Source organism: Cryptomeria japonica, chromosome 11 (assembly GCF_030272615.1).
Source record: "Cryptomeria japonica chromosome 11, Sugi_1.0, whole genome shotgun sequence".
NCBI classification, from domain to species: Eukaryota; Viridiplantae; Streptophyta; class Pinopsida; order Cupressales; family Cupressaceae; genus Cryptomeria; species Cryptomeria japonica.
In genome coordinates this window covers 672,633,585-672,921,942 of record NC_081415.1, presented here as the reverse complement: position 1 = coordinate 672,921,942, position 288,358 = coordinate 672,633,585, and the positions used below count along the sequence as shown (strand labels likewise).

General features: G+C 37.1%; 2 protein-coding genes across 4 annotated transcripts; one reads left to right on the top strand and one right to left on the bottom strand.

Annotated features, from left to right (window-relative positions):
* Positions 1–32,379: 32,379 nt before the first annotated feature.
* Positions 32,380–108,087, top strand: LOC131070695 (uncharacterized). The gene is made up of 5 exons (XM_058006293.2): positions 32,380–32,880; positions 44,839–44,968; positions 73,885–74,085; positions 106,814–106,981; positions 107,202–108,087. Exons 1-5 carry the CDS (start codon positions 32,744–32,746, stop codon positions 107,703–107,705), a joined length of 1,140 nt encoding a protein of 379 aa, XP_057862276.2. The 5' UTR covers positions 32,380–32,743; the 3' UTR covers positions 107,706–108,087.
* Positions 108,088–158,406: 50,319 nt separating this feature from the next.
* LOC131070673 (glycosylinositol phosphorylceramide mannosyl transferase 1) lies at positions 158,407–278,481 on the bottom strand. 3 transcript variants are annotated; one of them, XM_059213961.1, is made up of 6 exons: positions 277,974–278,481; positions 250,926–251,328; positions 214,215–214,378; positions 214,003–214,073; positions 170,708–170,886; positions 158,407–158,704 (listed from the first exon to the last, which is right to left on the bottom strand). In XM_059213961.1, the coding sequence occupies exons 1-6, from the start codon at positions 278,210–278,212 to the stop codon at positions 158,663–158,665; spliced, it is 1,098 nt and encodes a 365-aa protein (XP_059069944.1). In that variant the 5' UTR covers positions 278,213–278,481; the 3' UTR covers positions 158,407–158,662. The 3 variants fall into 3 exon arrangements, with proteins under 3 accessions (XP_059069944.1, XP_059069945.1, XP_057862247.2); XM_059213962.1 differs by lacking the exon at positions 277,974–278,481 and adding an exon at positions 253,348–253,493 and having other exon boundaries at positions 250,926–251,322; XM_058006264.2 differs by lacking the exon at positions 170,708–170,886 and having other exon boundaries at positions 277,974–278,480.
* Positions 278,482–288,358: the final 9,877 nt, after the last annotated feature.

Genomic DNA, 288,358 nt, shown 5'->3' with positions numbered 1-288,358 from the left:
TAGATATATTCTACATTTTTATTGTATATTGATTTGGACATGGCATATGCCACATTTTTGTAATACTTGTATTGACTTGGCAGACATGCCTTTATATATATATATATATATATATATATATATATATATATATATATATATATATATATATATATATATATATATATATATATATATATCGATATTCGGTCCAATAAATGTGTACTGAGTTCATTATTTTGTATGCATTATATTTTGTGGTTATCCTTTTATAAATTTAAATGAATATTTACATATGTAATCAACGATATGAATATAAACAACAAAAATATATGATATAAAACTTTGCAATCATGGATTATGATCTGACAAAATTTCTAAAATGTTGAATTAACCCTATAAAACTCCATGTATTCAGTTAATTATTGTGTATTCGATGTATTTGGTGGCTGTCCTTTTATAAATTTAAATGAATATTTGCATATGTAATCAACAATATGAATATAAACAACAAAAATCGATAATATGAATATAAACAACAATATGTGTTTGGTGCGAGAGCACCCTCACGCTCGCAATGGTCAAATTTTATTCATCGTGTGCACAAACCAACGTTGTGAGTGTGTCCGGGTGGGCAGGTTTACCCTAGGCATGCCCCTGTCATGCATCCCAAAGCATCGAAATGTCGAGAGTCATACCGTACCGGTGCGATCTCTCAAGTGCCTTGAGTCCAAAAAATGTGAAAACTTGGCGGACTGTTTCTTCAAATCCAGGACACCTATGGCCGATCCGTTTGAACCCGTGGGGTCACGTGAGGCTCCTCTATAATGGCCCAACTTGGTTTTTGATGAGTCGAAGCTATTTTCCATTGGTAGCATTTTTTCGCCTGCTGCGAAAACCATCAGTTGCATGCAATGCAAAGTTGCCAGATTGGCTAGAATTGATTTGGTTCATCGTGTGCACAAACCAACATTGCGAGCACATCCAAGTTGGCATTTTTACACTAGGCATGCCCCTATCATGCATTCCAAAGCATCGAAATGTCGAGAGTCATACCATACCAGTGCGATCTCTCAAGTGCTCCGAGTCCAAAAAATTGTCAAAACTTGAAGGATTGTTTCTTCAAATCCAGGACATATATGGTCGATCTGTTTGAACCCGTGGGGTTGTGTGAGGCTCCTCTATAACGACCTGTCTTGGTTTTTGATGAATTGAAGCCATTTTCAATTGGTAGCATTTTTTCGCCTGCCACAAAAACCGTCAGTTGCATGCAATGCAAAGTTGCCAGATTGGCTAGAATTGATTTGGTTCATCATGTGCATAAACCAACATTGTGAGCATGTCTGGTTGGGAAGGTTTATGCTAGGCATGCCCCTGTCATGCATCCCAAAGTGTCAGAATATCGAGAGTCATACCGTACCGGTGCAATCTCTCAAGTGCCCTGAGTCCAAAACATTGTCAAAACTTGACGGATTGTTTTTTCAAATCCAAGACACATATGGTCGATCCGTTTGAACCTGTGGGGTCATGTGAGGCTCCTCTACAATGGCCTATCTTGGTTTTTGACGAGTCAGAGCTATTTTCTATTGGTAGCATTTTTTGCCTGCTGCAAAAACCGTCAGTTACAATGCAAAGTTGTCAGATTGGCTAGAATTGATTCGGTTCATCGTGTGCACAAACTGACATCATGAGCGCATACGGGTGGGAAGGTTTACGCTAGGCTTGCCCCTATTATGCATCCCAAAGCATCAGAATGTTGAGAGTCATACCGTACCAGTGCGATCTCTCAAGTGCCCTGAGTCCAAAAAATTGCCAAAACTTGATGGATTGTTTCTTCAAACCCAGGACACATATGGTCGATCCATTTGAACCTATGGGATTATGTGAGGATCCTCTACAATTTTTTGTCTCTTTTTTTGATGATTCGAAGCCATTTTTGATTGGTAGCATTTTTTTGCCTGCTACAAAAACCGTCAGTTGCATGCAATGCAAATTTGTCAGATTGGCTAGAATTGATTTAGTTCGTCGTGTGCACAAACCAACATCAAAAACATGTCTGGGTGGGTAGGTTTATGCTAGGAATTCTCCTTTCATTCATCCCAAAGCATCAGAATGTCGAGAGTCATACCGTATCGGTGCGATCTCTCAAGTGCCCTGAATCCAAAAAATTGTCAAAACTTGACGAACTGTTTCTTCAAATCTAGGAAACATATGGTCAATCTGTTTGAACTTGTGGGGTTGCGTGAGGCTCCTCTATAATGATCTATCTTAGTTTTTGATGAGTCGGATCTATTTTCCATTGGTTGCATTTTTTTGCCTGCTGCAAAAACCGTTAGTTGCATGCAATGCAAAGTTGCTAGATTGGCTAGAATTGATTCGGTTCATCGTGTGCACAAACTGACGTAGCGAACACGTCTGGGTGGGTAGGTTTACGCTAGGCATTCCCCTATCATGCATCCCAAAGCATCATAATGTTGAGAGTCATACCGTACTGGTGCGATCTCTCAAGTGTCCTGAGTCCAAAAAATTGTCAAAACTTGACGGACTATTTCTTCAAATCCAGGACACATGTGGTTGATCCATTTGAACCTGTGGGGTCGCATGAGGCTCCTCTACAATGGCCTGTCTTAGTTTTTGACGACTCAGAGCCATTTTCGATTGGTAGCATTTTTTCGCCTGCTGCAAAAACCGTCAGTTGCATGCAATGCAAAGTTGTCAAATTGGCTATAATTGATTCGGTTCGTCATGTGCACAAACCGATGTCGCGAGTGCATCCGCGTGGGTATTTTTATGATAGGCATGCCCCTATCATGCATCCCAAAGCACCGGAACATCGAGTGTCATACCCTACTGACGCAATGTAGAAGTTGCTCAACAACTTTTTTGACAATTGTTTTGACAACAATGACAATTTTTGCTCAAATTGTATCTAGTCTCAATCTATGACCCCTATGACCCGATAATGACTCAAATAATTCTCCATGATTATACAAGAATCAAGAATGCTCACGATTGACCAAGGACACATCGCATATACTCAAAACATAGTCACAAAACATTGTCACGTATTATTCAAAAATTTGCCTCTAAATATGGTCAAATCAGCTCTTGGCTATTTGATTATACAAAAAAATGTCTTACAAATCATCTCATGGGCTTTTATACAAAATTTGGCATTACAATATATGCGATTCAACTCATCGCCATTTTAATATACAAATCATCTCATGGGCTTTTATACAAAATTTGGCATTACAATATGTGCGATTTAGCTCATCGCTATTTTAATACACAAATTTTGGCATTTACATACGTAAAAATCAGCTCATTGTTGTTCAAATTTACAAAATTATGCCCCTAAACATGTAAAAATCGGCTCATGGGCATTTATATATACAAAAAATGAATATAGAACAATTCATCGATGATTTATACAAAATTCTCAAAATCATTCTACTCTAAATTGTAGAATCAATCAAGTGAGCCTTCAGGATCAGCTCTAACCTGTATTGTGTCAAGTATTGCCTCATGGTCAGATTCACGAACTTTCCATAAAATCTTGTTATGAGGTCTACCATGATACTTCATCAAATGAATATTTGTTGCAACAACAAGGTTAGAGAAATGAATAATATGTCTGTGTGTTTCAAAGTCCTCAAACAACCAAACATCAGAATTCTTGATAGGGTATCTCTGAAGCTATGTCTCTCTAAAATTCAAATTTTTAATCATTTGAACAATTAATTGACATCTTGTGGTTTGATTTAAGTTATTAAAATAAATTTTTCATATTCTTTTAACCATTCTCCTACAAGTTCATTCATTCATTTTATTGGGCATTGACTTCAATATATTCTCATCAATGTCAATTAGATACTTTGGTTTCCTACGAATGATTCTAGGAGGTGTTAACATCGGTGCATTATGTACATTCAATTCATCAAGTAGAGAAGGTGTAATATGTTCATCATTTAATTGATTATTCAATGCGCTATCTTCTTCAATTGCATTAGGTTCAAATGATAAATCAAATGTCTCTTCTTCAATTGCATTAGGTGCATTATATTCATTTGGTAAATCAAATTGAGATGTTGAGGATGATGTTTAGGGTTTAGGGTTTAGGGTTTAGGGTTTAGGGCCTTTGTCTTTCCTTTTGAGCCTCTTATTGTTCCATCGTTCCTCACTTGTTCTTTCCCATGGTTGATATCGGTTGTCCTAAATAGAATCATATTACATATATATGTAAACAAAAGTTCATAAATAAACAAATAACCATAAATATGCATCTTATTACTATTTTTTGGAATCAAATTATTAAACAATTACAATACTGCTGACAAAAACTAATAAGAACAACAATTCAATCATTTGAAATCATGCAAAAACAAAAAATTCACTTACTTCTATGTATAAAATAGTGATAGAAGTGCAGACATGGTTCCAGTGGGGCCTTCAACGACCTCAAAAACTTCTTTTGAAGTCGTTGAGGCTCTTGGGCAACTAAAACTATGTCTATAAACCGCTTACGCGCTACATTAATAATTGCGTACGTGTTGTTAGTCCATAAAATATTGACAAGCCCAATGATATTCTTTTTTCCCATGTTGGACTAATAAGTAGCGCATACGCGCTCCTAAGCCTAAAAAATATTATCGCATGTGTAACGTCCTAAAATTGCGACACTTGCAATTTCGACTGCATTTGGGTTTTCACGATGGCGATGCAACACTGAACCTGAATGGAGACCCCGAAACCTGTTTATGACATCAAAAACTGCATTTTTTAGCACCCTGGCTTGATCCTCCTTGCACCCTGTTGTCCCTGGAGGTGGGACCATGGTACCCAGCGCCCTGGTCCCTGGCCCTATTTTGGGCCCAATCTCTTATGGGGCTTCGGGTCTTTAAGTTTACAAATTGGAAAATAAGGTTGCTATGTCGGCCCAAGGTCGAAAAAATCAGTCTATCAGCCCTAATTGACAAATATATAAACTACATTTCCCCTCTCAAAAAGGGTAGAGATGAAAGGAGGAAGGATATATGTGTACAAGACGTGGAAACGATATTCAAACATTCAAGCATTCAAGCATTCCTTCAAGCAATTGATCATTCTAAGTCTCCATTCAAGACTAAGTGTTGCATTGAAGACAAGGATTCAACCATTGAAGAGGAGATCACTTACAACTTACAACATACAACAACATTTACACCTTCGCATGTAAGAATACAAACATTCTTACAACAAGGTATCAGTACTTGTTTACATTACAATCATTTACATTTACAGCATTCTCATTTCTTGGTTAATTCCAAAACCGGGGTTTGACCTAAGGGAAAACCCCTAATCCCTAACCCCCCAATCGTCCTCTCTTTTCTGTGTGTAGGTTGCAAGTACGCGGCTATAATTGAAGATTTGGAATCCTTGTGCAGAGATGAACAGATCCCCCTTCGTTTCGTGGATTTTTCGGAGGACCGTGTGCACGTCGGGCGCCATCGTCCCGTCAAATTTTGCTCAAATTTGCAGGACAGCATCGTCTCGACATTTTACTGCTAATTCCAGGTCCGCAGCTTCATCTTATATTCCTATCTCTGTTTATAAGTGAATCTTTCTCACTTTACATGCATTCCTAGCTCAATCCTTCTATCTACATTCTTTACAAAAGAGGATAGCCTTGCTGTCTTAACCCTTGAAACTCATTAAGAATCCAATCTTGCATTGTGTGGGATTGGGTCTTGTGGGTTTCAACCCCTCTTTTGAATGTAAAGTCTCCCCTAAGTGAAAACCGTCAACCCTAGTGACCTCCTTTCTCTCTCCTTGGAGTGGTGGGGGGAACACTTAGGGTTCGATCGCGATTTTCCGCTTTACATTTTGGTGAACCCGACATGAACATCCTTTCTGATTATTCATGGTTAGATCTGAAAATTGGATGCCTTGATTACATTTCCATGTTTGATCTTTTGCAAATTTTAGAGGATAATTGCATAAAAACCCTAAATTTTCTTTTTAGTAATTGAGCTTGTGAAATGTTTAATTGTTAATGCTTGTTTCAGATCTACCCTTCTATTGCAAATTATCAATTCATATTTGTGCTTTAATTCTGAAAGTTAAGTGGTTATGTGTCAAAACCCTAATTTTTAAAACCCTCTTTGTTCAACCTTTGACTGATAATTTCACTGATCAAAACATCTCCAAATCAGCTGTAACTTTGGATTCCGCAATAAAATCATAATATCTTTCATCCCTGAAAATTTGGAAAAAAGTTGCAAGGACCATGTGCACCCCGAGCGCCATTGTCCCTGACATTTTTTTCGAAATTTCGGGAGCTAGTTCTCACTGTATTTTTCTGCTAAAATCTAGAATCTTGGCTGATTTCATCAATTCTAACACTTTCAAAATTAAAGTCAAAGTTGGTCTAGTGATTGATTGGATTAAGGCTCCTAATCATTCAAAAATTGTTGAAATTAAAATTTTGTGTCGAAATTGTGTTCTTACTGTCCTAAATCTGAAAAGTGTGTTGGCATTCATTCGAAATTTCAGTGCTTTATTCAAATTTTTGCAGTTTGTGACTTTTGAAATTAAGTGTTTAATTGCAACAACTTTGATTTCCGCTTTCAAAATTGAATTTTGCGTGAAATTGAGTCAACTTTTAAAATTCAAAACTTGCATTGCTTTTGGTATTCCCTCTAAAATCATAAAATTCAAAATTTCAGTTTCCCTCTCTTTTTCAAAATTCAAATTTTGCATTTTTCAACAATCTTGGTAGGGTTCAATTTTGAGATTGCAACTTTAATTTGGCCTATCTACAGATCATAAAATCACTCAATTTTTTCAGATTAGCTTTAAAATCATCATAACTTTCATCTCTTAAAATTTCAAAAAAAGTTGCGAGGACCGTGTGCACTCCGTTCGCCATGGTCCTTGACATTTTTTCTGAAATTTCGGGAGATTGTCGTGATTGCATTTAACAGCTTAAATCCAGGAGATTGGCTGATTTTATTGAAATTTGCTACGTCTAAATTCAAAATCTTCTCTCCCTCTCTAGTGCATGAGTTTTACAACAATAAGCCCTACTTACACTATTCCTGTTAGACGAAGTCGTAGAATTAAGTCTTTCCAAGGTTTAATTACTAAGGAGATGGAACCTAATTTGAATAGCCTTTTTAACAAGGACATGGGTAATTCCTCTAATCTTCCTAATGATGAAGAAGCTCTCCATGAGGTTTCTGTAGAACAAATTTTGAAATTGGATAACTAATTTGATGATTTTCAGCAATGGATGTCTCAAGAGTATCCCGATAGTCAAGCTTTTTCATTAATTGAGGGTCTAAAATGTATGGTTCAAAGTGATAAGAATGGAATTGATATTTTGCGTGGTATTGCACACATTGTGGATTTGAATGTGATGCCTATGAAGAGTTGTGCTGAAACTTTAGGTTATACACAACCTCCCACTCAAGTTAATCATTCTATTCCTTTGACAACTTCTATTGCTAGCATACCTACCTTTACATCAAACATAATGACTACTTCTATACAAGACATTCCGCCTATGATCACCAGTCATGGGGGCAATCCTTCCTCTTCAATTAACCCTCTTCCTTCATTCAATCCGACTTCTTCATTCATTCCTTCAATGAGTGTCCCTATTACATCTCCACAAATGAACATAACGCAAGGGGGCAATTCATTCAACCATTCCATTCCTCCTTGTAGTGCTCCTCTTTTCCAATCATCTCCTATGACTAAATATCATAGTGTCCCGCCACCTTACTCTCAATCAATACCTTCTTTCAATAACATAATACCTCCATCACAATCTAACACGTCTAATATGAACTCTTCGACTGAAGTGACCATTAATAATCTTGCACAAACTGTCTCTTCTTTACAGCAACAAATTGCCTCTATGAATCAATCTAAGTTTAGTGTGCCCACATTTGATGTTGCGAGCCCACTTTCTCTTAACATTGTTCGAGCTATCCCTCCTAAACATGTTGAAATCCCACATTTGGAGCTTTATAATGGTAAAGGTGATCCTCTAACACATGTTAAGACTTTCCAAACAATATGTACCGATTTTGCTTATGACCAAAGGTTGCTTGCAAAACTGTTTACTAGGACATTAAGAGATAAAGCCCTACAATGGTATTGCTCGTTGCCTTCTTATTCTATTACTTCTTTCGAACAACTTGCAAATGCTTTTATTCAACAATTTCAAAACAATATAAGTCCTAAAGTTACTTTGATTGATTTAATCCATTGTAAACAAGGTGTTAAAGAAAAAGTGACTGATTTCATTGGTAGATATAAGCATTTGTGTGCTCAAATTTCTTTTCCAGTGCCTGACAATGATATTCAAAGAATCTTTATTTCTAATTTACAAAAATATATTAGAGAAAAACTTCTATTTTCTGAGTTTACTTCTTTCCAATAGTTATGTGCAACTCTTCACAATTATCAACTGACTGTGAGTCAAATGGAACAAGCAAATCCTATGGCTCCGAGTGATAAGGGTGATAGTAGTCAACAACCATTTGGGAAGTTTAAACTGAACAGAGAGTCCATTAAATTCAATGAAAACATCATCAACAACAATGTGAATGCAGCATCAGGTGTGCCTCCTATTTCTAAGTTTTTCAAGAAAGAAAGAAAGTTTACTCCTTTGAATGAATCATTGCATAATATTATGAATAAGTTATTGGAACAAAATGTGCTTACTCTCCCTCCTGTAAAGCAAATAGATCCTGCAAAGATTAATTCACCCTATTTTGATAACAAATCTTTTTGTCAATTTCATCATCAACCTGGACATGATACTGAAAAATGTTTTGCTTTAAAGGGTAAAATTCAAGATTTGATTGATAATAATACTATCTCTGTTTCTGGTATGAATGATAAAGGCAATACATCTGTAGCTCCTCCTAACCAAAATCTTAAGATTTTTACTGATCCATTACCTTCTCATACCTCTAATGTGATTGAGACTAATGATTCCTCTTTTTCATCTGATGGTCTTATGTCTATGACTCCGAATGTGATTAACTTTGTAGAGCAGCAAGAAAACCCTAAAGAACCTTCCATCACATTTCATTCCAGTCAAACTATCAAGGCACCTGATGGTCCTTTATATATAGTTGCAAAAGTCAAGAATACACCTTGCCGTGGAGTGTTTATTGACCCTTCTTGCATGGTTAATGTTATTACTGAAGAATTTCTTTTTACTTTACAATTGAATCAAGTGATCTATGACAAAACAGATGTGATTGTGAAATTATTTGATGCATTTTCTTCTCCTGCAATTGGTTCTATTACATTACCTATTGAGGTCCATAACAAATCCCTTGATGTGAACTTTGCTATTATTCCTTCATCTGAACAATTTCGTGTGAAGCTAGGCTATCCTTGGCTATCTTCCATGAAAGCTATTGCTTCTCCTATTCACAAGTGTTTGAAATTTCCCCATAATGGTGAAGTTGTTACTGTCAATCATAGTCTCTTTAAACCAGCTGAAAGAACTTCTAGCATTCCTATTGATTATTTTTGGCCTAAACAATTCCAACCTCTTCCACCGCGAAGTGATCATCTTTTCAAATCTTATCAAAAATGGAAAACAGATATGATCCTATCTCTAAGTGAACCTAGAACACCCAAACTTGATATTCCTATCGTTCTTGAGAAGGAAGTTCTTCCTTTGAAAGATAAAACTAATGTCTTTCCTCAAGAAGATTCCCAACCCATTCCTATGGATGTGACTATGTCTATGTCTAATAAACTTTCTAAAAGTAGGCCTCTACCTCCTCGTCATGATGGACTTGGTCTCCTTCCTAAACCAAATATTCCTCCTTTATATGGAGCAGTTCCTCCTCCTTCCTCTTATGGAGAGAAGAAACCTTCCTCTTCTCCTATTATCCAGCCTAAGAGACCACAACCTAAACACCCAAGTGATAAGGATGAGAACATTCCTCCTCCTCAATCTTCTCAACTTCCTACTAAGACTAGATGAAATCGTTCTATGCGTGAACATCGATGAAAGCGTCGTCTTAGAGCTCAAGCAGCTGCTTCTCAAACTTTGCAATCCCCAAAAACACCTTCAACAAGCATTATTCCATTTTCTCCAAAATCTCCTAAACATAAGATGCATGATGGTTTTGATCCTGTGTGAGTTAAAGATCCTATTTTTGTAAATCTTGATGATGATATAGATGAAAATGTTACTTCTTTTCATTCTGATAGTGAATATGAATATGTTGATGTTGATAACCATTTATCTAACGAATTTTCTAAAGCACTTATCCTAGCTCCTAGACAAGAACAACGTGGCTTGGAACATGAACATAGCCCTTGTTTGGATCTTGTGATAGCTCCATCTGCTGTGTTGGATGTTCCTCCTCTAGCGTGTTTCCTGCCTTCTCGAAATATTGATTAGCAAGATCAGGGGGGTAGATGGCGTGCTAGACTAGTTTCATTAGCATAACAGACTCTCTTCTCCTTTCTTGATCTCTTTTGTTACTTCTTCTATGTGTTATTCTCATTCTTCTATTTGTTGTCCTTAGTGTTGTCTACTTGAGGACGATGCAAAGCATTGAGATCTCTTTTGGTCTCTCTCATGTTGACTCAAAAGACACATGTGTTCCCTTCTTCTAGGTGACCTTCCTTGATTGGGGAATGAAGAGCAATTATGCATACATACATATGATATACATGAATTATCATACAGCATACTAAACCCGAGGAAAGCGAAGTCACCTCGGGCTTTGTGTTTTGTGTCTATTATCCTTGGGTTTATCTCACACTTGGGGGCTAAATCTTTGTGATAATGTGCTCCTTTCCCTTCTCATTTCTTATGTGTATCACTACCTTAAAGAAATCACCCCTGATGAGGCGTGTGCAATCGCTTTAACGTAGGGGGCATATACTCCATTCATATCTCTTTAGGATACTTGAAATTGTTTTGACAAATTTAGCTTTGCCTTGAAAATTTTCGATATCTTTCTTGCATGACTCATAGTGAGGGAACCTTACTACTGATAGTCATGGTTCTCCCTCATGATCTTCCCTTTTACTTTGTCAATCGAATTTGTAAGATCCTTAGTCCACTGGGGGCTTGGTGTATCTTGCCTCCTTGACGTGGTGAAAGTCTTTCAATGTTGTTTCCTTGTACTTTACCGGAAGTATGGGCATACGCTTATACTCCCGCTAAAGTGGGGGCTAAATGTAACGTCCTAAAATTGCGACACTTGCAATTTCGACTGCATTTGGGTCTTCACGATGGCGATGCAACACTAAACCTGAATGGAGACCCCGAAACCTATTTATGACATCAAAAACTGCATTTTTCAGCACCCTGGCCTGATCTTCCTTGGACCCTGCTATCCCTGGAGGTGGGACCACGGCGCCCAGCACCCTGGTCCCTGGCCCTATTTTAGGCCCGATCTCTTATGGGGCTTCGGGTCTTTAAGTTTGCAAATTGGAAAATAAGGTTGCTATGTCGGCCCAAGGTCGAAAAAATCAGTCTATCAGCCCTAATTGACAAGTATATAAACTACATTTCCCCTCTCAAAAAGGGTAGAGATGAAAGGAGGAAGGATATATGTGTACAAGATGCGGAAACGATATTCAAACATTCAAGCATTCAAGCATTCCTTCAAGCAATTGATCATTCTAAGTCTCCATTCAAGGCTAAGTGTTGCAATGAAGACAAGGATTCAACCATTGAAGAGGAGATCACTTACAACTTACAACATACAACAACATTTACACCTTCGCATGTAAGAATACAAACATTCTTACAACAAGGTATCAGTACTTGTTTACATTACAATCATTTACATTTACAACATTCTCATTTCTTGGTTAATTCCAAAACCGGGGTTTGACCTAAGGGCAAACCCCTAATCCCTAACCCCCCAATCATCCTCTCTTTTCTGTGTGTAGGTTGCAAGTACACGGCTGTAATTGAAGATCTGGAATCCTTGTGCAGAGACGAACAGATCCCCCTTCGTTTCGTGGATTTTTTGGAGGACCGTGTGCATGTCGGGCGCCATCGTGCCGTCAACTTTCGCTCAAATTTGTAGGACAACATCGTCTCGACATTTTACTGCTAATTCCAGGTCCGCAGCTTCATCCTATATTCCTATCTCTATTTATAAGTGAATCTTTCTCACTTTACATGCATTCCTAGCTCAATCCTTCTATCTACATTCTTTACAAAAGAGGGTAGCCTTTCTATCTTAACCCTTGAAACTCATTTAGAATCCAATCTTGCATTGTGTGGGATTGGATCTTGTGGGTTTCAACCGCTCTTTTAAATGTAAAGTCTCCCCTAAGTGAAAACCGTCAACCCTAGTGACCTCCTTTCTCTCTCCTTGGAGTGGTGGGGGGAACACTTAGGGTTCGATCATGATTTTTCGCTTTACAACATGGTAACGAATAATGGGCTCAGTAAAAGTAATAAGTATCGTGTACGCACTCCTTTGCCTTAAAAAAGTTATGGCAGGGCAGTGAACTAATAGTTTCAGTACCTCGTACGTGCTATTAGTAGTAGAAAATATGTGAATGAAAAGGGGGAGAGAGAGAGAGAGAGAGAGAGAGAGAGAGAGAGAGAGAGAGAGAGAGAGAGAGAGAGAGAGAAGGAGGGAGAAAGAGAGGGAGAAAGAGAGAGAGGGGGGAGGGAAGGGAGAGAGGTAGAGGGAGGGAGAGAGGGAGATAAGAGGGTGGGAGAGAAGAAGGGGTATGGAGAGAGAGAGAGAGAGAGAGAGAGAGAGAGAGAGAGAGAGGTGGATGGATGGAGAGAGGGAGAGAAGAGGGGGGAGGGAAGGAGATAGAGGGAGAGGAAGATTAGGGGGAGGGAGAGAGAGGAGAGGGGAGAGGGAGGGAGAGGAGAGGGAGAGAGAGAGAGAGGGAGAGGTAGGGAGAGAGAGAGAGAGAGAGAGGGAAGGAGAGAGAGAGAGAGAGAGGGAGAGAGGGAGAGAGAGGGAAGGTAGAGAGAGGGAGAGAGGTAGAAGGAGTGAGAGAGGGAGAGAAGAGGGGGGAGGGTGGGAGAGAAGAAGGGGTATGGAGGAAGGGAGAGGGAGAGTAGGGGGAGGGAGATGAGAGAGGAGAGGGAGAGGGACGGGGGGAGGGAGAGGGAGAGGGAGAGATGGAAGGGGATAGAGGGAGAGAGAGGGAGAGAGAGAGGGGGGGAAGGTGGATAGAGGGAGGGAGAGAGGGAGAGAAGAGGGGGGTGGGAAGGAGGGAGAGGGAGAGAGAAAGGATATAGGACACCATATGACTGATCTCGATTGTGACTATAGGAATTACAAAAGAAGATAAAGAGGGAGGGAGAGAAGAAGAGAAAGAGGGATGGGGTATGGATGAAGGGAGAAGGGGAGAGAGTGAGAGAGAGGGATGGGGTATGGAGAGAGAGAGAGAGAGAGAGAGAGAGAGAGAGAGAGAGAGAGAGAGAGAGAGAAGAAGGGTGGGGAACGAAGGGAGAGGAAGAGATATTGGATCCAAGACACAATATGACCCTTAGAACACAATATGACCCCTAACAACATCTAAGGGGTCATAGGGTGTCCTAAGGGGTCATTTGACACTATATTATCCCCTAGCACACCATAGGACCTATAACGACACCAAATGGTGTCCTAAGGGGTCATAGAACACCATAGGACCCTTAAGAACACCATATGGTGTTGTTATGGGTCATTGGTGTCCCAAGGGGTCTTAAGGGGTCACAGGACACCATATGACCTCTTAGGAAACAATACGACCTCTAATGACACCTAAGGGGTCATATGGTGGGCTAATAAAATGATATATTAAATTTAAAGTTATAAATGGAACATCATACAATGAGATTCCTAGTGAACAAACAATGAGGCTTCGCTAAAAAGTAAGTGTAAGAGCTTGACCTAACCCTAAGACTACTGCCTAAGTTCTAAAACATATGATGCTATTAAATTTGCAAGGTTATAAGACTGATCTCTATTGTGATTATAGGAATTACACACTTGATTTCTTTCATGGGTATGTATCGTTCCAAGTTGTTTGACAAGTGATGATCATCATATACTACCATTTCCATGTATACAACAAACTTTAATTTCTTTAGGTGACAGGCATTGTGTAACAACATGGGAACTCTTGCATACCCACCACTATCATTCTACAGGACATCGTCTATGTTACTCTCCCTCTTTCTCTTCCTACCTGTTGTTTCCTTCTGAAAAACATATTGCAGGTACTCTGACTCATCATGTTGCTTTGTTGACACTATTTTCCACATCTGCTATGCTCATTAAAAACACATTCGAGAAGAATATTGCTGCAGGTTTCCTTGTTTGTCATGGTAATACACCTGTGGTTCAATTTCAAACCCTATTCCTCCTATTCAATATACACACACAAATCCATCAATCAATTTTCTTAGGAGAGCATACATGATAAAAATCAAAGAGGAAGTTGCAGACAATAAACAAATTCACTTACTTCTATAAAAGTGCAGACACAGTTGCAGTGGGGTATGGAGGGAGGGAGAGAAGAAGAGAAAGAGGGATGGGGTATGGAGGAAGAGAGAAGGGGAGAGAGCGAGATTGAGAGGGATGGGGTATGGAGGAAGAGAGAGAGAGAGAGAGAGAGAGAGGCACCTTGTATGCATTTGAGAGGGGGAGACAATACACTTACATGTGTATATATATGTTTAATATATTATATATATATATATATATATGTATATATATATACATATATACATATATTATATATTATATGTATATACACATATTATATATACAATATCATATTATACACATATTATATATAGAATATCATATTATACAATAGCGCGTAAGCATTGTTTATAGTAAAATGAGCGCGTACGCGTTATTTATAGGAAAACGAGTGCATACGTGCTATTTATAGTAAAACGAGCATGTACGCGTTGTTTCTAGGAAAACGAGCGCGTACGCGCTGCTTACACCATAAGTACCCCATACGCGCTTTTTAAACTTGTAGTACCTTGTACGCACTTTTGAATATTTGGGCTTGGAAATAGGCCTGGATGACAAAGCTATGGTTTGGAAGTTTGATTTCCCTCCATTTCTCTCATTTTTGACGTGTTTTATTTTATCAACTTGGTTTATCGACTTTGTCATCATCAGGTTTACACTTCATCAAGTGGGTATTTCTAAAATTGCCACCATATTTTCACCCATCTTCTGAGCTTTCTAACCATATAATTTTTTTTCAATTTGAACAACAATAACATATTATTATTGAATTTCTTTTACCAGTGTCTCCATAGTTCTCACAGACATAGATGCACCATTTTTTGAATAACTTTTGATATACTTATCCAAATTTAAAAAACTTTATATATTATTGTAGTGCACTTGATTCTTTATAATGTTTTTTAAAAAAAATTGTATTTTCGATTTGTTTAGTGCAACTTATGCTTCGTGCACGAACAAGTACCTAATTTTCAAGATGTGCTCGATTGGAAAAATAATTTTAAAAAAAATACTAAACAAAAAATTACAAAAAAATACACAACTTCTAGTGCTCACTCTTAACTATCTTTATGCCAAAGGATTTTTCAAAATACTAAATCTAACTATGACTTTTTGATGCGCACGTCATATACTATGTTATGTTTTTCAGAAAAAATCAAGGTCAGTTTTTCGTGCGTGAAGGATTTGACCCCCTTAATCTTATCCAATTTTGAAAAAGTTTAGTAGTTTGGAAACTAGATTCAAAGTACTACAATATTTGTTCTTTTATTATCTTCATATCTTGAGTGTATGACTTTCAAATTTTGCCTCCAAGTTCAGGTTCACCTGATTTCAGAAGAAAAAAAAAGGTGTCCACTTACCCTCCCCTCTTAGTCTTGGCATTTGTTTAACAATTTATATCAAATCCAAGTTCCTTTGAGGAAGCATAACCACTTAAGGAAACATCTAGGATCACATAAGGCACCTAAGTTTGATGGAACAAACTTCACCTTTTGGAAGGATACTTGACCTCTTTAGGGTTTGGAGTTTGGAACGTCAGAGATATTTATACTTTTCCACATACTCCTCCAACAAATGCACTTGATATAAAGTTGTATGAGAACAATGGAAAAGTAGAAAATGCAATCATGAGAGAGTTTGTAGATTTTTAACTTGTGAAGGTGATGCATTGCGGTACAACTAAAGAGATATGTGAAAAACTTAACAATATTTATGAAGAAGATGATAAGGTAAAATAAATAAAGTTGTATAATCTTAGGTGAAAGTTTGAGAATTTGAAGATGTTTGAGGATGAAGGTGTTTCCATCTATATGCTTTGAGTTGATGAGGTTGTAATTGGAATTAGGGGCCTTGGTATTGAATTGAAGGAAGATGAAGTTGTAAAAAAGGTACTTAGATCTCTTCCTAAGTCTTACGGTCATAAGGTGTCTATTATTGAGGAAAGTAAGAATCTAGATAAATATCTAAAGGATCAACTATATGGTGCTCTGACTTCTTTTGAGACAAGAGAGTTTGGTGAAGATGTTCCTAGAAGAGAAGCTGCATTCAAAGTTAGCAAGAAGGAAGAAGATGGAGTTTTTTATCAGCTTGATGGCCTTGGTGAAGTTGAAGAAAACTTTGTGATAAGATTGAAGGAGGGAACTAGCAAGTAAAAGGGTAAGTTACCTTTCAAATATTCTAATTGTGGAAGAATTGGTCATTTTGCTTCTAAATGTATTTTCAAAGAAGATAACTATAAGAGAAGAGAGGATATAAATAAAAGAGAGGTGTTTAAAAGAAGTCTTTATTCCAAAGAGAGCAAATATTCATTTGAGGATGAAGATTGTAATGATTCAAACGATGAAACACTATTTATGGTTGTGAAAGTTGATGACAAATGGAGAAATGTTGAGAAATACAAGAAGTCTAGCACCCCGCAAACTAATAAAAATGAAAAGTCAATGATAGTATGGATTTCCTTCCATGCTAAAGAGGAACCAAATTATTGGGTGATTTATAGTGGTTGTTCCAATCACATGATTGGCAATAGAATTAAGTTCATCAATCTTAAGATGTGGAATGGTGGATCAATCAAGTTCGGTGATGAAGAGTCTGCCCAAATCGATGAAAAATGAACAATACCAATTGATGGAAAGAACAAGACAAAGGATGTTCTATGTAAAAGGATTGAAACATAATACTCAGTGTTATTCATATGTGCAACAAAGGATATAAACTCACATATCATGACAAAGGTTGTTAAATTAGAAAATAAATCTCAGAAACACTAGTTTCAGAAGTGACAAGAACTAATGGAAATGTTTATCATCTAAAAGAGGCTAAAGAAAGAAGAAATTTGATGTATCAAACCAATGAATGTTGTCTATGACACAAAAGGATGAGTCACATCAACTTTGACAATGTGGTGAAGATCAACTCTACTCGTGTAGTGAGAGATATGCCAAAGATCAACAATCCTACAAACACCTTATGCAAGGGATGTCAAATATGAAAGTAGATAAAGATAATATTAAATAATAAGGAGTATTCCACTACAAAATCTCTGGAGCTAATACATACTAACATATGCAAACCAACCAGAACAAAAGGACTTAATGGTGAAAGGTACTTTATGCTATTTGTTGATTATTATTTTAGAATGACAGGGGTTACATTTTTTAGAGAAAAATCGGAACCCCTAGATAAGTTTAAAGATTTTAAATCTATGGTTGAGAGTGAGATAGATGGTAAGATCATTTTTTTGAGATTTGATAGAGGTGGTGAATTTAAATCAAATGAGTTTCAATTTTTTTGTGAAGAATGTGGTATTAGGAGACATTTTTTTGCTCCTATACCCCTCAACAAAATGGGGTAGTAGAAATAAAGAACAAAACAATCCAAAAGATGGCAATGACAACATTGAAAGATACTAACCTACCTAATGTGTATTGGAAAGAAGTGGTACATACACCTATCTATATTCTTAATAGGGTGCAATCTAGGGTCAACAATTTCTAAGACCTCTTATGAGCTAGGCGTGAAAGATCTACAACACTCAGTTATTTCATAATTTTTGGCAATGAATGTTACATCATAAGAGATGAAGAAGATATTGAAAAGTTTGATTCAATAAGCAATGAAGAGATCTTCCTCATTTATTCAACAATAAGAAAAGCCTATAGATGTTATAACAAGAGACTCTAAAAGATGTTTGAATGCACAAATTCCAAGGTAGATGAAGATTAGGATCATAATATACATAATAACTTGAGTGCAATACAAAAGAAGCCCCTTGCATTAAAGAAGAGGAAGAAGAGAAAGAGAACAAATTAGATACGGCCCCTAAAAATCTATATAAATATGGTCAGAAGAACCATTCATAAGATCGGATTATTGGTAAAAAAATGAAGGTATGTAGACCAAGAGAAGAATCACAAAAAAAAGGAGTGAATCTTTGTCTCCTTTCAAAGGTTAAGCCCAATAACTTTGCTAAGGCTAGCAAGGATGAAGGATGGATGAAAGCAATGAAAGAAGAGCTTAATCATATCGAGAATAATCAAACATGGGAATTAGTCCCTAGACTTGCAAATAAGAATGTCATAGGAACAAAGTGGGTGTTTTGAAACAAGCTGAATGAGGAAGGAGAAGTAACAAGAAATAAGGAAGGGCTAGTCTGCAAAGGATATTCACAAGTGGAAGGTACAGATTTTGGGGAGACTTTTGGTCTGGTGGTAAGCTTGACAGATATTAGGTTGTTATTTCCTTTGCTTCTCACAAAAAAATTAAGGTATATCAAATGGATGCCATGTCATCTTTCTTGAATGACGATCTAGAGGAAGAAGTCTATGTAGAGCAGCCTGATGGTTTTCAGTTATCAGAGGATATAGACATGGTGTGTAGACTCAAAAAGGCTTTGTGTGGTCTCAAGCAAGTCCCTAGGGCTTGGTATGAAAGGCTAGACAAGTACTTAATACAATAAGGATTCAAGAATGATACCACAACTAGAGATATTTACATTAAAATGGAAAAAGACAAGTTTTTGATAGTTGTTGTATATGTTGATGATATTATCTTTAATGGTGATAATGGTGTGTGTAAGAAATTTGTAGAAGGGATGCATAAATATTTTGAGATGTATATGGTTAGTGAGTTGTCTTTCTTTCTTGGACTTCAAGTTGCTTTGCTAAATGATGATATTTTTATTTCTCATGTTAAGTATGTTAAGAAGATGTTGAAATAGTTTGGTATGAAGGATTCTAAACTAGTGAGTAACCCCATGACTATTGGTTGTCATTTGAGCAAGGATAATGAGTCTCTAGGAATTGATCAGACTCTTTATACATCTATGATTGGAGGACTGCGACTACCTCTGGACCTGATATTGTGTAGACAGTATGTTTGTTGCAAGATATCAAGCTAATCCTAAACAATGTCATGAGAAGGCTTTTGAAAGGATATTCAAATATTTGAAGGGCACTCCAAATTATGGTTTGTGGTATAAAATGGATAATGATTTCTCTTTGAAGTTTTACACTAATTTTAATTTGGTCAGATGTATAGATGACAAAAGAAGTATAAGTGGAAGTGCATTTTTCTTGGGGGACAAAGTGGTCTCGTGGTTTAGTAAGAAGCAGGATTTAGTATCTCTATTAACAACAAAAATGGAGTATATTGCTGCAACATCTTGCTACACCCAAGTGTTGTGAATGAAGCAAACTTTGAAGGATGTTAAGGTGGTGTATGGTGATCCTATTCCTATGATGTGTGATAATAAAAGTGCAATAAACATTTTAAATAATTTGGTGATGCATTTGATATTGTAAAAAGTTGAAGAAAGCTTTCAATGTGAACTTAAACTCAAAGTTATTGCAAATCTAAAACTAAAGATTAACCACTAACACAATGGTTGTAGAATCAAAACAAGAACAAGAAAACCATTACACATGAAACACCAGATTTACATGGAGAAACCCTTTCAGGAAAAAAATCCATCACAAAAAGAGAGGAAAGCATATTACTAATGTTATGAAGATTACAACAACAACACACTTCTTTGTAGACCTCTATAAAACCCGACAACGCTCCATTACCCTACACACTAAACAAGACTAAATAAAGAACACTATTTCAAAGCATTAATTTATAAGAGTTTGTGAGGATGAATACCATTATAGTATCACCAAACAACAGGTAGCAAAAATGCCTAGAAAAAATCACACACACCTCCCAAAATAGCCTATTACAGATGCTCTTACAACTATCATAAGGCATCTCTCATCCATGTGCACCTGTGTAAGGATTTTATCATAAAATTTATCATAGATGTTGTCATAGAAATAATTACTATCATAACCATCATATATTATCTTACTAACAAGTATCCAAGCACCTCAAAATAGAATATTCCAAGAGAGGCCACCTAGCTATTTTGTCCTTTTCCTAGAAGACAAACGGTAAAAGTAACTTTGCCTTTACGTGGTCTCTTTCACCGCCATTGGTTAAATAATTTAACCTATTATGGGTAAATGACAAAAAATATTTAAGAAAATAATAAATTAAAGGATTTACAAGGTTGATGAAACCTAAATCCTAACATTCAAGAACTAAACATATCTCTATTTAGTATATTATTTCCTAAGAGAGAAGGTTGCAAAGTAGCAAGTTAGACTGGAGTTTGTTCCTACATAGGATTAGATTGTAGACATTTTCACAAAGGCTCTTTCAAAGGATAAATTTGGATATCTCGAGAAAAAGTCAGGGGTTATTCCCCCTCCTTCAAATTAGATGCATAAGTTGGTGCATTTGTCTAGGGGGAGAGAATCAAGGTATATATTTTGTCTTCTAGATTGATGTGGTTTACTCTTTAGGGTGAGTAGGATGTTGTTTGGTTGCTTCTCTTAGGGGGAGCAGGTAGTTTTTAGACATTGCTAATAGTAAGAACATGTGTAAGAGAGAGATTACCAATGAAAAGAGAATGTACAATTGGTTGTCTTATCAAAGGGGGAGTGAAAAACATAGAGGAGAGATAAGTGCAATTAAATGAAGAGAAAGAGGGAGAGAAAAGTGTAGAAAGAAGAAAATGTAGATGACTCACAGATGACTATGCTATCTAATTGAGAGAAAGTGTAGTGAAGATCTCCAACCTTTGTCCTTGATGTCAAAGGGAGAACAAAAATATTGTGCTTTGTAAGTATTGCCATCAATGACAAAGGGGGAGATTGCCAACATTTGTTGTCATTGATGATTAAGTGTTGTCATTGATGTCAACCCTCGGTGTTGAGGATATTAGAGAATGTTGTTAGTACAGTTATGGTGTTGTCCATTGGTATCAACCCTTTGCTTTTGGGTTGTCATTGATGATATGTTATGTTGTGTTTGATGGAGATTGTTGTAGTTTGTGGTCGCCAATGTATAATACAGTTGGTTATGGCTGAAGATGTTCTATGTGTTGGATGTCCACCTTCTTGGTGTTGATGTCTACATTCAACATGTGATGATGTTGTTTAGGTGCTATGATGATGCTCATGATTGATAACAGAGATGTTATCATGATGATATTATACTTAGATGAGGATTAGAAGCATTGAGTTAACGATTAGAAGCAGTGAGATGAGGATTAGAAGTATTAAGATGAGGATTAGAAGCATGACGGTGAAGTGATACATTTCATATGGCCTTATGCTTACTAAAAGTTATTGTAGTATCTCTTTTGTTTCTCTCAAGTTTGCAAATGTTGTTTTAAGTTTCTCTGGTTTCTGGAAGTTGATGAAGTGTGAAGATGTAGGAAATATGATTGAAGATAGCCTAGAAGAATGCTCCACATTCCTCTGCTTTTGATACTATGGCCTTGCGGTTCTGGATATAATGTGTATTCTCTATGGATGTTACACCTCTATCTTTTTAGGTTCTAGATACAATGTGTATGCTTTATGGATGTTACACCTCCATCTTTTTAGGTCCCTATTGTTGTAGTTGATGTGTTTGGTAGTGGCAATATGTTGGCAATTTGATGACTAGTTAGGACTGGTTCGGAGAATGCTCTGCATTCTTGTTTCTAGTGTTACAACTTGGAGGACATGCTTATAATGTCTATGTAGTGTCTTAGTTTAGATTTTGGGTGATGAAATGTTCTAGAAGTATGTTTGTGATGTTTTGTTTCATGACTGTGTAACATGGCCTTTTGGGTATGAAGAATTTTGTATTTGTTTTGGATTTGCCAGCATGTTTTATTTTTCATCGTGAAAGAAATATTTGGAACTTTGTTGGATGTTCTAGGAATGTCTCTATGTGGTATGCATGATGTTGGTTGATCTCTTTGGTGCCGCATTATGTCTGTAGTTCATTTTCAGGGTATTTATAGTTATCTAGTAGACATGACTTGTTCTCTTGCTTGCGCTTTGCTTCCAGGGGTTTGCACTAGTATTAGAGAGTGTGTTGGGTTGTGTTTGTGTCCTTCTATGTCTTATGGGGATTTACATTGAATTAATTCATTTGGAGGACGTGTTTTGGGCTAACTGGTTTTGTGCTACATGTCTTATCTACACATTACCTTGTTGCTAACTTGAGAGAATGTGCACCAACATGTGTGATGTTTGGGATTGCATTGTAAGATGTAACAAGATGTTTTAGGTCCTCTCTATCTTCGAGATAGGACCACTTTCACCATAATTTGTATTTGTGGCCAACTTAGTGGGATATTTCCTTGTCCCTTGTTTTGGCTGATCTTATTGTTGTTTTGAGTTCTTGCAAATGGTACTTGAATAGAAGATCAATTCATTTTCAAGCAGTGTGGAGTTGTGCGGATTAAGGAAGATGTGAATATGAGGTAGAGGAAGTATGTGGTGAAAGTATTGGAGCTTGATTGTCAAATAATTTATTGAGGTAGTGAGTCAAGAGTAGCTACATCTTAGGGAGATTGTTGGATATTGTAATATTAAAAGGTTATTCATTATAACTTATATTTTCATGTATGTTGCTTAGAGATAGTAAGTCACCTTAGCAAGTCCTTTGTATCTTGCCCTAAGGAAGTGAATCTTAGCCTACAAGTCTTTCTAGGAGTAGTGAGCTTCCTTAGGCAGTGAGCCCTAAAATAAATATTATAACATTTGTTCATATAGTGTGAGTTAACTCTCACCGTGGTTTTTCTGTTCTTGGGTTTTCCACGTAAATCTGGTGTTCTCTTGTGCATGAGTGTTAAATGCTTTATCTTTCTTTCTATTGATCATATTAAGAGTTTGAAGTTGAAATTGAGTTGTGCTATAAAGATTCAAGTTTTCTATTCAAGATTAATTCACCCCCTCCTCTTAGTCTTGGTGTGTGTTTAACATAATTAAGATTAGGATTATATTTCAATTATGATTACAATTCAATTAAAATTATATGTAAGATTCATATAGCACCAATTTAGATAAATTAGGCTATAAAATTTGCAAATAGTAAAATTGATCTTTATATCTCATAACATTTTTATGATGTAAATGATAAATTGAAAATAACTCGCACACTAAAAAATAATTTAAACAAATAAAATAAATCCATCTTTCCACAATTTCTATTTTATTTTTAAAAAGTGGGCTATTCTATTCTAAATCTAAGTTAGGATAATTATAATTTTGTTCCGAGATGACGAAAACTTCCGCATTAAAACTTTTAAAATGCAATTCGTCCGAAGATTCGAACATACATACTTCAAGTAACTAGATTATCAGATTATGTGCACAAAACTCCAAGTAAACAGTTCATCTAAGAGTAATGTTGGCATCTAGGAAAATCGTCCAGCCCGTAGGGAAAAAGTGATTGACAAATGTTGCAACAGTTCGCCTTAAGAAACACGACATGCATTATGAAATAGCTTGCTATAAAAACAAGGTGCTTTCTTGGCGTTCTGGAGTGTAAGTACCAATTTGATTCAATCCCTTGTTCTTAACTTTTACTTTAGATTAATATTTATAAACAAGGTGCTTTCTTGGCGTTCGGGAGTGTAAGTACTAATTTGACTCAATCACTTGTGTTATTTATAAACAACCTCAATTTGATAAAAAAATGCCAAAATTTTTATAGCGTGGTCCTATGCAAGGGGTTTCTGTGCTAATAAATTTGAAGAGATACTTTATTTCTAGTGGTTTCGTGATTTTCTTTTATTCTTATTGTTGTTTATTTTGTCCCTTATGACATAAAATTTGGAGGAGAAAGTTTGGAGACAAAATGTGGATGAAGAATTCAGGAAAAAAATCTAGACTAATCATGTGATCTTTAACTATCTAGCTATAAAATAGTCAGTACTAGATATATAATTTATACCAGTTTCATACCATCTCCTTCCCTCCAGGCTAGGATTTCCCCATCCTACAGGGCAACTGCTTCTGCTTTCTAGAAGAAAATTCCAAAATTTACTGTAGGATGTTTAAAAAATATGCAATAGACTATTAGTGCTTTAGAAATAGAAGCAATAACCTTCCCTCCACATGGCGCCATGATTTTAGGGCATTTTAAATTCCATCGGAAGTTGCTACATATCAAAAGCTTATCATCAAGTTCAAAGTATTACTTAAGAGAAAGCTGCATAGATAATAGGAGCAATTGAAATGGTTAGTTTCCTTTGAATTTTTGTACCCTTATAGAAATAATCTTCTAAACAAATAGAAGCACTTTGATTGATGTGCAGATTAATTTGGAGCCTATTGTTTTCATCAACTCACTAACAGTTGGGTCAATTTCCTCATTCCTTTATGTTAAAGTAATTATTAAGTAATGGTCAATTACTTACCAGTTGCAAGCTTTAATAAAAATTTCTCAATTTTAAGATAAACTTGATGTTTTGTTTCACTTTTAGTATATTATTTTTATTTACTCCACATTTATAATGTGGGTTGTCTCCCATATTCATAATTCTTTATAAGAAGGCTTCCCCTTCTTATTTTATCAATGAATATCTTGGTTATCTTTATGTGCTTGATTTTTGTGATATGGTATTAGGGCTGAGCTAGAGCCATGGATTCTTTGAGAGTGAAGACCTAGGGATTGTAGTTGGTAGAGACAGATCGAGGGGTTGCTAGTATAGCATAGTAAAGAGCCAAAAGAAGAAATCCATATGGAATCAAGGGCAAAAAGTGAGAATCATGGATTTTTTTAGTAGAGTTGCATTGTATTTTTATTGAAAATCATGTGCAAAAGTTTATAAAAAATGGGATATTTTGTTTGAAAAATTGCAGTTTTAATTTTGACAAATCATGTGACATTTTTTGTGAAAATTGCAGCAAAGTTTGTTATGAAAATAATTAATTCTTCGTTGAAAAATGTGGGATTTTTTTTCACAATTATGCACCTAAGGATTATTAAAAAAATGTGGAATTTGTTTCACAATCTTTTGAAGTCATGAAAATTAGAGTTTTTTGGGTTATTCTTTTCACAAAGGCATGGATGCAGGAAAAGACCAGATTTTTTTTTTTTGTGGGAGCTAGGGCATATGTTGGTTGGCTTCTAATTTTGTTTTCATGATTGCAAATTGCAATACTTAGGGTCAGTGTTTTTAGTTCTGTCTAGGGCACGCTTTTGTGTAGTTTACAACCATTTTTTTTCATCCAATCTACATTAATGTCAAGGAGGCCAAGGGTCATTTGAATCTCTATATTTCTTTGTATTCAAAAGGGCACATGATTTTCAATGTAAAAAATCGTCAAGGTAGTCGGGGCACATAGGTAGCTTCATTATTTTAGATTCATAGTAGGGAGGTTGTTTTTCAAACAGTCTCATTATCTTACAACATGTTGGAAGCTTGATAGAGATTATTTGGCATGTTAGTTATTCTTGAGCATAGATGTCTCACAAATATTATCCTTGATATAGATGCCCATCCAATAGCTATGACAGACCAAGTTAAATTTGATGAATGTGATAGAGAAGTAGTCGTGTTGATCAAGTCATTTGTGACATATGACATGGTTTTTGAAGTCTAGACAAGGATGTTTTAAGTTGCTATTTGGAATCATTTGCAAGATTTGCATGAGACTTCAAACAAGGGCAAAGTTTTCTTACTAAAGAAGTTACTTTTTATCACCATAAATGAAAATGTTTTGTTGCATGAGCATTTACTCAATATCGAGGACATTAGAGAGTATTTGATAGCCATTGGTTAGAAAATGTACGAAGATATGGTGGTAATCATGTTGAAAATATTACTATTTGCTTAGGAACATTTGATTGAGACCTTAAACATCACCTCTATGAATGTCGACATGAATTTTAATGAGATGTGTAACAAGCTTTTACAATAGGACATTAGTTTTAAAATAGCAGTTAAACAAGCGGTGTAGAATAGTCCTTCATAGCCAAAGACAACGATAAAGGGAAATGGTTACAAAAGAAAGGGAAAAGTAGAAATGAGGATGCAATAAAGAATTTGAAGAACATCACATGTTATTACTGTGATAAGATAAGTCATATGAAGAAGGACTGCAGAGAGAGGTTGGCTGATCAAAAATCCAACTAGAGAGGGCTTTAGTAGAAGGTTCATAGAGCATACAAAGGAGTGAACATTCTATATTTTCATGGCCAAAAGACTAGTAGATCTCTCCAAGGTGTCTACTTAATACATGGATTTAGGAGCATCATGTCACTTCACTGACAAGTAGGATTAGTTCATGCGATACACATTTTGCAATTCTTCTAAAACTTAGTAATCTTTGGTGGTATGGAGTATATATTAGATGGAGGTAAGATGTTGAATTTTGTCATTATGCATTTTGTGTCAAGAACAAAGCTTAATATACACTCAATGAGTGAGGTTATGAGACATTGGCCCTATCTAGATGTCATCTTTAGCCATCACAAATGCTACATAGTTGACAAAGAGACCTAGAAGACTATTGCTCTTTGTGTAGAAGATCATGGACTGTGTACATTAGTTGACATTGAATAGGTTAGGGAGTATCTATTGGCAACCAAGAGTGCATAAATTATTAATACATCTTGGCATTAATGTATGGGCACCTTAATTTATCCTATCTCTCTTAGTTGGCCCAAGAGAAGTTGGTAGACTATCTTCTTGACATCCAACAACAAATACAGAGTGTTTGTGGAGTCTACTAGGTAGGGAAGCAACATAGATCTTCATTTGATGCCATACGATCATAGAGCCAAGAGAGTCCTTCAATTGGTTCATGTAGATGTTTGTGGAAAAATATGACATTCATAATTGGTGCTACATGTTTTCCTTTTTGTTGGTGATTATTGTAGGAAAATGTGGGTGCATTTTCTGAAATTAAAATTTAATTTGTTTAATGAAATTTAATATTTTTAGTCATTAGTAAATTTGATAATGGATGAGAGTTCTGTTCAAGTGATTTCAATAACTTTTGTGCTAAACATGGTATAAAAGGACTATTCATTGTAGTGGTTGAGAGGTGAAATTACATGATCATGAAGATTATTTGATGTATGATGGAGAATAGGAATTCTCCCAATTTTTTTTGGGTTGAATTAGTATTTACAACAATATACTTGCTAAATAGATCCCCTACATAGGTGGTGAAGAAGACCCCAATGGAAGCATTGTTTGGGAAGCCCAAAATTAGTCATCTTAAGGTCTTTGGTTCCATCGCCTATGTCTTGATTCTAGATGTGAGAATAGCCAAGTTAGATCCCAAGGGCAAGGAATTGGTCATAGTGCATAATGACATTCGTAAGGCTTATAGGTTAGTTGATGTTAACAACAATATGTTGAACTTCATTAGAGATGTTGACGAAGAAGTTGGGCCTTTCCAAAATTTTGTAAGGATCAAAGTTACTAGAGAACAACCTATTGTGGCTAAGGATTCAAGTGTTCAACTTCTGGTAGTTTCATCTGAAGGGGTGAGGATTTTTAGCATATGGAGTTTGGCAAGGCTGTAGTAGTCCTAGCTTTTAATGATGGTAACTTCAATTAACATTCAAATGACATGTACAAGTAGCCCGAGTCATGGTTATAACATTGATTTGAATGAATTGGATCCCAATAAGAGATCACAATGGTGGCACAACACCATTGGAGATGTTCTAGTAAGTTAAATAAATGAGGGATGATCATCAAGAGAGAAGAGCAAGACGAACATAGTCAACTTTTCTCTAATGACCAATATTTAAGGTATCTATGTGCCATAAGTGTTTATCAAATGCTTTATCTTTCTTGCTATTGATCATATTAAGAGTTTAAAGTTGAAATTGAGTTGTGCTATAAAGTTTCAAGTTTTCTATTCAAGATTAATTCACCCCCTCCTCTCAGTCTTGGTGTGTGTTTAGCATAATTAAGATTAGGATTATAGTTCAATTATGATTACAATTCAATTAAAATTTAATGTAAGATTTATATAACACAAATTTAGATAAATTAGGCTATACAATTTGCAAATAGTAAAATTGATCTTTATATCTCATAACATTTTTATAATTTAAATGATAATTTGAAAATAACTCTTACACTAAAAAATAATAAAAAATAATTTAAATAAATAAAATAAATCCCCGTTTCCACAATTTCTATTATATTCTTAACAAGAGACGCATAGCATCATGTTCCTGCCGAGAGTTAGAAATGTGAAAGGTAGAAGAGAAAAGGCAAGGTAGAGGTGGCTTTTGGCAAGTAATGCTTTACAAATTTTTGATATAGTTCATTGGAACAGTAGATATGGAAAATAGAATAGAAAAGTTGATTTTGTTTGAGCACAAATTTATGTTTATTTGGATAATTCTATGTAAAATATACAATAATAAGAAAATCATAAACATGTATACCATTAAAAAGACTTTACCTTATCTCGCAATGGGTATTACCTATATGTTAAATGTGATTCTTTAAATAACTGCAGGCACAACCTTATTGTTATTGTTGTAGTGAGGATTTATTAATTAGAAGGAGAAAAGAAGATTGTTGAATAAATTTTTTACGGAATTGTAAAGAATTATTGAGGATTACAATAGTATTAACTTTATGATATTTTAAAAAAATGAGACGTGGTTTAAATTTTTGGTGGATGTATAAGTTGTGTATACACTTGATCCTTTGTCTTTTTAATACTATGTGCTATTTTTTTTTGGTTTTATTACAGAGACGAAAGAGCCTATGCAATTTAATAACGAAAACTTGTAAAATATTTAGAACAAGTTGCATATAAGAAAATTTGCCAATAACGCATATATACATTGAATATATATCTTTTGTTGGGACGTAGATCTTTCATTCATCTTAAATGGATGTAGAGACATAGCAGAAATATGGGCTTTCATGTTATGAAAAAAAAGAAGGTTTTGAAGAAGAATAAATGGCTGAGAAAGTTTTGATTCATGATTAGGCCAAATATGTATCATCAAAAACAACTATTCAAAACCATAGCACAAGATATACAAGTTATAGGCACGAGTAATTAATGAATTCAGTATTGTGTTCAAACCTGCAAAAACGGGTGGAGGAAGTTGTTAAAGATAACGAGAAGTGCAATAGAGCATAAGAAGGGGGAAGAGTGTGCTCATGAGAAGTAGAGAGTTACCTAAGTGCGGATCAATGTTTGGTGGGAGAAGCATGGACAATGATGGTAGTTTCTATTACGCTATATTATTGATATTATTTAATTAAAATAATTGATATAATTATATAATACAAAATAATTATTACTTAAGATTACAATCATAATATAATTATTTTAAATTTTTTTAAATTTTTAATAATTGTTGACTTATTTTTTATAATTATTTGAGTTTGAAAACAATTATTAATAATATAATTATAATTATAACTTAGTCTACATAATTTAAATTTTAGTAATAGAATATAACAATAAACTTAATTATAAATCTAATTTGTAATTAATATTTTTGAATTGTATTGTTTTAACTATATTTAAATACTATTAATTATAACTCACCATTTATTTTATTATAAATATATAATTAAACTTAATCTTAAATCAAATTTGTAAACATAACATTATTTTTAAGTTAAAACTAAATTTATCATTTAAAATAATAATAATAACAAACTTAATTCATATTTATTTATTTATTTATTTATTTATTTATTTATTTTTTAATATGACAGTTGTTATCTGAAATGATATGGGTAAAGTCAAGCTTCCATAAAATGCAGAAGTCGCCTGAAATTTGCCTTTCATTAAGCAACAAACAACCTTTGGGAGTGGAAACTAGGATTTGTTGGTAAAATAGGTTTTATTTTTTTTTCACTTCCATGAATCTTTTTAGATGTGGAAGTGGGTGAAATGTTTGTAAGTTTATTTTTTAAATTTTTTTATAGTTCTTACGGTTCAAGTAAATAGTGTGAGAGTAGATGATCTTTAATATTTAAGTAAATAATTTATTTGTAAGTAAATAATATTTAATAATAAAAAATATTATTCAATTTATTTTATAAAATGATATAAATATTTTTTCAATTGAGATCTTATCAATATATGATTATATATAAATTTATATTTATTACTAAATATTAATATTATTTATTTAATTTATTATTAAATTCATTAATTCAATATTATTGTTTAAATGATTCTAAAAATTAAATTCTCCATTCTATTTATTTTATTTTAAAAACAATTATCTACTTAAAGAGATCAATTATTTTCTTGAAAATATTAATTAATATTATATATATTAATATTCTAAAAACTAAAATGTAAATCCTATTCATTTTATTTTAAAAAATTACATAAGACGTTTTAATTTTGATTATATCATTTAATAATAAATACAATATAATGAAAAAAAAAATTAAACTATAATTTTTATATATTCAAATATACTAATAATTAAAAAGGCATTATTTGTCATTACTTAATTTAGTTGTTTACTTGTTTCACATCTTTGTTGATGTAATTCTATGTCAAATGGTTGTGTACTTTAATTTGATTTTAGCATATGATCTGTTCATTAAAAAGAGATTATTTGTAATTACTTAATTTAGAAATATAATATGTAAATTGGATGAAGTGAAGTATATTTTGTTATAAGTAAATTTTTAATATGAATTTTTTATTTAATATTATAAATATATGATAAATTATATATATTAAAAAAATAAAATATAATTCCTAATAGATCATAGTTCAAGATTAATTGTCATGATTTTTTAGTTTTTTATGTATATTAATTAAATAAAATAAATTTTATATGATAATTTTATATTTTAAATTTTTGTTTTATGGGAATCCTTTGAAGCAACTTCAATTGATGGACTAGAATATAAAAAATTACAGGATTCAAATAGATTTGCATTGCTTGGTAGAGGGGGCGAAAGTAGTTTCAAAGCAACCATAAAAATTAATTGGTGCTTATAACAACAAAAGTTGTATTGGCCAGTGAGGATACAAAAAAATAATTTTTATAATATGTAAACTTAAAAATTGCATAATAACTTTAGAAAATAAAAATATTTTTAAAGACAAAAATAAAACTTCTTTGTAATTGGTTCAAATTAATTTTTTTAATAACTAGTTAACTGTAAAAAAGAAAAACTCATTACAATAGTATTTGCCTAACTACAAGTACTAATAATATACAACAATTAAACATAAAATAAAAATATTAAAGTAAGCCTAAATTCTAATTCCTAGGCTTTTCCCTACTGAAGTAAATGTGAAGCACAAACAATAGTATTTGCCTAACGACAAGTACTAATAATATAAAACAATTAAACATAAAATAAAAATATTAAAGTAAGCCTAAATTCTAATTCCTAAGCTTTACTGAAGTAAATGTGAAGCACAAAATGATTTAAACATAATTTATGAGAACCTATAATTAATAGAAAGTTTGTGGTTGAGTCATCTCGATAAAAGAAAGAATAATGGGAGAGATCTATTTTATTGAATAATTGAATTAAATGTCATGTCCCATCTTTGATCGTTATATATATAACTTAAATAAAGTAATTATTATAAATTATTTGAAATTATCAAATATTTATTTATTAAATATATATCATTAATATTTTATTAATATTTATTATTAATTTTTTATTGTTTAATATACCTTAAGAGAAATATAAATAAAATAAATTAATAATTTATTAATATTTATTATTAATTTTTTATTGTTTAATATACTTAAGAGAAATATAAATAAAATAAATCAAAAGGTGAATCACCTACCAAAGGCAGCGATAACAACCTAATTATTAATAATTAATAATCATTACTAATGGGCAGCATAAAGCAGCGCTTAGACGTTGGTTAGAAAGCCACGTCTCTTAGAAAAGAGATAATTTTCAGAAAACCTAATTAATAATTAATAATCATTATTAATGGGCAGCATAAAGCAGCGCTTAGAGTTTGGTTAGAAAGCCACGTCTCTTAGAAAAGAGATATTTTCAGAAAGTTGTCTAATCGTAAAGTTTCCAGAAAATCATTAATGAAGTTTTCAGAAAATGCATTTAATGATTTTGATTTATTGCATTCTTAAAGTTTTTGGACGTATACATTTTCGTATTGTTAATTGCATTTAATCAAATATTTTAACTGGACATTTGCTCCAGCATACAACCTCTCAAAATTCTTACCGCTCATTAGACGAGGAGAAAAACTAAATTGCATCGGATGCGTTAGTTTCTGCCGTAGGCAGGAACTAAAAAGTGGCTATTCTATTCTAAATCTAAGTTAGGATAAGTACAATTTTGTTCCGAGATGACGACGACTTCCGCGTCAAAACTTTTAAAATGCAATTCGTCCGAAGATTCGAACATACATGCTTCAAGTAACTAGATTATCAGATTATGTTCACAAAACCCTAAGTAAACAGTTCATCTGAGAGTAATAATGGCATCTAGGCAAATCGTCCAGCCCGTAGGGCAAAAGCGACTGACAAATGTTGCAGCAGTTCGCCTCAAGAAACACGGAATGCGTTATGAAATAGCTTGCTATAAAAACAAGGTGCTTTCTTGGCGTTCTGGAGTGTAAGTACTAATTTGATTCAATCTCTTGTTTTTAACTTTTACTTTAAATTAATATTTATAAACAAGGTGCTTTCTTGGCGTTCTGAAGTGTAAGTACTAATTTGACTCAATCACTTGTATTATTTATAAACAGCCACAATTTCATTAAAAATGCCAAAATTTTTATAGCGTGTTCCTATGCAAGGGGTTTCTGTGCTAATAAATTTGAAGAGCTGCTTTATTTCTGGTGGTTTCGTGATTTTCTTTTATTCTTATTGTTGTTTATTTTGTCCTCTATGACATAAAATCTGGAGGGTAAAGTTTGGAGACAAAATGTGGATGAAGAATTCAGGAAAAAAATCTGGACTGATCATGTAATCTTTAACTATCTAGCTATAAAATATTCAGTACTGGATACATAATTTATAATTTATACCGATTTCATACCATCTCCTTCCCTCTAGGCTAGGATTTCCCCATCCTACAGGGCAACTGCTTCTGCTTTTTAGAAGAAAATTCCAAAATTTACTGTAGGATGTTTAAAAAATATGCAACGGACTATTAGTGCTTTGCAATAACCTTCCCTCCACATGGCGCCATGGTTTTAGGGCATTTTAAATGCCGTCGGAAGTTGCTGCACATCAAAAGCTTATCATCAAGATCAAAGTATTACTTAAGAGAATGCTGCATAGATAATAGGAGCAATTGAAATGGTTAGTTTCCTTTGAATTTTTGTACCCTTATAGAAACAATCTTCTAAACAAATAGAAGCACTTTGATTGATGTCCAGATTAATTTGGAACCTGTTGTTTTCATCAACTCACTAACAGTTGGGTCAATTTCCCCATTCCTTTACGTTAAAGTAATTATTAAGTAATGGTCAATTATTTACCAGTTGCTAGCTTTAATAAAATTTTCTCACACTTTAAGATATACTTGATGTTTTGTTTCACTTTTAGTATATTATTTTTATTTACTCCACATTTATAATGTGAGTTGTCTCCCATATTCATAATTCTTTATAAGAAGGCTTCCCCTTCTTATTTTATCAATGAATATCTTGGTTCTCTTTATGTGCTTGATTTTTGTGATATGGTATTAGGGCTTAGCTAGAGCCATGGATTCTGTGAGAGTGAAGACCTAGGGATTGTAGTTGGTAGAGACAGATCGAGGGATTGGTAGTATAGCATAGTAAAGAGCCAAAAGAAGAAATCCAAATATTGGATATACAAATCTTATAAATATAGGATATACAAATCTTATAAATATGCAATGCCTATTGAACAATTAGAACTTAAAGTAGAAGCGAATTATTATGTAATCTCTCCTCTATCTCCCCTAATCTTTAATAAAGGGTTCTCACAAAGATAGGGTATTGACTAGAGGAGACCTTTGCTCCTATAGTAAAGATAACCATCTAATTAGTTGTAGTCATAGCAACTTAGTTTGGTTGGATACTGAAGAGTGTTTCCCTTAATGGAGATTTGGAGAAGTATACATGTATCAACCATAGGGTTTTTAGGTTATAGGGAAGAAGCATCTTGTATGTTGAAGAGAGCTCTATATGGCTTGAAGTAGGCACCGAAGGTATGGTGCATCAAAATTGGTAGGTCCTTGAATGAGTAGGTGTTCTAATGAAGTCCTGTTGGTGTTGGAAATAAGCCACACCCGGACCGACGATGGACTAGTCCAAGAGGGGCCAATAGCTCAGTGGTAGAGCACTCAAATAGCGTATGGAAGGTCCTAAGTTCAAGTCCTAGCTGGTCCATGTCTCAACATGGTATCAAAGCTAGGTCTAGGCTAGGAGCCCCAAGCACACGAGAGGTGTGGCTTAAGGGGGGGTGTTGGTGTTGGAAATAAGCCACACTCGGACCGACGATGGATTGGTCCAAGAGGGGCCAGTAGCTCAGTGGTCGAGCACTCCAACAACGTATGGAAGGCCCTAGGTTCGAGTCCTAGCTGGTCCATGTCTCAACAAGTCCTTTGGATTTCAATTTGTATGTCAAAATCATAGTAATGATCTCATTCTATGGGTCATATATGTAGATGAAATAATTATGACAAATATGAGGATGTGCTCTTGAATGAATCAAATCTATTATGAGTAAAGCTTTTGACATGAGTAATCTAGGCCTCCTACATTATTGTCTAGGTGTAGAAGTATACCAAACAAGGTGTACCATTTTTTGTGTCACAAACCTATTAAGAGTTTTCTTGATAGATTTAGAATGATAGATTGCAAAATCTCACCCACGCCTATGGAGGAAGAGTTGAAGTTTTCAACCAACGTTGACTTGCAAATTGTTATTGAGTTAACCTATAGGCAACTAGTGGGGCGCTTAATATATCTTATATCCACTAGACTTGATTTGTGTTATGTTGTGAGTTTCATTTCCCAATTCATGACAACACCAAAGATAGAACATTGGATTGTAGTGAAGAAGGCATTGAGATATGTTTAAGAGATGCTTGAATTTGACACTCTATATAGTAGAAGTTGATCCTAGGGCATGTGGGTTTGCAAATTTAGATTGGGTAGGTTTTGTGGATGATAGACAAACCAATTTTGGATATGTTTTTTTATCCTTGACACCCACATGGGTGTAGTCATATGTACCAACAAAAAACATGGTTTTTCTCTTTCCTCGACTAAGTAGAATATTGAGCAATAGTAAAAGGGGCATGTGAGGTAGTTTGGCTTAGGTGGATGCTTTTAGACATGAAGATGCCACAATTAGAGCCTACAACCCTATTTTGTGAAAATTAAGGAATGCTTAAACTTGCCAAGAATCTAGTCTCCCATAAGCATACCAAACATGTGGAAATACATTGTCACTTCATTAGGTTACTTGTAGAAGTTGGATCTATTCTACTGTAGTTTTGTCCAACTAAGAACAAAATTGTAGATTTTTACCAAGTCTTTGACAAATTTTTAAAATTTTGAATAAGCTTTGGGTAGTTAGTAAATTGACAATTAAAGAGGGTGTTAAAGTAATCATTATTTAGTTATGGTCAAGTAGTTATTAGTTGTAGGCTTTAATAAAGTTGTTCTGACTTTAAGATATACTTTGTTTTATTTCACTTTAGTATGTTCTTTTTACTTATCCAACATTCATAACATGGACTGTCTCTCATATTTGTAATCCTTAATGAGAAGGCTTTCCCTTCTTATTTTTCAATGAATATCTTGGTTATCTTTATGTGCTTGTTTCCATAGTACCTTATATAGTGTGACGTAGTTGTAAATGTTTAGCATCTTTTACTTTTACATAAACACATTAGTTGTTTTAACTAATGTCAACTTCTTCTGTAAGCGGTTGAGTGTGTGTTTTTTTTTTACATACCAAAGATTCTAGAATAGAGCTAGTGTTTTATTCATAACTTTAGTTTGGTGATGAGGTGCTAAATCAATAAATTGTTACTCTTTCCACTTATTATGTTGTGTGTGGGAATGATATCCAAATTTTATAGTTTTCTATGATTCAAAATTTACTTGTCCTAAGTTTTAGGTTAGTAATTTTTTATGGTGGTTGATTTAACTCTTACATGTAATTTAGAGTTTATTGTTTCCTGTCTTTAATTTTCTTGTTTAGGGAATTTTTTTCATGTCAATAGTGTTTTCGTATAATGTTTGAAAGGTCTCCTTACATATTATTTTGCACTTAACATTGTTCTTGACTTACAAGTAGTTGAATTGGGTATGGGTACACGAGTACAATGAATTTTTTGGGGGCTGGGTATGTCCATACCTAAAACATATAAAAAATAATTTTTTTTTACCTATTTGCAGCCTAAAATAGGAATTAAGTTCAAAATAATGCATACCATGCATATGCTAAACAAAACTATGTAATGTCCCCTATTGGGACTTTACTCAATTTGCCCTAGAATTCCCAAATGGGGTTTGGATTATGCTTGGGAGTGTAACTTGTCAACTTAATATCTTGATTTAGAGCCAATGACTACAACAATAATAACCCAGCTCTTGAGAGTGACCATGGTTTAAAGGTAAAAACCTAGATTTGTGAATCTTGGTTGTGGCCATTTAGTGAAGACTCATTAGTCGGTGTTACTAGTGTGCAATAGTGCAGTCAACTGGGTTAGTTGATCTATGAGAAGACTAACTAGAGACTTGTTAAAGTGTTTTTTAGGCACAATCAAATACATAATAAAATACCCAAAAGTATCTTATCCTCTCTTGAGCAAAATCTTCCCAAATGCTAAACTATGTGATCAATTGGAAGACTCCAAGGTTCCTAATATCGGGTCACGACTTGTGGATAAGCTCAATGGTTGATGTACTTGTTGGTAATCCAAGGGGACTCACATTGAATACTTGAATGCTCGAATTGCTGGAACTTAAATTCTAACTACTTGCTTGGAAAATATAAAAAGAGCAAAAGAGATAGGTTTAGGAAGAATGCGCTACTCCTTAGAATGCAAGAGACAATGAACGATTAGGTGAAATTCAACTAAGCTCCGCTTCGCCATCAAAGAACAACTCCACAAAGCTAGTGCGATCTTCTAACGAGAGGAAAATGATGTTCAAATCACTACCAACGGTATAGACACCGTCAAGAAGATGCATATCAACGAGGCAAGTAGCAATTGAAGTTAAGCTCATTAAGAGTTCCAGTTGACCACACAAGGCAAACTTACGATAGCAAATTGCTAGTGGTATGGATATATGAATTTCATCATTAATCATTCACAATTCCTTTCATTCATCTAAGTATTCATCATCCAACATGAAGATCCAACAGGAAACCATGCACTTGTAAAGAAACAACACATTCCACCATAACTTCAATGAAAAGGAAGTTTATTTACAACTTAGGCAACATTTTCTGCCTTATCCTCCTACTCTACTCTAGCTGCTATCTGCTATTAAATTATTCTTAAACCGCTAACTATTTCTGAACTATTCACTATTCACTATTAATCTCTACAAATGAGAAAATTGAGCCTTATATAGTGCTTCCTTTACAAATGAACGGCCAGGATTGATTTTAGATCAATGGCCAAGAGTACAAGATGAAAACCCTAATTAGGGTTTGTTACAACAAACTCTTCTTAGACAATGAAATAATTACAGTATTTGGACACATGTCTTCTCTTGAATATTTGACCAATAGATAGTGGGGGTAGGTACATTGGAGTTTGTGTCCCCATGGATGAGCTTGTTTCATTGAATCCAAACATGCTGATATAGAACCCTCCGATTGGTGGAATGATGACTAGGATGACACCTCAGTTCACTTGTAGACTTAATAGATTATCATGAAGGAATGTTGAGCAATATCTCTTGATACTCAACATCTCAAGCTCACTCAATGTGGTGATGATGGGAAGCATCATCATGATCGAGTCAATCCTCCCTCTTTGCTTGTTTATTTTGCCTTGAGATAGTCGTATGACCTCTCCATTACACTTCAATGTTTTGACCTCTTCATGTCATCATGATGCAGTGAGATTTCTTGAATACCTCAAAATCCTTCTTGTGTAGTCACCTTCCTTGATACCCTTGTGCTTGCCGATGAAATCCTTCCTCTTGAAGACATCTATTTCCATGTTCCACTTTGAAGTTGTGATGATTGTTGATACACTTTATAGCATAGATTTTCATGTTGTAGGATTCTGATCTTCCTTGTATCTTGGACCTTGACCTTGATGTGGAAATTTCCTCATTGGAGTACTGTGCTGATCTTCCTACAATCTGGCCCCTTTGATCTCCTCCTTTACCACCTGCAAAACAAACAAGTAGGCATCAAACACACATAGTATACACTAAATTTTATCCAGCTTTTATTCCTTATAGCTCTGATTTTGTCTGATTAAGTTCGCTGCTCTGCTCTTTTTGGAGAAGGAAATCACTTTGAATTTATGATCAAATGACTGATTTTTGACTTAATCTTTATAGGCCTTTAAGGGAAGGGGTGTGTCTTTTGGTTATAGGCCAACTTCATTTATACAAATAAAATTAATATCATCTCCTTGGGTGGCCGACTTGATGGTCATTTAACACATTTCCCCTTTTAATTCAAATTTTGGCGCCAAAAGATACTCCTTCAATCGCTGCTGGGCGTGGATAGGAAGTTCGCTCCCTTCCATTGGCAAAGGAAGTGAATTCGCTCCAATTGAGGAGCAATGGAAGCAAATTTGCTCTAATTAAGGAACAAAGGAAGTGAATTCACTCCAATTGAGGAGCAAAGGAAACGACTTTGCTCCAATTGAGGAGCAAAGGAAATGACTTAAAATTCAAACTTTCAGCATCATTCCATCACTTCATCAATTTGTCCCTTTTCATCAATTCATGTCTTGAGGTTTTGCTCTCCATGTGTCTAAGTTCATCAATTTATCTTCAAAGAACACCTTGGAAGCCATGTCGCTCTCATGAGGGAGCAATGGAAGTCACATCACCCCATTGAGGGAGCAATGGAAGTGACTTCGCTCCAATACTTAAGCATATGATGGCCTTGCAAGAGAAATTTCTTCCCTTTATATGCTTAAATAATTGGAAGGCCAAGTCCTCTACAGTTGCTATCAAGCTTTTGAAATTCCTTTTGACTTCAATACTAGAGTGGCCTTTCTCAAGAGCACTTTTAAGTCCTCTGATCATGGCTTTTCTTTTAGCTATGTTATTTGTAGCCTTGTAGCAAGAAAAATAACTATACATGAGAGTCACATTGTAGTCTCAGAGAATGTCGCGGCCAGCTGTCATTTATAGGTTAATTTGTGATGCCCTGTTAAAGTTGATATTAACTGCACTGTATTTGAGGTATGTCCAATTTGCTTGGCTTTAGTTCTGTCTATTACACTTTCCTTCTATGAAGTGGGGTAGCTCATGTTATTTGTCGATCAAAATAGTGCTTTCCAAATTGTTTCATGGGCTTCTTATAACTAGTTTATAATATTCATGGTCAATTGCTGAGAGCTTCTTTTACCGTTTTCATGCCTATTTTCTCCTTTGACATCATGTTATACTTGTTCTTGCATAGTTCTGTTGGCCATTTGAATAATTTCATTTTTTTAAACAGTACTTGGAGAGGTTCCAGGCTTCTGTTCCATACTAGGCAATGCCCTAGGGCATCCATCCTGCCTTACTTTTAGCTGGCTTATGGGACAGATTTGCTGGGGTTGAAATTCAAGACTTAAACTCAATGTGTACCCTGCACTGAGCATTCAATCCGGTCCAATTGACTTGGTAAGTTTCAAAACTAATATTTTGGTTTTCCCATAGTAGCATTAATTGCGATTGGGATTGTCTTGGAAAACCAGAAGTATAATTGTAATTCAATTACTCAGGATTTGATTACGAAAAACTTGAGAGATCAAAAATTTGTAAAACTAGGGAAACATGCTGTTTTTTTATTTCAAGCTAAATAGCATAAGTGGCTGGTTTGGGTTTTTTCCCCACTTTTGGTACAGCTAGGTAGCTGTACTATAGGAAAGGAAAGGAAAGGGTCTTTTATAGTCCACGATGCCAGCCATCTATGAATGGGTCTACAGATGGGTTAGAGCCCTATAGTATTACAAATTTAAAATATGTAAATATAATATATGTTTTTATATTATATTATATTTTATAATATTATATTTATATTTATTATAAAAAAATTATGAAGTACAAACATATATAACAAATTAATATATAGATTGTATAATTACTAATATTCTGTTATATAGATTTTATCATTCTACAATTACTAATATATAGAAATACAATTACTGCAATTTGAGACATGAGAAATAATAAACTGGACCTGCTCATGTGTATAGAATAAATGCTAAAATTATATGATGAATCGTTACAAATACTAAAATAGTTTATGAAAACTGATGAATACATGCTACAGAATATGCGCCTATGTTAAGGAATTTTTTATGGCATGACATTAATCATTTAAGGGCTTGTTTGATGAATATTTCATGGAAACATTTACAATAAGGAATAAATGCTAAAATTTAACAATCTAATTGTCCACAAATGCAAGACAATCAAGCAGCCTCGGCTCAGGTTTGCCACGTGTAGAGTATAAACTGGTATATTCACAACTTGCAGCTCTATGGGAATGCTTTAGAAGAAAGTCATGCGGGAATGCTTCAGTGTCCAGGAACATAGGGTTGGATCTCCTCATGTGCATGCCAGACTTTGGGTAGGCCCAGAGACATCTCGACCCTGTATGCCGACCTGGACTGGACGAAATAGCTGAATCTGGTAATGTAGCAAATAAAGTAAAAAAATTGCTGCTTTTTCCATCCAGTGCTGTTCAAAACATTTTTGCTTTTTAAAACCATAGCCAGGGGTCGAGGAGCTGCAGCTCCCAGTGAGATCGAGGGACAGTGTCCTTATGGGTTCTGGGAGCAGTGCTCCTATGGTGTTCCACCCACCGTCAAGTCTAAATCAAGGCTATCAAGTCGACATAGATCTTCATGTTACATACCATTTTTCATAATTTTCTCTCTAGTGAACAAGGTCCTAATCCTTAACAAAAATGCAGATGTTGAGGCCATAAAGCAGTAACTAGGTCCTAACTGAATCAGAATGAGAATGGATATTCCCTGAAGATTGAGTGTTCTTGACTGTGCCATAATTGATCTAAACTTTAGTTGAGCAAAATCCAAATATGCTTTGGAAAAATCCAAATCTTACAATGCAATAATGAGGTTCTGACTGAATTAAAAAATACAAGTATTTTATAGCCAAATTGAAAAGACCAGGATTTATTCATGATTAAAATGGTCTTTGGAGTCAAATTGGCAGTCAGAGGATAAAACCAGTGGGATCTGATTCAGATTGGATTACTGGCAGGTGTGATCTGTGATTTCTGCTACTATGTTTCTTCTTTCAGAGTTTTGGTTATTATATGATTGTCTGCTATGTAGAAAGTTTTAAGCTTGGTTTGATGTTATTTATTAACTTTGTAGATTTGCAAATATGGGCAATAAAATTATATTTTGTTGGCACTAGCTCGTGAATCTTTGAAGTAAATTCTTGAGGCTTTTAGTTGTCTTTGATGAGCATCTTTTAAGTAGACAGACTCATGCATCTTCTTTAGAATGAAATTGAGAAAACAAGTTTCTTGGATGGTTCTGAAGAGCTCCTTCGTCTCTTTTTTTAAAGAGTAGGATTTGTATTTTGGATCAGAGCATTCACTTTAGCATAATTGATATGAATTAAGTCAGTTATCATTCTTGTAAGAAGAAAAATTAGCTATAAATGGGAGCCATTTTGATGTCTAGTAGAATGCATTTGCCACCTATCACCAATGGGTTACCTTGAGACTCTCAGAGTTTCACATTTGACATCATATAATGCATATACTTGGTTAGTTGTGTTGCCGTTCTTAGCTTTTATTTTAATTTTTTTATAACAGTACTTGGAGACCTTAGAGGATCTAGTTCTGTCCTAGGCCATCCTGCATTACTTAAACAGGTCCAATGGGATGAGCTTTTGTCAGAGATTAAATTTAAGACATTAACTTATTGAGCATCAGTCTATCCAGGTGGACTTAGTAGGAAGATCTGAAGGCATATTCTTTTCGCAACTTTTAATCTGGCTGAGGTCTACATATTCATTTGGTCTAATTTTTGGGTTAATTGGAAAAGTAAATGAGGCTGAAATTGGATATCACAGAGTACCAATTTGTCAATGCTTGCTTCACTTGTTTTCTTTTTCTCTCTTAGCCATTGGTACCAGACTCAGACTCAGGAGGCTGATTTTGGACTTGGCACACAGACTTAGCAGGCTGATTTTGGACTTGGACTCAAACTGAGCACAGGCTTTACGATTTGAAAAAAAATTGATATGTAGAGATTTTTAAGGAATTGCATGTTTTTTACATGCACTCTTCTCTAAGTCAACATTAAAAGCACAAAAAACTAATGAATTACAAGCTAATTTGATCACACACACAATTTTACATTGAATAAATGAGTACAAAAGTGGATTTGAGCTGAAGGAAACTAGATTTTTAAATATATAAATATTGTTAGTTGCTATTGATATACAAAACTCATTGATTACAATATCCATGGTAGAGAGGAGCCTATATCAATTGGCCTAGCATTACTAGCTCTAAAGTGGGTTCTGCATTCATGTCTTTTATGTGTCCTCAATTTTGCTGCAGCCAAAGTAGCATTCTATGGAATCAGGATTGACTCAACAAACCAAAAGTATACTTATAATTCAGTTACATGGGAAGTAATTAGAAAACTTTGAAAAAAATAAAGAAATTAAAAAGCACTGAAAATTTCCTCAAAATAGGGAAGAAACCAGTGTTTCTCCAAGTTTTTGGGACGTTTAGTGTGGGGACATCGGTATGCAGTTTCGGGGACATCAAAAAATTAGTCAGATGTTGGGGACAAGAAGGCAATGGGAGGGGCATATAAATAACTTCAACAAATGAGAATAGCTAAAATCACTTAATCCTCTGTCTTCTACCGTTTTAGGGGATTTGAGCATTTTTCCCTTAAATGTTATCTTTTCTATTTTTATACACCAAGAGTAGCAGGCCGTTCAGTTCTAAAAATGGGGATGTTGACTTCAAGCCCCCAATTACCCAAGACATATGGGATGCCCATTGGACCCTCAGGGACTTGTCCCTTGGAGCACTGGAAGAAATGCTATTTTTGTTATCTCAAGCCAAATAATGGAAAAGAGTACTGCTTTCCCATCTGGTGAAGCCCAATTTTTTTTTTTTTTTTTAATTTTAAAATCATAGCATCCTTTGCATGTTCCCTGATGTGATACAAGATAGTGTTGAAGGGTGGAACCCTCGTTGCCAAGCCCAAACCAAGGTCTTTGAGGCCACAAAGACCTTCATGGCACGTCACCAAGAGGGTTGGTTGCTCATCTGAACCAAAGATGGACAGGTCACCAAGAGGGTTGGTAGCTCATCTGAACCAAAGATGGACAGGTCACCAAGAGGGTTGGTAGCTCAATGGTAGAACAACCCAGCAGCAAATGGAAGGCCCTAGGTTTGACTCCTAGCTGCTCCATGAAAAGTTTAAGAGGGTATCAAAGAGCTCAAGGTAGTAGAACCAGGCCAAGCTAGGGTCCTTGAGCACTTGTAGTGTGGCCCAGGGGGGTGTTGAGAAATGAGCTACATCCGAACCAAAGATGGAATAGTCACCAAGAGGGCTGGTAGCTCAGTGGTAGAGCACCTCAGTAGCAAATGGGAGTTCCTAGGTCCAACTACTAGCTGGTCCATAAAAAATTTAACAATGCCATTTCCAGAATTTTATGGCTTTAAACCAAACTCCAAACCTTTAAAAAAATTCAGGCTTTGAGGCCATAGAGTAGTAATCAGATCCTAACTAAATGAGAAAGAAATGGATATTCCCTTAAAAATGAGTGCCCTTGATTGTATCCTTATCGAATCAATGTTTTGTCACCATGTTAAAATCCAAATATACTCTGGTATTAATCACTTTTTGTATTTGTTGTTGGTTTTATGAGGGTCTACTGGCTTGCTAATTCTGACCAGTGAGACAACTAGTTCTGGAGTCTGTCACTCCTGGTGAGTTTGGCAGAAACTTGACAAGACTTGCTGGTGAGTTTGCATGCCAAATGTAACCTGCCTTGCCTCCGGACTCAGCAACTCTGCCAGGCACCTAGCAAATCCTATAACTATACACTTAACTGCTTTGGAGCCTTAAGGGCATTTTGGATATCTAGGGTTTTAGTTTTGAAATTTCAAATTTCAATTATTTATAAAAAGGATCTCAAAATTTTAATTTGGAAACACAAATACTATTTTTTTTTTTATTATCAAAAGCTCTGTTTCCTGTGAGATTTCAAGACTAATGTAAGGCTACATTTTGCAGTGCATTTTCTTCCTTGGTGGTGTTTGGCAATACTCTTAACATGGGGGGTGTCAGCATTAATTGCATTTGGACTGTGATGATAAATTACAAATGCTTACAGTAATGTTCTTAGATCTCTTAACACATATGATGCATTTTTTTGGTGTGTAGGGAGAAGGATTTAGATGAAGTGCTACAATCTCATATAGTATATTCAAATGTCTCTAAAGGAGTCCTTGCAAAATCTAAAGACTTAATTAAAGCTTTTGGAACTGATGATCAAGACAAAATATGTTTAGAGGTGCGTTTTATATCTTATCTCTTACGTGTCATGTGAGCAATGTTGGAATACTTGTAGTGTTTTGTTGATTTGTTTTTCTAAAAAAGCTAGGAAAACATACATCTGAGATTGCCGCCAAAGAGGCAATGATCACATCCTTACATAACCACTTGAATTTAGCTTTGACACTTAAATCTAATTCCTGCCTGGGTAGCCACAGCTCATTTAATCTGAAAGAGGATAAGGCTCCTCACCAAAAGTGAAATATACTAGCTTTTGCAATTTTACAATTGTTAACAGAAAATGGACTCGGAGCAACACTTACTGAGATAAAGTTGACTAATTCAGAATAAACTTGTAAATACAAAATAATAGCCCAGAAAGCATCAGTCTTGCTTCATACATTAATCAGTTTCATATATGCGCCAATAAATAGGCACTTCTTGTTTTGCATAACACTAAGACACACAGGAATAGTCAGACTCATAAATCTGTCAACATACATACATGAACAGCAGCAGTAGTTCATACTCATCTGATTTCTTAGTTCTTTCCACATACAATCTTATGGATCAGAATGTAGGATTTAGTCAATAGAAAATCAATGCCTGCATTTAGAGGTGCAAGCATACCAAACAGATATGGATGATGGCTGCGGTAGAGACCTTTCCTGTTCTTATTTGCCTGAAGTGAACACCACTCAAACTCTATCGCGTGAGACAAGGGATGGCAGAATTGGTTACCCATGCAAATTCACCTTCCGCAAACAGTGCGGGCTCTGAAGTTCTGTCACAAACTCATAGCTTCCCTTTTTTTATCTTGCATCGATTCTGCATCGAAAATGAATAAGATCGTGGACTTGGGCAATACAGAAAACAAAGAACTGAACAAGGGTTACGTTCTGCCCAGAATTGCCTTCTAAGTTTTTTGTCTTAGAAAAGAAGACAAATGCGTTTGGATTCTGAAATATCCCCTGCAGTAGTTTGACTGAGAATACAAGGAATATTTGCTAACAGCTGTCTTTCCAATCTGCGTGTTATGCGTTTTATATTTTTGTGTGTTATGCTGATGTAGTTCTCTCAGAAGTTTCAGATTGGTATGGAGGTCATCGAACACATATTTCTCATGAAAGATCAACTATAAATGATTTCTAATTGATAAGACAATTACCAAAGATACCACTAAATTATAGAGTTCTATGCCAATTTAGACACACAAACATACAGCTACAGCTTGCTGACATTATAACAAACAGTTGGCAAGTAACCTCAGATAATTCATGTAATTGAAATGCAATCTTGTTCTCCCTTCTTATTCAAAAGAATGACCAATAGGACCTTACAATGGCAGTACTAATGATCAAACTCAACCTACTTGTCACTCAGAATTTCTGAGGATATGAGACAGCCACGTTGATCAGCATACAATATGTAATTACAAAGAAAATGATGCCCAAAATAGAACCTGATTATAAATTGCCTTGTTTGGTGGATGAAGAACCAACAATATCCGAGTTGATGTACCTTCACCAATTGCCCCAAATCGAGTAGCTCTGCAAAATCGCCCCTGCTGCTAATGGAGGTCTGAAAGGATATTATTATCAGCTGCTAAACCTTTACTTTGCCTCCTAATAATGATCGATGCCTTCTTTGTGTAGCGCTGCCCTCCTAAGTGAATTCAGATGCTTAAGTCACACACATCAACCAAATCGAATATCTCCCTAATGTCGCCCCTGCTGCAGATCACTTTGACTGATAAAAATTTATTGTCAGCACTTGTAGACTCCTTTCAGCCCTTGGTCAAATCGCTGTCCCTTTCCAATCACAATGCTGGCATCAAAAGCCAAGTTTGCTGTTTGAATTTGGAGATAGGAATAAAATCGTGGAAGAGAAGATAAAGTTCGAACTCCTTCAGACTTCTATCAGCTACAATCACCACTCAGTTCCCCTTCCAAACGTTGCTAGGAGAAATCGCCTTGAGTTTTCAATAACAATTAATGGCAATATGGATTTCTATGATAAAATCGTGGCACCTCCTCACTGTTATGAAGTCTGAAAATACTGAGATAAGGACTCAGCAAATGTAACTTCCATTTAAGGCAACATTTGTTGAAAATGTTTGATGCCAAAGTGCCTCCAATGTAAGCCCAAGTAAAATTTGCCTTTGGCCACCAAATAAAGCTCAATTGAGATTACTGAAGTATCACCTCCTTTATGCAACCCCTCGAGAGATCCTTCACTCCCTTAGTTATGCTATCTATGGGAGTTTTTGTTCCCAAAGACAATAGTCTGCAGACACCCCGTGGTTCTACAAAACTCAATTCAATTTCAAAAACCAATCCAAGCTGCTTTGAAGCTTCAGTTAGATCCCCCTTTAAACTTTTTTTCATTCCATCTCTAGAAGCTTCTAGAAGTGACTTTATGATATAATATTTAATTAGTCACTTATTAAATTAATTAAAAATAAAATCATCTTTTATTTTTTTAATTTATTTGATAACCTTATAAATAATTAACTTAATATTATTAATTAAAATAATTAATTAAACTATCCATGAAACATAATAATAATTTGGACAACTTAACTAATTAAATTAATTAATCAATTCCTCTCTAAAAATGGGGACATTATAGATTCCAAAATAAGAGACGTGTTCATCTACTTTGCAACCTGTATAGATACTCAGTGAAAAAAGCCTTCCCACACATCCTAGATAGGTTGGCCTTGATCTGTTTGAACAAATTATTTAATAAATATTGTTTATTAATAATTTTCATTTATTATTCATTTAATAATTTATTTATTAAAAATATTAGCAGATTAAAGGGGTGTTAGTTAATGCTGCCAATAAAGAGGCTAGCTGACCCAACAACTTCTAATTGGGGACATCACACTCTGCCCGTCCAAGATGTTGCTTGTCCTCAAGCAACTTCAGATTTGGATGCTCAACGATTACCATGCCTTCCCACATTGCACCTCATCGGAGACTACCTCTATATTGTTGGCATTTTTGATGATGATGTTGTGATTGTCATTGATGGACACACACTTGCTTTGAGATCACTTTTTGTATGTATAAGTTATGCTCAACCGGTATTTGTTCCAACTAGTATTATGTATTATAGTCTTTAGACTATTGGTGTTTTGCAGAAAAATGCTTACCGATCTCAAGCGGCAGTTATCATTTTTCCTAGTCGTCATTTTTGACAAACTGGTAATTGGTTAAATGTATGAACCGGTATTACTCTATCATGAGTTACGCACCGGTATTTTTGTGGTGAGCTATCATCCACCGACACTTTGACGGTGATTCTGTGCCGTTTTATTAAATGTGTCTAGATGCACTGAACCTAGGAACTTGCAATGTAATCCTATTGGATTGACATGAAATCAGATTCCTTTTTAAGGACATCATGTCTAGCGTTTTAAATGTTGTTAGGGTTTTAGGTGGTTGATGAGGTTTTTGTATGTGCGATCTTAGAAGAGAAGATCAGGTTTGTGTGAAGAAACAGAGTGTGGATATATTGAAGACTGAAGTAATGTTGAAATGCATTAACAATGATCTATCATGGATCTAACCAAGTAGACTGTGCTATTTGCTAGATCACTCACTTGTTGATTACTCACATTTTCGACAAGTTTGAAACCCTTAACCGGGTAGGCCCAGAAAGCCTTTGTAAATCCTCTAACAAGGTGGTTCATAACTGTGGATTTGAAATCCTCTCACAAGGTAGTCTTTAATCGGACTTATCTCCTAACAGAGATTGAGATTCCTAACAGGATCTGTTCTGGTGAAGAACATTGTATGACCTTAACTGGTCTGGTTTCTATTCTGTAGATAGTTACTTGTGAGTTTCTGCTCACCGTGGTTTTCCCCATTTGGGTTTCCACGTCAAAACCTCGTGTTGTGGTGATTGTGCTCTTGTGGGTGAATGCCTTATTTGCTGTTTGGTTTGCATTTGTTTTAATCGGTTTGTTAGTAAATCTGTTATACTGGTTGATTGCTAAACTGTTTAAGTGTTTGAGTTTAGTATTTTTTGGTATACTAATTCACCCCCACCTCTTAGTATTCATCAAGTGGTATCAGAGCCAACCTTTCTATAAGTCTAACCACTTGGAAGGAGATATGGGGGAATACACTGTGAGGGAACTCACTCATCGGCTCACTCACACTGAGAAAGCCTATGACGAACTCAAAGTCAAATATAAGGCCTCTCTGACAAAAAGAAGCGAGTATGCTGAGAAATTGACGGAACTAACTGAAAACAGTTCTTTTGATGAAGCGAACATGGAAGCCCTAGTTGAAGAAGTTGAAAACTGAATGAGTCTAATGCCAACCTGAGAAGGGAACTGGAAGGACTGACTATCAGAATGTGTCAAGAGCTTGAGAACCGGAGGAAAGCTGAAGATCTGGTAAAAGACAAAGATCATGAGATCTCCAAGTTGAAGCAAGAAATCAGTGCCCTTACCGCTCATCTCCAAGAGAGTAAAGTGGAAAAAGAAGAAATGCAAGGTGAACTAAACATGGCTATTTCCGAGAATGCAACTTTGAAGGAATCCAATGCTTCTATTACCAAGGAACTCACTGAGTCAAAGGAGATACTTGCCAAATTCAATCAGAGTGATGCTAAGTTAGAGCAAAAGCTTGAATCAGCAAAACCAGTAAAGAATACTAATGGACTTGGTTTCTCTGGGTATGAGGAAGGTGAGACTTCTGGAACAAAAGATGTAGCATCAAAGAAGCAACCAACATCAAAGGAAAAAGGTAAGCAAAAGTTCAAACCCGTTTGCTTTAATTGTCTCAAGGAAGGACATACTGCTAATGTATGTAGAAATAAGGCTTACAATAATTTTCCTTACTTTCAAAACAATAAGCCTAGATCCAATAGATTCAATGGAAACTGTTATGCATGCAACAAGTTTGAGCATATAGCATTTGAATGCAGGTCTGTTGTGCACAACACTGGAGGATATCCTTAAAGGAGTCAAGGAGTTTTTCCTGAATCCTCTGTGAACCGGAATCCAAACCGGTACAATACCTATAATCATCAGTTAGGTAGTGGTGGCTATCAAGCGGCAACCGGTTGGAGAGCAACTTGTTTGATCTGTCATGGTAGTGGTCACACTGCTGCAACATGCAGAAGGAAGAATGAAAACATGAATAATGGACCATGGAGAGCACCTGGAATGGTATGCTATCATTGCAACAAACCGGGTCACACAGCCAAAATCTGCAGGATGAGAAAGAACATATTGGATGATATACCGGTCACTCCGGAAGGAAAGATTGATGTTGAAACTGTTCAAGCGGATATGAAGAAAACCTGGAAAAAGAAACCAGAAGAAGTGTCCCAAGAAGTACTGGTTTCTGCACCTAGTGTGGAAATCTCTGAATCGGCAAACTAAGCTTCTAAAAAGCTTAGGGGGAGCAAATCAGTGAAATGTTTCGAACCCCCCGGTTTATATCGGTAAAAGACCTTAACCGGTATGTGTTACCTGTCAATCGGCAGAAGACCGGAAACGGTAAAAGGCAAAATTAGGGTTTATGCCCTAACGGCGGTGCATTTATTATGGTAGGTGAAGAATCTGTTTATAAGGGATTCTTATCGTCATTTTCACTTATCAATTTGCGAGCAAAGAAATTTTCAAGTTCAGAGCGACAAAAGGTGACTCGTTTTGCGATTCAGAGAGATTCCAAATCTTTGTAGTAGAATCCAGAGATAGTGTCATTCACTCAAGTGAAGAACACAAAGTGGTAATCCAACAACCGAAGTAGTGTGTGGCGAAGCTGAATTTGCAAACCCTAAATTTCGAAATTCTGAAGGTATTTATCGAAGTTCTTGTTTATCAGTTTATCATGGCTTCTGCATCGCACTCCAGTTCTAGTGCTCCTGTTGATTTAGTAGATTTTATCCAACAGAAGATGGAATACAATGCCCTATCCCAGATACCCGCTGGAGTTATAGTGGAAGGTGATATTTCAGGGTACATTGATTGTAAGTTGGAAGACCTAGGATCTCTAGTGATCCATTCCCAGCTAGGTATGTTCTGCGGCGATGATAAAAAGATCAAACCAGAATACAACATCTTGGAAAGGAAGAAACTTCATAATGCAGTGTTTTTTCTTGAAGAGTTCACGGAAGATCACATCCGCATCATTCTGAGCAAAGTGCATGGCGACAAAATGTATCTTGCGAGGACACATGACATAACGCCTGAAGCTATTCATGTCGTCACTGGTTTCTGCAACACTGGTGAGGTGCCAGCCCTAAGAAAAGTCATCAAGACTGAAATGACTAAGCTCATCAGTTCTGTGAGCGACCAACGGGGAATGACCGTCAACACCATCAAGGATGATCTGGTCAAGTATGCTTGCATGGTGATTGGATATCGGACGTTCTATGCCAGCAGAATTAACTCTGTCTCTGCTGTTGCGGTTAATGTTGCCTTACAGAATGATCATGGAAGATGCCTCATTTGATCTATGCCCCTGTATGCAGAGGCAACTTCTGGTAAACCTGAAGTCTATCAAACAGGACAATGCCTTAAGATTCAAATTTGGACAACTTTTGGTAGGTTTGTTTTTCTACTTTCAAGGCTATTTTCTGGGAGTCGGTGATATTCAATGGTCTGTTGACTAACCGGTTACCAAACAAATTAGAGAAAGTCTCCAAGCGGTGGGAACTGGTTATCCTGAAGTCTTGAATAAATACTTTGATGAATTCAAGTGGAAGATGAGCCAGCCGACGAGGATATCTGGCGATACTATCAAGAAGTATGAAGAGGACATCTGCTTTACCTTTAGAGTAGATGAGTGCATAATGGAGGCGATTGAGCCTAGAAAAGAAAAAGTGGAACCCATGGGATATGAGGTGATGTATGACATGCTAGATGGGTATGCCTCTACCCTACTTGCCTCGCTTCTTGATCCAAAGAAGAGGAGAACCAGCACCTACTTGGAAAGGGTAACACCGGTTGAAGAACCTTCAGTGAAGAAGGGAAAGGCAGTGCCATCTGTATCGGCACCGGTTACCTCAGCAAGTCCTAAAGTGACCAAGCGGTCACCAGCAAAGAAGAAACCGGAAGTTGCACCCGCCAAGGTATTTGAGAAGAAGCGGAAGACCAAAGGCAACTCACCGGACTCTGAGGACACAGAACTTGAAGTGTAGCCTAAGAAGACAAGGCAAACAAGGAAGAAGGCAAAGACAACCGGCAATGAACCTGCGTCATCTGCACCGGTAAATATAGACATTTCCTCTTACAAACCATTGACACATTGTCAAAGGACTATCAAGAATGTTAGGAGAAAAGTGCTAAGTGATTTAATAGATCATTTTGATGATTTTAATGATAATGAAAAGGAGGAAGTTGAACAGGAAGTTATTCAATAGCTATGTATTAATGACCGGTCGCCATCAAAAATTAGATCTGTGACACCGGATTCTTTATACAATTCTTCAGATAACAAATGGCGCATTGCCATAGAAAAGGAACAGGAAATTAGAGAGGAAATCTTTGCACAGTATTTTCCTGATGTGTCAAATTTTGAGCTTTATGAAATCATGGATAAGAACAAGGGACTTTTCTTCATAAGAAGAAGAAGACTCTGGATACTAGAAGGCAGAATTGATGAAGCAAAAAGGGACACGCATCTGCATATGAAAACTGCTGTCCATACTTACCAAGTGTCTGAAGCCAGCAAGAAGGCTGAACTTGAATCGGATCTATCCTCAGCCAAACCGGATGAGGTATTTGATGGTCAAGGAGAAAGAGTTACAGAACAGGTAGACACGATTGATGTTGACGCTTTAGATGTTGAAGATGTCACTCCAGATGTAGCAAAGGAACAGGTTGATAAAGAGAGAGTAGACAAGGAAAAACAGGATAAAGAAAAAGCAGAGAAGTAGAAACAGGACAAAGAAAAGGCTGATAAAGAGCAAGCAGAGAAAGAGGAAAAGGAAAAGAAAGAGGAAGAGAAGAGGAAACAAGTAGAAGAGGAAACGAGGAAACAGGAAGAGGAGAAGAGGAAACAAGAAGAGGAGAAAAAGAAAGAAGAAGAAAGGAAGGAGGAAGAAAAGAAAAAGCATGAAGCAGAGCTGAAAGAGAAAGAAGAGGAAAAGAAAAGAGCGGAAGAGAAGAAGGAGGTGAAAAAGCACAAGCAAGCGGAGACTCCAAAGGCAACCGGTGGTCAAGCCAAACTGGCGGACATCACCAGTCCTCTTGACCTCCAATCTGCAGATGAATCGGGGCTGCTGCAAGGCATCAAGCTTGCACAAGAACGACTGGAAGCATTAAGGAGGAAAAAGGAGCAGGATGTCATTCATACTGCGATTGACACCCTTACTAGTTTAATTCTCGGTACCAACCTTCCCAGTACCGATTCCTCTCTGGCCCAACTAAAACTTTTATGCATAGTTGTAGATGACCAGGTACAATGCCTGGAAGAAGTTGCTAAAGCAAATGCACAAAAGAAGCATCAAAAGGCACTCAATACTGCCTTGGTAAAGAAACTGAATGAGCTCCGGTCTCAACTTCAGAAAGAGTAGAAGGACATAAGAGATGCTATGGATGAGGGAAAACTACTGTTGAGTAAGATAAGCCAACCCCATCTATTTTGTGATGATGTGCTTACAGAGAAGGATAAACTGCAATCTGATTTGCAGACATACATAAGCAACTTTAAGACGCCATATGATTCCTTCACTACATATGGGCAAACTGTTCACCGGTTTCAGCTCAAGTCTGCCAGGATAGAGTTGGAGATTAGCAAGCGGACCCGAGATTTGCAGGAATTTCAACTGGTTTTATTACCCAATCTGCAAATACTTCAAAAGTGCTATCTCAATCTGGATGCCTTAACGGTCACTCAAGAGATGAGTACCTTAGACGCCATGGAAGAACAGGTATCCCAGATGCAAACGGAAAGTGAGGTTGTGTTGACGTGTATTTTGTACACAATCATACACAGAATAAAATACCTAAAGGCATCTTATCCTCTCTTGAGAAAATAGTCTCTAACTGCTGAAGATTCGCGTAAAGGATCAGTTAGGTAGACTCCAAGGTTCTTTTAGTGGGGTCTCCACGTGTGGACAAGCTCCAGTGGTATGATGTGATTTGCTGGAATCACAAGGGGACTTACATTGAACTTCCGATCTGCTTTGCTGGACACAGGCTCTTACTAACTTAGATTAAAAAAAATAGAAAAAGGATAAGGGCGAAGAGAGGATCTAATCCTAATACTAAGAATGTAGGAGCAATGACTTGACCTTTTGATGAAACTCTAACTAGGTCTTGTTTTGACATCAATGGAACATCTACACAAGACTAGTGCAATCTTCTAAGGGGAGCTTTATGATGTTCAAGTTATCACCGCAGGCATAGATACCATCCAAGTTGATGCATATCAATGAAGAGGCAACAAATTGAAATTGAGCTTAGGCTGAATGATTCCAGTTGACTACGCAAGGCAAGTCTGCAATCAACAAACTGCTAGTAGTATGGATGTACGAATTCCACCATCAATCAATCACATTTCCTCCATTCATCTAATTATCTACCATCTAAGATTGAAGACTCAACAAGAAACCATGCAAATTGCAAGAAAAACGACATATTTCACCATTACTTCAATGAAAATGGAGTTTGTTTACAATCAATGGCAACAATTTCTTGCCTTGTCCTCCTATTCTACTCTCTAACTACTTTCAACTATTTACAAATCTCTCTAATTCTATCTAAAAATCTCTTTCACTCTAATTCTCCTTTTACAAATGAAATGTTTGGGCTTATATAGTGCCCACAATACAATTTGATGGCTTAGATCAATTCAAGATCAATGGCCAAGATTTTACAATGAAAACCCTAATTAGGGTTTGTTACAACCATTACATAACATTTAATGCTTGACCAATGATAAAATTGTATTGCTTGGACACATGTCCCTTCTAGAAAAATCGACCAATGGATAGCCGGGGTAGGTACATCGGAGTTTGTGCCACCTTCCATGAGTTAAGTACATTGAATCTGGACATGCTGAGATGGACTTCTCTGATTGGAGAAATGATGACTAGGACGCCACCTCATCTGACACTTGAAGCTTGCTAGATATTTAATTTGATGTCGTTGAGAGGCTATCTTTGATTAACTCTTGTTCTAACTCCTTTTGTCCTTGATGTGCAGGATGATGTACCTCGCCTTGGAACGCTGGATTGGAAGAGGTCGCCCATGTCTTGGCTTGATCGTCCTGGCGAAGACCGTCCTTGATCCGGCTTGATTTTCCTTGAAGAGACCTCCATTTGACGCCTACACAACATTTCAAAATTAGTAACATGATTTTGCAATACATAACATAAATTAGAGAGCAAATTTTAGGAAACTTAATGATAAGTCCTTTATTAATCATTTCCTAAAAACAACTGAGCTAAGGCAAAACAAAATTTCAAAATTCAAAATTAAGGCAATGACGATCAAAATTTGAAATTAAAACAAGAGATCTTGCCATACCTTACTTGAGAGCTTAACTCTAAAATGCAAAATAAAGGAATTCGCCTAGGCAAAATTTGAAATTCGATAGTCTTGATGTGATCTTCAAAAGAACGTTCCTCTTATCAACTTCGCCACCCTTCAAGCCTTGGACGTGATCTTTTCTTCAAGTTAGCAATTTCGCCATCTTTGATATGTCTTTGACGTCCTAGGCAACTTCGCTCAAATAGAAACTTCAAGTTCGCCTCTCCTTTGGATAGTTACTAGTGCCTTCTAGCTTGAAATGAAATTCGTTCCTCCTTTGCCTTCTCCAAGTCGCATATGAGAGATGATAAATGATGATGTGAAAATGAAATAAACTACCCCTCCCTTTATAGCGCTCACACCTCTCACCACCATTTAGGCCGACTTTGTAAAAATAAAGCAATTTAAATGATTTTTAAATGAATAACAAGGGCCGACCTCCATAAAACAAATAAATACCAAGCGCTCCATTTAATTTTTTAATGAATTAATAATCAATTATTAAATGCCTTCATTTTTAATTAATAAATTCGATTTTCTTACAAGGCAAAAATAATCAATTAATACCAAGCGCTAAATTTAAATGCCATTAATTAAATATCGATTTTCCTAGCATTTAAATAAATTCAAAAATGCGTTTGAGCGCCAAAATTTTTAAAAAACATGGAAAATATGTACCTCATCGCCCTGGTCCCTGACTAAGGGACAGGAGCGATCCATCACTTGGTCTTGATTTTTTGCACTTTTGACGTTCAAAGCCTTTAACCTCACGTTGGAATTGGCATTTTCGCTAGGATTTTCAAACTTGAGTGACTTGTCTTGCAAATAAATGTCCCTTAGATGTGATATCGCCCTGGTCCCTTGAAGAGGGACAGGAGCGATCCTGAAGCTCTAGCCAAAACGTGTCATCTTTCATCCTTGGTTCCTCGTTCATTGCCTCTTAAAGGACGTCCTTGACCTTAGCTATCCTTGCATTGTCTTGATTTTGTCGGAACATGAGTGTTTTAGTAAAAATCGCCTTGGTCCTTGTCCAAAGGACAGGAGCGATATGAGTCCTTTAACTTAATTGATAACACTTTTACGTTCAAAACTCTTGCATATCATCTTCAAAAGACACCTTGTACCTTTTACCCCTTTGCAAAACCTTGACTTAACGTGATTTTTGAAGGAATTAGCAACTATAATCAATATCGCTCTGGTCCCTTCCTGAGGGACAGGAGCGAACTTCAAGTCTTTGGGTTCATGCTTGCGTTCTCCAACTTGCAATCACCATCATCGTGCAAAATAAAGTTCCTTGATCCTTCGTGATCACTTGATGCTTGATAAACTTTCAAATTTTAAGCCTTCATAAGAATTTCGCTCTGGTCCCTTGGAGAGGGACAGGAGCGATTTTAGCTCTATGGGCCTTATTTCACTTTGTCACCTTCAAAACTTATATTCAACGGGTTCGTAATGTGCTCTTCTATTCATCCATGCCTTGAGATCGGTTCAAACTGTGCAAGAAAGTCATCCACAACAAAAATCGCTCTGGTCCCTTCCTGAGGGACAGGAGCGAACTTAAGCATTTTGGTCCTTTGTTGACGTTTGATAATCTTCAATTTGTCTTCAACGGGTTCGATTGACCTCCTTTCTTGCCTTCGAACATAAAATTTGCTTGATCTTTGCCTAGATCGTACCTTATGAAGAATTTCGCTCTGGTCCTTCAGTGAGGGACAGGAGCGAATTTGACCCTCTAGGCAAAACTTCATCATCTCATTGTTTTTGATCAAGTCTGGATGCTCTATCATGCTCATTTCGTCCTTCACCATGCCTTTGATGTCTCGATTCGTCCAAACAAGGTCAGGAATGGCTCAACTAAGCATTTTCGCTCTGGTCCCTTGGTGAGGGACACGAGCGAAATTTGACTTGTCGCACTCTCGATCAGGACAATTTTAATGGAATATAACATTTAAGTATAAGTGACATTTCCTTCTATGTTTCTTCTTTCTTATACTTTAAGTTATATTCCATATATACTTTCAGGATGTTTGAGAGTGGTTTCAGACCTCCAGGAGTTATATTGCAAAATCTAGTTTTTGGAGGTTTTTTCAGTTTCCAGACTTAGTCAAATTCAGGATCAGGGCATTCCAGACTTAGCCAAATTTCAGGATCAGGACCTCACTCAAGCCGGACTTGCTACCCTGTTGATCTCCCCGACAGCACTTCAAGTTATATTCATTTGATAAAATGTACCTCTTTGGACCTTCTCACATCGTCAAGACGTTAAAATCTTGCAAGGACAAAGCAAAATTGGATTTGTAGCTCCGGTCCTTCACTGAGGGACAGGAGCGATTTAGGCAATTAGCACTGTTATGGACGTCCCAAAAATCTTCAATTTATATTCAACGCATTTATCTCATGTTTTTCCTTGTTTTTGAACGTAAACTTGCCTTGACCTTTGTCTGGATTTTGCATAATGAAGGAAATCGCTCTGGTCCCTGGGAGAGGGACGAGAGCTACAAGGTACCTCGCCCTGGTCCCTTGGAGAGGGACAGGAGCGATATGGTCAATATAGGTCATTCTCCTTCGTTTTTGCATATCAAATTATATTCATTTGGCAAAGTATCTTCCTTCGGACGTCCTCAAATCATTAAACTTTCAAAATCTTGCAAGGACAAGGCGAAATTGAATTTGTAGCTCCGGTCCTTCACTGAGGGACAGGAGCGATCTTCCCCCTGGAGGCATTTCTGTGCTCATGAAAATCTTCAATTTATATTCAATGGAAAGATCTCGCCGTTCTCCATCACTTCAAACGTAAAATTTGTCTGGACTCTGCAAGAATGATGAGATATTTGAAAACGAGCTCCCGTCCTTCACTGAGGGACAGGAGCGATTTTGCTCCTACAGGCCAAAATATCATGATTTTACACATTTTATCACTTCACAAGGCGAAAACAAATCATTTGAAATGCCTAGGATCAAAAATCAAAAAAGTCAAAATTTGGTCAAAATTACTCAATTGGACAAAATTCATGTTTCATCATCAACACTTAGACGAATTTAGACTCTGCGTCAACATTCCAATTGAAAATTAGACCATTCTGGCGAATTCATTTCATTCAAAATTTGCATTCTAGAAAAGGAAACTCAAAAGCTCTCAAAAGCGACTGGATTCTGGTCCGAAAAGACGGTAATTAAAACCCTAAGGCTTGACCCTAAATCCAGACAACTAACAAACTAACAAAACCCTAAAAAAAAGCAAAGCGAAAACGAACAAAACGAGCAAAAAACATGGGTCCCCATTTGCAATGGGGCGATGTGTGAAAACGTCACAACATCTAGCGCCACCTTGAATAAATGTTGAAAAACATTTCAGAGATAAAGACTCAATCGACACCTAGAACCTCTGGAAAATTCAACCTAGCTCATCAAGAGATTAGAAAATGTACTCAAAGTAGAAGGAGAATCCTTAACCATATCTAGACACTTAGTCTTTGATTACCCAGGTGTGTGCAAGTGTATTCATTCCTCTCGACAAGACAACTATGACTTTCAGGTTCCCCTGTGATAGGCTACGTAGTATATCTGAACTTCAAAAGCATCCTGGATAGAGCCTCGCTGCCAGTCAGACGTCCATAGTCCCGACGAGGTTATCGCCGCAAGCTCACGAACATTGCTCCATTGCCAGCCAGGCGTCTATAGCCCCGATGGAGTTACTCGCATATTCCCTTTAGCCAATTTTGATATTTCGTTTCATTTCACTTTTCTCTTCATTTTTTTCTTTCATTTTCTCTTTTTTTTTTCTCTTTTTTCTCATTTTTTCCTTTTGATATTGCTTTTTCTCTTCGTCAATTCCTTTGGCTTGTAAGCAGTGAAGCTTACTGGGGTTTGAGGATTGCGGTGGCGCTGAAGCCAGATTTTAGATTTTTCACCAATCACAGCTTTGCCTAAAAACCATAATGACTCGGAGTCTATTAATGTGTGAAGATATAGTAATCAACAGATGTCGGCATCAAGACACAGAAAATGATTCCCTTCCAAGTCAAATACAGGTCCTGATCAGATGATAAAGCTGAAGAGGAACAACCTCGGATTCCGAGCACTTCATGAATAGATATCTAAGAAATGAGTCTAACATAAGATCCAGGATATTGCCAGCGTGCGGGCAACAACACAAACGCCCTTCTCACAAGATGGAGGCTCCCACTCAAGACACCTAAACTAAAGCAAACCGACCGACAAACCGACCCAAAGCAAACTAAACTAAAACGCACACCAAAAGAAAACAACTAAACTACCTGAGCCACACTAGATCATGAGTCAAATGACTCAAGGCAAATTAAGAACAAGGCTCAAAAGACCTCTAATCTAAAAACACAAAAAGAAAACCTACTCTAAACCTATATACAAGAGTCCTAGACTCGACACGACTCAAAGAAGCAAAATATGTACATGACTTTACATGATTTCTCAGGTTGTGCAACAGGAGCATGGCAAACGTGATGGTTCTCAATCGGGCAAATTCATCCTTAAATACAAAAAGGCAAACTCTCACCATGCACATCTCATACTCAAGCAAGTTTTCACTCAAAATGATCAACTGAGGTAATTCGTTAGGACCATGATCAATCCAGATGCAAGTTGTTTTCCCAAAATCCCCATAATCAAAATCATAATAACTTTCAAGGCTAGGACTAAGGAAAGAGACAACCTGGCGTATTTCAGGCTCAGACGACATTGTATTGTCGGAAGCGAGGTCACCAACTGCTTCAGGAGGTCGCCATTGATGACGAATCATTCCACGAGTATCCACAACATATTGATCTTGATTAGGAAATTCCTCTTGAAACAAGCTCAGCGCCCCTTCGAATAGCTCAAGATTCTCTGTTTTCACTGAGATATCTTGCATAAACCAGGCATCTTCATGAAATATTGTTAGCATATCTTCAAAAATGAGAGTCTCCTTGATAGATTGAGCTTCAAACATCTCCTCTAGTGGATCAAAGATAATCTCAGGTGACCTTTCTTCTTCAAGTATAGTCTCGGGAGGTCGAAGTTGATGATGGATCATATCACTCCCAGTAACTTGCTTATCTAGAAAAAATTTTGGCAGTGATTCCATTTGTGTTTCCTCTGCAAAATCTTTCAATGCTTCCTCAAATAGCATAATGGTGATAAAATCTTCAAGCGCCCCTTTGAATTGTTCTTCATACCTGGGCTCACTTATGATAATTTGTAGCTCTTCACTCAATATCTCAACTTGATTGTCTTCTTCAATGAGGCCATTCGAAAACTCTTGCAATTCAATTTCAAGGATCTCCTTTTGTAGCATAAGTGAGAATTCTTCAAGGAATGAGTCGTCCTTTCCTTTAGTTGCTTGTTCAACTCCTGGATCTTCCTTTATTATTGCTTGAATATTCTCAACTGATTCTTCAACTTTTGTTTCATAGTATTCCTTTTCAGGTGCAAGGCATGGCAGGCTATCCATTGTAATACATTGATCATCAGGTGCATTGGTATTGTCAACGTACACTTGATCCTTCTCACATTCAGATGTTGGAGCAATGTCCTGTTCATAGGTTCTCCTAAATTCGGCTGCGAGATGTGCACCCCAAGATCCATTCATGATACATTCTTCCTCGGACAAAGTTGGCATTCCAAACTGGTTTATGACTTGATTGATAGCCATTTCACATACTAAGCAAGTAAATTCCGAGTGAGGTGAGTTGTGAATTCTACACCACAATGGTAGCAATATGTTTTCCAGACGCATTTCACCATCCAAAACGAGTTGACTCTCGATCATCCACATGAAGCTTAGAAGAGGATCTTTAGTCTCTGGGACACTGAAGTTGCCTTCTTCCGTTTCTGGCCTTGGGACATCCCAAAAGAAGATTTTTCCCTGTGCTGCCGATTCCATCCTTGATAAGTACTTCAAGCAATGCATTTCATCATGTTCCTCTGTCTCGTGAACTCGACACTGCCCTGGTCTTGCAAACTCGGACAATCTACGTGGATAAAGTTGTGTATCTAACCTCCACCAAAGTTCAGGAAAATCAACTTGTTGCTCCTCGTGAAACTGTTGTCGCTCCATTGAGAAATCCTTCTTTTTGATTTTTTGATTTTTTGATTTTTTTGGATTTTCTATTTTTCACTTTTTTTGGATTTTCTATTTTTCGCTTTTTTTTTGGATTTTCTGGAATAAGAGAGATCTTGAATATCTCGGATTCAACTTGAACGTTCAACTGGTTCCAGCTTGATTCCTTCTTGCGTAAGTCCAACTAACGATCCAGCAGTCACCTTCCTTCGAGTGTTTGAGAAAAAGCTTTCCACTGATCTTCCTTGGATTCAAGAGTTCGTGTTCACTGTCAAGCACTCCTAATTCAATCTGTCGAGCGTGGAGGAGGGTAAAAAGTTCTTGACAAGATCGGACTTTCAAATGCTCAGCCCTCCTTCTAGCGCCAATTCTGTTGACGTGTATTTTGTACACAATCATACACAGAATAAAATACCTAAAGGCATCTTATCCTCTCTTGAGAAAATAGTCTCTAACTGCTGAAGATTCGCGTAAAGGATCAGTTAGGTAGACTCCAAGGTTCTTTTAGTGGGGTCTCCACGTGTGGACAAGCTCCAGTGGTATGATGTGATTTGCTGGAATCACAAGGGGACTTACATTGAACTTCCGATCTGCTTTGCTGGACACAGGCTCTTACTAACTTAGATTAAAAAAAATAGAAAAAGGATAAGGGCGAAGAGAGGATCTAATCCTAATACTAAGAATGTAGGAGCAATGACTTGACCTTTTGATGAAACTCTAACTAGGTCTTGTTTTGACATCAATGGAACATCTACACAAGACTAGTGCAATCTTCTAAGGGGAGCTTTATGATGTTCAAGTTATCACCGCAGGCATAGATACCATCCAAGTTGATGCATATCAATGAAGAGGCAACAAATTGAAATTGAGCTTAGGCTGAATGATTCCAGTTGACTACGCAAGGCAAGTCTGCAATCAACAAACTGCTAGTAGTATGGATGTACGAATTCCACCATCAATCAATCACATTTCCTCCATTCATCTAATTATCTACCATCTAAGATTGAAGACTCAACAAGAAACCATGCAAATTGCAAGAAAAACGACATATTTCACCATTACTTCAATGAAAATGGAGTTTGTTTACAATCAATGGCAACAATTTCTTGCCTTGTCCTCCTATTCTACTCTCTAACTACTTTCAACTATTTACAAATCTCTCTAATTCTATCTAAAAATCTCTTTCACTCTAATTCTCCTTTTACAAATGAAATGTTTGGGCTTATATAGTGCCCACAATACAATTTGATGGCTTAGATCAATTCAAGATCAATGGCCAAGATTTTACAATGAAAACCCTAATTAGGGTTTGTTACAACCATTACATAACATTTAATGCTTGACCAATGATAAAATTGTATTGCTTGGACACATGTCCCTTCTAGAAAAATCGACCAATGGATAGCCGGGGTAGGTACATCGGAGTTTGTGCCACCTTCCATGAGTTAAGTACATTGAATCTGGACATGCTGAGATGGACTTCTCTGATTGGAGAAATGATGACTAGGACGCCACCTCATCTGACACTTGAAGCTTGCTAGATATTTAATTTGATGTCGTTGAGAGGCTATCTTTGATTAACTCTTGTTCTAACTCCTTTTGTCCTTGATGTGCAGGATGATGTACCTCGCCTTGGAACGCTGGATTGGAAGAGGTCGCCCATGTCTTGGCTTGATCGTCCTGGCGAAGACCGTCCTTGATCCGGCTTGATTTTCCTTGAAGAGACCTCCATTTGACGCCTACACAACATTTCAAAATTAGTAACATGATTTTGCAATACATAACATAAATTAGAGAGCAAATTTTAGGAAACTTAATGATAAGTCCTTTATTAATCATTTCCTAAAAACAACTGAGCTAAGGCAAAACAAAATTTCAAAATTCAAAATTAAGGCAATGACGATCAAAATTTGAAATTAAAACAAGAGATCTTGCCATACCTTACTTGAGAGCTTAACTCTAAAATGCAAAATAAAGGAATTCGCCTAGGCAAAATTTGAAATTCGATAGTCTTGATGTGATCTTCAAAAGAACGTTCCTCTTATCAACTTCGCCACCCTTCAAGCCTTGGACGTGATCTTTTCTTCAAGTTAGCAATTTCGCCATCTTTGATATGTCTTTGACGTCCTAGGCAACTTCGCTCAAATAGAAACTTCAAGTTCGCCTCTCCTTTGGATAGTTACTAGTGCCTTCTAGCTTGAAATGAAATTCGTTCCTCCTTTGCCTTCTCCAAGTCGCATATGAGAGATGATAAATGATGATGTGAAAATGAAATAAACTACCCCTCCCTTTATAGCGCTCACACCTCTCACCACCATTTAGGCCGACTTTGTAAAAATAAAGCAATTTAAATGATTTTTAAATGAATAACAAGGGCCGACCTCCATAAAACAAATAAATACCAAGCGCTCCATTTAATTTTTTAATGAATTAATAATCAATTATTAAATGCCTTCATTTTTAATTAATAAATTCGATTTTCTTACAAGGCAAAAATAATCAATTAATACCAAGCGCTAAATTTAAATGCCATTAATTAAATATCGATTTTCCTAGCATTTAAATAAATTCAAAAATGCGTTTGAGCGCCAAAATTTTTAAAAAACATGGAAAATATGTACCTCATCGCCCTGGTCCCTGACTAAGGGACAGGAGCGATCCATCACTTGGTCTTGATTTTTTGCACTTTTGACGTTCAAAGCCTTTAACCTCACGTTGGAATTGGCATTTTCGCTAGGATTTTCAAACTTGAGTGACTTGTCTTGCAAATAAATGTCCCTTAGATGTGATATCGCCCTGGTCCCTTGAAGAGGGACAGGAGCGATCCTGAAGCTCTAGCCAAAACGTGTCATCTTTCATCCTTGGTTCCTCGTTCATTGCCTCTTAAAGGACGTCCTTGACCTTAGCTATCCTTGCATTGTCTTGATTTTGTCGGAACATGAGTGTTTTAGTAAAAATCGCCTTGGTCCTTGTCCAAAGGACAGGAGCGATATGAGTCCTTTAACTTAATTGATAACACTTTTACGTTCAAAACTCTTGCATATCATCTTCAAAAGACACCTTGTACCTTTTACCCCTTTGCAAAACCTTGACTTAACGTGATTTTTGAAGGAATTAGCAACTATAATCAATATCGCTCTGGTCCCTTCCTGAGGGACAGGAGCGAACTTCAAGTCTTTGGGTTCATGCTTGCGTTCTCCAACTTGCAATCACCATCATCGTGCAAAATAAAGTTCCTTGATCCTTCGTGATCACTTGATGCTTGATAAACTTTCAAATTTTAAGCCTTCATAAGAATTTCGCTCTGGTCCCTTGGAGAGGGACAGGAGCGATTTTAGCTCTATGGGCCTTATTTCACTTTGTCACCTTCAAAACTTATATTCAACGGGTTCGTAATGTGCTCTTCTATTCATCCATGCCTTGAGATCGGTTCAAACTGTGCAAGAAAGTCATCCACAACAAAAATCGCTCTGGTCCCTTCCTGAGGGACAGGAGCGAACTTAAGCATTTTGGTCCTTTGTTGACGTTTGATAATCTTCAATTTGTCTTCAACGGGTTCGATTGACCTCCTTTCTTGCCTTCGAACATAAAATTTGCTTGATCTTTGCCTAGATCGTACCTTATGAAGAATTTCGCTCTGGTCCTTCAGTGAGGGACAGGAGCGAATTTGACCCTCTAGGCAAAACTTCATCATCTCATTGTTTTTGATCAAGTCTGGATGCTCTATCATGCTCATTTCGTCCTTCACCATGCCTTTGATGTCTCGATTCGTCCAAACAAGGTCAGGAATGGCTCAACTAAGCATTTTCGCTCTGGTCCCTTGGTGAGGGACACGAGCGAAATTTGACTTGTCGCACTCTCGATCAGGACAATTTTAATGGAATATAACATTTAAGTATAAGTGACATTTCCTTCTATGTTTCTTCTTTCTTATACTTTAAGTTATATTCCATATATACTTTCAGGATGTTTGAGAGTGGTTTCAGACCTCCAGGAGTTATATTGCAAAATCTAGTTTTTGGAGGTTTTTTCAGTTTCCAGACTTAGTCAAATTCAGGATCAGGGCATTCCAGACTTAGCCAAATTTCAGGATCAGGACCTCACTCAAGCCGGACTTGCTACCCTGTTGATCTCCCCGACAGCACTTCAAGTTATATTCATTTGATAAAATGTACCTCTTTGGACCTTCTCACATCGTCAAGACGTTAAAATCTTGCAAGGACAAAGCAAAATTGGATTTGTAGCTCCGGTCCTTCACTGAGGGACAGGAGCGATTTAGGCAATTAGCACTGTTATGGACGTCCCAAAAATCTTCAATTTATATTCAACGCATTTATCTCATGTTTTTCCTTGTTTTTGAACGTAAACTTGCCTTGACCTTTGTCTGGATTTTGCATAATGAAGGAAATCGCTCTGGTCCCTGGGAGAGGGACGAGAGCTACAAGGTACCTCGCCCTGGTCCCTTGGAGAGGGACAGGAGCGATATGGTCAATATAGGTCATTCTCCTTCGTTTTTGCATATCAAATTATATTCATTTGGCAAAGTATCTTCCTTCGGACGTCCTCAAATCATTAAACTTTCAAAATCTTGCAAGGACAAGGCGAAATTGAATTTGTAGCTCCGGTCCTTCACTGAGGGACAGGAGCGATCTTCCCCCTGGAGGCATTTCTGTGCTCATGAAAATCTTCAATTTATATTCAATGGAAAGATCTCGCCGTTCTCCATCACTTCAAACGTAAAATTTGTCTGGACTCTGCAAGAATGATGAGATATTTGAAAACGAGCTCCCGTCCTTCACTGAGGGACAGGAGCGATTTTGCTCCTACAGGCCAAAATATCATGATTTTACACATTTTATCACTTCACAAGGCGAAAACAAATCATTTGAAATGCCTAGGATCAAAAATCAAAAAAGTCAAAATTTGGTCAAAATTACTCAATTGGACAAAATTCATGTTTCATCATCAACACTTAGACGAATTTAGACTCTGCGTCAACATTCCAATTGAAAATTAGACCATTCTGGCGAATTCATTTCATTCAAAATTTGCATTCTAGAAAAGGAAACTCAAAAGCTCTCAAAAGCGACTGGATTCTGGTCCGAAAAGACGGTAATTAAAACCCTAAGGCTTGACCCTAAATCCAGACAACTAACAAACTAACAAAACCCTAAAAAAAAGCAAAGCGAAAACGAACAAAACGAGCAAAAAACATGGGTCCCCATTTGCAATGGGGCGATGTGTGAAAACGTCACAACAGGTTGCTACCTCATTACTTGAGTCATGGTCGTTATCCATGAAGACCTTTATGCAGGATTTTAAATCGGTTTTTGATAAGTTTCACTCATTATTGTCATAAACATTTATTATTTTACTGATAATGAGAAACAGGGGTTATTCTGCAATGCTTTGTCATTGTTGGCAAAGGGGGAGTAGTATTTAAAATTTTGATGAATGTTATGTATACTTTCTTGTTTATCTCTTTAAGGGAGTAGTATACATTGTACTTTCTGCAAAAGGGATAGTGCTTAGGGGGAGTAATTTTGATTATGGCATATTTTTGTTGTAAAACACTTAGATGTCAAAATTTTCCTAAGTGTTGCCATTAATGCCAAAGGGGGAGATTGTTGGCATTTTTGATGATGATGTTGTGATTGTCATTGATGGACACACACTTGCTTTGAGATCACTTTTTGTATGTATGAGTTATGCTCAACCGGTATTTGTTCCAACCGGTATTATGTATTATAGTCTTTAGACTATCGGTGTTTTGTAGAAAAGTGCTTACCGATCTCAAGCGGTATGAAGACCTCAAGCGGTTCGAGGATCTCAAGTGGAACGAAGGAACTAAAGCGGCAATTATCATTTTTCCCAGTCTTCATTTTTGACAAAGCGGTAATCGGTTAAATGTATGAACCGGTATTACTGTGTGATGAGTTACCAACCGGTATTTTTGTGATGAGTTATCATCCACCAACACTTTGGCGGTGATTCCGTGCCGTGTTACCAAATGTGTCTAGATGCATTGAACTTAGGAACTTGCAATGTAATCCTATTGGACCGACATGAAATCATATTCCTTTTTAAGGACATCATGTCTAGGGTTTTAAATGTTGTTAGGGTTTTAGGTGGTTGATGAGGTTTTTGTATGTGTGATCGTAGAAGAGAAGATCAGGTTTGTGTGAAGAAACAGAGTGTGGATATATTGAAGACTGAAGTAATGCTGAAATGCATTAACAATGAGCTATCATGGATCTAACCAAGTAGACTATGCTATTTGCTAGATCACTCACTTGTTGATTACTCACATCTTCGACAAGTTTGAAACCCTTAACCGGGTAGGCCCAGAAAAGCCTTTGTAAATCCTCTAACAAGGTGGTTCACAACTGTGGATTTGAAATCCTCTCACATGGTAGTCTTTAATCAGACTTATCTCCTAACAGAGATTGAGATTCCTAACAGGATCTGTTCTGGTGAAGAACATTGTATGACTTTAACCGGTCTGACCTTAACTGGTCTGGTTTCTATTCTGCAGATAGTTACTTGTGAGTTTTTGCTCACCGTGGTTTTTCCCATTTGGGTTTCCACGTCAAAACCTCGTGTTATGGTGATTGTGCTCTTGTGGGTGAATGCCTTATTTGCTGTTTGGTTTGCATCTGTTTTAATCGGTTTGTTAGTAAATCTGTTATACCGGTTGACTGTTTAAGTGTTTGAGTTCAGTATTTTTTGGTATACTAATTCACACCCCCCCCCCCCCCCCACTCTTAGTATTCATCAAGTAGTGTATTTGTTGTTTCCCAAACACCTATGCCCTGGTTGCCACGGTTCTCTGCACGTGAAGCATAGCTTTTTCCTTTGCAGTTCTTTGTTAGACACCTCTACTTGGTTTGGCTTAGAAAGTACTTCTTTGGGAGGTAGCGTGCTCTTTTGAAAAGATTTCTTTGATAGAATAGGAGATGCTTGGAATTAAATCTAGCCTTAGTCACCGAATCTTCGAAATTTAGAGCTCTTTTGATGGCTTCTTGCAATGAGCTCGGATCAAATGCTCTTACAAAACCTTTAAGGGGTTCAGCTAGGCCTTCCACAAAGAATACTATAAGCCATCTCTCCGAGACATGGGAAATCATCACCACAAGCCTCTGAAATTTTGCTACATAGTCTTCCTCTCTACCCTCTTGCTTCAGCTGTGCTAATTCCCTAAAATGAGTTTCTGGATCCCTCCTATCAAACCTTTATATTAATCTTTGGCAAATTTCTTCCAAGGCGGTGATTGAATCATGCCCTTGGGTTACCATGACATGATACCACCATTTGTGAGCCACTCCTTCAAGATGCAAGGTGGCGAATTTGATGGTCTCTTCTTCAAACATTGGATTCAAGGAAAAATACGAGTCTTGTTTCTGCAACCAAGCCATTGCTGAGTAACTACCAGCTCCATCAAAAGTAGGAGTAGAGATATTTTCTAAGCTGTGCTGAATGTCTTTCCTTTCTTCATACCTTCTCTTCCTATGCCCATTCCTTGTCTTCATGTCATAAAATTTTGTGAAGGTCATGTCCCTGCATATGGCAACACTTCAGGCATTGTATTCATCATGAAGCCTTGTCATCTCACCTTCCTGGTCAGGTTGCTCTTCCTCATTGCTTGGCGCCCCCACTTTTTTCAGAAATTTGGCCCTAAAAGTTTTTTGTATTTGCCAAGGCTTTCTCACCACCAGCTGAAGTTTTTTCATCACCAGAACTGCTCCCTTCAACTCCATTTTATATAGGTTTTCCAGTACTTAGTTGCTGGTTTATTCCTCTTAAAAGTTGAACCATCTCCATCATAGTATCCTTCATGCTGGTTTGGAACTCTTTGGTCTCCCTAATGAATTCTTGAGGATTTGCCTCTTCCCTGTCAACCATGGCCTCCTCCTTTTCTTGCTGCTGGTATCTCTGATCTCTGCCACTCGTTATTACACAGGCTGGTAGAATGCCAGGCTTTGAAAGCACTAAATATACCAGCTTGTGCAATTTTACAGTTCTTAACAGAAAATGGACTTACAGCAATGGTTTCTGAAATAAAGATAACTAATTCAGAATAAACTTGCAAATATAAAATAATAGCCCAGAAAGCATTGGTCTTTCTTTATACATTAGTCAGTTTCATACATGAGCCAATAAATAGGCCCTTCTGGTTTTGCATAACACTAAGACGCACAGGAATAGTCAGACTCATAAATCAGTCAACATACATACATGAAGAATAGCCTTAGTTCATACTCATCTGATTCCTTAATTCTTTCCACAAACGATATTATGGATCAGCATGCAGGGGCAAGTCAATAGCAAATCAATGCTTTTGTTTAGAGGCGCAAGCATACCAAACAAATACGGATGATGGCTACGATAGAGACCTTTCGTGTCCTTATTCGCCTGAAGTGAACACCACTTGAACTCTATCGCATGAGACACAGGATGGTGGCATTGATTACCCATGTAAATTCACCTTCAGCAAACAGTTCCAGTTCTGAAGTTCCTGTCACAAACTCATAGCTTTGTTTTTATATCTTGCATCGATTCTGCATGGAAAATGAATAGCATCATGGACTGATTGTGCAATGCAGAAAACAAAGAACTGAACAGGGGTTACGTCCTGCCCAAAATTGCTTTTGGATTGCAAAATAAGCGATGCCTTCATCTCCTTTGCAATCTGTATAAATGCTTGTGCCTCCATAAGTCAGCCCAAGTGAAAAACATCTTTCAACACATGCTAGACAGGTCGGCCTTGATCCGTTTTAACAAATTATTTAATAGCTATCATTTATTAATAATTTTTATTTATTATTCATTTAATAATTTATTTATTTATTAAAAATATTAGCAGATTAAAGGGTTGTTAGTGAACATCGCCAATAAAGAGGCTGGGCGACCCAACTCCTAATTGGGGACATCACAAACTCCTAATTGGGGACATCACAAAAAGCAGGTGTACACCTCAACCATGACAAGAATCCAATAGCAGTCAACCAAATAGCATGGTACAAAAATTTGAAACTGTCCTTGACAATCCATGTGTCACTGAGGAGGGGGCCTATGCAAGAAAGGGGCAAACTGATTTAATAGTCAACTTCAATTTGTGCGTTAATGTAGAAAAAACAGAGATTAACATACCATTTATAAACTTATGGTAAAAAAATAAAGAATTTTGCTAAAATTTTTGGAAAAATTTATTGTTAGACATCTTTTTTTCTTTTCTTTTGGATATGTTGAATAAGCTTGGATATAACTTCTGGATAGACTAGTTCCAAGCTTATCTATGCCATATCATACTTGAATCTGTGCCATTACATGGATTGGACATATTCAGCCTTGGTGCATGGAATAACTTAATAAATAAAAACAATTGGAACACGTTTTACATACATATGCACATATGTATTAATCATAGTTACCAAACATGGATTTGGCACAAAAATCTGATGCAGACTCTACATTTAAAAAAAAACTACATATATTATACACACACACACACATGTACATATATAGATATAGATATGTTTATGCTGAATTGTGAAACAATTTGTAAACCCTATTAAGATCCAACCGAACCCTAGATCTGCAAACTAATTGAACAAAACTCAATAGAGAACTACCATGCAATGTAAATAAAACATAAACAAACAAGATTATACCTTCATCTTCATGATAGGCTTGTCTCCATTGTTCTCCTATCCTCCATGATCTTGCATTGATGATGTTGCTCCCAGATTTTTGTTGCACTTGCACAAGAGCTCAAGGGAGAATGGATGTGGTTGTGATGATGTATGCTAGAAAGATTTTAGCATAGTATAGGTGCTCCAATGATTGCTTCATTTATCAAAATGGAAGGAAGAAACCTCTTTTATAGAAATCTTAAAGAGAATCAAGGGCTTAGAGTAAGAGGTTAAAGATGAATTGCCATGATCACATAGATGAAAGAGACTCAATAAGTTTCAAGGGTAGGTAAAGATGAAGGGAGGAGATCAAGAGGTGGAAAGGTTAAAGATAAGGGTGAATAGGATTAAGAGGTTGATTTGAAATGAAGGCTTAGATTAAAGAGTAGGTAATTTAGGGAGACGTGTTGTCATGTGGATAAGAAGAAAAAGGTAAATGAATTAATTAAATAATTAAAAGTATTTATTCAACTTTTTAGGTACTCTTCACTAAATCAACTTTAAAAACATCAAAAAACTAATCAATTACACATTACTTTGCTCACATACACAACTATGAGTAACATATCGGTACAGAAGTGAAATTAAGTTGAAAGAAAGGTATTCAATGATTTATTGACAGAATATATTATTGATTTTGTTATGTAATCTCTTACACCACATTCTTCCTCCCAGATTATATATCTTAACATGCTGCATTTTGAATTCTATATGGGGTAGAACTTTTAACTTCAGATTGGTTCTTTTTGTATCTAACAAAATGATTGAATCTCATTCTTCCCTAATGTCTCCAAACCAGAATTGTCTATACCTTTTTCAGATTGCTGTTGCTTGCCCCCATCCTTGTGTTCCTTAGGAGAGTTAATATGCAAAACTCGTGGATAGATAGAGGGGGCCAGGGGATCATTACTTGCTGTCTGCACAGGAATTGCTGAGGCCTGAGCTCCTTGTGGAGGTGAAGACACAGCCCGAAGAATACCATTCGACCATGCCAATGAATTTTTGACTGATGAATATGAATATCAAACACCTTTCCACCATGTTGCTGGTTTGTATTTCAGATTCTTGCCCTCTTCACATGCTGATGGTAGGTGCCTAACCATAAAGGTTAGTCTGCAGTGAGATGGTATAATCTCGTAATTCAAATTTTGTTTCCAAATCCGCTAACTGACCTGCAACCATATCTCTGCTGCCAACTTTGAGCAATATCTATCTTTACTTGGATGTTGGCAAAAGTGGAGTATGCACAACCATTGGTTTCAGGATCTAAAGAGATAAAACCTGCCTTACTTACTGCCTATGCCATGGAAACAATCATCTTTGCAATATTGCAAAGACAAGTTTGGTAAATGCACCCAAATTGGCAATATGGAGAAGGATTCTGTCATTAAAATCAGGAAACTAGGGTTTTAATAGCAGAACATGCTTATCTTGGTGTGGGGGCACCTTTGTGAGAATGAAGGATCTATATACTTCTGACCCAATAAGCTTTGAGGAAAATCTGTGCTGTAGTATAAACTGTAAACATGCATGCTTCATGATTTGGAAATCCAATCATGCGACAATGCTAAACTAGGCCAAAAAGAGTGAAATTTGCGTATCAAACCTTACTTAACCAAGTTTTTCCTTCTCGTTCAGAACCTCCTTCCCCAGAGATAAGGTAGGAAGAGGCTCAATACAAGGGACAATTTGGACCACTGCCTTATGCTGCATACTCGCCTCATGAACGCCCCATTTTATCCTGCATATCCAACCTTGAAACAGCCTTGTGGGACATATTAAAATCTTGTACACCTACCAGCCCATTCAATATTATTGCAGCTTCCTTAAAGTGCATCTCTGGGGCAACTGGCCCTTTTGAGCCCATCAATGAGGGGCATTAAAACGAACTTTACTGTGCTTAAGGAAACTGGCATTCTCTGCCCTTCCCAGTCCCCGAAGATTGAATACCTGCCAGAGCTTCTTCCTTGACCTTGCTAGAGTTTGGCATCATTTCAGTGGGAATCTGCATTAGAAAATCAAATATATTTAAAAATGCACAATTTTTTTCTGCTTCTCGCTGCTGTGCATTCTAATTTCCTAACCATTAAAAATAGGAAAATAACTAATATTGCTAACTTAGAATAACATAACTACCTAAGCAAGCTTAAGTAAAATAGTGGGTACATGACCGTATCAATAATTTTTTTTATTCAACTGAGTTTTTGGATTTTTTTCTCAACCAAATACGCTATTGAATTCTTGTTTACATTACTTTTCCAGTGACATTTGTTTGTGTAGCACACTTTACTTTTCGAATAGCATAGCAATTTCTCTCAGTAACAACTAACAAGTCAAAGTATGAGTAACTGAGTTTGATTGCAGTGACTTTGCATTGGTATCTTCATGAAATTATTCAGAAATTTCTGATATCTAGGGTCAAACAAGATTTGAGTTGGAAAGAATGTTTCCCTAGGCATATGATAAATTATAATTGGGAATATATTGAGTGTATGTATGATAATATGCTTCAAATGTGTTACATGGGCATACCCATAAATGTTATTATAGTTTAACTTAATGCAGTTATCAACTTTCAAACAAATCGCATAATGGCATAAAATTCATGCATTCTGTGAAGACTTCCTCAGTAATACTTTCTTATCATGAATATTGCTTACCAGATTCTGGATAAGGGAGAATTGCAAGTTGCAGGAAAGGAGAGAGATTCTCAGCTGTCAAGTCAGTTTCGTGACATTGCAACAATCATAATGGAGAAGACAATCAATACTGAGACTGATCGTCCTTATACTATCAACATGGTTGAACGTTTAATGCATGAAGCACATTTTGCTTTAGATCCACACAAAAGCTCAAAACAACAGGTCAGTAAATAACATTCCTCATTTTCTTGGTTTGTATTGGTTTTTTAAATAAAAGTTTTTTTTGTTTTTTTTACATGTTCACAACATGCACAAATATATATACATATATGTTAAGTGTGTGTGTGTGTGTGTGTGTGTGTGTGTGTGTGTGTGTGTGTGTGTGTGTGTGAATTATAAATCTGTATAAATACATACACACAAACACACACACGTATGCATATTAGATACACATATAAACATGTATGCATATACAAATGAAATCTCTATTGCTGTCAATTTGATTCCAACATTTGTTTTCATTTATTAGTAATGTTTGGACATTTTCCTTAGAACTGTGATGCGTGTTTCTTCTCATAAAATTTCAATGTTAAATCTCTTTGTAGCATTAGGTTTCATTTTTAAGTAATGATTTGAGTTTCATCAGTTGATCTGTGGTCTAGTTTTGGGGTGTTTGTGGTGATAATGACTCAGATTTTAACCTTGATGGGCATGCTTCCTGTATTACCAGAGTTGTGTGTGCATGTGTTGTGGTCTCTTCCATTACTTTTCAAAGAAAAAGTGTAACATGCTAAAAATTAAAGGAAACATTTATTCAAAAATGTAACTTACTGAAACGAATATAGCCGTTAACAATATAGCCGTTAAACATAATCATTTCTTCTTAACATAAAAGGAGTAGATTTTTTTTTTTGAGATAACAATAACTGAAAATAATTACACAGAACTAAACCGAAATTTAAACATAAGATAAAAACTTAAATAACATTGCATTGATTGAAAGAGAGAGTTTAGAAGGTACACTTCATCTGATGCTATCATTTGAACTTCATAACTTTATCAGGATACCAGTGAGGAGGGAAAGTATCATTAGGGTGCTTTTCCGCCCAACCATGGACTTTCTAGTCCCCCATGCCATATCCTACTGGATTGGCCCGACCCTTCGCAGGGAGGTAACGAGAAGTGGAACTCAATGCCATCTGAACTGAAGACAATCCTACACAAATTCCTAGTCGGTCATACCCTATAGGTTCCCCCTAACTGGATTAACATACTGGTTGACACTTACAACACTAGCCTCACCTTGACTGAGGGTTTCTAGGTTATTGCAAACAGGCTAAAACAGGAAGTCAAATGTTTACATCTTGCTAGGTTGGAATAAATTCCTGTAGATAACCAAGTCCTCAAATCTGTCTCTATGCTACTGCATTCTGACTCTATGAGGCTCATTGGCTACCATACATGTTTGGACTCAAGCTTTCCCTGTTGGTCAACAAACTCGAGATTACTTATACTCTTAGAATGAAACCTTTCTTGACAAACCTTACGTTAATTTAATACAGAGATTCATACTTGTGCGCTTGAGCTAACAACCTGTTCTTTCGCTGGAACAAGGACGAGTCCAATTTTAATGAATATGTAGAAATCATTGACCCTCTTTTCATGAACCAATGATCTGAAAAAAATATACGGTCTGAGTACCATAGTTGAATAGTTCATATTCCGCACAGCCTCAATGCTATTTACACAAGGAAAGTAGCCCATACTTGGCCTTTATTAACTGGAATCTGCCATTAAGTTACAATTGATTAACAAACAATGCCCTTTTTACACATGAAGGTTACATGAATCTCAATCGTCATTAGTTCACCACAGATTGGCATAAGTGATTGTATCGGCTGGTTCTCTACCTCATCCTGAGGTTAAAGGCCTTATCTTACTTAGATAAAAATTGCTTCCTTCTAATTTCATTGAAGCATGGTTAAAACTGAATTACTTACCTTAGTGAAGGAAAGATGAGATAGACGACAGATTGCTATCACCCCCATCAACATTAGCTTCTATGTTTTGTGTGTATTGAGAGCATTTGTGCTGCTACTATACTGTTTAGAAAAACTATTTATTTTGCTTGAATGTCAACTGCATTAAGGGCTGTGAAGCTATGTATTTCTATACATAGGACTATTAGCTTTAAAAGCGCTATAAGCTCCCTTGCCTATCAACCCCTTTCTCACTGAGGTAATATTTACCAAAAATCCAAGTGCTCCCATAATGTTATTATTATGCCCATCTGCATTAATGAGCTTTGAAGTACTACTCTAGTCAGACATTCTTACCGAGCTGAAGATAACTTAACTATCTTGATTGACACTCTAGTATGAGAACTCCTTTGACCCAAAGGTTTCCAAATAGCTGCGATTTCACTTGCGAGTGAATTCATAATTACTCCCTTCATAACTGCAATAAAAGGGCTCTAGGGCATAGGTATAGAACGAGTGAGTTTTAATTTACAGTTGACCATGTTTGCGCACACATGGCGACTATCAGTCACATAATTGCTTAACATTCATTTGTTATCCGCTCTAGTACTCATAAAAGTTACTGTTAATTTCTTTCTCATTTAAGATTGCAATGATTTGTGATGGTTCAACTAAATCCCTGGCATGGGAAAGTAGGGGGCATAAGAGCCGCCAGTTGTACATCCAACTCTTAAGTATGGAAAATATAACCATGCTTGACATGTCTCCGCTGTCCTTGCATCTTGAGAGTAACCTTTCAATAGTGATGCTGACTGCATCGAAGTACAATGGTGCTCTTCTACCCACTGCCTTCCTAGGCTAAGGTATAAGTTGATTTCTTAATCTAGAGAGGGTAATCTCAATCAGATAATTTTACCTTAGTGCTGTTTTGACTTTTCAGTCTTAGAAAATTTTGAAATAACTTGAACAAGAGGTCAAATTCTTCATAAAGCAGTCTCGGGTATGAATACCCTTCAATTGAGTGGTATATGCCTGTACCCCTATGCTGATTATAAACCTTATAATTTTCAGATTTTAGTTGACTGAATGGTGCAAATAAACATATCTCATAGACCTGCATATCATCTATACATAAACATCTATATTTATATATATAAATACACACAACAAGTGTATAAATATATATATATCTATAGACTTCCCGTGTGCTGTCTGATATCAGCTTAACCATGCTTCAAAAGTTACAGGAGTCAAGTATATATATATTTTTTAACAAAAACTCAATTCATTAATGAGGGTTTGGTACAAAATTTGGTCAACCCCTACTGCAGTTCCAGAATTCATAACAACTGATGAATATAAACACCTTGACTGGTATAAATTATCAACAGCAATACAAAAAATTTATATATATATATATATACGTGGGTAAGAGAACTGTTTTTCATAAATTTCAAACCCTACTAGATACCCAAAGGCAGTTAAACAGTCTGGTTTAATGGTAGGAAAATTTCAGCAGATACAGAACGTAAATGCTCTTTTAAATCTGCTGAAGGGAATAACCCTTGACATTATTTAAGCAATATCAAAAATTCATGTCACAATTCGTGCAGATAGAACAAATTAGTAATAGCAAATCATTCTGTATTCACTTCTTTCCTTCATTTACCATATTTCCAAACTTAAATAGGAAGGAGGAGAAAGAAAATAACAAATTCGCTGGAGTTGAGAAAGGTATCATGACCTGGTGATTATTAAAGATGAATAATGTTTGAAGATACTTTCCAGCGCTGTTCTCTATAGCAACTTCCAGCTCTAAGACACCAAACCGGAATGGAATTCGCAGAGCTCCAAAACCCTTATTTCGCGAATGAAAAGCATATATGAATCCATCCTTTATCCCCAAAATCGCTTTTGTATTCCTCCCCCAAACACATTTCTCATTTTCCTTACCCTAAAACCAGGCATATTTGCCAAAACCGCCCCCAGCAGATCACACCATTTACATGTTTTTGGCTTCCTGAAGAAGACTCGATGCATTCACGCCCCCAACAATCTTTCTTTTCCCCGGAAGCTTCTTTTAATTTGCATTCCATCATAATGAAGTCTTAGGTATCACGTTTAATCTCTTTATCTTCATTTGCTTGATAAAAAAAAATATCAAGGTAAAGCGGTAAATTTGATTTATAAACATTACGTTTTTTTTTTTTTGAAACAAGCTTACTTTAATTTGCTCGATAAAATATATTTATCAAGTATCATTGAGAGTTCAATGAATTATGCCAAGAAGGAGGGGGGTGAAATATTTGTTTAAAAGTCTTTTCTTTTAAGTCACTAATACCTCAGTGACCATAGGATGGTTTATTGAATAATTAAAAAGAAATAACATGGTTTACTGTTTCTTTTATTTTTTTTAAAGTTAATTGACCTTTCAATAATTTTGCATAATATATTCACATATTCACATATATGAATATATACTTATATAAATATTTATGTGTGATTAAATATGAGCTTCTGAGGCATTTAAAATAGTAATTAATTAAAAATTCCTTAAAAAAATAATATTAACTAGTTACCTTGTAAGTTGTAACACAAACGTAACCTAGGGTTATGAACCCTAAAATCTCTACATAGACCATCTTGGGTTACCCAACGCGATAACTATCAAGGTTTGACAAGGTCAACATAAGTTTACCTGGCTTAGGTTAGGGTTTTCAGACGACATTAGTTCTTTCTTCTCTTTACCTCCCGACCTGATGATACTTTCCCTCCCTTCGCAGAGGACGACGATTTCCTGCACACACTTGGCCAATAAAATCAGTTAGATCCAAATCTTGTCTTGATCTGACAATTTATAATTCGTTGACAAGGTAAAACATTATGTCACACTGTTAACTATAAATTCATCAATTAAAGCATGAAAAACTAGGGCACATTTGTTCAAATTAATCATGAAAACTAGGGCATGATAAACATCTTGCACGTATATCATAAATGCACTAGGGCAAACATGTATCACGTTGTAATTACTGCATATTAACAACTAGGGCACAAGTGGGATGTAACAAAAAGAAAAATTCTTTAGATATTCAGGAGTTTAACCTGCTTATATTGTATAATAATATCTACTTATTTTAATATTTACCGACCTTGACAATTCTCTCTGTGTATTCTTAGCTTGTAAATATTTGATCTGGTTTATCTTTTAAATATCTGTTATCTTGGTTTCCTATTTGATATGAAAACAATAGACATTGATAGGGAAGCTGGTAGCACATTACTTTCATGCATTGCATGATCTAGACTTGGCCCATTCTCTATTTCCTTTGGGAAGAAACATTTTCTGTGGTATTGATGGGTACTATTTTGAGTACTGTCTATAAGCTGAACCCAAAAGTGACTTCTGATGGATTCATTCAATAGGGTCTTCCATGTTTCACGTAATGCCCCCAATCAGAAAGGTTGGAGATATATGCGATTTTTTGTATTTTATGGTTATGGAAATGACTGAAAACCAATGCTGAAAGGAAATTCTTAACTATGTAATCAAACCCTAAGTAATTTTTATGGAATAGTAAGATGTGTAAAGCAATCTTAAAATGAATGCTAGCAATATGCAATCAAACCCTTCATTTGTAAGGATCAGCAATATCAATATGTAGAATATTTAAATAAATCTCTGAGTTTAATTTAAACAACCAGTAAATAGATCCAATCAATATTGATGTCAAATTGATTAAGAAACCTCAGATCTAGTCGCTAAAGATTAGTAACGATAGCTAAAATACCAGTGATGTGTCCTCCCCCCCAAAAAAAACAAACAAAAAAAAAAACCTTGCATTTCCGAGACAGGGATGGTCTCTGAGATGCAGGGATGGGGTGAGGGATGTCCCCTTGCCGTCCCTCCACTGCCGCCAGCAAATGCATATTCATACATTCATTTCAATGTAACATTAGCTCATTTTTTCGTATTCTCATCAAGATTCAAATTTTTTAAATAATAATTTAATAAACTAGGCTGAAACTAGGCACATATAGAATTTATCTTATTTAATGCAGTGTCACAATGAGCTCTCATGACATGAGTGAGGATGAGTTAAAGGTTCATTCTCATAGTAAAACTGAATCAGAGTATGAACTTGAGGTTGAGGGGGGTGACCATGGGGTTGATCGTGAAGCCTAAACTAGTTCCATGGCAAGTGAAGCAGCTAGTATAGAGTGCCCATCCGCAACCCTGGCAAAGTATGCTAAAGGTCCTTATGTTCATAAGTCTACTCTCAAAAAATTTGCAACAAAAATACAAGGCATGTCTGATATAGGTGGTGGCACAAGGAAGTGGTAATGCAACTTTTGTGGTCTAGAATGGTATGGAAGGATTACTAGAGTTAATGCACTGTAATGTCCCCACTCTGCTCAGTATCAGTGACTGATGGGTTAGCCTATTATTTGGACTCTCGTAGGCTAACATGTTTGGATAGAGTCTCTCAGTGGCAGTTCCACTTCTTGAGTTCAATCTTGTGTTCAGCTGCAGGCCTTTGCAGTTAGTATATGGGCTAGTTGTGGGACTTACTATTTATAGTAAGTCAATCTGGGAGTGGTGCTATTTTTAGTTAGAGCATTTGGACACATGGGGGTTATACAGTTTTGACCCCAGCTTCAGACGACACATCAAAAGACTGAATATTTAGGGAGGTATTAATATTTTAGTGGTTAAGTTATTTAATTAACTTATATGAATATTATAGTGTCATAAAGCGACTTTATAAAAATTAAAAAGCCACTTAAATGTTATAAAGTGATTTAAAATCACTTAAATCATAAAGTGCGTCCAAGTTGATTTATAACTATGGAAAAGCAAGTTAAATACATTTTAATGTATTTAAAATTGCAATTGGGCGTACTTTCTTGGAATTCGTGCCTTTTGGGGGATATCAGGCAAAGCAAGTCAAAATCATGAACATTATTGATTATTTGACATTGCTTGGTTTTTGCTTTGTTGATTTTCCGAGACAAGGGTTTAAGAAGGTTTGCTATTGAAGATTGATAATTCTTCATGGATCTGTGATTTTGAGGCAGTGAAAGATCAGCTGAATTATTGCAACTGAGAGGGCTTCATTCAGGAGTCTTACTGTGCTTCATCAGAGGTTTATTCATTCAGTTATTTGCAGATTTTTCAATAAGGAAAGGGCTTTCTGGTTTAGACGCCCTTATTAGCAGCAATTTTCATTCATTAAAGCAGCCATACTATTTCTCCTTGCTGGCCGTACAACCTTTGCTTGGCACGTGTGGACCTGAAGAAGGCCGTTTGACCTGGAGGGCTGAAACGCCTTACCATTTTGCATTCTGGTTGCCCCATCTTCAACACCTAGCATATTCAGGCTATTTCATCTCTTTTCTAGCTTGGAGAATTAGCATTCTAGACTTGTACACCTTGTTTGGTCATTTTCCCAGTTTTGGCTTGCAAACTCCAGAATTCTTTATTTAAAATAAACCGAGGACATCCGAGTATGTTATTTGTATTAGATTTATTTGCAGCAGTTACCAGACTCTTAATATAGTTGTAGTTGATCCATACTTATCTATTTAGTTTAATGTGCATTTCTTGCCTAGCATACTTGTTATTTTTTATTTAAAATTATTCAAAACCTTTGGAAAACACAAAAAAAAAATCAGTAATAGCATCACAGGAGAGTTAGAACTAGCAGGGTTCTTTACATGCACTCCTTTTTATTCAAGGAAAAGGTGTGGGCATATGTACTTTGTTGGAAAAATCGGCAAACAACAAATATAGCGTTGCGACCAACAAGCTTTGGGGTGTTCCTGATGAGACTGCAGCTACAATGCTTACTACTTTGTCTCATAGGACACATGTTCAGCAGAGCCAGTTACAAACTTGTAGTCAAACTTTGCGGACAAGAGTAGGACTGGTGTCGGGACCTTCTTCCACTTCTAGTGGCATGGCCCATGTAGGAGAGGTTAAGTAGAAGCACAAGTTGCAAAGACTAATTTGTTCAATGTTCAGCTAAAGGATGAGTTATATGATTCCATTGGGAAGTTCTTCTTTGCCAATAGCATCCCATTTCATGTAACTCGATCTCCTTATCATAGGGAGATGATATCTATGGTGGCAAGGGGAGGACCATCATATGTGACTCTATGTGAGACCAATTGAGGGCCACGATTTTGGATTAAAACTATTCTAAGATCAATGTTTTGATGGAGAAGATGAAGGAATGTTGGCTGGAGATTGGATGCAACTTTGTCAGGGATGGGTGGATGGACATTAACCATCGTACACTCATCAATATCATGGTTACATTTGCAGAGGGCCCATACTTTCTGAAGGCAGTTGATTGTATAGGGCATTGCAAATATGCTGATTTTCAGTTTGAGGTCCTCACGGAGGCTATTGAGGAGGTTGGGTCACAGAATGTGGTCCAAGTAGTGACATATGCAACACGTGTGCAAAGTTGCGGGGAAACTTGTTGAGGAAGCCTACAAACATATTGGGTGGACTCCATGTTGCGTGCATGCCATGAAAAATGCACTTAAGGACATGGGGAAGATTGAGTGGATTAGAGGAGTGGTCAATGATGCAAGCGATGTTCAAATGTTTATTTGTAACCACCACACTTCACATGCACTCTTCAGAAGTTTATCTAAGGAGTTCTTGAAACTTGTTGAGAGGAGACATGCATCCTATTTCATTCTCTTGGATTTCACACATCTCCCCATCACAAATGGGGAACCCCTCTTTTGCTTTTAGTTTTAGGTTTTAGATAGGTGTGGCAGCGCTCTGATCCTTTAGATTTGATAAGGTTGAGTCAACTTACTCCTCAACAATTTTGAAATGAACGATTCATGATGATCATTCCATTTGATCATCATCACTGGCTTGCAAAATGAGAGATGAAGTGCTGAGTTTGATTAAGGTAAATTGTTAAAGAAGAGTGAATTCTTGGAAGGAGGATAGGCTAAGGTCTAAACAATCATAAAGCGGCTTAGGGCAAGGTAATTAAATGAGGGAAATTGAACATTTGAGGTCATTTCCTTTGACCCCTTGAAAGCTCGATCAGGGTTTGAGAGCATTTCCTTTGCCTCCTTGAAACCCTGATCCAACTTGAGGTCATTTCCTTTTACCCTCTCAAGTCCCGACCTAGCGCTTTGCCTGGTCAAATCCACGATCTAGCTTGGGCACTTCCTTTGCCCCCTTGAAAGTCTGATCAGCTTATGATAGCACTTCCTTTGCCCTCAGGCCCGATCAAGGTAGGAGACCTTTCAAATCTTGCTCGAGGTTGATTGTTTGTTGTTTTTGCAGCGATTTGGAAGGTCTTGAGCTTAAGCGAACAAGGTTGATGCATTTGATGTCATTGTCATTGACCCCCAAAATCTTCGACCTGCATGATGGCATTTCCTTTGGGGTGCCAAATCCACACACTTCCTTTGGGGTGTCAAAATCACGAACTTCCTTTGACCCCCAAAAATCATGATCCACCCTTTCGCACTTCCTTTGCCTAGTTAAAATCTTGACCATGCTTGAGCATTTCTAATAGGCTATGGAAGCCTGATTCAAGGCAAGCGAAGGGAGCAATTTGAGTGACAATTCAATCAACAAGTCTTGAAGCGTTGTCAATGCTCATTCAAAACCACGATCTAGCTCTTCCTTTGCCTAGTGAGATCCGCAACTACACACGCGGGCATTGTTATTGATTATGCAAAGGTGCGGACTTCCTTCGAGGCTTCAAAAGCCCAATCACTCTTTTTTGTGATCCCCAACATCCATGATAAAGGGAGACATATGTTTTAGTGCCAACATATGAGGAGGGACCCACGTAAGGTAGACATTTTGAATTTAAAATTTCAAAAGAAATCAGGTCGGCTTTTGCACATTAGAAGATGTAAACTTGCAAAACATTAAATGAAAAGGACAAGTCAGCCTGGAAATGAAGAGATGCATCCCTCCCAATATCTAGAAAGATAGGTTGATCATTTCATTTGATCAACATACGATTTGCAAAGTAAATTACCTTAAAGAGAGAGCGATTCTATTCAAAGGTTCAACGAACTAGCCATCAGCGAATTCATCATCAAATAGGACACCGATTTTGATCCAAGAGCAGCAAATTTGGTCATTCGATTGATAAACCTTGTCAATTCGCGGGAAATCAAAGGCAATTTTTCCAGATTGAGGGCAAAATCAGAATTACCAGTAAATTATAAGTTCAGTTCCAGGTCTGAAACAAGCTGTTTTGATCATTTTCATTGAAAAATCAGACCTTAGTTCGCTGATACAGCTACAGGGCTAAGTTTTTGAGAAATTCTAGTCATAAGATCTTTTTATATCATGCTTTAGAACACTTGAAATGATCATTTGCCAAGTTTTAATGCAAAATTCATGGCTGTTTGATGATTATGTTCAAGTAGGATCAGGTTTTACAAGCTAGGGTTTTAGTACGAAAACCCAAGGTTTTATCAATATTGAAGATTTTAATGAATTATCAGCCTGAAGCAACAAAATTGCTAACTTAGGTGATTAATTTCAGCTTGTGAGCATTGATATCATAATTAGAAACTAACTCAGACAACTCTCCAGGTAGAGCATGGCAGCCCCAAAGACCAGAGCAGGTGTACACCAGAGCCTCATTAAGGAAGATTCAAAGGGAGAGGCGCTGGAATCCAAGATAGCATCATTTTGGAACAATGTAGGAGACACCAACCTAGGACAAATGGACATGAAGAAGTTTCAAGGCCCCTTATATACAACCAAGCCTTCTCAAAGATGATGATCGAGAGCAGGATAGTAAGAGCAGCAGACTTTCCTTCGGCTATACAGTGCAATGAGTTGATTGTTGAGTGTGCCAAACACTATGATGTCAACACAAGAACAATAGTGGCACTTGATGGCAAAGTGCTTGCCTACCTATCTGAGACGGCCATCAATGAGGCTTTCCACATATTTGATCCCAAAGGCATGGTCTACAAAAGCAAAGAAGAAAGCTACTAAGATGTCAAAGATAACAAAGGACAGTATAGGATCCCGGTTGATACAAATTGGCACTCCAAGAGTAGACAAGCCTGAAAATGAGATCACAACAGAGGATTATGACTTGGAGACTATTGACTTAGGTCCTCCCACCATTGAACAAGCAATGGAAGATTTGAATGATACGGTGAAGACAATCGATGATATGTTGAAGTTGGAAGTAGAGAAGAACAAGAAACTAGAGAAAGAAGTGAGTGCATCGAGGAACTACCCGTAGTAGTTCAAGGAACTGCTAAGGCAACATGATCTTTCAGCTATGCCACCATCGTTGCTTCCTCCAGACTCAGTTGATAACCTAGAAAATATCAGAACTTCAACTCACTTGATGGATAGTTGGATAAACAAGATTTTCAAGAAGGCGAATGCATTCGTAAAGGAGCTAGTAAGGATATTTGATAAAGTTACACGTGTTCTTGAAAGAACTCAAATTCTCATGGTAGCTTATGATACTTTTGTTTTCACTATGTCGAGATTGCACTATGTCGAGATTGCAAGCAATGAAGAATTACCTAAGCAAGCTTTGGTGAATGTTGGAGTATTGAAGATGGACAGCCGCCCAATCTCCAATAGTGGTATAGCTTGCTCCGAATGAGGAAGGTTATCTTTGAAGATATTAGCAGTGGATGCAACCAAGTGGACAAGGCAATAAACTTAATACATGATAAGATTGTGGAGGTAGCCGAAATTATACTTGAGAAGGAGATGAATGAAGGAATCCACATAGATGCCAATCAGCTGATCGAGAGAGGGAAGATCATATTCTTCGGAACAGCCAGATCACCTTCAGAGAAGCAATTGGAGGACATACACTCATTCATGGTGCTTGCTAGCAAGACTAAAGATTTCGGGCTAGGATGGGAGAAAACCTTTGCCTTTGCCTTAAACGAAGTAAGTTTCATGGAAGAACAGTTGAAAAATGTGCCTGCTGCCTCAATAACTGAAAATGAATTCATGATGTCCAGATTCGTTGAATTTGCAACAAAAGAAAATGACAAGGGAAACAAACTTCTAGAAGATAGTTTGTTATGATCCCATGTGGTGTCATTCTTATTAGGAGGATTTTTCCTCGATGTTTATGCCAAATGGATGTCATATTCCGATTGGCTGATATTTTATAATTTGCAATAAGATTAGGTTTTGATGTAAAAAACTCTAATTAGGGTTTATGTGGCAAGATCTTGGCCCTTGATTTTGATTTAATCTTGGCCATTCATTGTATTTGGGAGAACTATATGAGCCCCACTCACATTTCATTTGTAAATGATCTATTAGAATAGTTTTGAAGATTTGTTGCTCGATGCTGCCAAAATTAATAACATCATTGAAGTGTTGGTGACTTATTGTGTTTTGGAGTGTTTGCTTGTTTCTTCATCCTTTTATGAGAGAACTTAAAATTTAAAAAAGGAAAAAAAATGATAGAATAGAATTTGCTTTAAGTATTTAGATGAATGAAAGATGCATGTGCATCACTGATAGTGAAGCTCACATTGTTCATACTACTAGTATTTTGTCGATGGTGAAGTATCTTGCGTAGTCGACTAAACTCATTTTAGCCAAGCTTAACTTCAATTATTACTCCTTCATTGATATGCTTCATCTTGATGAAATCATAAATCTATCCCTAGAAGATCGCACTAGCCTTGTGAAGATGTTCATGGCATGTCGAAGCAAAGCTTAGTTGAGCTCACTTGAAGTTGTCCATTGTCTTGCATTCTTAGCGTTAGCATAGCATTCCTAAACCTTATTCCCTTTTTTACTTTTTTATTAAAAGATCATTAGTAGTAGTAGGAAAGTGCGATATTGCAACATCATTCAAAGAAGGCCATTCCTTGAGCTTGAGAAGTTTCATTAACAATTATGTAAGTCCCTTTGAAGGTACAACAAACACATCACACCATTGAAGCTATCCAACATGTCCAGAACTGACATTGTAGACCTACCTTGGAGTCATCTCAAGTGATCACATAGTTCAACATTTGAGAAGTCTTTGTTCAAGAGAGGATAGTGTATTAAATACTTTATTCTGTGTTCGGAACTGGTATTGTAAACCTTGGAGTCATCTCAAGTGATCACATAGTTCAACATTTGAGAAGTCTTTGTTCAAGAGAGGATAGTGTATTCAATACTTTATTTTGTGTTCGATCATGCATGAAAAACACGTCAACAAACATGGGGAAGATTGAGTGGATTAGAGGAGTGGTCAGTGATGTGAGAGATGTGCAAATGTTTATTTGCAACCACCATGTTAGGGGTCAATAACACATGTTAGTGTAGTTGGGACAGGCGTTTATGTTTATGTTTGAGTTGTCGAGAGGTTCCCGTGGGGTAGTTGGTAGTTAGTGACGGTTGGCAACTTGGCCAACCGTCAAGTCTATATATGGTTTAGATGGAACCTCGATAGGGATGGTATTGTACTGGCATATTTTGAGAATCCAATAAAGATATCATTATTCTGTCATAATTGTTCTGTTACTATTGTTCATGCTTTGATATATATTAATGTTTTGCTACATGAATTGTTGGTACGTGTAGGATCTCTCTGTTTTATCCATGAGTTTACCAACCTCACATGCACTCTTCAAGAGTTTATCTAAGGAGTTCTTGAAACTTGTTGATACCAGATATGTATCCTATTTCATTCTCTTGGAGAGAATGATTGAGCTGCAAGAGGCACTACAACTCATGGTTATGATAGCAGATTGGAATTGTTGGGCTAAGTCTAGGAAGAGCAGGGGAGGAGGGTGGAGGATATAGCGAAGAGTGATGTGTTTTGGAGCGATGCTAAGGGAAAGAGCCTTGAGAAATGTAGCAAGAGTCGGAGTGTGAGTGTGAGTCATAGTCGGGAGAGACAAAGGCCGTGTACGTGGAAGGAGTTGGTGGAGGTTGCCAAGAACCTGCCACTTCCGGACGTAGCGGAGGAAGATCTCGCCAACCAGGCCCCACACTCGACGTCGAGTGAAGAAGACTCTGGAGCGGAGTCGCAGAGCAGCCCGTCATAATATTTTGAACAAGGAGAGGAGGCGGTATGGGACCTACACAAAGCGATCACCAATATTTTTGAAGCAACATTATTCAGCATCAGGAATTTGTCCTTGTCAGAGGAAACCAAAATAGGAGGGTTAGATCCAGAAACCTCGGGAAGGAGGGACTATAGGAGCGAGGGTGACCAAAGCCCTGCGGATAGGGGTCCAACCAGGTCAAGAGTGTACAGTACCTTCCAGACACATAATACCTTCCAAGCATATAGTAACTTTCGAGCGCTACATAAAATCCTCCAGACAAAAACAATGGCACACACCCTGGAGAAACAAAAGCTTCCAAAATTCATGGGCGACGAATCCTGTACGACATTGTAAGACATGCGTGACCATTTGGGAAGCAAATGGCCAGGATGACCGAGATTACTAATTGAAGGCATTTCTAGCCACTCTGCGAGGAATAGCCATTGATTGGTATACGGAATCTGGATGCCCAGTATAAAACGTCCTGGAACAGTCTGAAGAAGGCTTTCCAAGAGGAGTTCAAACTCCTACAGGATGACAATGAAATTGTGGCGGAAATTTACAATACCAAGCAGGGAAAAAGCAAAAGCGTGTGGGCATATAATAGAAAGTTGAGGGAATTGCTCAACAAAATGGAGAACCAATTGGTTGATGGCCTCAAGAAGAGATGGTTTGTGGAAGGACTGGTACCGTCTCTCAGACGGAAGATGAAGGTGGTCCCTCTGCCCTTGTATGACGAAGCATACAACTGTGCGATGGATATTAAAAGTGAAAATAAGACATGTCGGGGGAAGTGTCGAGTGAGCGATGGTGACAATACAGATGAAGACAATGATGGGGAGTCCAAAACGGTGCAAGCACTCTGAAGGGATATGATGAGGATGATGAAAGAACTAAAGGCTAACAAAGGTGGCAAAGAAGGAAAGGAACTATATGGTGCACCGACTGCAAAACAAAAGGGCACACTAAGGGGAGTTGCCCTCATAAAGCTTTCTGTGACATCTGCCAAGTAATGGGACATTCCATTAAGGAATGCTCGTACAACTAAAAGCACAGAGCACACAAGTGTTCTATGCCCAACCCGACCAAGTCACACCGCTAGGGACACCTCCGAAGCCGACAACAAACTCTGATGCCTCTCCTGGAGAGGTACCGAAACAACCGACGGGGTAACAATAGGTCCAATACTAACACTCTGAGGAGTAGAATTCAATACGATGCAAAGGGACGACCCATGATCCAATGCCGGAAATGCAACGAATGGGTTCACTTTGCGCGGGAATGCCAAAATGGAGATGACGCAAGAAGTTTGCTGTGCAAATGGTGCGGTCCGAGGAATCATGAGGACACAGAGTGTCCAAAGCAAAAAGGGGTGAATATGCTGGAGGTAAAAGAACTAGGGGAAGGCGTATTGGCAATCACAAGATTGCAAAACATGAAAGCCATGTATCTTGACCCTCGCACGGAGAAGGAAAGACTCCAGGAAGCCAGGGCAGATATTGAGTGGGCAATGGCGGAAGAACGGAGGGCCTCGCACCCAACTGCCAGTACCCCACTCCGGTCAGGATCAGAGAAAACTATCATTAAGCAAATGTTACGGACCACCATACTCGTGCGGGTATCCGACCTTCTATAGACCCTGCCACAGTTGAGGATGGCCCTGACAAATGCAGCTGGCGACTAAGTCACAAGGTTCGAATTCGAATTCAAATTCGACAACCATGAAATTCGGATAAAATTCGACAAGGGAAAAATTCGAAAAAAAATTCGGATAAAATTCGCCTTCTATAATTTTGTTTATTTTTAAATATATGTATACTTCTAATAAATTATTAGAATAGCGACCCTTGTTGGAGAAAATCCGAGGGCGACCCAGCAGTTGCAGACACCCATGACCGAATAGATACAAAGCATATACAAAGAATACCCACGACCAGTTGAGTTGTGTTTAGAGGCGGATAGCAGTGCTTTATAGAGGAAATTCGATTAAATTCGTTTTTTTTATAGAAGTTTGAAATTTGATTAAATTCAAACCTCATCCATGAAAATCATCGTATCCTGTGACTTAGGTTGGCAACACTACCATCAACCAGGAACACCGGACGATGACAGAACCGCATAGTACGACCCTGGTGAAGGAACTTGGTACGGAGGCCGTGGACCCTATGCTGCTCACGGTAAGTATTGGACGGAAACCTGCTGTGGTGGAGATGGACATAATGGGACAAAATCTCACAAACACCATTGTGGATGGCGGGTCTGGAGTCAACGTGCTACCAGAAGAAACTTGGAGAGGTATGGGCAAGCGTACCCTCTGGCCATCGACATTTCATCTCGTCAATGCGGTTCAGCACGACATCAAACCCCTCTGTGATGTCCCCTTCTAGCTAGAGACATCACTCTAGCTTGTGATTAGCCTATCAAAGACCCTCGTAGGCTAGTAGGATTGGATAGAGGGTCACCTTGGCGTGGAGATCTTCCGAGGACAGAGCAGAGTACACTTCTGGGTTGCCAGAGTTTGTTTATGATGAGTTTTGCTTTGAGTTTGGCTTGGCCAGGCTATTTTTAGCAGTTGGAGATGGACCCCTGCTATTTTTAGCAGACATCACGGTCATATGGGTGGTCAACTAGTGAGCTCCAGTTTCAGACGGCATAGCTAAATTCAAAATATTCGTGGAGTTAGACAAGTTTGAATGACTTAGCATTTATTATTAAGTGATTTAATAATAAAGTTATAAAGTGACTTTATATTATAATCACTTAACTTGAGGGTCAACTCATCATTAGACGGGGCCATGTTTTTAATTAAATTATCTGAGCCAGACTATTGAAATATTAAAATTAAATGCCCATTTAATGATTAAAATCGTTTTTTGACACCCAAAGTGAAATTAAATGAAATTACAAGCAAAATTGTAATTAAGAGGATTAGGGTACGACTTGCAAAAAAGGATATATAGTGTTGAGTTTGGAAAGAAGAGGATGGCTATTTTTATTTTGACATTGTGAAATTGAAAGGGTTTTTGCTCTGGAGACTAGGGTTTTCAGCCACCATTGGAGGACGTAGTTGCTTCAATGTTCACCATCTGAGCTGATGAAATATTCAGTGATATTTGGTTTCAGGAAGACTTCATTCAGAGGTCTTATTTGCATCTAATTGTGCAGAATTGAAGAATAAATTCATGAGAAATTATTGCAGAATTATTGAAGAAATTTTGGTGATTAACAAGTACTGTACGGATTGCTACAGTACTGCCGTACGGACTGCTACAGTGCCGCGTGAACAGTGCCTCTGTACGGACTGCTACAGTACTGCGTGAATAGTAAAAAAATTTTAAAAATCAAAATTTGCAGTTTGCAGATTTTTTTCATCTACTGGGACAGCAAAAATCAGGTTTTTATCTTACATTGTAATGAATTTGTTTTTTAGGCATATTGGCCATAAAACAGAACAAACATTCCCTTGATAGTCTCGTAAATTAATTTCAGCAGTAATATATTATTGTTTCAGTATTATTTTAAGCATAGGAGTTTATTTCAGTATTGTATCATTGCTCATTATTACCCAAAAAACACAAAAAAATCCATAAACATTCAAAAACCAAACAAATTCAAATCTACTGCATTCAAAAGAAACAGTCAGCAGAGGAGAGCCAAGTTGGGCTCTTACACCCTCGGAACTCTCATAGCCCAAAAGGTGGTGATTGAGACAACAATTCCTCCTGGACTTCGTAGTCATCTCACTAGAGAGAAAAGCGTACAACGCCCTCTTGGGAAGGGGATGGCTGATCATGGCTAGAGCCAATCATAATTGGAAGAAGAATACACTCTTAATCGAGAGTGAAGGTCATAAGTATGTGATTGACCTGAAGAATAAGTTCGTCAAGGAAGAGATTGCGTCGTCTGACTCCGACTCGGAGGACTCAAATAGATGGGGGTGGGGTTCCGAAGGAGACAGAGGAGGGAGGGAACCCAACGAAGAGGGAGTATTGGAACTGGACGGATGCTCCAAGGATGGAACTAGTTCACTGGCTGGACTCTTCCATTGGTAGATGGAGGACTACGAGGTCTTCCACCCGGATTGCCACATACTACAAATATGTGAGATTGGGGAATCAATTGGCGGTATGGAAGAACAGTCATTTCCACTGGAGTATGACAGGTACCAGGAGGGAATGGCATGAGTGGATGACACGCCAGCCCACCAGTTTGAACGAGACAAACCCATCAAGTACAAGGAAAGGGGTGTGGAAAAAGTTAATCTAGGCAAGGACGAGGACCTGCAGGTAATACTCATAGGGGATGACTGAAACTTCGTACCAAAGGCGGCGGCTTTCAGGGTATTTCTGGAATACAAGGACGTCTTTGCCTGGACCTACAAGGACTTGAAGGGGGTACCACCGGAATTGTGCGTACATCGCATAACCCTCATACCAGGAGCCCAACCTATATGGAGGAGTACAGGATGAACAAGAACTACGCGGCCAAGGTGAATGAGGAAATCAACAAAATGTTGGAGGTGGGGATCATATTCAAAGTGGAAACCAGTGATTGGGTTTCCCCAATAGTCATTTCTCTCAAGAAGGAAGCTAATTAGATAAGGATATGCGTGGACTTCAGGTACCTAAACGCAGTAACAATCAAAGATCCATTCCCAATCCCATTCACTAACAGCATTCTGAAAGAAGTAGCTGGGCATGAGATATACACGTTTCTGGATGGGTTTTCGAGATACAATCAGATAAGTATTGTGGAAGAAGATAAGCTAAAGACCACATTCGTGGTAGAGGAGGGGGTGTACGCCTACAATCGCATGTCCTTCGGGATATGTAATGCACCGACAACCTTCCAGAGAATAATTTCACACATTTTTGACCAAATGTCCGTAGGAAATTTCAGGGCATTCTTAGATGACTGGTCGATTTTCAGTGATCAGGTTACCCATCTAAAGGCACTAGGGGAATGTATGGAGAGGTGCCGGAAAGCTAGGTTGGCTCTTAACCCAAGGAAGTGCAAGTTTATGGTACCGCAAGGGAAGCTTCTGGGCCACATTGTCTGTAAAGGTCTGAAGACCGACTCGGATAAGATAGGAGTGATTGTCAACATGGAGAACCCAACGAATGTGACAGGGGTGAAGTCATTTTTGGGACATGTTGGCTACTACCAGAGATTTATCAAAGGCTTTGCACAAGTCTCCTGGCCCCTAGATAAGCTGACAAGGAAGGGAGAGCCGTTCGTATGTGGTACAGAGCAGGAAGAAGCCTTCAATGAATTAAAAGATCGGTTGGTAAGTGCACCAATACAGGTTTATTCGGACTGGAATAAGGAGTTTCATGTCCATGTCGATGCCTCCAATTTTGTGATTGGTGTTACTCTCGCACAAGTAGGGACGCAAGGACTGGACCATTCTGTTTTCTTAGCCAACTGACTTTTGTCAAGGGCTCAACGAAACTACAACACAACGGAGAGGGAGGCACTCGGGATGTTGTACAAAAGTTTCGCCACTACCTGTTGGCTACTTCGTTCGCGTTTTACCTGGACCATCAAGCACTAATGTATCTGGTAAATAAACCAATTATCTAGGGTCAGGTAAGTAGATGGCTACTACTCTTGCAAGAGTTTACCTTCACCATTATTGTGCGGCCAGGCAAGTCCCATGTGATAGCCGACCAACTATCACGGATCAGATTGGGAGAACCAACCGAAGGGGTGAACGAAGTCTTCCCAGATGCACACTTGTTCCAGATTGTAGTACTACCATTGTGGTACAAGAAGATCGGCCAGTACCTCTCTACTTCCACGTTTCCAAGGAAGATGTCCCTGGGGGAAGGACGGAAGCTGGCACTGAAGAGTAAGACTTTCCAGCTAATCAATGGCCTAATATATAAGATGGGCCTCGACCAAATCCTGAGGAGATGTGTTATGGAGGAGGAAATTCCCAGCGTGTTGAAGGAAGCACATGATGGGTTGGCAGGTGGACACATGGGGCCAGATGCAACTGCCAGGAAAGTACTTCTAGCCGGTCTGTGGTGGCCAACTCTACACACCGACACCCGAGAGTGGGTGGCTGGGTGTGACACTTGCCAATGGGCAGGAAAACCATTCAAGAGGGACTTCATGCCCCTCTTTCCTTCGCAACCACAAGAGCTATTCGAACGGTGGGGTCTGGACTTTGTAGGACCCTTGAAGCCAAGTAGCATGCACAGGTGCAAATATATTGTAGTAGCTACGAAATACCTCACCAAGTGGGCCGAATCAAGGGCTTTGCCAGATAACATGGCTCTGGGTACGACACGGTTCTTGTATGAACAGATCGTCACGAGGTATGGGATACCCCTTCAAATCACCAGTGACAAGGGAGTGCACTTTGTCAACCAAGTGATTCGTACCATGACCGTAGAGTCCAAAATCTATTTCAATCTCTCTAGTTTGTATTACCCCCGAGCTAATGGACAGGCAGAAGCAACCAACAAGGTGTTGGTGTCAATAATTTACAAATCGTGTGGAGTGGAGCAAGAAGACTGGGAGGAAAGGCTACCAGCCATACTGTGGGCTTACCGCACAACCTACAAGGTCACCACGGGGCATACCACGTTCCAGCTCATGTATGGGCAGGAGGCAGTGGTACCGGCCGAATACACCGTACCCAGCCTTCGAGTGGTGGTGGATAATAGACTTGGTGATGAAGAAAGCTTGAGTGCAAGGCTTGACAGTCTGATGAAACTGGACGAAAGAAGAATATGGCACAATGGACAACGAAGGTAGTGCAATGATGACGAAAGTGCTGGCATGACCAACAACTATGGCGGGTCAACTTCCGGCCGGGGCAGTTGGTTTTGAAGTATAATGGTCGGAACAAACTCCGACCGGGGAAGTGTAAAGTTCGTTGGCTCGGAACCTATAAGATCATAGAGGTCAGCCAGAACGGGGCGGTAAAGCTATCAACTCTGGATAACAATCCAATCAGGGACCCAGTGAATGGTTCGAAGCTGAAAATCTACAAAGAACAAAACAAACTTGTGATCGGGATTAACATGTTGGGATACGTCACCAAAGGGCATTAGACCATTCGCCAGAGCACGGAAGTCGAAGAAGACCCGATGGTAAAAGAACCCTACCGGAGAGATGAAGAGTGGGCAAAGCCTTTTGTAGCCATGAAAGAGCGGCTTGTGCCAAAGCAGGTGGAAGCTGTTGCAGTTCTTAGGAACCACAAGCACCTCGCAAACACGTGTTTTGGGGAGCCAGCGGTATGGGTGCAGGTTTCAGGACATTGGGAGAAGCGGGCCCCATATGAAGGTCTTCAAGAAGGGTACGTAGCATACGATATTGATGAAGAAGCTGAAGCTCGAAGGAAAGCCAAGGGTGCAAATAAAGAGGACGAATTTGAAGACCTAGAGGCAGAACTGGACTTGGAGGAGTATGGGGCAACCCTGGGTCCCTATTTAAAAATGGTGCTGAAAACAAAAGATTTATTCATCATCGCCTCCCAGCCAGGTGAAGCGGAAGCCGGACCCAATTCATTATACCGGGTGATCCCTAACCTTGTGGGACCACTGAAAGTTGACAATGAGAAAGTAAAATGGTACCAACAGTACAGAGGCCATTACATTGACGGGTGATATAAGGGGGTGGGACCCACTCCGTTAGTTGACAAGATATGGGACCTGGAGTACGTAGGGTCATGTTGTGCACAAGAATGCTATAGGAGGTTGCCGCACGTTTGTATGTGGTTGCACGATTCGGAGATAAAGTTGAAGATTCCAAATGACTCTTCAGGAATGAAGAGGAACATTGGAGATGTGGACGCCGACCAAGGGTCAAACAAAAAATGGAAGGAAGACAGGTCAAGTGACAAGAGAAGAGCAAGGAAGGAACATAGTACCCGAACAACAAGGAGGAAAATAAGGGGGCAGAAAGGTCATTCAACAGAATCGATTTCAGAATCATTGTCCCAGGTTATCTCACTGTATCTGACAAGTATGTTGTATGGTGAGAAAAGATCACTAATGATTGACACCATAGTTGAAAAACTCGGACTCGCCATAGACTCGGCAAACCAAAAATTTGGACTCGGACTCGGACTCGTGAAAGACTCAGCAAAAAAAAAACCGTACTTTACAAAAAAACATAAAGAAATTAATGCATTTAGAGAACACAAGAGCCATAATTGAAACATTACACGTCACATACTCATAGTTTCAAACTTTCAACTCTAAAATGTATAATACCAAGATATCTTCAATGCTAATTATGCTTTTATATGGAGCCTAATCAGACTTAGAGGTTAAATTTTCCCTACTTCCATTGGCACAATTTCCCCCTATATTTTTCGACGGGGGTTTGGGGGTAGCGCCCCTTGCGCGCTCCTTGTCGCGATACAGGGCGGGGTCGAGGGGCAGCACTCCGTGAGGCCAAAATTACTTTTGTTATTTTATAAAGGCGTTGGGTGTTATTTTTCTTTTATTTTTCACTCCCTTAGTTATGCCAAATGAAGGCAATTTTTTTTTTTAAAACTCAATTTTAAAGCTTGCATGACTTTTTTTCTGGGTCACGCGAGTCCATGCAAAAGACTCGCGCAAGTCCTTGCAAAAGATTCACGAGTCTTTCAGATGGACTCACCAGGACTCGCGAGTCCTTGGCGAGTCGACTCGTGGCTCCCATGGACTCGCGAGTCCGTGGCGAGTCCATGAGTTTTAAAACTATGATTGACACCAATTTAGTAGCTTGTTCTGATTCGGGATCGGTGCTTGCTTGTACTCTTTGAATTTGTTCGTACACTGTTTCCCTTTTGTGGGTAGCAATTTCTTTAGGTGGCGGCTCTACCTTGGTTTGATCAGGTTCTTGCACATGATGTACTTTTTTATAAGAAGCTTCCTCCTTTTGAATAGCGAGCTCTTCTTGTCGTTTCTCGTTTTCTTGATGCTTTTGCTCCTTGTCTTTTTTGCTGCTTGGTGCAGTGCTTCTTGCCATGAGTCTTCCTTATATTTTTTCTTTTCTCTCCACTGAGGTTTTTGATGATGGTTTTGCTTCTGTACAGGCGGGATATGTTAGCCATACCCAAGTCCCGTTTTGTCTCTTGCAAATTGTGAAGGAAGTTGCAGGGGTTCTATAATGCCTTCTTGGCACTTGCCAATAGATCCTTTTCCTTTGTATCCCATTCGTTGCATGATCCAGAACCCATTTCCATATTGTTTTGTTGGTACGGCCACTTCTATGGTAGCAGCTCTGACTTCTTCATCCTTGTATTGCCAACTAAGGATGTCTATCTTCTGATTCGTCAACTAGCATGTCCAGTTGGATAAATTTACTGTCAAACTTGGTGATGGGTTGTGTTGCTTGATGTTTTGATGTGGAAGGTTGTCCATAAGATTTTGGTGACGTTGGCAATTTAGATAGACATAAGGGTTCAAAAGAGTACTCCCCCATGCCTTGGTCCTTTATTTTCATCTTTTGCTTGAAGTCTATGGATAGAGACTTGAGTTCTTCTTGATTGTTGGATGTTGAGGAAGCTTGGGCCTCCCTATTGTGCGGAACTAGGCTATCTTGAGCTGCCCCCATAGCATTGCAATATTGAAAAGGGTTATTATCTGCAGATATTGAAATTTCCTATCCGTTATAGGGGAACTTGATACATTGATGGTACGTGGAAGGCACCGCTTGTATTTCATGGATCCATGGACGACCCAATAGTATATTGTATGTCAAGTCTATGTCCAAGACTTGGCACATGGTGTCTCTTTGTACAGGACCTACCTGAATGGGTAATATTACAGTTCCTTCGGATGATCTCTCTTCATCATCATAGGCTTTGATGGTGATTTTCTTTTTTGGATCAATAGATTGCTCAGAGAAGCCTAATGCATGGATAAGTTTTAGAGTACATATATTGAGACCAGCTCCTCCATCTATTAATACTCTTTTTACCCAATGTCTATAGACTAAGACCTCGATATGTAGTGGGCTTTTATGCGGATAATTCAAGGAGACATCATCATGTTTAGAAAAAGATATGTTGTGTGGCACTGCCATATGGGCCACCATGGCTTGAAATCGATCAATATCTAGATTATTTGGAATGGTTGTTTCAATAAGTGCTTGCTCCAAGATATCCTTGTGTTTTGGCGAAAGTTTGAGTAACTCAAGTATAGATATCTGAGCGGGTGTTCTCCGTAGTTGGTCGACCAGGTTATAGTGAGTTTTGGGGAGATTTGTTGATGTTGATGGGTTTACTTTCAAGACATTTCTGCACTCTTGTGGTCACATTTATTGACTCATGTTCTTGCTTGTCTTTGATTTTTATGACATTTACTTGATTGTCATATGCCGATATGCGATTGATGGTGTTTTCGTATATGTGATTAATACGAGCTCCTTTGGTATTGTTGGACGATGACGCTCCCCCTTTGTCGTAATTGGGAAGAGGATTTTTGAAAGCTTCATGGTCACTATTGGTTTTATGACCATCAACCGTTAAATCGCCCTTGTCTATCATGTCTTGAACTATGTTATTCAACCTCATGCAATAATTTGTGTTATGCCCTTTGTTTCGATGAAAATCACAATAATGCGAGTCATTCCACTAGGGTGGTTTGACTTGGTTCAAAGTTGCTTGTGGCTGGCAATGTGATGATTTTATTTGCCAATAGCTCTCGAAATGTTGATTCTAAGGTTTGTCCTAATGGCGTGTATATTCGTCGATACGGGAAAGTATTAGTGTTGCCTTTTTGGTTTGTATTGTTCCCTTGGTTGTTGTTGTTATTGCCTTGGTAATTCTTGTTGTTTGACGTTGAAGCTCCTTGGTTGGTATTTCACTGATAAGTGTTAGTGCCTTGATTAGCACTTTTTTTATCATTATTGGATGGTGGGTTGCCTGATAAAGTCAACACTGGTTGTTTAGACTTCACATTGTTGGCATCGATTACCCCGTCATTAACAATGTTTTTGTTCCTTGTCCAAAATCTGGACTTGTCTGAATTGTTGTTATTGTTAAAGGTGTTATTGTTTGACGAATTAACACCTTCCTTAAAGAACTTCAATGTTCCTTTATAGATGGAAGCTTCCTCTACTTGGATACCATTTTCTATCAATTTCGCAAAAGATGGTATGCATTGTAGTTTGAGTTGATAACTCATCTCACTATTTAGATTGTCTATGAAGATTTCCATCTTTTCCTTTTTAGGCACATCTCGTGGATATCTTGAGACCATGTGCCTCCATCGTTGTAGAAACACCATGAATGTTTCGTTGTTCTTTTGTTTCATGTTACACACATCTAGCATGGTGATTGCGTGTTGGATGTTATAGGAGTATTGTGCTATGAATTTGTTTACCAACTCATCAAATGATCTGATGGGAGGTGTGAGCTTTGACAACCACTCTATTGTTTGCCCTCCCAATCTTCTTGGGAATAATCTCATTAAGTATGTGTCGTTGTGAGCAAACTCTAAGCTCATGGTACAAAATTCCCGAACGTGATCACGGGGATCGCTCTTACCATCGTATTTGTCATACTTTGGTATATCTGAATTTGGGGGAAAAGGTACCATGTTCAATCTCCTATCAAAGGGATAAGGACAAATTTCATCTAAGGAGTATCGTACCGTGGTTCCTTGTTGCATGTCCTGCATTTGTCTTTGAAGTGTTTGGAGTTGTGTAAGAGCAGCCATGGGTGCATTTGTCCTTCAATGGGGAGCTTCCCCTCTTTCATTAAGACTGTCCCGATTGCGGGCATGGTCTTGTTCGTGGGTGTTGTCTTGTTCATGGGTATGATCTTGGTTACGTATTTTTTTTTGATCATGTGCCTCTTCCTCTCTCCGTTGTTCTTGATAGGTATAGTTTCTTGCTCTTGTTCTTGAAATTCTCTCATCTATATTCCTTTAGTTTTCTGTGTCGAAATCCTCATGAATGTTGACTCCTTTGCTAGTTAGCATGAGTAGATATTTTTCCTTATCTGCTTCTATAAGTCTTTCTACGAGTTTTTGGAAAGATGCGTTCTCTTGACATTCTTGGAGAAGTTTCGGTGATCCTTGTTTCTCCCATATTTGCATATTCATCAAAAGGATTGGATAGTCTACGACCCATACGTGATTCTAGTTGTGATTCCTTCTTTTTGTTTCTCTGAGATCAAGTGACATCGAACATTAATATATCTCTACCGTAGTGAATTCTTCTTCTTCTATTGGGGTTCTTGGTGGAGTTGGTGGCTCAGGTCGAGCTTCATTGTAAGTGATAAAAAACTTTGGGAACCAAGTGGGGTTAATCCTTCCTCCCCTATTAAGGCGTTGGTTGAATGTCGCTTTTTGAATGGAAGCCCTACTTCTCAAAGGCTCTTTGTCAAATTCGTTTTTTTTCTTTGGATATACAACCACATATGATGCAAGAATGCGCGATGCGACGCAAAGAGTTGATGATTGATATAGAGAAATTTATTCCTTTTTATAAGTGCCTTAGAACTAGGTTATCTCTTCTTCAACTTAGTCTTTTGATGAAGACTTGTCAAAATATGAGGAGTGGTCATACACAAATGATCAATGTTTGATGTTGATGTTTGGATATAGATACTTTGTTTGGAAACTCAAGTTTACTTTATCAAGTAGAGGTTTAGTTTGATTCGCCTCCACGACAAAGTGTGTCAAATGATACGAGTCAGGTTTGCTAATGTAGAAACTTAATTTGACAACTTAGGATTCAACTATGTATTGTTTTGTTAGGATTTGTTGGATGGTGGAAACTTTGATCACTGTTCTGATACTTTTTAATTTTGTTGGATGAAATCGGATTTCAAGCTAGTTGAAGATTTGAAAACTCTTTTTAAGAGTGCTTTGTTGGATTCGAAATTTTCTCACTTATGATTCCCTTTTGAAGTATCGTTGCTAGATTTGTTAGAGGACCTAAACGGGTATCCGAAACTGTTGATAAAAATTTCACAAGGTGACTAGTTTGCTCTTTGTTTTTAACTAATTTCGACTACGCACTAAGACAGAGACCTGATGCGCTAAAGGATGTTCTCAAAGCGCTAAATAACGTTTCAAATGCGCTATGCTGCCTCTCCAACGCACTATTTTAGATTGTTTGATAATACAATTGTTGAATAGGTTATGCGTTATTATGTCCCTATGACGCGCTGATTCTTGGTATGAATGCGCTATAATATGCTTTTGATGTGCTAGGTTGATGCTTTTATGCGCTACAGTGATGTTGACAAGTGCTATTTGAATTCTTACCAGTGTGATAATGATCATGCGCTAATGTGAGTGATGAAAGTGCTAACTGTTGGTTGGAATGCGCTATTGTATGGTTGAGATGCGCTAGGATGTTTCTCCTATGCGCTAATTGTCCTAATAATTTTGTTTTGATGTTTTTGCTGTGATGCTGAAAAATAACTCTTGTGATTTTGATGGATGATTTTTCCGAAAATGACTTCAAAACACAACAGATAGAAGAGATAACAACTTGTCTATGCTAAACAAATAGTGTATGTTCTTTTGGGGATGTTTTCAAATCCCCGATGTTTTCACTGGTTTGGATTACAAAAAGACAGATCAAGCAGACTCTTTATTCAAGGGTCATTGACAACATCATAGCCCACTAGTCTCGATACTCTGTCAGCTCAAACAACCTTGTCACCCCCTTAACCCAAAGTGAATTGCTTCACAATTGAGTAGTTATCTTGGGAGATATATGGTGAGTGATCTTGGGGGCAAATTCTTCCCCACCCTTGCACTATGATATTGCCAATGTTTGGTAATTGACTCGGCTCAAAGCTTCTAATTCTATGGTTTTTTAATTAGGCTTTTGTTTGGTCTTCAATGATAAACTCCCTCGAGAGGCTTCCCAATCTTTAGAACAAAAGCTTTACGTATCTTAAAGATATTGGGGGAAGACTAATCAGTGAGCAAAACCGTTGGAGGGGACTTTCGTCAGCCTCCACATTTAATTATAGTGGGTTGGAATACTTGGCGATAAAGCCGTTTCCCACTTAGGTCGTTCCCCTCTCACCGACCTTAATGGCGCCCTAAGGGCAACTCGGGAGGGCAAGCCTTTTAAAGGATTTAACTTAATGGCGCCCTAAGGGCAACTCGGGAGGGCAAGCCTTTTAAAGGATTTAATTGCTTTAAAGTAAAAGAAATCATAAAAGAATGGTTTGGTTTTTTGGTTACCCAATTAAGGGGAGAGCATATTCCTACCACTTTCGAGACATGGAATACAAGTGTTCTTTTTAACCTTCAAAGCAATGATGATCTATCCTCTATTTGAAGATGTTGCTCCAACAAGCATGGTGTTCTTTTTAGTTCCACAAAGCAAAGCAATTTGTTGGTTTAATCTAGGAAATGAAATCCTAGTCAACTTAAAATAATGCACGTTGCTTGAAAGTGAATTGCTTTGTAAGAAATAGACAAGTTGTTTGTTCTTTTTAATCTTGCAAGAAAATGTGGATTGTGTTTTTTACCTTTGGCAGGAAAATTGAAAAAAAAATTGATGTTATTTTTAGAGCCCAAAATGAAGTGTTTTCCCTTAATCTTGCAAAAAAGCAAATTTGAATTTGTTGCTCTTTTTAAACTTGCAAATCTGATTCTTTTTAAACCAAAAGAAAAATGGGGTTGATTTTATGCCCAAAAGAAAGATGATGTTCTTTTTAATCCAAAGGAAAAATAAGTTTTTTTTATCCAACTTTAAAAAGCTAGAAAGAAATCAGCCTAATTTTAACTCCAACCTGCAAGAAACTGTTAAAATCTGCAAGGAAAGAAGTCAAAAAATCAACAAAAAACATTTGGTGGGCTTATACAAGCCTAATTTTTCTACCTTTGTTACAAACTTTTTTTTTCCTTTGTCAGAGCTACGCGCTAAAAAATGGTATTAAAGCACTAAAATAAAACACCTACGCACTACTTTGATGCTTGAATGTGCTACGATGATACTCTTATGCGCAAAAAAAACAGAGAAGGTTATATGCCTAAAAGAAGTTCAGAAGCGCTGGATGATGGGTCCTATGCGCTAAATAGTGCGATGAATGCACTACAGTTTTCCATAGATGCGCTAAAAGGGTATTCCAACATGCTTGTAATCCTTAGCCTGCACAAAAATGATGTTATTTTTGGGGATGAGCCCCACGGTGGGCACCAGAAATGTATGCGGGAAAATGCGGTGACCAAAACGAACAACTCGAGATTAGAAGATCCACACACCAATGAGACCCTTGGTGCAAGTATATGCACTAATTCAATTAGTTCAACTTCCCAAGGGGTGTCCCATTGATCTCTATCTCACAGGATCCCTAAAGTCAATGTTTTGCTCTCAGATCATTGAGCAAATGACTTAGGAATAACAACTCCAAGAGCGAGTGATATTTGATCTACATGCATGATTGCATTTCTAAGATCTATATGATGTGTTTAAAACTATGATGATTAAGTTAAGATGAAGATAATGATATGATAAAAGATTAACAAATTATCCTAACATGATATGCTAGCGTAACATGAATATTCTATGGTATGAAAATGAAATGCTTTTAAATGTTTATGATGATGTTTTAACAAAGAGAGGCTAAAATGTCTAGTAATTTAGGCTATAGTGTAGAGGCATGAAAACATGGAGATTATTGAAAATGAAGAATGAGAGCTCTATTTATAGGGAAAATAGGGCAATGGATGGTTAAGATTTAATAATCTTAATAAAGGCTAGGATTGAAAGTTAATCAATCCATGTTTACAATTTTCACCAATGAAATGGTGACAATTGTCAACAAGAGGTTGCTTGAGAGGAGATGCAAGAAGCATTAAATGTCTAAGAAGACATGAAGGTTACCTTGGGAGGTAAGGGTTAAGGGTAGGTTAGGGTTATCCAATGGATAAAGCTTTTACCCAAGGGGTAAACTCTTGTGCAAGGGTTAATAGGATAACCAAGGTTAAAGCCATGAATGCATAATGAGACCCTTGAGTCAAAATGATGGTTAAGTTAGAAGAAAGTCTCTAACCAAGGGTCAAAGATGAGTTAACCATAAATGGTTATGTAAGAGCCTTTAATGGTTTGGAAGACTTTAGAGGTTAACCATTTGAAGACACAAAGCCTTTAATGGTTATTGAAGACTTTGGAGACTTTGAGAAGTTACTTCCCTTTGCTTAGGAATGTGACAATAATTAGGAGATGAATTAGGCTAAATTGGAAGTGATTAGAAGAATCTAGAAGGGGTTTAAGAGGCAAGTGGGAGATGTAGGAAAATGCAAGTGGATGAGGGAAAAGGATTTTAATTAAAATAAAATTACTTTATATCAATTAAAATAGATGCAACTTGTATAAATACAAGTGGGGGGATTTTAATAAATAAATTAGATTTATTTATTTGCAAAGATCAATTTAATTAAAAAGGGAGAAAGGGGAATTAATTAAATAAGTGATTTATTTAATTAAAGGCTAAAAAAGGTTTAGGTGAATTTAATTAAATAAATTGAGTAATTCAACCAAATAGATGAAAATGAAGACATTAATTAAATAGAATTTAATTAATAGGAGGAATGGGGTTAAAATAAATATTAAATATTTATTTAGGAAAGTGGTCAGATTTATACGTCTATAGTTGCAATCAATAAATGTGCTAATCCTTGGATAACTAATCCACTATACCACTATTCATGTGCTATACCTTCCAAATGTAGGCAGGGTAGCAATTTTTAGAGTTTCTTCCTCATACATAGGGTTTAGTGAAAATTATGTCCAATTTTTTGATCCAAGTACGAGCTGTACATTAATTGAACCATGAAAAACAAGAATGGCCAACTTATCCAATCTTATGCTGCACATTTCTATGAGGTTGGCGTGCATTTGACTTCTTTTTGTTTTTTTGTTCATTTCTCATCTCAAGGTTGTAGAAATTTGTGAGAGGCATGGCTGGGTGAAATATACTCAAAGTAAGTTAAAAATTATTCCCATTCTAAATTTACTATTCTTCTTTAGGTGGCCCTTCTTCCTTTTCAGAAATTTAGGCTAGAAAGGCTGAGATGTGGAACCCACCAAAGTCTTATTGTTTGTGGTAGTGCTTCCTTCATTTGTAGGGGTATTGATTGCTGATTCTGCATTGTTTGGAATAATTGTGCCTTAAGATTTGTAATTTGTTGCTGCCCTTGGCTCATACTGACAATGACATTAAACTAGATTTATGCTTTCTCATCTATCGAAACCCTTTGACTTCATTCCCCCATTTCTTTTATTTCCATATCCTGATTTTGTGACCATCTCTTTTGATAAAATACAATTCTTTTTTTCACTGGTCTGAATCTAAAAATTAGATCTAATCATAGGTTAGCAAGATCAAAGCGCTCTGATACCACTGCAATGTTTCCAATTGAGAACCTTGGAGATATATGCAATGAAAGTGAATGCTAAATAATGTAATCAAATCCTAAGAAATTTTAATGGAATAGTAAGATGCTTTTAGGAAATTTAAAATGAACTCTAGTAATATGCATTCAAACCCTTCAATTGTAAGGATCAGCAATAACAACATTTAGAATATGTAATTAAGTTTCAGAATTTAATTGAAACAACCAGCGAATAGATCCAATGAATATCGGTGTCAGATTAATTAAGAAAGCTTAAATCTGGTCACTAAATATTAGTAATGATAAAACACCTGGACATTAAATAAATTATCAGTTCTAGGTGGCTAGTCAAATCCTTAATTGGCAGTGTTTTAAGCAGTAAATAACCTGATCTAAAAATAGTATTTGACACCCTTACTTACAGGTAGCCATATAGCTTGTATGGCAACAGGATGAAATTTTTTATCAAAATTGCTGATAGAGGATGTGGTGCAGGTCAAAATCAATCACGTCAACTTGTATGGCCAGGTGTATTGCAGATCACCGGGTTGATAGTGAAATGAACTTATAGAAAAATGCTGAACACCTGTAGAGAGTGCTGATAATGTTGTTGATGCATAGCATTGGGCTGTTTTGGAATGGCAGCAAATATAGTTGATAAATCCTGTTCAATATTCATGATAAATATTAAACTCAAAATTGCAAAATGACTTAAAATTGGCGCAGCAGTAGACACGTGCAAATTCCACAAAATTGATAAAATGTTGATTTCCTTGCAATCATAAAATGTTAAGAGTTGAAAATTGTTGTTACGATAAGCTCAATTATAATTGCAGAATGGAACGACCACCAATTGGATTGGAGGGTTTTTGTCCTCAAATCCAAATGGAAACCAAGAAGGTTTTCGTCCCATGGATTTCACAAACAAGGGTTTTCATCCTTGAGAGTTCAAGATTTGAAAGTTTGAATTCAACAATTACAAAATGGATGCTCCAATTTGGGTGCTATCCTCCCCCATACAGGCACCTCCAAAATTGGGCCCTGTTTTTATTTTTATTTTTGTTTTTACTTCTAAGTGAATTAAAAGGTACTTGAAAAGAAAGAAATATGTAGCTTTATAATGTCTCATTTGGACGGTCATTATCTCAATTAATCTTTTATATTTGAGAAGGGACATGACATTTCATTTTATTTCTTTGTTACATTTTTTAAGCCACTGCAATAACATAGAGCATTTCTCAAGTGATGTTGAACTTTATGTGCAATAATTATTAGAAAGCATATCGTAATAAGCATCCTAAAAAATTAAATTATATTGTGACTCGTGAGTAAAGATAATGAGCTTTGTACCGATGTAACAATTTATTTTCGCTTTGCTTTTTCTGCTTTGGCTGAGTAGAACAATAATTTTTATATTAAATTCCCTAATAAATAGTTGTAATCCATCAAAGTGGTAGGAAAATTAATGATGTTTTTCTCAAAAAATTAGGACTATTTCTTTTGGGATCTCCCATTTAGCCTTTAATTTTGTGTTATTTTAATGAAAATGTTTCTATCACTGCTAATAAGACCGGTTTCTCCATGGCTTCCTTTTCTTTTATGCAGGCTTTGGATCTAATCCGTGAGCTTCAGAAACAATTTCCTATAAAAAGATCACCAATGAGACTGCGGCTTGTAGTCCCTGAGAACCAAGAACATAGTTTGCTAAACAAATTTGACACATGGAACCCCTCCATAGAGTCCAAAGAGGTTTCCAGTAATCAGATTTTTGTGGTAAGAAAAAGACGGAGGAAATATTATTATGTTTTTGAGCAAATTGAGGTGTTTTTTTAGTAAAATCTATCAAGCATTTTAGTAGTAGTCGCCTTTTCAGCCTGCAGACTTCTGTAACGTCTATGCCTGCTATTGTAAGTAGGTGTACTTGTGAGTCTCATTGATCTACTTTTGTTCTTTGTCGACATTACTATGATTTCTATTTATTCCTTGTATGTAGGTTTTTCAGATCGAACCTGCCTACTTTCGAGATTGTGATGCCTTAGTACGAGAATGTAAAGGGAGGCTTGAAATTCTGTCTATGTCCACTCACAAGGATGAAGATGTAAGAGTTGAATATGGTAATGATGCTCCCTCAGGAAATTTTCACATTTCTGAGCCAGGAACAAGTGAATCACAAAGTCAAGTTAAAGAACTGATGGTAAGTATGCATAAAACAACAATTGCAGCAGACAATTCATCAGGTGGAAACAGTCACACTAGCCAAGAAGCTGCCAGTGGAGGTGCAAAGATTATTCAAGAAGAGAAAAGACAGCAAAGATGTGCAACCTGCAATGCAATTGTAGGAGAGGCAAAGCAATATCGAGATCATTTTAAGAGTGACTGGCATAAGCATAATTTGAAGCGAAAATTGAAGCAACTCCCACCTCTCTCTGCGGAAGAGTGTTTAGCTGACACAGAATTGATTGAGGTGCAAAATGATATACATGACTATTCACGTTGAAAAGTTGTTAGGTTTGGGTATTGCTTTCCCATATTCTGAGGGAACATGAATAGCCTGGACTTGTAGGTACTGTTGGACAAGGTTTTGTATGATAAAGAGGAAGATTATAGGTGTTTTAACAAAACTTTTTGTGCTGCACAAAAATTTCAGTGATCTAGAGGCAATCATGCACCAGTTTTATTTGATGTTTTGAGAGAAACAAACATAAACCACCTACACATTCAGCCATGAAACAACAAAAAATATCTGAGATAAACAAGCAAGCATACGTACACAAGCATAACAAAGTTTGTATTTTCCATAGGTTTACACTTTGATCTTATATGTTTGATACACCCATGTTTTATATTTAATGAATTACTATGTATCAATTATAGGTTTACTATGTATCAATTATGTATTGATTATGTAGTCTCTAAACTATTATATGTATACATGCATAATGCAAATAAAACTTCCTATTTTTTATTGTCGCTTGAAATTATCAGATGATATACATCCTGTTTTTTATTGAGAATTTTTTTTGTCATTCGAGAATTTTGAACTGTTCATATTTGAAATTATGAAAATTAATGATATCAGATTTTCACAATCTATAATTTAATTGATGTTGCTTTTGGATTACACTGAGTTTTTTTATCAATGTTTTGGATCACACTCTGATCCATCATCAGGATAATAGAGAGCTAAGAGAGAAAAAAGATTATCAATTATAGACTAGGAACAACTTAAAAAAGGAGAGGGGAAAGGGGAGGTGTCATGAGGCTCAAAACCAAAGTAATTTTTCTAGTTTTACACCACTTTTGCTTTGAGCTTCATGCCACCTCCCCTCTCCCATCTCCTTTTTTAAGATGTTCCCACTAACTGATCATCATTTGTCTCTGTTAGCTCTCTATTATCTTGATGAGGGATACTAATTGTGATCTAAAACATGGATTCAAAAATTCTCACACAATCTAATCTAGAAGCCACATTAATTAAATGATGAAATCAGATACATGTTAGATTAAAAGTCCACTTGCTGATCAATCATGTATATTTTTAACACGAGTAATAGTCAAATAAAGACTAGTTTAGAACATGATCATAGAAATGCAAAAGAAAAAGTGTTGATAAAGAATCTTCAGAAGTTGGATAGTAATAGTAACTTATTATATTGAATATTATGTACTTGCCCACAATTAAAGTTAGTAACTCTTTGGAAACATAAAAAATTTACTCTAGGAAATAAAAAAGGAAACTTAGAAGTTTTTCCACACAGAAAGCTTTATGAGCTTTACCAGTCATGTATGTAGAATTATTTCGAAGATTCCTTTAAATTTTGTATTTCATACTTATAGTATCACCCGAGTCCTTATTTTGACCCATCAAAAAGTACTAATAAAGAAATCATTAATAAGCTACCTCAGTCAAATCATGTACAATGTTCAAATTTACATGCATATGAGCCATTGTGTTGTTCCATTCTACAATTTTTTTTCTTTTGGAGATATATGGTTTAAATTTGATGTTTCATTGGAGATTCATACTTTCGAAGCATGTTTACAAAATTTTCAAACTTGCTTCCAACTTTCACCTTCCACTTTCTCACCTCTCTTCCTCACAAACATTCTAACTTTTCATGCATGATTTCATCTGTGCAAAGTGAACTTTTACCTTTACTTCATACCCCACTCTATTTATGAACTTTCACTTTTTATATATATATGTTTGCAAATTTTACAAGCTTGACTCTTGGATCCAATTCTTAGCATTCCCACTTTCCCCTGTCTTTTGTTCTTCAAACAATTTTGGAGTTTTCAACCAACTTTGCATGTCATAGAAATTACATCCTAAGGTATGTTTTTTAGTAGCCATTCATTTACAAATACTTAAGCCCTTCTTAAAACTTGCAAACATGCTTCCTAGCTTCAATTATTTATGTAACCATAGTTCCATCATAATTTTTTTACAATTAGCTTACAATTTTTTGTATCTTATGAGTTGTAAAACTCATGCCAAACCCTAATCCCCATCAATTCTACATTGTAAACCTTGTAGGATCTTGTGCACATTTGTAAACCTCATTTGCAATTCTCCCTCATAACTTCATCATATGAGCAATAATGCCCAACTACTTCCTAAATTTCCTAGCATATCATTAATGAACATGAAAGAATCCAATATAAACTTTATAACCATCTAGGTCATGTCCAAATACTAATAGACTAACCAACAACATGGATACAAATGTGAAGACAAGTGATGTTGATGAAAATGGGTAGAAGCAACTTAAATGTGATAAATGAAATGCCTATAAATTGATACTTGAAAACTTGATTATCGAAAATGTGTATTCGTCCCTAGGTTACCAATGATACACCCGAGATATTTCCTTATAATTGACTATGCTAGCAAATTAAATGACTTATAAAATACCCATACAACCCTAGCCAAACAACATAATGGATATAAATGGAATCGTAATATGTATATAGGGATGCAATTTTATGAAAGGTTTGGTCATTTTTCTGTTCCCCTAATTGCAAGTATCTCAAGTTCTAGGGTTTTCAAGTGAATTTGTGCTTATAACTGGATTTCTCTATGGCACTTTGTAACAACTCAAAGGGATATTTGAATTGTGAGTTTCCTCTTGCCACATTTATTAGTGTGATATGATAGGATTTAGATGAATATGTGACAACATTCTAATATGTTGCAAGTCTTTATCGTGGCATTCTTCTTGTTTCATTTGGGTTATCGTGGCTTTGTAAGGATTATTAAAAATGATTGGTTGCTTAAATTTACCTTTGATTTATGTGTGTATGCAAATCTATCTCCATGTATGCTTTTCAAATGTGCCATTCTCTTGTCGGTTGTGACTTTGTTTTCCATTGGAGTAAGCACTAGTTTAGGAAGTGAATGACAAAACACCTCACTTAATATATATTATCCTCATTAGTTTAGAAGTAGAGATAAGTTCTACCATGGTTATATGGTTTAATGGTGCAACTCATAGCATATCTTATGTTTTTTTGAAATTGATTAATATTATGTGGATTACATAAGTATGTTGCCTTTTTTTGCCATGTGTATCAAATTCAAGTGGATTCACTTATCGATGAATAGTATTATTGTTAATTTTGGTTTCATAGCAAAAAAAATTCTTATCTACTCATCTAGACAATTTAGAGTTATAGCTACAACTAGCAATGATACCAAATTTAATGACATATTTGAGTTCATAGTAGATTAGGTATGGTTGTCAGGGCCATGAACTTATCCTTTCATTTTTATTAGGTATCATATCTTGAAGACCTTGAGGAATACAACACTTATCCTAGTACAATGTAAAGAAAAGGGGATTTATCCACCCTTACTATTTCTTCTATTATGCCATTGTTTGATCATAAGTTCAACATCTCACCCTTGATGATATTCCCTTGCATTGGGTTTCACTATTTTCTTTAGGATTTGTGAGTCTATATGTTTGAGAAGCAACATTTAGTACCATTTTTAAGGATATGCCAACTTGAAATGTTTCCTCAAGATCATTACAATTCTACTAATCAAGAAAAAAATATTTATTTATTTCTACAATTTTTCATTTCTTTTCTTTAGTGAAGAGTTGCAACTCTGTCTACTAAACCCAAGGGAAGAAATAAAAAAATGCCTTGAAGATGGAAACAAGGAATTCAAGAGAACCTCCAGATTGTGAAGAAACATTCACCCAAGAAAATATGTAGCAAGCCACATTTAAAGAAAAAGATAAAGGTAAGTCTACTCAAAACTCTTTTCAAATGCAAGAGAATAGTAATTCTAGTAGGGATCATCAATTGGAGGGTTCAATGCTTATACACTTTTGATGATATTTTTGTTAATATTGTAATAACTCATAGAAAGTGATTTTTGGATTCAACTATGCAATATTTTTTTTGCATCAACATTTCAGATTACATTCTATGATCCATCGTCAAGATGAAAGAGAGTAACTATAGGATAAAATGATATAAACTTGTGATTAATTACTTGCTAAATTTAATAACTACGCTTGGGGAAACCCACTAGCTCAAATGGTTGGTAAGGTTGTGACGAGGCTTTGGGCTTGTCCCATGTAGGTCCAAGGTTCAACTCTCACCAACCATGTTTGTCTGTTGGCTACATTGTTTGATCCTATGTAGTCAGTCCTTTGGGACTAGTCTCACCCCAGCTCACCTCTTTCGTTGCCCCAAAATTAAAAAAAAAAAACTAAGCCTAAGGCAAGGTGTTGTGGGGTCACTAGGTTGGGTCATATATCCACACACACACACACCCACACTTGTTGTGCTTACAAGAGTACTTTTTGATAATGCAATGCGCACCAAGGCTCAAGAGATATTAGACTTGTGTTCTAACTATGAGATCAGTCTATCATTTTCATCTCCTTATTATCCCCAACACAATGGTCAAGAAAAATCAAGCAAAAATAGCATCATGAAGATCGTCAAAAGAACCTTTGAATCAAATAAGAAAAGAGGGTTTGATAAACTTAAACTTGTTGTCTAGGATAGCAAGGTGAATTGCAATAATATTGGAAGGATCCCCTATGAGTTAGTTTATGGATCAAAATCCAATTTTCCTATCAATTTGGAATTTTCATGTTTACAAGTTGTTGCAAGAGGTAGGAGGAACGAAAATTGATGCAATATATTGTAAATGATGTTCAATTCTCAATTCAATATGCAAGTTATATTCTAGTTTTTATTTTCTTGATCTATGTATTATCTATTTATATGATAAATCTGACTATCTTCTTTTCTATGGCAGGTGAGAGGAGCATTTATTGATTTCAATGTCCTTCTCACAAATATCGATTGATATGTATATGCAAGTGGGAAGGATCAAGCAATGCCTTGACCGGTCATGTCTTTACCAACCAAGACATTACTTGATCGCACCCTTTGACTCTTTGTTTACAATTACCAATCGGTGTATACTTTAATCAACAACTTGATACTAATTGGTGCATACTTAAATCAACAACCTGATACTAATCGGTGCATACTTAACTTATTACCCGATACCAATCGGTGTCTACGTGACTTGTTACCCGATACCAATCAGTGATCGCTTAATTAGTAATTCGATACCAATCAGTGTATGCTTTGCCACCCGATAACAATCGGTTAATCTCGATAACCATTATTTGTTCATTGTTTAATAAATCAACCGATATAAATTAGAATACATGATTAGCCCGATAATAATCGGTGATCACAGTTATAATGCAAACCGATATTAATCGGTGTACTGTGCTATGATATGATTATCGATAGTTTGAGCATTGATCGAACTAAGTAGATTGAACATATACAAATGAAGAATGATCATCAAATGAAGAAACATAGCTTGAAGTTTTTCCTCATAGTTTATCGATAGGATAAATGATTGAATGAGAGACTTCGTTTATCTCTCGTTCAATCATTTATCTTATCAAAGCTATCATGCATTAACATATATCATATATTCTATGAAATAATAGAGCTTGATAAAGTAATCAAAGTTGCACATGATAGAATTTTATTATATAAAAAAGGATGAAGTATTTATTTTATAAAAAATATGATTTTAATACATGTGGACTGCAATGGCTATAGACAGAGAAACATGAAAATTTTGAAGATTTCTAGGTTGGACCCTATCAAATTACAAACAAGTGTGGTCAAGAAATTTTCATCTTAATATTTTGGATGAAAATTTCATGGAGCTACTAGTTAAAGGTTATCACCTCAAGCACTACTTCTCTTGGTGTTTTGAGGCTTTCTTGTAGCCTATTAACCTACACTTTCCCTTGTTTCTTCTCTTGTATTATTTTCTAGTTCTTGTGGTTGGTCAAGTCATGTTCAATATTGTGTTTTACACCAATAGGAACCTTTATGTTAGTCAATCTATTAAAAATATTAATTTTTGGAGGTTTTTTGCTCAAATTTCATGTTCATTTAGATTGTCAAACTTTCTAATCATGTTTACAAATTTTACGAACTTGTTTCAACCTCTACCTCCTACTTTTCCACTCCTCTATCTTGCTTATACACTTTCAAACCTTTTGTGCATGATTACATCTTGTGAAAAATGCAATTTGAACTTCATTTACTACCTCCCTCTTTCCATCTATCTCGAATTCTTCACATTCTTGCTTCTCCACATCCTTTGCTCCTCTATTCCTTGCATTTTTCCATGCATCTTTGTAAGTCTTTCAAATTATATGCCAAGTTCCACTTTTCAATAATCATTCATTTGTGGACTTGTTTACTCCTTACAACTTGCAAGCATGCTTCTTGGCCCTAATTCTCATCTTCTAAAATTATGCCATACATTTGCCCACAAAATTTTGGCCCTCCTTGCAATTTAAAAAGTGAACTCCAAACCTCAATCTCCTCCAATTCTTTACATTTCAAAATTTTCAACCTCCTATGCACATTTACAAACCTCACTTGTAGTTCTACCTCCAAACTATGTTGTTTGAATAGTAATTTATTAGATACCCCCTCTTACACATCTTGTGACATGGTTAATGACCTCAAATGAATGTGATGGATATGTACAACTATCTAATTCATGTCTTGATATTGATAGACTCCTCAAAATTGTAAATCCAAATGCAAAGCCATGCAATGCTAATTAAATGAGTAGGGTGCACTTGAAGGTGAAATAAAACCTAACATTTTCAAGCCTATAAATTGGTACCTAGCAACTTGTTTGAGGGTAGAAAACATATTTTGTCTACCGTAGGTTACCCAAAAAGAGACCCAAGAGATATTTCTTTGTAGATGGTTCTATTGAAAATTTAAATGCATTGAATTGAAAAAGACCCTTGTGACCTCACCTAAACAACAAATGGATGCAAATAAACTTAATATATATAGGAGGAAGTAATTAGATGAAAGGGTTCGTCATTCTACTATTCCCTTGGTTGCATGCATCTTAATTTGTTCTAGGATTTCAAATTCTCACAAGTCTAGGTTGTAAGTTGAAATAACACATTTTACAAATCATAGAAAGAATTTTCAAGTGAATTTGTGCATGCAATTGAATGTCTCCATGAAAAATTGTGAAAATCTAGGTGGATATATGAAACTAGTTGTTGGGTACCCTCTTACCATATTTTTTGGTATGAATATAATATACTCTAGATGAATATGTGAGAATGTTCTAATGAATTTCTTCTTGTTTCATGTTGGTCGTTGTAGCTTTATGATGAGTTAGTATGTTTGGCTCTATAAAGTTGTTATATTTGTGTAGGAAAATCTAGTTTTGTGTATGGTTTACAAATGTACTCTCTTCTTCCTCATAAACTATGAGTGTATTACTCATTGAACTAGGCATCAGTCAACAAGGTAAATGGAAAAACACATTTTCACTCAATATCTCTTTTCCTCATTAGTTTATGTGTAGAGATAACTACTACCATTCTTATATGATCTAATCATGTTTTTTATTAAGAAAGCAACAAAACAAGGGTGTTGACCCTTAATACAAAAACCCATAGGTGGCACAAGGAGAGACAACAAAACAAAGGTGCAAACCCTTAAAAACAAGGTTAGATAGGCCAAAAGAAACAACTGTCAAACCTACAACAACCCAAAACCCAACTCAAGGAAAGGGAGAAATGTCCAAGCCTTGACAAAGAGAGGTTTGGGGGAGGGGGGGAGACTTCCCCTTCCACCTGCGACAAACCACAATCCAAACAATACTATCATTAGGACCATCGAAAGAAGGATCAAGCAAGTGGGACCTTGCAAAGCCTCTATCAACAATGGTAGTAGGTTGTTGCTGTAGAACAACTACAGGTGGCTACATAGATCCGCAACAAGTGTTGAATCAATGGGAATAGATTGGAGCTGCAAAATAGGAGCAACAAAAGTGGGATCCTCAGGGATGGAGAAGGACTCAACAATAGCAACGAGAGGATCAACAAAAGCTTCAGCTACAGTGAGAGGCACAACATCAATCCGAGAGTAGTCATCCTCATGAGAGGAGCCAATAGAGTCAAAATCGGAAGCATTGACAGTTTAGTGATCAACAATAGCATTCTTCCACCAAGTGGCATTACCTTTGTGGCACAATCCAAAGCTAATTAAGTGGCTCGTTGAGAAGGATTTTCGATAGTGAAAGGGGAGGCCCTCATAATCCAATGGTTTAGTCCATGACTTATCCCCAACTATAAGAACCACATCTCCAGGGAGTAGAGAAGAGATGCCAATATCAATTAAAATACAGGCAAAAGTAGAGTGACCCATAGAAGACATTGCATCATCAATGTTTAAAAAATGGCCAATAGAGTTACCAATGGCCTCGTAACAAGAGTGCTCTCAGAAATGAAGGGGAAGATTAGGAAGGAGAACCCAAACTAGGTACACATTAAGAGGTTCAGTAAGAGGGTTAAAGGAACTATTCCAAGGCTTGACAAAGAGAGTGATCTCCTCAAGCCCACAACTTTCCCAACACCAAGTCTTGATCAAAAGAAGAAGCAAAGGAAGCAATGAAAAATCCTTTAGCACAAGGAAAAAGCTCAATGCTATGAACAACCAAAGGCTTTTAGGAATTACTTAACCAACGATGGAAATCCGGGAGGGAAAGTCAAAACCCTGCAAATCTGCACACCAGCGCACAACATTGGTAGAAACAAATAGTATCTGTAGACGTATAAAAATGACCATATTCCTAAATGAATATTTTATGTTCATTTCTCTATTTAATTAAATCCAATTTAATTAAATTATCCATATTCTTCTATTTTATTAAGTAAATTACTCAATTTATTTAAATAAAATTCACTATACCCATTTAATGAATAAATCATTTTATTCAATTAAATCCCCCCTATCCACTTTTAATTAAATTCAAATTTAATTAAATAGTTATCCTAAATTGAATAAATCTAATTTATTTAAATTCCCCAAATTGCAACCAAATTGAATTAAATCTTTTTATTTCAATTAAATCCTATTATCCCTCGATCCACTTGCAAAATCCTAAACCCCTTTCTAATCTCTTCTAGAATCTTCTAATCGCTTCTAATTAACCTAATCCTTCCTCTAAACTTTGTCACATCCCTAAGCAAAAGGGAAGTCACTTCTCAAACCTCAAAGTCTTTGATAACCATTAAAGGCTTTCAACCTTCAACCACTTAAAACCTCAAAGTCTTTGATGACCATTGAAGGCTTCCAACTTTCAACCACTTAATCCCCAAAGTCTCCAATAACCATTAATGGTTAACTCAAACCCTCCTACATGGTTAAAACATTTGTTTTGACTCAACCTTCATCCAACCCAAGGGTCTCATCAGGCCTTTAATGCTTTGACCATGATTATCTCTTAATCATTTGCACAAAGGTTTATCCTTGGATTAACTCTTAATCCAGTGGATAATCCTAACTTAGACTTGACTCTTACCCTCTAGATAACCATAAGGTCTTCTCAGGCCTTTAATGCCTCCAACCCCTTCTCTCAACCCAACCCTATGTTGACACTTGTCACCATTTCATTGGTGACAATTACAAACATGGATCCCCAACTTTCAAACTCAACCCTTGATTAAATCATTCAATCCTGACCATCCATTGCCCTATTCTTGCTATAAATAGAGCTCTCATTCCTCCATTTTCAACAATCATCATCCTCCAAATTTGTATTATCACACTTATGCTCAAATACATTCAAGCTTTCACATATCATTTTATGCTCATCATTTAGCCTCTCTTTGCAATAGAATTTAGTCTAAATATGCATGTTAGAATACTTTCTTTATCATTTAGCTAAATCATAGACTAAACATATTATGTTAGGATAGTACTCATACTAACCTTGTCATCTTATCATCTAGTTTATTGCATTTCTAGAATCATACATAGCTTAGCATACCTTTCATACTAAAATCTATCAAAACATCCCTCGTTCTTGCATTTGCCATCTCTAAACCATTTTGCTCAGTGATCTGAGAGCAAAAACATTGGTTTGAGGGACATTGTGAGATAGAGAACCATGGGACCCACCTTGGGAAGCTGAGTAATACTTCATTACTCCATAGCTTGCACCAAGAAGTCCTGTGTGTGTGTGGACTAGTATTTAGAAATATTTTCACATATTGAGTTTTATCAGCCCACTTTTCCACCATACATTTCTGGTGCCCACCGTGGGGCTAAACCTCATATATAAAATCGGTTTTTAAAATTAACCACTTTTGCAGGTCCGCGGGAAACAAGAATTAGCGCATGGGAAACATTCCCTAGTGCATCCGCCTAACAGTCTAGCGCGTCTCGCCTACTGTTCAGCGTGTGGGGTCTCTGCTATAGTGCGTAAAGTCTTTCCTTTAGCACATGATTTTGTTTAAATATTTTCCTGTAGGTCTCAGCGTGGAAGAAAACCAGAGCGGCGCCTCTGGCTCACAGAGTAGCACATCTTAACCATAGTTCAGCGCTTGTAGTCCGTCATCTAGCGCGTAAGATTAATCAAGTAGCGCATCAAAATCCCCAAATTTCCGGAGGAAAACCAGAGCAGCCCTTTGACAGACAGACTAGCGCATCCATTAAACAGTACAATGCATTGGAAAATTATTTTAGCGCATCTAGTCTCTATTGTAGCGCGTGCAAACCTTTCTGTAGCGCATCACAGACAGAGAAAAATTTTAAAATTGTAACCGAAAAGGAAATTTTAGACTTGTGGAAGTCCACCAAATCATCTAACATTTTTCTCTGGTTTACTTGCAGGCTGCTAACCACATTTGTTGCAGAAAGGAGCGTAATTTTAGAATTTTTAGATGGTTAAAATTTTCTCTAACTTAGTTAAGTTAGTTTAAAATTTTAAAACATCTTTTAATATTAAAATTGAACTCACTTGTTTCTTTTGGGCTATAAAACGAATTACCATCCAACATCTTCTTGCTTTTATAGGAGAAAAACACTTCATTTTGGAAACTATAAAAAGAACCAACAAATCTTTATTTTGGCAAAAGTTTCAAAAAGAACCTCACCATCCTTTGGTGCTTAAAATGATCAATTTTACATTTTGCAAAGTAAAAGAACCTCATTTTTATTTTTGGCCAAACAAAGAGGGAAGATCTTCCCCTTTTGATCGATTTTCATTTTTGCTGACCAACCCATCGAAAATTTTGCTTTGTTGACGAAATTCCTTTTATAGATCAGAAAATCATTGCCATAAAAGGATAAAATAAACACCATGTTTTTGTAGAGCAACATCTCCACATAGATTTTAGCAAATCATTGAAATTGAAAGGCTAAAAAGAACCTTGTTTGCCTTGTCTCGAAAGTGGAAGGTATATGCTCTCCCCTTAACTGGGTGATCAAAAATCTAGACCACTATTACAGTTTTCTTTACTTCAAGTAATAAAACCTTTAGCAGACCTGCCTTCTCGAGGAGTTGAAACCAACTCTTAAAGCCGTTTATGGCCGGTGTGAAGGGAACGACCTAAGTGGGGAACGACTTTGACGCCAAGAATTCCAACCCACTATAATCAAATGTGGAAAGCAACGAAAGTCCTTTTCAACGGTTGCGCGCATTGATTAGCCTTCCTCCAGTATCCTTGAGATACGTAAAACCTTTGTTCTAAAGGTTGGGAAACCTTCTGAGGGAGTTTATCACAGACGGTCGAACGGGAAGCCTGATTACGAACCTTAGAAATAGAAACTTTGAGCTAAGTTAGTAACCAGACATTTATAACATCATAGTGCAAGGGTGGGGAAGAATCCGCCCCCAAGATTACTCACCATATATCTCCCAAGATAACTACTCAACTGTGAAGTGATTCACTTTAAGTTAATTTCTGGCAAAAGACAAAAAAACGGGCGCCCTCTAGGGGGTGACACGGCTATTTGAGCTGACGGAGTATCGAAACTAGTGGGCTATGATGTTATTTATGACCCTTGACTAAAGAGTCTTTCTGAAGTGTATTACTTGTATCCAAACCTGTTAAAACATTGGGGATTTGAACACATCCTCGTAGAACATACACTTTTTGTTAGATTAAGCAAAATGGTTGTACTTTTTATGCCATGTGTGCATTTATTACTTCAGAAAATCATCCATCACACTTGAAAATTTCACAACAAAATTCAAAATCCACAAAAAAAAAATCAACTGAAAGGAAAAATCAGCACAGTTCAGCGCATCAGAGCAATCTCTTAGCACGTGGAATAATCCTGTTAGTGCATCCAAACCTCAAATTAGCACGTTGGTTCAAAACAGTAGTGTTTTCATCTAAAGGAAAAACAGTGTAAAGTCCTTTAGCGCATCCCAACAAAAGTTTAGCGCATAGAAGCAACATCTTAGCGCGTGAAAACCAAAAATTAGCGCATACAGTCAAACAGTTAGCGTGTCACAGGCCCAGGATAGCGCATAGATTTTTCACTAATTAGACAACAATTTTCAAAAAAATAAAACTTTAGCGCGTGGAAGAAACAGCTTAGCGCTTAGGAACAAAACATTAGCGCATAAAGTCAAATAGTTAGCGCGTAACAGGCCCAGGGTAGCGCATAACTTTTTCAACAGTTAGACAACAATTTTCCAAAGGTCCAAACTTTAGCGCGTGTCTGGGGGCAGTCTAGCGCGTGTGGTTGTTCTTTTAGCGCATCGAGAAATTTCAGTAGCGCATGTAGACTCTGTTATAGCGCGTGATCCAAAACAGAAAAACAGAGAGCAAAACCGAGAAAAATTTTGAAATTTCAAAAACATTTTTAGAAACCTTTTTCATCAAAAACCATTTTTCATCAAATCAGAGTGACAAACAAACCACTAAAACTATTTCTTGAGCTAAATTTGTGTCAAAACAAAAGTTGTAAAATCCTAAACGAATCGCACAATAGAAGATGTCTCTCCTATCATAATCCGAAAAATTTCATCATCAGTATCAACCGAATCCTTTACCATCTTACGTATTTTTATCTCAAAACACCTGTTTAAAATTTTCAAATTGTCAAATCAAGTTTCCAGATCGAGAAACTTTCTACCCATATCATTTGACACACTTTGTCGTGAAGGGGCATCTAAACCTTCACTCTGATAGAGTAAGATTTGAAATTTTCAAAAACAAGAATCAACTGAATCCAAACAAATCAAAGGAAACCATTGATCACTCATGCATGACTAATCCCCTTATTCTGAGAAGAAAGAACCTCTATCGTAACATCACGTTGAAGAAACAACAACCTAGTTTTTCCAAATTCATCAAGAGAAACAAGTTTTTATACATCAATCGTCAACTCTTCAAATCTCATCGGGTATTCCTTCATCACGTCAAACGTTATATCCAAAACAAATCTAGTGAATTTGACAAAGAACCCTTGAAGACAAGAGCATACTGTCAAAAATCTGCTTTTAATCAAACCATAAACCGCGGCGGAAAGATCAATCCAGCATTCTTGCCCGACAAGTGCATTACGTATAACACATCTCGACCAGAACCACCCACCCCCGAACAACATATCAACGAGGCTTTTGTCCCTTTCATCACTAAAAGTTTCTACTAAAATGCCTGTCACTTGATCTCAAAGAGACAAACAAAGCGAGACACACGCAGAATCAAGTATGAATCGAAGATTATCAAATCCTTTTGAAGTTCCACTCGTAGAAGAACCTGAAATTACTGAAGCACTTCTTCGGGAATGTCAGGAAAACCCTTCATTCCAAAAACTTGTTGAAAAGCTCATGGAAAATGACAAAGAAAAGTATCTGCTAATGCTTACAAGTAAAGGCGTTAAACTTCCTGAAGATTTTGATGCAAACATTTTTCAATCTAGGTCTCAACAATATGCATATCAAGAACAACAAAGAGAAGAAGAAACTCGCATACCTGAGCAACATATTCCAGAACAACGTATACCAGAAATGCGTATACCTAAACTCGAAACTCCAGAACAACACATACCGTTTACTACACCTTTTCAGTTAAGAACAAATACGAGGGAAGAATTCATCCCTCGGCAAGATAATGCGCCCTTGGTTGCTCTCACTCAACAAATGCAAATGTTGCAAAGACAAATACAAGATATGCAACAAGGGACAATAGTGCGGTACTCTATAAACGAAATCTGTCCTTATCCGTTTGACAAAAGATTGAACATGGTAACTTTTCCTCCTAACTCCGATGTTCCAAAATTTGATAAATATGATGGGAAAAGTGATCCTTGGGATCATGTTCGAGAATTTTGCACCACGAGTCTTGAATTTGCTCATGATGACACTTATCTGATGAGGTTATTCCCAAGAAGCCTGGGAGGACAAATAATGGAATGGTTATCCAAGATTACACCACCTGTTAGATCATTTGACGAATTGGTTAACAAATTCATAACCCAATATTCCTATAATATTCAACATGCCATAACCATGCTAGATGTCTGCAACACCAAACAAAAGAATAATGAAACATTCATGTTATTCCTTCAACGCTGGTGACGCATGGTATCACGATATCCTCGAGATATTTCTGAAAAGGAGAAAATGGAAATCTTCATCGATAACTTGAATGGTGAAATGAGTTACAGACTAAAACTTCAATGCATACCATCTTTCGCTAAATTGATTGAAAATGGCATTCAAGTAGAGGAAGCATGTGTCAAAAAAGGAACAATCAAATTCTATAAGGAAGGAACAAACTCATCAAACTACAATCATCAGAACAACACCAACCTTGATAAATCTCGATTTTGGACCCGAAACAAAAACGAAGGCAACAATGAATCATATGATCCAAAATCTAAGCAGCCAGTGCTTGCCTTATCCGGAAATCCTCAAAATACGAAAAATCCTAAAAATGCTAATCCCAGTGCTAACACATATGCACCAAACACTGATCAAGGACAACTCCACACAAACAACACCAACGATACTCAAAACAAAAACGTGAATCTAGGACCTAACAAAAATTCCCGCAACAACACAAACAATTTCCAAAAGCGTATCTTCACACCACTAGGACAATCCTTAGAATCAGCATTCAGAGAACTTTTGGCAAACACGATTCTTTCTTTGCCTCCAATCAACAACTATGAACCCCCAATCAAACCACCTTGGTGGAATGATTCACACTATTGTGATTTCCATCGTAACAAAGGTCATAGAACAAACGAGTGCATGAGATTGAAACATTTGGTACAGGACATGATTGATCGAGGTGACTTAACGGTGGATGGTCTCAAAACAAATGGCAATCACGAAGCCTTCAAGAATCCTCTCCCAAATTATAACAAAGATGGAGCATCAACTTCAAATGATACACACGGAGCTCGTATTAATCACATCTACAACAACACCATCAACCACATATCGTCAATGTCATCACCATTCGAGATCGGCATGATCATGAATCTGTCAATGTAACAACCCGAACTCAGAAATATGTCTTAAAGGGCCATAGTGCACCTCCAACTGCCACACCAAAAATCCAATATGACTTGGTTAGCCAACTATGCAAGACTCCAGCTCAGATATCTATCCTGGAATTATTGAAACTATCACCAAAACACAATGACATATTGAAGCAAGCGCTATTGGAAACAAATGTACCTCAAAATCTGGATACAGACAGATTTCAAGCCATGGTCGCCCATATGACAGGACCTCATAACCTCACCTTCTCAGAGCATGACAATACTTCCTTGAGTCATCTGCATAATACTCCTCTTCATATTGAAGTCATTGTTTGCAAACACCGAGTAAAAAGAGTCTTAATAGATGGAGGAGCCGGACTTAATATATGTACGTTAAAGCTTATCCGTGCACTAGGCTTCTCAGAAGAATCTATTGATCCGTACAAAAAGATTACCATAAAGGCATATGTTGATGAGGAAAGGTCCTCTAAAGGAACAGTGATATTACCTATTCAAGTGGGACCAGTACAAAAGGATACTGTATGCCAAGTCCTAGATATTGATCTCACCTACAATATCTTATTAGGACGACCCTGGATACATGAAATGCAAGCAGTACCTTCTACCTATCACCAGTGTGTCAAGTTTCCTTATGATGGACAAGAAATCTCCATATCAACTGATCATAATCCATTTCAACATTGCAACGCAATGGGGGCAGCCCAAGACAGTTTGGTTCCTCATAATAGAGAAAAGTAGCAATCTTCAACATCAGATCCACCAACAGCAAAATCCAACTCCTTATGGGGAGACTTCAAACAGAAAATGCAAATCCAAGACCAAGGCATGGGAGAATACTCTTTAGAGCCATTATGTTTGGCCAAATTACCAACATCACCTAGATCGCATGGTTTGCCTACTACATCAACACATCTGGCCACTCAGCCCATCACTAAATTTGATGGTACCTTCATCCAATTGGGTACTCTAGCACATGAATCAGAAGACAAGGACGTTCTTAGCTGGTTATACAAAGATGAAGAAGAAGATCATAGAGTAGCCGCTCTGGACCTTGTTCTACCAACACACCTGTATGGAAAAGGCTACTTGATCATGAAGCAAATGGGATATGGCGGTAAAGGACCTATTGGGAAGCGCAAGGAAGGAGTCACGAAACCTATAGATCTTCCTTCACAACCTAGTAGAAACAAAGCAGGATTGGGTTCTAAACTCACATTCCTATTAAAACGACCGCCACACAACTGCAAAACCTCAATGGAAGGTAAAGAAGAAGTACAACGAAGACTCCTGGCAGGAAGCACTCTTTGAATCAGCAGAAACAATCCGCAAGGCACGAGAACGTCAAGATCAGAAGTTGCATCAGGGAAAGCTTCTAAGTCATAAAGAGGCCATATCTGTTGCAGTAGCCCATATTCAAACACCAATGTCTCAAGAACAAATCATGTCATCACAAGAAACCGTCATTCCTCCCTGAGGAAGCACAATCTATGAACAAATCCAACAAGTGGAAGACGGATCGGACACAGAATCAACACAAAATGTCAAAATAGTATCCATCATCAAAGATTTGTTTTCACCATACAACATACCTGTTTGCAGCACAGATAGAATCTGGGATGATGCCTATGAGACAGATTCCAATGAATATGAATGGGGTACCTACTCCAATACTGCTACAAATATCCCAGATGATACTGATTCCATATCCCTTTCTCAAGAAGAACATAACGCAGAAGATAGACCTGTTGAATTTGGACCACAAAATATCTATGACGCCAAAGAAAGCAAATAGAAACATTACGAACAAGTCTATGTGGAAGATGATACCATTGAAGACCTCGATGAAACCCTGGGCTACTTTAAAACCAAGAACCATCACAATGAAAACTCTGTCCTCACACTTACAGTCGCCGAACTTGATCCGCCCAACGATTCCCTACCACTTGTCTTTCCTGACCTCATCGACTGGGATGAACCTGAAACCCATGATATACCCATTTTCCCTGATGATGCATCTATTATCCATTACCTATGTACCGTAAATCCAGAAATAGGCTCTACCAGTGAACAAAATAACGATGTCTGTCAATCAGGGAGTGCCAAGTCTCTAAGTCACAAAAATACACCAAATAAAGGATCTGATGCTGAAAACCAGTCAATGGCAGCTCTAGATCCCAAAAAAGTAAAAATAAAGGACGCATCTGAAGGTGAAAACCTTTTTAAGGCACCTGATGATGGGAGACTTGACACTCTTCCTGAACATTTTCATGAGCGATCACCCATATTGATTGAGCCCACTCAATCAATCAACATTGGTACCACAGAAGTAGCCAGAAACATACACCTTGCAGAATCTCTGACAGAGGAAGAAAGATCGGCCTTCATCATCTTCTTTAAAGAACAACAAATTAACTTTGCTTGGTCATATGCTGATATGCCCGGAGTCGATCCACACTTAATCATGCATCACTTGTCCATTTCTACAGGAGTCAAGCCAGTCAAGCAAAAGCTACGAAAGATGAATCCACAGGTGGCACTCATGGTCAAAACTGAACTGAAGAAACTATTAGACGTCGGATTCATCTGACCCATTGACTATGCGGAATGGATTTCCAACATCGTTCCAGTATCAAAACCAGATGGTAGTATCAGAATATGCACTGACTTCAGGAACATCAACAAAGCCTGTCCAAAAGATGACTTTCCTCTGCCCAGTATCGACATAATTGTATATCTCACGATAGGCCATGCAATGCTCTCACTAATGGATGGTTTCTCAGGCTATAATGAAATCAAAATAGCTCTTGAAGATCAAGATAAACCAACATTCACCTGTCCTTGGGGAACGTACTGTTGGAATGTTATGCCTTTTGGCTTAAAGAATGCAGGAGCCACTTATCAAAGAGCAATGACAACAATCTTCCATGATATGATGCACACATTTATGGAAGACTATGTGGATGATTTACTAGCTAAATCCTTCACCAGAGCTGAACATCTCGACATCCTAACAAAGATCTTTGATCGATTGGAGAAATTCCAAGTCCGGCTCAACCCTAAGAAATGTGTCTTCGGGGTTACATCAGGCAAATTACTAGGCTACATAGTCTCAGCTAAAGGTATTGAAGTTGATCCAGCAAAGGTACAAGCTATTATGGACATGCCACCACCAAAGAATATCAATCAACTCAGATCTCTACAAGGACGACTTCAATCAATCAGGCGATTCATCGCTCAACTAGCAGATAAAAGTCTGCCATTTAACCATTTGCTACACAAAAATGTACCGTTCAGATGGGAGACTAAGCGTGCAGAATCTTTTTACCAAATCAAATAGTACCTGATGAATCCACTAGTTCTGGTCCCACCAGTTGTAGGAAAGCCTCTTATACTATATATCTCCACAACAGATATATCGCTGGGGGCACTATTGGCACAAGAGGATCAACAAGGAAAGGAATGAGCCATATATTACATCAGTCGGACATTGAATGGCTATGAACTCAACTATACCTTCATTGAAAAAGCTTGCTTAACAGTGGTCTTTGCATCCCAAAAGTTCTGACATTATATGCTAGCACACACCATAAAGCTAGTAGCTAAAATTGATCCTCTCAAGTATCTACTCAGCAAGGCAGCTCTCACAGGACGATTGGCTAAATGGATCATGATTCTCAGTGAATTCGACATCCACTACACAGAAAGACGAGCCATCAAAGGACAAGCAATTGCAGATCAACTAGCTGAAGCACCGCTACCAGGAAAACAAACCATGGAGATTGCATTTCCAGACAGGGACGTTCTTGCTCTTTCTCACGAATAATGGACCCTATACTTTGACGGATCCTATACACAACATGGTTCAGGGGCCGGCATTCTATTCATCACTCCGGAAGGACACACTATGCCAAGATCATATAGGCTTATGTTTCCATGCACAAATAATGTGGCTGAATATGAGACATTGGTTATAGGCATCAAAATGGCTGTCGAATGGAAAATCACAACGTTAAAAGTCTATGGAGACTCACAACTGGTCATCAATCAAGTCAATAACAACTATCAGACAAAGGATGACAAGCTACTACCCTACAAACGGATGGTGGACGACTTCAAACAGTGTTTTGTACACATCACCTTCAAACAAATACCAAGGTTGAACAACAAAGTAGCCGATGCAATGGCTACCATTGTTTCACTACTACAAATTCCAGAACAACAGAGTCGTTATGAGTTCCTGGTAGAGCAACTGTTCTCCCCCGCCTATGACCACTCTGAATCCCATGTTATCTATGCCTTGACTGGTTCAGATTCTTCGTTATATGGACCCCTATACGACTACCTCAAACATAATATCTTACCCATTGACCAAACCCGTAACCAAAAACGTAATTTTATCTGACAAGCTGCCTGTTACACCCTTACCGCTGATACTTTATATCGTCAAGGTCTAGATGGTACTCTTCTTCGTTGACTTGATCGTAATGATTCTGATTCTGCTTTACACAAGTTTCATGAAGGTATTTGTGGCACACATTCAAGTGGCACTACTCTTGCTAAAGAGCTTCTATGAATGGGATACTACTGGCCTACAATGGAGAAGGACTCATATCATTTTGCCAAGAAATGTCCTAAATGCCAAATCCATGGCAATCTGATACATGCACCAGCACAGGAACTGCAGCCATTTACAACATCCTGGCCCTTTTGTCAGTGGGGACTGGACCTAGTTGGCAAAATTCATCCTTCATCTTCAAATGGACACAAGTTCATTATAACTGCAACAAAATACTTTACCAAATGGATCGAAGCAGTTCCCATGACCACAGTGACTGGGAAACAAATTGCCTCTTTTATCCTAAATTATCTGATCTGCAGATATGGTATTCCAAGTTGAATCGTCACAGATAATGGACAACCTTTCAAAAACCAAGATGTACAGGAACTATGTGAAAAATTCAAAATCCAACATAGGTTTTCTACACCATACTACCCACAGGGCAATGGTCAAGCAGAAGCATCTAACAAAACCATCTTAAAAATCCTAAAGAAAACAGTGAATGATGCAGGCAAAGATTGGCACGTACAACTCAATCCAGCACTTTGGGCATATAGGACCAGCATTCGCACACCTACAGGGGCAACACCATACTCATTGGTATATGGATCAGAGGCCATTTTACCCTTGGAGGTAGAAATTCCATCTCTCAGAGTCTCTTTGAAAGGTTTAATCCCAGATGAAGAATATCGAGTTAACTGACTGTAAGAACTGGAACTATTGGATGAAAGACGCCAACATGCTTATACTCATCTCAAAGCATATCAGCAATGCATGTGCAGAAGCTACAATCACAAGGTCATTCCCAGAACCTTCAAGATTGGTGACCTAGTCCTCAAAGAAAATCCAAGAAATCAGCAAGATAGAGAAAATAAAGGGAAATTTGAACCTAACTGGTTGGGTCCCTATGTCATCATATCAGCCTATGGATCAGGTGCCTATCAGCTTACAACTTCAGAAGGAGATGTGCTCGACGACCCAACTAACAAAATTCATCTGAAGAAGTACTATACTTAAGTAGCCTAGTGCACGGAAAAGCCAAAAAACAATAAAAAAAATAAAAAAAATAAAAGAATCCAGAAAAAGCAAAAATAAAGTATAATAAAAACAAATGGTGAAAACCTGGTAAACAGGCGCTCTTGTGCAAGAACGGCTCCTCTATCTATCTCCATGCCATTTTTTTCCATCAAAACCGTTATCGACCATCGCCTGACACTTAGCGTATATTCATTCAGGACATACTTAGCGTAGTCACTATCCTGGGTTATCCATCTATATCTATCCTTTTACCGCATTCCACCATGGCTTGGAAATCACTGTACATAATCATATCCGGAGGCACACTCAGCTAGGGGCATTAACTTGTTCAAACACTTGCACACATTCAAGACATCACAACTATTGCAAAACTCAGAAGCATGACATCCAGCAACCAAAACTACACTTCATCGCCAAACCAAAACAAAACAATTCACAAAAATATCAAGGATGGATGATTTTCTGAAGTACTAAATGTTGCATTATCGCATATAAGTCTTGACTATTTTTTCATTTTGAACTTTTTAATTATTGGAATCTTCTCCTTATCTCATAAAAATGCTTCAAAGCTAGAGATTATGGGGAACTTCCAATATTTTCTTAGTCTTCTGTCTGGGAGGCGATCACTTGTACTGTGTGAATCCTTGCCTCGAGACGTGATATATCAAATATCACTGAAGGCCTGATTCCACTTCACGCATACAAATGATCAAATCTTGTCTGTTGACGCAATACGCACTCAGGTCGTCCTGGTTCAATTATACCTTGACGCTTGTGCTATCTTGCAAAATTAAACATCATGTAAATTTTTTTCAGGTCATCATGGTTCAAATTATACCATTATGCTTGTATAAATTTTCAACATATCCTAACACAAATCAATGCTCAATGATGATATCTACAAAGAAAGCAAACGAATGGCTATATCGGATGGCAAAATGCAAAATGAGGATGCTCCAAAAACAATTAGTTGCATATCATTTTACAATTAGTGGCATATCATTTTTACAATCAGTTACATATCATTTTGCACTTAAATGCACATCATAATCATACATCTCATTTTCAAGATACATCTCACAACATATAAAAACATACATCCTGCAGCATACATCATATCATCTATGTCAGCATTGCATCATCATGAAGAAATAACTCACATAACATGCATCCATATACACACATCACATGATCAAAAATGGTGCCCCATATATATATATATATATATCTCAAAAATGATCCAAATGTACAAAATGTGTCAAAACTGTGTCCAGTACAAAGAATACAATGCTCAAAATACAACAGAGACCATGTCTCTCAAGTATGACTATCCCCTGACGGAAATGGTCTCGCTCCAGATGCACCCGCCGCTGGATCTCCAGGAGGGTCCTGTCTCTGTGGCCCCGTAACACCTCGGCTCTCCGACCGTGACCCAGTAGCTCGAGATCGGCTGGATCTCGACTGTGCAAAACTCTATACTCGCCGGTCCCTAGGTACTGCCGCCTCATAGTGACACCTGTAATACTTTGCCTCCTAGGCTCTTAGCGCCAGCTCTCTCAGGGTGTCTCTCATCGGACCACCCGCCGCTGCCCTCTGCATGCTGGACACCACCTCCTCCGCTCGTCCTCGCCGCTCTATCTCGGTATCTCGCTCAGTGGTCAACTGAGAAATCTGCTGCTGATAGGTCAAAATCTGTGCCTGCAGCTGCTGAATAGTAATCTGCAGGGTCTGCATCTGAGCATCCTCCATATGACCTGGGATCCGAACCCGTAGTGGTACCTATGCTGGAGGAACCCCTCCCACTCATCCTATCCTCAGTGCTGGAGGTGGCAGTACATCCGTCCTGCTCCTTTGAGCTGGTCGACTAGGCTCATCATCACCCCCCACTGCAGCTAGCACCTCCCCCACTCTCCCCTCTCCACTGGCTCCGATAGCCAAATCACCTCTCCCTCTATCTATCCTCCCCTGTCGCACTGCTCTCTCCACACCCCTATCTCCTCTCCTCACTCTACCTCCTCGCCTCCCTCTCCCTCTTCTCCCTCGTCCATCTTCTCCATCATCCCCATCATCTCCATCATCTCCCCCGTCTCCCTCCTCCTCATCCGAATCAAACGATGGCCTCATCTCCTTAGGATCAGAGATCCTAGCCACCGCCCGCGCAGCAAACAATCGGGCAAACTCATCTGTCATGCCCGCATCTTGAATCTCCGGGGCATAATCCCATATCTGCCTGGCCAACCCCACAAACTCCTCTATCGCCACTGCACTATCAATGCTCAGCCCCCAATTAGCCACATCCTGCTGCCGCCGTGCATATAGGCATGCTCCCTGTGGAATACCCTGCTGGTGCCCAAACTACCTCAAAACTCGGGTCACTAGGAATCTCTCAATAACGAATGGGGTCCTCCCAATCAGGTACCTGGTCATGAATACAAAGGGCATCTCCAGCCCATCCTCGGCCCACACCTCACATCCTGTGTACGGTCTCCAGGTGACCGTATCAATGTCATCAAGAACCCTCCTCTAGTGCTCTAGTTTGCCCAGCTTGCGTTGGACAACTAGACCCCTGTATCCATAGGCATATGCACATCCTACGGGCATGTCCCCGTCTGCTAGTGGCCTCGCTGCTGGAATGTGCTCCCAACACCATACCTGTAATAAAGTCACGCCAGTTGACAAACTGTCGTAACCGAGGTATACTACCTCATGTAGATCCCTGTATAAATGAGCCAACATAGCTGACCCCCATGCAAACCTCCGGCCCTGAGTGACCATCTCCTCCAAAACTAGCCCCCATCCTACTGAGAATCCCTTTGACCTGCGATCAGGACAAAGGAATCCCCCAATGAACCCTGCTAGTACGGATGGCAGCGGCGCATAATCTAAGTCTAGAAACTCCTGCCATGGGATCTCATAGCCGCAGACTGTATCGTCCTGAAAAATGCGGCGCAGTGCCTCTGTGCCACCCTCCTTTGACTGCTCGTATGGTAGTAGTGCACCTACCACAGGAATGCACAAAATCTTGTAACAGTCCTCAGGTGTGACTGTCATCTCTCCAGTGGTAAAATGGAAGGTGTTTGTATCACTGTGCCACCTCTTTGCCAAAGTTGTCAACAACCCTCGGTTCACTGTGAACCGAGGCATATCCAGGAGAGAAGTCAATCCACATCTCTCAATAATGTCAAGGTCGGCCTACGACAAACGCGGTATCAATGTCCACGGTCTAGGAAATCTCTCCCGTGACTGCACCACACCTAATCGCTCCTGTCAAACAAGCAAAACAAATCCAATATCAGTTTCCACATCAAAAAAAGATATCAAAATCAAACTCACATCAACAACATGAAACAATTTGCTCATCTATATCAAAGTTCAAAATCCTATCATTTCATATCAACTTGTAAAACAACTCAAGTTCTCAAAAACCATATCAAAACTTGTAAAACAACTCAAGTACCAAAATCACATAAACTTGTAAAACAACTCAAGTTTCCCACCCATATCAGCTTGTAACACAACTCAAGTTTCCAACCCATATCGGCTTGTAACACAACTCAGGCTTCACACACATTGAACTTGAAACAGAATACGCAAATAACTCATATTCTAATCAATACAAACACATTGATATCTATACATAACTTGGAAAATCGCAAATCAAAACAAGTTATACCAACACTCATATTGGATAAATCCATCACATCATGACAGGCAAACAAAACAAATTTTCAAATCGGCCCATCTTCCAAATTTTTTTTCGATGCGCTAAAATACCTCCACGCGCTAGGCTGTCTCGCCTATGCGCTAATCTATTTTCCCTATGTGCTAGACTGACTCTACGCGCTAAATATTTCCCCCCATGCACCACCTAACCTACCCTATGCGCTAGACAAACCCTACGCGCTAATCTATCCCTCCTAGGTGCTACCCGTTTAGCCCTATGCACTAGGTTAAACCTACGTGCTAAACCCCCTTACCGATGCGAACTCCTGCGACCCCTATGCGCTAGGTCTACCCTACGTGCTAACCTATTGACCAGACGCGCTACCCAACGACAGCCATGCGCTAACCTATTAGTTTTATGCGCTACCCTTTTCATTTCGGATGCGACCCCTAATATGCAGCTTGATGCGCTACTCTAAAATTTGTATGTGCTAATCTAGACCCTAGACGCGCTAAACCGTTAAACCCGAACTTTGAAATTCAAAAAACGCTTAAAAACGACAAAATAAAAAGTCAAAAGAGGGTCAAAAACATTGACTTACTGGTGGTCCACGCTCTGCAGGTCTCCGGTACCTCCGAACGCGCTCGAAACGGTGTCTATGATATGGAATAGGCATTTTCTCTCCAGAGCAAATTCTATTTCTCCAAGGTCAACAAAGCACAAATGAATCTAATTCAAGCCCTTTTCCCCTTTTATAGGAGAAAAATGAACTTAGGGTTAGCCTAATGGACCTGTCATATGGTCGCGGTCTCCCTTATACCATAACATTTGTAACTTATCGGGAGATGAATCAATTTGAACACTTTTCACATGCACAAAATCATACACATCATACGAATCTCATCACATTAAATCACAAATTTTCAAAAAATTTCAAAAATATTGATTCATCTCCCGAGGGGGCATCACCATCAAATCAAATCTGGGGCACGACTGGCAAATCATAAGAGTGACACAAAAATTGCATTTGATCATAAAACATACAAACACATCATTTTCTTTGAAATAACATGTGCACACACGCCACTTCAAAGAGGGGCAAAATGTAGACGTATAAAAATGACCATATTCCTAAATGAATATTTTATGTTCATTTCTCTATTTAATTAAATCCAATTTAATTAAATTATCCATATTCTTCTATTTTATTAAGTAAATTACTCAATTTATTTAAATAAAATTCACTATACCCATTTAATGAATAAATCATTTTATTCAATTAAATCCCCCCTATCCACTTTTAATTAAATTCAAATTTAATTAAATAGTTATCCTAAATTGAATGAATCTAATTTATTTAAATTCCCCAAATTGCAACCAAATTGAATTAAATCTTTTTATTTCAATTAAATCCTATTATCCCTCCATCCACTTGCAAAATCCTAAACCCCTTTCTAATCCCTTCTAGAATCTTCTAATCGCTTCTAATTAACCTAATCCTTCCTCTAAACTTTGTCACATCCCTAAGCAAAAGGAAGTCACTTCTCAAACCTCAAAGTCTTTGATAACTATTAAAGGCTTTCAACCTTCAACCACTTAAAACCTCAAAGTCTTTGATAACCATTGAAGGCTTCCAACTTTCAACCACTTAATCCCCAAAGTCTCCAATAACCATTAATGGTTAACTCAAACCCTCCTACATGGTTAAAACATTTGTTTTGACTCAACCTTCATCCAACCCAAGGGTCTCATCAGGCCTTTAATGCTTTGACCATGATTATCTCTTAATCATTTGCACAAAGGTTTATCCTTGGATTAACTCTTAATCCAGTGGATAATCCTAACTTAGACTTGACCCTTACCCTCTAGATAACCATAAGGTCTTCTCAGGCCTTTAATGCCTCCAACCCCTTCTCTCAACCCAACCCTATGTTGACACTTGTCACCATTTCATTGGTGACAATTACAAACATGGATCCCCAACTTTCAAACTCAACCCTTGATTAAATCATTCAATCCTGACCATCCATTGCCCTATTCTTGCTATAAATAGAGCTCTCATTCCTCCATTTTCAACAATCATCATCCTCCAAATTTGTATTATCACACTTATGCTCAAATACATTCAAGCTTTCACATATCATTTTATGCTCATCATTTAGCCTCTCTTTGCAATAGAATTTAGTCTAAATATGCATGTTAGAATACTTTCTTTATCATTTAGCTAAATCATAGACTAAACATATTATGTTAGGATAGTACTCATACTAACCTTGTCATCTTATCATCTATTTTATTGCATTTCTAGAATCATACATAGCTTAGCATACCTTTCATACTAAAATCTATCAAAGCATCCCTCATTCTTGCATTTGCCATCCCTAAACCATTTTGCTCAGTGATCTGAGAGCAAAAACATTGGTTTGAGGGACATTGTGAGATAGAGAACCATGGGACCCACCTTGGGAAGCTGAGTAATACTTCATTACTCCATAGCTTGCACCAAGAAGTCCTGTGTGTGTGTGTGGACTAGTATTTAGAAATATTTTCACATATTGAGTTTTATCAGCCCACTTTTCCACCATACAGTATCCACAATATCCTATCCACAAACCATCATAGGGGAGGACTTGGCACAAGGAAGAGGATGAATCCCGTTGAGGGATGAGAAACATATCTGGCCACACAAGAAAAGCTACACTGACCAACAGAGGGAGGGGGGTCTAGAAGGGACCTTAGCACCCGTAACAGGGTCACCATTCGCAACAACAGAGGCAAGAGCAACATCACTAGCCAGAGTATCCACAAAATCATCTATAGGTGGGGCACTCATAGGAAGAGAACTCAACCCATCAACTACAATAAAAACAACCTCGAAGGTGACACCACCCATGGTAGTACTCGCGAGAGGGAAAGGGGAGCTCAAACCAACAGTCGCAGGAGGAAGCAAGGCATCAGGGGCAGACACCCTATTGGAATTGACATTCAAATTTCTTTGAGTGGGAGAGATGTTAGCGAGAGCCATACTCAGTGTCAATGGGGGAAGGATATGTTACTTCCCACTTGTGCCCTAATATTTTGCTAATATGATCTGATCATGTTATTCATAACATATCATATATATTTTTTAAATTCTTTTTTGTGAACCTCATAATTATGTTGCATTTATTGCATGTGTATGTAAAGTTAAGTGGATTCACTTATTAGGGTACAAGACTATTATTACTTTTGGGTACATATGCAAGAAACTTCCCATCTACTAGTTTGGAGGTCTTAGAGGCCTAACTACAACAATCACTAACATGAAACTTAGTAACATATCTAGGAGTTCATAATGTATTGAGTATGGTTGTTAGGGACTTAAGATTATCCCTTCACTTCTCATTAATTATCGTATCTTGAAGACCTCAAGGAACCACCCATTGATTCTTGAAATAATAGAGCATAAATTAGGAGTTACAAACCCTTATTACTTGGTCCATCTGTGCTATTATTTGATTAGAAATTTAGCACCTTGCCCTTGATGACATTCCTTGACCACATGTTTTGGTGTTTTCTTTAGGATTCATGGAGCTACATTTTTTAGAACCAACACCATCTTTCAATGGAAACCTTCCATTAGATTCTTTGGTATATTTTAATTATATAACTTTAAGTGTTTGTGTAATACATTCTTTTACATTGTCTATTGAAAAAAGCATATGATTTAGACAACCTAAGGATGAAGAACATCATAGAGATCTTTTACAATTTTTACTTGGCTTTGCAAGGATAATGTGTTATTAATTGATGATACATTTTTTTCAAGTTCCCATACTACTACACATGATGTGATGCATACACATGAATTTGGGAGATGTTGAGCATCATATTTCATCTTATGTGACTATCTTATCAGTGGGATTGACTATCTAGAATGATGTGTTGATTCTTATTGTGATATCCCCATCTAAACAATCAAAACATGATAATGCCCACTCTAAAATAGAATTTAATAATAAACACACAAACACACACACACACACACACACACACACACACACACACACACACACACACACACACACACACACACACACAAGTTATGTGACTATCTTATCAGTGGGATTGACTATCTAGAATGATGTGTTGATTCTTATTGTGATATCCCCATCTAAACAATCAAAACATGATAATGCCCACTCTAAAATAGAATTTAATAATAAACACACAAACACACACACACACACACACACACACACACACACACAAGTTCTAGACGTAACATTCCAAACAAAGTTTCTACGAAACCAGGGGTGCCTATAGAATGGTAGGGGGGCATCAGCCTGCGTACGCTTCTAGATAGAGGTGGAAGCATAAGTAGCGGGTAGAGTTCCATATGCGGGGTCCCTAGTGAAAGATAAAGACCTTTTAGTTACTGTCGAAGAACCCCTTTAGAATAGTGTATATATATATATATATAAATAAAATCAAATAAATAGAATGAACTAAATAAAATCTTAATAATAATAAACAAGATTTAATATATATTAATATTAAATTCATATTTATCAAATGATAATAATATAAGTAATATAAATAAATAATAATAAAATAAATATTCAGTGAGAACATACGAGTAAACTTATAATGTCCCCATTTGAGATTTTACCTTAATGTAATCATGAAACAACAAATTTAACTTAAAATGAGTTGTAATATAATAATAAACATAATTCTATCATAACTGCATACATTTCATCATAATTTTTAACTTAAAATTCCAAAAATAGTTTGGAGAATAGAACTTATCTCCTAATTTGGCAAATGGACTTATGCAATGTCTAATTCTGCTATGCTGTAATATGCAAACATTCTTCTTTATAAAACTTTTATAAATACTTCAAAAATCTGATCCTAAAATTATTTATAGATCTTCCATTGATCTTCTTAATATTCATCCTTCATGTTCCGGAGTGTGTAATCTAATCCATCTTCTCTTCCTCAACATAGATCTTCCATGCTGTTCCCAACAACCCTCTGACCCATGTGTTGACTCTTACTATTGAACATGTTTTACTGCAGCCTTTATCTGATTGGTACCTCATAACTAATGGAGAATGGGTAAAAAACACAAAATATTTTCCCAAACAAAAATCTTTAATCTATAACAGTTTGTTGACTCCTCTTAAACCTTTGTTGACCCTTTTGGTAATGCAGATTGTTCAAATCACAATCAATAATCTGCAAGACTTAAGAGGGGCTGAAATAAAGGAACCACAATCAATATTCCAAACTCTCCCAAGTGGGTTCCATTCCATTTTAGTGCAGCTGTTGCAAATAACACACAAAAATTGTGGAATCTTTCCTAATGCTACAGTCACCGTTTGAGTGTCCATCTACTATTGGAATCAGAATAAGAAAATATTCACCTGCTGAATGTTTGGGGCTCACAAAGCACTTTGGAGCAAGCTTATTTCAATACTAACAAATCTGAAGTTTTATTCAAGTCCCCTTACTTTAATTTTGATGTTTGTCTGGCTAATCAATTGAGTTGATTCCCTGATCCTTTTGCTAACACAGACTTCAGTCCTTTTCCTTTTGAGTGGATTCTCGTCTTAATGGTTCAGTGATCTTTTGAGATGATTGTATGATCCTTATTAAATATCTTTTAATTCTAATTGGCTGTATCTCTTAATCTAGAATAGTCATATCCTTTCCTTAATCGTGGCTATTCATGAACATTAATCGCATCCTTTGAAGGTTTTAACAAGCATTACATAAACCACGAGATGATACTACTAAAATACGCTACATTCTTTTGGTGTATGAAACTCTGACTTATCCTTCACCAAGTGGAATTATGGTACATTGTTTTACAATATATGATAGTAAAGGTGGTCCATTGCTTCATCTAAGGACTTTCAATACCATATAAAACTTATTTTCATGATAGTTAATTACTTGTCAAATCATTCCCAATAGGCTTGAGGAGTCACGCTTTTTTACATGATTTTATTCCTTGCCTCATGTTTTCATCGCTTCTTTTAGGGAGTTAGCTAAAGGTTTGTTAAGAATTTTCATTACAATGTTGATCCTGACATCTAACACACAAGTCATGCAATGTAAATAACAAGAACATGAATCAATTTAGGATTATATAAAAAGATTATAAGACATGATTACAAATCTAAGATCTACATTATATAGGATGTTGAGACTCAATGAATTTTTATTGATTGTCTAGTTTTCCTCATCAAATGACATTTTTTATTTTTATTTTTATCATTATTTTGATATTTATGTACCAGTGCATGTAAACATGAGCATGCTTTATTAGAAGATCCTCTTGCATGTCAACATATTTCTAGCACTTCTTTCTTTTCCCATCCAAAAACTGGGGCAATGAGGTATACCTAATGATGATCATCATGAATATACTAAACCAACACAATTTAGAAAAACCACTACATTAATTAATATACCATTCTTCTATCTAAGATCACAAGGTTAGTATAAATACTATCCTAACATGATATACTAGTTAATGATTTAAGCTAATGATAAAGGAAATATTCTAAAATGCCATATTAGATTAATTCCTATTGCAAAGAGAGACTAGATGTATTGATAAAATTGAACATAAATGAGATACTAAAAGCTTGCATGGATCTTTGAAATGGAGGAAGGAGAGCTCTATTTTTCCAAGAAAAGAACCTCATGGGATGTGCTAAAAAGAAGATCAGATGCGCTGACAGATGGTTTTTATGCGCTAATATGTGCCATGGGTGCGCTAAAGTTTAGCACATATGCGCTACAAAAAGTTCCGAATGCGCTATTCTGGGATGTGCTAAAAAGAAGATCAGATGCGCTGACAGATGGTTTCTATGCGCTAATATGTGTCATGGGTGCACTAAAGTTTAGCACAGATGTGCTACAAAAAGTTCTGAATGGGCTATTCTGGTATTTTGGCGTGATTTTTGTCTTCTACCTGCATGAAAAATGATGTTATTTTTTGGGACATGCTCCACGGTGGGCACCAGAAATGTATGCTCAAAATATGGTGTCAACCTGCAATAGGAGGAAATGAAGGAATGGGCTCTATTTATAGGTAAAATAGGGCAATGGATGGTCAAGATTGGATAATCTTAACAAGGGCTAGGATTGAAAGTTAATCAATCCATGCTTACAATTCTCACCAATGAAATGGTGACAATTGTCAACAAGAGACTGCTTGAGAGGAGATGTAAGAAGCATTAAATGCTTGAGAGGACATGAAGGTTACCTTGGGAGGTAAGGGTTAAGGTTAGGTTAGGGTTATCCAATGGATAAAGCTTTTAACTTTAAAGCCTTTATGCCATGTGTTCATGCTTTGATTTTCAATTTTTGATTTGATTTTGTCGATTTTTTATTTTTTATTTTTTGGATATTTTAATTTTTTTTTATTTTTTTGGATATTTCGTTTATTTTTATTTTTTGGATTAGAAGAAAGATGTATTTGGTTGCCCCAATGTATAGCAAGACAAGGAATATTATGAATGGATGACTGAACCATTGAGGTGGAAATGGATTTTTTGTCCATAGTTTTGATCAAGATCAAGGATGGAAAATGGGATATGGATAGAGATAGGATATGGATAGAAGAAACAAGATCATAGATAGTGATAGATTATGGAAGCAATGAATATATAGGATAAGGGATATGGATGAGGTGAAGAAAGATCATAGATAGCACTGGATGATAGAAGAAATGAATAGATCAGATCAGGGATATGGATTAGAGTGAAGCAAGATCGTAGATAGCACTGGATGATAGAAGCAATGAATAGATAGGATAGATAGATATGGATTAGAGGATATGGATGAGATGTAGCAAGATTGTAGATAGCACTAGATGATAGAAGAAATGAATAGATAGGATAGATAGATATGGATTGGAGGATATGGATGAGATGTAGCAAGATCGTAGATAATGATGAAGTTAGATATGGTAATGGATATTGGAGGAAGGATAATGGGAGATATGGTAGGAAGAATAGAGTGGATGAAATTTGCCTCCAAGCATAGAGGTTTCCATTTGCAAAGAGGTGATATGTAAGATTGTCACAATATTTAGCACCATCTGAATAAGTGTTCCTGAACTTTTCAAAGATAGAGACCCAATCCACACTTATAACCTCTGGAAAATTCAACTGAACATTTCTAGCAACTAGGAAGAAGACTCAAAAGGGAAGAAGAATCCCAAACTGGATCAAGGTACTTAGTCTTTGATTACCCATGTGTGTGCAAGTGAGTTCATTCTGGCTCATATGATCATTGTAATCTTCAGAATCCAACATGGCTAGCTACATGAGTTACCTTGACTTCAAAAGCATCCTGGATAGAGCCTCGCTGTCAGCGATCGTCCATAGCCTCGATGAGGTTATCACTATAATATCACAAATATTGCTCCATTGCTAGTCAAGCGTCCATAGCCCCGACGGAGTTACTTGCATGTTCCCATAGCCAAACATTTTGATATTGCTTTTCATTGCATTTTGCTTTTCTTGATATGCACTTTCTTGCTCATGCTTTTGATATTTCTTTTTGCTCTTTATTTTTCTTGCATTGGCTTGTAAGTGATGAAACTTACATGGGTCTGATAATTACAGTGGTGTTGAAGCAAGATTTTAGATTTTTCACTAGCCTTGTCTTCAATTTAAGAGATCAGAATGATTTTAGAGCAATCGATTAAGTATATGAGATATAGTAATCAAAAGATGTCGGTACCAAGATACGATAAGTGGTTCTTTTCTGAACTCAGTTTGTATCCCAACCAGAAAATTTTAAAGAGGAACAACCTCAGATTCTGAAGCATTTCATGAATAGATATCTAAGAAAAGGACTGAACATTAGATTCGAGCATGGGCAAGTATGTGACAAAATGACACAAACACCTATCTCACAGATGAAGGATTTATGCAAAGGATTGAATGATAGGGATTGAAGGATAGAAAAGAGGTGTTGGATAATAGATAGAATGTTTGAATATTTGTGCGAGGATAGATGGAAATGTATTCAAGATGAGTATTGGTACACAACTTAAGAAGTGATGAAAAGATGGAGGAAAATTGAATTTTGGGACAGAAGGACCCAAAATAGATAAAGAAAATGATAGAAGAATAGTTTTGGAAAGATGTTTAGATAGAGGGTTGAAAGAAGTTCAAATATGTGTTCCTTTGTTGATCTTGCTTGTGGATCATTTGAGGTGATGGAATAGTGGTTAGAGGGAGGTAAGGACCCAAGATGGATGGAAGGGATGGAGAGTTTGACTTTGGAATGAAAGGACCTAAGATAGATTTGGAGGATGAAAGGATTCCTTTATCTTGATCTTGACTTGGAGTAGGATCATTTGACTTTGTGCTTTCCTCTTGATTTGGATTTACACTAGTGGAGGAGATGGAAGGGATATCATGCTTTTTCTTAGGAGATGGATGTTTAATGGGACTCTACTCTTGAGATGAAAGGGGATCATCATGGATGGAATACCAAAATTTTAGGGGATCATTATAAGATTCTTGATAGGTGGGATCTTGATAAAAAATGGGATTAGATTGGAGAGCCATGCTATCTTGATCTTGATTTATGCTAGGACTCATTTCCTTTGACTAAGTTTTCTTTTTCTTGGTTTGATGATGAATGGTCATACGCATGATCAAATTTGATGTTTTGATAGGTTGATGTAGAGAAATTTACTCCTTTTGATAAGGGTCCTAGGACTAGGTTGTCTCTTCTTTAACTTAGTTTTGTGATGAAGACTTGTTCATTTCAAAATATGAGGAGTGGTCATACACAAATGATCAATGATTTCCTTCGATGTTTGGATTGAGATACTTCGTTTGAAAACTAAAGCCTACTTTATCAAGTAAAGGTTTAGATGCCCCCTCACGATAAAGTGTGTTAAATGATATGGATAAAGTCTCTCGATATGGAAACTTGATTGGACAACTTAAGGTTTAAACTTGGTATGTTGTTTGTTTGATAGAATCCGTTAGATGGCGGACCTTTTGATCAGTGTGATGATGTAACCTGATTTTGATAGGAAAAAGTGTTATCTTTAGCTAGTTTTGGATTTGACAACTTTTGTTCTAAGACTGACTTGTTTGATTTGGAAATGATTTCTTTGGTGTTGTTGATTTGATTTCTTATGACCGTGTTCAATATTGGACCTGAAAGGATACTCAAGAAGTTTGATAAAATTTTCCAGAAAGACTTGTTTTGCTCTCTAGTTTTCTAATTTTTGACCATGCGCTAAGTCAGAGACTAGATGCGCTAAAGAATGATCCAAATGTGCTATAGGAAGACCCCGATGCGCTAAGCTGCCTTTGTTATGCACTAACTCAGATTGTTTGATTTTGATTGGTCTGGATAGATTACGTGCTAATATGTTCCGATTACGCGCTATTGTTTGAGCTCAAAGCGCTATGATATGCCTCAAATGCGCTAAACTGATGTTGACAAGCGCTACCTAAAATTTTACCAATATGATACTGGTTATGCGCTATTTTGACTGATGAAAGCACTAAGATTCGACTTGTATGCGCTAGAGAATGTTCCAAATGCACTAGGAAGTTGCTCCTATGCGCTAAACTGCCATGATTGCTCTGTTTTTGTTGTTTTTGAATTTTAACACTTGTGATTTTGATGGATGATTTTGTTTTGGATACTCAAGCTTACTAAGTCGAATAGATAAAATCTTGATTACTTGGTTTTATATTCCTCTAATCTTGTTGGATGAAAGTCTTTCCTAAAGATAGTTGAAATGTTGATAACCATCTCAAAAGATGCTTTGTTGGATTTGGAAATCTTCTCCACTTTATGATTTTTCCTTGTTTGAACTGACTTTTGAGTTTGATTGTTGGATACTTTGCAAGATATTTTAACATTTCTGACAAGAATACATAGCACACATGAAGACAATGGTCATCCTAATGCTAAACATTGAGTGTATGTTCTTTTGAGGATGTGTTCAAATCCCCGATGTTATCACTAGTTTGATTTACAACAAATGACACATCAGATAGACTCTTTATTCAAAGGTCATTGACAATATCATAGCCCACTAGTCTCAATACTCTGTCAGCTCAAACAACCTTGTCACCCCCTAGGGGGCGCCCGTTTTTTTGTCTTTTGCCAGAAATTAACTCAAAGTGAATTGTTTCACAATTGAGTAGTTATCTTGGGAGATATATGGTGAGTAATCTTGGGGGCTGATTCTTCTCCACCCTTGCACTATGATATTGCCAATGTTTGGCGACTGACTCGGTTCAAGGTTTCTATTTCTAAGGTTCGTAATCAGGCTTCCTATTCGGTCGTCAGTGATAAACTCCCTCGGGAGGCTTCCCAACCTTTAGAACAAAGGCTTTACATATCTCAAGGATATTGGGGGAATGCTAATCACTGTGCACAACCATTGAAAAGGACTTTCATCACTTTCCACTTTTGATTATAGTGGGTTGGAACACTTGGCTTCAAAGTTGTTTCCCACTCAGGTCGTTCCCTTCACACCGGACAAAGAATGGCTTTAAGAGTTTTTCAACCCCTCGGGAAGGCAGGCCTGCTAAAGGATTTATTGCTTGAAGTAAAGAAAGCTTTAAGAGTAGTTTGACTTTTTGGTCACCCAGTTAAGGGGAGAGCATATACCGTCCACTTTCGAGACAAGGCAAACAAGGTTCTTTTTAGCCTTCAAGACAATGATTTGCTAACTTCTACTTGGAGATGTTGCTCCAACAAGCATGATGTTCTTTTTAACCTTTCATAGCAAAGTGTGTATTTCCAAAACTTTTGTAAAACAAGCCTGGTCAACAAAGTAAATCGTGATGTTGGTCAACAAAATAAATTCGATAAAGGGGAAGGACTTCCCTCTTTTGCTTTGCTTCAAAATTCTTGGAAAAATGAGGTTCTTTAACTTGCAAAGTAAAGTGAATCCTTTTAAACACCAAAGGATGGTGAAGTTTGTTTTAACCTTGCTAAAAGTAAATTTGCATGTTCTTTTTAGAGCCCCAAACAAAATATTTTCCCTGAATTGCAAGAAAGCAAATATGAAGTTGTTGATCTTTTTACCTTGCAATAAACAAAGATGAATTTTCTTTTAAAACACCAAAAAGGAAGGCATGAAGTTTATTTTATGCATCCAAATGAATGATGAGGTTTATTTTAACTTTTACAAAAAGGAGAGTGGATTCTTTTTAACCAACTTTTGTTGAAAGAAAGTAAAAAAAAGAAACTTAAAGCCTCTAAACTAACTCCTTCCCCTGCACAAAAAAGATTAGAACTTGCACATAGTCAATGATCAAATATTAGTATGGGCTTACACAAGCCTAAATTCTGATCTTGGTTACAAATTTTACAATCCTGATCCTGAAATGCCTTGAAATTTGACTGTCTGAAATTTGGAGGATCTTCCAAAAACTAGATTTTGTATTATAACCCCTAGAAGTTCGAAACCCCTCTCAAATATCCTGACAATATATATGGAATATAACTTAAATATAAGAAAGAGAAAAGAGAAGAGGAAATGTCACTTATACCTAAATGTTATATTCCATATATATTCTGCCTCCCACAAGCCTAATTTTTTACTCTGCTACAAACTTTTGCCTCTGGCAACTCTATGTGCTAAAGTTCGGCCTGAGTGCGCTACAAAAAGGAATGGATGCGCTGGCAAATAGACCAAATTCACTTAGTTATTGCTTTGATGCACTAAAATAGTGTTCCTAGTTGTTTGATAAGCAGAAAATGGGATGCGCTAAAAAGAAGATCAGACACGCTGACATATGGTTTCTATGCGCTAATATGTGTCATGGGTGCGCTAAAGTTTAGCACAGATGCGCTACAAAAAGTTTCGCATGCGCTATTCTGGTATTTTGATGTGATTGTTGTCTTCTACCTGCGATAAATTTTCTTTGAATCAACATGTGGTCACACGTTAACTCAAAGAGGGGCAAAATGTAGACACCTAAAAGTTGCACAATCAATTAAGTGAATTTTATTCATTTAATTATTCTTAATTCTTCCTATTAATTAAATTAAGATTTAATCAATATACCATTCTTCCATCTAAGCCATATAATTAAATTCACATTTAATTAAAATCCCCCCACTTGCAAAATCCTACAAATGCAAGTTGCAACCAAATTGAAATAAAGCAATTTATTTTAATTAATTCTATTTTCCCTCACCCACTTGCATTTTCCTACATCTCCCACTTGCATCCTAATCCTCTTCCTAAATTCTTCTAGAACCTATCTAATCCTAATCAATTAGCCTAAACCCTTCAATCATTCCTTTTCCCTAAATTTGAGGATGTCACTTCTCAAATTTGGAGGAAAGTCTTCCAAAAGTAATTAAGCCTTTATGTCTTCAACAAGCTAACTTGTTGAATACCCCCAAATTTGGAAGGACTCTTACAAATTTGTCCCTAAAGTCTTCCAAACCATTAATGGTTAACTCAACCCTCTAGCATGATTAAAGATTTTTTCTCTTAACTCAACCTTCATCTAACCCAAGGGTCTCATCAAGCATTCATTGCTTTGACCATGGTTATCCCTTTAACCTTTGCTCAAGAGTTTACCCCTTGGGTAAAATCTTTATCCATTGGATAACCTTAACCTAACCTTAACCCTTACCTCCTAAGGTAACCATGAGGTCTTCTCAAGCATTTAATGCTTCTTACATCTCCTCTCAAGCAGTCTTATGTTGACAATTGTCACCATTTCATTGGTGAGAATTGTAAACATGGATTGATTAACTTTCAATCCTAGTCCTTCTTAAGATTATCCAATCTTGACCATCCATTGCCCTATTTTCCCTATAAATTGAGCTTATTCCTTCTTCAAAAATAATCAAGTCTTTGTGCATCAAACTTATAGTCTCATAACATTAAACATATTATCTCTCTTTGATAGAATAGCATGTTAGATCATTTTGATAGCATTGTAATTTTAGATATATCATGTTAGCTTCATCTTAGTATCATTTTCATACTAGTTTAAAACGTCATGTCAATATCTTGCATCTCATCATCATCTAGTTTCATATCTAAATCATCACTAGGATCTTGGTTGCATTCCATTTAGATCTTAGAATCATTAAAATCTCGTTCTTTAGGTTGTCATCTTAAAGAATCAAGTGCTCTTCCAAGTTGAGAGCCACCTTGAATCTTGAAGATCCTTGGAGATAGAGGAACATGGAACGATTTTAAGAGATTAGATTCCTTTAACTTGTTTTGTTTGGATTTCTAACCTCTAATGCAATGTTTCATGTGTGTGTTTGAGATGTTTCCTCCTATTGCAGGTTGACACCACATTTCCAGCATACAAAAATCACCTCCAAATATGATTTGGAATAATTTTTTAAACTTGATCCCATTACCTTACCTCTTGTCAAATCTATGGAACACACTAAGATAACACCACACAGTGATAAGGACTTTTGTTCCTATCATCACAATAATAGATGCATTGCATTTAAAACATACATTTCAAGATCTTATAAACAAAGAAAAGATAAGCACTGAGCATATTCATGAGCAAACCACTCTACTTAATTAGTTTAATAATATGAAAGCAAATGATATGCATCTATAGATTGGTTGTGTTCCCCATATCAACCCAATGTTGAAATCACACATGAAAAGAGAAACCACTTAATATCTAACCCAATTTTTTAAGAGCATACATCACTAAGAATTCTTACACACCACTCTTGTTTATGGGGGCATTGATCACATTGATACATCTTCCAAGTATATTAAATGCATACTTGATGGGAATGATGACTTCATTGGTTAGATCTTTCTATTCCTCATTGCTTCACATTGTGTTTTCCTTCAATACTTTTTCCATTTATGTTATGTCAATAATTGTGTGATCCTCTTTTATTCATCTATTTATCTTGTGTGTTGTTACACTTTAATGATTTGTTTAAGACATTGTTGCATCTCTCTTCTTCTCATTACACGTGTTCTATATCATGATCTATACTTTGATTCTCCACCTTGGGGGCACCTTCCTCATTATTTTTCATGTTTGACACCTATGCTTCCTTATATTTCATGTCCTGGTTGTCATACTAGGCTTGGTTTTATTCTTTTATATATACCTTCCTCATTTCTATGTTCATTAGGCTACACACTTGTGATGTCTTTTATATTCCACAATTACTATGATTGTATGCCATTTACTTTATTATAATGTCTACCTACTTATGGCTCTATAGATGTCACTTTATGCTAATGAGATTGTTGTGCCTATGTTTTTATTCTCACTCTAATGAGCCTTATGATCTCATATCATGTTCCATCTTATATTACCCATTTGAAACACTTTTCATGACCCTATCTCATACATCCAATTGATATTCTTACAATCCTTATCTTTCCTTTTAAAGTCATCTTCATCTTATCATCTTCCTCATATGGAAAAGCACTCATCCAAATACATGTACTTTCATTCTTATATCCTCTTTTTGTGCTTACACATTTTTTCCTCACTTCATTACATACTTGATGTGCTTACACGATCATTGATGCTTTGCCTTTATGGAGGCCAACATATGCCTTGATGCTTATGCCCAATTTATGATCTTACAAGCATCTTAACATATGATGCTACATCATTACATGATTATGACATTACATTATGTTTTTTATTATTACTACATCATGTATTATTTTTCCTTCAACTCCAATCCTTCACATTCTTTGTGTTGTCCTCATTTTTGTTTTTAAAAATGATGGACCATTACTTAAAAATTTTGTCAAAAAAATGAAAATTTTACTCTAAGGCATGCTTCCCGATGAATAATTTTACCCTATCCCTGGACTAGCCTAACCCTCATTCCATCCTCAAACCATGTTTCGAATTTCATGGCGTTTCGAGTTCGTTTGCTATGTTTTTCCTTCAATTTCGAGTTTTTTCTCTCTGACTGTAGGTGGGAAATTTTCCTTAAGTTGCAATTTTTAATGTTTTCCTTTGTTTTAGTCTTTGTAGGGAAATTTTTAGTTAATTACAAGTGCACTTTATGAAATTAGAACTTGTAACTTACTTTGTATTTCTCCCTTGTTGCTTTTTGGCTTTTTAAGTCATTGTAGGAATTATTTAGACATATTACAAGTGAACTTTAAATTATAAAGTTTAAATAAAACTTGTAATTCTTTTTAAAAGTTCCACTTAGGTGATTTTAAGTTATGGTAGGGGTTTTTATCCTCCATTACAAGTTTTATAAAGTCACTTTAAGTTGTAATAGAGATTTTATTTCCCTATTACAAGTTTAATTATTTAAGTTTATTTCTTTTTGTTGAGTTGTTTAAAATTTGTAAAGGGAATTTTATCCCTATTACATGTATTCTAAACTTGTAGTTCTCTCACAAAAACCCGATTTCGCCTTGTGCATGAAAAAGTGAACATTTTAAATTTGTAAATGAGTTTCTAAAACCTGATTTCACATGTTATTGGCAAAATTCAAACTTCTTGTTCTCCCTCAAGAACCCAACCAGCTTTTGGGAGCAAATTTGTTGAAAGTTTCAATCGATTTTTTTGGAGATTTTCTAGGAGGAAGAAGGCGTTTTGAATTCTTAGCTATTTTCATGCATCTTGAAACTCTTTCCATGCCATTTGGTGGATTTATTTGTTGATTTTAAGGCGTTATAACATCAACACGTGTTCTTAAAATACCTTGATTTGCTCCTCCAAAATGCCACAAATGTTTCATCTCCTAAGTCGTTTTGCCCTTTCTTGCCTAGGCGATGGGGTTTGATGACGTTTTGGCCTCTTCTTATGTCATTTTGTTAGGCATTTTTGCTGCATAAGACGTTTTTGAAAAACATGGTTAGGGTTTTGGGAGTTCGATTTGTTGCTTATTTAAAGGTTTTGTCTCTTCATCACAATGATTGTTGCATTTCCTTGGAAGAGCATTTGGATTGAAGCAAGGTATGATATCTTTTCATTTTGTTTTTTATTTCTTGTCTTGTTTTTATTTCCTTGCTTAATCATGTTAATTTTGTTTTTCTCTTGCCTAAAATCGGTTTTGTGAGAGATTTTCCCCTTAGCAAAGCAATTTGTGAATTGCATTGTTCTTCCCCATTTTCCCTCTTTACTTTCATTCGGGATTTTATATCCGGATTGCAAGTAGGATGAAAATAATTGATCTTCCCCTGTGGTTGGAATATTTTAATCATCTTTTGGTGAAATTCCAAGTTTCTAAGTTGGAAAATTGTCATTCTTTCAAAATCGGGACCTTAAAATCAAATTACAAGTTGAAAGTTATTCCCATTTTCTTGAAGATGACCTTCCCAAAATCTTTCCATTTTCATCCATACTCATTGCCATTATCTATACATACCATTCCCGTCATTTCCCACATGTAAAAATCTCATTTTTCACCTGCTTGTTCATTTTCCTTTTTACAAGTATATTTGCATTCGGGTTTCAAAATTTTGATTGTGCGTTTGTCCGCCCCGCTTGTATACTTGTAAAACTTTCCTCAAGATCCGAAATTGGTCAAAGACCAAGTTTCAAGCATTCCCATTTATTCCCCATCTTTCTCTCACAAAGTTGTGAAGTGCAAGGGTTGGAGTTCTTCCCATTTGAAGAAGAAAAAATGTTAGTTGCAGTTGATCTTGATATTGCTTTAACACTTTTAAGTCTTTATTGCAGCGTACCAGGTTGTTCTTCAATGCCAAATTTGTCATCATCTTCCAATCCAAAGAAGATGAAGTATAGATATGACAAGTACCAGAATGAAGTTTCCCCTTCACAACTTTCCTGTCCCTTAGATCATATCAAGGATATGAAAATAGGGCATGTTGACATGTCAAAATTCATAAAAAGCATGGAGGATCCGCAAGATAGTAATATGCAGTGTTTGTTGGACAACCACATTCATCATGCATCTTCTTTTCCGATGGTTGCCCTAGAAACTGAATTTGTTCTTGCTTGTGCTCACTATTTCGACAAGGAGACAAGAACCATCAAAAATGATGATGGGGAGGCAATAATTCGCCTTGATGCGGATACTATTGAGAAAGTCTTCAAAATACCACCAGCACCTGTGTATATGGAGATTTCAAAGGATAGTGTAGCTGAGTACTATGTCAAGAGGAAAAAGGACTACAAACGCCACATTAACAGGTGGATTCATGAGCCACGGGCTGCTTTCACAAGGTGGGCTAAGTTGTACCGTTGTGACTTCAAGTGGGAAATTGGAGACATCATTACTCTTCTTAGCAAGATGTTGGGTCTTAAGCATTCTAATGTTTTTGAACCCTGAATGTATCAATTTATAATGTTCATAAGGCAGTCCCATCATATATCATGGGGAGAGATTATCAGTGACGCTTTGTGTGAACAACTTGCAGCAGTCCCTACTACCATGACATTGTACATGAACTCATCCTTAGTGTATTTGGCAGCATCACTTAGACATTTCCTTGGTCTTTCTACCAAGGGTGATCGCTCGCTTATACCTGTGTGGGAACACTATGATCAGTTGCCTTTGAGACCCCACATATTACATTTCAGGAGGGTTCAGGATGCATTCTTTGGTTACTTCATGTGTCAGTTTGACAAGACTCTAAAGAACAGAAGGGTGTCAGATGAAGCATGGGAGAGAGTGAATGAGTATGGTTGCTTGTTCCTTCAATTCTCGACTTTCACTTATATGAGAGTCAGATGCTACAGTGGGTAGCTATACATGCTTCCTAGATACTCAAGTGATAAGATTATTCTTATGGAGTTGGGAAGACATATCATGGCGGTTCATGCACATGAATATGTCAAGCATAAGGTTGGAATGGGGATTTCTACAACTAACCCATTGAAGACTGGTCAGTACTCCTCATCACATCCACCAAAGCCAAATCTATGGAGACCGAGATGTAGGAGATAAAACTCAAAAGGTTTAAGTCAAGGGCAGATTTTGACTATCGAGGGATGAAGGAGAGAATAAAAAAGTCCTTTATACATGTGCATCACATTGAGAATATCTGGGTGAATCTCTGTACAGAAAAGGAGGCTCTCAAGATGGACTACTACAGGCTCACCGTTGAGCAGGTTATTGATTTGAACCTGGTGGAAATTCCGCAAGGGATGATTGATGATGGGAATGTACTTGATCTAAAGTACGTCTCATGAAGAGTTGATGAAGCCCCACTTCCTTTAATCCAATGGTCACATAAGGAATGCACTTCCATTCTTGAGAGATTTCAACCTATCCTAGCTAACACCAACACTTGGCTCAAAGGTAATGGTGTTAGACTCATCAAGATCAATGTTGGAAAAGAAGATGATTCTATGGGGCCTCTTGGACCTAACTCTCAGATTCAGATTGACAACAAGGAAGGTGCATCATCTTCAAGCACAAGGATCAAATTGTGAGTTAGTCGGGCAATGGTGCTTCCTCCCGAGGAGGCGACAGTTCGTGGGAAAGAAAAGTCTCAGCTTCACATTCATGTGATTGATCATGATGATCCAGAGGAAGGACATCAATCAGATGATGTTCCCAAATCACTAGCTTCGGAGTCATCTCTTGAGATTCCCTCCTTAGTTCCCATGGAGCCGCCTTTATCTCCTCCTGACACAGTAGTGGATGAATCCCCTCAGGATGTCGTTCCTATTTCAACAGTCGAGCCGCCTCTTGATCATCAACAAGAGAGTTTGTTGGAAATCTTCAAGGATACTCCTGCATGCATTCATTTGTTAGATATTGATACCTCTACTTCCATCTTTGAAGAGTTTTATGAGACAATCTTGCCCTTTGGTTACAATCCAAACAGATACTTCTCCCAGGATGACCACAGTTGCTTAAACAGAAACTGCTTCTCCTTTGCTTACAACATCTACTGAAGGAGATTTTATGGCTTTACCTCCATGGCTTAGTTCATTCACTCCCAAAAGGAAGAAGTGGGAAATTTCTCCCGATGCCTTTGATTACAAGCCCAAGGTTGCTAAAAGAGCCAAGACAATCTCAAGGGTAACAATTGATAGTAATAAGATGAAGGTGGCTGAAATTGTTGAGCCTCTTGTGTACAAGTCACGTGAAGAAATGTCAGCTGCTGATTATAAGGTCAGAAGGGTATAATTGGGTAAGCAAACGCATGAAGTGGTAAAACATGATGCCCAGTATTTTGTAGCTTCACTAGTACAACAGTATGATGAGCTTCTAGCAAAGAAAGACAAGCTAGAAGAGAAGAATAGGCAACTTGTTATAGTTTTTTATAAAATCACAAAATTTGCTGGCGAAGTGAGTAATTTGTCAAGTTCTTCTAGTTCACAAGAATCAATTCAGAGAGTTGAGAGAGCTGCTCAAAAGGTACAATTGAATTCAGAGGGTTGATCAGCTTCATGATTTATGTGCACAAGTCTTGAAGGAGGTTTTCCAAATGATGGTCAAATTGAAGACCATTGAAGAACAATTGATTCAAGTTTCTGATACCTTCAAACAGAACTTGGAAAAGGTAGAAGATAGCTTGACCACTTGGCTTAAAATTCCTCAGCAAAAGTTAAGTGTTCTTCTAGAACATCAGCTTATTCCTTCAAGGGTTGTGTATCTAGAATATCAAGAGCTCTTGGAGAACAAAGCCCTTGTTCTCAAGTCACTTGTTGAAGACATTGATGATGCCACGAGACTTCGATTGGAAGTATTTCAGGATATGGTTTCTCGTTGTGAGAAAGCTTCTTGCAACATCATGGATCATAATGGGGAAATATTGCTAGAAGAAAAGGCTCTCTCTGAAGAAATATTGGTAACCATTTTCAGCTGCATCCATTCAAGCCTTGGTGACTTAACAAGCCTTCCTACAAGAAATTAAGTCTTCCTCTGAGAAGAATAATGTCACAATCCTTCATTGCAATGAAGTTATTGTGAAAACCATGATCGTGGCAAGGATACCCATGAACCGGATCCTGATGAGCAGCAAACTATCATCCAGAAGTTCGAAGGATTCATGTCTTCTCATGCAACAACCTAAGTGTTTTTCAACACTTAGTTGTATTTTTCAAAATTGTACCCTCTTAGTTGTAGTTTCTCTTTTGACATGTTTACTTGTAAATTGCAAGTTAAGTCATTACTTGTACTTTTGTAATTACAAGTTACTAGTCAATTTAGAATATGACTTGTTACTTTGAATAAGTCATAATTATTTATTGAATGAGTCTTGATGGTTGAGAGAATTTCTCAAGTTAGTTAGGATCCTCCCATCTTTTTCTCAAGACTCCTCTCCTATAAATACTTGAGGAGGTCTATTGTAATTTTTATCTTTTTGAAAGCAAGCAAAAACTCTATCAAATTTGCAGCAAAGAAGTCTTTGAGCTTTTATATGTAAATTGAAGAATTGAAAGGAATAGAAGAAGATTGCTCAAGCTTTGAATCTATGTGCTACATTCTTGAGTTTGTGTTCTATATTATCTTTCTTGCAAGTGTTTCATAAAGAGCTTGATCGAATTTGATTTGCAATCTTTGTGCTGCAAGTATTGGAGGTTAATATCAATTAGAGTAAATATTCTTTGGGGAAGAGTTGTAAGACTTTGTGCTTACACTTGTTCTTAAGAGAGTTTAGAAATATATTTTGTGATAAGAATTAGTTGTGAGTCTTTGAGCTCATATTAGTTCTTATTGTTTCATGTAAAAGAGAATAAGGTATTTCAAACTTTGTGCTACTATAATTTGTTCTTGATATCATTAGTATAGAAAAGGGTAGATATGACTTCACATATTCAAGACTTTGAGCTTGATATTGTTGTCCCGTCCCGAAGGAAGTGACAGAAGTTCTTGAGTTTTTAGAAAACTTCATTTATTTTCTCTCATTTTATTTCAAAAGTTGTTACTGTTGTTTTATGTTAAATTGCTATCACTTTTCTGTGGAGAGAAAAGGATATTGGTTTTCTTGAAAAAAGAAGAAAGACTGTTATTCCATCCTATTTTAGTTTTAGTATTAGATAGATAGGGGTATTCTTCCCTTAATTAGGAGAGTTTTACTCACACACTGTGGTTGAAACCACAATTTTGTATATTTCCCCAAGTGTACAAAATTTTCAACCACCACTTTGTACGAAACAAATTGGAGGGGGGCCATGTATTATTAGCAATACTTTATATGGGCAAGATTCTAAGCAACATCTTATGCTAGACAAAGAGTGCATATCATATTTAAACAAAATTATATCACATTACATACTTGCTTCACACAAAGATCTATCAAATGACTACATTGCATAGAGATTAATCACATGACTACATTGCATACAAATCAATTGCATTATCACATTCCATAGAGATTAATCACATGACTACATTGCATACAAATCAATTGCATTGCCACATTGCATACAAATCAATCACATGACCACATTGCATGGATCTACATAACATTACCACATCAGGTAGAGTACTTTTGTATCACCTGTTGAATAGGTAGAGTATTCTCTCCCTTCTCTCCCACTTCTTTTTATTTTTCATCAACAATTGAAGCAACATGTAATTTGCGCCTATTTCAATTTTGTGACAAAAGCAACTCATTAGATATCCTTGTTTGTTTTGAAATTTTTGATTGGGCACTCATATCGAAGAGAATATAAGAAGAGTCCCAGTATAATGTGTTACTTTATAAAAATCATTATCCTTTGACGGAAAAAGCAAACCACACCGACAAGAAAATAATAGCCTCTCAAGGACTCAATAATCTACCTCTCCACTCAAGATGAGTACAAAGCCCAAGGTTGTCAAGTACCCCATAGATAAACTGAACGTGTCACAAAGGCTTTCTAACACCCTCCACTAAATCTTTGTCCAAGGACACACGTGCGGGTCTTAGACGATAGCACGATGCATTGGCGTCTCATATGGATAGAGTACGAAGTTCCATGCAGAGAGTATATAATGACGAATATGTGTTCTAGATATAATAAAACAAGATAATTGCATAACAAAAAGCAAAAAATGACTATAGAAACATAAAGGAATAAATGAAAGAGAAAAGAGAGAGTAAAATCTCACAACTAGTCCACGATTGAAGCCTTCAACAATATACTCTTCACCAGCCAAACCTGTACACAAGTATGAGGGAAAAATGTTGGGGCTATGTTTAGAGGTCTGCAACAGTCAAACCTCTGTTTTAGTATTTCCACCTCCATGGACAACCAAGATAAATTAATAGATAAAATAATAATGGAAATAGATAGTAAAGAATAATGTAAATATGCTAATAGAGATAACAAAGAAGAGGAAAGAACTCTTCCACACCCAAAGCCAAGAGCTTGTCAAGTGAAGAAGATAAAGCACCAAATCTTCCTCAAACACAAAGAACCAATAATGCTAGAAAATCTCACTAGAAAGCTTCAATATCATGAGTAAAGAGCAGTGAGAATGATCTTACAACTAGAGAGATTCAAAAATGGGTTGCTAGAGTGCTAAAATGAAACTGAGGGAAGATATGGATGCTGGAAGTGAAATTGATGTCGGTGGTCACTGAGAAGGGCATTACGAACTTTGCCGGATGCAAGCATCACGCTCAAACGACCACCTTCGAACTACATATTTGTAGGATGATAGCGCGGAGTGCAAATGTTTCCACGTTGTGCCAATGTCTCCGCAGTGTCCACAAGTCGTACAATCAATGAGGTTGGAGAAAAGGCCAAAATAACCAATGAAGAGGCGAGCCATGCAAACAAAAGGACAAAGAGGTGAAGGTCTCCATTCACCATAAAACAAAGACACCTATGTAGCATGAGATTGCATGGGGTGTAATTTATGACACTACACCTTTTTATGAATGTCAATCTTTACATGTTAGTTGGGAATGTCCATATACTTTGTTCAATACATGTTTAGCTTAAAATTTACACACCTTAAAGTAAGGACAAAATGTAACAACAAATTGACATTTTTAATGACATTTTGGGCTACCATTGATGGTAACATCTAAATACAATAATATATCAAGTGGCTCACTCTTGTGCTAGGTATGGCTCATGACCCAATACCTATCCATATTTGTTTCATCCCCATTTATATTTATTCTCATACATTTGTCGTTTACCCTTCATTATTGCACCTTTATTTGCACATTTCCATACTTTTGCTTCCTACCTTAAGATTATCGCTTATTCACATGATTCTTTTGCACATTTCTTAGACATCACTTAGACACCACCTTGACAATCTAGATATCACAAAAGCAAAAACACTCATTTTCAAGGGCACATTAATAGTTCAAATTCACATGGAAAATAATATCCACAAAGCACTCAAAAGCAACCTGCCATATTTTTAAAACAACTCAATTCAAATTTCATTGTTCTACTTAATAGCGAATTCTAAATTACGAGATACGAATAAAACAACAATCAACTACTGAAATCAACTAGGGGGAAGGACCCAGTAGTTGAGCGTGTTCCAATTCTTGTGATAGAGTTGTTGATTTAATACCCCCTACTTGCTGATTTAATATCTAACTTTTGTACAACATTGCACCAATAGTTGTATGATAAGTACCAATAATTGAATGAAATAAACCATTTGTTGTGAAAAGTAACCAATCATGCGATGCCACATCAACTGCACAAGTATTGGGGCCCTTTTGCTCACCTATTGGTCTCACTTTTTTTTTGGGCTGTTTTGGACATCTTGGCTAAAAGCATGCTGATGTGGCATCATATTTGATGATGTGGCCCTGAAACCTTAGTTATAAGCAGGGGACTTGCCAAGTAAGCTGCTATAAAAAATTTGGATTGATTTGAAATTTCTACATAGGATTTTGAGAAGCGCGAAGTTAAAGTGCACAACTATTGGATCCTCTCCTATATATACTTTCATTTATGTTACTTCAATATTTTAAAATTTTGTTACATGATCTATAACTCCTCAAAATTAGATAATGAATGTTTCAAGCAGTATGAAAATATTATGGAATTTAAACATTCTACCTCAAGCATACTATTTGTTAAATAGTCACAAACTTTGGTATAGGAATTCACACTCCATACGAGTGAACAAAATTCACAAAAATCAACCATGCAAAACTAATGATATGCGAACCAAGTCCCTCCGAGCGCAAGGATAAAAACGTTTTTATAGTATTGTTCATAATGCCGTAGGATTATTCATATAATGTCTATTGCTCTGTAAATTGCCCCACGAATTCTCTGGGAACAGACCTTCCTTTCTGATGGCAGTCGAATTCAAAGGAAAAGCACAGTACAAAGGCTTGTATAATTCAAGAAGGCAAATTTAGGCAATACTCAAATTTCTTTTAATTTTCAAGACATTATAAAGCAGAGGGGGAAAGAACTGCATTAATAAAAGAAAGCGAAAAACCTTAGAAACTATAATTATCATCCATATAATTTAGAATCTTATGGTGACTGTTTATGAAAGAACTTCGTACATGCAACATTTGATTTTTCTTGGAGGCCATATGAACTGATTTCTTCAGCTCAATCTCTTCATGCCTCTTTTTAACATTTCATTAAAAAAGAATAAATCCTATCACACGTCAATTCATGAATTATCACAAGCACTTAATTATTTTTGAACAAAAACATAATTCTTTGTGGATACTCCCAACATTACTTTAAGCCCAACCCGCTTACCAAATGATGAGTGGAATTAAATGAACAATTTCTTTTTCACACCAATAAATATTGTGGGGAACATAAGTTCCCAAACATTAAAAAAGGAAAGAATATAGAACGAATTGCACAGCTCATTTAAACCAAAAATTATGGACAGAAAATCCATAGAAAACAAAAATAACACAGAGACCAGCAGAGCAGTTACATCAAAAAAGTTGGGCATCACTAAAAGGAGGATTGAAATATTCACCAAATGAGATGGCATTGTCATGTCGAAGCCTATTTAAGACAACTATAAAGCACCAATAAAGAGCTAAGAAAAAATAAAAACTAGGAGAGATGCCCCGAGCTGAAATTGAATGATGAAATTAAAAGAGTAGAGAGGATGACATGAAGGAAGCAATTAACTTATACCCTTATCACTACAAAATGGTAAGCAAGAACATAATTAAGAGTACTCAAGAAACTAATTCAGCAACTCCACACAAAGGAAAAGAAAACTCAGTTTCCTTGGTAAATATGAACTATAATAAATATTGAAGTAGGTTGTATACAATAATGCTTGGCACAAACCAGATGCCCTCAGAAGCTGATCGAAAATAAATCTGAATCACGGGACTGAGCACACTACCAAAACCATTCATATTGAGCATTAACAGCTTTCACGTTACTGGGAACCAAGGGCATGTAACCATATAGAGTAACAAAATCATTGAGACATTTATTTCTCCGTTGACTGTGTCCTTTTAAGCTACTGATGCCACTTGAACCAATTTCAAACACTTTACCTGCCACATATACAAGAAACATTAGATGAAATCATCGTATGGAACTTTCTTCCAGTTCAAATAAAGTTTACAAGAGAAAAGTTTAAAAATGTTCCAAATTTGTACTGAGTAAAGCTCGAGAGAAAATAAGAAATGGTATGAGGCTCCTTAGTCACCAGTTTTAGGTATGTCCCCCACGAGACACTATTATGTGGTGTCCCTTGGGTTATTGGATAGAAAACCTAATAAGTTAAAAGTTTGTGGTACCTTGAGTCTCTGTCCCTCTTAACGAGTACATGTTACATTGCTTTATATATGAGTCTCCCTCTCATTGCATGTTACATTGCTTTATATATGAGTCTCTGTCGCATCTTAACTACATTGTCTTAGGGAAGTTAATTAGATATAAAGGAAAAAAAAGGAATCCTGGTCCACAAATGCATCATTCAGTAAAAACCCAAAATCTAATGCTTAAGAACCCTCGCATATTCTATTGGACTCAGATTGTTCTATGCAATTGAAAGGTGATGCAATTAATATAGTGTCTAAACAAATTGAAACCTGCTTCCAAAGTACCAAGCACAGTACTACAACGAAATGAAAAATTGCAGTATAGATCAGCAATGAAATGTAAAAATATAAGTATGAGAAGCAAGAGTTAAAGGACTCTGTTTAAGCAGCTACAACCCCTCAGGCTGGGGGGCATATGCAAGAAGAGTTTAACAAGAATTCATTCAATATTAAAACCATTTCAACATGTATTATGTCAAAACAACAATGTCTATAATTAGAAAAATCTGAAAGAATCGAAACCCCTCGAACATGACTTGTAGCCCTAGAGGTGATTAATGCTAGATGGTGCACTCTTCCCATATTCAAAAGATAGTGGGTATATTACTTCAACAAGAAAAAAAAACTATATAAGAAATAGAAATTAAAATAAAAAGTAGTAATCTCAAGTTCCTAACTCTGCAAAATAACATATTTTACAGTGTTAAGTGTACATCATATGTTACCAAGTTATATAAATTGACAACAATGGCAAATACATTGTGAATATGTGCAAAATCAAAACATAAATGGGCTAAAGTACAATAGACTAGTAAGCTATACAAGACCAGTCCATGACATCTTGTTTGGTAGATGATTATTTTAATCAGGATACATATTCATGCTTTCTTCTTGCTTTCTGATGCTAATAGAATCAAAGTAGGGCCAAAAGCAACTGGTTGTACCAAAGTCCAACAGGCTAGTGAATGAGGTCTTCTAGAATGCTCTCTGCCATCTGAGAACACCTCCAAAAGAAGCTCATCTTGCATTAAAAAATCCTACATTTTTTAAAAACATGTTATCGGTTGTTTGCTTGGAGTCCTCAGCTGACAGGATAATTCCAGTCAAGCAAGGAGAGATGAAACTTGTGTCTTCAAGTATACAACCAAATGCTTGATTAGGTCAGATTCTCAATTGCAATCAAAGTCAATATGCATGCATGTGATTGCATGTAGATGCTATCATTGGGAAGTACAAACAGAATTAGAATAGTTAATGTCATAATTCAAGTAAAGAGAGGAGGGATGAACTTTCTGTTTTCAAGCATATAGCCTAATTCTGGTTTAGGATGAAAATCCACCAAATCACAGGGTGAAGTTATAGTCTACATGTATGATGATGAGATGTGGAAACTTGAATACATAGTTATCTCATGCATAACATGGATAATTCAAGATGGCATTAAGCCCACTTAGCTGTCCTAATGTGGGAGTTAGCTTGTAAAGTCCCCTTTTTGGGATGATATGGTTTATGATTAGATTAGCCTATTATTGGCCCTCGTAGGCTAAGATTGACGGTTAGAGGGTCCCAGTTGGCAGTGCAGGAGGCTTATTCCCATTCCGGAGGTCAGAAGTGTTTAGGATTGCTCTTCGTTTGGTTCAGTTTGGCACACTTACTATTTATAGTAAGTGACTATTTTAGGAAAATCAAGGGTACTATTTATAGCAGGGCACCTGAACAGGCTATGATTGCAAAGCACGGTTGGTTTGATTAGATAATGAGGGATTTACTATTTATAGTAAGTCAGTGGTTGATAAAGAGGTACCCTTACTATTTTTAGTAAAGCAGTTGGGTGCACAATGGACACAATGGTTAACTCCTAGGTTCAAACGGAATTGAAAAATAATGATTATTTGTGGAGTTATGTTATTTAATTATTAATAGAGTGATTCCTTTATTAATAAAGTGCAATTATAATATAACGTATTAAAAATCACTTTATGTGCAATGGGGCCATGACCCTCAATTGACTTAAAATGCAATTAATCATTTTTAATAGTTGAGGCCTATTTATTGATGCATTTGATAACGTAAAAAGATATAAATGATAATAATGTGCATCTAATAATTCAAGTCTTGGGCTCTCATTTATGAGGATATTAAATAAAGTTATTATGCAAACCCTAAAGTGGATTTGAAAGTGGATTTAAATGCTGTTAAGGAGATTGAGGTTATAAAAGGACTCAAAAAGGAAATTCTTTTTCATTCTTGAAGATTATAAAATTGTGCTTTTTGAATCTTGATATGAGAGTTGTGTGTAGAAATACACAAGGGTTTCAGTCATTTCCAGCATTGGAGAACGAAAACTCTTCAGTGTCTTTGCAATTTTGAGGTTGTGTGAGATCAGCCGAATCATTGCTAGTGGAGGACTTCATCCAGAAGTTCTAATTGTGCTCAAAAGAGAAGGAATTTCATCTAGGGTTTGAAGATTATTGAAGCATAATTAGTTGCACACCTGTAGCTTAATTTTTGCAGCCATTGTTGATCAGATTTCTGGAACTGATCAGCAGTTCTTAATCATAGGAAATCTCAGGTCCGATTTGTGGCAAGCCCATGTGAGCGTCATAAGCGTGGACTTTGTCAAAATATTGCTTCAAATTTGTATCAGTACTTATAACCTTTAAGGGTATGTACATCATCACACTTAATATTGAACAAAGGTTATTGTTTGCCAAGTGTTTGCATTAATGTCCCTTGGTTGTAGGTGCACATCAGCGATCTTATTGTACTATGTATACCTTGCATTACATCCTAAATTCATTTCAGTCATTTGCATATGTGAATTTGAGTCCATTGAATTCATATTATCTTTATCTTCATTGAAATACCAAAAAGAATCACCAGCCAGCAAGTTTAGATAGGCAAGTGTTTGACAAAATTCCTAAGGGTAGAAATCAGTGATTTGAGGGCAGAAATAGCAAGGGACATTACATAGCTCACCACCTTTTGTGTGTTTTGAGGAAGTTGACTCATCACTAGTCTCATTTAGTGAGAGTTGATTACCTAGTTTTCTCCACTATTCAAGGTGGCAATTTCTACCCTCTCCTATATGTACATATATTTTTCATCACTTAATATATCAATGTTGGTATCCAATTTTGTGTGTAATCACTTTTGCTTGCAATCTATGTTTCTTAATTCATCTCGTAGGTAGGAGCATGCATGTGCTTGACTAATGTGGTTCAACCTAGTATAGGCATTCAACCATCTTGGTGGGATTCTTACATGGTATCAAAGCCATTCTAGTTTTCAAATGTTCAGTTCATATTGTTTATTGAGTTTATTTTATAACTGTTGAACACAAGATGCCACTGAGAGGGGGGGTGAATCAGTGATTTCCAAACTTTAACCTTTTAATCCTAAGTGTGTGTATACCGGTTAGCAAATCTAACACAAAGCAAACATACCAGTAAGATAGGGGAGGATAACACAAATGCAACCACACACAAAAGGAACATCACATAACACCTGATGTACGAGGAAAACCCAACATGGGAAAACCCTCGGTGAGAAATGTTGCTGGAGTCTACTACTCCAATCCAACCTCACAATGAAAACAATGGTTACAACATTTAGGGCACCAACCCAAGGAGCACCAACCCCTGCACCGAGCTCCAAATCAATGATTACAATGTCATATATTAATATAAAAGTAATACCCTTGTTACTATGTGCGGGAAAAGTGGGGGGATGAAACGGAAAATGTGATTTTAAAACTAGTCCACACACCAATGGAACTCTTGGTGCAAGTTATGGAGTTATATTGAATAACTCAACTTCCCAAGGGATGTTCCACTGTTCTCTATCTCACAAGACCGCTCAAGCCAATGCCTTTGCTCTCAGATCACTGAGCAAAGTGACTTAGGGATGACAACCATGAGAATGAGGGATATTGATCAATCTAGCATGAATGAATTCCTAGTTACGCATGATACTAAATCTAACATGACTTAAACTAGCATGGATATGATAATAAGATGAAATGGTTAGTAACAACTATCCTAACATGCTATGCTAGTCTAATACGACGCATAGGTGTGTGGCTTGAGACATAGGGTCATTTTAATTTTTTATGTGGTGGAATTCAAAAAAAAAAAAATTGCAAAAAAAAATCCATTTTTAGGCTGTCAGACCCTTGGGTTCGACTTGGGTCCTCTTGGGTTCGACCCTGGGCCGAACCAGGCCTATGAACCACAAACCCTGTCTGAACCACAGGTGAACTAGACACGAACCCCGAACCAGGACCGTACCGGACCAGTACCAAGGGTCTAGGGGGCCGAACCCGGTAACTCAAGCAATGAACAATTTAATTAAAAGGGGAGAAAGGGGAATTAATTAAATAAAATTATTTATTTAATTAAAGGCTATGAAAGGCTTAGGTGAATTTAATTAAATAAATTGAATAACTTATTTAATCAAATAGATGAATGTGAATAATTTAATTAAATAGAGGAATGAGGTTAAAATGAATATTAAATATTCACTTAGGAAAGTGGTCATTTTTATACATCTACAGTTACAAATGAGCTTTGTAACTCTCACACATGTCTCTCCACCGGTTCACCTCTATTCAGTTCTCTATCGGTTCTCTGCTGCAACCTTACCAGTTCAGCCTCTGCTTCTTCTCTATCAGTACTCTGCTCTCTGATCACTACCGGTTCTCAGCTTGTCGGTTATTCCACTTGCCGGTTTAAACCCTGCTCTAATCTTCTCTGTCTCTTCTCTACAAGTTCACTCTTCTCTGATTCCTTTGCCAGTTCAGCCTCTACCTCTTCTCTCTTTCTCTTTGCTCTCCTTTGCACACTGCAGCTACCTTCTTACCGGTTCAACCACCACCAGTTCACACCACTGCCAGGCTCAATGATAGTCTGTCGGTTGCCTTACACTCGTCGGTTGCACTCTTCCAACCGGTTCTCTCTCAAGCACTCAGTCGCCTCTGTGATTGTCGATTAACTCTCTGACTGGTTAACACTCTGATTGCACCCACTTCACCGGCGTCACTCTCTCGTGCAGCAGCAAGCAAATCTGGGCTTCGATCTACATAATTTATACTGTGCATTCCTGCCAAAACCGACATTCAAACTTCTAGCGCGCTAGGGTTCTTTCATCAACCACGAGGCATATCAAATCAAATCGGATCTCTTTCCAGAGATAGTCAACCTGCAACCGATCACCTATCACCGCCAATCACACTGCTTCCAGAACACATTTTCTATATTTAGCAAACACGACAACCTACATCCTGATATGTCGACCTTGTGTTTTGTCGATTATCGTGCATGATGTGGTTTCCTTCACCTACTCTGATTTGCTCGATCAATGCGTCCTGGATCCTCTGTTCGTTTGATCTTGAGCTGCAAACCTCTACAACTCACCTGTGATTTTCGGGGTTGACCATAAATGCAGACTCAGTTGACAACTACCTCACCGACTCACACTTCACCGACCACAACATGCATGACACCTGTGTCCTACGTGTCATCATCGTCAACATCCACCTCTGCTCAGACCACTGTGTCGGTTTAGGGTTAGCCACCGACCAACAAATTACTAGTGTTCACCTACCGGTTCACTAACCCTGTCGGTTATACATCAACCGGTCATCCTTCAAGCCTGCACTTTGTTGCTATGTCGATGTAACACCTTTGCCTAGTCACTTCACTTGCCAAACCAAAGCATGCTCGTCTTCATCAGATAGGAGCACACCACTTTGCCTCTTTGCTCTTTTACCGATTCACATACTTACCGCTAACCACCTTAATGACACCATGTCATCAATCTTCAACAGTCTCCATCTGTCTACATCTACATTCTGGTAGCACTCTCTGTCTATAGCTGCTAAACCATACCTTCTTCTTCATCAGTCCGGACATCATCTCAACCGGTATGTCAAAGTGACAAACCCATCACTTCTTCACTCTTCCTTTTCTGTCCCGGTAGCTCAACTTGCCAACTCTAGCTGATCAGATGCACATCTCTGGTTTCACACATCTGAGGCAAACTTGTGTTTCACCGGTTCATCCGGTGTGAGCCTTCAATCACTTGCCTTTAACTTCTTGACTAACCTATCTCGGAGAGTTATAATGCATTCCATGCATGTTGGGGGATAAGCTCCACTTACTGATGGGAGTGGATCCTTGTCATCTACCGGCATTGTACTGATATGACATTGTTGTCATAGAGCAGATACATCTTCTACACATAACCCAGTAGACTTCCATATGTCTTTCTTGTTATCTGAGCCAGCACACTTTTTGTCAGTCTTCTCTTCAACCGGTGACGTCATTTGAATCCGGTGGGGACACCTGCTAATTGACATCCAATTGCATATCGGTTCTGCACTTCTTCATTAGCTTACCATGTTTGCTCACTGGTCATATGCTTGCTGGTTGGCAACAGTGTACTTGCCAACATATCACTTACCGGTTGTCATACCATACCGGTCTCCACTACTTGTCTTCAACACAAGCCAACACTAACTTGTGTACCGATGACTCTAATGACTTCAATGATGGTTGACATTCTCTTCCTTATCGGTGACAAGCTATACCAGTAACCTGCTATATTAGTTGACATAAATGACAACATTTCTGGTTGACATCAATGACAACAATACACTTCAATCTCCCATACCGATTGACATCAATGCCAACACAATGCCAACAATCTCCCCCTTTGGCATTGATGTCAACACTTGTAGTATTCGGCATACTACAGATTCTCTCTCCCCCTTTGACAACAATGGCAAAGGGCACTGACAGAGTTTCTCTCCCTTTTCTCTACCGGTTGCTTCTCCTCTTTTGACCATCATACTCTGCATCCTCTCCAACAGTAGCACATGAGATGGAGAGCTCAGACACCAACTGACACCAATTGCTCAGCTACCAAAAGTATATACAAACCGGATACCAATTGCATATACAAGTCTGATACCAATTGTAGAAACATGTGACAGTGAATTCCACTTACCTGCCGGTTAGACTGCATCATCTTCACTTTGATATGCAGACAGTTATTCTGACCCTAATTTGCTAATACCAAGTGTTGATGTTGACACTAATACCAATTTGATATCACTTGTATCCTCTTCGATACCAAATGTATGTTCTCCTATGCAGGTAACTCTCCCTCTTTGCAGGCAACTCTCTCGGTGGTCCGATTGTGATTTCAATTAAGTACAAATTGGATAGACATTGATATACCTCACAAACACGGACTGATGAGCACATCCCAAGGTCTCAATCATACCGGTACAGCCATAGACACTTGCTCTCCCCCTGTGTCTAGCATGTCTGATACCAATAAGAAAATATGGTTGTGAACTCCCCCAGAGCCATAGATCTCAGGTCATCTTTGCCTGTCAGGTTCTAAACCGAAGCTCCTCTCTGCACCTTATACCGGTTGCGTTGTGCATATGTGATCTTCAGATGATTTTTTAGCTCCATTATATCCATCATAGCTTATGACATGATCTTATATGAACACAATGCCATACCACATCACTATCATGCCAAAATATCAAACTGGTTAGCCCAAAAAGATGCATGCACCTATGATCAACTACCAGGCCAATACATGTCATTCAGGTCTTTTTCAATATTACCTGAGACATAATCATCTCAATCCACGCTACCAGAGTTATTGCAATGATCCCAGACCTCATTGACTTACATAACCTGCAATACCAGTCAATGTCCATACAAGTAACATATTGCACATACCAGTTTCCTATGTCGGATCATCATATCCACCGAAGCACCTTCCTCTAACTTTTGTTTGCTTGTGTCAAGTGCCTTTGATTCCCATGGCAATTTGAATCATCCACTGACACACGCAGCAATAATCCACCTCTCATCTATAGATGTGTAGTCAAGGCAACAACTACACACATTGCCATCTCATCTTCTTCCTTGTAACGGCAACAACTTGTTCTTCCATTTGTCCTTTTCACTAAGGGGGTGAATAATATGGTCAATAAGTAACTCCCCCTAAGGTCATGCATCTCCTTTAAGCCTTAGGAGATATCACCTATGCATTGGATGCACAATGTCGGTCCATGGTTCTACTCTCTTCCTTCTTCCTCCATACCTGTTTGGTCTCATTCATCTTCCCATTTGCAGTCTTTGGAGCAAGGATTACCTTCTTCTGCTGATTGGTCCTTGCTCCAACAACATTGTTGTAGTAGCAAACCATGTTCCTACCAAGCAGCTGTCTTGAGGACCATCTGTCAAACCGGTTAGACCATCTTCTCCAGGTCATACTATTGTAGCTAGCAACCGGAACTGGTGGACCTCTTGATCTTGTAGGGACATTTCTCTTTTTGTTCCATGCAGCTCTTTGATGCTCATATGTTCTATAACCATTTTCATATTGAGCATAGTTGTTATACCTGTTATCCTCATTTTTGTTTTAAAAAATGTGGACTATTACATAGAAACTTTTGTCAAAAAATGAATATTTTACTATATGGCACGCTTCCTAAGGTAGAATTTTGCTCTACCCTTGGACTAGACTAATCCTCAGTCCTTCCTCAGTCCACGTTTCGATTTACATCGCGTTTCGAGTTCGTTTGCTTTGTTTTTATTTCAATTTCGGGTTTTTTCTCCCTAATTGCAAGTGGGAAATTGGCCTTAAGTTGCAAGTTTTAATTTTTCCTTTGTTTTAGTGTTGTAGGGAAATTTTAAGTTAATTACAAGTGCACTTTATGAAAAATAGAACTTGTAACTTACTTTTTATTTCCCCCTTGTTGCTTTTTGGCTTTTTAGTTATTGTAGGAACTTTTTGGACATATTACAAGTGAACTTTAAATTATAAAGTTTAAATAAAACTTGTAATTCCTTTAAAAAGTTCCACTTAAGCAATTTTAAGTTATGGTAGGGGTTTTTCTCCTCCATTACAAGTTTTATAAAGTCACTTTAAGTTGTAATGGGGATTTTATTTCCCTATTACAAGTTTTATTTTAAAGTTATTTTTGTGACTTGTAAAAGGAATTTTATTTTCCCTTTACTAGTCTTTTGTTGAGTTGTTTAAAACTTGTAAAGGGAGTTTTATTTCCCTTCTACATGCATTTTAAACTTGTTTGCTCTCACAAACCCGATTGTGCCTTATGCGTGAAAAAGTGAACATTTTTATCTTGCAAATAGGTGAAAGAAACCCGATTTCTTTTGTTCTATGCATTTTAAACTTGTCATTCCTCCTCAAGAACCCGACCAGCAATATTGGAGGATTTAGTTGAAAATTTCCAATAGTTTTTGTGGCTAGATTCATGGAGGAAGAAGGCATTTAGGTCTCTTTGCTACTTTCATGCATTTCTCAACTCCTTACATGCCATTTGGAGGATGTGTTTGTTGGTTTTAATGCCTTCAAAATGCAAAACACGTGTTTGTAGAAAACCACGATTTTGCTCCTTGGAATGCCACGAATCTAATTTCTTCCAAATCGTTTTTGCTTGTCTTGCTTAGGCGTGGGGTTTGAATACTTCTCTTGACTGATTCCTCATGCTTTGGATAGGCGTTTTGATCCATATGGCATTTTGGCAAAAACGTGGCTAGGGTTTGGAGTGTGGTTTATTGTCTATTTAAGAGATTTTCTTTCTTCTTTCAAGGATTGCTTCTTGCTTCTTGGAGGACATTTTGATTGATCAAGGTATGTTCTTTTCCTTTCTTCTTTGTTTTCATTTCTTGTTTTTGGTTTGTTTTGATTTCCTTAGTCAATTTTTATATATGTTAGTTTTGTTAGTTCTTGCCTAGAATCGGTTTTGTGAGAGATTTTCCCCTTTGTTCCAAGTTTGCAAAGCTATTTGTGAATTGCATTGTCTTTCCCCATTTTCCCTCTTTACTTGCATTCGTGATTTAAAAACCTGATTGCAAGTAAGATGAAAATAGTTGATCTTCCCCTTTGGTTGGAAAATGTTAACCATTTTCTGGTGAAATTCCAAGTTTCTAAGTTGGAAAATACTTATCCTTTCAAAATCAGGTTTTTAAAATCTGATTGTAAGTTGAAAGTTCTTCCTATTTTCATAAAGATGATCTTCCCAAAATCTTTCCATTTTCATCCATACTCATTACCATCATTTGTACCTACCATTCCCGTCATTTCCCACATGTCAAAATCTCATTTTTCACCCACTTCTTCATTTTCCTTTTTACAAGTACACTTGCATTCGGATTTCAAAAGTCCGATTGCACATTTGTTCTTCCCCACTTGTATACTTGTAAAACATTCCCCAAGATCCGAAATTGGTCAAAATCCAAGTTTCAAGTATCCTTATTTATTTCCCATCTTCCTCTCACAAAGTTGTGAAGTGCAAAAGTTTTTCCCATTTGAAGAAGAGAAGATGATAGTTGTAGCTGATCTTGATGTTGCTTTGACACTCTGTTGACGTGTATTTTGTACACTATCAAACACAGAATAAAATACCCACGGGTACCTTATCCTCTCTTGAGTAAAGTTTCCGAATGCTGAAGATATCGCGAAAAGGATCAATCGGAGAAACTTCAAGGTTCTTCGTTGTAGGATCTCTAAGTGTGGATAAGCTCTCTGTGGTATGATGTGATTTTGCTGGAATCACAAGGGGACTTACACCTGATGACTGAACTTCTGAGTTGCTTTGAATATTGCTGGAACACAGGCTCTTACTAGCTTTGATTTGAAAAAAGGGAAAAAAGATGAGGGCGAGGAAAGGATCTAATCCTAACACTAAGAATGTAAGAGCAATGAATGATCTTTGATGAAATTCTAACTAAGTCTTGTTTTGACATCACAGGAACATCTCCACAAGGTTAGTGCGATCTTCGAAGGAAAGCTTTATGATGTTCAAATCATCATTGCAGGCATAGACACCATCAGGTTGATGCATATCAATGAAGAAGCGACAATTGAAGTTAAGCTTAAGCTGAACGATTCCACTTGACTACACAAGGCAAGTCTGCAATCAACACACTGCTAGTAGTATGGATATACGAATTCCACCATCAATCAAGCACATTTCTTCCACTCATCTAATAACATGAAATCAAATACGAGAAGTATAGAGACCATGGAAATTGTCGAATCGACCCATAAATTTCACCATTTCTTCAATGAAGTTACAAGTCTTTTACAACAACATCTTGGCAACAATCTTTGCCTTCTCTCTCTACTCTACTCTAATTGCTATTCTATCAACTAGCTAATCACCTTCTAACTATTCTCTAACTGCTTCCAACTGCTTTCCTATTCTTTTCTAACTGCCTTTACAAATGAAATGCCAGGGCTTATATAGTGCCCTCAATACAATTTGACGGCTTAGATCAATTCGAGATCAATGGCCAAGATTCAACAATGAAAACCCTAATTAGGATTTGTTACAACCATTACATAACATTTAATGCTTGACCAATGATAAAATTATATTTTAAGGACACATGTCTTTTCTGGAAAATTCAACCAATGAATAGCCAGGGTAGGTACATAGAAGTTTGTGCCACCTCCCATGAGTTAGGTACATTGAATCTGGACATGCTGAGGTGGACCACACCGACTGGAGGAGTGATGAGTAGGATGCCACCTCGTCTGACACTTGTAACTTGGTAGATATTTGATTTGATTTTGTTGAGAAGCTAGCTTTAATTAATTCATCTGGAACTATCTGCTTCTTCAACAAACCCTTTGCTCTGACTTCTTGTGTCCTTGATTTGCAGGATGATGATGTACCTCGCCTTGGAATACTGGACTGGAAGAGGTCCCCCTTATCCTGATGATGCTGGATCGAAGAAGGTCATCCTTGTCGATGCTAGACTGGAGGAAGTCGTCCTTGTCCTTGCTTGATCCTCTTGGAGGAGACCGTCCTTGATCTGGCTTGATTTTCCAACTCCGGGATCTCCATTTGATGCCTACACAAAATATTAAAGTTAGTCTTTTGAGCATTAAACCTTAAAGCATGAAATTTAAGACTTTTCAAAGGTAAAACTTAAGATATTAATTTGAAAAAAAGTCATGATGAATCAAGAACTATACATTTTCAAATTAATCATGAATGGAATTTGGATCTTCAAGACTTAGATTTTACAAAATTGCAATGGGATCACAATAAGTCTTGAATAAGAACAACAAAAATGATTCTTCATACCTCCTCTTTGATTGTTTAACTTACAAAACCTTGGCAAAAGAAGGAAAAGGACCGGATTTTGTTGGGCAAGATTTATAGTCCTCCCTTGGATAAAATGCGCCTCCTTTAGCTTGAAAAAGAACTCCACCTTCCACTAGCTTCTTCAAGATCTGGAAATTCGCCTTCAAATGTCTTCAAAAATCTGGAAATTATCCTCCAAACTAGCAAGAAATTCGCCTCTCCAATAGCCTTCAATATGAATTTCGCCCTCCTTAGTCTCCACACTTGATAGAAATTCGCTCCACTCCAGCTAGATTTTGCACCTTCAATTAGCTCTCCAAACTCGCACTTGAAAGGATGATTGAATGATTTGAATTGTGAAAAAACACCTCCAATATATAGAGCGCTCACCTTCCACTTACCCATGAGGCCGACTTAGCAAATAAGCCTTAAAATAAAATATAAAAAACACTAAGAAGAAGGCCGACTTGATAAAAATAATGCCTTGTGCGCTCAACTTTTAATTTTTTAATTCACAAAAATTAATTTTAAATGCCTTTATAATAGAAATTCAATTTTTTGAGGCCCAAAATTAATTTATTAAATGCCAATTTAATTAATTTTTTCAAATATTCCAAAGTTAGCAATTTGGCATCTAATGCAATTTGGAGGATGTTAACGTTGGGATATTGCAAAATAAAGAATGCACATGTTAAGCGCTCTGGTCCCTTGGAGAGGGACAGGAGCACTTTTTCGTTTTTAGGCTAGGATTCTCAATTTTTTTGAAGTCAAACCTTTGTTTACCATGTTTTGGAAGATCTTTACCATCTCATATAACTTTGCCTTAGCATAATCTCGGAGGGAATTTGTTGTTTTCAAAAAAAAGTGGCACGGTCCTTCAGTGAGGGACGAGAGCACTTTTGAGTCCATTGCATGAATTCTTGATCACATTAACCTTCAATTTACCCTCAAGGCGTAGAATATCACATTTCACACCATCTTGAGCCTTGGTAATAAATATCATTTCAAAATGCAAGGTAAATGGTCATATTTGGAAAAAGCGCTCTGGTCCCTTGGTGAGGGACGGGAGCACTTTTTGACTTCTTGGCATACTTCTTTGTCTTTTAAACCTTCGATCGCGTCTAATGCATAAAACATCCTTTCTCCCTCCTATCCGAGCCAAGTTTTGCCATAAAATATCAAACAAAGAAGAGAAACTTGAAAAAGTGGCATGGTCCTTCAGTGAGGGACGGGAGCACTTTTTGTCATTTGGGTTGATTTACTCTTTTGTGATCCGCTTAAATTATATTCAATGGACAAAACATGCTTCCCTTAACCTCTTCAAATCATAAAATCACCTTAACCTTGCAAAGATAGTGCAAATTTGAAAAAAAGTGGCACGGTCCTTCAGTGAGGGACGGGAGCACTTTTTGCACTCTAAGCCAAATTGTCTCACTTTCCACCTCGAAATTCCTTTGCTAGGGAAGATTTCATCTTACTTCATGCTATGAATAGAAGTTAATGTCTAATAAAGGTCTAAAATTGTGTATTTAAGAAAAGTGCTCTGGTCCTTCAGTGAGGGACGGGAGCACTTTTTGACCTTCTAGGCCAAAACTTCATCATTTCATTGTTTTTAATCAAGTCTGGATGCTTTATCATGTCCATTTCGTCCTTCACCATGCCTTTGATGTCTCAATTTAACCAAACAAGGCCAGGAATGGCTCAAATAAGTCTTTTCGCCCTGGTCCTTCAGTGAGGGACGGGAGCACTTCGCCTTGGACCCTTGGAGAGGGACGGGAGCGCCTTTTGACTTTTTGAACTCTCTATCAGGATAATTTTTATGGAATATAACATTTAAGTATAAGTGACATTTCCTTCTATCTATACTTTAAGTTATATTCCATATATACTTTCAGGATGTTTGAGAGTGGTTTCAGACCTCCAGGAGTTATATTGCAAAATCTAGTTTTTTGAGGTTTTTCAGTTTCCAAACTTAGTCAAATTTTAGGATCAGGACATTCCAGACTTAGCCAAATTTCAGGATCAGGACTTCACTTAAGCCGGACTTGCTATCCATGTGATCCCCTTGACAGCACTCAAAATGCAAAGGCTAACCGACAAAACCCTAAAAGACCTGGAAACAAACCCTAAAAAGCAAAAAAAAGCAAGGGTCCCCATTTGCAATGGGGCGATGTGTGAAATGGTCACAACACACTCTTAAGTCTTCATCGCAGCATACCAGGTTGTTCTTCAATGTCAAATTTACCATCATCTTTTGTTCCAAAGAAGATGAAATACGAATTTGATAAGTACCAGAATGAGGTTTCTCCTTCACAAGTTTCCTCTCCTATGGATCATATCAAGGATACAGAAATAGGGCATGTTGACATGTCAGATTTCATCAAAAGGGTGGAGGATCCGCAAGATAGTAATATGCAGCGACTGTTGGACAGCCACATTCACCATGCTTCTTCTTTTCTGGTGGCTGCCCCAGAACCTGAGTTTGTTCTTGCTTGTGCTCAACATTTTGATAAAAAGACGAACTATCATAAATGATGATGGGGAGGCAATAATCCGTCTTGATGCGGATACTATACAAAGTTTTCAGAATACCATCAACACCTGTGTATATGGAGCTTTCCAAAGATAGTGCAGCTGATTATTATGTCAAGAGGGAAAAAGATTGCAAACGTCACATTAACAGGTGGATCCATAAGCCACGTGCCACTTTCACAAGGTGGACTAAGTTGTACCGTTATGACTTCAAGTAGGAAATTGGAGAAATCATTACTCTTCTCAGCAGGATGTTGGGTCTAGAGCATTCTAATGTTTTTGAGCCCTGGATGTATCAGTTTATCATGTTCATAAGGCAGTCCCGTCCCATCACATCTCATGGGGAGAAATTATCGGTGACGCTTTGTGTGAACAACTTGCAGCAGCCCCTACTACCATGACATTCTATATGAACTCATACTTGGTTTATTTAGCAGAATCACTTAGACATTTCCCTGGTCTTTCTACCAAGGGTGATCGCTCGCTTATACCTGTGTGGGAGTACTATGATCAACTGCCTTTGAGACCCAGCAAATTACATTTGAGGAGGGTTCAGGATGCATTCTTTGGTTATTTCATGTGTCAGTTTGATAAGACTCTAAAGAATAGAAGAGTATCAGACGAGGCATGGGAAAGAGTGAATGAATATGGTTGCTTGTTCCTTCAATTCCCGACTTTCACTTACATGAGAGTTGGATGTTACAATGGGCAGCCATACATGCTCCCTAGATACTCAACTGATAAGATTATTCTTATGGAGTTGGGAAGACAGATTGAGGCGGTTCATGCAAATCAATCTGTCAAGCATAAGGTTGGGATGGGGATTTCTACAACTAACCCATTGAAGATTGGCCGGTATTCCCTTGTTACATCCACCAAAGCCAAAGCTATGGAGACTGAAATGCAGGAGATAAAACTCAAAAGGTTTAAGTCAAGAGTAGATTTTGACTACCGAGGTATGGAGAGAATCAAAAAGTCCTTCATACATGTGCATCGCATAGAGGATATTTGGGTCGATCTTCGTACAGAAAAGGAGGTTCATAAGATGGATTATTGCAGGTTCACCCTTGAGCAGATTATTGATTTGAACTTGATGGACATTCCACAAGGAATGATTGATGATGGGAATGCGCTTGATCCAGAATATGTTTCACGAAGAGTTGATGAAGCCCCACTTCCTTTAATTCAGTGGTCATATAAAGAATGCACTTCCATTCTTGAGAGATTTCAGCCTATCCTAGCTAACACCAACACTTGGCTCAAAGGTAATGGTGTTAGACTCGTTAAGATCAAGGTTGGAAGAGAAGATGATTCTACAGGACCCGTTGGACGCAAGTCTGAAATCCAGATAGATAACAAGAAAGGTGCATCATCTTCGGGCACAAGAATCAAGTTGTGGGTTAGTCAGGCGATGGTACTTCCTCCCGAGGAGGTGACAATTCGTGGGAAGGAGAAATCCCAGCTTTACATTCATGTGATTGATCCTGAAGATCCAGAGGAAGAACAACAGTCAGATGATGCTCCTAAGTCACTAACTTCGGAGTCACCTCGTGAGGTTCTTTCCTCAATTCCCATGGAGCTACCTTTATCTCCTCTTGACACAGTAGTGGATGAGCCTCCTCAGAATGTCGTTCCCATTTCACTAGTTGAGCCACCTCTTGATCATCAACAAGAGAGTTTGCTGGAAATCTTCGAGGATGCTCCTGCATGTATTCATTTGTCAGAGATTGATACCTCTACTTCCAACTTTGAGGAGTTTATGAAACAATCTTCATACCCTTTGGTTACTGAGCAAGCCATGGTTGCTATCCAGACAGATACTTCACCCAAGATGACCACAGTTGTTCAAACAGAAACTGCTTCTCCTCTGCTTTCAGATGTTACTGAAGGAGAGCTAATGGCTTTACCTCCATGGGTAGCAAAGATTGTTGCCAAGATATTGTTGCAGAAGGCATGTAAACTTCATTGAAGAAATTGTGAATTCTATGTGTTAATTCAACAATTTGCATGGTCTCTACTTCTCAATTTGATTTTCATGTTGTTTAGATGAAAGGAAGACTTTCTGTATGATCAATGGTGAAATTCGTACATCCATACTACTAACACTTTGCCGATGGTAAGGTACCTTGTGTGGTCAATTGGAATCATTCAACTAAAGCTTAACTTCAATTATCATTCCTTGATTGATATGCATCAACTAGATGGTGTTTATGCTTGTGGTGATGATTTGAAAATCATAAAGCTATCCTTAGGAGATTGCACTAGCCTTGTGGAGATGTTCATAGCATGTCAAAGCAAGACTTAGTTTGAATTTCATCAAAGATTGTCCTTCACTCTTACATTCTTAGAGTTAGAATAGCCTTCTAAACCTTATTTTTTTTCCTTTTTCTTTAAATCAAGTGAAATCCCATGTTCCAGTGGCATTCAAAGCATTCAAACAGATCAAGGGCATTCAGGCATTCAATGTAAGTCCACCTTGTGAAACCAGCAATATCACATCATAAAACAACCGAGTCTATCCAAGAACACGTTCCCATTTGACCACGCAGCTTAGCATTCGGGAATCTTTGTTCAAGAGAGGATAGAATACTTAGTATTTTATTAGGTGTTGCATAGTGCATAAAAACGCCATCAACACCTCTTCATTTTTTAGAAAAGATACCCTATGACTATGATAGGATTCGGGAGTTTGATTCGTTGGAGTAATGATGCAGAGCATCCACACACTCAACCACTTAAGGGAGATCTTTCTCCCAACTCACCTATTCAATAAGGTGACAACCCTTCACTTACTCACTAGTTCCCTCACCAGAACATTGGTTACTCAAAAGGTTACAATAACACTCTCAAACTCTTGAGTCTTAACCAACCATTGGCACACATTCAACTAGGGCAGACCAACATGTCTAAAGCCCAATCCAAGTCCTCCAACATTCATACACCCCTTGTGGCCACTCACTCAGCACCAATCCTTCACTAGGACTCCAACCTCCACTCTCATCATGCAATGAATACTGAAAAACACCTATACCCCTCTTGACACAACCTACAAGGTTTTCTCAACTTGAACAAACATGGTCCTCTAACCCCCCAACCACCCAAGAGGTCATAACTGTTAATTTAGAGATCAGATTTACAAGAATGAACAGAAAAATGATAATGCACAGTAACAGGAAACAACACACACAACTAGAAGTGTACGCAACACAAGTCTACCCTGGGAAAACCTCCCTCTTGGAGGAAAAACCCAGCATTAAGTGTCCCTGATTTGATTGATGTAAATTCAGTAACAATTACAGCATTATCCTGCCTTAGGGCATAAATATAAAGACTTGGCTGATAAGGAATGGTGAACTTGTTGTCTGAATCCGAACTCGGGAGGTATATGATGATGCTCCAGTCTTAACCAGATTTGTAATCCCTTCACCAATAGTTGCAGACCTTCTAAGATATTCGTTGACCTTTAATGGTGATGCATTGACCTTCCAAGGTCGTTCGCTGACCTTCAGAAGTGGTTCACTTGCCTTCAATGAGGATTCGCTAACCTCCAGAATGAGTGGGCAGATCTTGCAGAGCTAACTTCACATTGATGATGAAAAACGGAGTGATGAATGCATACAAATGAATCTCTATTTATATGTGGCGTGGAGACCAATTCAAGTCGGCTTCACCTTAAGTTTTGTGCCAAGACTTAATTACAATTATAGGGCTTACACGTTACCTTATGTCTTGCCCTATTTTGGCGTCCTAATAATGATTAAGTTATATTGCAAGGGGAGCGCACCTATTTAGGGCCACACGTTACATGAAGGGGTGTGTCCCTACGTTTGGTGAGCTTAATGCATTTGGGCCCAGCCCTATAAGGATTTGGATGTTGCCTTAAGGCAATCCGAATCCATTTGTTTTCCTAACCTAGTTACAAAATCAACAATAACAATGCTCAATGTGGATTCACTGTTTTTGGGAGTCATATTTACATAGTTCATTCCTACTTCTAAGGACTCCAAACATTTGTCTTATGGTGAAGGGCTTCTCTACCTTCCTCTCAGTCACCAAACTCATCAACAATACCACTTTTCAACCGTACAAGAGTAATGATTTAAGACACTGTCAAACTGTGACAGTCAACATGAAATTTAGGACAGTCATGAACTATGGTCATTTTAATTGGTTCCTTTGGTTGCCAACACTTGGTTTGTATTTGGGACACTTTCCCACACCCTTAAACTCCTTCACCAACCTTCCTAAGCCCTCTTTGCACTTGAACCACCTTCAAAACATCAACAACTTCCAGTTCATGACAGTCTGATTTTCAGTATGAAATGCAGAAAAACAGTCATTCATAACTTTCCAAATAATAATCATTAAGACAATCGCTCCGGTCAGATCTTAGAATGCCTAGTTACAAAACGTTTCTCCACGTTATAGCCAGATCCAACGGTTGAAACAAAAGTTACAAGGGTTTTACCAAAACAGGTAACCCTTGGCGCAGGGTTTTGACAGTTTTTACAAAAAAATGGAGATCTCTTTCAAAACTTAATGAAAGGAACTGAAACAAAGACCAAACTCCTGAGAATTCACCTTTCTATCATTACCAAATGCCTTAGAATGCAAATGAATGAGTTTCTAATGAGAAAAACATGAGAAATCAGACTGTCACGTCTGAAACATACAACAAGAATACAGGAAATCACAATCTTTTATTGATGTTCTTCTTCAATACATTGAACAACCAACCTGTTGTGACGTATTCACACATTGCCCCATTGCAAATGGGGACCCCTACTTTTTCGCTTTCTAGGGTTTGTTTTCTTGGTCTTTTAGGTTCTTGTCTATTAACCTTTGCATTTGGGGAGTTGTCAGAGGGATCATTAAGATAGCAGGCTTTGCTTGAGCTAGGATGAGTCAGTGGATGCTCCAGGTCAGGGTCTCTTTGAAGGTCTTCCTTAAGTCAAATTTTGTTCTTGTTGCTAGGTGATGACTGGTCTGAGTTTGAGGAAGTCAATGAAGCCTTGTGAGTGAATATCATCTTTTAGGGTCTGGGATTGGTCAAATTGATGAGTGATGAAAATTCTAGACATTGAAATGGTGTGAAGTTGACCTATTTATCCTTTGGGGACGCCTTGGACAAGTCTGGACTTGGAAATTTGATGTAAAGGTCAAAATTTGAGCTTAAAATGTGGATTTAGCTCCTAACCCTTCCAAAGTGTCCAGAGTGAATTTATCTTTCTTGGTCCTAACTGGCATAGGAAACCTTCTCCTTATGGCGTAGTGAAGAGAAAATTGTTGTGTAAGACAAAGTCAAGTGATAGAGGGTAAGGAATTTGAGTATAAATGTGAATTTCGCTCCTGACCCTTCCAAAGGGTCCAGAGCGAAATTCTTGTAGGACCCTATTTCCTCAAAAAATCTTGAAGTAAAACACCAGTTTGAGAGCAAATTGACTTTGATTATGATGGAGAAAGGTTTGAGAAGTTAGATCCAAGGCAAAAACGGGAGGAAAGAAGTAAGAAATGAGCTCAATCATGAATTTTGCTCCTGACCCTTCCAAAGGGTCCAGAGCGAAATTCCCATAACCTTTATGTTCCTCCTTGTTATGGCCAAGTTTTTTGACTTCTAAGGCATGGTTGGAAAGATTTTAATGTGTTCTTGCCTTTGAAAGGTGGATTGAGGCAATGGAGTGGTGAAAATCAACCCAAAATAGGAATTTCACTCCTGACCCTTCCAAAGGGTCCAGAGGGAAATCCTCAACTTGACCCTCTATTTTGCCTAAGACATTTAAAAGACCTTGTTTTGAGCTAAGTGGATGGCAAATTCACTTGATTGTGGTGAGGAGAGATGGGTTTGATCAAGTTTGAAGGTGAACTGAATGGAAGAAGTGTGAAATCAACCTAAAACAAGAATTTTGCTCCTGACCCTATTAAAGGGTCTAGAGCGAAATTCTTCAAAGCACCTATTTTCTCCTTGGATGATGTCAAAACCTTGGTTCCTATGACGTATATGGAAGTGGAGTGATGTATATTTGCTTGGCAATGTAGATTGGAGTTCAAGAAATGAAGGATCAAGCCTAGAATATGAATTTCGCTCCTGACCCTTCCAAAGGGTCCACAGCGAAATCCTCAAAACCTTCTCTTTTCTCCCAATTTTGAGTTGAGCCAAGCATTGATTAGGATGAATTGAACTTGAAGATGTCCATAGGCATGTATTTGAATGGGTTGTGAGTCCAAAAAGTAAGGATTTTGAGCTAAAACTTGAATTTCGCTCCTAACCCTTCCAAAGGGTCCAGAGCGAAATTCTCTAGAAGTCTTGTCCTTGGCCATGGTCTAGAGCGGATTTCTCCTTTCAAGCCTTCCTGAGGATCAAGTAAGTGGTCTTCATGAGAGAGGGATCCAAAGGTGATAGTCAAAGGAAAGCGAAGTAGGAAGGATGGAGCTAAGTGAAGGAAAACAAACAAATCATGAATTTCGCTCCTAACCCTTCCAAAGGGTCCAGAGCAAAATTCTCAAAAACACCTAATTTGCTCATGATGGAGGCCAAAATATGAATTCCTAGGCATTGGTGGACCAAAGATTAATGTATACTTACCTTGAGAAGCAATTTGGAGCAAGGAAGGGATGGAATTGTGTCTTAATTGTGTCTTAATCATGAATTTTGCTCCTAACCCTTCCAAAGGGTCCAGAGTGAAATTCTAAGATAGCCTAAATTTTTGCCAAAAAACACTTTGAAATTGACATCACTTAAAGGGTTAGTCGTGAGATCATGATGGGAGAAGGTTTGAAGGTTTAAGTCCAAAATTGTGAAATGTTGAAAATGAGGTCTAATTGAGCAAAATAGCAAAAATCATTCCTGACCCTTCCAAAGGGTCCAGAGCGAAATTTCCTATAGGGCCTATCCCTAGAGAGGATCCTAAGTGAATTCCATTTTGATGCCTTCTTATTAATGATTTAAGGTAAGAAATGCTATGATCGGGATAAATATATCATGTGTACTTAATCTTTTGGTTTGTTTTGCAGACTGAGGAGGATCAGGCCAAGACAAGGACGACCTATTCCAGTCCGATCATCATCAAGGACACTCCAAATGCATGGAGGAAGACTTCAAGTGTTCGAGAAAAGCATTGGGAGATTTCAAGTGTTCAAGGAATTCTAAGCTATCCTCAAGGACTCCATTCTACCACGTAAAGACCACAGGATGATATCAGAAGAAAAATCCTGTAAGCATTTCAAGGCAAAGTGGGCTACTGAGGAGTGATCTGACCATAAGGAGGCTTCATCAAACATATGAGTCTCAAGGGGTTACATCATTCACTAAGTACATCAAGGATGAAGGAAGATCAATCAAGGGCAATGCAAGGGCAAACGCAAGATAAGGTGGCATCCCAGTTATTGTTCCACCAATCAGACAGGTCCACCTCAGCATGTCTAGATTCAGTGTACCTAACTCAATAGTGATGGCACAAACTTAGGTGTACCTACCTCTACTTCCTATTGGTCCACACTCATTGAATGTGATTTTCTCATTGGCTAAGGAGTTTGTTATAACAAACCTTACTTAGGGTTTTCCATCTTGTAATCCTAGCCATTGATTGTAAATTGATCAGAGCCATCAAATTGTAAAGAGTTCTCTATAAAAAGCTCTGGCTCTTCATTTGTAAAGAATAATAGTTAGGAGTTAGCAAAAGAGAGTTCGTGAATAGTCAGTAGATAGAATAGCAATTAGAGTAGATTAGGAGGACAAGGCAAGAAATTGTTGCCCTTGATTGTAAATAAACCCCATTTTCATTGAAATCATGGTGAAATGTGTTGTTTCTTTGCAATATGCATGGTCTCTTGTTGAATCTTCATTTTAGATGGTAGATAATTAGATTGAATGGAGAAAAATTGTTGAATGCACTCGCGTGGAATCCACCTAGTCCAAACCACTAGCCTCTTACTGATTGTAAGGGCGGCCTACGTGGTCAACTGGCATCGTATGAGCTTAATCTCGAGTCTTTACGCGTCTATTGTTCATGCATTAACTTGGATGATGATCAGTGTTTGACAATGATGATTTGAACATCTTCTGAACTACCCTAGAAGATCCCACTGAGTTGGTGTCAAATTGTTTAGTTTGATGGTAAGACCTAGCCCAGTAGGACTCCAACTAGTCATTCATCCATCTTCTCCCATTCTAGGTCTTAGAGTAGACTTTCTGAGCCCTGTATCTTTTGATATTTCTTTATCTTCCAGCCAGTAGATAAGATTCAAGTTCCAACAGATCAGACGCTCAGGTGTTCGAATGTAAGTCCCCTTGTGATTCCAGCATAATCACATCAGACCAAATTGAGCTTATCCACAAGTAGAGAACCTACATATAAGAACCTTGGAGTTGCCTCGATTGATCCTTAGGCGAAATCTTCAGCATTCGGGGAAACTTTGTTCAAGAGAGGATAAGATACTTTGGTATTTTATTTTGTGTTTGCATGTGCATGAAAAACACATCAACACAATCCCACTCAACATGGGAAGGGCCTTTTTAAACATTCTCCAGGCCTCTCATCGGTTGTAACTACCTTTACAACTTGATTTGAACAACCGACACATAATTACCTCCAAAATGCAAATTTTGCTTGACAACTTTTTGTCAACTTTGACAATTTTTGCTCAAATGGAACTTAGACCTAATCAAAGACTTCCATGACCCAACAATGACTCAAATAGGTCCAAATAGGTTTAAAACACCTTGATACATCATAGAACTCCATGCTAGACCCATTTACACACATTTGTGATATCTTGACAATTTTTGACAATACTCAAGATAAGAATTAACAAATAGAAGCATGAATCCAATTAGGTGCATGCCTCATCAACAAAGAAGGTGACATACCAAGACTATATGGAAACTGATGTAGAACAAGCTCCAAAGTCGATGGTTTGACAATAGGTGTGCAGTGACTGCCATCATAGAGGAGAGATAGCCCCTCAAATGTGTCCAAATTTGAAAGACAATGATAGTCCTGCTGCGAAGAATCATTGGAAGCTTTCGGAGAAGTGACTTTGAAGTCTCAATCAATGACTCTACACAAGGAATCACTGAAGTTGAAGGTACTTCAACTATCTCTGAAGGAGAAGTAGGAGCCTCCAAAGCAACCTCGTCCTCATCTTCTGAAGGTAACCCTATCTAATGACCTCAAAGACACTTATTACATCAAGAATGGTCATGATTGACCTTATTACATAAAATGAACTCAAAATCCTTAGGATATTGCATCATGGCCTCATTAAGGCATGAAGGCCTATTAGGTGCTCCTGCACCAAGTAATTTGAACCTTTAGAAGATGAGGACGAGGTTGCTTTGGAGGCTCCTACTTCTCCTTCATAGATAGTTGAAGTACCTTAAACTTCAGTGATTCCTTGTGTAAAGTCATTGATTGAGACTTCCAACATTCTTGTTCAACAAGACCATTCATTTTTCAATGCTTCATCAGAGTTCAAAGTCACTTCTCTGAAAGCTTCCAATGATTCTTTGCAGCAGGACCATCATTGTCTTTCAAATTTGGACACATTTGAGGGGCTATCTCTCCTCTATGATGGCAGTCACTGCACACCTGTTGTCAAACCATCGACTTTGGAGCTTGTTCTACATCAGTTTCCATATAGTCTTGGTATGTCACCTTCTTTGTTGATGAGGCATGCACCTAATTGGATTCTTCATCTTCTGTGGACAAGGCAACATGTGACTAGATTTCAGAGACATCATATATCTTCATGCTTCTATTTGTTAATTCTTATCCTGAATGGGAAGCATTTTTGCATTCATACTTGGTTTTGTTTCTTTCAAAAGGGAGACAAGTTGTTTGTCGACATTGGATCATGTTTTGTCTTCAGGCACTTACTAGTTTTGCAAGAGATTATACATTATGGTGGGGCTGCATAGTCTCTCTCTTCGGGGCTATCAATTGTATCTTCATGATGGATGTAGTCCTTGGGGGTATTGATGAGTCCTCCATTCATCACTCATTTCATCACTTGTGCATGCCTATTTTCATGCATTCTCTCTTTCAAAGAGGGGCTTTTTCCCATGTGGTTTTTCTCCTTTTCTCCATTTGTGAGAGATCTTTTGTAAATGGGTATCTAAAATGGCCTTGTAGCCAAGAACCATCCTTGCATTGAATTATTTGTATTGGTTTGTTCCTCCCTAAGTTGCACTTAAGGTGGGGGTTGACGTAATAAGGCATTTTACCTAACTACTTCACTAGTGGGTCCTATTCACATGTTAACTTAGGTCTTAGGAATCTTAATATAAGGTCTTAGTTGTCAATTAGATCATAATTTATCTTTTAACTTTTATTTACTTATTGTCCTACGTCGTTTAGCATTTTAAGATTGAATTGTCTCATGTTATAGGATTAAGACACGCACCATGATTGTGTCTAATCCTGTATCTTAACCTTGCCTATATAAGCAAGGCCATCGTACACATTTATCATAGAGCATATCTCATAGATCTTAATATCAAACAAACTCATTTCTTGCATATTCTCTTGTGGAAGGTTATCTTTGTTTTTGCAAGTGATCTTGCGGTGTTGAGCTAATCTTCAACTCCTGCACATAATTATATCATCACATAGATTATTCAATATGGCGTTAAGTCTACTTAGTTGTTCTAGTTAGGAGTTATCTCAACACCTCTTCCAAGTCTCGAGGAAGTTAAATTGCAGCTAGTCTCAATTAGTGGGAGTCGATTGCCTTGTCTTCTCCACTATTCTAGGTGGTGGTTTCTTCCCTCTCTCCTATATGTACATCTCTTTTTCATGGCTTAATGCATCATTGTTGGTATCCATTTTCATGCGTAATCTCTTTCACTTGCAATCTCTGTCTTTAAAATCATTTCACAGGTAGGACCATGTTTGTGCTTGACTCGCATGGCTCAATCCTGTACAAGAATTCAACCAGAGATCGGAAAATCGCCCAGGACTCGCCAAACTCGGCGACTCCAAGTACGATTCATGCCCCCCGAGTCTGGTGAGCTCGGACTCGAACTCGGACTCGTTCGAGTCCAAGGGGCGAACTCACCAGACTCGCCGAGTTTGGTGAGTTTCCCGTGCCTGGGACTCAGTTGGCGGCAAGGCTTTAAAAAAGCAGAAAAAAATGCATTTTTTAATTTCTTTTTTTTATATTATTTATCCTCCAACCCTAAAAGTGAACTTCATTTCATTCATTTGGAAAAATAGGAGGAGAAAAGTGAGTTGTGAAGAAAAACAAGGGTGCATTGAAGAAAAACCAGCAAGGAGGAAGTTCAAGATTTCTTCCATTTATCACAGCAAACTTCACTTTATTATTTGCCTCAACTTCAAGTTTCACAAAACTATCCTACAATGTCTACTTCAGCTTCTAGACCCCCCATTAGAAAGGACCCTGCTTGGAAATATCATGAGGATTTTCCAAGGCAAAAAAAGGGGCAAACAAAATGTATATTTTGCAAAACAATATTCCATGGAGGTATATATAGATTGAAATACCATATTTCTGGTGTGCGTGGACATGATGCCGAACCATGCCTAAAAGTACTCCCTGAGGCCGTACATGATTGTTATGTAGTGGTTGAGGAAATTGAAAGGAAAAAGAAACAAAAGGAGGATCGAGCGGCCATTGGGAGAGAGGCAACTTTAGGAAGAGGGACATAGTTAGGTTGTGTTGGAGGCCCTTCTTCCTTACCTCCATATCGTCCCACTCAGTTTGCTACTGTTGGTGCTGGTGCTTCCGCCTCTACTTTTGTAAGTGGAAGTGCCATTGCCACTTCTCATGTTCCTAGCACTAGTAGTTGTAGTGGGAGTGTTAGCATTGGACCTAGGATTCGTAAATCTAGGTTGGATACCTTCTTTGTGACTCACACTACTCCTGGGTCCCAACAGTCGCTTGAGGGGCATGGGTTGGAACAAGGAGGTCCATGATGCCGCTAAAATGGCAGTCGGCAGGTTTTGGGTCTACGACAGTGTTCAATTCTTTACAGCCAGGTGAATGTTTTATAACTTTTATGTTTGATTGTTTTAATTTTTATACTTTGATTCTCTTTGTTTTATTTTTTCTCGTAAATACTACATAGTATATAGAACATACTTAACTTATCTCATTGAATTTATTTGTGACAGGTCTCCTTATTGGCAAGAAATGGTTGATGCCCTTACCATATGCAGGGCGGGGTTCAAAGCCCCTACTGAGTGTGATTTGAGGGGACCCATTTTGTTGCAATTGGCGAATGGTGTGAAGAAGGAATTAGGTGAACAACACCAGATATGGAGCACTAAAGGTTGCACCATCATGACTGATGGTTGGATGGATAGGAGAAATAGAACTCTCCTTAATTTTCTTGTTTCTTCCGCAGGTGATTGATTAATTTTAGTTTCATTGTCTTTAATTTTTTATTTTTTATTTAATGGTTTATTGAATGATCATTGTTCTAACATTATTTTTTTATTTCAAGGGGCACCGTTTTCATCAAGTCCATTGATGCCTCCGCCCATTGCAAGAATGCCACCTACCTATGTGAGCAGATAGAGGAGGTGATTGATGAGGTGGGTGAGGAGAACGTGGCACAGATGGTGACCGACAATGCAGCAAATTATGTTGCTGCGGGTAAACTTTTGATTACAAACTAATTTTGTTTGCAAATTATTTACTATTTTGTAACTCCATTAATTACAATGCAACAAATTATGTTGCTGCAGGTAGACTATTGATGGAGAGGCACCCATCTATAGTTTGGACTCCATGTGTTGCCAATTGCATTGACCTCATGTTGGAGGATATTGGAAAACTCCCATGGGTCAAGAGATGTGTAGAAAGGACGAGAAATGTGTGCAAATTTGTATATAATCATTCATGGGCATTGGCCCTTATGAGACAGTACACAGAGCAGAAGGAGTTGGCTCGTCCAGGAATCACAAGATTTGCCACAAACTTCATCACATTGCAGTCCATGCTTCGCTCTAAGTCTTCCTCATCCTATGTTGCCACCCCTACACGGAAAGATATGGCAGACTACATTTTTTATGAGCGAGACTTTTGGGTCCCTTGTGATGAGATAGTGAAGGTAATTTTTTTATAAATTCTACAATTTAACTTTTTGTTTTATAACTTATTATATATATTCTCTTATTTGCTCATTTTTCTAAATTACACAATATTTTCAATTTTGCAGTTTGTTAAGCCCTTGGTGGTTTTGTTGCGAGTTGCGGATGGAGAAAAGCCCGCAATGGGCTACATATATGAGGGCATGGATAGGGCAAAGGAGGGCATCAAATCCGTCTATCGAGGAGATGAGAGCAAGTATGGTCCCATTTGGGAGATCATTGATAGGAGATGGCATCATCAGCTTCATAGGCCCATCCATGCAGTAGCCTATTATCTGAATCCGGCATTCCATTTTATCCCTTCTTTCAAGGTTGATGTGGAGGTCCTTAATCGGCTATACTCGATCATGGAGAAGATGGGACCTGTTGGTACTACTCAGATAGAGTTTATTCGAGAGCTACAATTGTTCTCAAATGCACAAGGGGAGACCTTCTCTCATCCTGTCGCCAAAGACGACAGGACAACTATGATGCCAGGTAAAAAGAAACAGTAAGGCTTACTTTTAGTTTTATTGTATATTGTTAAATGAGTTCATGAGTGAGACTGATTTTATTTATTTTTCTCATTTCAAACTCAGATAATTGGTGGAGCCTTTTTGGCCCAATGACACCAAATATTCAGAAGTTGGCCATTCGCATCTTGAGCCAACCATCTGGTTGTGAGCTCAATTGGAGTATGTTTGAGCACATAACTCCAAGAGGTGCAATAGATTATCTGTGGAGAAGATGAATGATCTCATCTTTGTTCCCTACAACCTCCGCCTAAGAATGAGAAAGAATGCATTAGTTGACATCTCTCCTATCATTCTAGATGAGGTTGATCCTGAAGCACAGTGGGCCACGAGATAGATCCCGCGGCTGTCTTTAGTGATGATGACACTGATTGGATCGACCGGGTAGATATAGAGGCTGAGGCTGTAGCCATGGCAGAGGAGGAGCAGAGAATACGAGTAGAGACAAGAGATTCAAAGGCAGATACTGATAGTGACACAGATGTTCCTAATGTTGGTGAGCATGGCATGGTGTCACGGGGAGTGACTATGGTTGTTGAATCATCCAAAACCTACCTTAAACGCCTTCACAGGGGGTCGGGGCGAGAGGGTGCATGCTCCTCTGAGCCATAGGCGAAAAGTTGTATTTACCTTTGGTATTTGTGTGGAACATTTGATGATGATCATATGATGACATGGATTTTTTATTCCATGAGTTTTGTAATAATGTATACATTTGTCAATATTTATATATCTATTTTTGTTATTTCCTTCAGCTACAATTTGCGTTTATGCTTATGTGATTGATGTATACTTGTGTATGTAATCAAATGAGCCGAGTTTTATGATGTTATTGTGTCTTTAAGGTGTATTCAATAAAGGGTGCATGAAACAAGTTTTAAATCTTTAAAAATCTCTAAATTTCTTGAGTTTTTCACTTTCCTGAGTCCAGCCGAGTCTGAAGCCGAGTTTGAGTCCGAGTCGGGGTCAGCCGTGCCGAGTCCGAGTCCCGTTTCCCAATAGATCTTGATAGATTCTCATAGTGGGCCACTCCTATATATGACATCGTCAATGAACATCAAGTAAAACTAACTATTGGGTTTTCTACAATAGGAGATTTGTTGATGACTGTAACATTTGTTCTAATGATTAAAAATGTGCTTTCCTACATCATGTATGTCCAAAATAGGTTGTAATTTTTGTGTACCTCCACTAATTTGCTTCCAAATGGACAATCATGTGATTGTGACAGCCATTGTAAATATTTTTTGCTCACTCAGCTCTTGACATCTATCTTTGAAAATTTCCCAGAATCTTGTTTGGTATTCATCATTTTTACGCTAGACTCATTTCCAATTCTCTACTACATTGATGGAAGCCCCCAATATTTGTTCCCCTTGATGGAATAGGTTTTTTACTTTTATCATGGGAATAAGGGATATTTAAACTAGGTGCTCACAATTCTTAAGAGATATCATTGAATACTTATTGTATACATATGTATAGCCACAGCCAAAGGCTGTAGTCTTATAAACGTAAACTTGAATTGCCTTCTACGCTGACATGATTAATTGTATTGTACTGGCTGAGTTCGCAAGCATGTTGTCTAATCATTAAATACATTAGTATTCTAAACTCCAATGTATTCACTCACTTGGGTGCTCTCTCTGCTAGCAAAAACTCCATAGATTTGGGTGGGGGAATAACTTGCTTAGTTCCCAATGTACACAACAAAACCCCTTTTTTCTGCAAGGCAAATTTTGGAAAGATGCTTCACAATTGCATTGTTGTCCAAATGCCTCTTGTTATAAATTGAATACTTTTTAATTTCCTTCACCTCTTTGATCAAGGTAGTGTACGATAATAGTGTATCATCTAGAAGCATTAACTTTGGATAAACTCTTTTCAATAAACTGTTTAAATGCTTGACCTGATTGAAAGCAATTACAGCATTTATCCAAACAAAATTAAAATAGAAACACACATGTGAGAATTTCAAATCTTTGAATCATAAGTTGGTGATGCTTGTACCATGTCTTAATACCATTATCACATTTATTATGTCTTTTTCGCTTGCATCAGAATCCTACTTAATATTTTTGCCATGATCATGAATATTTAGAGTGATTCAGGGATCCCTCAATTAAGTGCTTGGTAGTTGGTACAATGAGGAAGAAGTACTTGCATACCAAAGACCAATCTTAAAATACAGTTTCTGATATAATCATATACCATATATCCATTAAAATATGTCTTTGAAGTCAATAGAAGCTTTTATCAAATGCTTTTGACTATCAAACTTTACAAGTAACAAGGTTGTTTCTTTGTGTTTAGTATGCAATATCCCTTGGGCTATATAAATATTTCATCAAAAAATGGCTACCTTTCAACAAAGCCTATTCATGGAGATAGGTTTTGAAGATATATATTGGGTCCCTCTAGAAACTTCAACCCACTATACCTGTATGGGTTTGAGTCTCGAGTTGGTTCCCCTCTAGATTCCTCTGAGGTGCCCAGGAGGGACCTGTTGTTACCTTTTTCACACATCGCCCCATTGCAAATGGGGACCCCTTTTTTTTTTCTTTTTAGGGTTCTGCCTTGGCGTCGCAACTGCCAATCACCAATCTTTTTGCAATGAGGAGTTAGAGTTTGTGAGAAGTCATTTAGGTCAAGGGAATTCATGCTCAGACCAGTGTCTGGATGTTGTCAAAGTGCTCAGATGGCCCGGAGGACGAAAATCGCAATTGCTTAGCATCAATTCTGAAACCTTCCTATTTTTAAGGAATTCTGTGTTTTTTTTTGCTTTTTTTATTTTTGGCACTTTGGGACCAATCCAAGAAGCAACTTTTTTGGCCTGCTTTTTGCTTTTTTTGCTTTTTGCTTTTTTCTACTTTTTTGAAAGTAGACCTAGGATTGGGTCCCACAGGTCATAGGGACAACGTTCCCAACTTCGTAATCAAAAAATTATGTCTCCAAGTGTAAAAAGCAGGGCAAATCTCTGGGCTAGGGTTTGTTCCAGAAGATCAAAACTTCAACATGACAGATCAAAACTTGAATATGGCAGTGGAAGAGAGTTTGGAAGGTAGGGCTCAAACAAGACATGCCAAATCTTCTTTGAAGTCTGTCTTGGGAAGGATGTCCAATGGGCTGCACACTTCGACCAGCAGCTAAGGATAGTCCAAGATGAAGCAAAGTATGCCCAGCTCAAAGGAAGGATGTCCAAACATCCATGAAGTCCACCCTACGAAGAGATGGCCAATCAAACTTGAAGTCCGCTCAAGGAAGATGGCACAAGGAAGGTATGGCACATAATGCATGAAGTCCGCCATGCCAAGGCAAAGATGAACTTGTCCAAATAATGGCAAAATCCGCCTTGGCACTAAGGTTAGAAGATTGTCCAAGCAACCTCCAAGTCCGCCAAGGAAAGCAAAAGGAATGGCAGGACATGTCTAAAGTCCACCCAAGCATATTGGCACAAAAGGTATGAAGTCCGCCCTGTGAAGAGGTATGGTGATGCAGAGCACCCACACACAAACTCACAAGCTAGGGACAATCTATCCCAACTCACCTACCTAGTAGGTGTATTTTCTTAACTAGGTGTTCTCACTTTCACAATTCATCAACACCTTTCCTTCATAGGGGCTCTCAACTCACCTGACCAACCTTCCACCCAAGGTTATCAGACTCTCTCCATAACACAACTCTTCCATGTCTCAACACAAGACTCAATGCCAACATACACCCCTCTAGGTTACTCCCTATTCTCAAAACTCCATCCTCTCAAGAACGACTCTTACTAGGTCTTTAATTTGTTCATAGACCCAACACTAAACTCAACAATACACTCGCTTCTCAAGTCTGCAATATACAATGTTTCTATTCACTGTTAAATGGTGACAGTCATATAAGGGTTTAGGACAGTCATACATCCTCACAATTCTATAGGTTCTTTGGGTCTTCAATCACTTGGAATATGTGTAATATGTTCCTACACACTCACCAAAACCTTTACTTGCCTCCTCACAATCAAACTTGGCATTCTCATACCCCCAAACCTCTTTCATTTTTAATTTTAACAGTCTGAGACTCCATAACAGTCATCAAAACTTCATGAGGCACGTGTGAACTTGATGATCCATCCCTGCACACTTAATGAAATGGAAATAAATATGCTTATACACATTTGTGCCCATTTGTGGGCTTATTGGCCATTAAATACAAAAGATATTACATTTCTAAATTCATTGTTTACCCTAGGACAGGGTTTAACAGTTTTTACAAAATTTATTGTTTCTCCTTCAATACTCAGTCAAATTGAATGAAACAAAAGGCACACTAAACTAGATTCATTCCCCTTCAATGCCAAATCAGTTACAAAGGCGGATCAATGAGTTTTAATGGTGCACAATGGGCATGAACAGACTGTAACGTGGTGATTCCCAGAATTAAGTGCAGAAATTTGTCAACTTTTATTGATATTGCTTCACATACATCATCAACAACCTTGAATGACCGAGGAGAGGCCTTTATATATGTGTTCTAAGCCTCCTCATCGATTACAACCACCTTTTGAATTCGTATTACTAACACACACCTAATTACTCTTATAATGCAAAAGTTGCTTTGAGCATTTTTTGACAATGTGAGCAATTTTGCAAATTTTAACTCCTAGACCCAGCCTATGATTTTCAATGACTCAAAATGACACAAATAGGTCCAAATAGGTGAAAAAACACCTTTACATCACATTTTGACACAAATTAGAACATTTAGACACCTTAAGCACATTTTGACAACATTTGACAATTTTGAGCAACCTTGCCTATGCAACACCTATTTGGACTTCAATACACAATAATGGTCTTATTGACCTTATTACATCACATATGATCATAGTTGACCCTATTTACATTGCACATCCATCAAAACATAAAACTCTCATATTTTGCCTCATAGAGGCTTGAAGATCAATGAGGTGCTCCTGCACCATATGGCCAAACACTTAGCAACTCCGCCCAAGGAGAGAATGGCGAATGGAACTTGAAGTCTGTCCAAGGGATGTCCAAGGAAAATCAAGGTCCGCCCAAGCTAGTAAGATATAAAGCACGTCCAACATAGCTCCAAGTCCGCCTTGCCTTAGCCTATCAACATCCAAGTCCGACCTAGGCATATGAAAGATGTCCAAACCAAGTTGAAGACCCCCTAAGGGAGAAGTTGGATGTGTCTAGGAGAAGTTAAAGTCCGACTTGCAATATGATTCCAATGCCAAAATCACTAAGCAAGTCCGCCTAGCCAAGAAGAAGGATGTCCAGAGGAGGGGTCAAGTCCACCCTAAGCACTTGGAAGAATGTCTTGACACTTGCCAAGTCCGCCCTAGCACATGCAAACATGACACAACAGCCTTGAAGTCCGCCCAAGGAGAGAAAAGATGGCTAAACATGTGTAAAGTCCGCCCACTCCACTGGCAAGACAAGGACAAACTCCACCCTAGACATGGCACATGAAGTGTGAAGTCCACTCAGCATATCGAAGGCATAACTAAGACAAAATCTGCCCTGCCCCAAGCAAGTGCAAGCATAGCCCCAAGGTCCGTCTTGGCTAGAGAACCTTAAAGTCCGCCCATGATGAGAGGAAGATGGCACAAGGAAGAATGGCCTAGGACTCTCCAAGTCCGCCCAAGGCTAAGGACAAAATATTCAAGGTGTTAAGAATGTTGGAAATATTGTCATTGATGTCAAAGGGATTTGCTTGTGTCAATAGTATATGGATTATTGTCACCTGAGACATATACAAGATGGGCAGCAATATAAGTGGTTGGGATAGAAATTAATATGATCACCAAATCAAGGTTTTTGTGATTATGTTTAAAAGTCAAGTATCCTTCATTACTACGAATACATAGACAAGGATTGAAACAGCCCGACTACCAAGATAGCAAATAGAGGAGTTAATAGTAATGGCAAATAGCTATACTGTGAATCGTAGATTCTAATCTGAAGTCGACAATTTAATCAACAAAACATATGCGGTCAATACTTGGGTAGAAGCCCCTGCAAGTCGTTGAGACAGTGATCATACAGCAAGCAATTAATATTGAGCATTGATAACAAAACGAATGTGCATATATATTAGAAGTTACGCAAAGAACAGAATACTGTCGACTTGGTAAAGCAATGGTTTCTGAGTACAGCGATGGAAGAAAATGGTATCTATAGTTCTCATCAGCATCGGGTCTTCATCAAGATTTATTGGAGCAGCATGATCAGATTAATGACAGCGATTCAGAGATTAAGATTGGCAGACCACAGTGTGATATGCACTCGCAAGATTTATTGGAGCAGCACGATCAGATTAATGACAGCGATTCAGAGATTAAGATTGGCAGACCACAGTGTGATATGCATTCGCCCAGACAGAGATATAAATATCGTGGAGAGAAGCGATTAAGAAAGTGGACAGAATGTTAAATGAAATCATCATTAAACGGTAATTAATGCCCAGAAAATGCAACTTACAGCAGTCAATCAACATATTCAAGAAAGAAGCGGATTATTAAAAGAATGATGTTAGCCAACACGGTGAAACAAGCAAATGACATTCGATTGAGAGATGATGCAACGTTTTGTAAGACAAGTCAGCATACACGTCAAAAAGGTGGTCAGAATATGTTGATCAATTAAAAAGATTGATGCTTGTCAAAACAATGGTATATGAATTACATGTGCAGCAATCTTCTTATTATGAGCAGTCAATGATAACACTAAAGAAATATTTTCATTCCAGCAGTCGACAAAAATATAATAAAGCTGGGCATATTCGACAAGATTGACTCTTCAAGGAAGTACCATGTATTTGTAGACAAAGACGGCAATCATATGAAAAGGAGTTTAATAAATCATAAAGAAAACAATTGGATAAAGATCTTGAAGGCGGCAGCTTGATGGTCGAATAAATAGAAATGGCGATTCCCATCAAGGCAGCGTCTAAACAAAAGAAGCAATCAGAAACAGTTTGTTAGTTGCGGTTCATGGTGCTATCGACGATTATAGAAGAATGGTTTAACATAGCACTAGAAATTATGAATGAGCAGTGGTCAAACTCAGTCCTCAATAAGCAAGAATATATGGTTATATCAATTTGTGCGATCATGAACAAAGGCAGCGATAATATAAGATGATCTCAATATTAAAGTCCGCGACTCTATTATGACAGCAGTCAGCGGGTTTTATATAGCGTCTTAGACAATGAAAAAGAATGGTCGACTTATTCAAAGGTGGCAGTGATCAAATGTTATGCGATCATTCCTCATAGCAACAACTAAGCAATTGATTTGATTCAAAAGGTATAAAAATTGAGATGGTAGCAACTATGGAGTAAGATTTCGATTTCATTAAAGACAACAAAAATACAATACACAGCGATCAGAATTTGTAGCCGATTCTACAAAGGTGTGATTTTATGGATGAGACGAAGAAGGGTGTTGTGTGAATGAATGAAGAATAAAAGTATATATATCATATTAAACACCTGTATATCTCAGACAATAGCAACGATTCTCTAACTGTAATCTCCCTTCAAAGACCGACCAAGAAAACAAAGACAAGTCCAAGAAAGTTTTAATAACATAAGCAGGTTGTTTCAGAATGTGATAGTAAAATTAAAGTGACAGCAATGACCATAAAGAATAAAGACAAATATGATCACAGCTACAGTTTTTGTAGTGTTATGATTCATTGCAGCTACGATGAACATACAACAATCATGGAGGCAGAAAATTCATTATAAAGAACGGTACTTATTAATAAACCAGGACAATTCAAATTCAAGAGATGATACAAGTCAGCATTACACAGGTTGCCACATCAGATGGATTGAGAAATAATAAATAATACGATTAAATTGGAGCAACATATATTATCATTTTGGAGCAATTAAATAAAATAAAAAGGCATCGATTAAAAAGAGATTAAGAAGGCGATAAAGCAAGGATTTATAAATCTAGGAATGCAGCGATCACATCATTAAAAATAAAAATCAAGTCAAGCATAAGACAAAAATGAATAAGGCAAGATTTAAAAGAATAAAGGAGCGATTTATTAAAGGAAACTAAACTATGTTATGAAATGAGATAAATTAAAGTTAACTCCTTGCGTCATGAAGAGGTGCGATTTAAAAGATACAATTGATTCAAGACTAATGTTTGTTAACAACAGTTGTATCTCTTAGGAAATGTGGTGTCTCTTAAAGAGAGACTCTCTTTAAGAAATATGAAGATATATATTGTTGTAGCTTTGTAGTGTGGTAGGAGTGTGAGAGAATAATTCTGAAATCGTAACTCAGAAAATAAAGAGTTCTCAAACGTGTATGAAGTATGCAACATGTAGATAAAGAAGAATATCATGATAAGAATTGAAAAAGAGAAGATATGCAGATTTGTGAATGAAAGAGGATAAGTTGTGAAAGGAATAGTTGCAGATTTATGAAAAAGGGTATATGCATATGAGCAAGGAATATATGCAGATTTGAGAAGATCAAATTATCCTTCATTTGTTGTTAAAGCAACATTGTCAAGGTGGAAAATCAGATTTATGTGAAGTGGGTTGGTGCTCACGAATTCTGAAGTGGGAGTTGGTCCTTCCAATGGGTTGGTGCTCACAAACAAACTTAGAGGTTGGTGCCTACAAACATTGTAAAAGAAGATATTCATATAAAAACATTGATTTGTCGTGGTTTTCTCCCATAAGGGTTTCCACGTATATATCTTGTGTTCTACTTGTGTTCATATTAGTTAAATCACATATGAATGTTGGTATGCAATGAATATGTTTATGAAATAAGTTATATACTTATGATTGAAGTTGAAAAGGTTTAAATTGGTAAAAGATTGTTGTTATACTGATTCACCCCCACCGCCACCCTCTCGATATAACTGTGTGCTCCTCAAAGAAGTTCGCCATAACATATAAGAGGAAATAGTTTGAAGACTATGAAATTCACCCAAACTATAATTGGCATAGACATAAAGATGGTCAAGATTGCCAAAAGAAAGGAAGAAAATGGTTAGAAGATAGACAAATTTGATCCACCATTGACGAAAGATTAATTGATGTTGAAAGGGGTTGGAAGATAAAGTTCAAACACTTAAAATATTCTTGTATTATTTTCCAACACTTAGAATTATTTTCAAAGGGAAAATGAATTCAACACTTGAGAATTTTTTAACACACGTGAATTTCTAAAGACTCTTTTCCAACACATTCACCTACCCAAGGAAGGAAAGGAATTTCCAAAGTCTGACCCAAGTGTTGGAATTTGCCAAGAGAAAATAAAATAAAAATGGCTGTGTGGAATTCTTCCACAACAAAAGAATCAAATTCTGACCAAATGTTGGAAAGAAACTGGAAGAAAGAAGAAGAATAAAGAGGAAAAGTAAAGAGGAAATGAATAAAATCCTTATCTAAGGGTGGAGTTTGTCCTACTTAGCACAAGCCAAATTCATAATTGAGGGCAAATCCACAGGCAAAGTTCATTCGAGCAAAGAGATGGCCAAAATTGAAATTGAATAGCCAAAATTTGGCTAAGTATGGGAAATACCTCACAGAGAAAATTCCAAATTCCTCCATTGTGGCGAAGACACGGAAGAATTCTTCTCCAAATTCAGGGCACATGAAAGAATTTCAAGGCATCAAGAAAGAAAAGTCTTCATACTTGGCGAAAATATAGAAAGAAAATTTTTGACTTCTTGAAGGATTTCATCTCCTGAAGAATTAAAAACAAGCTCCCAATAAGAATCCGATGGTGGCAAGAAGATTATTCCAAACAAATTTCCATACTTAGACAATTTCTTGACACAAATTGGAGAATTCAAGGAGGGCATCCAACAATCAAATTGTTTCAGGTCAACATGTCCAAGTTCAATGAACCTGACTTATCTAGAAGCTTCTAGAAGGCACACTTCACAATGCAACAACCTTCTATTTTATTATTGGTTTATATTTAGCAAGAAGGACAAGTGTCCTCAAATGTAATTTTCTCATTGGTCGAGGGGTAGCTAGTTGTTGCAAACCGTAATTAGGGTTTTATTTTGTAATCTCAACCGTTAATTCAAAATCAATCCTAGCCATTAAATTGTAATTGAAGAGCCTATAAATTGAGCTCACCCCTCATTTGTAAAACATGGGAGCATGTTGTGAAACATGTTAAGATAGGTAAATTGTTGTTTACGACTGCCAAAGTAATAACTAATGCATTGTTTAAATTGATGGTGATTACTTCTCTTATTTTGGAGTTTGTATGGTTCTTATCCCTCATCATAGTTTAGATTTTATTTCATGTATGTTAGACGAATGCAAGATCTGATAAGTATTGATTTATGGTGAATCTTTCACTCATACTTTTGATGAACAGATGATTTTTGTTCATTGTGTAAAGTCAATCTGAGCTTACTTTGTGATGCACCCACTTTGTGTAGTTGTCCTAGCATGGCGAAGCAAAGTGTTGTTATTGGTTTCACCGAGTCAATACCATCTCTTGAATTCTTAGAAATAGATTAAAACTTCTAAACCCTTATCTCCTTTTTAGTTTTCTTTAACTCCATGATCCAAGTCCCAAATGATAGAGTTGCATTGTCTAGACCTTTATTGTGAATTGAACAATCCAAGCACAAGTCCCCCTTGAATTTCAACATACATAACCAAGGAAGATATCCAACATAAAGTTGCCCGTTTGCACATATAAACCTTAGAATCGCCATGTGGTCTTTCTCGCAATCTTGGCACACGTAGTGATTTTGTTCAAAAGAGGGTAGAGTATCCTTGGATATTTTATTCTAATGTTCGGTGAATGATAAAGCGTACACCAACAGGACCCTGGGGGAACTTGGGCCAAATTAAGGCGAACCCAAGGGGGCCAAGGGCTGCCCTAAAAAACAAAAATAGTTATTCTTTTAAAATATTTTTATAAACAAAAAGGTACCTACATACCTAATTGTGCCCTTAAGTGATATAATTATGAAAATGGGGTACATCAAGAAGGTTAGTGTAGTTTCAAAAGCCTTAATTTAAAGAGGGGCCCAAGGGTTGTCCCTAGACCCCGATGAGGGGCACTACCCCTCAACCCTGTTGAAGACGTTGCCCCAAAACCCCCAACCCATCGGGGTCTTGTTCTGACCTAATTCACACATCGCCCCATCGCAGATGGGCACCCCCTATTTTCATTTTTCTTTTAGGTTTTGTCCTAGCTCTGCATTTTCATAAACCTTCATTTTGAGAGAGTTAAGAGTTAGAGTCTTGAGGTCATCTGGGACAAATTGAGAATTTTTTCAAAATATGAAAATCTCGCCTCTAGATATAAAAAGCAAGGCTTCAAAATTTTTCTTTTTTCTGAAATTAGGGTTTTGTTCCTTCAAGTCGTTTTGACCATACCCATGTCTTCAGATTCGAAAAATTTTGCTTTTAAGTGTAAAAATCAAGGGTTTGAAAAAAATTTCTTTTTCCGAGATTAGGGTTTCAATCCTCATGCCAAATTATACCTACCCATGTTCTCAAATTTTGAAAATTGTATTTAAGGGTAAAAGGCAAAATGCAAACCTAATAAGGGTTTTGTTCCAGAAGATCAGCTATAATATCAGTACCCATGTTCTCAGATTTCAGAAATCAGGTTTCTAAGTGCAAAAAGAAGGGTAGAAACCCTAATTAGGGTTTTTGTTTAGATGAACCAGCAAGGTATCGGCATGACATAAACACTGTTGAAGGGTTCGAATATGGCATATTGAAAATTTCGCCTAAGTTGGAGAAGTAAAAATTGTAGATGTTCAGACAAGTTCAACAAGGCTCAAGGGTAGAATGGCTAACGATCAGTTAAAATGTGGAAGGAGTTTGAGCAGGATCAATTAAAAAGTTGTCCAAGAAAAATTATCCAACAAGTGTTAAACTCCTGCCAAGAGTTAACTAATCCATGGCAAGAGTTATTAACTCCTGCCTAAGGTTAAGCTTATTCATGCACCAAAAATGTCTGACAATTTTCAAAGTGCATCTCATGTCCAAGAAAAATTGTCCGACAGATGGCAAACTCCTACCAAGGGTCAACTAACTCATGGCAAAGGTTAACAAACCCCTGCTCAAGGTTAAGCAAACAAGAAACCAAGGCGTAAAAATGGTTAAGTATATGCAATTATGTCCAACACTTTCAAAGTCCGCCTTAAAATTATGGCATGAAATAAAGATTGCAAAGATTCATCCAAGGCATAAACAAACATGTCAAAGAATTTTCAAAGCCCCCCCTTGTCCATCACACTTTCAAAATATGCCTAGGCAAGAAAAAAAAATGGCACAAGGAAGATGTGCAAAGTTCGCCAAAGCTTGAAAAAGAATGTAGGGTCCACTTAGGTGAAGTGGAAGATGACATGGCATTCCAAAGAGTTGAAGATGGCAAGTATGATGACTGGACAATTAAAGTCAATTAAAAATACATGTCAAGATCATATTCTAGAAAGAAAATAAACTTCTAGAACAAAGCAATTAAAACTTGCTAAAATATAATGCAAGCTTCAAGGAGAAATTCGAACTTCTAGAAGAAAGAATAACGCATTAAAACTTTCTAAATTTACTTCCTTGTGTGACAAGCCAAAAGGTTAAGATAAAGCTTCTAGAAGTCTCCAAGAATACTATAAGACAAGGTTTTATTTCATTAAAGACTTCAGGCAACTCAAGAAGCTATAAAGACAAGGTTTTAACAGCACTTCTCTTTGCCAAATCCAAGAAGCGAGTTCGAATTTCTCCAAGGCAGATCAAAGTGAGCAGCTTTCAAGCATAAAGATTATCAAATTCATGCCAAAATCTGATCATATTATCAGATTACCTTTGCAGAAGTAAAGCAAATTCAAGGGTTTGAAGAAAAAATTCGAATTCTTCAGAGGAAGCAGCTCCAAAATCCAATTAGATTATCCAATTTTCAAAAGAGTTTGGATGAGAAATAAAGCAAAATCAAGGGTTTGAAGGAAATAAGTTAGATATTCTTCTCAAGTTCACCATTGATAACAGCTTGAAGGTGTAAATTATGCCTTGATCATCTCCAAAAGGAGGAATAAGGCAGGTTCTAGGGTTTGGAGAGGACAATCAAAAGTTCAAGTTCGCCATTAGCAAGGTTTGCTGATAAAATAATGAAGTTGCTGATAAAATTCTGAGTCAACCATTAATTATCCTTGAATCCACCTTGGGAGTGAAAGATAATCCTTCAAATCTGCACTTCACCTGGTCCAGAAGACTACCAAATTCACCCTTGATAAGAAAGCAAGACAAATCTGGAGAAAGACAATCAAAAACTCATCCAAGATCATCCAAAAACTCATCCAAGATCATCATACTCAGCAGATTGAGGGTTTGCTAAAGATAAAGCTTTCATAAATTCGCCTTGTTTGCCATAAAAAAAAACTTCTGACAGATTCCTTGATCCTCTTCCAAGTAAAAAAAAACGAAATTGTCTATCCAAGGATTTGGAAGCAAATGAAATCATTCAACTGTTGCTATAATGATCAGCAAGGTTGAAGATAACAGACTTTGCTAAATATCCTAGCTTTTGATCATCTCCAAACCTGCCTTAGAAGAGAAAGGTTCTTCAAATTTAATGCACAAACCTGTCTTAAGCCTATAAACTTCGCCATGGAGATGAGAAATAGAGCGTTTGGAAATTAAATAAAATTGTTTAAACTATTATCCAAAGCAGCAATCAAAGAAAGTTAAAAGATTGGAGGTTCGCTGGACACAAAGAAAAGTATGAACAAATTTAAGATTGTGTCCAAGCACAAAACTTTTCCAAGGATGTGGAAAGTTCGCCATATCATTTTCAAGGGAAGAAAAAAATTAAGTTCCAACTGAAACCTGTCCAAAGCTTGTAAATTCCGCCAAAGAAGAAGACATTCAAAGTTGAAATATGTCTCACAAAACGTGGCAAGACATGATCCAAATCCGCCTAGGGTTGGACAAATAGAGCATCACATGAAGACAAAGTAAATTTTGCCAAAAAGATATGACAGAAAGACAAACTGTCTGATCCATCTTGAAATTCGCCATGGACAGCAAACACAATAACTTCCAAAATTCATTAAGTATAAGAAAAATAGTCCATGACAAAAGAGATGCATGATTGTCCAAGCTCACCAAGACATGATGGATGAAGATTCACCTAAAGATGATTGACCAAAAGTTCTTCCAACATCAGATCCAAGACAATTCAAGATAATATGTCTTAGCATATTCCAAGAACATATCCCAAGCCTTCCAAGTTTGTTTTCAAGAAACGAAACATGAACCAAAAATGTGGAAAGTCTGCCCAAAGAAACTCATCCAAAATTTGCTAAGGAATGAGACAGGTCCAAGGTCTTGTCCAACTAAATCAAGCACAAATAAATAAAAATTGTCCAAGGACGATGTGAACTTCGCCTTGCCAAGAGGAAAGTCTTCAAGCACAATCCAAAAAGAAATTTGTGAAAGACATGTGACTATCCAAACTTTCCATTGCCATGAAGCATACCAAGACATCAAGACTGAGACAAAATTGTCCAAACTTTTCAAACCCTAAAACATGAAGAAATTGTCCAAACCTTTGCAAGTTTATTCCAATATGAAATTTGAGGACAAATTTGCCAGGAGGATAAGATTCTGATCACAATTCACATGAAATCAGACCAGCAAGCTGAAAGATAATTTTATTTTCCAAAATTTTCAAAATTATTATTTTCAACACTTAGAGAAATTTTCAAAATTCAAAAATTCTAGAAAGTTCTAGACGATTCCTGGATAAAATCGAATTTTTGAGAGAGGAAATAAAACTTTCCATTTTGGAAAGATTAAAAAAAATAAAATAAAATAACAAATTATTTTAAAATAAAAAAAATAACAATAAAACAAATCAAAAACTTCTAAATTTAAGAACCCTAAATTCTATATATTCTCAACCCATTCACTTCATAATTCATTATTCAAGTTGAGAATTTTGGAGAGCTCTAAAGAGAAGTTTTCTCTTAAAAGTCTGAAGAATTGTCCAAAAGTGAAAATTTCTAAGTGTTAGAGGTCAAGAAATCAAGAACTTTCTCTGATTTTAGGACAGATTTTCAGAATCAGAGGTAAATTTCAGTCGTAAAAAGGATTCAAAACCTCAATTTGATTGAATTTCCACACTCTTCTATCTTAATTTTTATCAATTTCTTGGCCAAACCCTTCACTTTCAATCTGCTTTTTTCAAAAAAATTAACCCTTTTTCAGGCTGAAAGTGAAAATTTTAGGAAGGAGAATTAAAAATCAGAATTAAATTCTAAAAATAATGTTAAGTTTCATGTGTTTTGCAGATAGCAATGAAGTTCACCAACAAGGGAGCGCAACAAGAATCTAAATTCAAATCCAAATGGAAGAATATCACCAACACAGATCTCGAGCATGTTGACATGGAAGAGTTCAAGAAAAGGATGTATGGATATGATGGACACATTCCTACACCGATTGCTCGCAAGATGATGCAGAATGGAATTGTCTAGGCAGTTGGGTTTCCACCAGCCAAGGAACGTACTGAATTAATAGTTGAATGTGCTTTGCACTATAAAGCACAGTCGAGAGAAATTATTACACCAGATGGAAGAGTCCTAGCTAATCTTTCAAAACTGTCCATCCAAGAGACCTTTGGCATATGATAGTCAGTCTGAACTCTGTGCTGCAAATGTGAATAAGTTCTGGCTGGAGAAGAAGAGACCTCAAGGAAAAGTATCTAAGTATTTGCTGCATGATCCATTCTTCAAAGAAGAATATGGAGATCTCATCCTACTATTGAATCGAATAATGGGCAGCTCTAAAGGTCAATTGTTTCAAACATGGATGTATTATTTCATGAACGAGATCACTACAGGAACCAAGTTGTTCAACTAGTCATGTATAATCAGTGACAATATTCATGAGCAGTTGATCAGCTTGGATAGGATGAAGGCATTCCACATGAGTTCAAACTTCATAAATAATTTATCTATTGGCTGCAACCTACAGATATTCAGGACTGATCTATAAGGGCATAGTGGGGATTGGTAAGAATGAATTCAAGTCATATGATTGTTATCCTCGGCTGCAACTTAAGGATAAGAGTTTCTAAGCCCATGACACATTCCCGATGTACGTCACCAGAACACTGCAAGGAGGTACTCATAACAGACTTTCTCATGAATCAAAAAGTTTAATCAGCAAGTACGGATCCTGGTTTATCCAATTTCCGAAGTTCACTTATATCAGAATCCAAGGTTTCACTGGTTGTCCTTACCGATTGCCAATCTACCCAACCAACAAGATGGTCTTGCTAGAAGTTCTCAGACAATTGGAGACATATTGGAGCTTCAAAAGAACAAGTTAGAAGGCAGTTGTATCATTTCCATTCTTTATTGGAAATATGAAAGAATCTTGTTTGGCACAGGCAGCTGAAAGTGCCAAGCTAGAGATGCAGTGGTACCCTTTTACCTTCTACCAATCTAGAGCTAATTTTGATCCTCACCATAACATCAAATCAACAAAGGAGGAAAGATTCAGACATATAGTGGATATAGAAGACTATTGAGCAAATGCGGAAGATGAATTTGATTTCAGAAAAAGAATGCGTTCTAGGCTATCGGTAAATTTCATCAGGATGACGGAAAACATACTCAGCCCGACTTTGATGAGCATACACCCCTTCCTCATATCAAGTGGTCAGAGCTAGATCATGCAGACTTAACCATCCTAATGAAACCAATCATGAAATATACCAGGTGGTGGGTTGGTCAGCAATGTCAAAGGTTGAATAAGAAAAATGTAACTTTGACCTATAACCTAATGGGAGCAATGGAAGGATGTTCTTCGAATGAAGAAGCAACTCTAGGTGCCAGACCAAGCGAGAATGCTAAAACGAAAAGGGAAGGAAATCGAAAAATGAAGAATCTGCTGAAAAGAAGCAAAGGGTAAAGCCATCTCGTTCAGCCACATCAAGGAATGAGAAATACATATTGACTGTTGATGATATTGGTGTTGGAAATAAGCCACACCCGGACCGACGATGGACTGGTCCAAGAGGGGCCAGTAGCTCAGTGGTAGAGCACTCCAGCAACGTATGGAAGGTCCCAGGTTCGAGTCCTAGCTGGTCCATGTCTCAACAGATGAGTCAATGGTTGAAATAGAAATTCCTTCTCCAGTCCATAGAGAAAATGCAGAACTAGTCCATCAAGAGGATGAACAGCCATCATCACCTATTGGCACAGAAATCCTAGAATCAGAACGCAATACAGATATTGAAGCAAAAGAAGGAGAATTTCAAGAAGGAATGATTTCGGCTCTTCGGGGAATTGCACGTGACCAAGAAACAAAAGATGACCAAGAAGTGGAAGGCGTTGAGCAGCCAATTGTTCCTACATGGCTGAGGGAGAGATTAAAAATGAACGCACAAGCAGTGGAAGAGCCAGAAGAGGATGACATGGCTGATTTCTTAGCCAGATTAGAACAAACTGCTGTGAAGAAGCCAACCAAAAGATTTTCTACCATCCAAAGAGATGAGACAGGAAATCGTACAGTACAAATTGCAGTGCCTAAAGTAGACAAGGCAAAAGGGGACATTGGTCCACACGAGTATGAAATTACCACCTTTGACCTGGGACTAACTACAAAGGCCCAACCAAAAGAAGATCTGGACAATTCAGTCGCATCCATAAAGGCACAGCTGGATGAAGAAACAGAGAACAAGCAAGAATACAAGAAAGAAGTGGAACGTTTAAGAGATTATATTTCGCACTTGACTACCAAGCCACTCAATCAAGCAAATCCAGAGACTCTCCTACTTTTGGATTCACAGCAAGTAGCCACACATTCTAAAGAAGATACAGTAAACTAGAGATTGGATGGAAAGTACAAAAGAAGAAGTAGTCAAGTTTATAGAAGCAATATGAGCAGAATTCCTCTTTACTTTCCTGGATCATGAACATGGCAGAAATGTGGGCAGACTTTCAGGATGTCCAGGAAAGAATCATTTTGTGCCTTTGAGAACTCAAAGGAATCTCATCTGAAGAGTTGGTTAATCATAATATAATTGAAGCAGGGGCTGCTTATGATTTCCACAGTTGACTTTGTGCATTGGTTGCACGGAATGAAGTCTTGGAAAAGGTGCAGGTTGATGCTGATAAAATAGACGAGCAGATAAGGGCTATTCGGGATAAGACTTGCCTTATAGTTACAGAAATACTTGAGAAAGAAACAATCCGAGAGAGGGATATGCAGTTGGAGAATCTGAAGATCAAAATACAAGACAGTTGTTTTGCCATCTCAGGAATGGTCTTGAAGAGCCACCTGGCTAAAATATCAAACCTCCTTTCCATCAGGGATACCTTTCAGAAACAACAAGTAGACTGGGAATTCACATTTGCTCTTTGTGCAGATGACTTAGAAGGATTGGAATTCAAGGTCAACCTATTGCCACATGTCACAATGGAGGAAGTGGACCGAATTGTGTCCAAGTTCAATGAATATCAAAAGTAAGGGATACAATCCTAAAAAAAAGCATCTTGCGACACTTGTCTCCTTTGTAATTGATCTTTGATATTATTTTGGAAAACTCTATCTAGGGTTGGGTTGTTTAGATCTCAGCCATTGATCTTAGATCGATCTCAGCCATTCATTTTTCTCTCAAAACTCTAACCCCCATTCTCTCATTTCATTGTGTTGTGGAGAGATTTATGAAATTGTTGCACAGAGCTATTTGAGTAATAAAATATTCATTATTAGTATTGTTTTGAAATCTTTTTTATTGCTTAATGGTTGCATGGTTGCATGGTTGCATGGTTACATACTCCCTTCAACAATTAGATTAGATTTGCTCAAGTAACTTGTTTACAAGTTGTTGGATGAATGATAGATTTGATAGTTTAAACTTTAGATAGGTGAAATCTCGCTCATACTTTTGTTGAATGGATGATTTTCGTTTAACGTGCAAAGTTAGTCTAAGCTTTTATGTGGATGTTTAACTTCTAATTAGAATAATTTTGTTCAATTGTTGGTATTATTCGAAAGTGTGAAAATTATAAGCACAACCTTAGAAGATTGCACCTGCTTTGTGTAGTTGTCCAAGCGTCGCGAAACAGAGTGTCGTTATTAGGTTTCACCTAATCTATACCATCTCGAGTTCATAGGAATAGCTTAGAAGTAGTATAGAATCCCTAAACCTTCATCCTTCTATCTTTTTAAAGTCCTAAATCGAAAATCCAAAAACATAGAGCATAAATTGTTAAATCTGCCTAAGTTCAACCTATGAGTGATACTAGTTAACAAACGTAAGTCCCCCTTGAGATTTTCAGCACACACTACCCAAGCAGCTATCCCACTAAAGTCGCTCGTTTGCACATATAGACCTTGGAGTCGCCTTGTGGTCTTCTCGCAATCTTGGCACAAGTAGTGATTTTGTTTAGGAGAGGATAGGATGCCCTTGTGGTATTTTATTCAAAGTGTTCGGTAGATGATAAAACGTCCACCAATAGGTCTCCACTCCTAGAACCCCACTAGTTATTAGGATCTCTTGTCACGTAAGAAATTTGATTACAATGAGGGTGTGATGAGGAATCGGGATCTAACTCTTGAGTATGTTGACTTAGATATTATTATTGCATAACTTGCCAAAAAATCTCTTTAGATGAGGCAGCTTGTATAGTACATGAGTAGTGGAAGTGGCATTGTAACTTATTTATTCAAGTGATATTGAACCAAATGTTGACTCTGGTGCTTTTGATGAAGAGCAATATGAATGTTATTAAATATTGATTGTAACTTGCATTGTGTATTGACAATTGACAAATAAGTAAAGTATGAATTTATGAGTATTTTCATTTTTAGAAATTATGAGGTATTTAAATAATTTGTTTATTGACAATTATGAGTATCACTGTTATATATATATCTGAACCCAAACCTGTACCCAAGGGAAAAAAAGATCTATACCATTATAACTCAGTTTGAAATCAGCACCCACACCATACTAAGACCCGTAACTCAGTTTTGAAGCATTGGTTGAATTCTATTTCGTATTATTTTTTAGAATATTTTGTGTAAAGTTAATCTCCAACCTTTTCTTAGGTTTACTAACCTCCTCTACTACTAAGAGGTTTTGAATTTAGCCCAATACTCCTAGAAAGTGTACATGGGATCTAACTGGTACTAAGGTTTTATCCTAGTCCAAAGAAAAGATTGCTTTGTGCAATTCTTGTGCTGATATTTTGTTGGTGAATTGTAATATCCCTTGGCTAATCTGACCCTGTTTTGCTTATATGAACACCAAGGAATATTGTCAAACATTTGGCATACAATGTTTGAAGCCGCTGTAATGAATTCTTTATTTGTCTTCTTTGGGTTTGTAGGCTGCAAATGAAGTTATGGAAAGCTTCTAACAATGCAAATTTGTTATAGAAATGATATACTAGCTGTTTTAGACCTTTCCACACATATGTAATGACTGAAATTAACTAGTACAGCTAGTTGACATTAAGACAAACACTTGTCATGCATCCCAAAGTACACCTACAACCATTAGGCATTTAAGCAAACAATTGGCATGAAAGATAAATGGCTGATCAATGTTGAATGTGGAATATGCAAATTATATCTCCATTAAACATATGCAACCTCCAAATATTTCATGATATAATCATAATAGAAAATGATGCAATGAAGTAATGATTTTCTAATACAATGACCATAGATAGAAAACCTGGTATTTCAATGGCTGCCTTGATATATTGGTTTGATTCTCCTCATATGCAAATCCCTTGTCACATATATATAGCTTTTCAACCTCTCTAAATCCCCTTCTATAGAACTCCAACTACTGTAGCGCACTGTTCATGCGCACTGTTCACGGCACTGTAGCGCACTATTCACGGCACTGTTCATGCGCACTGTTCACGGCACTGTATCGCACTGTTCACGGCACTGTTCATGCGCACTGTTCACGCGCACTGTAGCAGCAAGAACAAACTTGCAATCTGCTCTTAAAACCTTGAATAATTTGTTGCCAAATAAGGATGATTCACAACCAACTATAAATGTTCTTCAACAATAAACTTCAAACCCTTGTAGAAAACTTCACCAATTTGCACAAATGAAAGAACTGAAGTATTCTTTCCCACAACTGCAATAATTCAGGTGTTATTTCACACCTTCAAAATTGCTATCAATAGGAAGTTTTCGTTTCCTATGATCAAAGAAGAAAATTGCGAAAGCCCTAGGCTCCACAATAAAAATCAATCAAAATACTATTCATCAACTGGATGTCGAGAATGAACTCTTGCCTTTCCTTTTATTCTTTCCTTAAGAGAGCTCAAACACCTTCCTGGCCAATGTGGGATAAAAGATTTATTCCCACATTAAATTATTCACTTAACGCACTTTATTATATTAAAGTGACTTTATTATATTAAAGTGACTTTATTATTATAAAGTTACTTTAGAACTTTATAATAATATTAAAATATTAAATAAATCACTTAAGTCACTTAAACTTTAATATCTCTTGATGTACTTGTCTGATTGCTAAGTCGTCTGAGCCAGGAGTCGACTCTCCCTGTTCTCCATGTGATTGGATGCCTGTCTAAAAATAGAAACCCTGAATAGTGACTTACTATAAATAGTAAGTATGTGGAACTGAGTCTAGAAATAGCTGCAAAGGCCCAATCAAGGTTGACACTGCCAATAAGCTCTGCTCAAGTGTCTTTCTATTAATAGGAACCCTGACTCTCCCAAAATAGTAACTTACTATAAATAGTAAGTGTGCCAATCTGAGTCAAAAAACCTGTGCAAAGGCCAAAACCTAAATCCAGCTGAAGAGTAATGTCTCTAATCACCAAGTAACTACCACACGAGGCCCTCTATCAATAATTGTTAGCCTACGAGGGTCAAATGATAGGCTAATTCTTACAAACTCTGATGCTCGCAAAATGGGGACATTACAGTCCGCCCTCCCTGAAATTGCTTGTCCCCAAGCAATCTCCACTGCAAAGAAACTCCAATCCTCAGGAGTCCCAAAAGGAGAATTGTGAAATGTCCCACACATCCTTAACAGACTCCTGTAGCACCAACATAAACATAGTTGCGCACAATATCCCTGGATCCCAAACTCGGAATGGAAGTCTGCCAAGCCAAATACCCTCTGACTTCCTCTGTGCTACTCTGATCTCAACTTCACCATGCCAGAAGTGGTGAAGCAAACCAATGGGACCCATCCAATACACTGTGCCAAACCTGTCGCCTCCTGGATCCCAAAACAACTGAACCCCACATCCATTCGCCATATAGAGATAAAAATATCTGGAAGCGTCTATAACACAATATCGCTCTACAGCTCTCAGTAAACTCCCATGGATGTGATAACTAACCAAACCATCATGCCCACTGACACCATAGTCATCCTGTAACCATGTACCCATAAGAAAACTTTGTGACATAGAAGTAGAAAACCCTGTTGGATACATATCAGCATGATGTATAACTGACAGCTGTCCCTGCAAGTAATCCCCCATAAATTGCTGAGTCGGGCGCTCGCAACTGCTAATCCCATCTTCTGAAGATGATGAATACCCATCCCACAAAGGATGGCATTTCGGAGCCAATCCACACGGATGCATCATCAAGTCCTCTGTGTGTGGATCAAAAGAAAAATGATGAGCACTCCTCATTGTGTAGTCACGGTAAAATGCTCCAACCTCTGTCAAGGGCTCATCACTAACAACACTTGAATCGAGCAGCTGATCCCTTTGATTCTGAAAAACAACAAGCTGACATCCAAAATCAGCTGCATGGGATGAAGTGACAGATTTGCTTCTAGGAGATGGAAACAAATCAACATGGGAGCCATACTCCCAACTAGATGACACTCTGCAAATGCCCTGTGAGGACGGAGTAGCGTTGTGTACTACCACACAACTCTCAAGAGAATCCACCATTGTGACACAAGAGCTACCAGTAAACTGTCCTGCATCAATTGTCACTGTACTGACCTCAGGAGAACTTGATGCAACTAGTGGTTCTCTACTGTTCTCAACCAAGGTACTCATCCCAGCTGAAACTTTCGTACCTATATCTGTGATAGATGTAACCACATCCTCACTACAACCAGTGGATATAAAATCCTCATCAACTGCCTCTGTATATAACTGTACTATATCTGCAGTTGGTGAAGACTGTGCCAAACTCAACTCCTCGGTAAGCTTCTCAATCTGTAACTGTGACTCTTGAAGAGCCAACCCGGCACTCTGCAATGAGTCCATAGTCACCTCAAGCTCATGAGTGAGCTCATCGACCTGCTCCTCCTTTCCCTTCAATGCATCATAACAAATGCAATCCCACTCGAGAAGAAAATCCCTATCCGCAAGTAGTTTTAGGTAATTTTGTTTCATCATTCCAATTGCTTCTCGAAGTGCATGTATCTCTGCAAGGGAAAAACCACTATCACCATGCTCATCTGTCAAAGGAGTACTCCAACCATAGGTAGCCAACATCTGACGAGCAACATCAAAATGCTCAATGGTTGTGGCATTCATATTGTCATTCACTTTTAGTTGCCCAACCAAATGATGAGGATTCTGTAGCTTATGACCCCCATACAAGTTTTCCGGTTCACAATATGCACTATGATATGAGGCTGATTCGTCATCACTCACTACATGATAAGCAGCATCATGTGTGCTTTCATCCATGCACACCTCAACATCTAAGGTACTGTTGCTTTGTACCTCAAAGGATGGCTCAACTGATAAGGTAGAAGTTGCTGGTATGACAGTATCTTCACACACCTCCACTATCAAAGTAACTGCATGCCCATCCAAAGCACGATCTTGGGATTCCGTATCAACATATGAATATTCTAGCTTGTTTTCAAAGGTCTGATCTGGAAAATCAGACTCACCATGACATGAATCCTCCACATACAATGCATCATTAGTACCCAATTTTTGAGTACTTTCATGTGACAATTCAATAGGATCATTTTGCACATGTGAAAAAACTGTTGTCTCATGCTCATGCAAAGTTTCATCATCGCTGTCATGAAAATCAGAAGTAGCCTCTATATTAGAAACTTCTTGAGTCACCTCTTGCAAGGATGATGTAGATAAATCATTACCCAAAGCTGTGCTAGTGTCTTCTTGAATCAAATCAGCATGTCTATCAAATTCATCATATAAATTTTCTCCAACAATAAACTTCAAACCCTTGTAGAAAACTTCACCAATTTGCACAAATGAAAGAACTGAAGTATTTTTTCCCACAACTGCAATAATTCAGGTGTTATTTCACACCTTCAAAATTGCTATCAATAAGAAGTTTTCGTTTCCTATGATCAAAGAAGAAAATTGCGAAAGACCTAGGCTCCACAATGAAAATCAATCAAAATACTACTCATCAACTGGATGTCGAGAATGAACTCTTGCCTTTCCTTTTATTCTTTCCTTAAGAGAGCTCAAACACCTTCCTAGCCAATGTGGGATAAAAGATTTATTCCTACATTAAATTATTCACTTAACGCACTTTATTATATTAAAGTGACTTTATTATTATAAAGTTACTTTAGAACTTTATAATAATATTAAAATATTAAATAAATCACTTAAGTCACTTAAACTTTAATATCTCTTGATGTACTTGTCTGATTGCTAAACCGTCTGAGCCAGGAGTCGACTCTCCCCATTCTCCATGTGATTGGATGCCTGTCTAAAAATAGAAACCCTGAATAGTGACTTACTATAAATAGTAAGTATGTGGAACTGAGTCTAGAAACAGCTGCAAAGGCCCAATCAAGGTTGACACTGCCAATAAGCTCTGCTCAGGTGTCTTTCTATTAATAGGAACCCTGACTCTCCCAAAATAGTAACTTACTATAAATAGTAAGTGTGCCAATCTGAGTCACAAAACCTGTGCAAAGGCCAAAACCTGAATCCAGCTGAAGAGTAATGTCTCTAATCACCAAGTAACTACCACACGAGGCCCTCTATCAATAATTGTTAGCCTACGAGGGTCAAATGATAGGCTAATTCTTACAAACTCTGATGCTCGCAAAATGGGGACATTACATGAATTATTAATTCTATTTTTTTGTCATCAACAGGGTGTATGTGTGCTCAAAGCATATGCTAAGCTTTTCATCTCTATTTTCAGCTAGTTCTAAAAGGAGATCCTTTTAGTATAGTGTTGCTATCATCTATATGTTTGGGAGGGCAACTAATATTCGCACTCACAGTGGAACTAGTGGTTTGGGTTTCACAATCAACCCTCTCTGCTTTTGCATTTTCATCACGTGCATAATTGGATTAAGTTTCACTTTCAACTTCAAATTGTTGAAGTTCAAGTTCAACCTCATCCTCACTCATGCCGTGAGAACTCACAATGACACAGCAATAAATGATATAAAATTAATAAGTTATAATTTTAAAACTAAAATTCAAACTATGCATAATGCAATGGATTAAGACATAAAGATTTTGTTTTTTGTTTTTCTTACTTCAGGTCGCACGTGGTGCAGAAGCAGAGGATATACAAATAAGAATCTTTGTTCTTAGCCTTTGTGATTCCACTGTTGTTTTTCTTACTTCAAATCACATAAAGCACAAAAGCAAAGGATATAGAAAAGTTATAATCCTAATTTGACAAAACAAAAACATTTGATCTAAAAGACAGTTGAAAAATTTAAAATGACAACTTGTAATATAATTAATAAATTAAAATTTGATCACAATTCATTAATGCTATTCGTTGAATCATGATTCATTTGCAAAACTAAACTAATAACTATTGAACCCTAGAAAATGATATTGAAATTTGCAACTTGGTATATGAATCATGAAAAGAGTTTTAAAAAAATTTAAAAACCAGTCCTAGAAGCCTACCTCTTGCATGACAAATGCTAGTTTCAATCCTTTGAGTTGGAAACTTGGTGTCACTCCTCTACTTGCTCCTCCTCAACCCTCTTGCTCTTCACTCACTCTTTCACCTTGCACTTGCAGGCTTGCTGCTCTTACTCTCACACTCACTACTATCAGTTGCTTGTTGATTTGTTTTTGTGACTTGAAAAAAGGTTAGGAGGCAGTTTTATAGAGTTTTTTGGGTTTGGGTGGGGCCCATAGGCCATTAGGGTTTGGCCATATGCACAAGGTTCAAAAAATCTATTGATTTTTTTTTTTCAAAATGTTTTTATCCTGGTTGTCCCCAAGATGGTCTAGGAGTCCTCCAAATGTCCCAAGGATATCTTAGCATCTCCTAAGTCTCAAAAAGGTCTCCTATGAGAGGGACACGCCCTAGAGATGATGGTGCAAGTGGTGAGGTGGCAGGGGGATGTCCCCTCTAAGTCCCCAAATCCAGAGACATCCCTGCCCTAGAAATGTGGGGAATTTTTTGGGGTGGAACATATCCCTATGGTAGACTACTTCATATGGATTCTCAAAACATTGAGGGCAATATTCACTTGTCAAAATAATCGTCATTATTACTTCTAAAGCAACCCAAACATCATCTGATAATGAGAAAAAGGAACCATTTTTCCTACAGGACTAAGAAAGTAAAATCACATAGCTGTGAACTCATTATGACCTAACCCTGCAATTTTTCCTAGAGGAGGCACAAAAGTGCAAGTCTAGCACAACCGAGCAATTTAAAACAATGCTATAAGGAAGAAAGTGATGTCAATGCATAAGATAGATTTTATTTTGTTCTCAGTTACCTTTGACCCAGATTGGAGGAGCTCCAGTTGCATTTGCAACAAGAAATGACATTGCAATATCTTCACAATTCCTGTAATGATAAAAATGAAAATAATCAAAATATTCGGCCTCAGACATGTCACACATTTTAAAAATTAAAATCATCTATCTTCATTGAAATGTAAAAATGCTTAAAAAATCAAAATCTGAGTTGCTAAATTGCTCAACAGACCTTTCCCTGCTTACATATTCTTGAACTGATGCAGGCATTTGGTAAGTATACATATCTAAATATTTTTTATGAAAAAAGGCTGCTTTAGAAAGCACCATACTATAAGTGCCCATCCACCAAACAGACCACCAGCCACCATAATTATAATGCATAGCACCAGACTTCTGCATAGAGAAAGAACAGAATATTAAAAGATAAATCAGGAGAAGGTTATTAGCAGGTAAGTTTCTAGAATATCAATCTGAAAAAAAAGTAGCACATTCAAGAATTCAAAAATCCCAAATTTTGAACTAAAAATTCGAAATTTTCACAGAGCTGAATCTTAACTTGTGAAAGATCTAAATTATTCCATAAAAATCAAACCTTGCAATATAATGAACCCACTAAAATGTCACAAATGAACAAGAAAACACATAATAGATTCTACAATTGCGACAGAATTATTCCATGACAATGAAACTAGTACCAGCCTTATAGATTATGGAATTATCCTGTGACAATGAAATGAGTGATCTCATCAATCCTGGAGCAGTAATTTTTCTTAGTTTTCTCTCACGAGATGATATAAGAATGTTTTATTATATACTGAGAAAATACACCTACTTGAACCTTTCATTTAGAAAGTCGCATTAAAAGTTTACCAACTAAGAACTACATTCCAAATAGGTGGAAATGTTAGTGGCTTATATTGAGGTGTAGCCATAGATACATGCAAATACATTCAGCATAAAAGAATAGAAAGGAAAAGCTACGAGTTAGTTGATGTTGTCGATCAGTTTCTTGTTCTTTTAGGTATATGCTACTGATAATTTTTATGCAACTACAGAAAACATCAATACAAAATTCTAGATAATTCCATCCTATGTTTGACGCTGTGGTGGAGCAATGTATGGTAAGGTGCTCTGTGGACAAAAGACAAATGTCTTACTTGTGCTGTCCATAAAGAAGCAGCAGGGGATTAAAGCCACACCAATGCAACAATTCTGATGGGGTTTGTCTCCCTTAAGTAATGAAAACATTTTAGCATAGAAGAAATGTGGAGATATGGAAACCCGTTTTATTTTGTGGCTGCTTTGGAGCTTCTTTTTGTCTCCCTCTTGCTATTGTCTCTAGTTGTACTTCGAAGTCCCACTGACCTATTTTGGTCACTTGTGGAGATAGATTTAATAAATTAATATCTTTCTTTCTGCACATTTCATCTAGTTTTTGCTTCCATAGATCTGGACAATACCTAGGTTCAGGGACTTGATAGCTGAGCTAGAGTGATCTTCAGTTTCACGCAAAGCCATAACAGAATTGTTGCCTTACTGGAAATCATTCACCCTCCAAAAAACAATTTTTTTGCTAATTAAGAGGATTTGACACAAATTTTAAATAACCAGTAACTATGAATGTATTTTCTTCCCACGAAACAATTGAGAACAATGTTAACAAAGTAGCCACCATCTATTTGATCACAACACTGCCTTAATCGCAGGAAATAACTTCAGGCACACCCTTGCAATGTTCATGTCAACCTTGACAAAGATGGCCAAGGCACACACCAGCTCCTCCCACGCCACTTGAATAATTTCTTGATCAATCTGTTGTGCCTTGCACACACTCCCCATCTCTGACAAGTGACAAGGACCCCCCCTCGTTCCTTGGTTTGCCTCGTCGAGGTCCTGAGTAAGCCGTATTAGTCTGGCAGAGAGAGAGAGAGAGAGAACTGTATTCTGAAGTGCAACAAGAATCAGACCTAAGAATGCCCATAGAATTGATCCAAGAGTTTGAGCATTGCCATAAAGAACCAAGCCTTCAAAAAGCCAAGGTAGCAACCAGGTCATCACCTTAGGGCGTTTTGAGAAGCAACATCTTAAGCATGACTCTGAGTTTGATAAATGGAAGCAGAGTGAGGGAGTAAGAACCAGTTCCATGCATTCTGAACTGAAGTGAAAGCTTCTCTCGTGTTTGTCAAAACGCATTAAAGCAGAATCAGCACTTCAAAACAAGGAGAAAACGCCTTCCAGCCAGAAATCGTGGCTACTCAAAATGCAAGAACAAAGAAGCTTGGTATACAAAGCAAGGCTCAGTCTTTTTTTGAGCAATAAAGGAAAGGGCGAAATGGAAAAAGAAATTTAAACCTCCTTCCAAACCCACAAAAAACACCAAAGTTTAATCCCGAACTTTGCCCGAAAACATTGAAAGGTCGAATGTATGTAGCATAAGCCGATATCGGTTTTTTTTCTTCCAAAGTGAATAAGTTAGGTCCTTTTAATAACAAAATTGTTTGTTTCCCCCCTTGATAAAGCCAGTGCAAATACCGAAGATGGATTAAACCTTTAATAGAGAAGTTCGTCTTTTTTTTTAGGGGGTGTGATTTTATTTTATTTTAAATAGGGAGAGGTCATACGTTTTGATCATCGCCCTCTATGAACTTGAAGGAAGCACCGGAAATTTCTTGGCCAAAGTTTAAATTGTCTTTCATAACAAAAAGGGCAAAGATTTTAAGGCAACTTCAAATTCAGTATTTTTGACCATGGGGAAAATAAAATGTTTTTTCCTCGACCCATTGACAACACCAATAAAGATGTTGAGGTTTCCCAAGCACGTTTCTTTTTTCAGAATCATGTCTTTAGAATTAAGGTTCGAGCTCATCATTGAACCTGCAAAACAATAAGTAGAGGAAGACAACCTGGAAAGATTTCTTACCACACCATAATAGATCAAACTCTAGGAGGTAAGAGCAATTCCAACATATGAAAATGCCCTTCCACTAACATTCATTTTCTAGAAATAACAGTTTGATGACATTCATTTGTGTGTTTAAGATCAACCCACCACCGTGCTCAAAAGTTTTCTTTGTCTTTTCAAGTCTGAGGCATGAGATGAGTGAATGATGGTGAAGGAGGATATCTCAACGGCTTGTAAAGACAAAGACGAAGCAAGAAAGGCTGGATAGGCGAAGACTCCTACCACCACCACCGACAAGAAGTTGATGACCAGAGCGCGAAATTGAAGGCAAGTGCTTGCACAAAATGCTACAGGAGTATGCAGAATCAGAGAATGAACAGTCGGAAATAACAACAAATTGAATTTGTGTGTAAAGGCAATTGCTTCATTGTAAAATGACTACTTGTGGGCCCCATTTAATGTAATTCAAAAAAGATTACCCTTTTTGTGCCTCGAGCCCAGTGAGACTTTGTCTTCTAGTAAGATTAATGGAAAACAATTGCAGGTAGTTGAAAAGATCATTAGAGATGGTTGAAATCATTAACCAGAATGTTGTCAGAGCTTCTAGAAGGCAGATCAGAGCCATTGGATGAATTCAATCCTGGCCATTGATCCAAACTGTAAAATCTATAAAAGGCCAGTGCCTCTCTCATTGTAAAGGGTTAGAAGGTTAGAATTTTTAGAGTTAAACAACTAGCAAATTAGGAGTAGAAGTAGAATAGAGTAGAAGTTGTTGGGTAGAAATTGTTGCAATGGCAGCTTGAGCAAATGAATAAAGCAATGAAACATGGTATTTTTCCATTTGCCCAAACTTGTTTGCATGATTTCTCTCGATTTAGCTAATTAAAGTTCAGTGATCTTAATGGTGAAGTGTGAGGGTATCTGATGTGATTTCAAGTTCATACCATTGGAGGCTTGCTGACTATAGGTCTTCGTGCATGGTTAGTCTAAACCCAATATTGTTCTTAGTTCAATTGTGGGTGTTTGTCTCAAACTACGCCAAAATTGGGTGTTTGAATGAAAATCTTTCCATGGCCTCATTTTGGCGTCCTAATGCACACTTGGGCGGAGTTTCTAAGTTGTGGAGGATTTCTATGCCTTGGACAAAATTCCATCATCCCCTCTGTTTGGCACCCAACCTCGAACCTGGGCGGAAATTCCATGCTGTGTAGGATATTGACTGCGTTGACTTTTCCATGGCACCCTAATTTTGGCGCCCAAGCACCTGACTGGGTGGATTTTCCATGCAAGGGAGGATTTTTGGGTGTGGAGGAAAATTCCTCCCGACCCCCATTTTGGTGCTTGTTGATGTGTATTTTCTACACAATCATACACAGAATAAAATACCCAAAGGCATCTTATCCTCTCTTGAATAAAGTCGCTAACTGCTGAAGATAACGCAAGAAGGATCAGTTAGGATGACTCCAATGTTCTTGTTAGTAGGGTCTCTACGTGTGGATAAGCACCAGTGGTCGTTGTGATTGCTGTGTCATCAAGGGGCCTTACGTTGCCGAAGATTTTTCTGAACTAAACAAGCTTTTCAAAAAAAAAATGACAAAAGAGTAGGGTTTGCAAGAGATCTAATCTAGTCTAACCCTAAGAATGACTCAATGCGGACAAGACTTGGCAAAATTCAACCAACTTCAATATTGCCATAAAGTAACAACTCTATTGAAATTGATGCGATCTTCTAAGGTAACAAATGATTTTCAATTCATCAAAGATCAAGGACACTACCACGAAGGTACATATCCAAGATACAACAATGATTGAAAGTGTAAGTGGTTCAAATATCTCCAGTCGACCACACAAGGCGTTCCTACAATCAGCAAGAAGCTAGTGGTTTGGAAAGCGAATCCTACCAAAGATCAAGTCCAACACTTTGTCCTTCGAATTAACACACTACTTTGATTGAGAATGATTCGAGAAAATTGAACAACCATGAAGATAACCAAGAGAATTGCAACAAAACACCATAACTTCAATATTTCATTGATCTCAAAGCCATCATGTACAACAATTGTTTGAATTCTTTCTTCAAAGCTCAATCTTGCTACAAAAGTAAATTGCTTCTAAACTCTAATCTCTCTAATACATCAATAATCTAATCTTCTTCTCACATCTAATTATGAAAATGAAATGAAATGAGGGTATAAATAGCATCCTCAATTACAATGAACGGTCCAGATCAAAAAGCAAATCAACGGTCAAGATCATGACACCTAAACCCTAATTAGGGTTTGTTACAAAATAGCCTCCTTTTTACTGAACAATATTAAATGCATAGCCAAATATTAAATTCGGCACAAAAACCTAGGAGACATAGACCAATGACAATTAAGGTGCCATGTCATCTATAACAACCTCTCATCTAGAATCTTATTCCCTTTCCAATGCTCCTTTTTAGCATATGCAATGAATCTTGATACGATTCCTTCGATCTCAGCAATTGGAATCTCGGGAAGATTCTTCATTCTTTCTTCCAAGTGGATGACCTGATCAAATGCCTCAAGAAGAGCAGCGTCCCATTCAGGTTCGAGTTCCTTAGTCTTTTCAATCAGGAGCATGGTAGCAAACATCTGGTCCTGTTGCTCATCTGTAATAACACTAGCATCCTTGCAAAAGATGACCTTGATTCTATCCTCCAATTCCTGCAAATCCACATCTGTCTCAATCTCGATCCTCCTGCCAAGAATGGTACGTAGTACCTCAAATACTCTGTCCTGGATCGGGTTGATCACCTCCTCAACATGACTACATCTAGTACTGATGTCCTCAAAGAGAACACTCTTCATCTGGAGTAAGGTTGACCACTGAAGAAAAACGGCTACCGTTATCATCAAGTTGTGGATGATCTCAAGAACCTGGATAGCCCGGTGAATGGTCTTCATCATCCTTGTTGCAAATTCTACGGCAACTGTATGAGATTTGTCCATCCAAGTACTCATACGCTGGACCATACTCCTGAATCTCTCTGCCTCATTGATTGATTGAAGGGGAAGTGCCTGTACGGGTGATCTTGCTAGATCCTGACGTCCCAAAGGCTCATTGAGATGACTGAAATATGTCCTCCATGCACCGACCTCTCTCTCAAGCTTTCTATTCTTCTCCATTTCTTCTCTAAGCTTGTCTTTCAAGGCCTCAAATGAATCGGTGGCATCATCCATCGTCTGCTCGGCTGTGGATGGACCTAGCTCAAATGTCTCTATATCATATTCCTCTGCTAGGATCTCCCCTTCATACTTGTCCACTGCCGGTGTAGCTATCTGTAACTTTCTGGATCCAGTCTCATCTCTAATCATCTTGGACATCTTGGTAGCCTTCCTCTTCTCTGTCACTTCCTGAGAACGTCCAACAAGGCTCTCCAAATCAATTACATTGTCCTCGTCCTCGATCACTATCACTTTCGTTAATCTTTCCTTCAACCAATCTGGAATGGCAGATCTTGTTTCTCTAACCTGTATCTCCTTATGCAATACTTCTTCTTCTCTGGGAGGAGATGTTACCTCGTCATTGTTCTTGTCTTCATGTAACTCATAATCTTGGAGAGATCCACTTGGTGACCCTTGAGGTGCCTGTCCTTCTTCCTGTCTATCATTCTGTACCATCGACTCCATAGACTCCTCCACTTCAAGTGCCCTTTTCTCTTGTCGAGAAGACGTACCGGATGAACGATCTCGGTTGGCCCCTTGCTTCTTCTTGGAAGATTCTCTCTTCTCAGGCCTCTCTTTCCTCTTCGAGCCTCTTGGATGGAGATCGCCTTCACTTGCGCTTCGAAGGTTGCCTTCATTTGTATTTCTGGGATTAGGATTGCCTTCGCTTACACTTGCTCCTCCTTCAGCTGGTTTCTCTTCCAAGGTGAAAGTCATAGCTATGCCCTGTTCTCTCAACTTCTGATGCTGTACGTCAACCCATCTGCGAGTACAAGACAAAACTGGAGCCATCAAAGCATCTAAATCCACGACCTCGAGCTCATTCCAATCTAACCTCACTGATTTGCTTTCTCGATCATAGGATGATTGGAGATGTCTGCCACTGTCCTGAGCTTGGTCGGCCACTCTGCAAATCCTGCATTTCCTCAACTGAATTGCCCAATATGATAGGTACAGGAACTCCATTTCCATGCCTGTGTCTGAATGCCTTCGCATAAGCTGCCAACTGTCTTGTTACCTCAAGTAACACTATTCTGTCTGTCGGATATCTCGGCAACATGTATGGAGGTGAAGGACATCCATGCACTCTAATATATGTAAACTTCGGAAATTGGATAAACCAAGCTCCGTACCTCTTTACTAGCTCCTGTGCATCCTGAGATAATCTATTGTGAATCCCGCCTTGCAACGTCCTTGTGATGTTCATCATGAAGGTATCATTAACTAGCTTGTAGTTACTTCCTGGCGGATGATGCAAGTGAACATAGGAATCACAAACTCTGACCTCGCCGGGTCCTCTCCCAATCACTCCTCTGTGAGGTAGTCCTGCGTACTCAAAACTCCTGATCAAGGCATATATGACGTATGAACTCATATGAAAGGACTTGGTAGCCTTGAGTCTCCTCAACTGTACGTCCAAGCAATGGCTAATCATTCTAGCCCAATGAATTGTTCCTTTTCCCTGAACTATCACCTGGATGAAGTAGAACATCCACTTCTCAAAATAGAAGGCCTGAGGGGCTCCTGTGACTCGGTTGAGCATCGTAATCAAATCTCTGTACTCCTGGAAATCGATCCTATGTGGTGTGTTCGGGATCTTGCTCAGGCGAGGACGACTCTTGAGTAACCAGTTCTTGTTGATAATGCTTAGGCAAGCATTTGGATCATCTTCGTACATGGACCTGGCTCCTTCTATGCTCTTGTAGACCATATCCCTGTGCTCTGGAAGATGGAAAGCCTCACTTATAGCTTCTTCTGAAAGATAAGCTAAAGTGTTTCCTTCCTTGGACACGATCGTTCTGGACTGTGGATCATAATGACGAGCACACTCGATCATCAACTCATGGCACTGAACTGCTGGAGGGAAGCCGGCCGCCTTAATGATGCCACTTTCAATTATCCTCCTGGCGACAGGTGATGGCTTGCCGATGTAAGGGACCTCTCGAAACTTCTTCGTGCTGAAGTTGCCCAATTTGGTATCTCCAATGTTGCTCCACTTTGACACGATCTTGGTCTCCACTTCTTCGTTCTTTTGATCCTCCTTCATGAGAGCTGGACGGCTAGTGGATGCTCCCGCCTTCGGGGTCGCCATACCTACACAACATTTCATAATAAGTAACTAGACTTTGCAATGTATAACGTAGATTAGATTAAAGATTAATTTTAGGAAACCTCATGATAAGTCCTTGAGTTATCATTTCCTAAAAAACGATTGAGCTATTGCAATTCAAAATTTCAAAATTCAAAATTCAAGGCTATGACGATCAAAATTCAAAATCAAAACAATAAATAAGGATCACATCGCCATACCTCACTTGAGAGCTAACTCTAAAATGCAAAATAAAGAGAATCGCCTAGGCAAAATTTAGAATTTGATGGCTTCAACGTGATCTCTCTTCAAAAGAATGACCCTCTTAGCAATTCGCCACCTTTGGGATGTCTTTGACGCTATGATAGCAAGTTCGCTCAACTTTAATCAAACTCGCACTCCCTTTGATGATATTCGCACCACTTCCTTTGCTAAATTCGCACTTCTCCTTTATGAAATTCGCACACCTCCAAAATCGCATGTAAATGACATTCGAATGATGATTTGAAAATGAAAATAAACCACTCCCTTTATAGGCGCTTACCCCCTCCATTACCTTAGGCCGACTTGGTAAAAATAAGATAATTAAAAGCAATTTTAATAAAAAACAAGGCCGACTTTGCAAAATAAAACAAATAAATCCAAGCGCTCAATTTGATTTTAATAATTAATTAATTTAATGCCTTCATTTTTAATTTTTTCGATTTTTTAAATAGGCACAATTAATTAATTAAATGTTTTGCGCTATTTTTAAATGCTATTTAATTGATTTTTAAATTTATCGATTTTAGCATTTGATAAAATTCAAAAAAAATGTGTTAGCGCCAAAATTTGAAGGGGGTAAAGGCACAAACCATATCGCTCTGGTCCCTGGGAGAGGGACAAGAGCGAACTATCATTTTAGTCTTGAATCTCTCGCCATTTACGTTCAAAATCTCCATCTTGAGCTTGATTGACTTGATTTTGTGGATGAATACCTCCTAAAGTTGATATCGCCCTAGTCCCTTGGTGAGGGACAGGAGCGAACCTTATGTTTTCTCCTTGACCTTTGTCTCTTCGATCACCAATCTTCATCATGTGGCAAGCAATAACGTTATTCCTCCATTCCATGCCTATTTTATTCGTCCTTAGCAAGGCATTTTGATGCTCAAATAGTTTTCGCCCTGGTCCCTTGGTGAGGGACAGGAGCGATCCTTGTGCTTTAGCCTAAATTTGATATCTTGTAACCTTTGCTTCTTGCTTGTTGCCTTCCAAACGACGTCCTCGATCTTGAGTAATCTTGCTTTGACGTGATCTTCGAAGGAAAATGAGTGTTTTAATGAAAATCGCCCCGGTCCTTGCCTGAAGGACAGGAGCGAACTTGTCTCCTTGCTCAAGTTGATCACTTTTTGATGTTTGATTTCTTTGCATATCATCTTCTTAAGGACACTTTATCTTTTTGCAACCTCGTACGTCCTTGACTTAGCGTGATTTTTGGATGAATTGGCTAGTATAATGAATATCGCCCTGGTCCCTGACTGAGGGACAGGAGCGAATTTTGATGTCTTGGGCTCATCCTTGTTTTCATCAACTTGCGATCGCCTTCACAATGTAGAATGAGGTCCTTTGAACCCCCTTGAACACTTGAAACGTGATTATCATTCAAAACTTAGGCATGTTTAGAAATTTCGCTCTGGTCCCTGACTGAGGGACAGGAGCGAACTTGGGCATTTGGTGTAGATCTTTCTTCTTTGGCGATATTTGCAACTTCACTCTTCGTCGAGACACCTCAAACGTCATTGCCTCCTTATATCTTGACTTGGAGCGATCTTAAACTTGGAAGAAAGGCATCATAACTAACATTTCGCCCTAGTCCCTGAGGGACAGGAGCGAACTTGATGTTCTAGGCTCAATCACACTTTGCCACAACTTAAAATTATCTTCAACTGACTTGTTGTGCCCCCTTTCATTCATCTTTGGCATGAAATTCGTTCAAACTTGGTGAGAAATTGATCTAAGGCAAAAATCGCTCTGGTCCCTGACTGAGGGACAGGAGCGCCTAGGCCAATTTGGAGTTCATCAGGCATCTTGCAATCTTCAATTTGTCTTCAACAGGTTCGTTACACCTTCCTTGTTTGCTTCAAACTCAAAACTTATTTGATCTTTGCTCAAATTTTGTCTTATGAGGAAATTCGCTCTGGTCCCTGGGAGAGGGACAGGAGCTATCACTAAATTTCGCCCTGGTCCCTGACTGAGGGACAGGAGCGATTTAGCATTTTTGGTCCATTTTTCCTCATGTTCGCGTTTTCAAATTATATTCAACTGATGAAATATACTTCCTTGGTTCTCCTCAAATCGTCAAATCGTTGAAATCCTGCAAGGACAAGGCAATGTTTGATTTTGAGCTCCGGTCCTTCACTGAGGGACAGGAGCGATTTTTGCTCCTGGCACATTTCCATGCTTGTGAAATTCTTCAAATTATATTCAACGGAAAGAACATGCCTCCCTTTATCACTTCCACTCTGAAATTCGTTTGGATCCTGCAAGGACAGTAAGATTTTGAGAAACGAGCTCCGGTCCTTCAGTGAGGGACAGGAGCGATTTTGCTCCTACAGGCCAAAATATCATGATTTCGGGATTTTAATCACTTCACAAGGCGAAAACAAGTCATTTCCAATGCTCGGGATCAATTATCAAAAATCTCAAAATTTGGTCAAAATTACTCAATCGGACAAAAATCAAAAAATCTCATCATTCACACTTAGACAAATTTGAAGTTGCATCCAAAATTTCAACTGGAACTAGACCAACTCACTCAACTTCTGGCGAATTCACTTCACTTCAAAAACTGCATCCTACGGGAGGAAGCTCTCAAATTCAAAAAAGGACTGGACTCTGGCTTGAAAAACACAGAAACAGAAACCCTAAGGCTTGACCCTAGTCCAGACGACTGGCACACTACCAAAACCCTAAAAAGCAGAGCGAAGAACAGGCAAAACGAGCAAAAAAGAGGGGGTCCCCATTTTAATGGGGCGATGTGTGAAATGGTCACAACAATGCCCAATTGCCAGCTTGGGCAGAATTTTGGCAGGGTGAAGGAAAAGTCGCCATGGAGGAAGGAAAATTCCTCCATGACCTCATTATGGCGCCCAACTGCCAGCTCAGGTGGAATTTAGGCAGGGAGAAGGAAACTATGTTGCCTCAATTTGGCGCCCACCTCCTTGGAAGCCATTCTACCTTTGGCAAGGATTTATCATTGATTGCTCATTAGACTTAGCCAATATTACTCATTTCCGGATTGGGATGCCATTTCAGGATTAAATTTATTTTTCTCTCCCTTGGAAAGTTTTCAATGCTTTTTGGAATGATTTCCACACAGTCATTTTTTGCTCAGAAGCCTACTTTTTCAAACTTCTCAGATTTAGACAAGTATTCAGGATGTTCAATCTTCAGTGACAACACCCCTGCCTGTGAAGAACCTACCAAAAACAGACTTACCCAAAATTGTAAGTACTTCCAAATGTTAAGATTAGGGCAAAACAAGACGAGACACTTACTAAAAATAGAAACTGCTAAAAATAGTAAGTTTGATTTTTGGCAAAATAAAGACAATCCGGGAGGTAGTGAAATCCCTACAAAATAGGAACTTTCTAAAAATAGAAAGTTGCTCAGAATTCACTCAAATTTCACTGGGAAAATTCCTTGAAGGGTCTTGATTCCAATGCAATGTTCAATTTTTCCGAAACCCTAAAGAAAAGGCCTCAAATCAAAGTCCGAAGGTCAAAACCCTAAAATAGACACAAGAAGTTCCAAACTTGGCCAAATTTATTCAAACGACTTGCAAACTTGAACAAATTCCATCCCAATCACCTGCAAACCGGGGAGACCAAAGAGACTGCCGCAAAAAGACCCAACAAACCAAAACCAAAAGATCAAGAGGGCCTAAAAGTAGGGGGTCCCCATTTGCAATGGGGTGATGTGAAAACGTCACAACACAATTGTAGCGTCATAAATTGTGTCCCTATACAATTTCATACTCACTTAGGCCTCACTTTAGCGTTTTGGCCTTCCGTACCCTGATTATGCCTAATTCTACTCGTGCAAACTTCAAATTGCAATCCTCATTTTCACCTTATTGTTTAGTCCTTTGTTCAACCCTAATAGGCTAGACAAGGGCACCCCAGGCACCCTTGTCTAAGCTAAAGGGGCCCAATTTTGGACCCTTCAACCGTCAAAAAATGTGGGCAAGAATTCCCTTCCCGTGTTGGCCTGCTTCGTAAATACAAACATGTTTCATGAGGTGAGGTATAAAAGCAAGCCTTACTCCCTCATTTGAGACATCCATCTTACATCTCTCTGCATGATCTCTCAAGTTCAAATTCAATTCCAATCAAAAAAATTCAAGTGATCAAGTAATTAAGCATTATCAAGGCAGTGAAGGAGAGGTCAAGTATTTAAATTTCAAGCATTCAAGATGGCATCCATGATCAAGATATTGATCAAATATTCCTACATCCTTACATAACATCTTTATGAAGACTTCAAAACAAAGGAGACTCATGAAGGTATAACATTCCAATTTCAACATTTCAATTCCAGATCTAGCCTCTGACGTTTTTAAGGCATGCTTTCCATTTTAAATTCAATTCGGTTATACGGTTAATTTCAAACCCAAGGTTTGACCTAGGCAAACCCCTATCAATAGCACCATTTTCCTTCTATTGTGTCCAGGTGGCAAATTCAAAAGACAACAATTACAGATTCAAGAAGAGCAAATAGAGATACACATTCATCTTTTGTAAAGGCAAAAATTGGAGGATAACGTCACCCCAAATGACATTGTTCGACAATTTTCTGATGAAACTTCAGGGAAAAACTCAAAACATCATCTTGATTCCAAAAAGACATCCATTGTCCGCATCTAAGCCCCTAGACAAGGTCACCCCAAACGACATTGTCTGGCATTTCGTGGTCCAAATTTCAGACACAGGTTCCTCTTTGCTTCCTATTTCCATATTTGTACATTATGTCTGCATATCTAATCTAAACTATTTGTGTATGATGATAATTCAAGGTGTATTGAATTCACCTTGCGCCCAATCCCTTTCAATTAGATTTGAGATTAAACCAAGTGGATCCATTCTCCTTCTAAGTGTAATCATTGGAGATAAGTTCAATTCCTAGTATGCATGCATAAACTTGTGAACCCTATTTTCAAACATCACATTTTTGGTGAACCTGACATGGTGCATTGCATAAATTATGATTTAGAAGCATTTATTGTTCAAATCTATCATTTCTTTAATGCACATTGCTTAATTAATTGGTTAATCAATCATTCAATTGGAAAATTGAATTGTTTAATTATATCTTTTTCTTGCATTATCAATTGTATGAGAGGTTTTGTGGATACAAATCTATTCATTTAGCTTTGCCTTCTTTGTGTATGAGTTTCATTACCCTTTGTCCCACATCCAATATCCTAGTGAGAAGCAGTTGTAGACTTATGGCTTCCCAAAGTTTAAATACTAAGGGGTTTGACCCTCGATTGACTAACCTATTACATGGGAACTTGGATGAATCCTCTATTCCTACACAAGATATACCTAACATTATGGAGAACTAATGTTATGACAATGAAAAGGTGTGTCGAAGTGCTTAATCACTCTATTCCTACAAATTAAGTTGACAATTCCATTACCACATCTTTGCCTAATGTGCCTACATATACATCTTCCATCATGGCTACCTTAGCTTTGCCTTCTTTGTGTATGAGTTTCATTACCCTTTGTCCCACATCCAATATCCTAGTGAGAAGCAGTTATAGACTTATGGCTTCCCAAAGTTTAAATACTAAGGGGTTTGACCCTTGATTGACTAACCTATTCCGTGGGAACTTGGGTGAATCCTCTATTCCTACACAAGATATACCTAACATTATGGAGAACCATTCCCCTCGTACTTCTCATGATGAGGATGACTCCTTAACTCGAGTAACTACTGACCAATTAGGGAAGCTTGACCATGAGTTGGATAGGCTTCAACAATGGATGGGTCAAGAACACTCAAATAAGGCAATCCCCTCGATTGAAGGCTTGAGGAGGATGATTCAAAGTAATGAACATGGTGTGAAAGTGTTACATGGCATTGCTCATATTGTTGACACTAATGTTATGACAATGAAAAGGTGTGTCGAAGTGCTTAATCACCCTATTCCTACAAATTAAGTTGACAATTCCATTACCACATCTTTGCCTAATGTGCCTACATATACATCTTCCATCATGGCTACCTTTACACAGAATGTTAATACTACAAATGTTAGGAATGGGGAAAATTATGTCAATCAATACTCCTACATACCTCCTTCCATTAGCCTTCCATTTGTTTCCCAACCATCTCCTCAAGCTCCACCTACTTGTCATAATTTTACACCTCCATCACACTCCAACATGTCCATTTCCAACCCATCCACCAAAGCCACTATAAACAATTTGGCTCAAAGCGTCTCATCCTTACAACAACAATTGGCTTCTTTGATCCAATCCAAATTCAACGTCCCTACAATAGATATGGATAGCCCACTTTCTAATGACATTGTCCATACTCTTGTCCCACAATACATGGAGGTTCCTCATTTGGAGTTATACAATGGAAAAGGTGACCCCCAAACTCATGTGAAAACATTTCAAACATTTTGGTAACAATGACTCATGGCAAAACTATTCACCCATACATTAAGAGATAAAGCTTTGCAATGGTATTGTTCCTTGCCTCCTCAATCAATTCATTCTTTTCATCAATTGTCCAATGCATTTGTGCAACATTTTCAAAACAATATTGGTCCTCAAATTACTTTAACTAATTTGATGCATTGTAAACAAGGAGTTTAAGAAAGAGTGACTATTTTCATGGGTAAATACAAACATTTGCATTCACAAATTGCTTATCCTATGCCTGATGATGATGCTCAAAGAATTTTCATTAATAATTTGCAAAAGGATATTACAGATAAGCTTATGTTTTCTGTTTTTACATCTTACACACATTTATGCACAGTGCTTCATAATTATCAGCTTCAAGTGAGTCAATTTGAAAACTCTTCATCAATGGCTCCAGTTGATAAGAATGAAGATACTTAGCATCAATCCCTTCAAAAATTCGAAAAAAAAACGGGAAATTTCATCAAGATCAATAACAATTTTGTTGATACACAAGTGGCAGCTACTGTTGATGTTGTTGCGACAGGAGATATCTTTCTCCTAATCGCTGTCGCATCCCTTATTAACATTTTAATTATTCATTATGATCGCTATCAGCAATTTATCTCTTATCTAACTATTATGTTTTGTTAATCTAATCGCTGTTTTACTGAATACGTTTTCTTCATTTAGTAACTGATTGTTAAGTGTTCTTAATTCTATGTGATTAAGTTAATATGCTGATCGGGTTGCTAAGTGGATCACAACCTTTGGTCAATGATCATGTTCCTAATCGAATGGAAAGTCATGTCATTTCATTGACATTGACTTGTAACCATATATATCTGTCAATCGAGTCTATGAAGGCAAACAAGATAACCGCGCAAAATATTATAGCCAAGTGCAGAACAGAGAGTGAGTGGATAATATATAGCAGTGCTTATAACTGAGAGTGCGTAAATATACAATCTCTGTGTAGTTCGTGATTATAACTGAGAGTGTGTGGATAATCCTTGTGTAGTTAGTGATATACAATTCAAGGAAGATAAAAGCTACGATATATATATGTTGTGTGAATAATATATATTGTGTGCAATATATATCCTGTGCGCTATATATACATATATACTGCACCATATATATACGTATATTCACTGTGAAGATATTACTGTGCTCATTAGCTTCATCTGTGAGAAATTAACAGACCTGAATACAATATCATAATTGATATCTTCAATGATAGGAGATATATATTCAGATATAATTTTGTTTTAGAGCAGTAAAATCAGAGACATAGCTCTATATCTCTGCAATTTTAAATTCTGATCCTAAAATCAACAGCTACAACATCAAGTGTGGCCCCTTTATCATCAATCTTTACAGGTAGTTTTGCTCCTCTTTTTGAATCATTGCATAGTATCATGCTTAGATTAATCAATGCTAATGTAATGAAGCTTTCTCCCATCAATCCCATAGATACCTCTAAGCCTTTGCCAACTACCTTTGATCCTAAAGCCTTTTGCCAATACCATCGTCAAGCCCGCCATGATACTGAGAAGTATTATCAATTAAAACATGCGATCCAAGATCTTGTTGATTCCAACACTATAACTGTGGAGGGTGTGAATGATAAAGGAAATAAATCTGTATCACCTCCTAATCAAAATGTACAAATCTTCACCAATCCTTTGCCTTCCCATTCTGCCAATGTCGTTGAGCCTAAATGTTCAAACACTATAGTTCCTATCGAGATGTGTGTAGAGGCCAACAATGTTGTGAACCTTATTGAGCAAGCCTAAGCTTGAACCTTGCATTACCTTTGACTCGAGAGATTATTGATGCACCCAAAGGACCATTATACATTATTGGGAAAATTAAAGGAAATCTCTCACGAGGAGTGCTCATTGGTCCAATATGTATGGTGATTGTTATTGCTGAAGAGCATCTTTATATTCAACAATTTTATCAAGATACTTATGACAAATCTGATGTTATGATTAAGGTGCATGATGGTTTCATTTGTCCCACTATAGGTTCCATCCCTCTTCCCATTGAGGTTGGTACTAAGTGCTTAGATGTTACCTTTGCCATTAGCCCTACCTCTGACCAATTTCGTGTGAAGTTGGGGCACCCTTGGCTCAATTCCATGAAAGCTATCGCTTCTACCATCCATAAATGTTTGAAGTTCCCTCATAATGGGTGTATTATGACAATCAATCATAGTCTTTGTAAACCCTTCGCAAGATGTGGAAACTTCACCCTTGATTGCTTTTGGCCTCAGAAACCTGAACCTTTAAAACCCCGAGAACATATCGTTTTATTATCTTATCAAAAATTCAACATGAAAGGATATCGGCCTTAGGTAAACCTAAGGATCCTTCACCTATGGATATTCCTCCTCATCCTAGACTTGGACTTCTTCCTACACCTCTTATTCCTCCTATATATGTTGTGGTCCCACCTGCATCCTACAAAGGAAAACGCCCAACATCTTGCATCTCTCAACCTAGTGAGGTTTCTTCAGTTCCTCCTCCTACAAAGGAAAAAAAGAAGCCCGTGTTGATTGATCCCTAACCTTAACAAGTTTCGAGTTGAACCAAGAGAAATCGTAGTGCAAAAAATCACCGACAAAGATGTCATGCCAAAGCTCATGAGCTTGCTTCCCAAACCATTTCCTCCCCTAAGATGTTGAATGTTGACTTGATCCCATTTGCCCAGCCTTTACCTAATCCAAGGGAGGACATTCATCTTAATCAACCACATCAAAAGTTAAATTTGTCTATGCAAAATGATGATTCATTTCCTCTGCGCACTAAAGATTCTATTACGATTAATTTGGATGATGTTGATGCTAATAATGTTGTTGATGTTAACAATGTGGCTACTAATGATTCCAATGATACGTATGAGATTATTGAGATTAATAATGAGCTATTTTCAAGATTTTCAAATGCATTAATCCTAGCTCCTAGTGACAGACAAAGTGACTCATCATTAGAGCATGGTCCTTGTTTGGAACTTGCAGTAGCTCCATCTGTCGTGCTTACTGTGGATCCTCTTGCATCTTGTCCACCATTCCTAAAAGATGTTGAGCAAGATTGGGAGGCGGATAATTTGCTAGATTAACCTCACTTGTGCAATGGAATATTTTGTGTGTTTGCTTGCATGTAATGTATTTCCCCGTGATGTGTTGCTTGATATGTCTTTTTGTTATGTTAGGCTCTCTTTGGATGACCCTTGTTGCTCCGTTGGCGCAATGTAATAAAGGGACCAAACATGTTGTGACGTTCTTCTATTTGTATCTCAATTTTTTATGTCATAAATGTGCTTTTGTGTTGTCTACTTGGGGATGATGCAAAGCGTTGAGCTCTCTCTTTTTGGTCTCTTCCATGTTGACCCAAAAGACTTGTTCATCTTATGTTCTCTTCTTCCATTGTGCTCATAGTTCCACTACCTTTAAGGGATGAGGTTAATTCAATACAATTATACTTGATATGCTCTCTTTTATGTTGTGCTCCATTGCCATTGATTTGCCCTTGCTTCGGGGCATATCATTGTGGCAACGTGCTTGTCTTTTGGATGCATGTATGCTACCTTAAAGCAATTGCTCCCGGTAAGGTGTATGCAATCGCTTTAACATGGGGGCATACATTCCGCTCTTTGTTACACTTTATGTACACACCACGAGATTTGGTTTGTACACTTTAATCACACACAATGACATTTTTTATGCACATTGCACTTCATGTGTTGCTCCTTTTATCTTGATATTAGATTGATAAGACCCTAAGTCCCTGGGGGCTTGGTGTGTCTTGCCTCTTTATTATCTTGACGAAATCTTTTCAATCCTATTTTGTACTTTACTAAGAGTATGAACATGGGTTCATAATCCCACTCATTGATGGAACACTCGCAGAGTACTTGGCGAGTTTCAAAAACTTGCAAAGTTTTTGAGCTCTGCGAGTTTTTACGACTTTAACTCGTAGCAAAAACTCGTCGAGTTTCTTTTAAAAACTTGGCTAAACTTAAAAAAGAGGCCCAAACATGTCAAAAAATTATCAATTTTTGTTTTTTCAGGTCAGTTTCATTCTCTTCACCAGAATATACACATGAAATATAACATTTAAGTATAAGTGGCATTTCAATATGTCTTTTTCCTTTATACTTTATAGCACCCGACGCCTTTATAAAATAATAAAAGTATTTTTGGCGATGCCCCTTGACCCCAACTTGGGGGCGCTGCCCCCAAACCCCCGTCAAAAAATATAGGGGGAAACAACGCTGATGGAAGTAGGGAAAATTAAACCTCCGAATTTGATTAGGCTCCATATAACAACATAATTAGTATTGAAGAAATCCTGGTATTATACATTTTAGAGTTGAAAGTTTGAAACTATGAGTATGAATGATGAAATTTCAAATATTGCGTGTTTGTAGATCTCCACCAAGATCTAGACCTATCTCTCTACCCCTCTTTTTCTCACCCTCGAACCCCGGCAAGGGGTGCTACTTTCAACCTAATTTTAATTTGCAGATGCTTGGTGGCAAAGTTGGGGTGGAAATACCCCAAATCGCAAAAAAATTTCCCTCAGAATCTTATGTCAACCTTGTAGTTCATCCAGTTGTGAGCACAATTAGAGCTTGTTTGAAGCCATCAACACGAAGAAGAGGAGCAAGCTAGCTCAAAAACACCTCAATGACCTTGTCTTTGTGCAATATAATCTGCGATTGCGCATAAGGCAGGTAGAGGAAGTAGCAAGTGGTCCACTTGACTTGGATGATATAGATCCTTACAGTGATTGGACATCACAGGAGCAACCTCCATTGTTTTCTGAGGATGACAACACTGATTTGGAGAGGCAAGCTATGGAGGAGGGGGGTGGATTTGGTTTCACGTTGGATGACATTGAGGAGGAAGAGGAGTCATTGCCAGTGCCACAAGCAGGTGGAGACATAGCTTCATCCAGGATGGAGGATGAGCTAGCCATACCGAGCAAGGAGGCAAAGTCATACCCACTGTAGACTTCTAGGACTAGACCCTCTAGTTTTACCTCTCCCCTAGTTTTAGCTAGAGCTGGGAAGAGGAAGTTGTAATTGTAATTTGTAATGATGTATTTACTTTTGGTTTTACAAAAACTATTTACTACTTTGCTTCCAGCCATCAGCATTCCTCATGAGGATGCGATTTTGTAGACACTTTGCATTTAAATATATCTAGAATCGGCTTGTTTCTTTTGTGTTATCATTTATTGACTCATTGGATGCATCTTCTCATTAAATTTTGCAAAAAAATGCATTTTTTATTAAAACTAAGAGTGTTTTTACGTTGCCGATTTTTTCACCGAGTTTTTCTGAATTTTTCCTGAGCTTTTGCCGAGTTTTTTTCTCAAGGGCTTGGCGAGTCGAACCGAGTCGCGAGTAGTCCAACTATGCTCCCACTAAAGCGGGATCTAAATGTAGCGTCATAAATTGTATCCCTATATAATTTCATTCTCACTTAGGCCTCACTTTAGTGTTCTGGCCTTTTGTGCCCTGATTATGCTTGATTTTGGTCACACAAACTTCAAATTGCAATCCTCATTTTCACCTTGCTATTTGGTCCTTTGTTCACCCCCTAGGCGCCCTTGTCCAAGCTAAAGGTGTTGATATTAATTAGGGAAGGGCGGATTCATATTGCCTTGGGCAACATTGGAATCCGCCCAAATAAGGTCTAGCCCCTCTTCCCCCCTACGTGGCCCTATTCCCCACGCTATAGCAAATAAACCTCAGCGCACTATCCAATAGGGCCGACCCTATTAACAAGACAGATAAAAGGAAATAATTAAAAGTTTAATTATTTAAAGGCCGACCTAGTTAAGGAAGTCGCTCCATATAAATAAGAGATCGAGATTCATTTGTTAGACAATCAAGTTAATCAAGCTCCTTCATCTTATGCGAAATTTGCCTAAGTGCGAACTTCAGTCACTTGCAGCTACAGCAACCTTCATCTATCATTAGGAGGTGCGAAATCCAATTTGAGGTGTTGGCAAATTCAGTAAATGCACAGTGAACTGATTGGAGATCTGCTATTCACACACACACAACAAGGACTACCATTTATGTATACCAAGCGAACTGCATAAAGGACTGCTATCTAGGTCATACACAGCGAATTCCTTGGAGACCTAAAATCTAGGGTACTGGAGCAGCAACATCTATCCTTCATATGACAGCAAGTGATTGTTGAAGGCTGTCACCTCCTACCTCTTGTGACAACAACATCTGAACTTGCAAATACATGAGATAAGTGTTGTAATGATTACATAACTATAATCCATAATCAGATCTAAGGATCTTTTCTGGCTAGGTTTTTCCTCCTAGGAGGTTTTCCCAGGTTAACTGTGTCTTGTTGTTAATTTGTTTATTTCTATGTTGTCATTTTCTTTCAGTTAAACAATCTAAATCTAAATTTCTAAGTTATGTCAATCTGAAAGTGTTAAAATTAACATGGTATCAGAGCTATAGGCTAGATCAACTTTCAGATTTCAGAATTCAGTACTCCTTTATTTCCAAATTGTTGTCTCATTTTTAGGTTAGGTCAATGGGGCTGAAAGTTGAAGATAGGCTTGATGGGAATCTAAACTTTACTACCTGGAAAGTTCGAATCAAGTTGGCTCTAGAGGAAGAAGATCTTCTCCAATTCATAGAAGCAAAAGAGCTAACTGAACCTACGGATGCAGCCGAGCTAAAACAATTCAAAAGGGATGTTGTCAAGGCCAGGAAGACTCTCATTGATTCAGTCAAAGACCACCTAGTCACCTCTATTGCCTCATTTACCACTGCAAGGGAAATGTTCAGCCATTTACAAGGTACATATGAAATTAACAATCTCAGTAGGGCAATTACTTTAAGACAACAACTACTTAATATCAAAATGGCAAAAGAAGATTCTATTATTTCCTACTTTATGAGAATTTCAGAACTAAAGAATCAGCTAGGTTTAATTGGCCATAACATGGAAGATAAAGACCTTGTCATGATTGCCCTAAATGGTCTACCTCACTCATGGGAGTCATTTATCCAAACCATAAGTGGTAGGACTGAGTTACCCTCCCTTGATCGCCTTAAAAATGACTGTATCCAAGAAGAGTCTCGCCTCATCACAAGAGGACAAACCAAAAGTTCCCATATAGATGATCATCACATGCTTGCAGCACAATGCAAGAAAGGGGGAAATTGGAAGAAACCTTATCCTAAAAGAAATAGGGAATTCAGACCTTTTAGTTCCAAGCACCCTTGGAAGAAACCAAAAGATACCTCGCGTGTCCGTTGCTTTAGATGTGACAAATTTGGTCACTATGCTAAAGAATGTCAGCATAACCCTAACCAAAGTGAAGCCAACCTAAATGAAGTATCAAAACAAAATGATGACTTTTTATTCATCTCCGCTCTGTCTAACAGTGTTCCTTCAGATAGCAATACTTGGTTGATTGACAGTGGTGCCTCCAGACACATCACAAGCTACTGTGATCACCTTTCAGACTTAGTAGAAAAGGATACCAACCTTCATGTAGTAATTGGTGATGACGCTCGTTATTCGGTAAGAGGTTCTGGCTCTACCTCTCTAAATTTAGTTTCTAGTATCTCCTTGCACCTCAGTGATATCTTGTTTGTTCCTGGAATTAAAAGAAACCTAATTTCCATTTCTGCTCTAGAAGATAAAGGTTATCAAATTGCATTTTGTGATGGAAAAGTTCTTGCATGGCCTAAGAAATCTATTTTTAAATCTGCTCGTATAATTGGTCATAGATATGATAGTCTTTATAAGCTCTATACTAACCCTATCCAAACGCTCATTAATGAGGTTCCTGAATCCTGTGAGTTATGGCATAGAAGGCTTGGACACTTGCATTATCAAGCTTTTCCATCCCTTGAAAGGTTAGTCAAAGGTATGCCTAAACTCAGTCAAATCCATGATAACACTTGTAAAGGTTGTGCTATAGGTAAAAATGTTAAAAGTCCATTTCATAAAAGTGAAAATAGAGCTAAAGACAAACTAGAACTTGTTCACTCTGATTTATGTGGTCCTATGTCTATAGCTTCTCCTAGTGGATTTCTTTATTATGTGATCTTCATAGATGATTTCTCTAGGAAAACTTGGATCTACTTCTTGAAATCTAAAGAATCCGATGAAGTCCTAAGTAAATTCAAAGAGTTCAAAGCATTAACTGAAAACTCCTCTGGTAAAAGAATTAAATGTTTAAGATCTGACAATGGAGGTGAGTACACCTCCGATAGCTTTTATGATTTTTGTGTTGAGTCAAGAATTAAGAGGGAGTTTTGTGTTCCATACAATCCTCAACAAAATGGTGTTGCCGAAAGAAAGAATAGGACTATTGTGGAGGCTGCAAAGGCTATGATTCACGATCAAGACTTGCAGACCTCCCTATGGGCAAAGGCCTCCAGAACAGCAGTATATATCCAGAATAGATGCCCTCACCATGTTCTAAAGAACATGACCCCTGAAGAAGCCTTCACAGGATCCAAACCAGACATCAGTCACCTCAAAATCTTTGGAAGTCCTGTTTATGTTCATGTGCCCAAAGAAAAGCGAACCAAGCTGGAACCCTCCGGAAAGAAAGGCATTCTAGTCGATTACAGTGAATCCTCCAAAGCATTCAAAATATACATCCTAGGTCAAAGGTATGTTGAGGTAAGTAGGGATGTTACATTTGAAGAAGATATTGCTTTTAAGAAATCAAAAGGTTCTTGTGTTATTGATGAAACTAATGACAATCAAGATATAAATGTTAATTCTAACCCTGAGATTCAGAGGGAGCAAGTAGAACCTCCACCTCAAGATGATCATGATGATCCACCAGAGCCCATGAATCCCACTGATATTCCTAGTGACATTCTCGTTACCAAAAAGAGGCCTCTTTGGGTGAGGAACACCATTCAAGAAGCTGAAAGATTTGTTACTCCTAGTGGCACCTTCCGTCAAACTAAGAGACCTCAGGTATTCTCCAACTACGTTGATTTGATGTGCAATCTCATTGAAACTGAACCTTGCAATGTTGAAGAAGCCTTGACTCATCATGCCTAGAAGCTTGCTATGGATAAAGAATATCAGTCAATTATCAAGAATGATGTGTGGAACATTGTGCCCAGACCCAAAGGTAAATCTGTTGTTTCCTCTAAATGGTTATTTAAAATTAAACATAATGCTGATGGTAGTATTGAAAAATATAAGGCTAGATTTGTAGCTCGTGGCTTTTCTCAAAAGGAAGGCATAGACTATGAAGAAACATTTGCTCCTGTTGCTAGATATACCTCTATTAGAACTATAATAGCCATTGCTGCTGCTAGGGGTTGGAAACTACATCAGATGGATGTTAAGACTGCCTTCCTAAATGGTGTCATTGAGGAAGAAGTCTATATTGAGCAACCTGAGGGTTATGAGATTCAGGATAGATTAACCCATGTGTGCAGGTTAAAGAAAGCTCTATATGGTCTTAAACAAGCTCCTTGTGCTTGGTATGAAAGAATTGATAAATACTTGCTAAGTCTAGGGTTTTGTAAAAATGATGCTGACTCTAACATATACTTTAAGGTAGCCAATGATGAAATGCTAATTCTAGTTCTTTATGTGGATGACTTATTTCTTACTGGTAAAGATGAACTTATTATTAGATGCAAGAAAGAACTAGCTTCAGCATTTGAAATGAAAGATTTAGGTCTAATGCATTATTTCTTAGGTCTAGAAGTATGGCAAAGATCTAACGAAATTTTTCTAAGTCAAGGAAAGTATACTATTGACATCTTGAAAAGATTTAGAATGATGGATTGTAAACCCATGTCTACTCCTATGGAATCTAACTTAAAGAAGTTAAGTGTTTCTGCAGCTAACTCTGAATTTGCAGATCCATCCGAGTACCGGCAGTTGATTGGTTCACTGATGTATCTAGTTAACACTAGACCAGATATATGTTTTGTTGTGAATGCTCTCAGCTAGTTCATGAGCTTGCCCAAACATGTTCATCTTGTTGCAACCAAGCATATCCTAAGATACTTACGAGGCACAGTTGGTTTTGGGCTGAAGTATCCACTTAACACTCCAATAACCTTGGAAGGTTATTCTGATGCAGACTGGGCTGGAAGCGTCAAAGACAGGAAAAGCACCTCCGGTATTTGTTTTAGCTTGGGTTCTGCAGTGATCTCTTGGGCTTGCAGAAAACAATCCTCAGTGGCATTGAGTACTACTGAAGTTGAGTATATAGCAGCAAGTGTAGCTTCCAGAGAAGCAGTGTGGCTTCGTAAGCTTCTTGCTGGGCTGTTTGGTCAGCCATGGAATCCTACAGTTATTCACTGTGATAATCAAAGTTGTATTAAAATGTCTATCAATCCAGTATTTCATGACAGGTCAAAACATGTGGAAACCTATTATCATTTCATTCGAGATATGGTGCAAAGAGGTGCTATTCAACTGAAGTATGTCAGCACTGATGAGCAGGTTGCAGATATTCTTACCAAGCCTCTATCCAAAGTGAAGTTTGTGTACTTCAGGGATAGACTTGGTATTGTGGAAAATGAAACCCTAATTGAGAGGGAGTCTCAATCTCAGTGATACTTTGTGTTGTATCAAACCACCCTCTACGGGCAATGTAAGGTGGTATTGTAAACTTCTCAGGGAGAAGTATAATTATTAACCATCCTCTGCGGGCAATGTAAGATGGTATTGTAATGTTAACCACCCTCTGCGGGCAATGTAAGGTGGTATTGTAAACTTCTCAGGGAGAAGTGTAATTATTAACCATCCTCTGCGGGCAATGTAAGATGGTATTGTAAAAACTTCTCAGGGAGAAGTGTAATTGTTAAACCATCCTCTGCGGGCAATGTAAGATGGTATTAGTGTAATTGATTGACCATCCTCTACGGGCAAAGTAAGATGGTCGAAAAGATCCTCTCCACCCTCTGGGGGCAATGTAAGGTGGATCCAGTCTATGCTTGTGTGCAAGCTAGAAGATTGTATTATGTAATTCCATCCTTGCTTGTGTATGCAAGATGGAAGATTATAGTTATGTTCTCCTCCTCCCTAATTAAGAGGGAGTGTTGATATTAATTAGGGAAGGGCGGATTCATATTGCCTTGGGCAACATTGGAATCCACCCAAATAAGGTCTGGCCCCTCTTCCCTCCTACGTGGCCCTATTCCCCACGCTATAGCAAATAAACCTCAGCGCACTATCCAATAGGGCCGACCCTATTAACAAGACAGATAAAAGGAAATAATTAAAAGTTTAATTATTTAAAGGCCGACCTAGTTAAGGAAGTCGCTCCATATAAATAAGAGATCGAGATTCATTTGTTAGACAATCAAGTTAATCAAGCTCCTTCATCTTATGCAAAATTTGCCTAAGTGTGAACTTCAGTCACCTGCAGCTACAGCAACCTTCATCTATCATTAGGAGGTGCGAAATCCAATTTGAGATGTTGGCAAATTCAGTAAATGCACAGCGAACTGATTGGAGATCTGCTATTCACACACGCACAGCAAGGACTACCATTTATGTATACCAAGCGAACTGCATAAAGGACTGCTATCTAGGTCATACACAGCGAATTCCTTGGAGGCCTAAAATCTAGGGTACTGGAGCAGCAGCATCTATCCTTCATATGACAGCAAGTGATTGTTGAAGGCTGTCACCTCATACCTCTTGTGACAACAACATCTGAACCTGCAAATACATGAGATAAGTGTTGTAATGATTACATAACTATAATCCATGATAAGATCTAAGGATCTTTTCTGGCTGGGTTTTTCCTCCTAGGAGGTTTTCCCAGGGTAACTGTGTCTTGCTATTAATTTGTTTATTTCTATGTTGTCATTTTCTTTCAGTTAAACAATCTAAATCTAAATTTCTAAGTTATGTCAATCTGAAAGTGTTAAAATTAACAAAAGGGACCCAATTATGGGCCATTCAACAGTCAAAAAATGTGGGCAGGAATTCCCTTCCCGTGTTAACCTGCTTCATAAATTCAAACACGTTTCATGAGGTAAGATGTAAAAGCAAACCTCACCCCCTCATTTGAGACATCCATCTTACATCTCTCCACATGATCTCTCAAGTTCGAATTCAATTCTAATCATGCAAATTCAAGTCAAAAAGTAATCAAGCATTATCAAGGCAGTAAAGGAGAAGTCAAGTATTTAGATTTCAAACATTCAAGATGGCATCCATGATCAAGATATTATGAAGACATTCCTAAATCCTTAACAACATCTTTATGAAGAATTAAACACAAAGGAGACTCATGAAGGTATAACATTCCAATTTCAGCATTTCAATTCTAGATCTAGCCTCTGACCTTTTCAAGGCATGTTTTCCATTTCAATTTCAATTCAATTATAGGATTAATTCGAAACCCAAGGTTTGACCTAGGCAAACCCCTATCAACAACACCATTTTCCTTCTACTATGTGCAGGTGGTAGATTCAAGAGACAAAAATTACAAATTCAAAAAGAGAAGACAAAGATATACAAATTCAAAAAGAGAAGAAAGAGATATACAAATTCAGCTTTTGCAGAGGCAGACTTTGGAGGACAAGGTCCCCCCAAGTGACATTGTCTAACACTTTTTCGGTGAAACTTTAGGGAAACACTAAAAACATCATCCTAATTCCAAAAACACATTTGTTGTCCGCATCTAAGCCCTTGGACAAGGTCGCTCCAAGTGACATTGTCCGACTCCGAGTCAAGATTTCAGACACAAGTTTCTCTATGCTTCCTATTTCCACATCTGTCCATTGTGTCTGCACATCTAATTTGAGATTGTCTGTATATGTTGATTCTTGTCAATTTCACATCTTTAGCCCTAGATCTTGCATTCAATTAACATTCTTTACAAAATTCATATTCAAATCAGTTCAAGGAGTATTGAATTCACCTCGTGTTCAATCCTTTTCAATCTAAGTTACCAATTCAGGTACATGTACGAGTACGGGTACGGATTCGTGGGTACGACAAAAAGAAAAGTTCCTTGGGTACAGGTATGCTCATAAATACATACATACATATTTATACAATGTATAACTATAAGAAGAGTGAGTCATAGATCCATTATTGCCTATAAATATCAATACATATTAAAAGATAAAATATTTTGATACCTCATTCATAACTTGCAAAGTCTCAAAATGTCATTACACAATGAAAATTCAAATTATAATCGATTTTAATATTCATGTTCTTCATCAAAAGCATCAAGGTCAATATCAACATTTGGTTCAATTTCATTTGAACCACAATCAATTGGATTGCCACTACCACTAGCTATGTCAAGTGCAGAAGTTGGTTCAATTTCATTTTTCAAACATTTGACAAAATGCCAAATCATTAACAACACAGGGAAAGTGATTTCACAAAACATAAGCAAACAGCTGCTACTTGTGCCTAATGTAAATCAACTCAAATCAATCTCAGTAATGCTGATATAAAGTTTACTAACCCCATGTTCATATGTATAGCTCACAAATGCAACTGAAACGATATTTAATTGCTTGCTTGTTGGCATATTCTGATAAAAAATAATGTCACAAAGTTGTGAGAGTGAAACTGAGTTTTTAATTTATGAAACTATGCTTGGGTACAGCCCTGGGTTCTTCCTGGGTCCCTGGGTTCTTTGTGGGTCCTTCACACACAGAGAACCCAAGCACCCAGGAAGAACCCAAGCCATACCTAAATCGTACCCGTACCCAAGCAGTACTTGTATCAGGACCCAGGCTAAAACAGAAGAACCCGGTATCTTAGTTTTCAATCAAATTTGGGATTGAACTAAGTGGATCCATTCTCCTTCTAAGAGTAATCATTGGAGATAGGTTTAATTCCTAGTTTGCATGCATAAACTTGTGAACCCTATTTTCCAACATTACAGCAACATACTTTAATTTCATGATTATTAGAAAAGTATAAGGTTGTAATTGATTGGTCTCTTGAACATGATAAAAACAAAGATACGGAGTGTTTTTCCTTCAGATAGTGAGAAATTATCTAGAACTTTAATTTGATAGAACATAACTTTGAATCTTAGAAAGAAATTTCATATTGAATTAAGGATAGGCAAAAGTATCGATCATATTCTCCACTTCATATAAATTTTGAAAAGACTTGGAAGTCGTATTGTCTAAGTAATGAACAATTGGGGATCAATGAGTTGAAAACTGATTACATCTTTAGTGTGTTGAATTGAATTCAAACCTTAAAATTGATGATGTCAACTTTATAAAAACGTATATAGTAGATGTATTTTGCTAATAAATAGAAACTTAAACAATTAGCCCATGTTGGGGGGCATAACAAAACGTATGGTGTTAGAAATCAATCATAGTGCTACAACATCACAGTTTGACTTAAAAGTTGTTCAAAAACTTGAATTGAGCATAGGAGCTATTGTGAAATATGGATCGAAGAATAATGACAGCGATTCTGGAAGACTGATTGCCGTAAGTTATTGATCGTCTCCATCATTGAATCCGGTTTTTAAATACAAGAGGAACGGTTGCCTACGTAGGGACATGTCCATACGTGGCAGTTGCCACGTATGGACATGCCCCTACGGAGGCAACCATTCATAACAATTAGTTTGTTTATGTTTAATTTCCGAACTGCATGCTCCGTTAATATAATGCGATCGAGAATCACATGGGCATGATATATATAAAATAACCGATTTACCATCAGTTAGATTCACGAGGGCTATATCTTAACACTCCCTCTTAGCAGGAGTGGATCTAAGTAATTTTCTTGGGAGCATATTCTGTCACGACTTCCGACACAATTCGGGACAGCATTTAATATAGTCTTGTCATAAACTCAATATCATGATATCTGGCTCAGTCCGAGACAATCACTTAAGAAGTCAATCATGAGATGATCACATACTTTAGGATCAAGATATCCAGCACAGTCCGGGACAACAACTTAATGTAGTCAATCTTAACACTTGGTCAACTATTGTCAAGATCGTCACCTTGAAATAGTAACCTTAAACATAAGAAGATCGTCATCTTCTTGAACATAGTTAGAATATTGCAATATACATTTTATTTATTTATTCATGAACAAATTACACATGGTAGGAATTTCATCCTAATAATCTCAATTATAATCTAGTCATACCAAGTTTACTTCTGAAGTATTCTATCTTCAATCTTGCAAGTGGCTTGGTGAAGATATCAGCATTTTGTTCTTCAGTATTGATGTACACTAGTTTTATGACATTTCGATCTACCATATCTCTTATGTAGTGATAAGGGATCTCAATATGTTTGGATCGATTGTGAAAAACTAGATTTACTGAGAGCTTGACACAACTCTGATTATCACAGTGAATTATGGTTGAATTCAGAGTTTTTCCAAATAATCGAAATAATAACTTTCTTAGCCATACCGCTTCACGAGCTCCCATGGAGGCTGCCATATATTCTGCTTCAGTGGAGCTTTGTGCAACTGTTGACTGTTTTCTGTTGAACCAAGATATCATAGCAGAACCAAGACTGAAGCAACACCCTGTAGTACTTTTACGGTCAGTGGTACTTCCGGCCCAATCAGAATCAGAATATCCTTCAAGTTGAATCTCAACATTTTCATACTTTAAGCCAAGTCCGATTGTGCCTCGTAAATATCTTAGAATGTGTTTAGCAGCCATTAGATGTATCTTCTTAGGTTCACACATGAAGTGACTTAATACATTTGTAGCATAGCAGATATCAGGACGAGTATTTACCAAATACATGAGTGAACCGACGATTTGTCTGTAGAGTGTGGGATCTGTAGGTTCTGAATCTTCTGCCTCAATTTTTAGCTTGTGTAAATTAGTTTCCATTGGTGTAGCTAATGGCTTACACTCCATCATCCCAAATCTAGTTAGAATATTTGTGGTGTACTTTCCTTGATTTAGGAAGATATAGTTTTTCTTCTGCCATACTTCTAATCCCAGAAAATAATGTAGAAGCCCTAGATCCTTCATATCGAATTCTGCTGCCAGATCTTGCTTACATTTCACAATGAGATTATCCTCTCCTGTTATCAAAAGATCGTCCACATAAAGGACCAATATAATCATATTGCCATTTGAAGCCTTGAAGTAGATGTTGGAATCTGCTAGGTTCTTGGAGTAACCTAGTTTGGAGAGATAGTTGTCTATCCTTGCATACCAGGCCCTAGGTGCTTGTTTTAGCCCATAGAGAGCTTTCTTTAGTTTACAAACATAGCAATTTTTATCACGTATGGTGAATCCTTCTAGTTGTTCTATATATACTTCTTCAATTGAACCATTTAGGAAGGCAGTCTTTACGTCCATTTGGTGAATTTTCCATCCTTTGGATGCTGCAATTGCAATGATTGTTCTTACTGACGTATGCCGGGCAACTGGGGCAAATGTCTCTTCATAATCAATTCCTGCTTTCTAAGAGAATCCCCTGGCCACAAAGCGAGCTTTATGTTTTTCAATGCTGCAATTAGATGCATATTTGATCTTGAATAACCACTTGGATGAGACAACTGATTTGTCTTTTGGTCTAGGCACTATATCCCAAACATCATTCTTTAGTATAGATTGATATTCTTCAACCATAGCATCTTTCCAAGCCTGTTTTGATAAAGCTTCTCTAACATTTGTTGGTTCAGAATTTGTGAGTTCGGTTAGAAGTGCAGCATAACATTTTAGAGTTCTTGTTCTCTTATTTTCTTTGGAAATTTCATTTGGTTTTACATTATTCTCTTCAATCATTTTCCTTGCCCATAGAGGTCTTTTCTTGTTATTGAGTGTTTCAATATTTTCATCAACAAGAGGTTCAGAAGCTCTTATGATGTCCTCCCTCTCAATGTCTGAAGGTTCGGAATTTTCTATGATATTCTCCCTCTCAATCTCAGTTATGTGATCTTCTTCTTCTTAAGTAATGTTATCATCCTCGGGTTCTTTGAGTGTAGTGTTTTCTTCAAACTTTACATCTCTACTTATCTCAATAGATTTTTTCCTTGGAATGTAAATGCGATATCCTTTAGTATTTTCACTATAGCCAATGAAGATACCTCTTTTTCCGGATGGTTCTAGTTTTGTCCTCTTTTCTTTAGGAACATGTATATATACGGGACATCCAAATATCCTCAAATGACTTTAAGTCTGGTTTGTTCTGTAATGTCCCCTACCTAATCTATTTAAATATACTAAAATTGATAGATTTTCTTCAATAAGTTATTAACAAGTGCTTGTCTATTTTCCTCATTAGCTGATTAATTTCATTATTCATAGTTCTTAATATAGATATCAAACCTTGCTACTACTTCAGTTTTAAGGGAGAAGGGTTTACATATGTTACCAAAGTGCTTAGAGACCAACTACAATAGGTTCCCTCAAAGTTTACAGATCCAAGCCCTTACCTATCTTGGGTCTATACCCTCAAGGCTTATGGGTCGCTGATCCCCACCCTATCTTGGGACTTAACCTATTGCTTGGATTTAGACTGCCCCTCTTTGGAACATCTCAATCTCATCTTCTTAAATACGGAAAGGAATAACATGATTTAGACTATAAGTATATATACTTCTTATGTATTATGAATATATATATGAAATTAAGTATGACTGTCATACATATTGCAGTCCATATTAGCATTACTATTAATTCTGCATAATAACATTATTGGGCTTCATATATTAAGCATACTTATTAAGCACATCCCCATGCATACCACCAAGAACACAAATGTTACTGCCTGTAACTTGATAACAATTCTGATCTAATCTGATCAATGGTGATCTTACTAGATGCTTTTGATTCTTTTCCTTTATATCTCTCAATGTGAGGGAGAGGTCACACCTCTTCATCATGTATACCCTTTGGCAAGAGACACACCCTTTCACCATTAGCACCCTTTGAAAGAGTGCAACTCTTCATTATTTCTGCCCTTTGAAAGGGACACAACCTCTCATAATCAGATCTGCACTTCTCATTTCCAAATTATTCCCCCTCTCAACATGGTATCAGAGCTAAGGAATTTGTGAGAATAATTCTCATTTTGTTATTTCACCAATCTTCAAAATTAACCGCATGAAAAATTGCTAATCCTAAGGTTGTGCGATTTGAAGCAGATTTAGAGATTTGTGTATTTGTTTGAGATCTTGTTGTTCGAGGTTTTTTTCGGCCTTGGAGCTATTCAAAGACCGACATTTCCTTCTGGTCGGCCTTTTCCAGTAGGGGTTGCTCCTTGTGTGGAGCTATTTTCTCCAGTCAACTATGCAGTGAAGGCCAGAGACATTTGCGATAATGATTGTTGAGCTCGTGTTCTTTGTGATATCACTGATCGTGATACCCAGTCATCTCATGTTCCTATAGTCATCTCCCATTAATATCAATAGTTGTTCAAAGGTATTTGTTGTGGAGACATTGGATTGTCGTGAATATTCCTGTAGAGAGAGCAAAGGCTTGTTAGCAAAACCCTGGCATAAATTGTTTTTGAGAGCCAGCGGAGATTTGTTTGTTTTAAAGATCGTGGTGGATTTTAGCGACTCGGATTCTACATTCGGGTTCTTGCATTGTTAAGGTCGTTTTATTGGTCGAGGCCTGATTCTTTTCATCTATGCATTTCTTTAGACTTCGTGGGCCGCTGGTATAGCACGTCCAACCAGATGAAATCGCATTACTAAAAGAATGCTTAAGTCTGTTTAGAGGTGTTGATGCGATGTCACTCCAGATCAAGGCTCGTGAGGTGGTTCGCAGTGTGAATAGCCCTTGAGGTGATTTGTGATTTCCTCACAGTGGAACACAAACTTCTTTTCTTGAGCAACTTCGATCTGTTGTAGTCAGACGTCTATGCGAATTTGAGAGATCTCGGTATTAGTACTAACAGACTAAAATGGCAGGAGCAATTGCACAAGGTGTTATTGGCAAAGTTACTAAGATGATAGTCCAAAAAGTAGCTGAAGAGGTTGGGTTGGTTTACAACTTCACCCGGGACTTTGACTGGTTAAAGAAGAATCTCAGAACTCTAAGTGGTGACCTCAAGTATGCTGACTCACTGTCTACACAAGATGAGGACGTCAAAGAATGGTTGCACAATGTTCGGGACATTGCCTGGGATGCAGAGGACATTATGGAAGAATATGTTGTTCGTCCTCTTTACACTATCAGTGTCACCCATTCTTGTGTTTGCGATCTTGATGAATTAATTTTCTGCTATAGAATGGGGAAAATAATTCAAGAAGTGAAGGAACGAATCAGATCCATTACGAAAGATGGAGAGCAGCTCAAGCTCTTCCATGATTTAGTTCACTCCGAACTGCCAATCAAGCAATGCAGCGGGGAGATTAGCGTGGAAAGGACATAGTCTCCTGCCCAGCTATTCACACCCTGTAGCGATTGAGAGCTTCCACATCTCATCTCCTTGATAGATGATTCAACTATTCGGTCATTGTCATGGTGGGCATGGGTGGCGCAGGGAAGACTTTTCTTCTCCAGCATGTTTTTCAGAGACTCAAACAAAGTTACGGGTGTAACAAAAGAGCGAGCGACGGAGCTGATTCATGCTGGTTTACAAGGAACAAAGTCTCTCATCATGCTAGATGACGTATGGAGGGCAGCCCGACAAGATAACATCATTAGAAGCCTTGGTCTTCCAATTGGCTGGGACAACCAATGAGTGGACACCCAAACACAACCCGTGAGTGGACGACGACAACCAGTTAGTGGACGCCCAAGCACAGCCCGTGTTGTGTGAGGCAGGACACCCAAGCGACCCGCCATCTGCCTGCGGACTCACCATCACCATTGGCGCACCCTGCCTCTATTTGCAAGAGGTGTACCCACGCTGGTAGTTTGTGACCGACTTCTAGTCGCCCAAGCAGAGCAGTGGGTGGTTGAATTCTTTGGGTCGAGTAGCACTTTTTGTTTTGGGTTGATTTGTTTTGGAGGGAGCTGAATGTGTTTTGGGTCGTGTAGTGCTCCAGTTAATCAACACCACTCCGTGAGTTGGCTCCACTCTAGCTGCAGAGGCCGACTAAGGTCACAGAGGGCAGTGCCCTTGTTGATATGTATGCCAGAATGTGGAAGCATAGACAAGGAACATGCACCAACCAAAGATTGCAGATTGCTTGGAGTAAATAAGAAAACCTATATAAACAAGGCCTTGCTGAAGTGCAACCCTCCGAACCGCTGAAAGAGTCAAAGTTGGAGATGGAGGTTGTGCCAGAGGCAACCTTGGATGAGGAGGTCAGAAGGTTGATGCAAGTACTTGGAGATTCAAAGGGAGTCTCACAAACCAACAGAGGCAACCTTGGACGAGGAGGTTGATGCAAGTACTTGGAGATTCAGAAGGAGTCTGACAAACCAACAGAGGCAACCTTGAACAAGGAGGTCAAAATGTTGATGAAAAAACTTGAAGCTTTGGTGGGAGCCTCATCATCATGAGGATTTATGTTAATGCATTCTTCTCTGTGAGAGAGAAGTTTGAGGTGCAAGCCCTTGTTAATGCATTCTTCTCTGTGAGAGAGAAGTTTGAGGTGCAAGCCCTTGTTAATGCATTCTTCTCTGTGAGAGAGAAGTTTGAGGTGAAAGCCCTTGTTCCACCCTCTGGGAGTAGCCATGGTGGATGTCATGTTGAGAGACTCCATGACTTAGCACTTGTGTTTATTCACCCTCTGGGAGTAGCCATGGTGAATGTCATGATGAGATGACGACATCACGTTGAGTGACTCTGTGATGGGCACTTGTGCACATATTCTTTTCACACATGGGAGTAGCCATGGTGGAGGTCATGTTGAGTGACTCCATGACAATATCACGTTGAGTGACTCCGTGATGAACCTTCTTCCACAAATGGGTGTAGCCATTGTGAGTGTCATGTTGAGAGACTCCATGACATGGATATTTGGAAAGATATCTCCCTAGCTAACAGGGAGTGTTGATGTTATTGTAGCAGCAAGAGATATCGCTATCTTATATATATGCGATTTTTTAATTACTAATCTGTGTGTTTGTTCCTACGTGTGAATATATTGGTTAATATTCACTTCCTTAACTAATATTTTAGTTAGTATTATTCTCCTTAACAAATGAGTGTTGATGGTTGACTATTGGGTTTGTTACTTTGTTATCTCAATCGCACTCACTTTGTTTGACAAGTTACCCCGATTGGGGTCATGTCCCTTCATCTGCCTTGATCGGATTTATATTCCTTCGATTGGAGGAAGGCATTAATGTGGATAATCATTGAGTAACTACTGTGCAATACCTGTGAATAATCAACATTTAGTTATCAATTTTTTGTTCTGAACTGGTATTCCTCCGGTGTTTCATTGGTGGAGATGTTTGATGTGGATCTCTTGCTTGTCTAACCCTTCTGAATTTCAGGCTTATATTCTTAATGGCTTGTCCTCTGTATTCTCAACTGAAGCTTACATGGAATTGTATATGCTCATCTTTTATAAGCTGACTGGTAGCTGCACTACAGTCCCACAATGGACTTTATATAAAGAGGCAACAAGCTCGTAATTTTATGGCCTATTAGGTAGCCTGATGGGGAGTGCCTGTTACAACTACGATGGAGTTTCCTACACTTCTATTTTGATGCATCCTCAACACCTGTAGTAACTGATTTTTAGCACACCTCACAGATTTGCCAATTCACTGTTCTCTTCAGTTTGCTCTGTTAGCTTTACTTACACTGCATATTAAAAATGGCTCCAATTATTTGTAATTTTATAATAGTTATGTGGTGCCTTCCAAGTCAATTCTGTATTTCTGCTTCTATCTAACCCTGCATGCCTACCATAAAAGAAACTAAATACAGCACAAAGAAAAACAAGGAACAGAAAAGGCTACAAATCTTTAAGACATCAGAGAATTTTAAAAAATAGATACGACACTCGAAAGAAATAAGATAGTATGTTAAACAAGAGAAGATTACACACATTATTACAAGGCTTTATATAATAATGAAGTCAAAATGAAAATCAGCTTAGAGTCGACTGTTTATGGAAAGTAATGATGTTCTAAAAAAGGAATCGTCAAAATCTGGAATTGCAATAAAGGGAATTAAATACCTTGGCATCAACCCAGTGCATGCGTGGTACAAACCCCACCATACTCTCTGGAGCACTTTGCCACACGCTGAATGCAAACTCTAGGGTGCGACATGGAATTAGAACATCGTCATCAACAGAAAAAATTGCATCATTTCTTAAGCCCTCTATTGGTTTGAATCTGTTGTTAAGATTGTCATCCTCATTGAGGTCAAACCTGAATTCAGGTTTATAATTACTTGAAGATTTTGAATATACAGCCTTCCGGAGATGTGACTGAAGAGTCGCTGATGGTAGATCATCCTCACTCCATACAACATGTATTGCATCAATGCTGCTACAAGATGCATAATGTGCCACAGCTTGCTTTAGAAGAGAATTTCGCCTCCATGTATTAATCAACACTGTGTACCGTAGTCTGTAGGTGAGCAAGAGTAAAATAAGTTTCTGATAATTGTTCAATAATCAGTAAATGGTTTAATAGAATGTCAATGAACTGATTAAATGCTGCTCAAAGCCATCATAGATAAGGTGATACTAGTGATGACCTTATGGTCTCTAAAATTAAGACTGTAAAACATGTAAAAGCAATCGAGTGGACCTCAATACACGAAAAAATGCTAAATAATTTCTCATCTAAATAAAAATGTTGTTCCAAAAAGCTGAAAAGGCTATCCAGTTGAGGCTTTATACCTGAATATACCAATTTTTTAGGAGGGTTGTTCAAACTCATTTATCACAGAAATTTCCACAGTAGTCTAAGCATCTGAAATTTCACTATATTATTGACTGGAAAAAAGAAGGAAGGTAACCACCACAATCGATTTTGCAGAGGATAATGCTTTTAAAAGTTATCCACATGTAATGAATTTTTGATCCCATAGAATAATGCATCCTTTACTTCATGAGAAAGTGAGTTATTGCATTGATAGTAGCAGTATGATCCAAAACCAATCCACTGCCATGTATTTTGGGCATTAAGTTAAACACAGTGGCTTGCAATTATCTTAAGTGCAATAAGCCAATGCCTTTCTCTTCAAATTCACCTCCTCGCAATTGGATTTGCAGACTACTCCAAATCTTCCATACCAGAAATCAAAAAATCAAAAGAGTATAACCAGGTATGAAATCCTAGTTCAGTTATTAGTGAAAACTAACCATTCAGTAGATGTGGGCGGCTACCTAGCAGATTCCAACAAATGTGATAATACAGTTGCCACCTATTCAATGTTCTGCCAACTGGGTTCAAATCAAATGTCAGCCCTCTTTTTCTGCTTTTAAGAAACTGATAACCCATTTGAATAGATCAGATTTTGAGTTTTCCAGATAAAGGGATTACAAGCAATAAGGCTGACAACTTCAACACAATTTAGAGACCACCTCAAAAATGAACCCTTGAAGTAAAATTAATTGAGGCTGCAAAAGGTATTCCCAGTGCACCTGGAGGTAGAGAACTAACATATAGAAATGCAGTAAAACTGAGTTCATTTTCTATATGGACCTGGATAAGACTACAAACAACCTATCCAAGGAAAAGCTCTTCCTATAGAATGAATGCATAGCCACTTTAATCAATGACTAGAGAATTTTAGGGGTGGAAGGCAACTCAAAGGGTCTTATTTTCTTTGATAAAGAAAGGTTTAGTAAAGACTGCAGAATTCCATGAACAAGGATGAAGCTTGTTGATTATGTTTACGATAGACCATTTCAAAATTACCAAAGAGGACAAAAGTTAAGAACTTAAAGATAGACAACAAAAAGGATGTTAAAGACTACAAAAGTTAAGTTTTTATTTATTTTTATTTTTCCTTCTTGCTGTTACAAAAAATATACATGGTAAGCTGTTCTTTATGCACACTAATCTTAAGCATGTAGATTACACACTTCTCTTGAAAGGAACTAAGGGATGGATTCCCCAAAGCTTCGATTACCTGGTCTAGGCAAACTGAAACAAGGTTTTCAAAGAGAAATTGAGAATATCTGTCAGCTATAAGGGGCCATTAATATTGGTGACTCCAAAACTATCAATATTGCATTTATAACCTTAAAACTTCATATTCCTGAATCAATTACGAAAACAGAATATACCAGATTTATCAAGAAAGAAACTGATTAAGCAAGGTTTTCCTTCAAATTGTAAAAGCTCAAAAATTACAACATACCTAATCTAATCCTATGCTAACCTAATCTAATCAATTTCAAAAAAGTAGCAAAAGATAAGGGTAACAAGAGAAATGGAACTAAGTCCAATTGATCTAATTCAATTACTGGTTACTAAGCTACTGTATAGGCAGTTAGAAAAAACATCTAAGAAAAGTCAGTTTAAACTCTACCATTACCTCAAATGATGCTAGCTCCAAAGGAAATAAACAAGCTAGAACAGCATGCATGCACAAGAAAGTCACCATCTACATGCATAGACAATCAAAGACAAGCTACTCACAGTAAGGCCATGTACCATCCATCAAGACGACAATGCATCAGATATCCAATTAAGCTCCACAAGTTGCTCACAGAAATGTGCTCATACTAATCTTCAGCAACTGAATAACTCAAATTTCTCAAAACTTAGATTTGAAAGAGATAAAAAATTAAAGAAAACTAGATTGATTTCAAAATCAAGTACAAAGCTAAGTCTCTAAAAAACATTACAATCCCTAACAAAGTTGGCTAACTAGGTGTAAAGAGATTCACAAGATTCAAACACATAGTAAGTTTTCTAGATGGTACATTTGCAAATGAATACAATTATTTAATGCATTGCATTTCCCAGGCAGAAATCATTCAATTCTTACTTGAATTTCCAAGGTAACTGCCCCTAAACTATCTAATGATAAGTCTCTACTAAATATTTTTGTCAAGGACTCCAATTACTCTCCAAGATCAGCATTTGGGTTATTGTTCCAAGTAGTGGCTCTGTAATAAACGGTTAATAACTAATCTTCATTAAATCCACCTAAGAACTCTAGGATTTATAATTTAATTAAATCTCCAAAGCGGTGATCTGTATACAATTAACAAATAGACTACTTAACCAATGATAATCCTACACATAAAGAAGCAGTATCAAATTCCAATAATAATTAAATTTACTCCACATGATCTACTTGCAACCATATCGATAATCTTATAAATTCATGTCTACTCCTTGTTGCATCGATTACTTCTCTTTGGTTTGTTTCTCTTATAAACCTGGTCCTCCATAAATTTGTCTTGAAGAACAGTCATGTTATAATTCATATTTAGGCTCACAGACACAATCGGATTCTAGGTTTACAGCTCATTGGACAATCTTATCTAAAATCCAAATTCACAAAATATAAAATTACAGATCAAATTAAATCAGTAAGTGTCAGATTTCTAAGGATACATAGTGGTAAGCAACAAGGTATATGGCAACCTCCGATTTCTCCAAGTCATTGGTTAATATTCAATACAGGTCAAACAAGGTGTCACCAAGCTCAAAGAGGAAAACATCTAGATTCAAAATTGAAACTAAACCAGATTTGAAATAATTCCAGGATCCACTGAGGGTTCAAAGAAGAGGAAAAAAATTCAATATACCATCTGGTGCTTCAAAAAGAATGCAAATGTGAAATTATCCTTGATTGGGTCTAAAGAGCTTTTGAAATCTGACCTTTAATAGCTCCAACTTCATCCAATGACTCACGTGTAGATATCTAAAGAACTCTAGAAACAACTTGATAATGTCTGGGAACGACAGTTGTCACGCATCTGTGCATTTGTTTCCCACACTTATCGAGAATATCTTTTGGGTAAATATGTGGGAAGCAAGAAAGCCATAAAGTGGTACATGGAAAATGATATGACTAACGATGATGAAACCACTATGTGTGATTTGTTTAAAAGGTTTACAGAAGATCTATAGATGGAATCCAAGACAGATCTTAGATCTATCAATGATGGTTATCCAGTCAAGCGATGAAGGGAAAAGGCAGACAAACTTCTAATGGTTACAAAAGTGATTATTAAACTTGTCATGCAAAACCCTTCTAACAAGAAAAATTTGAAAATGAAAAATAAGTAGAAAAGGAACAGAACTTGGGGAAGAAACAAAGCTTCACAAAGATGACCACCAGACATGAAAACAATAAGGATGCATCCATGAACATAGAACTCAAAAACAAACTCTAATTGCATTAAACCAAAGTATAAATCAAATTACAAACTTAGAAGCAGGAGTTCCCTAGTTCAATAACAGAAGATTTCCCTAGTTCAATAAAATAGGGTGTGTTATGCAACAACAATACACAGACCAATTAGCATAATTAGCAAAAACACATGATGAGTGAGGTAACCTTTAGCTTCACAATTTGCTTCGGTTGAGATTGCAATGTCACTTCTGTGGTGCCAGCAGGTATTTCTCCTTCACTATTCCAGACCCACTGCATAGGTTCCTCTTCTTGGCCTCCAAGCTAAATAATTTATTGTTCTCTTGAGCCTATTGTTTCATTTTAGTTGAAACTTTTTGAGTCAAGTGACCTAGGTATGTGGAGATGCTCGAAATGCTGATTGATTATTGAGCTACCTCTTAACAGTTTTGTTATAATAATTCAGAGTTCGATATATACAATAGAGTCGAAAGGCGCTATTTATAAGTGATTACAAGAGAATGTTTCTAAATGAAACATTTGTTAACAGAATGCAAAAAAGGAAACTTCCTAAACCAACTAAGATGACCATTATAGAATATTACAATATTTTAATAGCCTCCCTTAATGGTCATCATACTAACCACCCGACAAAAGACATGACCAGATCTGTAGGTCTTTTGGTAACGAATGCAAAGAAAGTTGCCCCCTTCTCCTCAGAACGCTTTGCAACATTGAGTCTACTGTCGAGACCCTCCCTGAATCTGCAGGGCTTCTAGAGTTGACCAAAATAACCACAATCCTGATGTTGGGTAACAAAACTGTCCCTCCCTTTATCCAAAGACACGGAGATCAGCTTCTCAAACTGAAACCACAATTTTGAGGACAAATTGGCAAACCCTTGTGCAGACTATTGATTATTTTGTCATTGATGTCAAAGGTCAGTTGATGAGGTTCAGAGATTGAATTGAAATTTCAGTTGAGTTGCTTGCCTGCTTGCTCGAGCTGCTTGCTTGAGCTGGTTGCTTGCTTGCTTGCTTGCTTGCTTGCTTGAGCTACTTGGATGTGTAGTTGAGCTTCTTGGGTGTTAGCTTGAGCTACCTACCTGTCTACTTCACTTGCCTGCTTGTCTACATCACCTACTTGTTGGCCAAGTCATATTGACGTGTCATCAATTAGAATCGGATTAATCATTGTCACGTATGGAGAGGGAGGCTACAATTTATTTTGAGTGGCGATTTATATCACTAGCTGTTTGTAGCGCTTTTTGCCTTACAGAATTTCGGATTCCTTGAGCCTTTGTCAGAAGTTTTGGTTGATTCGTGGTTTTCTATATGTTGTTGGAAATGGAATAAAACATGAGAATAAAAAAACCGTTACATACTCCTTTGGTACGACGTAAAGACTTTTTGATACAAAACGCACAACACAGGCAATATGTTAAGAGAGATCAGAAATACTTGATCATTTTTTTTTCATCTAAAGCTCCCAAGCCACGTATGATAAAAATTTATAATGATTCGTGCCGATATAAAACAGAAGGAGATGAACGTAACTGCCAAGCATTGACAGAAATATTGGGAGTCGTATCTTTCTTATACGAAGTAAGAACAGATGCATGTCAATAAAAAAGGACTTACGTTTTTAAAAACCTGCTTGAATGGTGTTTTGGTGTGTGTTCAATTTATGTTGTAATGATGTTTTTGAAGTAAAAGTTTTTTCGAATCATTTTCTGTAGAGAGAATCATGTTCACTTGGGAGTTTTTGAAAAGTTTTTGTAGCTTAGCTTACATGCTAATAACATTCCAAAAAAGCCTTCTACAAGAGTCAAAGTTTGGCAGAGAGGGAGTTTCAACAAAAAACAGTGGTAAAAAGGAGGTCGATAGACATCATTTTCTGTTGGTATACGAATTGCAGGAGGATGTAATGGAATACGTTTTGGTAGCACGAAAAAGGAAGGTGGAATGCTATGTGTTGTTTTTAAAAAAAAACATGAAGGGCTGTGTTTTGAAGAAGCAACATGCTTTTACAGCTGCGTGTGATAAACTGTGAGTTTTGTTTTTGTGTGTTCAATCGTAGCACAGACTTTGGCGTCTGAAAAATTCAAAATTATTTTTATCTATATGCGTAGTCCTGGTGAAGTACATGAGGAGTGTTGTAAACAAGGTGTATCATTTATTTCTTCTTGTTTGATTACCACAGAGATATAACTACCAACGTATAGATTATAAGGGATGTAAGTTATAGAAAAAAGTGAAGGTTTGAAAGAGTGAGACACGATGCATTCAGCTTTAAATGGGTATCATTAAAAAATTCTTATGTTGTGACAAATGCATTCAAGAAAATGAAGGTGATTATTCTGAATAGATATATTTTTGTATAATATCACTTTTATAAAAAGCTAGAGGTTGAGATTGTGCTGCAAATGTATTGTTGAAGAAAAGGATGCATATCGATGAGTGTGTGCATGGGTCAGTGATTGAACCAGTTTGTTAATAATAAGGGTGGAGATTTGACATCTCTGTGAAAACATAACATATTTGAGTGTGAATTGTTATTGTATAAAGAGCTGAAATGATATGTAATGGTGTGATGTTCACTTCTAATATTTTTTGTTCCTGTAACTCGAAATCTGGAGTTGGTGCTTTAGTTGAAAGAAGATGGTGCTTAAGCTGATCAGAGTTGGTGCTTTTTGAGAGTCGACGCTCTCTGTGAGTTGGTGCTCACCTTTGTAATTTTGGGTTGGTGCTCATTTGTTTATGAAAGCTACTTTGTGTCATGATTTTCTACACAAAGGGGATTTCCAAGAGAAAATTTGTGTTTGTGTCATGATTCTTGCTCTCTTTAAGTTTTATATGGTTTCATGTTGTCAAAAATTTTAAAATACTGATTCACCCTCCCCCCCCCTCTTAGTATTTTTTGTATGCTCTTCACAGACCGTTTGCCCTAGCAGCTCTAGATGCGTTCCAAAACAGCTGCAAGAAACCATGATTTTTGTGGAAAAAATCACCGACTCCCGAACAATAATTTTTGAGGAAAAAATTATAGAACAGAACAATATTTTTTGAGGAAAAATTTGTAAAACTGAACAAATAATTTAGAAAAAATTCTAAAACCGAACAAATGATTTTTTAGGAAAAAATTATAAAACCCAGAATAATTATTTATGGAAAAAATTATTCTTAAAATTATTAAACCCATGATAATTTTTTATGGAAAAAAAAATATAAAACCCAAAATAATTTTTGAGGAAAAAATTATAAAAACCCAAATATAATTTTTTGAGGAAAAAATAATAAAAACCCTCCACTCAGAAAATCACCAAAATGGCCATGATTAAAAAACCCTTCATCACACAAGGCACGAACACCCTCGAGACAAAAAAAAGGTATGAACGAGGGATGAACAAGGCACGAACCCACGAAACAGAAGCCGCAAGAAGAAACAAAACTAGTTGCGGCAAGAAGAATACAAACCCGTCATATAAGAAAAATTGCAGAAATCTGTCTGAAAATCGCAAAAAAAAACACTTCACACATGTAGAAAAGAGACAAAACCCGTCACGAATTCATTTGCAGACAACGGCTAGAAGAAATCACGATCCGTCATGATTAATAGCAAAGCACACAAGCATCGGCAACAAAACGTCCCACGCAAAAACAACACACGGAAAACAAACACTAGTCAAGTTGCAAAGCCGAAAAATAGAGAAAAAATGCGTTGAACGGGCACAAAAACCCTTCACGTGATTTTATCAGGCACTACACAAGAAAAACCCTTGAATCTGTCGCGAACTAGGTCACATGATGTTGCAGAAAAACGCGAATCACAAGCAAAAACGGCCACAATTCAAAAAAACCCGCAATTTTCACAACAAAAAATCCTTTGAAAAATGCACCAACGACTTTTTCATAAAAAAAATCGCAAGTAGGGTTCTACAAATTTTTTAAAATTTGCCAAAACTTAAAAAACCCCATTGACCCACTCTGATACCATGTTATAATAATTTAGAATTCAATATATACAATAGAGTCGAAACGCTCTATTTACAAGCAATTACAAGAGGGTGTTTCTAAACGAAACATTTATTAATAGAATGCAAAAAAAGAAACTTCCTAAACCAACTAAGATGACCATTATAGAAACATTACAATATTTTAATAAGTTTCTCAACACAAAGGATTCTATTTATTGTCTTTGTTTTGTTGTGTACACTCTGATAACAATGCATAAGAATTGCTACGCCTTCCTCTTGCTTGTTCAGGCAATTAACTATAGCACATTGATTCTCTTTGATGCCTTGGAGGTTGTTAAAAATCAAGCTTAAGATTTCTTGGTTGTGTCCTTGGTGCATATTCTGGAGTTTTACTGCTTGCAAGAGGCCATTTAGGGTTTTAATGATGTTAGACGAAGCAAAGTGTATATTAGTTTCAATGGATTTGGAATGATAGACCAAATGATTTTGTGTTAATAGAGAATTCGTCATTCACCTTATAGGATGGTTCGTCACAAAGCATAAAGTGACCGCCTATTTTTAGTGGTATGGGTAGATAAAGAAATATTACAAGCTCCCAAGACAAAGAAGTAAGCATTCTGGGACAGAATCTTGGGTGGGCGGAAAATAAAAGAGCAAAAACATCTATTTCTAGAAAATAAAATCTAAAAAACTTGTAACCTTGAGGAGTTGCAGAAAAAAACAACCAAACTTGTTAGTCATGAGAAAAAGCAAAGCCAAGAGCTCATACCCTTGTTTATGTGATCACCGTTGTTTGTTGTCACATTTTGTTGAGTCATCCACTTTATAGAGTGAAATCTTCTCTCCTTTACACTCTTCATCCACTATTATGGCAACTACACATTGATTTTGTTGGATATGTGTTGTATACCTTGCATGTGTTTATAGACTATTCGTGGGGCCATTTTTCAAGGTAGTTTTTCAGTCCATGGTTTTATACCTGTTGTATTGTAAGACTAATTAGCTATAGCAGTTTCCTATAGTGATGGGCCTATAAATAATCACTCTTTGATTATAATGGAGCACAAGCAAAAAAATATCTTATTGTATTGTGAAGCAAAGTATGTAGAAACACCTCCTACACATAAAAATTATGAAGTGTCATGCGAATTTCAATCTTTTAACAATTACGAAAAGAAGAGAACACATTTAAACATAAAATAAACAATATGCAATAACACAAGTGTACATGGAGAAAACCTTTTAGGGTGAAAAAACTCACACTTCAAAACAACCCAATGTAATATTCAATTAACAACAAATTTACAATGTAGTTGCAAAACAACCATCTACAAAAGTATCACCAACTAGAGATCTCGAGGAATTCTTACAGCCTAACAATATCTACAAAACTCTAAACTCAACCTCCATCTCAAGCACCTATCATATAGGAGATTTAATACATGAAACCATCAAATGGTAATTAGAAAACTATGAGCTACAACTACCCGAGAAGTGGTGCCCAAATCTCAAATCTCCAAATAAGTCCACAAGCTAAAAACTGAGTAGCTTTATCGGCACATATACAAGCTGATTTTGGGTACAAAATGTCCTAGAATCAGATCCTGGTTCGAATCTCCTATGAATTCAACAAGGGTACAAGTTTCTCCTACTTGAAACATTTGCAAATTTCACATGGAAAATCTAGCCAACTCCAACGATGACACGACAATTCCAAAGAGATTTCTGAAGGTTTTTTCTTTCAACTTTTTTGTCCCATAGAAGCCCTAAACCACATATCTACCATGAGATATATAATCAGTGCACGAGATATCACGTCTGACCTATAGGCCATAGAGCTATCAACCATAGTTGGACTACTCACGACTCGGCTCGACTCGCCAAGCCCCTGAGAAAAAAACGCAGCAAAAACTCGGCAAAAACTTGGAAAAACTCGGCAACGTAAAAACACGCTTAATTTTAATAAAAAATGCATTTTTTTTGCAAAATTTAATGAGAAGATGCATCCAATGAGTCAATAAATGATAACACAAAAGAAACAAGCTGATTCTAGATATATTTAAATGCAAAGTGTCTACAAATCGCATCCTCATGAGGAATGCTGATGGCTGGAAGCAAAATAGTAAATAGTTTTTGTAAAACCAAAAGTAAATACATCATTACAAATTACAATTACAACTTCCTCTTCCCAACTCTAGCTAAAACTATTTACTATTCCTCTTCCTCTTCCCAGTGGAGATCTTCCCATTTCTGAGGGTGAGAAAAAGGGGGGTAGAGAGATAGGTCTAGATCTTGGTGGAGATCTACAAACGCGCAATATTTGAAATTTCATCATTCATACTGATAGTTTCAAACTTTCAACTCTAAAATGTATAATACCAAGATTTCTTCAATGCTAATTATGTTGTTATATGGAGCCTAATCAGACTCGGAGGTTAAATTTTCCCTACTTCCATCAGTGCAATTTCCCCCTATAATTTTCGACGGGGGTTTGGGGGCAACGCCCCCAAGTTGGGATCAAGGGGCAACGCCCCCAAGTTGGGATCAAGGGGCAACGCCCCCAAGTTGGGATCAAGGGGCAACGCCCCGCGAGGCCAAAAATACTTTTATTATTTTATAAAAGCGTCGGGTGTTATAAAGTATAAGAAAGGAAAAAGACATTGAAATGCCACTTATACTTAAATGTTATATTTCATGTGTATATTTTGATGAAGAGAATGAAACTGACCTGAAAAAACAAAAAATGATAATTTTTTGACATGTTTGGGCCTCTTTTTTAAGTCTAGCCGAGTTTTTTAAAGAAACTCGCCGAGTTTTTGCAAAAAACTCGGCGATTACTCGGCAAGTTTTTGCTGCGAGTTAAAGTCGTAAAAACTCGTCGAGTACTCTGCGAGTGTGCCATCTATGCTATCAACTATAGTTCCATACAAGGGTCAATAAATCTATACCACGTGATATCTTGTATGGCACTTTGATGGACAAACTGTGCAAATATGGCAGACTGGATTTATTAAATATGGTTGATAACCATTTGTATTAGATTTTCATGAAATTGTTATTATTTATATAATTTATTAAATAGTATGAGTAAATATTTATTTAATATTATTAATATATTGAATATAATTATACATATATAAATATATAGTTTATATATATTATTAAATTAAAATATAATTATATAAATGAACATAAATATTTTTTGAAACATAGTATATTATATAAATTAATAAATTTATTAAATAATATATTTAAATATCATACAGATTTAAATTTATTTTTAAAAAAAAATTATATGACTAAACTAGCATACCTATATTTTATAAATAAAATTTATGTAGAGGACGCCGAGAGATATCAAATTTAAAAATTCTTTACCTTTAGCATAGATTAATTAATTTCATATGGTTTATTAGAATGTAGTATTACCTTTTAGTATAAATTAATTAATTTCATATGGTTAATATTTATTAGAATTTAGTCTTATTTTAGAATATGAAATGATTTATATGAAAAAATAGAAGTTTCTTTTAAATCTAGATTTTAAAATATAATTCTTAGTCTTATCTTAGAATATGAAATGATTTGCATGCAAAAAATAAATAAATAGAAGTTCTTTTTAAATCTAGATTTAAAAACATTATTTATTAAATTAGAAGTTTTTTAAATGTAGATTTAAAAATATATTTTTTCTTACATTGAGTAAATAATAATAATAAGTTGCTTTTTAATTTAGATTTGTTTCTTTTAAATCTAGATTTTATTTTTTTTGTATTTAATAAATAATATTAATAGAAAGATGTTTTTTAATTTAGATTTTAGTCTTTAACTTATTTTTAAATTATCTGTTGTCTAGTCATAATAAATAATAATAATAGAAAGTTTCTTTTTAATTAAGATTTTAGTATCCAACCTTTTTTAAAATTTCTAGTCATTAAAATTACACGGAAAAAAAAAATGGGTGGGTGCAGCCATTGTACTGTTACGCCTCTCGGCGTAATTAAAATAGTAAAATTAAATACAATATAATATATACTATATTTTTAAATAATAACATGTAATTATATATATGAATATATATAGTCTATATTAATAAATAATATTTATTCTCCCTCGTTAATAGGGATGGTGGTGTTAAGACCAGCAATGCAAGACAAAGAGCTAAATGGACACCACCACCGATCAAGTGGTATAAATTGAATTTTGATGGAGCTGCACGAGGGAATCCGGGCACTTCTGGGGCTGGATGTATCATTAGATATTGGAAGGGTTTCAATAAAGGTGAAATATCTGGCACATTACAAAAAGGCACCAACAACGAAGCAAGATCCCACGTGTTGATCTTAGGACTAAGACTATGGATTCAGAGGGGAATTTCAAAATTGGAAATTGAGGGTGATTCATCTTTGGTTGTCAATACCATTTGGTCAAATCATTTACAATGCTAGCGTATGATCACAATGCTCAAGGTTGCAAAAGAACTAATGAATCAATTTGAAGAAACTACAATTAATCATATTTATAGAGAGGCCAACAAGGAGGCCAATTCTCTATCTAATAGAGCAGCCGATGGAGAAGATTTTCATCTAATACATGGGATAGAGGGACATTAACAAGTTTTGAAGGTAATTAAACCACTTCTAATGACATATATTAAACTGTATCCGATGACATATGGAAGGGAAAGCACCCGGATCATGCTTAGTACAACACATCAAGAGTCTAAGAGGTTGATAAAACAAAGAATATAGAATAATTATTACTCTGAATGAATGGCACCCTAGCCCAAAGGATTTGAGGTTTTAAACACACGCCACAAATTAACATGTCGCTTCTTCACCGATTATTTGGCCGTACAATCTAGTGTGAATGGGCAAATTTGTGCACCATCATTTCTTGAAATGTGCCAATACAAATTCCCACGCATAATTTTATAATCTATAGTGAAGTAGCACTGGAAATCCTCCTAAGGTACAATCGAGGCAGACGGAGTTAGAGTCCTTGACAAAGTTGTCAAAGCTAATGAATTTGGACAAGTTAAATAAGCAAGTTCTCTATCTCCCTCTCCAATTTGGAAACTTGGCAATGTTAATACTTTCTATGCATGCAAGGTAGAGATTATGGACACACCAATCAGACTCACTTGCAAGTGCAAACAAATGCCTTCTGCGGGTGAAATTAAGGAAAAGAGGCCAAAAACGTATTTTAAACACATCATGGGCTAATTCTGCAAGCTATTTATTAGAATAATAGATTGTTTCTTTAATGGTCATCTAGTCATCTTAGTTAGTTTAGGTAGTTTCTATTCTGGCTTCAGTTCACGATTGTTTCTTTTAGAAACATCGTCTTTGTAAATCTATATAAGGAGACTTTGTCTCCATTGTTTAATACATCATCGAATATTTTAATATGGTATCAGAGTGGGTTTGAGCCTATCTCCCTCATGAGAGGTCTTGGGATTTTGGGAGGGCCTAGTTTTTAGATTAGAGGTCGCAACAGAGGGTTTCTAAGTTTACAAACCCATGTAGGGCTTTGACCCTTCTATGTTCGTGAGTTTCTTCAAAAGCGGTTTTTCTGAGTTCAAACCCATAAAGGGTTTTAGACCCGTCTTCTGATTGTTGCGGATCTGTGGGTTTTCTGCCTTCAGCTGGTCATGAATCTTGTTCTTTTTTTCAAAGGGTTGCGTTTTCTATTTGTGCAGATTATGAGGGTTTTGTGGTTGTTTTGCCCATTTTCATCGGCCTCTATTTTTCGCATTTTTTAGAAGAAAAAAAATGTGGCGGCTCTATTTCTTCCATCGTTTGTGTTTGTTTGTGACTATTGTTGAGCGCTAGGGTTTTGGCGTTTTTTGTGACTTGTTTTTTGATCCGTGCGCGACATGTTTTCTTTACCATGCAATAATGGTCGTCTTCTACAGGTTTGTTGTTCATGGGCTTGTATTTCCGTGAGATGGCATTTGGTGGTTTGTAGCTGCATGATGGAGTTTCTGGTTCAAGTGTGCCTTTGTTGTTCATGGGCTTGTATTTCCGTGCGATGGCATTTGGTGTTTTGTAGCTGCGTGATGGAGTTTCTGGTTCAAGTGTGCCCTGGTTCGAATGTGCCATCCTTTAAGAGTAACAATCATGGCTCGAGGATTTTATTGGGTCTTCAACTACGATTAGGGGGCTCTTTGATTTCTGAGTCCGTGTTTTTTAAGTATTTCTGAATTGTGGGTTTTTATACTTTTCACTATAAAAAAAAATTATCTGATGGATTTATAATTTTCTCCTTAAAAAATTATTTGTTGGTTTTATTATTTTTTTCCTTAAAAAATTATTTAGGGTTTTTTAAATTGTCCCTTAAAAAAAAATCAATTGGTGGGCTTTTAATAATTTTTTTCACAAAAAAATATTCATGGGTTTTTAATTTTAATCATTTTTTCCTTAAAAAATTCTCGGAGAGTTTTATAATTTGTCCATTAAAAATTATTGTGGGTTTTGTGCGATTTTTTGCCTTAAAAATCATTTTATAAAAGGGTTTTACAGTTTTTCCTTCAAAACAAAGTTTTGTATTTTGATCCGTGTCTCGGATTTTGTGTCATGGTTTTTGATCGATTTTTCACCTCAAAAATCGTGTCCAAATTTGATCGAGTTTTCTCCTCAAAAATTGTGTTTGGTCATCTGTAATTTGCGATGTTCATGTGGGTTCTGGGTTTGCAGGTGTTACTGTCTTAGGGTTTTTACCATTTTTTTCCGAAAAACGATGCTTTGCAAACTTCAGTTTCTGGGATTGGCGATTTTTTCCTTAAAAATTGTGGCTTCTTGCAGTTTGTTTCGGGGTGTCATGCTCATTTGCAAAAGTTTGTGACGATTTGTGTTATCCAGAAGTTCTGCAAATTTAAGAGGGTCAATGGCAGGCTCTTGTCGCAGAGTGTTCTGAGAAGAAGAAGACAGCCTTCTTTGTTTTTCTCTCAGTAGTTAGAACGATGACCATTAAGGGAGGGTATTAGAATAATGGATTGTTTCTTTAATGGTCATCTAGTCATCTTAGTTAGTTTAGGTAGTTTCTATTCAAGCTTCAATTCACAATTGTTTCTTTTAGAAACATTGTCTTTGTAAATCTATATAAGGAGACTTCGACTCCATTGTTTAATACATCATCAAATATTTTAATACTATTAAAGGCATCCTAGGGGATGCCATTCCTAAAAATGGATCATTTGCACCATGTTAATATAAATCGCCCATGTTTCTGGCCGCTTTGGTGGACACTAGTGAGCTGCTGGAAATGGTGAAGGCATTATGCCAATGACTAGTGCAAAAGCGATATTTGGGAGAAATGGGATGACGTGCTAGAAATGGTGGCAAATGGAGGCGGCATTCAATCACCACAAGACTTACATTATGAGGATATGAGGGAAGCCGATGGAAAAAATATCCAATTATTTCCACCAACATGCATTGGGCTCTACCTCAACATCACCCATTCACTGGGATGTGTGTACTCTTCCTCAAACAGATTTTGGGGTTTTCTTTGGCAGAGGGGTTGTAATGGTTACAAAACTACATCAAAGACGGCAATGGGAATTGACCAAACAACTGTAATGTGGATGGTCTAGGTTAGTGGTGATATATTATTAAAGTAATGCTAATGTTAATATTTTTACATAGTCTATTATGCTCCTTTTGAGTAACGAAGCCAATAGTTAGGCCAATTAATAGGATTTAGAAGAAAACCTTTACATGTTTTAGACAAATGTTGCTTAGGCTTCTTGCATCTAGGAGCTGAGAGGTAAGGTAGCTAGATAAACAAAATCCCTCAATTTTGTTGGATATGGGTGACAAGAAAACTATTGTAAAATCAATGTAAAAAAAAATTGAATATCAATAGAAAGGGAGCAAGCCCCGAGCCTAAAATTTACCTATCAAAAAAATATATAAATATTTATTATATTTATTCTTTTGTACGAATTTACCCCAAATGTATCCAACCCTCACCTAAAAATATGTTGCACCAACGATCACACCCACATACTCGTACCCAATTTGGCAACTTAGGCTAAAAATAGCATATTCTTTCCACCTGTCATAACCTCATTATAATCCACCCACCAAATTGGGCATTCCATTTTGGTTCCATTATCTCCAACCAAAGATGTCTTACAATGTGTCTTAACTATAGTTACAAGAATCACTAGGACTCGCCTAGACAAGTCTTGAGACAAGTGATATAAAATGAGTCTAGAAGACTCGACAGCCAAATAATTGCTAGACTTGCCAAACTCGCCAAAATCGGCAAGTGTTGATGGAAAGAATTAGCTGCAGCTGGCAGAGTTTAAAAAATAAAACAAAAAAAATAAAAATCAATTCAATAAAAAGTGTCTTATATTTGTCTCCTGCACCCTAAAAGCAACTTCATTTCATTGTCAATCCAAAAGAAAAGGATAAAAGAGAGTTTTAAGCCAAAATTGGATTGCATTGAAGAGAAACTAGCAAGGAGATTGAGCAAAAATTGGTGGTTGAATCACATTTGGACAGATATATAGCTACTTTTGGTGCATCTAAATGAGTCTACAAAGGAATGGGAAGAGCTCACTATTGATTTCTAGCAAAATTTAATAAATAAGTTTTTATCTTTGAGGTTTTTTTTTTTTTGTTTGTTTTTGTTTGTTTTTTTTGTTTTTTTTACAAATATTCCATTTCTCTTTTACATTTCTTTTTCAAATTTTTTTTAGTGGACCAAAGAACCAGGTGTGTTTAATTTTTTGTTGAACAAACTCTAGGTATTTTGTCAAAAAAAAAAAAGTTTTATAGTTGCAAACCCAATATTTTTTTATATCAATTTAATTATAAACTATAAACCATAAATGTTATTTTTTTTCTATTTATATGTTATTGTGGCATTCTTTAGATTTATAAATTGTCTTTTTCATGATTGACAATGTCTTAAACCCTAGTTAGAAGGGACCCCTCTTAAAAACACGGTATCCATGGGCAAAAGAAAGAAGAGGTAACTTTTTTCCATTGCAAAACAACTCTGCTTGGGAGAGGCATTAACAGATTAAAATACCATAATGCATAGATACCATGTCAAGATGCTAGCCCATGCCCAAGGTGCCTATTAAGGTTATGCATGAAGTGCAAGTTCAATTAGAAACCTTTGAGCAGCAAAAAGAACTAAAAGGGACAAAGAGAGGAGATGGCAGCCATTGGTGGAATTGAAGAGTCTTCTTCATTCCTCCATTTCATCCATCTTTGGGCGTTGGTAGTGCTACTGCTAGTGGCAATGGCAGTGTTACGAAATAAGTGGAGTATCAAAGACTATAGCTAGAGTGGCCTTTCAAATCATTGCGTATACAATGCCCATACATACTAAATTTATTACTAGTTCGCATAAATAATGCCAAACCAAAGAGATAGCCGTCACTTGAGGGCATGGGTTGGAACAAAGATAAACATGATGCAGCTAAAAGTACAAAAGTATGATTGGAGGCTTTTGGTTCTATTGCACCATTCCATTCCACATATACAAGTAATTCTTTTAATTGTTTTAAATATATCGCTTGACTCTTTATCTCTTGAATTTTTATATTTAGAGGTAGGTCGATTTCAAATTTAAACTCTCCATTTTACAATACTTATTTTATTTAATTTATCCATGTTACTGAAAGATCCCCTCTGATCTGATGACTGCAAGTTCTGATTTTTTCTGTTTCTTTGTATTTTCTGAATTTTTTTGAGGTTTTGTAATATTCTGATGTTTTTGTATTTATGGGGTTTTTCTGATTTTTGGGGGGATTTTGCTGATATTTGCAATAAGAAAAAAATACAAAGAAAGTACAAACTGAAATTGCAAGAACAGGTTGAAAAGTACAGCTAAAGCAATAATTTACTGAACTTTTATTGGCTTCAAAGCCCAAGAACATACCCGTACAAAGCTGGCCCAGATCTGAGATTTGCTGAGTTATCCTAGAGAACATAAAATAATCTGAATTCTGTACTGCAGCAACTCTTCAAATCTAATTTGTAACAGCAGTTCTGAGATCTCCAAATTTCTGCCTAGAAATGGCTCCCTAAACCCTACATCCAGCTAGATAATTGCTGCAATCAACCAATGGTGATGGATATATGGGCCCAAAACAACCCAGATCTGCAATCCGATCCTTCAATCTGCTCTTCAAAATGTCTGATCCACTGATTTCTGCTCAATTGTGAATTCTGAATGAATTCATCCTTCAAGAAATGTTGGGGTTTCGTCCAACCTTCCAATCTCCAAGGAGTTTTCATTCCCAGAAGTCTGATCTGCTGCTGAAACTCTTCCTCAGAGCTCAATTCCCAATTTGCTGATGTAAAAACGAATGCTAGAATGTTGAAATGATGCCTCCTCTTGTTGCTTTATTGACTCCAAACCCTAATTGATCACTTTAGGGTTCCTTGGCTTAATTTTAATAAAGTTTATTTAAATATAACTCTCTCCTAGAGAGTTCAATCGCTTTGAGAGTCTTATTCATCATAAAACACATGACCACCTTTTAAAACAACCTTATGACACCTAGGGGTGTGTGCCATGGGGGTCTCTTATTAATATTTTATTATTTTATAAAGTCGCCTTTTTATTTTTATTAAGTTGTTGTAAGCCCTCCTAGGCATCATTACCCATGGTGGCCCACTTATTTGTTACTTTATTAAAATAATATAAAGAAACTTTATTAATTTAATTAAAATATTAAAAGTCATAACTTTAATATTCCATTTATTCTCAGAAACCCATCACCTGAACTCCAAACTGAAATCTGAGTGTTGCCGCCAGTCCAAGGATGATATCTAAATATGGCAGGGTCACTGCCAGTCCCCTCCTAAAAAATAGGACCCCTTTCATAAAATTTAGGAAGCTATCTCAAACCATCCGAAATGACTTAGAATACCTCTCAGACCATCTCCCAATCTCCTCCTAAAAAATAGGAGACTGCATCTACATATTTGGAAAGGTTCGTAAAACCCCTTGCAAGACTCCACTAACCCTGGTTGGGTCCCCTAACCACTCCGCTGACCTACGAGAACCCCTGATTATAGGCCAACCTCTACTGTAGTCTGAACTGCCTAAGGAGGGGACATTACAGTTAGGTCTTCTAGCTGTCAAAACATGGTTGATGTCATTACTTACTGTGAGGCGAGGTTCAAAGTCCCTAATGATGAGGTGATAAAAGTTTCTATTTTGTCACAAAAGATGGTTGATGTGAAAGCCACAATAGACGAGCAGTGAGAGATATGGAGGAAGAAGGGTTGCACCATAATGACTGATGGTTGGACAAATAGAAAAAATATAACATTGCTAAATTTTCTTGTTTCTTCCTCGAGTGATTGTACTTCCTAAAATGCATTGATTTAGTGATTAAGATTTTTAATTTATGCTTTATCGAATCATTGATTTTGTTTCTTTCTCAAATGGCACAGTGTTCATTAAACCTATTGATGCTTCAGGAAACACTAAAAATGTTGAAATTCTTTGTGATGCTTTGGAGGGAGGGTCTTGGCTAAGGTGGCTGAAGGGAATGTGGTGCCAATAGTTAAAAATGATGCAGCAAAGTATGCTGCCGCAAGTAGATTACTCATCGATAGGGACCCATCACTATTTTGGAATCCTTGTGTTGCTCATTGCCTTGACCTCATATTGGAGGATCTTGGCAAGATTCTATGGATCAAAGCATGTGTGGAGATAGAAAATAAAATTTGTAAATTCATGTAAAATCATACATGGGTCCTCAACCTAATGAGGCAATTCACAAGGAAGGAGTTGGATCGTCCTAGAATAACCCAGTTTACAACCAATTTTATCACACTACAATTCTTGCTTCAAGCAAAGGGAGATTTCAAGCACATGTGGAGTGGACTTCCTCATCATTTGCTAAGACCAACGCAAGGGTTGATGTGGCAAATTGACTTTTTGATGAGCAAGGCTCTTCTTGGTATTGACTGCAGAGATTTTAGAGATGAATCTAATTCTACATTATATTTTTATTCAAATTTTTATTTTATTTGCTTATTTTTGTTCACACTTACTTATGTTAATGTTTCACAATAACTACAATTCACAGAGCCTTTAGTGGTTCTCCTACGATTTGTTGATGGGGAGAAGCCCATAATGGGTTACATATATGAGGGCATGGACAAGGCCAAGGAAGCCATTAGATCTATTTATGCGGGAGTTGAGGATAAGTACCGCCCCATTGGGAAATCATTGATAAGATGATGGCACCTCCAGCTTCACAAGCCCCTACACACAATTGTTTATTTCCTCAATTCGGGATTCGGATTCTGCCCTAATTTCAAGGCAAATGAGAAAGTTATGAGTGGGCTCTACACAAACATAGAGCAAATGATGCTTGATTCTGGTGTTGGAGCACAAATAGTTACTGAGATTGAGATCTTTCCACTCGCACAAGTAGATCTCTTTGCACAAGATATATGCAACTCCGTTGACATTGCAGCTAGGTAAAAATCTATTAAGGGCATAATTTAATTTTTAAAATTAAACTTTTCCTTTTTTATATTATTATTAAATATTAAAACTTAGCTAGGCAATGAAATTGATTATTTTTTCTTTTTCTCATCTCAAATGCATGGTGGGAAAACTTGGTGCTAAACTACCAAATCTTCAAAGGATTGTGGTTCGAGTATTGAGCCAACCTTATAATGCTTCTGGTTGTGAGCACAATTGGAGTATGAGCACATACACTCCAAGAAGCGCAATAGACTAACAGTGAAAAGTTTGAATGATCTAATTTATGTTCATTACAACCTTCGCCTTCACCACAAACATATTTTGGTTAGTGACTTATCACCCATCACACTAGAGGAGGTTGATCCACAATCAGATTGGATCACTAAAGTTGAGGATCCTATCTTTAATGATGGGGACCTTGATTGGGTTGACAAGGTGGATAGAGAGGCAAAGCCAGTAGCCATGGCAGAGGAGGAGGATAAAGCATGAGCAGACACCTTGGATTTTGGTGTGGTTGTCACTAAGACACGAGCAGATATCATGGCCGCATCATCATCTACGATCTATCTTAGACGCCCACATAGGAGGTCAAGCGACGCAAGCTCCTCTAAGCCATAGACTTTTCGCTTTTGTATTGATATTTTCTTGGAACTTTTGATGCCATGGATTTCATATTCAATGAATTTTGTATACATTTGACAAAATTTATATATCTAAATGTGTTATTTCCTTCAACTAAAATTTGCGTTTATACTTTATACTTATGTGATCAACGCATACTTGTGTATGTGATCAAAGTAACTTCTACTTGAAGTGGTTATTGTGTTTTTAAGTTTTATTTATTAAAGCGTGCATAAAAAAATATTTAAATCCTTAAAATTGTAATATCCCCTACTGTTGTATGTCTAAAAGTGTCGGGAATATTAACAAACAATTGTCTAATAACCTGTTGTTCTAGTTTCAGACTGAATAACTTACGTGTTATGCAGTTTTGGACAGCTAGTATAATCCTACGTGTTATGCAGTTTTCCTTGTAGGAATTGTAGTATCCTAAATTGCGCCCAGTGCATTTATGACACTTATGCATGACGCCTAGTGCATTAATGACGAACCTATGATCAAAATTGCATCATTTTCGCATCATAGGCTCAGAAGACAAAGTGCCTCGAATGCCTTGAAAGTCCCTTTGGGCCCGTTTTTGTGGGGACGACAGCGCGACGCGGGGACGTCCACGTGCCATGCTAATGTCCCAAAAAACTAGCGGAATCTCAAATCTGACAAAGAGTTGGACGCTAGCTGACACATGTCCTTTGGCTCGCGTTTCGCCGTAATGGCTCTCCGCGCCTATTCCGAGTTTAAGAACCCTCCTAGCTCATTTTGAAGGGTTCCCACTTGGGTTCTTGACTGTTGGACTTTGGTTGCACTCTCACACTCTCATTGCTCTCTTTCTCTGTATGCTCTTGGATGCACTCTACCAACATCAAGCTACATTATCCTTGGTGGCTCTTACCAACAAGCATCATGCGGGCTTCGTCACGCTCGTAATTCCAACAAGAGGGGTTTGGCTTCACACCTTGCGTTCTCTCTTTTATCTATTTTATCTACATGCAATGAGTCCTTTGCATTATTGATTGTATCTATTATCTAGGTGCATTCGTTATTACTGATATTTCCAATATTTAATGCATGCAATAGGGGTTTGCTTTCATTAAGCGAAGCATAGTTTCTATTAGCATCTATTTCCAATTTATCAAGTTTCCAAGTTCCTTTATCTATTTCCAATTTATCTATCTGGCTGTCTGTGGTAGTGGAAACACCTAAGCGGGGGTCTGCCCCAACAATTTTCCCCGTTCTAGTATGTGCAGGTGACGAATAGATTCCGTGTGCAGGACGCTCCGCACAGAATCGGATTTTGGAACTTCTCTGTCCGCAGGTCATACAGACGACAATCCAGCACGCTGATGTCCGTGCCCTGCACTGGTGTCCAAAACCCGAGAGCTTCCTGGTTGGCAGGTATAATCTACTTTTGATGCTTTATCATTCCGTAAATCCAGTTTCTGAATTTTATCGTTTCCGTACTGTAATTCTAGCATTTATTTCTATAGCATAGTTAGTTTAGTTATTTGTTATCCCCTGGCTCATCTTAGCGTCAATTCGAAGAGGTAGCGACGGACTGATTTGCCTTCTAACATTCATCATCTTGGAGGGGGCAAATCTCCTCCCCTACAAGAATATAGGAATGCAATGCAATGAATCTAGAGATGATTTATCAACTAATAAAGCATACAAACATCATAATCATCTAGTTGGCATTTTGTCGAACACTTGGCATGCAACCTCAGATATGAAACAACTTTATGACAGCAAATGCAAATCTCGCAGCTGACTTGTTTATTTAATGCAGCCCTGATTACAAAATACTAAAGAAATGGCCAAGACTTTTGGCTTATACAAATTATTATCAGAATTTTCTGAGTACTAATGGCAGCCACTAATCCAAACATACATGACTGAAACTCAATGAAACAATGCCAAAACAGAACCTAGATGAAACGCCTTGGAGTATAGATGAAGAAGCAAGCAATATCGATCACCTTGAGCTCTTATTTTTGCCAAATCAACCCTTCTCCAAAAATTGCCCCTGTTTCTGATGTAAGTGACAATCATAAATAAATATCAGGTCCTTCACTCCTTTTCAAGCTTCTAACATCATCGATGTACCCCTTCCAAGAGGGTGCTCCAATTTAGGAATGAATCGATGCCCCCAAGATGAAGTTATGAGCAAAATCGTGTGGTATGGAAGGACTGGTTGAACTTGCTTCAGACCTGATATATAACATGAAACCACCTTAATTTCACCTCCAATATGCTCCTAAGGAAATCGCCTTGCCTTCCTTAATATATCAATGCAAGCATAGATGTCAAATATACCAATGAGCTGAAGTATTCCCCAAATCGTCTACCATTAATGCTGCTATCAAATCACAATAAACTCAAGTATGAAGGACTGAGGTATCCTGCACTCACAATTGCAACCCTTCGGCAGATCTTTCACCATCTCAGTTATGCAAATCAAAGGGAGGTATCGTTCCCAATGACCAATAATCTGCAGAAACCCTTGGCTCCACAAGTTCTTAACACAAGAAGAGATGTCAAATACACAATGATTACAGCATGAGGCTCATCCCCCTTTTATCCTTTTCCCATACATGACTCGGCCTCCTTCTAGAAGATTCCATTTTACTAAAATAATATTTAATTGCTACCTTAAAATAATCTTTTAATTGCACTTTAATAAATATTAAAATATTTAAAATATAAAGTGCACACGTGACATCATACGTGAGAACACATTATCTCACCATAAAACCATGTAAAATAATATGTGAAGCCACAAGTAACTGCCAAGGCGACCCTCTCATCAACTCCTTGGCCTACGAGGGTCAAATAATAAGCCAAACTCCGCGGATGTTTGAATACTAGGGAGAAGGGGACATTACAAAAATCTTTGAATTTCTTGGGTTTTTCAAATTGTTGAGTGTAGGTGATGAGTATGAGTCCGGGTCAAAAATCAGCTTGCCAAGTCCAAGGTGAGTCTGAGTATTGTAACATTGTCATAATGCACATGATGAGTTGGTCAACAAATGTAACTCCCCCTTACAGCTCTTTATGTGTCCTATAATTTTTGTTAGGAACAAATGCTATTCTTGTGCTCATACATTCAAGTTAATTTTATGCAATAATTAAGTGTTTGAGATGGTGAATTAATTGCAAGAAATGGAAATATGCAACAATGGAATCAAAGATGTCAACAATAAAGAGATATACAAAAGAAGTTAACTTGGAGAAACCTGATGTGAAAAAAACTCCAAAAGGGTGAAAGCATTGCTTCCTCATCTCTACTATGCTCTTTGGAGCTTACAACTTTCTTAAGGCCTTCAAGGACACCTACATCCTAGCACTTGCAAAAGCTCTCTCTACAATCTATAGTTGATTACTTGCTTTCTCGAAAAAAACTAAACTACCTTTCTCCATCTTAGCTACATGTCTTCACAATTCAGTCTTAAAAATGCTTCTGAAAATGTACATGAAATGCTCTTGCATACAATACCTTCATTGAGACAGTCAATTGCTCCCTCTAAGCTTCATGAGGTCTTTGGAAAACTTACAACGTGTTTGAGGCTCAAGCACAAGCCCAAAGGTCTGAAATATGAAGACAAAATGTCTCTAGATTGCTTCCTCTTACCGCACAGTGCAGCAGGATGAAAATGATTTTTGTAACAAAACTGACACTTTACACAAGTGTCAAAAACAAAACCACTCATTGTATGCAGTTTTGAAAACAAAACAGCCCCTTTAGCTAAAAGGTCGCTTAATGTATTTACAAAACTGTCACCATTGCAAAACCACCACTTTAAAACAATTACCAAGCAACCAGTAACAAAAATAAAACTGTCACCTAGCTGTTCCACAATTCTTGCAACTTACAAAGGCCACGGCTTTTGCATACAAACTCGAAATCAACTGCCATTTTTTTAAAAGTTGAGACCTTTTCAAAGAGAAATCCAAATATGTCACAAAATTCCACTTTATATATCTCCCTTATGATGCTTTTTCCCATGAAACAAACTTGCATCCATAAGATCATATTATATAAACACTCCCAATAGTCAATTAACTCAATCAACTAACTTTGATAATTTTCTATTGACTGCTTCCAGGTCACAATGGCTCCACATTCCTTCTGCATAATGCAATATTTTATACCAAGAACTATGTGCGGGATCATTCAACCACAGCTATCAGTCACAATCAATTTTGCAATATCTGATACCAAGAACTATGTGTGGTATCATTCAATCACAGGGATCATTCAACCACGGCTTTTGCATACAAACTCAAAATCAACTGCCATTTTTTAAAAAGTTGAGAACTTTTCAAAGAGAAATCCAAATATGTGATAAAATTCCACTTTATATATCTCCCTTATGATGCTTTTGCCCATGAAACAAACTTGCACCCATAAGATCATATTATATAAACACTCCCAATAGTCAATTAACTCAATCAACTAACTTTGATAATTTTCCATTGACTGATTCCAGGTCACAGTGGCTTTACATTCCTTCTGCATAACGCAATATCAGATACCAAGAACTATGTGCGGTATCATTCAACCACAGATAACAGTCTGCTATATGGACTAGATGACTGTATAGAGATCCTAGCGAAAATCCAAAGAATTATTGTTCAGCACCTTAGTACAGAACTGCTTGACGAAGTAAGAAAGCTATTGTCCCTTGAAAAACTATTGTTGTAAGAATATATAACACGGGCAAAAAAGAATGAATTTGCTGCTCTCTCACTCTCTTGCTACTAGTGGTGGGAATAGATAACGAGGGCAAAGAAGAATGAATTCGCTGCTCCCTCACTCTCTTGATGCTATATTTATGTATTCTCTGATCCAGTTCTTAAAATTAGTTGTCTTTCCACAGTGATTGTATTTGCTCCAGATATGTTTTTGTGTATAGCTCAGTGTTTCCTCCATAAGGCGTTGGTCCCAGTATCATAAATGCGTGTCCACAAGAACAAGCATGAGATTGATTAATTACTTTAAATGCTTCACAAACAAATGTACATGTTTCACCAAAGCTCGTATATCTAGGCGTGGACTCTTATTTACCATTAACCTTCATTCTTTGCCATGAATTATGGATACAATTCATTATGATATTTCTTATATTTTTTTTTTGGTTAATTAGCAGTAGTATTTAAGCTGAGCAAAACTCTGAAGCTTTGAATTATAACCTAAATGATGCAACTCTTCTTCATTAAAGCGGGACAAATAGAGTCCCCACAATAAATGCCCTTCTAATGATAAAAAGAATAAAAAAATATGTCAACTCGAATCAAACCCAATGCATCGCCAATTTAATTTTTGTTTACAGAAAACAAAACCCAATGGAATAGCTTCAAATTTTGAGGTGATTTGATCTTTTTCAAATCAATTCAGGAGACAAGGTATGGTGATAAGGCAGAGCATTTTGTTATAATTTAGCTAGAAAACATTTCTTGTGAGATCCCCTTGTAAAAAATCTTGTATACCACAAATTGGCGTCATATTTAGCGGTGACCTAAAGAGCAACAAATTTATTTTCCATTGACCAGTAAGGACTCCAAACATGACCTTTATTTCTGGTGGCGCCCTTCCATGACCTGGATTAAGCCGCGCCGGGCATGTTCTCCATGGACAACATGGCTTCTAAGCAGAAAGGTGTTCTACGTCTGACGAAAGAATGTTAAACTTCACCTAATAGAAAACAAAAATTTTAAAATTAAATACCCAACTTCAAAATTAAGCATGTCATCAATTCAAATTCCAAAGAACCGATGCCCAAATGAACCATAGCCAATATGACAGTGATAATCAACTAAAATTGCGAAAAAAAATAACAGAAAACGGGGGCACCAAATTGGGGTAAATAAAACACATGCCTGGAGTTTGGAGATTTACTATGGAGAGAATGATGATAACGCCATCCCATTAAGGAACCAGTGGGAGCAGCTATAAGAAGAAGAGCAAATACTATACACAAGACCAGCAGTATCTTTAGCTTGAATGATCCAATGTTTATTAACGCCACCCTGACCCGTTTGATGACGGAATGTCTGCTGCCCCCTCTCATCACACCTTTCTCCCTTGAAGGCGAGTAAACACTATCACTGGTATTCAGTCCCATTGTACGTTAGAAATTAATAGCGAAGTTAACACCATGTCCACTGCTAATTCCTTACCTTGCCATTAATTTACAGACAATGGATGACACCATAGACTGATGATACCAGTCAGCCAACAGACAAGAAGAATAGCGTACTGATAAAAGATCCTCTAAATTCTGAGACGGTATTTGATAAGCTTTGTTGCAGAGCAATTCGAGCTATGTTCCGAATCAGCTTATTTCCTGTTGTCTTTTACTATGTTTTTTCGAGGCTTAAAAAGTATTTTCTATTCTTGTTTCAAAAAAGTGCACAATATTATGAATATTATTTTATTTTTTAATATAAACTTGATTTTTATAATTGAGTGGAAAAAATTGATGTTTTTTAGTATTACTTTTTATTTTTTATTTATAATATTACATATAAAATGATTTTCTTATATAAAATATAAAAAAAAAAAAATTATTTTTCAAAATATAATTCATAAAATCAATTAGTTGGCTTTTTAAGCTTTGATAGTGTTTAAAATAGAAAATGTTTAATTTTTTTTATTTCTATTATTTGCAAGGCATTATTTTTATTTATTTATTTTTAGTAATTTGTTATGCACCTAATCTTGAGAAAAAGAGCAAGATTGTGCAAAATAAAGATTACATTTTTTTTTTCATTTTAAATTTGATAATTAGTATATCTCATTGGCTAAAATTGATTTAGCATTATAAGAGCCCATTTATTTGACAATTTTATATTGAACATTTAAATAAAATAAAGTTGATTGAATATTTTTATTTTTGTTTTTATTTATTTTTTAAATACAAATTATTTAGAGGTGGAAAAAACTAAAATGTCAAGAAAAAAAATTGAGTAATGGCTTATGTTGATATTTTACTACATGTTTTTTTATTAATATTGATATTATTAATTATAGATTGGACATATTATCAAATAATAAATATATTAATAATTATATTTATTTTAATTATTACAATTAATGCATTACTATATATTACAATTAATATGGTAATTAAATTGTATTTCATACAATATATTAATTATTATAAAATAGAAATACAATCCATATTGTGATGTTGTCCATTGTCTTGTGTTAGATGTTGCAAGGTGTGCGCCCTTGGTCTCATTGTGTTATGCAACGCAACACTCGAGTTTGTGACATGGCTTAACTGCCTCCTATGGACTCTATAAGTCTAGTGGTTGTATTGGGCATTAATAGGTCAATCTTTTGGTGCAACGGCAACCACACTTGTAACAAGTGGTATCAAAGTTTGGTCATAGATTCAAACCCCTCTCTTGTGTTGAGGGGATTGTTGCAAGGTGTGCGCCCTTGGTCTCCTTGTGTTGTCTAGCGCGGACATCCCCTTGTCCTTTTTTGATTGTCATTCCCATTTGCCTTAAACCTACCCAAAGTTAAATATTTGCCTTTTCTCTTGGCCGTCAGATCTCCAACTCTCACAAACAGGTTTCCAATACCAGCATTTTCATTTGCAGCAGCCTATACTGAAATGGGAGATTTCGAAAAGGGTATAGAGGTCCATCATTTCTCTTGGAAATGTGTTGGTAGACATATATACAAAATGTGGAGCATAGACAAGGCACGTGAAATTTTTGGCAGGGTGGCCTCGTAGAAAATAAAAAAATGCAAACTTATATTGGTAAACTATTCTTGAATGCGCCTTTGTGACATGGCTTAACCGCCTCCTATGGATTCTATAAGTCTAATGGTTGTATCGAGCATTAATAGGTCGATCTTTTGGTGCAACGACAACCATGCTTGTAACATTAAAGTCTACAAACGTTCTTTTATGCACTAGAAAATTAAAAACTAATCTTATTTCATCATTTCCTATTATGATGCTTTAAGTATTTAATATTGATTTTATGTGTGGTAGAGTAAGTGTTTAATTAGCTTAATGTTTCATTTTTGCAAGTGTGGTCTTTTACATTTCTATAAGTGTGTAAAATAGATTAGACATTTCAATTTTTATAGTGCATGGTAGATTAATCATTTAAATTCCTACTAGTGTGGATTAGCAAAGTAGGATTCATCAAATTGAAACCGTAAAATATAGAAGAACCAATTTAGAGTCAAAAGCCATTAAAACCCCCCAACATTATTCTACCACATATCATTATAGACACCACTGAATTGATAAACTAAAAGAATGTATTTTTGACAACTACAATGACCTAATCATTTTTGTCATCATTACTGGGGATAACAGCTTGTGAATTCAAGCTACAATGTTGGTAAGGAATTGAATAATTTACGAGTAGACCTAGGAATTCCCTACATCGATTTATTAAAAGGTTCCAAAAAAAACACAATTGAGGTACAATGGTTCCAACCCATCACATGAGAATCTTCAAAATAATAAATATCATCTAAAGCCACCTAACAATATGGCTAAAGAAAATGAAGATGCATATATTAATAGAACATTCTTGTCTCATATTGCCCCAAACCAAGAAAATGAACCTCCAATGAAGAACATCTCCCCCTTTGTGCTACCAAATTCAAAGTAAAAGTATCCAAAGGTCTTCCAATCCTTATTCAAATTTAATGTCCTTTTCCATACTATGATTATGGGAATGTCAACCAAAAATTGAAGCTCTTTCCCACCACATTGAAAGAGTCAACTTTGTGTTTATTTATGGGATTAAACCTATTGAATTTTGCAATACAAGCCTAAAATTTTAAATGGCAAACAAGAACACCTTCCACAAATGAGAGTTGCACAAAAGAATGCTATATTACTCAAAAGCGAAGAATACAAAATTACAAGATGAATTATAATTGTACAATGAGGTGGTTATAAAGAAAGCAAAAAGATAAATTTAGGAGAACTAAAGTGCAAGCATGAGGACCTAAATAAATCTCATCTCTAGATAAAACTAGGTGCACAACCAAATAAGCACTCATAATTGAACTTAAGCAAAAAATCATAACTAGTTGTAAAAAAGCAAGTAATAGCTAAATATGCTCTAAGACCCCCCTTAAGTAAAAATTAGGGTGAGTAGAAAAACTCTAAATGCATGAATGCATACATGGGTCTTGACAAAAAAAGGCCTAATTAAGTACCCATGTACAAACCAATGAAATCTCTCTAAGTGGAGAAAAGGAGAAAAACCACTTGGGAAAAAACCCCTCTCCAAAAGCGAGAGATGCAATGAAATGAAAAAGTACTGCATCTAACTAAGATTAAGGACTTCGAGTGGCTCCCCAAGTACTAAATTGGTCACATAAGCACAATCAAGATTCCCCCCATAATGAAGAAGCTCCAATATCGAAGATGAAGGCTCAAGGACGATTGTTGATGAAGATCCAAGAGCAGCAAATCATGTTCCTTCCCTTAGGAAGAAACAAATCAAGTGGTGAAGGTTGAAAAAAATCCATGGAAGGAGATAGAAGGAAAATTATCATGATGTGTGTCATGGAAGACTGCTTAACTGTTCAACTATTTGAATCAAAAGATGCCAAATTAATTGAAGCAAGTCCATGCTATTATGAAGATACCTGCTAAACAATCTTTGAATGCACTGAAGGGATGACAATAATTCTCAAATTGCCATCAAGGAAGAATAGAATATCCTTAGTCATGTCTCCAATGTTTGGAGTTTGTTTAGTATGCCATGAACACGGGTGATATAACCCAAGTTCACAAAGTGAAGCCCTTGTGAAGTGACCAAACCTATCTGCATATTTTTTATGTACTCTCAATGCATGAGAGATAGAACTAAATGCATGCTCAATGGGAAAAAAATGTGAGAACTTGTACAATTGATATACACAATCAACACTGCCAACTACAATAAGCTCTCTACTATGCAGATCTTTGATAAGCACTGAATCAAGGGTGAACTCAATTGTCTTGCCTATCCCACGGTGAGTATTCTAGTAAATGGAAGGATATTGGAAGATAATGTAGGGACATAAAGAATATTATTAAATGTGCCACCATCAATCTCAATAGATCCACTCCTATTAGCACTCATGTAATTGTTATTACCCATCAAAATATGTGGAAATGCATGATGCTCAAAAGAAGAGAACATACCCTTTGATGATGATGTCATATGATGTGAAGCTCCTAAATGCAGAAGCCACTTGGATGACTAAGAATGTGCCAATGCAAGAGCATGGCCTTTCATCTTGTCTTCACCACCCAGAATGTCCAGGTCTTGAAGTGGCGGAGTAGGATGCACTAGATGAAGGCAAATGAATATTATTCTTATAAAGAAGATCTTTCTGGTCATCAATCTATTTTGCATAACATTGATGCTCATCATGTCCCGGCTTGGTACAATAAGCACACTTAGGCTTGTCCTTTCTGGATGAAGACCTCTTGGAAGAGGTGGAAGAATCTAAATCATGTCCATGAGACTCTGAAGCTAGAGGCAATTGAGTGGACTATGTACCTATGTTCTTCTACTTCTTATTCTTCTATTTTGTTGTAGATGTAGGAGTTTGAGCAACTAAGGCCTAAGATTTGGAACCAAAAACTAAATCAAGTTGTGATAGCTTGGTCTTCTCCCATGTCCAGCACTCACAAAACACCTCAAATGAAGGCATTGTGAATGTGGTATCCAAAGCATCCATGGTGGAATAGAATGATGAAGCAAAGAACTAAAAATGGCCTTGAAGCTTGGACAAAATCAGGAAGATGTACTCCCTATCAATCTTCTACTAGCTACAACCCTGTAACTATGATCTAATGGATTTGAACTTCACTAGAAAGTCCTCAATGGAAGGAAATGAATTAGGTGTCAATGATGTCAAACTTGTCTCAAGCTGAACTGCACAAAACTCATTTACACCCCCAAAAATTTGCTCAAATTTCAGCCCAATAGCCCTAGGAGTAGTGTAAGAGTAAATATGGAACTGGAGATTGTCTGAAACATGTACAACAATCAAACCCATTGTTAGTTTTGTCTTTTTGCTACACTAAATGATCTCATACTCACTAGTCCAGTTAGGTTGGGTTTGATCTAAACAAGACCATAAACCCCTAGACCAAAGCAATTTGATCATTGCAGTCTCCTAGCTATGATAGTTATGAAGGGTGAGTTTCTCAATAGAAGGATTTGTCATTAGGTTAGGGTAGAAAAATATAGGAATCTAAAAGATGATGATTCTACCACTCCACAACAAGAAAAATAAACCCTTTTACACTTGTATAAGCTGAGAAATCACAAAATTTAGAAATGAAAAAAACTAAGATCTTTGAGTGCTTGGTGAATATTTTGGAATAATTTACTGCATATCTAGATATAGAACTCTAAGATCTTTTTTATGATATGCGAAAGTAAAAAAATAGAGTTCATTTACTCAAGTTATAATCCACAAAGTGTGAAACTAAAGGCTAAATTTGGAGGCCTGGTATGAAAAATGATGCAGAATCTAATCAAACCACCTATATTATCGAATAGCCCTTTGAACTAGCTTTTCAATGATATCTTGTTTTCCCAAATTTGACTTTGTATGATGAAATTATGAGAAAAACATTGAAGACTTCTTTTTAGGGCTTGGAAGGCTTGAAAGGACCCCAAAAATAAAAAAAAATTATGAAAATAACAACTTTTTGAAAATAGAAAATTTCCAAAAATATAAACTTTCTAAAAGTATAAAGTTTCTTAAAATTGAGACTTATTGAAAATAGAAAGTTTCTAAAACTAGAAACTTTTCAAAAAATGGAAAATCCAATATAGGCTTTAATTCATGTACCTAGGCAGTTGGCCCCAAAGCATTTTCAACTTGTAGCCCAAACCCCCTAGCCTAGATATTGATTACACCATCTTTGCCAATGCCTCCTCAACAAACTCCAATACCATGGTGAACACCTTGGGAGACACCTTGGGGCCCACCTAAATGGGTCATTCCCTCCTAGAATGTTCCTCAATGGTCAAAATCAAAACCAATATTAACAAACTTACATTCCCTAACCTAATCAAGGAAAACAAATTATGGGAGTCATCCTCGAGCATTGTTCCTTTGTCCATCTCAACCTCTATATACCAATACCATTAAGTTTGTGAAGAAGAAGTAATTACCAAGGCAACCTACTCCAAATCCCCCCAAAAAATAAGCCTCAACAACTAACATATAAAATGGACCATAACATTGCTATGTTGAGTGTAATTGATTCAAATGACATCCACTTGAGAATGAGAACAGTTTAAATGAAACCTCCTTTGAAAAAATTAGTGGTAACCTCATCTATTAACAACTAAAATGAAACCTCAAAATAAAAATAAAAATGAAAATCCTCTAGACCCAAAAATAGTCCCTTTTTCAAGGCAGTTACAAGAAGAGCTTCACTCTAGACTTGTCAAGTCCCGACATTTTTCTCGAAATAAAAAATGAGATAAGCTAATTTTGGATATTAAATTTGTTAAATTTTGATTAAATAATATTAAATACAACAATGGTATATATTTAATTTTAAAATATATTAATTAATAGAATAATAATGTATTTAGATTTTAAATAAAAAATGATGATATTAATTATGTTTCCATTACCATGTACATGTATTGATTTGTATTTGATGGGTTGACCTATTAATGTGCAAATGAGTTTAAGTGGAAGCAAGATTGGTTGAAGATAGGAACATGGTCAAGGAGAGGAGTCTAGTCATTTGGTAAAGAATGAGAGGTAGCTACATTATGTAGTAGCCAATATAATTGAAATACCAATATTCTTTCTTCAGAAACATTATAGTGGGGATCAAATATAGCAGAGAGGACCCGAAAACATAACATATCATTCTTAGAAAACACAATATAGAGTGTGCTCACATTATTATTTTTGCATTGCAGAAAGCTTGCAATGTCGTTCTAGCATCGCAAAAGCTTACATTAATATTATAGCATTTCAAAAGCTTGCATTATCATTATATAAATTTGCAAAAGACTTGCATTATATATCATAGAAAGCACATGTCATATCTAATCTCACATCACAAAGAGCATTATTATAACTGAAATTGCAATATAGAGAACATTAACATGATAGAACCTGCATAGCTAAGAGTGCATACTAACTGGGTTTTGAAGGTAGTGTAGACACTAAAAATTGGTCAACACTACGTCTCCTATTTTTAACCTATTTGCACTTATAATCTTTACTATTCATCGATCCTAGTTCACTTCCTCTTTCCCATTTTTTGTCCCGTTGATATCATTTTCTCCCCATTTTGATTTTATGATATCAATTTGTTCTAAAATCCATCCTATTGATATCATTTCATCCCCTTTTCGGCCTCGTCGCATCAATTCATCCAAAACCTATCTTGATAAAGTCAATTTGCCCCCATTTTGATCCCACGACATCATTTTCTCTTAATTTCAATTTTATAACATCATTTTGACCCCTTTTCATGTCCCATGGCTTTACATCGGTCTCATTCCATCCCTTTGACTGGCTTTGACCTAGTTTACCCGCTTTCACCCAGTTTAACCTAATTTTCCCATTTTGACCTATTTCTTCCCAATTTTTGTTCAATCCTTCCCAATTCTTCCCAATTTTGCCCAATTTTGCCCAATTTTGCCCAATTTTGCCCAATTTGACTCAATTTGACTTAATTTGACCAAATTGAGGTTTGTGGACGTCAGTTTGACTTGTTTGCCCTTTTAGGTTTAATTAATCAATTAATTAAATTCATTTTATTTTATTAATTAACCCATAAATACGAATAATAAATTAATAAATTATATTTATTGATTTATCATATTTATCTTCTTCTAAAATAGAGATAATTAATAAATTTTATTTAATAATTCATTTTTATCTACTTTTTATGATGAGATATTTAATAAATCTTATTTATCAATTATCTCTATTTATCCTCTCATATGAGGATATTTCTCGCTTTTTCTCAATTTTTAATTCCTTTATTTTATCCTCTTAGGTCGAGATTTTTGAATAGTTTTTAATTATTAAAATCTCCTAATATCTTCAACCTGCTAAGTTGGTATTTATGAGGAGCTAATTAAATATATTATTTTTAATTTTCATAATATCTTCTCATCTACTTTCTTCAATTCTCATCCTTCTCATAATGACAACTTTGTCGTGTACTCAATCAGGTCCATCTGATTAACCAAAAATCATTTTGATCCCGGTCATCTATTGAATCACGATGTTCTATAAATTGAGGTCTATTTCTTCAATCAGATCATCTCATTTTTAACATTGTTACTCTATCAGTTTATCTAGCAATAATCTAGTTTTAGCATTGTCGTCCTGTCGAAATCATCAGTTAATTTCCAATTATCATTTCGTTTTCATAATCACACTTCTGGTATTTATCGTTTTTATTACTTACTTTCTCTGTATTCATGCACTTTGCATTTAAGAGTGACATGCCACAATTAGAGAAGCAAGAAGAAGCAATGAAGCTTCACCAAAGGAACTCCATTTGTGATGGTTTGATTCTTGTTATTTATGTTCCGTTTTGGTGGTCTTATTGGTTATATTAGGATTTTGTTTTCATTATTAACTTAGACATCTTGTGTTTTGATGACTCTCAATTTCCCAATCGACATTCTAGTGAATCAGACGTGAATGCGTGCTCAATTTGATATTTGTGTTGCACATGTGATCGAGCACAAGATTCATCATCTTTCATGTCACTTCCCCTAACCCGCGTAGTTGAGCCCCAAAACTGTGTATTTGAAGCCTAGACTTTCGCAATTGGAGCATATAATTGTACATTTGAGCAAGATTGTTGTGTTGTTTTTGGATTACGATTGCGTGTTTTTATTTGCATCAATGTTTCAGATCACACTTTGTGATCCATCATCAGTATGTAAGAGAGCTCAGGAGTACAAAAATGAATTATTGCAGACCAAGGGAGAATAAAAAAAATGTGGGAAGAAGGGTTGGGAGTGATGGGGAGGAGATGAGTTAGGTGACACATCACATCAAGTGCCAACAAGGATTGACATAAAAAAGAGATAAAATAATCAAGAAAAGGAAAGAAAGGGAAAAAACAAGAAGAAATATAATGAAGAGATAGGCTATACCAAAAACATAGAGAAAATGCCATAAATAATAATAATAGTAAAAATAGAACCAAAGAATATAAAATATATAAGAAAATATGAATGCACACTCTATAATATATTGATAAGCATATATTGAAGAAAAACAAAATAGTAATAAAATATGTAAACTAAAGGCAAATAAAATGAGAATGTAAAGTAGAATAAATAAAGAAGAAAAATTGCCTAAAACTATAATGTACACTATAATATGTACTAATAGAAAGATAAGAACAAAAGGGAATCTAAAATAAGAGATACAAAAGCACGAAAGCAAAAAATAATAAATTAAACTAATATGCAAATACATAAAGAAGTAAAAAATTCATTAATAGAATATATTATGAAATAGAAACCTAGAAAAATTAAATCAAGAAAAAATTATAGGAACCAAATAATATAATTAAAATAAATAAACACTATAAATGAAGAAAAACACAAAAGGAAGTAGAATAGAGGAAACTAAAATAAGACACTAAGATAATCAAAAAATAAAACAGAGACAAAGACAACTAAACTAAAGGGAACCAAACAAGGAGAAGGAGGGGGTGAAAGGGGGTTGGGGAAAGGAGAAGAGAGGACAAGGAGGAATAATCGGACCCAAAATCACAAAAGGTCAAGAAGAAAAATGAGGGGAGAGCCAGCAAGAAAGATGGGAGAGGAAAATTTTTTGGGCAAGGTCAAGGGTTGGAGGGCTGCTTTTTTAGGAAAGTCATTAATGGATGCCAAGAATGACTGAGATTTCACCCCTCATCACGGTTTAGGTTAGAGGGGTGGTTGGCAATTTCTATGGCCTCTAAGAGTTTACACTTAAAGAAGTGGTCTTCTTAAAACAAGATCTAGGTGTTCTCAAGACATATGTGATGCTTGGTGGAGAAGGAATGATCAACAAGAGCTTATTTAAAGACACGATCATGCTTAATATCAATAATGTGCTCCTTAATTCTTGTGTTGAAAGAGTGGTCGGTTTCACCTATGTATGGAGCACCATAAGAAAAAATGACTTTATAGACTCTCGAGTCAATAAAGATGTCCTTGGAGTCTTTGAGGGAGGGGGTTCAAAGCTTGATAGTGGAGAGGGGTTTGAAGGCACAATGAAGGCCTTT

What these genes read in the sequence shown, in the direction of transcription:
- LOC131070695 (XM_058006293.2), top strand. Translation starts at nt 32,744, where the DNA reads ATGGCATCTAGGCAAATCGTCCAGCCCGTAGGGCAAAAGCGACTGACA. An exon ending in AAGACAAAATATGTTTAGAG is followed by an intron (nt 44,969 to 73,884) that starts GTGCGTTTTATA and finishes ATTGCTTACCAG; the next exon opens with ATTCTGGATAAGGGAGAATT. An exon ending in ACAAAAGCTCAAAACAACAG is followed by an intron (nt 74,086 to 106,813) that starts GTCAGTAAATAA and finishes TCTTTTATGCAG; the next exon opens with GCTTTGGATCTAATCCGTGA.
- LOC131070673 (XM_059213961.1), bottom strand. Translation starts at nt 278,212, where the DNA reads ATGGGACTGAATACCAGTGATAGTGTTTACTCGCCTTCAAGGGAGAAA. An exon ending in TGCACTGGGTTGATGCCAAG is followed by an intron (nt 214,379 to 250,925) that starts GTATTTAATTCC and finishes TTCTCTATGCAG; the next exon opens with AAGTCTGGTGCTATGCATTA. An exon ending in GTCCAGTATTCCAAGGCGAG is followed by an intron (nt 158,705 to 170,707) that starts GTACATCATCAT and finishes TATATGTGGCAG; the next exon opens with GTAAAGTGTTTGAAATTGGT.